Raw genomic sequence first — 242,510 nt, 5'->3', positions numbered from 1 at the left:
TGGCTTGGGTGATGCATACCTTGTTCAATTCAAGAGGAGATTCTCAGTACTATCTCAGCAATTGCATATTTATATTTCGTTGTTATGCCAACATCAATGACACTTTTTTTGGCTTTCAGGGACAAGGGTTGCTCCCAATTTGTAGCTAATGTTTAATAAATGGCCATGAAATTCAAGGCTGAATGGTGGGTTGCGGGAAAAAATGCAGAAAGACCCAGCATTTCAGGAAGTCTTACCAAAAGATAACAGCTGAGTGAGCTTTGAATCCTTAGTATTTTCGTCTAAAGTGTTAAATCTCAAAAGAGAATGGATGATTTTTTTTCTTGCACTGTTTGATTTATGAGTATGAAAACTGCACACCAATGTTTACAACTTTGCAATACCATTAATATACTCCAACTGGCTTACAAGTGAATAAAAAATGACCCCAAGCCCTCCTGCAGTTCTATAGGTTACAGTTTTATCATTGCACATACATTTGTAAGCAATTCAGAAAACGGAGCAAATATATGATGGTTCACATTTTTTCAAATGCTGGAATAAAAAAAACAAGTCAGTAGATTAGGTACACAAAAAGCTGCTTTGTTCAATGTTTGTTAAAATAACTTCTTCCACCTGCAAACTAAAACAACAGCTGCACAAGACCTGTCAACCTATTTTTGTCTTGTGTTCCATTATTGGAATAAATTTCTTTTTCTCTTCAAATTCCTATTCCTTGAATAACTGCAGGTCACATGAATTTCATTCACAAATAAAAAATTTCAACCTCCAGCGTCTTCTACATCAGTTCAATGTTGGTGATGATACTTGTGCACATTGTCAACTTACTAAGTGCATATAAACAAAAGAATAAAAATGTAGAAATTATAATTATAGTCAAACTAGAATACCACAGGGTAAAGTTAACACGAAAGCACGCAGAAAACTGAAAGGTGGGCTATAACACAATTCAGTATATTGTACATGCTGTCTGACTGGTACAAAAATAGGCATTTAATATCACAGTCCAGCTTAAATAATGATAGCAGATCCTGTATAATATAATGAATATGGCTGTTTTACAGTCCAAAAGAATACTTGCCTTTCACAGACCACCCATGGCAAGAAGCATCAGAATATTAAGTTTTAAAACGAGTAGCTACCATGAAGAAGCGGTAAAAGTTCCCAAAGAGGATTCAGAACAAGCAATCCCTTTACCCTTTGCAGACAGAGAATAGTGGTTTAATACAAATATTTCTCTGTTGTAAACAACAGCACAGAAACTCTATTGATCAATGCACTGCTGCATTCATATGAAAAGCCTATTTCTTTCACAGAAGTCGGTTAACCATCATGATCAGAAAAGTTGACAAAATCATCCAGGTCTTTCTCATCTTCAAGTGCTGCCTTTAATGAAGAGTGTTCTTTGAGTTTGTAAATGGAATTGCGTAATGTATCCTTCAACCGTTGATTCTCAGAAGTGGCTGCCTGCCACATAGTTTCCAGGTCTTCCTCTACCTCTCTGCAAAATAATTACATGCATATTTTTTTAAAATGAGATAAGAATCAAAGTGGTCTATTATTTTACAGAAATTAAAACAAAACTCTCATGAGTGTGCTGTGTTGGTAATGTAGAAATCAATTCCTAATCACTGGTTTAAAAACAAATTCACCCCTCACCAACAGGCATATTTTGAAGGAATCAGGGTTTTTACAATTTTAAAACACAAGAACTCTGAATGCCCCAACATAAAATGATCAGATATCCTGCACCATCTTACCTTTTCGCTCCTTCAATTGAGTTGATAATATCTTCCTTCTCTTTGATAACCAAACGAAGATAACGGATTTCTCGCTCATACTCTTGCCTTTGTCTATTAAAGGATTCATCTTGCTCTTTTAGTCTGCAGAATGCATATGTATACTTCAGTGCAACAGCCAATATGGATGGAAATGAAAGTTTGATGTGTTCATTGTCTGCCTCTTTCTCTTCATTATTATAAAAAAATATATGTTTATATTTTATTTGATTACTCGCTAAGAAAACCAAGGGAGCCTAAATGGTTACACGGAAAAATTATAGGATTCTTCTGCAGATCCTCATCTCTGCAAGTTTTGTAAACTAGTTCTAAAACTGTAACAACTTACTTGTCAGCTAGCATCTGAAGTTTGGAGAAAGCTTTGATCTTGTACATCTGAAAAATTTATTATATGGTTCACAAGTAGATCTTATTTGATCTGAAAATTGAACTTGAATCAAATGATAAAAACCTCTACCACTTGGGGTCATACTAAAACCACTGCTGGCTTTTAATATTTACATATAATGCATTTCCCCACAAGGATTCCAAATGCTGGGGACAGTGAAAGAGAATAAGTGCTGCTTTTTTGTGTATTTCACTGTGGGTGTAAAGGGAATACATCCCATTTAAGAACTAAAACACATTTCTCAGGCAATAGGCTGAAAAGTGTAATCTGTAATAAGTTGCGTTAAATCAGGGGTGCCCAACCTACGGTCTGCTGGCCACATCCAGCCCACAAAGATGCCTGATCTGGCCTTGTCGTTTTAACGAGACACAACATAATTTCATTTTTAACGTCATGATTCTGGCCCGCAAGATTTTAGATCATATCCAGTGCGGCCCTCAGGCGAGAAAAGGTTGGGAACCACTGTGCTAAATCATTTAAATAAAGTTCCTGATAACAATCTACCTTGAGTCGTTCTTCCAACTTTCCTCTTACCACACCACTGCTGACCATGCGATCAACAGTTTCTTTACAATCCTGCTGCTGTTCCTTAACCTGCAACACCAAATATGCCATACAATCATACTTGGTTTTTAAAGAGGAAATGGAAAGACATCTCATCATATTACTACCAGATTCTTAAACACCTGGATCTAACAGGAAACAAATTGCAAAACTGAAACCGATAAGGTATACATAGGACTATCTGCCATTTTCCACTCAGCATGAAGTTCCTTTGTACAGAATGTTTATAGTTTTATTTAAAGTGGGCTTCTACATAAACATTGCACATATACACACACACACTCTACATGTTTACCACTTGGAATGCTGTGTCTCTTTCTAATGCTGTTTGTTCAACCTGAAGAGCAAGAGAGAAATTTAAAGTAAAATTATTTAAAAATAAAAGGTTAGCAGCAAAGACTTCTGTAACATTTCTACAATAATAATGCAGTCTGATGACTATAAACTGCCAAAGGTCCAATATTATTTCATAAAATGGCAATTTGACATTATTATTAAAGCTACATGTACACACTGTTTCATACAGAATAAATATTGATTTAACAGCTTTAATGCCATAAACATCAAATCTTTGTGTATGCTTGTCTTAATGGAGAAATATTTTGTAATGGTGCCCAGGCATATGTCAAATACTACATACCTAAATCTAAACCTTGAAAAATAATTCACTCACAATTCTAATGACATTGGCAAGTTCATTTTGTGTAATAAGTTCCTTGTTCTCAGATTGTTCAACAGCCTTGTGTAAGACCATTATCTTGTTCTGGGCTTTTCTGAAACAGTGTTATAATGATACCATACCATCAGTAACATTTGAAATACTCTTCTTATAATGATTCTTGTAAACTGCAGATTAAAAAATCTTTGTCTCTTGTGTATACATGTAAGAACTGTTAATGTCTCAATTTCCCTGCATACAATGAATGACCGAAACTATAATTAATGTCATCACAGGCAAACAGAGCTTCCAAAATGATTTTTAAAATATATTCTAGAAAATGACATCTCTTAATAAAGATTAAGAATATTTTATACCAATCCATGCTTAACAGAAATATGTATATTTAATATGGTAATGACTGGTTGTTTGCACCTGAGAGCTTTGTGCAGAGACTTGATCTCTGCCTTCAATTGCCTGTTTTCAGCACTGACTTCAATTGCTTTTAATGTCTGATGTTTCCGTTCTTCTTCTGAAGCCTGCAATGGGATGTCATAAATGGCAAAATTCTACATTCTCCACTGCGTGAAACTATATTCATTATCTTGTAAATAACATTACAAAATTATCTGCTCAATATTACACAACACCTTTTCAAACATTTCAGGAGCATCAATGTGAATTGCTGTCTAGTGTTGTTAAACAAAACACGAAGTGAAGATGCAATTCTATTACAATTACAGGAAATATCTGTTTAATATAAATGTGAAGAAAGAAAAACAAGAACATACCATGAGTTTAAGAGAAAATACTTCTTTTTCTTTTTCATGTTTTTCCTTTTCATCTGAAACAGTCCTAAGAGAAAGAGATTTATATTTACATCTCTGAAAAAAAAAATTTTGATGATTCTTACTAATCAAATACACCAATATTAACAAGTACAAGTAAAACAATAGCCTATGCTGACAAATGGATACCAGTGCTTAGCAATGACTTGAGGGAAAAGTAAGTAAACAGTTTCCATTGTTGGGCATACTACACCACTGCTGGGCCCTAGTATTGTCATGTTCCATGTGGCCAATTACTTTTTGATACTATATTTATCTGTATTTTTGTAGTCTAAATGTACTGCTTTTATCTTCTTCTTTTACTAACATATTTTGGTTGTTGCTTATAAGTTTATTTTCTTCTGCAACTTGAACATTTGAATGCAAAATTATTCAAAATATCAGCATCCATCATGTAGCATTCTAAAGCTGCTCCATAAATAACACAATGCCTATGCACACCCTGTCTCTTTTGTCACCCGCGCATACCTTTCTACAAAACAAATACATGAAATGCATTCAGATCAAGTGAATAACATTACCTCTTAAGGTCAGCTACCATAGTGATGTGATCGTGGACTGGCATGTGCCCCTCAGTATCCAGTAACATCTGATCATATTTGTGTTTGATGTCTTGCAGTTTTTTCTTAACCTTCTCCAACTCTTGCTCTAATTCTTCTTTCTCCATTTCCTTGTCATTCATCTTTTTGGTCAGCTGACCCACTGAAATAATGTGAAGTATTGTTGGACTTATAGGTTTCAACAACCTTTTTTCTAAATGCCACAGAAAGATAAACACAATAAGGATTTCAATAGACTGACATGCCAAGATTTTGTGATGATATGCATGTGAGCAGATCCCCACAGCAATGTATGGTTCTACTTCTAGTAGCAAGCCAATAATGATAACTATATTAATGTAATCTTGTAAGCTTCCTGCATGCACAAAATTTAAGGGAGAGATCCTACATGTCTAAAACAATTTCAATGAAACATAGGCTTTGGAATTATAAAGCATGGAATTATAATGCAAGACCTTGCCGTGCATGGTTAGAGCAGAGGTCCTTGACTTTGTTCTTTTGGATGTTGAGTTGCTCAATAAGAATCTGGTTCTCTTCCAGCACAAGACGGGCTTGGTCTTGGAGCTGATGCCTAAACACAAACAGCACAGTGACTTCGCCTTGACAGAAAAATTTTCAGCAAAAGATTTAGAAATTGTCACTAGTAAAGTCTTCCAGTTTACTCTTCCTAGAAAAGTTTTTTTTTAAATGTATCATCAAAACAAAATCAGATTCATGTATATTTGGAATAAATCACATCAACTGTTTTTGTCTTTTGTTTGCTTACCTCATTAATTCACTAATTACAAGATCTGCACAATAATAACTAAAACTATATTTGTGCAGTATAAAAACTGCCAAGATTTTCCCACCATATCTAATTTTCTTGTAGCATGAAACAAAAGCAGAGACCTTGCAATGTGTGTGTGTGGCGGCTCATAGGTCTACAAATCTATTATTGCCAAGAAAGATTTGTTAGTAGTATTCAAAGATAGAACTAAAAGACTTTCTACCAACCACTCGCTGCTTTTTAACAGGCTGTTGTTGTCCACTTTCCCAGATACCTTCAGGTGGAACTGTTCATTTTCTTTTATCACCTCTGCTGTGCGTTTCTTCAGTGTCTGAAGTTCCTCTTGACAGTGGTATATGAAATTCTCTTTTTCTTGTATCAAATCATCATATGCCAAGAAAAGGGGAGCCAGGTAGCGCCGGTTTATCTGCAAAGCAATTGGTTGCAGTTTCATTTCTAGACAGAAGGCAAGGTCCACGCTAGGTCATTCTCCTACTATTGGAATATAATGTTGATGCATGCATGAATGCTTCAAAATCAAAAAATTCCAGTCATGGTAAAAATAACACTTACACTTGAAAACACAAATGAATAATCACTGTCCTGTGAACGTTTCTTAAAGACTAAGTTAATCTCTATACTGGTCTTTGTTGCTCTGTTCTCTTTCCACAAACTTAGTCTAGATCTTGGTCACAACCTCTGGTTTATAAGCAGCATTTATAAGCATAGTCATCGTTTATAAGCAGCAACAATATCTGATTTGAAAACATTTGTTTATAGCTACATCACTTGCCATGAACTAGTTTATGCTACAGGCAGACTTCAGTAGATGAATGCCTCGATAACAATAGAATTGTATTCTAATCTTTAATGACTTAAAACTAGCTCAAGTCTTCTATATAGTTTCTCATAACACTAGTTCATCTGACATGACACAAAACAGATTCTTACCAGCCAAGAGGGAACAGGACCAGTGGAAGGTAAGCCTTGCAATCTAGATTGCTGGAATAAGAAAGTGGAAAAGAAAAGCAATTAAAATAATGTTTACCAGCAGAACACATCTGCAGACATAAAACAGTTGATGTCCCAAAACCACAGCACAGATCCAGGACTGGTTTTCATCTCACCACCTTTTAGTTGATGGGGGAGTAAGGTACTGAATACCATTTTTTTTTTTTTAGGGCGGCGCCTGTCTCCTCTTCTTTGGTGCCTTTCAGCATGGAATAGATAACCCTTTTTTTTCAAGAATTTCTCAAAGTATTAAGACTTGGGAAGTTTCACTTTTAAAAAGAGAAGATTTCAGATCATCCTTGGGTCATCAGATTATACTAGACTGTTGGATAAATTGCTAGATTTTGTAAGTGTTGTGAGTTTTGGCAAACCTCTTCTTCTGAAAGTGGCCTGTACTTGGCCTGGTACTGGCTGAGCTCCACATTAATTCTATGGACTGCATTCTTCATTACTTCATTTTCGGCCTTTAGTTCCTCTATCTGTCGATCACGTAAAAGCATCTCAGCACCTTCCCTATCTGTAAACAATAAGGATATGTATAAATTTCATTTGTATAAAGTGAAAAATTGCATTTATAACTAAAGCTACAATATGAGACCTCCAGAATTGAAAATGAATAATAATGTACAAGCCAGAAAATGATGTTAAGGATAACCAAAAGAGATGTAGCAGGAACAGATATATGATACAAAAGGTTTTTAATTATTTTACAAGCTCTTCAAATGTGTCACTTAACAGGACCTGCTGGAATGTAATGCATTCCACCTTCTGTTACTCTGAGCAAGAGACAAACACAAAGTCTCATTGTAGTAAGCACATAAACAAACTAACCTCCAACTTTAAGAGCAGATGTAACATTTCTGAGATTTAGGACCTCTTCTTGCAATTGCTCATTTTCCTCTTTCAGTCGATGAACCTCAATCTCTAAACCAAGGCTAGATATGTCACTTGGCATGTCTCTGCTTTGACTATTTCCTGCAATATGATAAAAACAATCCTCAGAGCAAGCAGTGAGTTCTCTTATTACTTTTTATGAAGCACAAACAAAATTAGTTTTTAGTTTATTAAATCTTGTCAGGGGGAGGGGGGAGACTCAATGTTGGATTCAAATAACTGTGAATTGATAACTGTTCAGCTATCTTCAGTTTCAATTTCATGGTATATCTACCCTTGATAACAGATAGTTTATCAATATGTTTTCATTTGGAAGTTTAACACAGATCAAATGTATAATGTTATATATTTATTATTAATGGTCTGCCATGCCTTTTCATAATGTCTCAACATATGTTTATATTATGTACCTGCAGGTGTACCTCACTAACAAATTTAAATTCAAAGCAGTAAGGTATGGCCAATGCTTTACAAAATATGACATTTTCTTTCTTGAATATTAATGTTAAAGTGGAATACAAGTGTACTGTATACAAATATGAATAAAAAAACAGTATTTTTATGAATCTAACATGACACCAAAATTAGACAAAGTTTGGTAGAAAACTAATGTCATATAAACCAAATAGACACATTGATATAAACTAAGCATTCACAAGCAATATAAGGGAATTATCTGCCTTGGGTAGGTAGATACTGGACACATTACAAAGAGACTACCTGGACACATTGAAAAGAGACTACAGCAAAGGATAAGAAGGATAACATTCATCACAAAAAAAAGCTAATGTGACAAAGAAAGAGATCCACAAGAAGCATTAACACATATATGTACTCCACTCACATTTTGTAAAATGATCACTTTAAAAGCACTAAAGGGTTAGGATTAACACAATGTCCCCAATTATTTGAAGTTGCATAAATCTGGGCATTAAATGATACAAAACAAACTAATTTAAAATAGCTAAAAGATCACCATTTAGTAATGTACCAAGTTTCCCTAAAACTAATGTTTTGTTTCCTGCAATCAAGCATACTCATGGGCTTAACAATAATTCTGAGGATTTTTTGTTCAAACCTTGTGATTGAAGCTCTTGTTTCAAGTACACATAAGCCTCTTCTCTATCCTGAGGCTTCTGGTCATATAACAGGAAGTTTTCATCAGCTGCTGCATCCACCTCATCTTGCACTTCATTGTCTATTTGATCTATGCTGCCACTCTCAAAATCTTCTATCACAAATGCAAACCATGAGTTTATGACATTTCATTCTGATTGGATGATAAGGAAAACAAGCCACACTATAGCATCAACCAAGTATTTTAACTCCAATGTTCCTTCTGCACTACTTTTTCCACAATTTCTCACTCAAGTCTTTGTGATGGCTATACATCAACAAATCTTTTGTTATGCTAAGAATAATGAAGAAAACATGGATGACAAACATGTATTTTCAAAGACAACATACAACACATTTGGAGTGGTAACTGAATCAAAAATGCATGCTGTGTAACACACACAACCAAAAAATAAAACTTTACAGTGGATAAATATAATGATACAATATCTATAACAGTAAAATCAAACACTCAGAAAAGTACATCAACATATCTGCATCAGTATGGGTGTGCATTTGTATATGCTCATGATTATGGTTTTGGTTTCAATATATCAAGAATTAAACAAATAGCTGGATTTTCTTCTCTCTTGAACTGTTTACAACTTTGAATCTTGACTGCAATATATGGTGATAAAATATAAATGCATTACAATAATAATGAAGGTTTGTTAATGTTGAGTTATCAACTAAGGCCAATTTATAGTGAACTAGTTAAGCACTATAAAAAGCTTTATCACATGATGAGAAAATGCCCGGATCCAGTCATTATTCTCGTGGCGAGCACTTTGCCACTGAACCACTGGGTTGTTCTATCACATTAAAGGAAATCCTGTAAAATACTGATAGTACGTACATACCTACGTAAAATAGAATGTACATACCTCTTCTCATAGTTCCTCGACCGCTGCTTGATGATGGATATGAAGTTAATTGCTGCTGGTTCTCTACCTGTTTCAAAATCTGCAAGACAGGCTGAAATCCTTCAAACAACTAGAAAGAAAAGTTGATAAAAAGTATTTTTTGCTTACTAATAAATTAAGACATTTCAGCCTCTTTTACCTAGAAATCTCATCCCCAGAAATCCTAGTTTTCTAAGCAAATAAAAAACTGCTTTAGGTGGAACAAAAACTGCTTTTTATGTTAGTACAAACTTTCTGGACAGTCTTGTACACATCAGTCATGTCTGTTATTGCTGTTAGCTCGCTCATGTTTTGTTTCAGTTTCTTTTCCTTTCATTTATTTATTTGTTGTTTCTTTCTTTCTTCACTTCGTTTCTCTACTTGAAAGTGAATCGGAATAAACAGTAGAAATGTAAATATTACTGTTTCCTCAACTGGCATATCATGAACAGCTTGCATGGCTTTTTGTACATCTCTCCGTGTGCGATCCATAGAGATAGCATCATCACTCTCTCGAGTTTTGGACATCTAACAATAAAAAAAAAAAAAAATCACTAAATTAGCACATATACACTTTATTATAAAAAAAAAATACTTAAAAAAGCTTGCATGGCTATACAGAAACAATCAGGAAAATTATAACTGAAATCATTTAAAACAGTTTCAATATCTTCATCTTTTTTAAAGTATCATAGTAATAAGCTTTCAAAAAAATTACAAATAAGAATTTGACAGATAGTTCCTTGAAAGATATGAAAAAGAAAATAATGTAGGTCCATATGAATTTCCACCAAAATAGTTATCAAATGCAAAAATTACACACTTTTGTTCCAGGGCCTTTTTTCCGCAGTGGGACTGAATAAAGGTCTTCATTAATTTGTCCATCTTCAGGTTCCAATATGTGATACAACTCACCTGCAGCAAATATAACATACATAACACTTGAAATATACTGATATTTTATTGTATATTTGCTGCTAATGTTAATTTTGATGCTAGGCTGTTTCCAAAACACTCGAAAATCTCTTAACATAAATGATTTGATAGATCTCTAACATTTATTTTTGACGATTTTGGAATTACCACATCTGTTACATATGTTACTAATCATCTATTAAATTTTTCTTTATGCTTCTGGTTTAAAAAATCCGTTTCCCTGAAATATGTGTACAAATCAACACATCATATTGTCATTTAACAAATCCACATTTATTTTAAGAAATAAATTCTTTATTTAATGATATGTTTAAATGAAAAATAAGTTTGATTGCTTAATGGAAAATTAAGATCATTAAAGCCAAATTTATGTTTAATGGCAATTCCCAGCAATTTAAAATTAATGCATTATTTTGTTTTAAATAGTGTACTGTCTTCCTTTTTAAATGTTTAGACCTATGTTGAATTTATCTTTTTCAGATTTCTTCAAAATATTAATCAATTAGGTTTCTGATAGCTGTATTATTTATACATGACTGATAAATGTTTTATGCTCACCTGAGACACAAAGTTCATTAAAATGTTACCAGTACTAAAAAAAAAACTACAGTACTTGCATGCACCACTAAGTGATGAAAAATAATTTGGAGGAGCAGACTACACATTACAAATAGGTATTTTTCATACAGAAACAGCACTAGAGTGATGCAGGGCCTTGGGAAAATAGTACTGTGTGGCCTTTGGAAGCCAGTACAACATATGCACTTGTTAGTCCCTGCTTGCCTTCCCCTAGTGTTGGCTCTGATTCATATTTATGGGGATTTGAGCAGAAAACAAAATTCATGCAACAATATTGTAAAGCACACTTTGAAAAAGCTGATCTAATTATTTGTTATGATAACCTTTTAATTAAACAACAGGATTAAAATATTCCCCTTAAAACTAAAGATAAACTGAATACTTTTACAGACAAAATAAATCAATGCTAAAAACCAAAAAGCATGCTGAATGTAATAAATAATTTTAAATGCCTTGGACAGCACAATGTTTGCATCTTGTGTTATACCTGATTGAGAAACAACTCCAACAGAAGCTGCGTTCTTCACAAAAGGTGGAGTTGGAGCTCTATCCCTGTCAGAGTAGCTTATTCTGTTTTGATTTGATCCTGCTCTAAATCCCACAGTGGAGTATCTGTGAGTAATTTAATTAAATAAAAAAGAATTAAAACTGGAGCATAATAAAGTAAATGCCATTAAATCCTTCCACTCCACTCATAAATCTCTGCTCGTTGTTTGACAACTGCACTTTAGTATTACTAAGACAGTCATGCACCTTCTGAGATTGTATATATACATATCAAAACTGAACTGTCAAAGTCAAACATGCATTAAAAGCACATTTCTTTAAACTGTATCGTTCACAATGCAAAAACAGAAAACCATATCTCATAAAATGTTGTAAGAATGAAATAACATAAGTATTTTATTTTATTTTTATTTTCCAATAACTCATTTTTGATGCATACAATCACATATTTGTTTATTAAAGGAAACTATCAATTTGGGCTTTAAACAGCAGTCCATCATGTTATACACCCATTTGACAAAGAGAAACGTTGAGTTATATTGGGGTACTGTCAGCAGTTTGCCTAATGAATCCTTTAAACGTGCACTGAAAACGCACCTCTTCCGTAAACATTACTCAGTAATATTCAGTTTGCTCATTTTTTTTAGCACAATGCTCTGGTCTGATCTTTACAGCAAAATCTCCAAAACAACAATGCCAATATTTTGAAACTAAAAGTAAATAGGCGAATATATGTGTCAGAAAGAAGCCAAAGATATCACTTGACAAAACATGGCTATTATCACAAACTGGCCAGTGATGAGTTTTAGATAGTTATAAATAAAAAATTCTTTTGAAACCCAAAATTTTGAACATATAAGCAATTCAGCATGTCATTCTTTATTATTTAAGCCCAAATTGCTAGCTAACTGAAGTATTCCTTTCCCGCCACGCACAGTATTATGATCCACAAATTATTTGACTATATGTGTCTATCTGTTCATTCAATATTGTCTCAAACATGATGCATACCACTCTGATATAATCAAGTTTCCATACTATACAAGCCATTACCTAATAATAATAATATGATTTGTATAGCACATTTCCCCACATGGAGGTGAGCTCGATGCGCTTCACAAGATACCAGGGGCAGTGGGGAAAGAGGCCATATGTAGATATCACAAATGAGTACTAACAAGCACAACATACATAACATGAATATGCACTAGTTAGAAAATATAAAAACATGAAGAAACACAAAGATAGGAGTGTGAGGGAGATGGGGCAACAGGGTGAACAAGTTATATAGTAGGTGTTTCCAAAAGAGATATTTAAGTCCAGACTGGAAAGCGTGGACTGACTTTACTGTGTGGAGAGACAGATGCAGGCCATTTTAATTACTGAGGCAAGAGAAGGAGAAAGAAAAATGGATTAACACTAGAAAGGAAGGTGCAAAGCACACGTACACAGTTTTAGCTGCCTTCATCTGGCCTGACAATTAAGTACCCTCCCCTCCCTCCCCTGAGTTGAACCATTCTTTCCTGCCATAGGGAAGTTTGTCCCTTAAGAATTAGCTGAAAGAACACCTTGCAAATACAGGTTAACTCATCAAAAGGAGAATATATAATTTGATAATCACAATGTTTGGCCTTATTGTTTCACTAAAAATGTCACACAATGACCGATTTTTTCACTTTTCTTTATACAAAACCATCACAATAATAATTAATCCATATATAGCTGCTCTCTATTATTCATACGGATGTCAATATTAAATTATTGCATATTTCTGCTAAGAAATTCTCTCACGCACCCTGGTTCGGCCATCTGCTGATAATCATACAGACTGCTCTCAGGATCACTTAAAGGATCAGCAGTTCCCTCTTGTGATGGTTCTCCCATCGCTCTTCCTACATATGATGCTCCAAACACAGCTGATGCTAGACCCAAAGGGGTCCCTGAAGGCGCTTTAGGTGGAGGACTACGAGGTACTGCTGCAAAGACTATTCGTGGAATCAAAGCTGGACCTATCTTTTCCTGAAAAGGAAAATACGAATTTTAAAGGTCTATACAGAAAATAATAACGCATTTTATGTTGCAATAATTTAGAAAATGTGTGAAACTTACACAAGTAAATTTGATGGTGACGTCTTTAAAGATTAATGTTTCCGTTGCTTTTAGCAATCAAAGACGATCCCTAAGTATAATTGCTTCGAGAATAGTTTCCCTTGCATAGTGTCGTTAGGAAAGCTTTGCGGATCAAACTTTGTTTTCTAGATTAAAGATTGCTTGGACTGCCTTTAAATATGAATTAAACTGCTTAACAAAGTGAAACACAATTATTATTAATATTTAAACCAAACTTTCCAATCTACTTAACAAAGAATAATGCTGATGTAAATTAATCACGGAAAAATATCTAATGTTGTGCAAGCGATTTGCAGATTTACCCAACAAACGAACAACGGGTTTCGACACGCTCCAACGAAGAACACGCTGAAAATCAAATTATGTTATATTTTAGATAGAATATGATAAGTAGAATGCTCTAGAAAGGAAACGTTGTTCATAATTTACATTAATAATAACTAAAGTACACTAACCAATGCAATCGTGTTAGGTTTTTTCCGTCCTTTGCGAAGCATTCCGGAGGGTCCTCGATGAACGAGTACAGTCCCCTTCAGCAAACAAAACAAAAGCCCGCGCGTGCGCGTCAAACAATGTCGTCTGCAATAAATTCTTTCTTCTCCACAGATGGAATTTTTGTTGTTGTTGATTTTGAAATCTCACCATGAACTGTTTATATATATACGTCCATGATCTCACTATATAATAGAGAATAAGTATGCAACGAATCATTACAGTTTTACAAAATCATTAAAGTTATTTTTCAATATAAGGAAAAATTTAGCTCGTTGAGAATTTTTATTTGTTTTCCAGTTTACAAAAATTAATTTCATAATTCAATGAAATAAAATCTACGATAAATAGAAGTTGAATTTAATGCACAACATTTCACTTCTTTGCCTTTTTTTTTTTAAATCTGGACACGTGAGTAGGGTAGCGTCCCCTTGTCCCTGACTATGTCTAAACCAATGAAAACGCGTGTTTAGAGATGGAACAGACGTGAAGTTAGTAAAATGGCGGATTTTCAAACCTGCAAAACAGACTTACTTATTTTTCATGCTGTTTTACGTTCATTGAGATGTTGATGTTGACTTCTTCGACGTTATCTTGCGAGTACGTTATTTTTTTATGGGATCTTTGTGGAAGGCATGGCGCAAGAATGGCAAATGCCATAATGTTAATAGGCATCGAAAGGACGCGCGGTTTTCAAGAAGAAACTTAAATGACATATTGAGAAGTTTCAGAAGAAACATATAGTTAATATCATATGTGTTTGTTATTTAATAAGAGTTGGGTTATAAAATGTATTGTCACTGGGGATAGCAAAAGATTGAGTACTGTTGTGTACGATAACTATAAGCATCTTTCTGCCTGTGCCTTCTATTCTCAGCCCAGCCTAAGAAATAAAAAAAAAATATATTACTCATTACAGACGTATATGTTCTGTTGTACCTCTCCTCAACTTTGTGTTTTTTAGGCTTGTAGAGAATTAGTAGGGACATTTATTAATGAGAAAATTTTTCTGAAATAGTTCTTAATGGTTTTAGTGTGCATATTTTTTTCAGCAAGCTTTTGATGCTGCATTTTATAAGAAAATTGAAACGTGGGACAATGAGACATTATAAATAATACTGTAAAACACACTAGTAGGCTTTGTTAGACTCTTCAGACCGTGTCTGCCCTACTTTATCTTGTGAATATTGTTATTATTCAAATGAACTGCAACAATAGTACTGCTTTTGAAGTTTAGGCCAAAGAATTTAACTCAGTAACAAGACTTCAGGAATTCTGCTTTTCTAAATGTTTTGTTTATTTTTTTTTATTCTAGGTTATAGCAGTCTTTGAAAAAAATGTATTCTTCTACATCTTTCAACATTAGTCATGATATGGCTTTGACAGCGGCAGGAATGGAGCAATCAATAGATGACAGAACCTTGTTCTGTACTCCTGCTCCTTTGGCTGCATCAACTATAGCAAGAGATGCCATTAGGTAATTATTGTGTTGTAATCAAGAACACTGAATGACTAGCCAAAGCAGTTAATTTGAAGCCTCAGTCATCTTTGTAACGTCTGTCCTTTTTCTTTTGAAAGTATGGGTGACACTATATTTTGCAAAATATTAGTTCTAATGAGATGACTAGAATATTTATTCTTGATGCTATCAATGATCTGAAGTTGAAACCATTTGACACCGAGAATTGCGTGCTTTTTTCTAGAATGAGACAAATGACAATTCCAGACATCAAAGGCTCCTTCTTGAATGAAGAGTCACAGTTATCATCACAATCAGATTCTCTGAATTTGTCCCAAGAACTGATGCGACCCAACTTCAGTATTACTGCTGATGCTAACATCATCCCACAGCAGGCCAAACCTCAGAAGATGGATTCTGGTTCAGACCTCATTCATTTCTCTGCCATCACAGAAAAAGATGGAGGCACTATTACACCAGATGAAAAGTATATTGTTTTATTTTGATAAATGTTCTATGCTTTTATTATTTATTAACAATATTTTCACAAATCTGCTGTTGGAAAAGGGAGATAATATCAGATTATGAAACTAAATGAAGAGTGCTATGCCTATCATTCATTTGGTTCAAATGAAAAAGGTGAGAATTATTTACAAGTGGTGCAAACATACAAGTAAGATAGTTAAGTATCTTGGAAGCTTTTTTTAAAATCAGTGGTAATAAAGCATAAAAAAGGGAAAAGTTAAAAAGCTATGTATTGGGTTTTTTAAAACTTGTAGCTGTTAAAAAAGAAGTGAAAACCCCATCTTATCTGCGTTTAACATGATGTTGGATGGGGAAGGTGAGTTGATAAAAATATTTTGCAACTACTGTTCCTATTAACCTGAAACTTCCCCTTACTCTTCATTTCCAGGAGTGATTCACTAACTGATGTCAGTTCAAGGTCCTCCATGGGACTCATACCAAATGAACTCTTAAGTGGTGAGTGGGTTTGCAAAAATTTGTTTTGTAACAAAACACTTTTTAAAGACTAGTGCAAATGTGGTGCTCTGGAAAGCAGAATGAAGCATTCTGAATATTTCTTTTATTGATATGTGAAAACTTGTTTTTCTAGCAGACAGCCTCCAACCTAAGAAAGATCCCCACAGAAACTGCATCAAGCATTTTTTTTAAAAGAAAAAAAAATGTAGAGTTTGTCTTTGAACAAATGAGCTGTATCTATACATTGAATATATTTTGAGTGTGTGAACAGCTGCTCTAAAACAGCAATATTATACAATTTGTGGGTTGAAAAATACACAAGACACCATTTTTGAAGTGTTTATATAAATTATAAAATAATTTAGTCAACAATCTTTTCTTACTTTTTATTCTAGTAAATCTAAGTGAAAGCAGGTGAATAGATTAGAGAGCTATAAATTAATAATTTGTAAACAACCAAAAAGAGTAATCTCTCCTTTGTTGGAGGTAAATTTGTAATGCACTGCTTGGCTATTTCAGTGGATGTGGAAAACAATATGAGCACATATCGAGGGATATGTTTCAAATCAGCTGGCTTTTTTTTATCTGTCATTACCATGCTTATTTCAGATTCTATATGATTCATTTTTTTCTCAGCATGGCCAGATAAAACACAAGCTTTCATAATTGCTTCATGAATTGGTAGCATGAAATAGATTTGATTGACCATTTTTTTCAAAGTTATTAGTGATTAAATATATGTATATAGATTTAAATAGTTTTATGTTGCATGTGCTTAATAAATACTGTTTAGATGTTAAAGATATTTAAATCATTCACAAACATGTAATGTAGTGCTGACCATTATTGCTGGTTTGTTGGGGCTTTTTTTTTCCTTTTTTTTAGCCATGACATTGAAGAGACATTGCAACAGTGTGTGTCTAACTTAGATCTTGGAAGACAAATCATGTGGCTGTTTAGATTTTGTTATTTTCTATATGCTGTTGTGTATAAACAATCTAGGACTATATAATTATAAATATAATCTTTCTAATGTAAACAATGCATTATTCAATCTTATTTTGGGAATTTCTATATTGGAAGATGCTTGCTGTGATGTAGCCCATGGTACTGTTAAACACTATCAAGCAACTTACTGGAAAATGTGTATGGAACCATTGCCGGCATTACTGTGTATACATTCTTTTTCTTCATCGAACACTTGGACAGTTACCCTGACAGAAGCTGGTGTGCTATGTTATATCCACTAAATGCTATAGACACTGCTGGGATCTAAAGGTCTTTTCTTTCAACAGTGTGTAAGCAGGTCATGTCTCTGCTTTTCATATTTGATAGGCTGGACAGTCCTGCAGGAAGGGGCCACTGTCATTGGGGCCAGGCGTTGGAGCTGTCACTTGTTCTTCTCTAAAGTGAATCTTGACTGCTGTAGCTTGTATGCTGTTAGAGCCAACTTTTCTGTTGCTTGGCATTGTTTTTGCATCAGCAAAACTGACCTGGAAGGTCTCTTGAGCCAGCGTTCTTTCATCCATTGACAGTCTGTCAGCTACCTCATTGCCAGGGATATTGCAATGAGAGAGAGTCCATCGTAAGACTGTGCTGTGGATTGTCGTAGGCTGCTCAGGGCTGATGTAAGTTTTGGGGCTCTGACATTCTCTTGTGTATTGTGTGACTGATCAGTCTTTTAAACTTTGCAACTTGGATAAGGATCTTGGTGTGGCATCTCCTCCAGACTTTGCAGTCCCATTACTGTGTCCATGGCATGAATCAGAGTTGACCTTTTGGTTCCAGTTATTCTCATCGCCAGATTTTGGATTCTAGCTACTTTGTTGAATAGGCATAAATCCAAACAGCCATTCCTTCCAGTTTATCAAAAGTTTGTGCGTGTATTTTGATCAGTGATATCAGTATGTACCTCCCCCTCCCTTCAGTTGTTGTTTTTTTTTGTTTTGTTTTGTTTGGTTTGGTTTGGTTTTTTTTTGTTTGTTTGTTTTTTTAATTCTCTGTAAGCTAAACTCATGTAAATGAATAGATGATTGAAAGGAGAAGACAAAATTTTTATATTTGCTGTTCAGTCATGTCCTGAGGATTTTATAGCTGGATGTGTATTTTGAAAGGCTGTCATATCTTTTGGGTTTAATGTTATATTAACAGCAACAGTATCTGCAAGCTTTGAATGTTTTATTTGATATAGTTGGTGTCATGAATTGTGTCAAATTGATATGACTGATGAGGTTGTGCAACAAATATACTCGTAAAACAGATTGTGAGCTCCTGGCGCCAGTTACTAGCATTGCTGGTAAGATAGCAACTTACTGCTTACAAGTTGTTCTTTAACAAGGAACCTTTTTTGTCATTTCTTTGATGTTCTAAATTTGGTTGACTAACTCTATGGATAATAATGCATTCATTAAAAAGAAAAACTAAATGATATTTTCGTTTTTGTAAACAGCATGGGGCATGTTTTGGCATGATGTTTATACACAAGAATACATCCATTTTGTATGTGCCCCAGTGCATATGCATGTACAAACATGGACAGAAAATGCACCTCTTTAGTAAACATTACTCCTAACACCCTTTCCCATAATGCTAGTCCTTTTTCACACCCTTTTTTCAATATTATGTTACTCGCAGCTCTTGGTCTTGTTATTTGGTTCCTCTTTGAGTTTTCTGTATTTGATTTTATTCTTCATTAGTACTGTTGTTTATTTGTTTATAGTTCATATGTTATTTGTTTTTCTGTCCCTCTTATGCTGTCCATGTTACATTCTTGTTCTTATGCGCTAAGAGCATACTCCCTAAGAGTGTGAGTATGTGCTTAACAAATTTTGCATTTATTATTATGTGTGTATATATGCATACAGGTTTGAATGTGACTAATAACAATCACCACCGTGCTGTCACAGTCAGATACAGTGAAAACACTGGTCACTGACCTCTAGACTTTCCTAGTCATACAGCATAAATGGAAGCCTTGCTTCCAAATGCCTTTCAGTTTGAGAATTGTCTGAATCACGAAGGCAGAGGTCAAACTGTGGGACTTTATGGGTTATGTGGGTGCAGCATGTCTGTGCATATACTGCTTTCCAAGTACAAACATCTGCTCAGTTATTATCTGCATATATAGTGACCCATATGTTTATGATACATGCATCTTTATTTCTAGATATTTCTGATCATATTTTTCTGTCAATATTACTATTCATATATAATAGTTTTTTTTAATCCTTAAAGCTATAAATCATGTACAGTTATAGCCTATACAAAAGCCTCAGCATTTCTCATTTGAATTCAATGCTAGTGGCATGTGAAAATAACCATTATTGCTGAATTTCTTTTAACAGATTTGTCATCCAGCATGTTACCATTAAACACACCGAAAGGGGCTCCGTCCAAAGTGGGAAAACTTAATTTTGGATCAGTCCTGTCACCATGCAGAGAGATTGTAGGTGACTCAACAGAGTGGTCAGATAGCTCAAAGCAAGACTCAAAAGATTTGCCGATGGGTCGGAGTCATTTGATAGACACTGTCAAGAAAAAGCCTCAGTTTCTTGCCGAGCCATCGGTGAAGGTCGCTGGTCATGGACAGAGAGCACTGGCTTTTATTACTGAAGGCTTACTGGGTAATGTTGATGAAGGAAATGAGCTTGATCTCAGTGTCTGTGATGTGGAGTTTGCTGCTGAAGAACTGCAAAAATTGGATGAAGAGTTCAGTGACATATGTGAAGATAAAGACAGTGATGATGATGAGATCAGTGATGAGGAGCCATTTCTTAGTCTCCCAATCAAAAGCAGAGAAAAGAATCAAGAAACAGATGTAGCAGATAGTAGAACAAAGGACATGGACATGGATTCCACTATACAAATGCAAGGTGGGGACCCACAAGCAGAGACTACATTCCATGAAGAGGAAAACAGGTTGGGAGAGGGTCAAGAGTCTGATAAGGATACAAAGGGCAATCAGCAGGTAGCTGGCATGAGCAAAAGTGGTGAGTATACTGATGTCCACACCACTCCACTTTTTATGCTATAGGAGCTGCTTTATGGGGTATTATGAAGATTAGGTGTTTAAAAAATATGTGTAGTACGTTCAGGCTTTTATTTTAATGTTGCATATTTTTGTTTGTTGGAAAAAGCTTCTGGCAGCTCATAAATGTTGAGATTATGTCCCAGACAGACATCATCCAATTCTGTGCTGTGAATGGTCCACTGTTTTCACCCATTCTTTTCTGAACTAGAGATTCAGATTTTACAGGAATTTGTTTGTGATGATAATAGCTTAGTGGTGACAGTTTTTAGTTAAAAATGAGAAGTCATCATTAGAATATGATTCACAGAATTATCTTGGCAAAGAAAATCAGCTTGAAAGTGTTGTTTTTTTTGCATTTGTGTCAATATTGTGAATTGTTGGCAGGCTTACTAGATGCATGTTACTTTCACAAGACCCCTATTCCTTTTCCTGGGGATGGAGAAGACATAGAGGTGACTTCTTTGCGTAGCAGCCACACCCTGACAAACCAGCGAGGTCTGTTGCTATTCTGATTTTCGGTTTATGATATTGTTATTTAATGTTTATTACTAAAAGGTGTCCTGCAGTGCCCTTGAATTTGCAGTTCTTTTTGTTTTCAAGCCCAATTTTTCTTCGTTGATGTTTCTTTAGTTTAATGTGTCAATCTTCCATTCAATTGTTCCATGCTTATTTAACTTAGTTACTGACATATGATAGTGTTGTAAATTATGTTCTTTGTTGTGCTTGTTTTAGCTACATATCTGACCAAACACACAATAAAATAAAAATGTGTTATCAGCTTCAGCAAAATGATATAAAAGTACAGTCTAAATCTAAGTCTAGACAGAAATATGCACCACTTGATAACATAAGATGTTTTTTACTACACTAATGCCACATATCACAAGAGATAGTTCGCACATAAATGGCAGAAGAGGCAGAGCAAGCAGCTGGGCAAAATAACACAAAGAAACTATACGAAATTACAAGAATTCTTTCAGGAAAGAAAAACACCAATGCATGCAGGCCAGTAGAGAACAAGAATGACAGTGTCATTAGTGGGGATGCAGAACAAAGATCTCACAAGGTGCTGACCAGAATCATCCTGGAGAGACTGAAGAATGCCCTAGACAAGAGACTGGGGCAAGAACAGGCAGGCTTTTGGCAGGGTAAATCCTGCACAGACCTGTGGAGAGAACCAACCAAAAACCTGCCAGCCTAGACATCAAGAAGCTGAAGTGGGGTGGGATCGGTCACACCTTGCGAAAGTCGGCCGACAATTTAACAAGACAAGCTGTGGGCTGAAACTCACATGGAGGCGCTGGGTTGGGAGACCCAGGCAGAGTTGCGGCCCTATGCCCTATCACTGGGGGGGATTACGAACAAGAAGAAGTGAAGATCCAACATTCTAACCCTCTTCTAGACAAACGGAATACTCATATAAGGAAATATGTTGGGGTGGGGTGGTAGGAGAGTGAGTGAATGAGTGGGTGATAGGAAATGGTGTTAGTGTCAATGAAATAAAAATCATTGACAAAAGTTTTCTTTCTGTTCATTTTCACTGGGGGGGCCACTGGTATTATATCTTATAATTGGTAACACAAACATTGAAATAAAGATGCATAGATCAAACAGAATGTACTACAAACTTTCTGTTTCGGAGACAAAGGAAATACCCCTACAAAATTTGATTTTTGCATAGAGCTCTTATTCCAGCCCCCAACCCACACACACACACATGTGCGTGAAAGATTGCTGCACTCTGCTTTATTTCTTAGATAAGGGTGACAACTTTTAACTACTGAAACATTTTATATGCTTTGAGCGAGAAGCATTTCACTGTTTTTTACTGCTTTTAGGTGCAGCTGAAGGTGAAAACCTTCTTGCAACACTCAGGCGCCAATTCATGAGTGGTGATGGTAGTGAAATTGACACGGAAGATGAACTTGAAGCTGTGAGAGAGGTACTTGTGTAAAAGCACTTGACACACTGAGCAACAGCGGTTTTCATTGTTTGTTTGTTTTTTTTTTTTAAATAAAATTCCTATCATCTGCAGAGATGATAAACTGAAAAAAATTAAGATTGAAAAGACTGATCGGCCATGTAAATGCATTCTCACCCCTGCAATTTTAATGAATCAGTATGTCTTTAAAGTTGTTGTTTTTATGAGTCTTTTTATTTTGAGGAAAGAAAGATTACAGCAGACCAGTAAACTATACAAGTTGAAAGTGTCAGGCACACACAGGCACCCAGTTGCACGACTCACAACTTAGCTCTGTCACTTTATTTGGACCAATCGCACAGCCAATGTATATCGTCAGATATGTCCCTTTTACAAAACAGGCACCTAAGATTCAAAGCAGAAACTGCCTAAACACTAGCCGAGAAAGAGCACCCTGCTCCCAATGTACATTATGACAGAAAGTGAAGCAGCATTCACAATTTACAAACGAGAGTGAAACAGTAACATTATAAGATGGAGAATGGAACAGCATTCATTGTAACGTGAGATGAACATTCAATTATAACTATGTCTTAAAGTTAATTAGTAGCTTTAAAATATGTCTGTATCCTAATTGACCTTATTATGCTATCATTAACATTTGTACTGTTTTGTGCTGCAGGAGCTGGCTTTGTCAGCCAGACAGAGAGGACACAGTGCTGATAAAGCAAGATAATGGCAGAAGTGACTTGCCACACCAGGTGACCGATAATCTTTGGCTTTATAGATTCACTTTAACAGCAGATTAATACAGAAAGAAAGTGTTCTTTGTGGGATTCTAAAGTCTTTCCAGGAATTTTTTCAGCTTACACTGCATTGATGCTGCTGTGGCTGTGGTTATTGGGATAACCTTGAAAATGAAAATCGTGCTATTAGATACAAGTTTTCTTTATTCAGCTATTCATTCGCAAAAGTACCACAGTCATGGAATGTACAACACCCTTCATCTTGCTTTTTTTGAATAAATAAAATCACAGACTGCATCAACACCAGACTGTGATCATTGTTTTCAACTCTTTGAATAAACTGCATAGCTACTACACCACTGGGGATACTTTCAGACCTTTTTTTTCTTTTTTTTTTTTCTTTTTTTTTTTTTTTTTTTTTTTTTAATAAAGACCTGTGTTGAAATTGTTTTCGATTGAGCATGGGTAGACCCCTCTCCCATCACTGTGTACCTCTAAAAATTTTTAGGTACAGTTGTATATTTCTTAGTTAACCAAATGCAATGTTTCTCTGTTGCAGAGGGTAGAGAATATGCTGAGCTTTGCTGTCAGGCTGGAAAAGTTATCGTCTAGTGAAAGGACATCAGCATGCCACCAGCAAGTTTCTCTTCCTGGTACGGCAATCAGCAGAGGGTCATACTGGCACTGTCTCCTGTTCCTGGAAGGGGAGGGAGATGGCAGCAGTGGTTCAGAGAGGTAGGTTTTATAACTTAAAAGTGATGTCATGTGTAAGTGTATACTGTCTTTTGGAAAGGCTGTTTAAGGAATTAGGAAAGATATTTCAGCTTCTTTTCGCGCTTTCTTTCTGCATCTTTGTGTCTTGTATCTTTTGTCCATGCAGCAGAAACTCTGCTATCTGATGTAGGTCAACAATTGATTCCCAAAGCTTGATGTCTAGGAAAATGTGTTGAAGCCAAATTTTTTGTCATTTTGTTGGTAGATGAACAGGATTGCAGAAAGTGTTATGTTCAGTCGCTTCTCACGTATGCATAGTGCCAAAGCTTTATTCCGTCCACAAGTTGGCTGATAAGTTGCAGCATCTGGTCCTCAGGCAGATATCATCATGATGGCATGCAGCCAAATGATCAATAGTTTCACGAATTTATTTGCACATCATGATATCCTTGGTATATATATATATATGGTTTTTTTCAGTAATGGAAATGATTCACACCATCGGAAAGAAAGAAAGAAAATCATGTCCAACTGGTTTCCTGTGATCAGGACACATCTGTCAGCAGGCTCCCCATCTTGATGTAAGTTTGGGCATCTCACTGGGGATTGTTGGATCTTATTATCTATATCTAGCTTTTTGTATTGGCTGTATAGGTTCATGCTTAAGTGACAAGCTTTATGAAAAGAAAAGGAGTTTCTGTGGTAACATTTTTAAGATTACTTTACTTTGATGTTCCATTAGCATATCTTTATAAATGAAGGTTAAAATTTTTTTTTTTTTTGTTCTACTAATAACTGCTTAATGGAGAAGACTTGTCTGACCTTATTCACTTCCTATTCTGCTTAAGGGAGGGAGAGAGTTTTTCTTTATAAATCTTATAAAAACAGGAATATATCAGAAGTCTGTTAAAAATAAATTCAACTTAATCAACTATAATCTCAAGTGAACAACATTAAAAAGTGTTCTTTTGCCATGTCAACAGATAACTTACAGAGACAAAACGTGAAGAGGAATCTGGCTTGCAGGCTGTGTTTTTCATGCCAACAACTGCCAACCTACATTTACATGACACGGAGGTTACAATGAATCCATTCCTAGAAGGCAGCTCATTTCATGTGGAAGATATTTTACGTAATTCTGACATGTCTGCCTCTGCTAGCTTTGGCCAGAAAGGTGATAAACCATGCCTGGAAACACCAGAGGCAAACAAGCGGGATATGCCACTTGAGGTGGGTTTAACATAAAAGTAGCATAAGAGGATACATCTGTTCTCTACCTCTAGGACATTAACCAACATGCTCAGTTTATTCCAGTTATTCCCAGAATTCTTCCTTGCAGTAAATTTGACTTGGCATTCTCAAGTTGGTGGAAATGTCCATACACTACATTTGAGAGAAAATCATAGGTAGTGGGAGTGGAGGATTTACCATTTCTGATTTGCAGACCATTGGGTATAAGAATTTTTTTCAAATTTCCAGAATAAAGGTGGCACTGAATGATTTCACTGATTGCAGCAACCTTAACTAGCTATGAGGATTGTGCAGATGTCTTTCACATGAAAAAAATAACAATGGAAACTATTTTTTTCCCGAGTGTTAACTGGGAAGCAACAGTATCACTGGAAGTATTGAGAAACATGCTTGCATATATCCAAACGTGGATATAATAAGAGCAGTGCAGTTGAACAAGCTGATCTTAATGAATTTAAAGAATAATCAGAAAAAGTAGTCTTCTTTTTTTGTGTGTGTTTATTCTCACATCCAGCTTCAGCAACAGATTTTACTGACTTTGTGTGTGTGTGTAGGACCAGTTTGCAGCTATGGAGTCGAGCTTTGGTTCCTTTGGTTTAGAGCATACTGTTGGTCAGGAAAACTTGTTGACAGCTGGAGATAAAAGGTGAGAATACGTGCAATAACAGGTTATATTTTTGTTACTTTCTTTTCATTCTTTCCCCAATCTTTCTTTCACTTTCTAATGAAATGTATTGTCATTCTTTAAATGTACCTTATTTTTGAAGGCTGTTCCATTTTTTGCTTAAAGCAGAGCTTTCCTTAAACATTTCCAGAATATTTTACAAGCATATTTCAAACAAGAATTTGAACATGAATAAATGCTAAGATGTTTCTGTCCATTTATTAATGACAGAGATTTGTGTCTAATTGCTAGACTGGATGACCTGAATGTACAAGCCCAGCCATCTGTACCTGAAACGAATATGACTTATTCTACTGAAGATCCTTTCAAACGACCTTTGGCTCCACCTTTGAAAAAGAAGGAAAAGGGTAAAAGAAGTTGGTTTATAATATTGCTCCTGCTTAATCAGGTTAGACTTGGAGAAAATTAAATCTTTTAAATTTCTTTTTTAATAAAAGTTTAATGTCCAGTTTATTTTGGATATATTTTTTCATATAAGTATTTCGGTACAGTTGAGAACAATGTGGAAGTACTGATGCATGTGTACATTGTGAATGTTTATTTGGACTTTTTTCTCAATAGCAGTAACAGCAGCATGCAAGAACAGGGATGAATGGAGAGAAGCACACCTGAGCTGTTCTGGAATTCTTGGTTGGTATAATTTGTTTTTCTTGACAAACAGTGTAAGGTCATTAACATGAAAATAAATGTGAAAAACATTTAAAATGTTTTTGTGCAAAAGTGTCTTTTACTTCTTATACAGAGTTGTGGAATTCTTGAAAAATTTGAACAAACGGGAAACTTAGAACATGATTTTTTCTTATTATGTCCTGAAAAATTTTTTTTTAATTTCTTTCTTTCTTTTTAAAAACACTCATTCATTCATTTTACTTCTGCCTTCTAAAATTGTGATTATCTAATATAATCTGATTTTTTTTTTAATTTTTGAAAAAACAAATTTGTAAAATACTTTTTTGTTTTTCTTTCTTTTTAAACAAAATTTTTATTTGTCTTATGCAAAATAAGCAAGTACTTTAACTGATAACCTGGAGAAAAATATTGCTTTTCTTTTTCAAAGTGTGTCAGTGTGTTTTACAGAGAGTGGCAACAAAACTTAATAAATAAAAGAAGGAAAGTTGCCTTCCCCTTGCTTTCCTGGCAAAGCCACATTTGTGGTCATTGTGCTCTAAAGTTAAGTGCACCATCAGGAAGATTTGATAAAATAGGTGATGCCTCACATTAACAGTTTGATTCCTTTCAGGAAAAACAACAGACCATGACTTGAAACATCAGCTTCTGGAACTAGGATTGATATTGGGGAAGAAAACTTCCAGACTGCAGGTGAGTTGCTTTCTTTCCTGAAAGTTGAAACTGACAACAAAGAAAAGCTCAGTGTGTCACTAGAATGAATCTGTAGCCTGTTTCTTTGGTATTTAAAGGTGATTTTTGAATATTTTAAATTAGACGAAGCAGTATTTTCATTCTGTAAGCCTGTTGAAAATAATTTTTTTTTTTTTTACTGTGTTTCAGATTCAGCCAAGCTAAATTGGCTGCTGATGAAGAACAGTTTGAACATGACAATAATTTAGCGAGGTATTTCTGCTTTTAACGCTTTTCAAACCTGACAGTAGATGTCTTGACATCAGTGATCCATTCTTAAGTTTACAATCTTGAACTTTTGATCCAATACAGCAGTTATACAGATAAAGACTTAGAGTAATTCCATCAGATGTCAAAACATTGCTGACTCGCATTACTGTCATTGTAATTTATTATTAGTGTACTTTACAATCAGCAGTACCTTTCACTGGTACACTGTAATTACTTTGATCATTTTTCGAAGACCAAAAAGCAAAATGTTTCAGTTTTTAGACTCATTGTTCAAAGTCTATGGATTTATCAAAACAGGGAATGACGTGTGATGGTCCATGGAAAAAAGCATTTTTTATTTTTTCTGTCTCCAGCATCACCCGCTCTGTCAAACATAGGCCAAATGGGATGGAAATGACACCACCTTGTCAGGTTACCTGGGTGGAGATGATAAACCAGAGCATCTGGAGATGTCCATAAGTTCTTACATGGCCACAAGAACTGAGGCACTAGGCAGACTAGATGGAGGAGATGGTGTGCCTCGGGTAGAATAAAAGCAGAAGTCCTGATTATTGCTTTCAAAGAGAAATCGTAGTAGAGTTGCTAATGTTTGTTGTTTTTTTTTGGGGGGGGTATTTTGGACAGCTTAGTTTGATGTTTAGATGGCTAAGAACCTTAAAAATATTCCATTTTTTTGTGTTTGTCTGCCTGGTAGCCCCAGTTTGGGAATCCAGTTTATAGCCCCCGATAGGACAATCCTGTAAGGTTGATGTCACCTCCTTCAGCCTGCAGTACTCTGACTCTCTACTCCAGGAAGAAGGGGAGGGCAATGAAGATGGTAAGCACTTGCAACTATTTAAAGCTTAGCATACATAACTGTGGCAGTGGTGGGTCAGCGGGTGTATAACCTCAAGAAATATTGGAGTTTAGTTGCTAGAGCATCCTTTTGGAGCGTTAACTTGATTCTATCCTGTTTCAGGTGATAGAACTTTAAGCAATGGGGAAGACTTGAGCTTTTCATCAGCTTCTCAATCACAGTCAGGAGTCAAGAAAATTCCTGAAGATCATGAAACTGTTCAGCGTGACATCTCCTCAATACTTTTGGATTTAACTCATGGCAACATAACAGATCTAACAATGGAGGATGCTTTGAGTATAAGTAGTGTCATGAACTTTGTTAAACAACATAACTTCTCCAGCTCATCAAACTTTGCTCAGGCTGTGTTGAAGTTCTCCAGCCTGAAAAAGCAGCAAGTTAGTGAAGGTGAAAGCAGGAAACAGACACCTTTGTTAAAAGACGACAGCAAGCAATCGGTTGCTTTGCATGGCACAGAATCTGCTGGCAGCTTAAGAGAAGGAACTGTAACCCAGCCAATGTTCTCTTCCGAAACAAGAGTGCTGGGAGCAAAGTCCAGCACAAGTCTTCGTGACACAGTCACCCCTACCTCCCCAAGGGACATCTTGTCTCCTCTTAGGGAAACATAGGAAAGGGGTCACGCTTGCCCATCCTCCAGGCTCCTCACTCACCAGGCTGACAGAAAAAAGAGAGAGAAGTGTGTTGCACCAGGACTTGGGAGATCAAAGCAGCAAGATACTACAGCTCGATTCTCTCCTCAGCAGGTGCTGCAGTCTCAGCTGACCACTGATGCATCAGATGGAACTGCAGCTCAGAATCTCATCCCCACGCAACTACGCTATAAGCATGAGACAAGTATAAACAAACAGAAGGATGATGATGCCAGGTCAGTGCAAGGCTCCTTAAAGAAAGGGTGCTTGTTAGGTGATGGGCAGGATCAGGCAGGGCAGATTGCAGTTGAGGAGGCTTCTAAAGCAAAGCTGTCACCTGCTGCCTGTGTGGGCAAGAAAGGTTCTGGACAAAGTCGAAATGGTTCCATATCTACTGCCTTGTCTTGTGAGACGGATTTCCATTCTGGAACAGAATCCAAATTAGAAAATGTTAATTCTCGATCAGAGACTGAGAGTTTTGCTATGATTCCACGTAAACATGCATTTCATGTCTCTTTTGAACCTGTTGTTAGAATGCAGGTAGAATCAAACAACCTCAGACTTGAGAAGACGTCTGCAAGAAATAATGATGCGACTTGTGACTTGCCTCTGAATGTACCTGCTAATGTGCAGAAAGATAGAAACAGCAGGGAAAGAATCAGTGTCAAAGCCACAGAAGAGAGGAGAACGCATTCTGCAGGTGATAGTTACAACAATGTTTTTTCTGATAAAAATACCAACAACTACAGAAGTGATGTCAAAAAACAACTAGAGAGAACGAGACTTTCAGAAACCACCTCTTCTGGCTGGACATCAGCGTGTGCAGGCAATATATCAAGAGACCTGTTGCCAAAAGGTGGCCAGCATGTACCTGATGGCATGAAGAACAGTGCTTCACCTGGCAAGCCTGACCTTGACCCTGGTATGTGTCGGAAGGAGGCTGTGGGCCTGGAAGACATTAGTTTGATGGATTCCCAACATTTTGAGGTGGTTAGTGATGGTCGGGGTGAGGGTGATAGCAATGAACAAGTTAAAGTCGAATTGAACACAATAAGCAGACAGGTTCAGGGCCTTTTCCAGACAGAAAATCCTGACTTCTGTTCAAGAGTGTGAACAAGTGTTACTGAAAAACCTGTTTTGCTTACTGCTCTTTCTCTTTTGAAAACTGAGTTTGCACAGAAACATTTGAGTTACAAACCTCTGAACCAGCATGTTTCCACTGAACCCACGATCAGCACGTTGGCCAACAATCCTCCAGCCATTCCCAGTCGCCAACCAACGAGTTCTGCTGTGGTCTTGCCAACCAGCACAGTCAAACCACTGGAGGACACAAGTGTGTACTATGAACTGAATGAAGACTTCCAGCAGACAACTGTGCTTGGTGGTGAAATGCCAGAGAGCTCTGTTATGGGTAGCTTCTGGGGTAAAAGTCCACTATACCAGAGCACTCCTGCTTTTGAGATAGGCAAGACTGCAGCTACAAGCTTGATGACTTCAAAGTTTGATGAACAGGGTAAGTGGTTTTGTGTCCTTTTGGTGGCTACCTTGTGCATCACATCCTTGAGTTTTGTAGACAATATACAAATATAGTGATATGTATTAGCATCATGATTATTACTATAAAAAATGTGGTCTGAAAGATGCTTGACTGTAACAAAGGTACAAATTTTCCCCTCTCAGATTTGACTGCTGGTGCTACCAACATGGTGACACCACGTGTGCATCGTCCTCTTGTGGATGTTCAACGTACAGTTATTTTCAGAGACTTCTGCTGCCTTGGTGTATCTGAGAAAACCTGGTTTCCAATAACTAACAAGTCAGCGTATGGACTTGTTTGCCGACTGCAAGTGCTTCAAGTAGTGCATAACAACAGACCCAGCAAATTAGATATCTACAGCCCCTTTGAGCTCAAATCAAAAATTTCCATTGCTCCAGAAGCAAGTGAAGATATTCCGGTGAGGTTTTTAAAAAATCCTTTTTTGCTTGAATAGGAGTGTTGAAAAAAAAAAAAAGAATTTTGTGAAAAATTTTAGCCATATTCTTGAGTCATTTTGCTTGTTTTTAAGTTGACATTTTGTGGGAATTGTTTGCATCAGCCAGCATGTGCAAAAAGATTGCAGCATTTGAAGAAAACACTGTTATGTTACGTTAGCTATTTCGAGAGTTGTTTACCTTCTTTTTTTTCCCTGAATAAATGGCCGCTCAGTAACACATCATTATCTTGCTGTCATTCTTAGTATTGACTGTGTATGGAGCAATAATGAAACAAACACGGCTGTGTGCAGGTACTGTTTGTACCAAAATGTCCAGGGGAGCATGTTGCCCATGTAGAAGTGCTAGCACAGTCGTTGAATCCTGCATTTGCACCTACATGTACCATCATTCAGCTTCGAGCTACTGCTGAGGCACCAAGCATACAGGTAAAATTGTGCTAAATAATTGGAATCAGTCTTTGCTCTCACCCTATCTTCCATTGTCATTCCTGTGAGATTGGTATGGCCTTAGTTGCTGGCTTAGCATAAAAACCAACCAACCACCTCTACACAGTAAAAAGATACATGAGATGGGAGAAGATTGTACAGAAGCAGACCTTTGCTATCTGGAACTACTTAAGACTTCATATGTTTGTGTCAGATTTCACCACCTGTTGAAGTGCTGGAATTTGGAGAAGTAATGTGGGGCACCTGTCAGACCAGGTCAATCAAGTTGCGCAACTTAAAACGTGCTTCTCTTCCTGTCAGATTGTCTATATGGTCGGTAAGTGACGTCTCTTTGACAAACATGTTGATAAGGACAATGATAAAGACTGTCAGACAGCTAAATATGAAAAAGCTGGGTTTTGAAATGAGTGATCATTCATAAACAATGCTGCAAACATGTTATGTACCCACATGTTATGCACAGTTATGTACCCACTGGATCATTGATTTTTCAAACTTCCTGCTTAGTATGCTAGCACGAACTAATATTCCTGGACTGCTGGCAGACGACTTTTTCCAGTTAAAAGGAGGCATGATGCAAGAAAGCTTCCGGTTTAGCCACATTCTTTGTTTAGGCTTGCCGAGACTAACAGCAGATCACTTCGCAAGAGGCCAAGCGTTGGTCTTGGCAGGCAGCAATCTACCTATACACGTCCTTGAGAGCTAGCAAATGCCGGATGCTTTATGAGAAAAATTATTTATGTGGATTGAAAGTTCGATTTTATTTAATAAAAAGAATATTAAGTAATTAATCTTAAAAAACAAAGATATCAGTACAAAGACTGAATCTTACTACTGGTAGATTTTGCATGATTTGCTGTCCTTATTGTGATCATGCAGACAAACTTGGTCTTTGTTTTTTGAATTCTATCCTTTATTCTGCAGTCAGACTCTGTGTGGCACTGCTTCACTTTTGACAACTCTGCAAATTCTAGTGACATCTCCATCATCTCACTGTCTACCCGGCCTGAGGCCTTGGGGCGGAATATTTTTACTGTTCAGGTGCCTGGCTGTGAGAATGAAGGGGTAGGTCAAGTAATAGAGATTCGTCTTTACTGCAAACCTCCCACTAAGGAGAAGAACAGAGGTAAGTGTATCAAACAGAGAGACAGACCGTCTCAATTATTTTGAATTTTAGTGTACTATCATTTTTGATGGCATGTTGATATGTTGATGGCATCCTGCTGTACTAAACCTTTTGAGTGAAGATCTAATGATGGTACTACATTGACAGGATATTTAAATGACAACATGAACACTCAGCGAAAATCGCTGGAAATAGAGCACAAAAGTATTACAAAAACATATTCTGGTGGTATTTTATTACAAAGAGGCACAAGAGATTTTACACTAAATGGGAACATATGCGAGTATCAGTAAATATTAAATTTTGCATGTAGCTAAATGAGGAAGAAATAAGATTATATTTTTTTATGTATCAAATTAATTGTTATATTTTGAATAGTAAAAAAGTCATTATCATCAGTCAATTGTAACTATAAAATAAAAATGCAGTGCTGGAAATTAACCATCTATCAAATAAAAAATTTCCTGGGGTTTATCTTAGACAAACACACGTTTAAATGTGTTTATGTTTTATTAACAATAATACACAGGGAAGAATTAACTCAAATGCGCCCACTTAGTATCACAGAATCAATAATAACACGGTCTTGAGTGTTGGAGATTAATTTTCTTCTGCTTTCCTAGTGGCAGGTGAGAATGCTGATGTTTGAAAGCTTAAATCTTGAAAATAGAGCATAATTTTATACTCATATTTTAGAAATTATTATTTTAAAATGAACTTAACCTGATCATAAAGAAAAAATGTTGCACTCAGCTTGTCCTTTAAGTAGAGCTTTAATTTAGAGAAGTGCATAATATCATGATCATTTACAAAGGTATCATATATTTTTTTTTTTTTAAATTTTACCAAATATGAACTAGCTTTAGCTGAGCGACCAGCAGAGAAGATAGGAGCAAAGGTGCTTGTGGAGGTGGACACACCTGTGCAATATCTTCCAGCCCTGGGTACACTGACCTTGCAAGCAATCATTGGCATGCCACACCTGCTCATTCCACCTACACACATGGTCAGTTCTTCTCTTGGTTGGTTCAGCTTATTATAACTGCATCATGAAATGTGACTGTTTATTGAAGACCAACCTGAATGGTTTGTATTTTTTGCAGATATCAGTTTTGGAGGCTGAAATTTACAGATTAGTTTTATATCACCTATATTTACTGATATCTGAAAAAAAAGCAATCTGTTCAGGTTGGTCTTTAAGCAATATTTGATGGCGTCACATTTATATGTAAAGAATGAAAATCAGGTTGACTTTATGTAGAAACAATCTGACAATGCTGTAGTTTGTCATCACTTATAGTTTCAGGAAGTGCTGAAAGAACTTTAAAAGGTAAAACTAAAGTCTGGATGAATCCTTCAACAACTTTTCATTTATTGCATCATTTTTCTTATCAAGGTCATATCTGCAGCTATTAAGATACATCTTTTGAACTTCTACCCACCTAGAACTCATTTTATGAGACTGCAGTGCCACTTAACAATAGTAATGATGTCCTATGCAGTCACTGAAGTTCAAGACAGAGCCTGAAAGAACCATCCAGGAGACCATTTGTCTGAACAATGCAGGAAACATATCCATGGAGCTTGCTTTAGGGGTGACCATCTTCCCAGACTGCTTTCAGGTCAAGCCTAGGCATGTTGCCATCAAACCTCGATCGAAAGCAGATGTCATTGTGACTTTTTCTCCACTAGAGAAGGATGTCAATAAATATCAGAGGTGAGTAGAAGTAGCTCTTGTAGATTTCTATATCATTTCTAAGAACATAAAAAACAGGTATGACCCGGATTTTTTTTAATTATCCTGATGACACATTGATAAAATGTAGGACTTGCCAAATGCCACGTAAAACAGACTCAGCAAACCTTATCAGCTGCTAAATCCAGATGCTGAAACCACATGGGCCAAACTGAGGAGGGCTGCCCAAAACCAGGTCTGCTGGCGAGGTGTTGCAGTGGCCTTATCCTCCTCGAGAAGTAACGAATAAACGAAACTAAACCAAATCCATGGACCTCCAGATGACTCTCACCAGTGTGCCAGAATAGCTGATCATCAGTTGATATAAGTAAAGTAAACATTGCAATTATATGTTCAAATTTGGTGTAAAGGCTACATTGAGAGGTTTCGTCCCCATTTGTTGCAGTCTCTTGCTGCTGGACATAGAGCCAGAGGGTCCATCTTATGAACTGCCCATGGAAGCCCGTGTTGTGCAGCCAGTCCACAGACAGCGAACGTCTCCTAGCATCCTGTCCAGTAGTTCATTCCTATCTTTTAATGGTGTTGCCCTAAACCAAACAAAGTAAGATTAGAGGTTTATATCAGTAAATGCAAACAAAAAAATAATAATAATTTACTACATTCTATTAATTTTGAGTTTCTGGAAGTAGTTTCACATTAGTAAGTCTTTTGGGAGCAGACTGACATGATGAAAGAGGGAACCATTTTTCAAATAATTGTTTTGAAATCTGAGAATGAAATTCAAGTGTGGTCTTTGTATATTTGCAATACCTTTTTGCCTTGACACTTTTGCCACAGTGAATGCAAGATGATCTTATGTGATACACACATTTTAATGCAGAAGCCTGACACTGAGGCTACTGAACAACGATTCTCAGAGGACAGAGCATGTTCTCTTAGAAATTAGAGGAGCCACAGATTGCTTCAAGGTAAGATTGTGCTTCATTCTAAAGACTGATATCAAAACTGCCAGAGAAAACCCAAGACAGATTTTTTTTTTAATTATTTCCACACCCACACCTGCAATCTCCTATTCTTTTTCTGTTAATTTGTTAAAATTTCATGGTATTTTAAAAGGGGAGAGTGACAGGGTTCCCAGGTCCTTGCAAGGTCCTTTTAAGTCCTTTTATATTGAATTTTCGCCAAAAGGCCTTTTAAGTCCTTTTATTTGCCATGCGGTCCTTTTAAATTCTCACACAGGTCCTTACATTTTCTCTGTGACCCTTTTAAGTCCTTTTATCGATAAAATATTACAACAAATTTATTTCCGGAGTCGACTTTGGCGCAAAATACCGACGATTTTTCGCCGCATTGCTATTTTAATCACATGACTACCCAGTCTCGCTCGCGGCGGGAACGTCCGTTTCGGCCTTTCGCGAGTTCACTCTCGTCGTGTCGACCACATTTCTTTGTCTGCTTAACAATTTGAAAGATGCCGGGGAAGTGCTCTTTTCAGGAGAAGTGGCTAAAGGAAGACAAGTATAAAGATTGGTTAATAAAAGACTCGAGCAATAACATTTGGCACGATGTGCTGCCTGCAAAATATCTCTGAATCTTTCATCAATGGGCGAAAGTGTTCTGAAACAGCACATGGTTACCGAAAGACACAAAGGCAAATAAAAGTATTTCTGAAAGATGCGCGCTTTTGTGTAACTGATTACTTTCGTCATCGAGAACATCCACAGCCCGCTCAAAATCAGACGGCACCGACAGCTCTGCAAGTGTGTCCAGTAAGTTGACAATTATTTATCTTTAGCGATTCATTTAGTTAACGATGTGGGTACTTAGAAAAACACATTAAATTAAAGCGTGCATAACATTTTGCGGTTTTTTCCAGTCTTTATTAAGCCTATCGTCTAATTTACGGTGAAGCCAATAGCTTAAAGATCAGTAAATAGCAAAGAATTATTTAAATTAAAAGTTGAGATTTTCATTTTCTCATGATTCGAACTACAAATAGAGTTTTATGCAATCACGAATCTTACTACAGCTTTGCTGCAGAAAATTGATCTGAATTTTTGGCATCTGATCAGGAAAGATTAAAAGAAAGTATAATTAATAATGTATGCTTATTATCCTATTTTACCAGCAAATACATTATTTTTGGATTTTTAAAATCAAACAATTTAACATTAAAGCTAAATCAGTTAGCTGAAAATAACTTTCATTTTCAACTATGCTGCCATCTTTATACTTTAACTTAGTTTAGTATTATTTATATTATCATGTCATTATTATTGCTTTTTGAAACCTGTCTTTTATTCAGACAGAACATAATGTTTACAGACATAATGGTAACTTAAATGTTTTCTTTGAATAGGTTTCGTGATGAGCAATGAATGATTGAAGGCAGAGATCCTGTGGACTCTCAAGATTGTGGAATCACACTACAGTTTCAGATCTGCTGAAAAGTCTGCTGAACTGTTTCGACTTATGTTCCAGACAGCCAAGTAGCTGCAGAATTTAAGTGCGGTCAACAAAAGCCAGTTATCTAACTTCATTTGGGCTTGCTCCTCACTTTTCGAAATTGCTTCTGGACTGTGTAAATTCGTCGCCTGAGTATGTTCTTTTGTTTGATGAATCTTCTAACCATAAGACTCAAACTAAACAGCTGGATTTCCATGTTCGTTACTGGAGTGACAATGCTGTAAGGACTCATTACCTGACCTCGGAATTTTTGGGTCATTCCGCGGCCATAGACCTTCAACAAAAGTTCAATAAGGTAATTAGCGAATCAAACTTCAAGCAAGCTAATTTACTTCAAATTTCTATGGATGGACCTTCTGTAAACCTAAACCTTCTTGAGAAAATTAATAACGACATGATTACCAATCACAATGTTGGTTTGTTAAATGTGGGCAGCTGTGGACTCCATGTTATGCACAATGCATTTAGGCGTGGGTGCGAGGCTTCTCAATGGGAGCTTGAGTCATTTCTTACATCTGCTTATATCTTGTTCAGAGACAGCCCAGCCAGAAGAGAAGATTATATAAAAGTAACTGGTTCCACATCTTTTCCAGCCAAGTTCTGTGCTCACCGATGGCTTGAAAACAATTCTGTTGCTGAAAAAGCAATTGTTATGCTTCAGACTTGGAAAATTTGTCAAAGCTGCAATGGAGAAAAAATAACATTGCCAAAGAACAAATCTTTTGATATTGTAAAAGCTGAGTCTTATCTACCCCCTTTGCTTTCATGTCGTCTGGCTTTCTTTAGTTTAATTGCCAGTATACTTGAACCTTTTTTGAGAAAATACCAAGCTGATCAGCCTCTTCTTCCTTTCCTTTGTTTAGACTTACATGACATTATGAAAAATCTGATGCACAAATTTATCAAGTCAAATGTACTTAATAAATGTGAAACTGCCTCCAACTTGTGCAGGTTGATATATGCAACAGTTCTAACCATGTCAATCTGAGCATGATCGAACTTGGCTTCAGGGTTGATAGACTACTGGCTGTAGCTAAGAAACAGTCATCAGTAAACGATGGAACTCTCATGGCCTTCAGAGCTGAATGCAGAGATTTTTTGAAAGCAGTTGTTCTAAATTGCAGGATAAATCTCCACTGAAGTACACCCTAGTGAGAAAACATAACTTTCTTAAACCCAAAGACCATGGGGGAAAAGACAAATCAATACAAAAAATGAAAAGGTTTTTGTTTGTATTGCCAAGGTGTGAAAGGTTTGATGATGTGACTTGTGACAAGGTATTGTCAGAGTTCCGTAATTTTCTTGACAGTTCTGCAGGTGAGTGTGGTAGTAAGGCTTTGACCCTATGACACAAGACTGGATAGTTGGTTTTATGATGCCCTTGCTGGAAAAGCAGAGTTTCAGGTGTTGTGGTCTGTTGTCAGACAGTTACTCCTACTCTCTCATGGTCAAGCTACAGTGGAAAGAGGATTTTCATTCAACAAAGAAACAGTAGCTGACAATCTTAGTCAGACTGCACTAAAAGCACGCAGAGTAATTCTTGATCATATTCACAGTGTGGGAGGGGTGGAAAATGTTGAGATCTCCAAACCACTGATGATATCCGCTTCTAGTGCCTATGGCAGGTATGAACGTTACCTCTCTGAGGCAGAAGCAGCAGAAGGAAACAGAAGAAAAGCAGGTCCACAGAAAGAGATTAGGAGATGAGCTGGTAATACTCACAAAAAGGCTAAAGACCACCAGTGCCGAAGAACGACACCTGCTGGAACTGGCTGACAGACATAGTTTCCAGGCTGAAGAGCAAAAAAGTTTTTCACTTATTGAAAGATCTAACAACATGCGTTTGTTAGCCAAAGACAAGAAGAAGGAGATAACAAAGATTCAGTCAGACATTGATAGATTACAGGAAGAAATTAAAAGGTGTTGAATTGTGACATTCAGAATTAATGTTTATTTCAGTTTTAAATAAGCCTGCACAATTCTGTACATGTATGCTATGGAACATGTTAAAAAAACCAGAACTATTTAGAGGAAATTAGGTTGTGTAAAGAAATTGTATTGTTTAGTATTGGTAAAGCTGTAGGGGTGACAAAGAATTGAATTTCATCAATGAAACTTTTGCTTATAGTAGATGGATTGCTTTGTCATTTTGTAATCTTAATCTTATGTGTATTAGTATATCATGCTGTTTATGTATAAGTATATGTTTGCATGTGTTACATGTATGTGTAATAAGAATGCTTAAATAATATCTCAAGGTTAAAAATAAATGGGCTGTAATGCTTGACAGTTTCGACTCATTCCATCTTTGGTTTAGCATTAGGATCACACTCTTTTCATTCCTCATCTGATCCTCCAAGCCTTGGCATTCCTTGTAGTCACAAGAAAATGTTTGGTCTACACATCTGTACAACACTAGTTGCCCTTCCGTATTCGCAAAAAACACTCTTTTTTCAAAAGTTCTTTAGAAACTTACTCTTTCTTGAACTTTGATCTTCTAGTACTACTGTGCATAGCTCTATTTCTCTCTCTCTTCCCGTTAGAGTGTGTGTGCGAGAGAGAGACACGTGAACTGACTTTTGTATTACACCAAAGAATGGCTTTCAGGTTTTGCAATTATTATTACTTAGATTTCTAGAAAACTTGGAACATTAACGGTGTATGTTATCAGCGCGCTAAGGACACTTTTTAAGTTATCTAATCTAAATATGGCAGACAGGCATCAAAATTAACTCTTTGATTATTTATTACTAGAAATACATGTATTTGAGAACATAGAGAAGACCACAGATTCATAAATAATACATCTTTCCGACCACACAAGAGAAAAACTTAAGCATTGATGACTGTCACTTAGGTCCTTTCGAATGCATGAAAGGTCCTTTTAAGGTCCTTTTTTGGCACCATCCCTGATCCCTGGGAACCCTGGAGTGATAGTGAACATATACTGTCTGGGACTGTTGTTGAATGCAACAGGAAAAGGCCAAAAAGTTATTAAAGACATAGATGTTTATTATTCTTATTTGTACCCATAATGGGATGTCTCATGTTTGGAAGACTGTGTAAGAGCTTTGTTGGGGTGGGGTGGGTCATTAGCAAGATGTTTATACATCAACAGTGCTGAGTAATATGGTGATGTGGCTTGCAGCTGGTGACTCCCACAGGAGAGTGGCAGCAGAGAAGTGAGTTGTTGATTTGTCCAAAGCAGAAGCAGGTCGTTACAGTCATGTTCTGTCCATCAGCTGTCAGAGGCTATTCTAGCAAACTGCTGATCAGGATTCGTGATTCAGGCTCATCCAAGTATTCTGTACGATTTGTTTCATTTTGTCATTTTGTCTGAGTATGTATTTTTTCTGTCTTCTGTTGTTGTTTTTTTTTGTTGTTTTTTTGTGTCTCTTTTCAGTTGCTGTGCATAAACTTGTCCCGTTTATAAAGACCATGTAGTTGGAAGTCATATTCTATAGATATTTAGATGTTCTGCCATTCTGATTGATTTGCTTGTTGAACATAATAGAAATTTCAGAATTCTTGGCTTATATGTATATTTGACTTATATGTATACTTTATAGAATGATGTTTTACTTGCAGATTCCCCTTGCTGGCTATGGTGGGCGCAGTGTGTTGACCTTGTCAGGGGCCTGCTTAACCAATTACAATCAGAGATGGCTAGAGCTTGGGCCATTGAGTGTGGGTCACAACATCATGCAAGATATTGTATTGACCAACTCCGGGGTTCGAGCAGCATTTATAAAAGCTTCATCTTTTTATGGTTTGCACAATATATTTCTGTTTCTTACTATTGTGTTTGTGGATCACATGTTGAACAGGCTGTTTGTGATGCTTGCTTCTGAGACTATAGAAGAATAATCATCTGTTTGGTGCCATTCTTGGTTAAATTCTAAATGAAAGAGGCTCCTAGCAAAGATGGTTCCTAATCTGTTATTTTGTGGGGTTGGGGAGCTGTGTATGGTTTGGTTCTTCTCTCCTTTTTATTAGCTCTAATGATTAAATTTATTTGGCATCATGTAATAACATTGTCAGCTTCAGTGTTTGTAGATGAAAAAAAAACTTTGATATTTGTGTAATATTTTTTAATTTCCAAAAAAATATTGCAAAGAAACTGTTTTTTCTAGTTCTGACCGCCATGTGTTTTTCAAAAATGTAATTAGTAATTTTGAATGCTGCAGATATGGCTTGCAGAGAACCAGTGATACCAGGACGAGTAGCTGTGGAGCCCAACAACATAGTTCTGGCACCTGGAAGTTCAGTGGTGTGCATTGATCTTTCACTGTGTGTGTTATGTGTCAAGGCAAAGCTACTTGAGGATCTTAGTACATTTGTTTTAAATTAATGGCTTTTTAAAATAAACATTGACATGATCAAAGAAAAACTTTATGACAAGATTTAAACAGAAAACTTTGAGCTTAATGATTTGTGTTGCTCAAGTTTTAAACTACATTTTTGTCCAAAACTTAACTAACTCTTAATGTTGCTTGTTGTGAAATGAACTTGTCTCTGTTAATTTTCCCAGAAAGTAATGGTGGCTATAAGCCCATCAAAGCGGGAGCGGGACATGGTTAAAGAGAGAAAGGAAATGATTGCAGTGGTTCGCTTTCAACATGGGGACGAAGTCATGAGGCAAAAATATCAGAAGTTAGTTGAATTTCAAGCTCATATCAACCCTAACATATTCAAAGATGAATTTGGAGTTAGAGGAGCATTAGTAAATTTAGATTAATTTTTCCCTATGAGATATTTATGTTTCTTAAAGTAACACTGCTCACTATTATTGCTTCTTTTACATCTTATAACTTTGAAATTGTATTGATATATATTTTGGAAACTATCATTAACTCACTAAACCTCTATTTGTGTTGCATAAAGTCAGTGTCTGCAGCAGACAGCAAGTTTGTCAACTTTGGGGGATGGTATTAAGTCACTGATCTTTCTTACAGTCACAAAAATACAACTGTAAATCTACTTCCTTAGAGAAATTTCACGACAGCTCGTGCTTTGAAATGTCCAGCATATGACAATAATTGTTGACATTTGATCACCAGAGTGTTGGCCCATGATGGAAGGGATGATTTGAACTCCTGGCAAGCCAGCTTTGCTCAACAGTTTGCTAATGAGTCAATGGAGTCCATTATAAAAGAAGGTTAGGACATTAAGAAGTGTAAATCCAGTCATGTGACTTCAGTTATCTCCTGCTTGCTTCTGTGCTCGATGTTTCCTTTCACGTTTAAAGATAGTCTTTCCAACATGTTACTCCCATATGTTCAGGAATCAGATCTTAGACTTTTTGTCCTCTTCCAAAAATTTCTTAGGCTTAGAGAAAGTCATCTGAAATCAAATATTTAAATTTGAGTATAACCACAGAAACTGAGAATGAAATACCTAAGCATTTAATATAGTTTTAATATTTTTGACATAAGAATTTACTTCTGTTGCCTTCACTTAATCACAGCATATTTTAAAGTGTGATTAGCTGTAATTTTACTGTTACCATTAGACTTTACCATTTTCATGATGTATTCAAACTTCATCCTTTGTAGTTTTTAGAAGCCAATGTGTAAGTATTACCCTTTGATGAACCACTTGCGTGTAGATACAAAGTGAAGGACTTTTCGGTGAACACAGACAACTTGGGTGGGTACATTACAGTGCTTTGTGTAGGTTGTAGACAGACAACTTGGGTACGTGACTGCTGTGTGCAGGTTGCACCATCCCTGAAAGTCCGGATGATGGCCCAGCGTTCTTGCACCATCTTAGTACCCAGATAGTGGCTTTGCTGGCAGAGCCCCACCCTGAACGAGATGTGCTGATGGAGCCAGTGCATGTCCTACACTCGCAGAGACTGCCGAAACCTTCATCTGGATCTTCTGAAGGGATAGAGTCTGTGGTCAGCAGGTGCGTCCTTCAAATTTTGCACAAGATCTAGTGTGATGAGAAGGATGTCCTGCCAGCTAACTGGTTTGAGGCTAGCTCTCTGTATTCTTCTGTTTCCTAAGTTTTCCTAAGGCTTTCATCATGGTGTCTCTTGTTTGAATGGTCCTATTGTTGGATCTTCATGTATGTGCTGGACTGTTGTTTTGGTTCCATTTATGACTTCACATTCACATCAACTAATGGTCATCCTACAAGCTGTGCTATCATTTGTGTAAGCAGTAAAGTGTCTTCATTCCTGTGTGTCTTTTGTTAACTGGATCTTTCATCAGCTTAGCACAAGTTCACCTTTGTGCTTGGAAATGGCAGAAAAAGAATATTTACAAGCTTTGTTGATTCCCTTCATTATTTTTAGTGTTTAAGATTTTTGGTCTGCCAAGTGATCTTATATTTTGCTATTGTGTTGGTGCTGCATGATCCATTTGAGTAAAACTTGATAAGTGATTGTCACACATCTTTGCATTGGTGACTTGATTTGACATATAATTAGCTCTCACATAAATTTTTTAAAGCACATTAAGCATCCTGTAAAGTGGGAATGCACTGTTTAAATCCTTAGACAATAATGATGAGTTAATGAAAAAAAATTAGCATCAAGGTTCTGGTTGTGACTGCTGTAAAATCAGTCCTGTCAAAAATTACAGTGCTTACAGTAAATTTTTTTTTAACTTAAAAATTGTTTAAGTGATCCAGAAAAATACATTACAATATTTGCCAAACAGGGATACGTTGAAGCAATATGACCCATCTGGACAGTTTCTCATTCCAAATAAACCCAATGATGTGGATACAGAGTGGATAGTAAAGCCAGATTTCCTTACTCTAACAGGTCAGTACCAGACTTGAACATTACACAGGGGCACTTGTACCATTGCCTCTGTGTGACACTAGTTTGTACAAACCATTTGGTATTTGTATCCCTAACCCTGACAGTAAAAAACAGAAGTGCAAGTATGACAGTAAAAAATAATGCTTTGAATAATCTTGCAGATCAGTATTCTACACATTATTCTCTTAAGCAGGCAGCAATTTACCATAAAGGTTGGATTTTTCAAACCTTACACTGCTTTGTAACATATACTGTCCTAACTCATTATCTCGCCACCCAGTCCAACACTAATGTTTGGCAAGAGCTGAGGATGGTTACTTTAAAAAAGATCTGTAACAAAGTGTGACTTTGGGGGAAATGTATTCTGCCACAAAGGGCTTCAAGAGACAGGATTGGTAAAGTAATTGGTAGGAAGACTACATAACCTGAGCCACAGGGGAAAGCATATTAAATATATTTTTGTGGTTCATTGGTATTTGCCTGAGATTGCTTCTTCCAAAATTCCTTTCATCTTTCAGTTGGAGAAAGCAACCAGAAAATGCTTCAGCTACTTAATTTTTCAAGGTCAAATTTGAGGTAAGTTACTGATCTAGACCACTAATATTCATGCATATACATCACATTCTTCTTATTGTTGTTCTGATTATAACTAACAGTGTGCATGTGAACATCTCCCTGCTCTGAAGTTTGTCACTTGTCCCCAGGTTTGAGCTGTCGTGGCCTTCCAACTCTGTGGTACCGGAACCTCAGAAAGGGGAAGTAAAACCCAGGTAAATTACTTTTTGTGGAACGATTTCTTGAATGACAAACACTTGATAAACAATTACCACTTGCATCAATAACTAGCTTGGTATTCAAAATCATCTTTCATTTAAATTGATGCTAAATGTTCTAGATTAGAAGAAGGATTGATCTAGCCTTGGATGTTCTTTTGTGAACAGAAATGAATAATTTTTATTAGATTCAGGATGTATTTTATTACAGGTCAAGTGTCTCTATTGAAGTTTGGTTGCACATGGCATGGCAGAAACGAATAACAGAGTTGCCTTGGCACGGGAACCTAACTGTCATATGCAATGGGAAGCAGAAGGTTGGTATTTGGATTAAATCCCACTTGCGCAGTATTAATTCTTAATACCAGTTATAAGATTTGTCTAAGCAAAAGTTCTTCTGCAAGAAACTTTAAATAACACTAGTGCATGAAGGAATGTCATTTCCAAACTACAGAATTGCAAAGTAAAATAGCACTTGTTTGAACACCTGTTAAAGTGAGGCAGTTCTAAAATATTCAGATGTATATATATTGGGTTTCTTGTCTAATTTTCAGCTTGTTAAAGTGCACATCAAAAATGCAGCACTTAAGCCTCCCCTGGCAGTTGTTTCTCCAACATCTCTGGAGTCTATGAGTACGGTGTCAAAGTTATTACCTGTAGATGCACATTTGAGTGCTTCCAGCCAGAGCCTACAGATTACCTCCACAAACATCAACTTCCCATGTGCAAGAGTCAACGAGTCACTGGGTTATTAGTTTTGTTTGTTTTTTCCTTATCAGCAAAGTTTTCTATAAAAGTGATGCTGTTATGTTTCATTTTTATTGTTGCTTCACTTCTGTTATGAAGATATATAATTATTTCACTTTTTTTGAGTGTTGCTGAATTTTCTTTTGTGCTTCTTTTCCATGATGTTATTTTTTTCCCTGTTACCTTCATGGTCAGTAGAGAGTGTCATTGAGCTGACCAACATATCATCAGACCCTGTTCACTGGAAGATACAAGCTTTTGCACCTGCTTATGTGAAGGGAGCTGATGAGAACAACACAGTACAACGAGTTGGTTACAGCGTTTTCCAAATTATTCCAATCAGTGGTGATCTCTTGCCACATGAGTCCTCAAAGGTTAGTGCAACCAGAAATTTTCAGAAAACAGAGAAATTCTTTTAAAAGTACTCTAAGATATGTAGGGTGCATTCTGTCATAGGAAACATTGAAAACGCTTAACTTAGTGGTTACCTTACTGGGGTCTTCAGGTATTGTTCCTGAGTTCTTGAAATTTCCATGCATTTTAGTAGAACTATACAAGAATAGTTTCATTTGGTCATGTGCAGGTGCCTATAAAATTCTGCCCCAAGACTAGAGGAACATACAACCAACACTGGGAAATAGAATACCAGCCCCTGGTTGGTGGGAAATCTGTGCCTGTTGTAACAACCACAAAAATCTTTATCACAGCAGAGGTATGTGTTTTCACCATCATGTGTTCACCTACTTTCTGCTACAAGTGTAAAGACTAATCTTACATCAGCTTCAGTAGTTACAATTTTTTCTGAAATAAATTATTGACAGAAGTAAAAAAATTTTCACATTTTGTTGGCTTTAAATAAAGTAACATTCAGAGATTAAATTATGGAATTAACTGTGCCATTTTTGACTGTAGCCAGTGTAAAATAACAGGTATAACAGGTTTGTGTAGTCCATAATGTAAGAACACATAAATTTCACTATAATATTCCAGTTATCTTTATAGAGCAGTAAAGTGAGGAATAAGTCATGCTTCTAAAGGCTTCATGTCTTTAACTTTAATGTCCCACACTCTACTACAGGCTAGCAGCACAGAGAATCCAGTGACAGCAAAACAGATTTCGGGAAAGGGCAGCTTAGAGATAGACAAGCCCCAACAAAGAGCACCTCTGCAGGAGAAGCAGCACAATACCATGCGCTCAGCGTAAGGTTTAAATTTTAACAAAGTTAACGAATTTGAATGGTGTGTTTTCAGAAACATAAAAGATTGTAAATCGTAGTGAAGCTGTGTATATGCATATGATGTCAATAGACACTACATCATGGTCACATGACAATAATAATAAAACATTATAGCAAAATGAGGCAGCTTCTTTCTAAAATTTTTCTTTCTTGTCTTTAAGTTAAAGTTTCTTAATTTCTTTATTGCAGAAACTTGTGTTATTGTTACTTTTGTACTTTGCTATTTTTTTCCACAATTGTAGAGGGGAACATCACCATACAACAGTGCAAGATCTTCTTCTTTTAAATCCAGAAGTGAAGTTCTGTGACACAGTAGTAGGCAAAGTCACACAGGTCAAGGTTGAGTTTAAGAACAGCTATGACACCAACATTCAGCTTGGAAACTCAGGCTCCAAAGTCTCCTTTCTTCGTCAAGCATTTAAATTTTGGCATAACGTAAGAGTTTATACTTTCATGTTTATTTCATTGATGCAGCTGTCCACAAAATGATTAATCACTTTCATCCATCATTTTTGTGTGTGTATGGAAATGCTTAATTAGAGGCATAACAGTTTGTGAGCTAAATTTTTGCTGTTTGATTTATTCTCTGCATTTAAGTTGAGTGTTGTACAGTGTAAAATGAATGCCGACTTTACTCCTGCATCATCCCTCCCCTCCAAAAAAAAAAAAAAAAAAAAAATTCTTATCACCATGCCCACTTATTCTTGTTTCTCATTTCTACATTTCTTTACAGGAGACGGCGTTTTCTCAAATATCCAATTGAGTTCCATCCATCAGCACCAGGGGATTTTGAGGATACTGTTGTTTTCCGTGCCCCACAACTAAATAAAACATTTGCTGTCCATCTCATGGGGAGAGGAAAAGAAGAAAAATATTCTACATAATAAGTTTTCTATTTTATTCTTTACTTGAAAGCAGTTAATCTATTTGGCACTGATAATAAGTTAAAACAAATCAGAACTTTTAGAAGACAAAAAAGAAAAAGAGGAAAGAACGAAAAAAATTCAAGTAAAAATAACATTGTGCCTTTGAGAGGACTTCTTTGATGTGTTCTTAGCCCTGCCTTTGTGTTTGGTATGCTTTGAAGGAAATAGGCAGATAACCTTAGAGAGGGAAAAAGAATTGTTGTCAGGCTGCTTTCAAACTGATGTTCGCTCAGCATAGACAATACCAAAAATGTAAGAGTGAAGTGAATTTAACAGTGCCACAGGTAGAAAGCTGTCATATGCAGAAGATTCATATCCTACCAGATGAAATGACAAAATAACCAACAGGTTTTTTTGGGGGTTTTTTGTGGCTTTTTATATGTCAGAGTTAATAGTTACCACTGATCTTTGCTTTTTTACAAAATTTCTTTGTTACCACTCCTTTTGTTAAAAGACTATTAAAAAGCCACAGGATTTTTTTCACCATAATGCAGCCTTTCCACCTTTGGACAGAATTTGAAGCTGATATGTTTGCAGCCATTTATTCTAGAGCTGGTAGCAGGGAACAGACAATGAGGGATTTTTTATTGAGTGTAGTGGAAAAGTGGGTGTGTCATATTTATAGATTTCGTTTACTTTTGTTTGTATACATTTTTTCCTGTAAATCTTAAATGAGTGCAGACTAGCTTTTATTTAGTTTTTGTTTGTTTTTGTTGTTACTTTTTTGGAGTGGGGTTTTTAAAATGTCTCAAGAGAAACTGTGGTACTAGTGAAATCTGACATGTGCAGAACTTCCTGGACACAAGATGGTAAACTTATTGAAAACAGTGCAGTTAGACTGAACAAACCAGTCCATCCTCTGCACTGTACTTGGGAGAATGTGTTGTTGGTGACTGTGTACTGGCCACTGTGAAAAATGGCAACAAGTTTGCTATTATGTTGGGTTGGGGAACCACAGCTTTTCTTACTGTGATATTTGCCAGGTGCCTAGAGAAAGCCTGTGATGTGTGAAAAAAAAATTTCTCAAACTATGACTTGCATCTGCAACTTTAAGTATCAGATATTTCACTATTGATTATAATTTGTGTAAATTGTAAGCACTAATGGTGGCTGCTTCTTTCATGATTTTCTTTTCAAACCACACACTTAGTTGTAAATATTCTTCATAGCATAAAGAACTAAACATGATATAAAGCTTTTATGAGTAGTATACTTGTAAATAATGCATACTTATTTATCAGTACACAGTTTTCTTTCAAAATGATTGTGTTTAATTCCTCATGTACTGCAAACTCTCAAAAAACCTGAGCAGGTAAGCATGGCAATTCTATCTCATGCTTAGAACAGTTAAAACAAGGACTTCATTGTTTTGTTTTGATGTTTCTAATTCTCAACACTGCCACCAGCAGACAATTAGGCTTTTCACATGCTACAGTCATCTCAAAGCAATTATTTGCTTTGATTTGAATCTTTATATCTGTAAATGGTACAGATCATAAACAATTTGGTTAGTGTTGGTCACATACATGCAGTGGCACAATTTTAATCCTTTTAACGGAACAATTTCTTGCATTCTTGCAGTGGTTTGTTTCATCTATTATGCATCCCCTTTTTTCACCTTTTAAATAAGGATAGTTTTGTTTTTTTTTTAACTTTGTGGTATTTTGAAAAGTTTATAGGCTTGGTCCATTTTACAGCAGAATATGCATGGCAGATTCTTGTGCTTTACAGCAGCACCATGCTGATAAAGTAAACATCAAAAATGGACATATTCCTGTACATTACATTTGGAGTATTTGCAGTGTGGATGCCTGTGCATTTAAAATATAACCATGCTAAAAAAATCTCATGCCTTTAGCACCAAATGTGCTCTCTACATTTCTTGGGTCATGGCATCATTCACCACACGTGCTACCTCATGTTTGCGCAATTGTTAAAATGCTGTCTAGAAAGGGCCATTTCTTGTTTGGATGGTTACCTATACAGAAAAGAGAAACTGCTCTTTCTAGCCTTTAAACTTGTAGCACAAGTAATTTTGTCACCTTTTAGTTCAGTCATGCTTGTTGCAGCAGTTGTCTTGTCATCTCCATTGGCATGCTGAGGAGCACTTTTGCTCCTACTACTCCACTGCCATATAATTTATTCCCTTTTTTTTTCCCCCAAGTGTATATATAGCATATGTGCATTTTCAGCTTGTATTGAGCTTTTTATATGCATTGTGGATGTGAATAAACAGTCTTCCCAGCATTTGGAGTCTGACTGTAATGATCAGGGGAATTCATTAATCTCTTATCCTTTGTTTCTTTTCTCTGTGCACCATCTTCCACTTTGAAAATAGAGCTAAGGTGCTAGAATGGTGATTGTTGTAAATGTGTGTCATTTTGTTACTGGCACTTTGATTAAAGGTCCTTTTAAACTAAAAATAAAGCTAACCCAAGCGCAAGAAATTTTGTGAAGTACAAAAGGTTATCACACAAGCTGCCGCTGCAAACCTACTTGATAGATTAATTAAACTTGCTGCCATAGCCTGGTGATTGTGTGCTCAGCTTTGACTAGAGGGTTACTGGCCTCTGCCTGAAAATTCCACCACATGCTCTTCCTTGAACAAACCAAGTACTTACAATCCCTCCTGTTATGGCCACAAAGCTACTGAGCTCTTGACAATTTCATCTTTGTTGTGGGGAAATGTATAGCTGAATGGCAAGGACATGCATTCATGGCTGGAGGAGCACCCACTACTGTACACAGTTTAGCTGTGGTGTAGCTTACTTATCCCCAGTTGATCCAGCTTTGAATGGGTACAGGTAGGCACCGCTCTCATGAAAATCTGGTCCTCAGATTAATGAGCCAGATTGCTTTCTAGTGAATAGATGAGTGCTTTTTTTTAATACCCTATTGCAACACAAAGTTATCTTTCTTGTAAAAAAAGGGTGGACTTGAAGTACCTATACTGATTTCATGAGTATACTTTTTAAAAGTTTAAAAGTATTATAGTTTAGCAGACATCATCAAGCCTTTGGACACCAGAGGCAATGTTTCTTTTATCCATCAACGTACTTTTGAATTATTTTGTGTGAAAAATTAATGTTACCTATCTACCTGCCCTCAGGGATTTTGTTAATGAAGTCATATTTCTATGTTTAAATATAATGTAATTCTAAGCAGTTGTAGAAAAACTCGTCCTTTTAAATAACTGTTCAACAGAACCCTGTGGTCATTTATCACTTATCATGGTGCCATGGCAACTGGTAACCAAAACACTTCAGAGGAACCATTTGTGTTTGATTTTAATCACTGTTAATGTGTATGTACAAGTTGCAAAGAAACAGAGAAATAAATAATTTGGCACGCTGGAAAACACTTCACTTGTTTGAAAAAGATATTAATCCTACAAGAAGAGTTTATTCCATCAGTAGCTTTTCTCAGCCTGAACAGGGATCAATAACCACCCTGGCTGCCAAAGATCTGTGCAATCTTCTCATTGGCAGGGTTGACTGGTCCAAACACTTGTGGCATCAATTTCTCAGCTTCCTCCCATGTTACCTGAGCTGTAAGCGCTTGGCCATACTGATTACTATGGAAACCATCTACTGGTTCCAGGAGCTGCCATGTCTGTCCACCCTGAGCATTCCAAACACTGATTGCTAGAAACAGAAAACAGGGTCAACACATTCACTTAATTTTGAAATATATATATAAAACAATTCCACGTCATCTTTTGTAATTTGTTTCCCAGGAAATAGTATCAAAGTAAAGGGTAAAGCATATCTCGATGTTTCTGACCAAAAAAGGGTGAATTAAGGTAAAGACATTTAAGTGGCTCCCTTTGTCTCCTCCCATGTATCCCCTCGGATCAGTCTTTAAAACCATATTTTCTTTACTTTTCTAGTTCTTCATTTAAAATGTAAAATTATTCATTTAAAATAAAGTGTGCTAGACAAACCTTTAGTTTATGGGATTGGTCATGAAATACAGCTGAAAATGTGCAAAAGCCTTTTGGTTTTCTTGGGCAACCTCCTGTAGCACAAGAGACAGTTCGTTTGCTCTCTGGAGGGGAAAAAAAAAACCCAATAAGCATCAGTTACCCACTGCAAATTTATGATCTCAAAAAGATTCAAAAAATGCTTATGTATGCTGATCGATTTTAAACAATTACAGTTAATATTTTCTAAGCATGTTATGTTGATGTCTGATATGACAATACATTAGCAGAGGAATGGTGTGTTAAAAATAACACTGCAGGTACTCTGAAGCTCAGAGCTGACAGGTTTTGTTACCTCAGTAGTCATGTTTCGAATTGTTCCATTTGTGTTCATCCACCCGGAGCATGGGCTTATCTGAAAGAAGTGTTATTAGACTTAATCAGCAGTTGTGTATCTAGAACCTAGATACAAAATGAGACAAAAGGATCTAATAAGCCTGCTGACATTAGAAATGCTTCATGAACTTCCATTTTTCAAAATTCCTGTCTTCATATTTGAGAGTATTTTAGGCATGTTTGCTATCCCAATTTTTATTTGGTATGTTTATAAAATGTGAACATAAAATTGATAGGAATGTTACATACAATATAAATGTAACTTTAAATGAAAAAGTAGATGTAGATGTAAATATCTAGTCCCCTTATAATGCCTTTGCACCTGCAAACAGTTGAAAAAGTCATAAAACTGAGAGTAGGTGAACTTATTCCAGTATCGACCAATGGGATGAATGTGATCTTTCAGGCTGTCATACAAGACCCGGCCATCTGCTAGCCCAACGAGGAAAACTGTGCTGTTGTAAGGCAACTTCTTGTCCTGTTAGCAACATAAGAAATACTTGTATGCATTTGTATTTACAGACATATAGGCATATGATTGCTGGCCAGGTGAAAATGGAGGTGAGAAATGATGCAGGCCTATAGTGATGATCCTGAAATACATAACTGTTTCTGTTGAATTTTCAGCTGTTATTGGTTCACAGCTATAAATGGAAGTGAATGCCTAAGTGGTTAGAACAATGGCATCCAAACCGAATGGTACGCCAGTTTTGGTGCAAGCAAATTCAATTCAGGAATGAATACCTGAGAGTTGGGGAAGTGAGGAAGGCAGTGAGAAGAAAAGATGGGCACTTCACAAAAAAAAGATAGCCTCAAGAAAATGATCTCTTAACATTTCCCCTGTGATCCTCTGCTTGCCTCTGAGGTAATCTGCTGACTTATTAAATGATCTGGGGTCTGCACATTTGTGACTATTCTTGGCTTTCAATCCATTGCTTCCTCCAGAGTAACTATAACTCTGTTCCTATACCTAGTGGTTAATGAACTGCTTTAGTACTTCGAAACTGGATCTGGTCTTGAAACTAAACAGCAACTGCATATAATGATTAATGTTTTCTCTTGAAGAATGCTAGAATTATAATGGATAAATCACACTTACAAGATAGATCAAGGTATCCATAACGTTAGCCTTCATTTGTGCTGGAGTAGTCATGTGAGCAAATGTATCATCAGTATGTCTGTAAGCAATACACCAGTTTCATTTTAAATGCCATGTTTGCGTGCTTTAAAGAGAATATTTTAAAAGTTCTCATCACATGATGATTATTCATAAGGGATATTTATCATTCTTGTGTTGGAACATCTAACATCACCTCTTGACTGTGCTTATTTGCATTTATCAGGAAGAATTTATTCAAAGAATATTTGCTTATTTAACAAGTACATTGATATTGCAATACAAGTGACTTAGTAAAAGCAAATAGTAGAGCACAGTGATTAATCAGTAAATGATTAGTTTTCACCTTCTCTAGAATGTGTTATTATGGTTTGATAAATCCAGCAAGCTAAATTTCTTTACCCATTGCAGACATCATTCCCAACCAGTGCGTAGATAACCACCAGTGGTTGGTCTGTTTGCTGTTTACGTGCAAGACTGAAAAAATTTACAGTCATATTCCTTATCATCCTGTAAGCTGCTTAATGGTAAATTAAAATATCAGTTGGTGATTACATTGTAAACTTTCATTTTAACATATATTTAAACATTAAATCATAAAATTAACTTGAAAAATTACCAAATAGATAAGTTCTTTCATCATAACCTATAAATAGCAAGTCTTCAAATTGGTAAGTAATATTATCTCATACATACCTTTCCATTATTGGTTTGACCATTGAAAATGAATCTGCACCTGTTTGAGAGAAACATGTTTGTTACCCTCTTTAAAAATTGGATCTTGTAAATTTGTTTAAAATATTTTCCAAGAATAGGAAACAATTTCTAAGTTATCTCTCTTATTTATTTTCTCACCCCTACTTCTCACTGCCCACATATTTATTCTTTCTGGACAAATAATCAGTCTTCTCTGAGTAGAAATCTTGAGTTCACAAGTGATTATCTCTCACTGCCTCTCCTCATACACCTCAGCAATACCATTGACACCAATGTTTTGGTAATCCCTATGATTGCAGTGATTTCTTTGCCACAGACGAAGATACAGAGAATCTATAGGACCCTGGATAACTTCGGTCCAATTGTTGAAACCATGACCTGTGCATAAACAGATAAATTTGTTAAATTGTAATTGTACAAAACATACTTTAATTCTTAATGTGTAAAGATTCAAAGCAGAATCTGATTCTTACATATACATTTTCATTTGAATCTTAAAAAAATAATAGTTATTTTAATCTTAAAAATAAAAATTATATTCCCTGATGTAAATGTCCTGTTTTCTGAATACTTAGGTACAACTTTTTATAAAGTAACAGTTTAGGTCATAGGTTAGTCTATGCTATTTGAACAGAGGAGTGCGATGTTCAGCTCATATATGACCAACCTTTTTTCAGAGGGGACTATGGGGTGGGGTGTGGAGTTGTGTGCTGTTAGTGGAACTGCTTTTAATGAACTTTGTGATAGGGATATTTTAGTTTTTTCTTTGAAGAAAATATTTTCCTAATTATCTGAGTATGAACAATTTCTTTTTACCTGATGCAGTTGACATTTCTGGCCAATCAATTTCATTTTCAATGATGAAGTCCAGATGTTTAAAAGCTTCCTGAAAAATATAACTTTGATTATAATGAACAAAATAGTAATATGTATGTGATGCTTTTAGGTTTTGTAACATTTAAATGTGTCTATGAACTAATATAGAATATAACCATCTGCTAGATATTGCCATGGCCATAAGAAATTCTTTATTTCGTCAGGTACGATTTTTATCCACTTTTAGGGTAAAAGTAAGGTGACAAAAACTTAAAAATAATAGTGTATGAGCATGTCCCAAACCTGTAATAGTTTCGTGATGTTCAGTTTTCTTCTAACTCTTAGGTATAGATCAATGCAAAATACTGCTTCCCCAATTCTGGACCAGTTTCCTCACTTCTCTTCTCAAGATAAAGGGTACACACATCACCGTGTACAGAAAAGGTTAATAAAGAAAGGACTGTACATGGAAACTCTTACATTGTCAAGGCTACAGCCAATGGAAGAGCAAGGGCCATATGTTAATTAGGCAAATCTGGACATCATAAATATAACCAAAGAGCGTCAGCGCTGATGATCTTCTAATTAACCTGTGTGTGTGCTATGTTTGTAAGGGTGTATACTGACGAGGAGAGACTAGAATTACACATATTTGAGGAAATAGTACCTCGCACTGCACTTTTCCCGGTCTTTAGAATAAATAGTGCACCCCTCTAGACCCTCAAAATGAGATAACCTAACGTTTTCATAAAGATATTATATTGTTTTCCACTTGACACAACAAAACCCTTAGTTACAGCTTTACACAACCCTTTGCCTTAAAACACTCTTGGGGCAATTTCAATGAACCTGGATGTTTGGGAGGGAAGGGTTTTTTTTTTTTTAATTTCCATTCTCATATTTATATCATGAAATTACAGCATAATTCAGTCAACACTTCAGCAACCAAAACGATTCTTCTGTACTTTTCACATATAATTATCATGTTCTTTTCCACACACTTCTTTGGTACAAAATATAATAATGTTCCATCACAATATTTGTATGTTTTGATGACTATTATTATTTGGATCTTTTTGAGGTTAACCGCACAAACTTACAGCAGAAATGGTTGTAGCATCAAACCATTCTTCTGGAAGATGGAAGTGGGCGCTTATGGAATCCCCAACACGGCTATTCCTCGAGGCTGGGAACCTGCGCATAGCTCAGTCTCATAGGGAATCAAAGTTCCTGGATTGGTACCCTGTCAGTTTTCAGAAAACAACATATAAACACCTTAGTTGTGACGAAACAGATGCCTGCATTAATTAAAGTTTTTTCGTTATGTTGAGAAGTTTCAACCATTCTGTAAAGTAAAAATGTTCCAACATGACTTTGGCCGACAAATGAACACAGAAAATATGATAGAATGACAACAAGTGCCGCATAAAAAGAATAGATTATCGCATGACAGAGCTTGTGAACTTTATAAAAATATGTAGGTGTTATTACACACTTACATAAATTCCATTGCAGTTTGAGTCCTCTAAATGGTCACCATCAATAGGTCTGAAAAAAAGAATTATTACTCAGTTATTTGTCATCAGGTTAATGATCAAAGGACTCCAAGCCAGATTCTACAGAGGAGAACACGTGAAAATACCAACTCCATTCTGAGTTTTTTTTTTTTTTTTTTTTTGTTTTGGTTGTTTAGTGAGAAAACTTTGCCAATTCTCATCTTCTTATAGTCTCAGCCTTCGTGAGCACAAAATGTGATTAATTAGTACTTGATAATCAAAATTAATTATAATAAGAATGTATTGTGATCTGCAAGAAAACACTGAAAGGTGAATGTTTGTGATACAACTACGTTTGGACTACTCACAGTGCTCCTGGGTAGATGTTGCTGTTCAAGTCGTTACAGTCTTTACCTCGCCATGAGGCTCCTCGCATGGTCTGTGGCCAAAATAAAACTACAGGCTAGTTGTGTTTATTTAAATATGTAATAATTTATGTATGTGACAAGGCTTTCTAGGCCTTCTTTAGGGTTATTCTACATCTTGAAAAGAATGGCGACAAATAGTTCTGAAAATCTGGGTGAAACCCCCATCTTAATTCTGATCGATTTGTATACAACTACAAACTTCATCATGCTCAAGACTCAAAGTTGCCTAATGCACATGATTCTAGCTTTAATTCCCACTGGCTGAGGCATTGGCAGGGCAAATGTCTCCCTGCACCATCCTAACGTCTGTGTTCTTGTCCTCTGACATCATGATGGTTGTGGGTGTATCTCGAAAAGTAGACAATTAAAGCCCAACACAAACGTATACGTGCTTGTCATGACATTGGCACAAAAACTCCCTGGACGGAAGCACCGGCAAAGAGATCACCTCTACCTTCGTGTGGAGGACCGGCACGTGCCCAGGGCCCCTCTGTCGACAACTTTAGCAAATTGACGGACAACCGTCTGTGGAGATGGGCTCCACCAAGGGAATGAAGTCCTCAGAGAACATATATGATGGTTCGTATCAATGGAAACATCATATTGGACTTGTCGCGTCCAATTCAAAAAAACGACAGCGTACCCTTCGGCACTCTTCAGGGAGGATAGAGAAGGGTTAACAAAAAGTATGCGACTGGAACCGTCATTTCCAACAAGAAGCCTGCCGTCAAAGAACCCGCCGTCGCCAAGGTAACTGCCCGCCAAGGAACCCCAGCCTGCAGTCAGCACAACGCTAAATGCTTACTGGGTAGGTACTGAAGAGGTCCACATCAGAATCAACCATCGGAACGTGGTTGTTAAACACTCTGAAACAGAGTAGGTCATTGTCAGGATCAAAGAAACGAGAGCAAAATAGTCCCCTCCCCCAGGTATAACATGTTGGTTCATTTTAAAGGTGATGTATGAATTAAGCGTGCACACGTACACAGACACGCGCGCATACTCGCACGCACACTCGCCGAGGCATAATATTTTATATGCTGATTTAACTTAGCAAAATTATTATTAAAAATGTCTTACCTTTCAAGAATTAAACAAATGTCTTTTATTCCAGGTAGCTCACAAAAGTTGATTCCTAAGTGCCACTTTGGATGGAAATAAAGTGAAAATTAGGACAAATACGTAATGACCCAACATATTAATCTGTCTCTTCTTTCAATTCCGGTGGTGCTAACGAAGGTATTAAATATTCCACAATCCATGCCTCCTTTCAGCTAACTTTAAACTTGCTTGTGAAACATCATGTTTTTTAGTTTGATTATCAAGAGTGATTAGCGAAACTTATATAGCAGTTATAACAACAAGATATTTTTATTCTTATAAATTATATGAACACACACAAATCATAGACCATGTACTGGTCTTCATACCGAGGCTGAATAGCTCACTTCTTTTTTTGTTTTGAAATACAGACAATTAAACCCAGGGCCTCATTCTGCCTCCCGTGCGCCTGTCATAGACTTGATAATGGGCCCCAGAGTATTAATCCAATACAGGACTCCAAAAACGTTTGAGCAGTTGGAGTTATTAATTGCTATAATGTATACCACATCACAAAGAAAACGCTTCATATCAAAATGCACTAATAATTATGTATGCTGTTTACATGCATACGGCGGGTACACAAAACAACAAAACAACTTGACAGGCCTGTGTTACAGTCTCAACATGAATTGCAGGAGTGGTACCGGTAACATGAGACCAACAGACAACTCACCAGATGGTGATGGTCGTGCTTAGCAATAATATCTCTGCCACGCAACACGCTCTCCTCGAAGGCAGTCTGGAAAGATCGGAGAGTTGTCAGCCAATCTTTTGCATGATGTAATCATGATGTAATGAAGTTTCCTCATCAACCATAGAGTGGTCAGGTGGGAAAGTGGTCGGACGGGGGCGGAATTAACACGCGTGTGCGCATACACTGATACATAGACTAACTTTGAAAATTTCCCGAATTTAATTGATTCCTGCACTTTGAATAGTAATAATCTGCTATTTAATGGTGCTATGTTTTGTCACAGTTTATTTATACTTACTAAAAAAATTCTGTCTGTATTTGCAATATTTTCCATCTTTGATTTGTTATATAGTGCGCGTTCAGAAAGAGTGCGAGTGTGTGTACAGGTGAGGACGGAACATAGAAAACATGAGATTAGATATATTTACTTCTTCTGTCTCTTCTAAATGTGGTATTGTCTGACTTGTCTCTATGGCAATAGAGAAACAGACGATAGTGGGGATCTTGAGAGACACAGGACATCATTCAACATGAGTTATATAATACACTACAACTTTACTATTCCGTATAGTGCTCATGCTAGCAATATGCAGATAAATACATATATATACACGTTAAAATAATTTCTCTCACTATATATATACACTCATACTCCCAGCAACGGTTGCATGGCGACCTCATCACAACAAAATATATCAGATACAAATAAAGCTAATTACAAATATAAAACATCGTTGAAACAAGAGCTATATGATGATCGATAATAAAGGATCCAAACAAATTTCAGAATACAGTAATAATTACGTAACACAAACAGCTTACTCCATCATGTTTCTAATTTTACACAGAAGAGGAAGAGAGGGAGGATGGACTCACAGAGTGGGGACTGAAGACGCGGCAGCTTTGACGCCCGGGGTCGGTGCGACAGAAGTCGAGGGAGGCGCACACTCTGTCAGGGTTGGCATCGTCCTCAATCCTGTAACATACAAGTTTCGTTGTCAGAGGCAGTAATAACGCCACCCACATCTGAATGTGCTACGTTCTTCTTATATTATTTTCTTCCCTTAATAGGGTCTTCCACGATAGGGTGCGAATGCTTTGTTCTGATGACGAGTACGTGCTCGGTGCGTGCAAGACGCTATTTCCCCAAAGCTGGGTGAACATAGTTCCTCCGTTCTTGAGATGTACGATTAACGACTACAATTTCTACAACTGGGACTATTTAACAGAAGGAAGTTTAAATTTGTGACGTCACGTTTGTCCACAAACACGCCTCTCCCATTAGCTGTAACTTTGACAACGTATGAATGTCGATGTACAATCCTACATCCCAGCTTATCCGCTCTTCGTCTGATGGCCGTACGATCTCTATCCCTGTCACCAGAACAACATAATCATGGTCACCGACTTCTTAGTTATTATGCTGCAAAACAGTATAGAGCTCTCCTCCCTTCCATATCCGCCATCCACCCACCTTCGAATGTTTAAATGTGCACTTAAAACGCATCTGTTTTACGAGCATTACTCCTTACACTAATCAACATGGTTGTCGATATTTTTTATTATAATCAATTGACTATTCTCCCTCTTGTCTTCCTCTGCAGACTTATCACACTTTCCATCCCTACTGTTCGTTCTCTGATTCCTCTCTGTGTGTTGTATGTTAAGTCTTTAGACAAAGGATGGTAAGAGGGCGGGTTCATACCTTTGTGATTTGAGAATCACTAACCCACTGGACTTTCTTTTTTTTTACACTAAAAGTCTTTTTATTTGTTTTAGTGGCACAAAGGATTGCATTTACTGCCGTTGAGGAGGAAAGTTGCAACGGCTGTGATCTGCTGGTATATATACTTACAGTTTGAAAAGGATGGGCCCGAACGCGTCCACAAACTCTTTGCAGAATTGCTGGTATTTGCCGGGCAGGTAAGAGCACAGCCGGGCCGTGGAATTCACCACACTCTCGTTGTGGATCTCCCCCAACTGCTCCACCAGCGACACGATCACAAAACACGCTGACAAACAGATGGACAGCTATCACATTGTGAACAGTTATGCTTTCTGTCTTCGCTGGTAACGTCGGAATGTAAAACGATTTGTTTGAGTTTTCTTTTTAAACTGTATCGAGAATTAATACTTGTTCGTGTCTATATATAATATACTATAAAACAGAAGATAATTTCTATACATTTTACACACACACACACACACACACACACTAGCAGACTTGCTCAAGTGAGGTGTTAAGGACGCTGAATTATTCCCTGTACGTCTCAGGGAGAGGACACACCGGTTGCCTTGGTTTCAATTATTCCCATGAGAAATGTAGCTGTAAAGCCTTCATACAGCACTAAAGTGAACAAAGCTTAAAAAGTGCAAAGGACCACACACAAATATTGAAAACAGGAAAAATAACATGAGGACTAACTCAGAACAACTGGGAAACACTGGAGACTGTCGTCAAATTTGTGAAGCAAGTTAAGTTAGCATCGTTGGGTATCACGGTTCACATAAAGTAATGGTTACAAACTGCTCCTTCAGGACAGCAGATGGTGGTACTGCTTTTTAAATTAATCTCTTTATCTCTCCAACTCTCATTATTATTCTTCTGGATACCTTCCTGGGCAACAGCTGTTTCTGACCTCACGTGCATACGTGTATGTCTTGTTATACTCGTATGCATCTTATCTCATAATGGACGTTCCTCGTTTGTCCCTCAAATGATATTATTATTATTATTATTATTATTATTATTATTATTATTATTATTATTATTATTATTATTATTATTAAACAGCACTGGTCCTAAAAAATCACAGTGTTAGTGTGTCTAGTGCATCTTGCTGAGGGAAGACCGCAATAAAGTCGACTGAGCACTGAAGTCAAGGGACTAACAAACATGCATACATTTTAGGTAGGTTTTTTTCTTTCTCTTCTCTGGTCACCATGATCACACTCATCCCTTTCAACCCAACTTACATATTTCCACGTACCCATAGGGGAAAATGAATTGACTTTTGCCTGAGATTACATACGACAAATAAGTATATATATATATGACAACACACACACATACACACTTACTGGCACAGTCGACTCCGCCGTTCACACCTCTCGTAAGCTTGCTATTGACCTGTCCAAAAGCCATGCATGCGATGAACAAGCAAACAAACAATCCTCCAAGTTGCTTCATTTTCGGATTTTCAAACTGAGCAGAGTCGTGGACAAAGACGTCCAGATATTTTCAACAAATTTTCTGAACTCAGTTATCTCAGGCTGCCACAATGGTTGGTCACGAGATCACATCTTCTACATGGCAACACGGACGATATATATATATCAGTGATAACAGTTTATGGTGATAACAGACAATGGAAATGACGAAGACCTGTGTGTGTGTGTGGTTATGGTTCACCCATCAGTCGTGCGATGTCTGCTGCCAAGCACAGAGTCAGTTCTGTGAGTGTAGACATATGGTACACCACCTACCACATACCCCTTTGGTGATAAAGGGTTAATTGTACATTTCTGCAGAACCTTTCTGTGTTCGTCTGTCTTTCAGTCTTGAACATGCAAGAGTTGAACGAGTCGCGCTTAGGAAAGTCGGCAAATATCACCTCATGTAATATAGAAACATGGAATCTGAGCAAAATCTTTGTCCAGACTTTATTAATAAAATGATAAATAATTTGGTCTATTAAATTAGTTGATAGTCCACTCTCGAAACATATCATCCACACAACATTTACGCATATCCGTACTCTTCATGCAAAGGACCACACACAAGTACGAACGCACATATGTATACAGGGCCGTGCTTAGGGGCAGGCGGACGAGGCATCTGCCTAGGGCCCCGCGCTTCAAGGGGCCCCGCGCTTTTGATTGATATAGTAACTAGGCATATGGAAGTGTAGTCAGCCGTATCTGACTGCGGATTTTTCAGATGCACTAAATGGCTTGGAGGGCATTTGCACATGGCTGACAGATTATCGTCAAAATGGATTTTCAAGCTATCTGATTAATGCAAGAGAAATTGCAGAGGATTTAGCTACAGAACCAGTTTTTAAAGCTACACGAATTAGAAAGAGAAGGAGAATGTTTGATTACGAACAATACGAAGGAGAAGATGTAGGAGGAAGAAATGCCCAGGAGGATTTCCGCATCAACTGCTTCAACATGACAGTGGATACAGCAATTGCGTCTCTTCAAAGAAGATTTGAACAATTAAGGAATCATAATCAAATTTTTGGATTTATCTACAACTTCAAGGAGTTGCCAAAGTCGGTGCTGAAGTCATGTGTAAAGAATTTGGAAGATGTGTTAACACATGGAGAAAGCCGAGATGTCGATGGATACATGCTTGCCGAGGAAATGGACGTATTGAAGTATGTTTTTCCAGATTCTGTGCATGGAGACCTTCGTAAGATGTTGACTTTCCTCTCCATTAAAGGACGATCATTCGATTTTCAGAGTTTATGGATTGCCTTAAGAATTGCCCTCACAATACCTGTGACAGTAGCTTCCGGAGAACGAAGTTTCTCGAAGCTGAAATTAATTAAAACTTACCTGCGGTCAACGATGTGCCAAGATCGGCTGAGGAACATGGCCTGTGGCCATACTCTCCATCGAGAACAGTGTTTCTCGGGAATGAGATTTCAGTGAACTGATTGATGATTTTGCTTCAATGAAGGCCAGGAAAGTTCACTTGTAAATATTTTTTAGTGTTGAAAATTTACATGTTATATTATGCCGTATGTTTACGTGTTGCTATGTTATTTGGTTACTAAATCTGAATGTCTTTAGCATGTACGTGTGTCGGTGTGTGTGTTGTGTGTTACTTAATGGCGGATGCAAACCCATCAACTCAACCTCAACTACGACTGCAGACTGTAGCCTGTCTGTAGGGTTCCCTTCGTTGTAACTGTAGCACTCTAGTAGTGTACGAAGTATAATGTCTTTGGGTTGTAGATTTGCATCTATATTCCAGAATGTTCAGCACGGCAGCAATGTAAAAGGTAGAATGTCTTTGTGCGAGGGAGGAAATGATGTTCAACAATGTAGCAATGTTCAAAGTAAAAATGTCTTGTCTTTGTGGGAGGGAGGAAATGATGTTCAACAATGTAGCAATGTTCAAAGTAAAATGTCTTATGCGAGGGAGGAAATGATGTTCAACAATGTAGCAATGTTCACAGTAAAAATGTCTTGTCATTGCGCGAGGGAGGAAATGATGTTCAACAATGTAGCGATGTTCAAAAATGTCTTTATTGTGACGAAATAGAATGTCTGTGCTAGAATGTTCGAGGGTAGGGAGAATAAATAGCAGAGCTGACAGTGGTGTGGGACCTCTTTGTGAATTGGAGAGAGAGAGAAGTTAGGCCAGACGCTGAGCAAAACTGAATAAAACACTTCAGTGCGGAATTCAATCTTTATTTCTGCTACGACAGCCCACTCTACGTAGCCATTTGACGTGTTGGTTACATAACCTATTGACGAACGTTACAACTAAATTAATCGTAGGCTTATGTTGTAATGTGTATGCAGCGTGCTGTCAATGATAAAAGACGAGATATCCCTGAGGAAAAAAGTGACTTTAGATCCCAACTAAAATCGTGTGATCGTGGCGTGAGGGCCCCGCACATGCCCTTTGCCTCGGGCCCCGCAGGGGCTAAGAACGGGCCTGTATGTATACATACAATTCCATAAATATTCTGGTTTCATAAACTATACAGCTGATCCATTAATTTCTTTTTAAATGCGTTAGGATATTACAATTTAATCTTTATATTATATCATCCCTTATGCAGGAAAACCTAAAACGGCCTGTCAGGTGAGATAACATTTAGCCATGAACTAATAATATAATAAGCCAGTCAAGATATTTCATTATCAATGAACTTATCATTTGAAATGCGTTTATCAGCTGGAAAATTTTGTAAGAGTGATATTTTATACTTGAAGAAGATATCGTGGGTTGAAAATGTATCAGTAGTACAAGTTCAAGAACACTGAGCTCGACATCCAAAAGGTATGACGTCAGGGTCGTCTGCTTAGAGGGTATAAATAGTCGCTAACGGCGAGAAACTGATTATTTTAGTGTTGTTGTTGCTATTAATAGCCTCTGCAAAAAAACTGCCATCCTTTACTACTTTCACTTTCTCTGAAGTGAACATCTCTCATTCTCAGACAATCTCGGTGTCATCGTTGTCCCAGGAATCTCACATCAGTGGAGCCTGCAAGTCCATCTTGAGCTTATCAGGATGTCACTGATCAGACTCCTCCTGTCAGCTTCTGTCATCAAACACTTGTGGTGCTTTTGTAGTGTCCCGCAGCTCTCTATTAGTCCATTTTATCAATCTCCATAACCGCCCACTGGAGAAAGTTCAAAGTGCTCAGAATAATGTCACTCGTGTCGTCTTCCGTTGGCGTAACGCTGACCACGTGACATCCCTTCTCCGGGAGCTTCACTCCGAGCTCGCGTTGATTACAAGATCGCCACATTGTGCTACTGTTGTCCTCGTCCCAGGTACTGACACAGTACTACCCGAGTCTCATGTGTTGCTCTCCTCTCTGCTCTAATCACGAGACGAATAATTCGGGAAGCGTTTCTTCTCCTTCTGCTTCTTTCTCTTGCAATTCAAAGCTGTCAAATCCGGCCTCATGGTCTTTTTCGTATATTGAGCTCGCCTCCACGAGTGGAAATGTGGTCTCAAATTCAATCATTATCTTTGTTGAAAATGGAACATTTCCTCCTTGAGATGTTGCCATTTCATTGCATTTCCATTTTTTTTTTTTGTGTCTACTGTTGCACAACGAATAACTGGCGGTATGCAAAACTTCACACTACTAAAATTCCAAGAGATAACCTACATAATAATGATACATTTTGTGACATACTCGTATGTCATGAAATGCTAAACCTTATCCCTCTTCATCCATTCAATCGAGCTGGGTGTCATGTCAAGAGATTAGGAGATTGTAACACCAGTGTTGTACACATGAAGTATTATATTTTATCATCATAATGCTTCCACGCAGTTACATAAAATGTGTACGCACTTGCTTTCTCTGTCTACCATGCACGTGCATGCAGCATATGCACAAATACAGGCATACACACAAACTTGAAAACAAAATTTTAAACAACCCTTTTACTTCAACAATTTCTACATAATAAAACTATTTGAGTGTGTGTGCATGCAGGCATGTGGGTGCACACACACAAACTCAGAGTACATATTCTGTTTCCACAAATGCAGAAAATGGGAAAGAGCCTGAAGAGCAGAGACACACAAAAATAAGGAACAGGGGTACGTAAAGAAGGTTCTAGTTCATGACTCCACTGTCAGTGCCCATTATTCACAGCACAGTATTTTTAAAAGTTAAAGCACAATGAGCACTTGCCAGTACTTCACAATTAAATGAATGAAGAGACTTCCAAGAATAGTAATCCGAGCCATCGAGCTGTGAACTCATAGTGTTTTGGACTTAAACTTGAAAAAAAGATTTCAGGAAACAAATTTCAGGAGCACAAGCCAACACACAGGACTCTTTGAGAAGCAGCAGTCCTCAAGTTGTTGCTGACCATCACATGGAAATAACATGAGGACAACATCTACACATATGTGTACAACTGGTTTGAAATTAAGCCAACAGTAAAATAGAAATCAATCCCTGATTGTAGTTGTTACAATGTTTAAAAATAATTCACTCCAAGTTGACTGGTCAGTCAAAGAAAAGAGGACAACTCTAAGACCCACTGATTCTTCTTCATTCACATTCAGTTTCACACCTCACTTATTCTCTCAGACAATGCGAAATTTCTATCTAAAGCTAAGCAATTTTGACAAGGATGATGACAGTGAATGCTAAAAAATCTGAATACGTAATGTTCCTAATTTAAGTACTGATGCATTATTTTTTCACCCACAGATTCAAAGTCTTTAGTGCAATCTGTGCCTCTTGTATACTTTCCAAAATCTTTTCCTTACAATGGCCAAACAAAGCAGGATATAACAATATTATGCAAAAACTGTCTTTTCTTTAGCACTTATTTTTTTGTAAAAATCTGTTAACTTTTAAACTGGAAGTTCCTGTCATGTAGATGGTCGGGGCTTCAATATCAATTTTCCAGTCTGAAACACAGATACGAATATGTCATGCACACTTAGGTAGGAATTACATATATGTATATCTATTGCACCTTTACACAAAATGATATCTTGTATGACTGTTATAATCATGTAGCCATCTCAACAATTTTAAAAAACTGCACTGTTGTGTGAAAATATAGCTGCAATTTTTTTACAAACATTTTTCACTTTGTTTACAAAAAAAAATCTCCTCAAAACAAGCATGAAACATGCCTCAACCTTCATAATCTGAGCCTGCTGAGAACTGAATCTTGAAGCTGATGTAAATTTCTGATATTATGGGTCTTCAAAGCAGCTACTGGCAGCACACTTACCAACCTATCATCCTATACAGTTGACAACACAGATTTAGGAAATAGGCTTTAGCTGGTTTATGACTGATTGTTTTTTTTAAATATCAGTTCCAGTTTACTGGTAATAAACAAGAAGCAGAAGAGTAAATTTAAACTTACATCATCACATGACATGTTGTATTCAGCAAGAACTAGGCGACATCTTGCTGCAATACTAGACTTTTGTCAAGAAAAGAGTACATTGTGGAAAAGCTAATAAAGTTTTACAAATTTCATTTTTCTGCAGAACATAACTAAAAATGTTCTACATTACATCTATTGTACACTGAAGTATATATATAGAAATTATAATTCATTACATCAGCATGCTGTCTTAATTGATCTTGCAGCAAAAGCATTTATTCAGCACAGAATAGTAGGGATACATTGATGGTGCAACAACTCTCTTGTGAATTCCACAGAGGAACAGAAGTAAAAGGACAAAACAGCTTAGGGCAAAGACAGGATGGTACAACAAGGACTGGGTAAAGGAGACCTGTAACAAAAATGTGTAAAAAATTCAAAGTTCATCATCATTCATAGGACAATCAATTTTTGTCATTAAAAGAGAAAAAAAAATCAGTTCATAATCATCCATACACTAGTTATTATCAAGTAAAAATGGAGAAATTATTTAAATTAACCCATCTAATTTTGATAACTTTTCAGCACAAAACTGTGTGCTTTTTCTCTTTAAAAATTCTGGAAAGTCAGTCAGCTAAGTAATGTTGCAAATGCCTTTTCAATTATTCATGTTAAAATAAATTTACACTAGAAACATTGGGAAACAAATGACATGCATATAAATACAAATTTCATACCTTTTTCTCATAAAGAACCAAAATATTTTCCACGTTTTACTTGTTGTTAGATATTTAAAAGAATTATTCTGGGGAAAATGTACCTTCTCTAACCCTTCTGAGAGTGAATTTTATCTCTGCTTACCCTCTTAGGCTTACTATAGAAAAACCCGAATATTTCATGCTTGATGTAATATTGTACAGGTTTAGAAATACTCTTTAAAAATTAGTGTAAAGAATAATTGTTTCTCCTGGAGATTTGAAGAAGCAGTTGTTTATAACAGTGTACTACTGGAGCAGCAGCATGCTATGCTTCCATATCAGACAAGGAGTATCTGTCCATATTAAAAATCTTTATGCTGAATAATTTATAGGGTGTTTATTGCTGAATAAGGTATAGATATATAGGATATAGATTAGGATTAATATGATCATTGCAACCTACCTCAGGACAAAAATACAGATTAGTTACAGACTACTTTTAAAACCACTTTGGATTCAGGAACTCTGGTACAAAGAAATGAATGAAAACATACTTCTGAAGTTCTTGGGTCCCACAGCCATGCCCAGGCCCCAACAGCAGTAAGAATTGAGACAACAACTAAAAGCACTGAAACACAACGTGATTTCAAACTGTGAAAAAGATTTTTTTTTAAATCAAAGACATAGCTAACTAACTTGTTTGATACTATAAGTTATAAAAAGTACTTCAAGGGTAAAACACAATCTAAAATGAACCAATACGCTGGACTGTTTGGATTTTCTGAGATTTATATATTTACAAGACCATGTGGGAAAAAAAAACACACACACATAGAGGGTGATTTTTGGGGAGTGAAAGAAGGCCTACTGACTTAAAAGTCGAATCTTTAAAGTCTTTATCCCCAAAATAAAATTTAGTTGTAAAATGTATTAATAATATTGAAGACAATAATATAAAAATAAAACGCTTTTCTTTGCGCAAGTGAAACCTGCTACAAATTACTGCTGCCCCACAAAGTACCTATGTTTTGAATCCATTTTTTGTTTAGATGATCAGATTAGATAAGACATGATATATAAGCAATTCTATAAGCAAAATTAAAACCCCAGAAAAAAGAAGAGATTTACGTCTCCATCCTCTAGCAGCTGGCTGTAGCTTATCAATTACTTCTGTCAGCCGTCGCTCAAATGCCTTAAGGTCTGCAGAGAAATAACTCAACCAGAATAGTATTCAACCAGAGTAACATACACACTTTACAGTCTCCAACTATAATTAGTGTTTGAATTCAGGGACTTTGTCTTTAATAATGTGTTTGCAAGGGTTCCCAGTCACTTAATCCCCAGACACTTCATCCCCGACACTTCATCCCCGACACTTCATCCCCGAGACATTTAATCCCTAAGCACTTCATCCCCAGACACTTCATCCCTAAACTAAATTCTTAACTATAAAAATTATGAAGTCAGCGAAAAATTTTATTGAAATTTATTAATTAATCATACTTAATTGAAATTCAAATAATTCAAATTCAAATCATGCTATTAACTTCAACGTCATTTGAACATCTACAACATTAGTTAAAATTCATATAAGCAAGTAAATGTAATGTTCTTCAACAATATGATATGAAAATTGTTCTTGAGTGTTCGCGAGGTAATTGCTGTTAATCAATATGAAAGGTAAGCTAATGATCGAGGTACAGAAGACGATCCATTGACTCATATCTCTCAACAATGTTGCTAATTCTCCTGGCTAACTCAGCGTATTTCTTCTTTGGACGTTTCTCTGTGCCGGCGCATGATTGTAGAACAGACGCCTTGTGTAGCTGACAATCCTTACGTAGACCATCAAGGAATTCGAAGGAATCGACGATGTCTTCCTCACGTACATAGGCCAGTGCTGGGAGACATCTGACCATTCCACGTAACTCGTCGTCTTCGTCATAGTCACTTCTCATCCCCAGTTCAGAGACTTTGCGTAATACCGCTTGACTTAAGTGAAAGTAACAGCCCGTTACTTTACATGACTGAAACTTCTCTCTAAAAGCGGTCATCGCAGCTTTCTCAAAGTCTGTTACTATTGTCTCTGGAGCTGCATTAGGCACTAGCTCTCTAACTGCACCCAACAATCTATTATAGGTTGCTCTTGATTTGTCCTGAAGAGGAAGTGTCGGGGATTAAATGTCTCGGGGATGAAGTGTCTCGGGGATGAAGTGTCGGGGATGAAGTGTCGGGGATGAAGTGTCTGGGATGAAGTGTCTGGGGATTAAATGTCTCGGGGATGAAGTGTCGGGGATGAAGTGTCGGGGATGAAGTGTCTGGGGATTAAGTGACCGGACACCGTTTGCAAGAGCGCTTGGGCATCAAACAACTAAATTAACTTTGTGAGAGTCAAATTGAATTGTACAGCTGCATCATATCAGTGATTATTTCATATATATATATGTGTGTGTGTGGTTTGAGAGGGCAGGTATGTGTAAGGGAGTAAATATAATTATACATGTGTAAGAATCTTGAAACATATACAAAATCATTAGTTTCATAAGCACATAACTAGATATTAATATTATAAACAAGTATTAAAAGAAGGGAAACAATTTTTGACTGCATTATTCAATAACTACAAATAATTGTACAAAAAGCTGATATGGTTTCCAACCCTTATACACAGAGTGTCATTGGTTTTTATTGTATTTTGTATCTGATTCTATAAGAATAACATATAAGAACTAAATGTCCTATATAAGATGTGTAATAGACAACATATTCTTTTCTTTAATAGTGCTACATTTGCTTGTTATGCAATGTATGGCTGTCATTGTTCATGCTATATGGCTGCATGTGTGAGAGATTTTATATATATACACCAATAATTGCTTGCATGTTTGTTGGGGTGTAAGCATCATGCTTGTTTTGTGCATTCAGACTAGGTGGAAATTCTATAAAACTGCTTGCTATTATTATTAATATGGACTCCCAGCACAATATCAAATATCAAAATTCTCATTTAAAAGGTGTGATTGAATGATAAAGTTAAAAATAAATCAAGCATAAAAAAGGATTGCATGGGGGTTTCTAAATTGGAGATGTATTGCTCAATATATATATATCTGGACAATTGTTTAAAAATGCTCGGCAAATGTGAGAGAGGGTTATGGCATCCTATGAAGCCCTCAAGATCACTACTTGAGAGTCTCTACATATTGTACATCAATCACATACGTAGAGAGAAAATGAGAGTGTGTACATGTGTTGAAGTAAACCAGTATCTACTTCCTAGAATTTTAGCAAACATATGCTATCTGTTTCTGCAATGAGGTTAAGTGTGGTGAGTGGAGGATATGCATGCATGCCCTCGTACAAGTGTGCTTATATATTTGCATTTTTTAATTCAATTTGAACTTTAAAAATTCACTTCATGCTAAATGTTCTTTCAAGGCGTTTCAAACTTTACGTGTATGTCACGTTTCAGCTCCCAATAGGTAAAAAAATTGTCTGCAGATGTAACAAATAAATTTAGCAGCTTTAAAACTGTTTATTGAAACTTTACAGAATTCAATACATTTTGGTAGTGCAAATCGATAGTTTAAGCCTTCCTTTTTTTCAAAATCAGTGACTTCATCCGTATCAAGACCTTGTGCTGGGTAATGAGTTTATTTTGTGGCTGTGTGCGTGTGTGTGCACGAGCAAGCGCGATAGTGGAGACTGAACATTTATACAGGATTATGTCAGTATTGTTGTTTTTCCTCTATGGGAAACGCTCTGAACATATCTTTTGGAAAAGTGTTACATAAATAGTCATTGTTATTATTGATCTTCATTGGAGCGGGCCGATCGTGCACAACACTGCTATCGCCAGGAAAGCAACGCAAATGTTCGTTCTCATTTTCGCTACTGTTCTTTGGCTTGTTTGAAATACATCTAGTTCTTCTAAAATACACTTATTCAATTTTGTTTTAAATCTTCCCACGTAAAATGAATATCAACTTGCGTTTTCACCTTCTGTTTGCTCCGCCATCGTTAAACAATTGTATCGAAAGATACAAAACTACCACAAGACAAGCATGAATGAAGGTTCGTAGTTTTGTATTAGTTGATGATTTTGCCGGAAGTCAAAGAAACTATCCTACGTAAGTAACAAAAGCGATTTTTTGTGAGCCTTTTAAAGTTTCATCCAGCTCAAAGTTCACGTGAACAAAATGCATACTATTGAATATTTTATAGACTCTTACACAGATATTATTTATATATGCAATTATTTGTTAAGGCATATTTTGTCGGTATATTTTGTCGCAAAGTATGAGATAGTCAAAATGGCGGAAGAACTTCGTTCTCATTGATAGGCTCACCGATACGTGTAGCGTGACCACGGATAAGCCAGAATTGCTTTCTTCGAGTAATATCAAGTTTGAAGACATAAACTTGTGCAAAAAGCTTCTGCTTAGACTTGTAGTATTGATCGAGCGAAGCTCACTCTGGTTTCAGATTCAGGTAGCTGAGTAGGTCCTCATTTTTTCATTACATATATAATTTTTGTTTACTTCGTTATTTGTTTGGAATTCGATATGAGGGCACTTAATAGTTGAAGTTTCTCGATTTTTTTCCCCACACCATCCCCTCCCCATCTTTCTATTTTTACTTCATGTATTCATTGTACGGAAAAATTTAGTTTCACATGTTGTTTTACTGAATAGGAGAATTTTAATCAAGGAAATGAAACTGAAACTCAACAGGATCGAACGCAAACTGTAAAACACAAAAATTTAAACGTTTCTTGTACACAATGAATGACTTGTTTATCGAGAAAGCAGTTTGAAAAAAAAAAATCCATTATTTGAATCCAAGATGAGTAAAATAATTTTCTTTATTGTAATACTCTGCATTTCTTGTAGAACCATTGCAGATTTGTCTCATCCACAGTCTTTGAGGCTAAAATAGGGACCAAAAAACAAATAAATATTCAGGAATAAGTGCTGCTACATGTAACACCAGTTGTGTGAATATCTTAATTCTTTCTCGCTTTTGTTTTCCTGAGAGCATGCATTTCAGTCTTCTAGGTTTTTTAATATGATTATGAAGTGAGGTGTTTCTGTTATGTATGCTTTGGTACGTCAGAGGCTCAGTGGCTTCCTGAGGTCACAGCTCTGTCCGTATCTGTGTAGTGGACAGGGCTGCAGGACATGTTCAGGGGTCTGTAGACCCATCTTACATGGGCAGCTGTCAGAGTGTGACAGCCCTAAGTGGCACATAGGTGTACAGTCTTAATGAAACATAAAACTACATATTATAACTGTTGTCGATATATTGTCCTGATCTTGTTGCCCAGATAATTTAACATAAGTCTTGTTATCAATATCAACATTAATCTGCATCAGCTGGGTTTTTTAAAAGGGTAGCAAACTTTAATAAAGTGTGATTCTGTTACATTTATGACAAAATATTATAACTAAAGTGTAAAGACAATCAAATTTGAAAGTTAGACGAATTAATAATAATGCAAAATTTGTAAGGTGCATATCCGCACTCCTAAGGAGTATGCTCTTAGAGCTTAAGAACAAGAATGAAACATTGACAGCATACGAGGGACAGGAAAGCAAATAACATATGATCTATAAAAGAATAAACAACCATACTAAACAAAGAATAAAATAAAATGCAGAAAACACAAAGAGAAACCAAATAACAAGAGGTGAGAGTAACATGATATTGCAAAAGGAAGGGTGTGAAAAAGGACTAGCATTATGGCAAAGGTTGTTAGGAGTAATGTTTATGCTGATTACTGCACGTGTATCTGTTAGTGATGAGAGTAAATGTGATTTTTGTTGCCTTTGTGGTTAGTATGCTTGACTTTGAAGCAGGAAGTGGCAGATATAGTCTGATGGGTTCTTGGGTCTGCGACTGATAAGTCTTCTCAGGGAAGCAGATAGCCTAGTAGTTAGAGCAATGGCATTTAAAGCCAAAGGTACTGGCTGGCTTGATACTCGTGTGAGGCAGTCACTTTCCACGAGTCATCCCATCTATTGACTGGGGTCCCTCCCTGGCTGAAAAGGGTTGGGGAAGATACAGCAGTGAAGGAGAGGAAATGGCACTGCCCTCTCAAAAGCTGGTCTTGATACATGAAGACTCCAGCACCTCACTCCCTTACAGTCATAAGACCATGGGACCTAAACTTTTTTTTTTCTATCCACTCAGCGATGAATGGATACCTGATCTATCAGGAAAAGTGGTGGGGGCAGAAGGAAAAAGCAGGACTTCCATCAACTGTTCTTTAAGCATCATAAACCACTCTTTGCTTAAATAGACTTAAGGTTAAGAAACGTTTACCTTCACTTAACTATATGATGATACTGGTTTAATTTGGCAAGATATACAGAATAATTGAACAGTACAAGTATCATTTAACTGTTGGTTTCCAATGCTCTTGACACTGTCCAGCCATGATGGTGTGGCTGCAAACTTATGTGTGTTAATATAGATATGTACACTTTTTCATTCCCTCCAAAGTACTCGTGCATTGTGGAGGAGAGCTTTGAAGGTTACAAATTTTTATTTCAGCTTTTTAAAGTTTACAATAAGCGAGGAAAAAGTCCCATTGACATGACCTCCAGAGGTCTTAGACGGTCAAGAAGCAGAAGTGCAGATTCAGGAAAAAGTGGGAGTCATAAAAGTCATGATAGACCATGGCTGAGGAACAACCGCTCTAATTCACGCTCGCGGTCACGGTCAACATCCAGATCAAGATCATCACGAGGTCGAAGAACTTCAAAAGATGGAAGCCGATCGAGCTCGCCCACAAGGCCAGTGATGAGCAAAGACCCAAAATACGTGAATGCACGGGTTTTTGTTGCAAATTTGGCTTCTGATATTACAACTACTGGTGAACTGACCAAGCTTTTTGAAAAACATGGCCGAATCTTAGGTTTGTATTGATTTGTACAAAAATTGACCCAAGGAATTGGTGAAAAGTAGGGACCAATCAACATTATTACTTATATGGTCAGAATTTTAATTTTTATAGATTTTTATAGGCTCAATATTAACAGTAACATTATTAGTGTATGGTTACCAACTGCTGAAGATAAGAGTGCTGTTCAACAATGAGATCTGAGCAAAATGATGGCACCTTGCATGCATTTTTTTATAAAATATCTTCAGGCAGTTAGCAATAAAATGGTAAACATTCAGCTTCTAAGCTTTCTGCTTTATTTATATGCAGTTTTACTAAATCAAAATACTTCTCTGACTGCCTCTAAGCACCAGGTTTATTGTCATTTATGTCCCCAGAATCATTTGACGTTTTGGTGTTCTCTTGTTATCGCTAAGAAGTTAACCTGTGTCACTGCAGCTTAGTTGCCGCTGTGATTCGATGAAATCATCTCCGTGTAGTGGAAAATATGCAGGTGCATTTTAATGCATCATATGTTTTGAGCATTTGTTAATAAATGTTTGTTATTTCAGACACACTTGTGCATCACAATGGCTATGGGTTTGTTCAGTTTGCACGGGAAGAGGAGGGCCGAGCTGCTGTGGCATCTGTAAATGGAACATTATTCCATGGTAAAAAGATAAGTAAGTAGACATTTATTATGATATTTTTGTTTTAAAAAAAAGCTGTGCTGTACCAGCAGACCTGCCTACTTAGTAACATTCCCACTTCAAAACCCTCTTTCCGGTAGCAACAGTATGTGCTGCAGTTTCACAACTTCTACTGTCACAATGTTGGTAGTTTTCAGTCTGTTGTCAGAAATGACATGAAACATATTTGTACAATACCTTATATTTAAATTATTCCAATTCTTCAAGCTGCATTATTCATGCTGGCAAACAAGTTCTGTACAGCTGTTATTAACTGAACATAACTGTTCATCGTGGGTGGAAAGCATTATTTTCCTGTAACTAGTTATGTGTATGTTCAAGCTAGAACAAGTTGAATTTAATAGAATTTTTCCCTACTTCGTGATATCTGAAGTTTGCAATTTCTGAGGAACTTTAGATGACCAAAATAGCATTTATAAACATCTGAACAATTATTAATTTAAATTAAGTCTTTTATTTCAGTAAAATGCCATTCTTCAATCAAGTTTCAGATTTGTTTAAAGCACTTTGCATGACTGAACATAGCTACCTATTACTAATAATATTAGGGAGCTTTGTTGCTGCTGCTGCTGCTGCTGTAGAAGTGTAGAGATTGTGCCTATAAAAGATGCACTTTTTTCCTGATATTGGAAAAATATTTATTCTGATAAATCTCTCTTTAAAAAAATCCCCTGCCTGTCAGCAGAATCCTATAATTAAATGAAAAAAAGAAAAGATTTTGAAGCTCAGTCAGAATATGCATTTGAGATGTGCTATAGAGTGAGTTTCTTTCTTGTAGATTTATAACTTAATGATACTGTGTAAAATATTGGAAAATAAGGTTACTTTTAGGAACTTCATAATCTGTTCCAGTAGTTCGATAAAATTCTATGCATTGCAAGAGATCTTTTTTTTCTTCTGATGGATACTGATAGTGAAGGAAAAGTAGTGGAGTAGATTGTATTTTCTTGTTATAATACTGTCATTGTCACTGCAAATTGCTTTATTTCATTTATTTTGAATAACTAGTCAGAATACTCAGTGTCATCTGGGTAGTGTTGTGTCACTAACTTCTCTAGCTGTGGCTTTATTGTCAACTTTCGATTTATCATGTCATTTGTGTAAAGCATACTCATGCATGGCATCTGCTGAGTGAAATAATGAAACTAGTGTACTCTTGATAAGAGCTTATGTTGAGCTACAAGACACATTTCAAGTGAAGAATGAGATAACAATTATGGCATTGCTAGTGATTTACTCCCTGGCACCCTCACTTTCCCACTATCGCTCACCCTCTCCCTTGCCCCATCTCTCAACTTGCCACCCCCCATCGGCATCCCCGCTGCTCTTGTGATTTTGTCATTTGCTCAATTTCGTTGTCCACAGCCACCACACACACACACACATTTGGTTGATTGGTTGCTTGCTTTGGAGCCATTTGTTCTTGCAAAGATGTGTAACACATACACTTAGATTAGACTCAGTGGTGAGAAGTGATATCCATTTTGATGCCTAATCATATCTTATGGCAATGATATTTCATGGACTACTGAGTTGTTTTTGTTTATTTATGCCTCTGGATTGTTCTTCAGTGCCTGTGCTACGTTTGTTTCTACAAACATCTTCATCCACTAATGGTCTCTTTATATTGTTCTTTGTTTTGCCATCTTGCTTGAAGTTTTTAACATTACAGGTTTGCTTGTGTCTACTTCACTGAAAATTTCAACTTTTTTGGGCACTGTGGACTACGCAGTTTTTCCATTTACGAACCATGTATTTTCTTGTTGCTTCTCCTGCAGATTAGATTTTAAATATATGCATCTGAGCAATGTCATCTGATGATAAGTGTGTTTTGTCATTCTAATTCTTGCTCCAGGTGTAATTCTAGACTGTTGCATTCATTTTCTCAATGCCAGGATTGTATTCTGTTCTCAGCTGTGTTGCCCTAAAGCCTCAAATTAAGTTTTAGACAAATCTTTCTTCGCCTTCTCTTATCATTGAAAGATCCTGCTCCTTTTAAGGCTGTGTGTTTTGCTTGTTTAATTTCTGTATTCTTTTGTTTAATTTCTGTTGTATATAACCTATAGCCTAACTATAGTGAAAACATGCTATAAAACCTGCATAGATATTGTTAGCTGATTGTTTATGTCAAAACACATTGAGTTTGCTGCCAAATGCTTGAAGTGCACTATATAAATGCTATTATTGTTCTTCTTCCTGTGTAGAGTGCAATATGGCAGCAGAAAAGCGGAATAAAAGTACTGCAGGAAATGATGGTCCATCTACAGTAGGGGATAATAGGTATGGTGTGTTTTCTAATCTATAAAACCTGTTGTTGTTTTGTTTGTTTGTTTTTTTTGGTGGGGTGGGGGACCGCATTTTTTATTTTTTTTATTAATCTTTTAAAATGTGTATTATATTAACTCACTCCTAATGTAATGGTGCAAGGTAGAATCCATGGGCCAAAATAAATTTAAATTTAAGAACTGTTTTATAAAGTGATATAACATCATTGCATAGACTTACCATAACATCATTGGTAAATAAGTATTGTTAACATGTATTTTTAGTACCGATACAGCGTTACCTGGAGTGCGGTAAAATCAAAATGGCAGACCTCTAGATTCCATTCCGTACCTCTAGCATAAAGTACTCCAAAAAACTTTGGTGCATCTAGAATCACTTACTTATATGGACATGCAGATTGGTGGCATTGATTAAGAGCAGTAAAAAGAATGTAGAAAAGATGTTGACATCAGATGACAGTATACTTGGATTTATGTAGTTGAAAAGTATATGGCTGCAACCTAAAATGCTTGTAATGCTTCATTTGTGGAGTTTTGTAAAGCATTGAACAATATTGATCAGATGTTTTAAAAACCCTATATTTTAGGGTTTTAATGTATTTGTGTATTTTGATTATAGGTCATTTTGATTATACGTACCATTAACAAAATTTGTTATGTGGTTTTACTTGGGTTTTTTTTTTTTTTTGTTTTTTTTTTTAAAAAAAGGAAGCTGTTGAGTTTTAAGTTAAGATTCTGCAAGTGAGAAGCAGTGTAGAGAGAAGAGTTTTATGGATATTATAATATGATGTCATCAGTTGATATGACACTGTTATCCTTTTTAGGTTTAACAGAGATCGTTCACCAAATCGAGAACCATTTGGGAGTGGATTTTCTGACCCATTTTTTGGGGGGCGAGATTTACCTCCACCTCCCAGGTGAGTCACCATTATCATTATCTTGTTTACCTGCTGTGATAAAATTAACTTTGTGTAAACTGTATGCTTGCATTGTTGTATATTTCCTTGCATTTTGCTTTGTTAGAAATTTGTTTTAGATTTTTTTTCATTGTATGTATTGTTTAGGGACCCATACTTTGATGATCCATACAGGCGACCAGTGCCACCTGACCCATTCTTTGATAGATTTCGGGATGATCCTTACAGGTATGTATACATAAAGGTTGTTAAAGACTTTTGAACAGTTGAAAGTTATTTGCAATAAATACAGTTAAAGAGGCGACACATTTATTGTATAAATAAAGCAGTGTGTGTCGGGTGGGGGAGTGGGGTTTAATGTTGATACGCAAATCCATACACTTTGTCTAATTTGGATCAAAGTTTCCTTGAATATCATAGAGCCACAGACAATGTTGTTTTGCTTTGGAGTATGGTCATTTTAATGTTTATTTTACCTGTCAGTGGCCCGAAAATATTAAAAAAAAAAATCTGCTGTGAAGAGCAAATATTGATACCATCACTTTAGAAGGTGTGAGATAGAGATCCACGTGGTGACCATCAATACCACATTGTCATTGGAAACAGTAACATCCTTTACCATTTCAGCTACACAGCTGCTGGATCTTAACCTTCATCTTAATACATAAATATGTACAGATTTCAAGTATTCAAAGAAATTTATAAAATAAACATGATAGTAAGACAAAAATTATGATAAACATGCATGCAGAAGTAAATTGTTTCTACCTCAGAGGTACATCATGAAATTCACATCTTCAAATAGGTATCTTCCTGTTTGTTAGTTAAAGACCAAAACCTACCATAGGGTGGAAAAAGAGTAGTTCAGCCTGGGTTAGGGAAGTGTGAAGCAGAGGCTGTGCCAGCTACCCTCGTGATCATGCTTCACTAATTGTTTCCAACTGGCTGACAAATACCCTGTTCTTACAGTTCAAGATTTCTTGCTCAGCCCCTGAGTTGATATGTTGTTTCAACAGTAAGTGCGCAAATAAACTGTAAAAGAGTTGAAAGGTTGTGTATCTTAAACATATCCATGCCTGGTGTGACTGTTCTTTCTTTTGTGTAGACGGGATCCCTATGCAATAGATCTGTACAGAGATCCATACAGAGACCCATATCCACCACCACCACCACCGGTCTATGACACCCTGGGAGTAAGGAAACCTGTCCATGTTGACTGTGAAATCATTGTACTGAATATGGTGTTGAGGTATGTCCACATATGATTTAAACTTATAACTCGCACTGGTCCACTTTTTTCAGTGAGCTGTCTGAAGTACAATATTACATCAAAATTACATTCATTATTGTGCAGAGACTATGCAGAGATGATTGAGCATCGACTAAAAAATTTGAACATTCTGACATCAGTTGTTGTGATTCGTGAAGATCGTACTATTCAGCAACAAGTTGAAGATGCTACACGACGAGGCTGTTTATTTGCTGTAGTTATCAACAGTCAAAATGAAGTCATCGATCTTTGACACTGAATATTCTGCATGGACTTCCTCAAGGTAAGAATAAAATTCAGCTTTTTTTTTTTCAGTACCGTTGGTTCATATCTCACAGCCCAATAATTTTGTCTGGTATGCATTCATCATCCTAGACAGAACCGTTTATTGTGACTACCTTATTTTAAAATACTATCAAAGCAAAACAGTAGTGATGAGTGTGTAAAAATTGCAAAAAATTTTTTTTATTCCCAAGATGATGTCATGGGAACATTTGTAGCATGTTTTTTTGCCCAACTGTGTAACCCTCATCCATAATCCCAAAGAAAAGGAAAACCAATTTGCCATGACCCAGTTCTCTTTTTTTTATTCTAAGCTTTTTTAGGCTCAGACTTTCCTGAAAAGAAATGTTTTAGTTATTGAAAACTGAACTATAATATTGTGTTGATTGTAAATTTGAATGCAGCCCCATTTACAGAAAGAAAATCTTGGTTTATATGGCTGAAAATACTCAGAAATTACTATGCTTTTTCTGCCACAATCCATGTGAGATCTACAGGATTTAATCATAAGCTGTAGAAACATTTCTCCATTGTTTGAATATGCATCCTTAATTTAGAGGACTGTTTTAAAAATTAGCGTGGGGACCGTCTTTTTTTCCACCAGAACATAGAAACATGCCTCTGGATGACGCGCTTGCTCTTGTTGCACGAAGTTTTGACAAATACCTTCAGGCTGAAAAGGAAAGGCAGCAGCTGCACTTAGCTCATCTGCAAAGTTACCATCTGTCCCATTCCTACCTCCAGCAAAAGAAATAGCATACTTGCTGAACTTACTAGCTGATAATCGGCAGCTGACAGTTGATGAATTGAATAAAGTCATAGTTTACTTAAAGGAGCGTCGTGATAAGCTGATGGAAGCAGAGGGCATACCACCACAAAATGGTGAGGTGTTTTGGGTTTTATTGTTTTTGTTTTCTAGCTTTTTTCCTGTTCTTTTTTTTTTTTTTCTTAGAGTTGGAGTCTATGTCTATAGCCAAGCACACAAAGATTTCTGAAGAGCTGTGGAAACACTTTTATGTCAGTTCTTATAGTCTGTTATCTTGCCTGTGACAGAAATATTTTGCAGTTCTTATTTTGCTAGAATTTATAAATGACAGAAAAATACACATTTGTTGACTTTGACATTATAGCTTTATGTCAGGAGAAGAAGCTCTTGAATGCCTTCTGTTATCAATGTATGTGTAAATGTATGTGCCCATATGTAACAAATTCAAAGCAAAGTAATTTAAAGCAAGAAACGTCAACAGATCAAAAAGTTCAAGAGAGTACATCTAGTCAACCACCAGAACAGTTACTGCAGCAACAGCAAATTTCACAGCAGCAGCTGCTACAGCACCAACAGCTACAGCAGCAACAACAAATGTCACAGCAGCAGCAGCAGATGTCACAGCAACAGTTGCAACAGCAACAGCAGATGTCACAGCAACAGTTGCAGCAGCAACAGCAACATCAGGAACTGCAAAGCAAGATCCTCAGTCTAATGAATGGAACATCTGCATCAGGTATAAATCTCCACTGCAACAGCAGACATAAGGCAAAGTTGTTTTTTGTAGTGAGGTTGCAAGTTGATATCTATGTATAAGATGGTTGAAAAAAGTGGCATCAAAAAGACGCTTAGGAATGGTATAGCTGCTGCATTTAAGCCACCACGTGCTTGTATGTGTGAATTATAGATAAATTCTGTAAATTTTTTAACTGGAGTTCTTTTGTTCTCCTGTTCCCTATTCAAGTGTTGAAGACTATCCTACATGTACCTTAATGCAGACTTCAGAATAACTTTCTACCAGTTAAAGTCAGTTTCCTTGCCTTTTATGTTGATTGCATATTAAAAAACCCAAAAATCTAGGCATGCGTCATACTTGAAGATGTGGAGTGCAATTGAAAGATGTCACAAAAATATCGGGTCCCAGCTCTCCCATTCCTTTGTACCTTTGACAATATAAACATTGTATACATTTGTGATATTTGTTTTTGATCTTCTGTGCATGCTGATTATTGTAGGTTGTATCTCGAGAAATGAAGAGGTGTTATTCTGTCAGATTTTGGGAAATAGTATTTTGTAGCCATCTCAAGTTGGTAAAAATTATGCCCTATTAAACCTTACCATTTTAAGTCAAATTAACGTGAAATGTTCAGTGATTTTAGTGTTGGAACATACTAGCTGGCAGCTATCGGTATATGAAACCAGCAGTCACAAAGAACAGTAAAAAAGGAAAAGTTGGACATTTTTTGTGTGTCCTGAAATCAAAATGAAGTGCCTACTGTATTGTTGTGCTTGTTTTCCCAATGTAACTGGTTGGTACTTAATAATAATAATCATATATGCAAAATTTGTACACTCCTAAGGACTATGTCCTTAGCACTTAAGAACAAAAACGAAACATGGACAACATACGAGGGACAGGAAAACAAATAGCATATGAACTATAAAAAAAAAACAACCGTACTAAATGAAGAATAAAATAAAATACAGAAAACACAAAGAGGACAAAATAACAAGAACAAGAGCTGAGAATTACATGATATTGCAAAAGGAAGGGTGTGAAAAAGGACTAGCATTATTGGAAAGGTTGTTAGGAGTAATGTTTACGGAAGGGGTGCATTTTCAGTGCACATTTAAAGGATGTAAATGTTGCAAGGGAAGAATGCTATAGGTCACCTATTTGCTATTGTGACTTTATATTCTGTATGCAGAACTGCTAAATTTTTTTTGTGCTGATTTTTTCAGTGCCCACCACTTTAACTGTCCCCAAAGCAGTGACAGGTAATCTTGGAGATACGTTACTGACCCTGACCAAAAGCACGTCACTGAAGCCACTAACTCAGACGATGTCTCCATTGCTTCCTCAAGCTGCTAGTCTATCGATGTATCCTCCACAGCTGGTGGAGGCAGCTGCTCCTGCCTCTGCCCCTGCCCCTGCCCCTGCCCCAAGTTCAGCACCAGCTTTGATAAACTTTGACAACCCTACAGTCCAGAAAGCACTGGAGAATCTCATCCAGAGTGGCCCCAACCTCCTGCGAAACATAACCATTCCCAAGACTCAGCCAGCAGCACCAGGGTCCACGGGACTTTTCCCTTCATCTTCAACACATCGTCCATACTAAACCAGGACTGTAAGTAGGAATTATTTATTTGTTTACCTTTTTTTGAGGGGAGGGTGGCATTATCATCTCATTTGCTTATTTGTTCTTTCAGTTTATATCATGATTTGCCACGTGTGTATTTGCATCTTTCATCAAGTTTCATTGTATTGCTTAGAATATTCCCAGCCTTCCCTTGATATTTCCAAAATATTCTGGATGGTTTTCAGTGGTTTCATGGGAAAAAGAGCCCTTTTTAGTGGGCCAAAATGTTTAGTTTGAAACTTTTCATTTTTTTTTTTTTGCATTCTTGACCCATCCACTGTCACCATTCTTTGCACAGGGCAGAGCAGACCGGCAAGAATATCTCCATTTTGCTTGTTTCATCTGTGCCACCGTGCTTTTTGAACGCGAGCGACACCGACAGCACATTTTCTTCAACGGTCGAGTGTTTTATCTTGGACTGCTGAACATTGTTTTGATGCATGGTGTTGCCATTTGACAAGCTGCTCTTCGCCTGCACAATCTCATGTGAAGAGAGGCATGAAGCAGCAGGTAGCACCATTTTAATGTTTCTTGTGTTTATGGCGATATTTACTGTCCTGATGATGACGTCATCTCTTGGACAAGCCAGTCTTCATCATGCGTACAATTTGAAGCTTAACATCTAACTCATTTTGAAGAATGCGGATCGATTTGAGTGGTTAAGAGAAGGACTTCTTGATTTACTGTTGTGTGCAACAGGTTGGTAAAGCAGCTCTGCATTTGTGACTGTTTACCATGCTGTTAGCATATGACTATACGAAATGCAAACAACTCTTGCATAATTGTTTTCAGTTATGGATGGATAAAGTGTAAACTTTTTTTTTTTTAAGTTGTAGCTTCCTGTTCAGTTTTTCAATCAACAAAACAGCTGCATTTACATTACATGAATGAATAAAAGTGTTCAATTTAAAATTTGTTCTTTCTTTTATTTCTGTATAACTATGGGAAAATGTGCGAGAATTCTCAACAGAAATGTGTACAAAGAACCTGAATAAAGATGGTTTTCCCCCAGATAAACTTGAACAGTTTTATTTTTTACAGTCAAAGGCTTGTGTATGGCTTCTTTCTCAGTTACTGACTTTTCTTTGCATGCCAATGTGCCCATCTGCTGGTGAAGTTGAGTGGCAGGTTTTGAGCTCGTGGCTGAAAAATTTTAGGCTGAACAGTTTATACACATACACCTATGTGTTCAATTTGGCCATCATGGTTCATTAACTCACTGGATGCTGGCAATTAAGTGCATAATTCTAACTGCTGTCACATTAACATGAAGTGACAAAGTCTGCATGGCAGGAACCATCGTGTTTAACTGCTTTAGTGACTTTTGCACTTTTTTTCCATTTTTTTCAAAGGAAAGCTGTCTTTCTTCAGGATGAAAATATAGATTCAACAATTAACAAGTGGTGTTAATGACCATTTGCTTCAGACAAATAGTTTCCTACCATGTTATTAGTAGCTGAGGTGAGTAACGATTACAATATAATAAAGACTAGAAGTTGCTTAAAGCTAGCACATTGTAGGGCTATATTCAAGGCACTTTATGGTGAAGCAATAAAGCACTTAATGCCAAAAAAGGTTATGTCTAGGTCTAGGGTTTGATTATCTTATGTATTTTTTTTTCTATGTGAGATCTGTTTACAACTCTGGAACAGGTTTGTCACCATAGTCTGCTTTTAAAGATGATGTAAAACTTAAACAATGAAGTAGGTTATGTGCATGGTAAACGTTGAGAAGGAAAAGACAAATGCACATGTTTTCTACTCTTTGGGGAGTGAAAAGAAACTCAATTTGGGTGGGTTTTTATTTTGGGTAGAAATTTAAAAAAAAACAAAACAGGCAAGCAAAGATAAACATAATGATAACCAAGCATCCAGAAGTAGTGAAGATGATGTCATCATCAGCTTGGAGACCTCAGGTGTGACAGTGAAATGTATGGAACGGAGACATTTTGCAGTAACATTGTATTTAGCAGTGGGCGATACCACAGTAAGTTATTAAGAAGCTTTAAACTCAAAACCAAACCCGTTGCCTATATTGGTAGGGAGTGTTAACAAAGTAAGACCAATTACTAGGCTTAAAGTTGCTGATAGAATCTACTATTTGCAGATAATCAGGTCATAAGTATTGAGGACATGCCTGGTATGGCTCTCTACTTTTAAACATGCTTCTTTTAATCAAAAAATCATTAAGCCCTTGATAGTCATTTGCAATAGCCATAAGTTCTTGTGTCTAATCTATAATATGATTACAGTCAAATCTCGCTACTATGCCACCTACCGGGACTGAGCAAAAGTGGCTTGTAGCGAGACTGGCATAATAACGAGGTTCGTAAAAACGGCTTTATTTGCTCAAGTTACCCATCAGTCCAAACCTCTCAAAACCTCTCAAGAATCGTCTGCTGGCACTAGCTGTCTCCTCTCATTCTCCCCCTCACCTCTTCATCCTCCACCCCTCCCTACCACATCCGCGCACCTGCATCCTGTCGCTAGTTGACACCCTCCCGCTCTCCCTCTGTCACAGGGCTGTCACCCGGCCAGCGACCACCCCTCATCGCCAGCCTCCACCCTCCCTGTGTGCGTGCTATGTTCCATCCACCTAATTGCGATGCCCCACACTACCATACAGTATAATAATAGAGCACTGCGCGGAATTTCACAACTTATGCCTTTTAACAATCACACAGTAGTGGCATAGTAGCGAGAGTAGGTGGTGGCATAGTAAATTTATTTTGCATTGAATTTATAGTTGGGACCGAGCAAAAGTGGTATAATACCGAGAGTGGCATAGTATAGAGATTTGACTGTATTACAAATATTTTCTTCTGTATCTTTTTGACATGAGTTCATTGTGACTTGTCTTTGAAGACTGATCATGCATTAGGCAATCGGAGTGAATCACCAACCTAGAGCCAGGGCTTCTGCTTACGCAAAAAATTGCGTACAGTACACATTAAAAGTTCGGAGGACCCCTTCAATTTTCGTCAATGGGGTCCCCTTCAAATTTGGGCGAAGAACAGGGACCCCTTAAAAATCTGAAGAAGGGTCCCTGGGACCCCAAAGAATTTAGCCTTAGCAGAAGCCCTGTAGAGCTTTAGAACCGCTCCAGGTTAGAGCCCACTGCCAAAGACATCCCAGTGGGAAAACTGGGCACACACTACACAGCTGGTAGATCAGCATTTTATATCATGCTTTTGATTGTAATCCTGGGGAAAAGCGAAAGAGGACATCCAACCCTGATGTTAGAACTCTAGAATTGAAGCTGAAGACAATCTGAATGACACGGTGTGAGGCAAAGAGACCAGCCTTGCAGTGAGATCCCAATGTTAAGACTGGAATGAAGAGGAATGATGATTTGATGGCTGCTCAGTGTCATCCAGTGTTAGTTTGTGTGTTTTTGGAATAAATCTGCTTTTGCTTCTTTGTCTGCTTAATTTTCCTTAAATAAATTGGGGAAAAACCCATGAAGTTGTAATGTGTTGAGTCAGGTGTCTTTGTGTGAACATATGCAGAGTATATATGATATACATGAGGATACTGTTCATGTGCTTTGCTTTCAAAATAAGGATCTTTTAGGGTCTTGATTTATGATGAGCTGTATTGGATCTACGGATTGTCCTACATTATCCACGCAATCAAATTACAAACATTTATCAGAAGTGTACCTAACTCTACAGCAGACAAATCAGTGTACAAAGTTATACTGATTCTTGTGCAATGCCTAGAAAAAAGAGAAATTGGAGATAGCTATGACAAATATTGGAGCATCATCTAAGAAAAAAGGTTTATTTGCTTATGTTTCACATTAGTAGCAGTTCACTAACAAGGGACATGGCCTAGGAATCTGGTAAAGAACCTAATTTTTCTCTGGCTCCTGAAAAAAATATGAAACGCTGGATTGTACAAAAATATTTCTATATGAAAGAACAAAGGAAAGAAATTGTGCAGATGCATAAACAGCAAAAGGAATGGGATATTTCAGTACTCTAATATTAGAAATTGTTAACCACAGTAAGAGAAAAACAAAAGCATGTACTTCCTTTTTTGTGTAGACAAATCTTTGTTACTTTATAACAGCTACTACATGTTGTTACTGCTGTCTTCATGACTGTCTCAGCTTTCTTGTCTAAATTGTTAAACTACCAGTTAAATCCCGTCATAGATATGTCTCCTATCCTAACAGACATGATAAAATTGGCCTTCATTCATTGCACATGTTTCTGTTCCTTTAGTTTATATGCTTCACATTAACCTAGTTATCACCTGTATCAAGTGCTTAGTGCATGCTTATGTATGAGTGTGATTCTGTACTATATAAATTGCACATTATTATTATTTTCTTGTTCAGGCCGCTATGTTTACAGCGACACTTGGTCCCTTTGTAAATACTTACAAATTTAGTGTAGTAACAAACTTAACAGAAATGTAGGGATAGAAATGATCAGAACTGACAATGCAGCAGTGATCATCGGAAGTTAAGTATGTTATTTCAGAGGGGGTTAAGATGGCTGAAAATGTAGGCTTTATCCAGCAGTGAGAGAGCAAAACCTCTGTCAGAAGTGATATAGGGAAGTCCTTGCTTAAATGCATAAGCTGTTAAAAGTCTAGTAAAACTTCCTTCTGCAGTTTAATGATGACAGCATTAAAACCATAATTCAGTAGTGTTGAAAAATGCATGTTGAAAGGGTTCTGAATTGATTCTGACTTCAGGAAATACCTTGATGATTTCCATTAGCATCTGCATTATCAAATCAGTCACTTCTTTTCTCAACCTTGACTCTAATAACCTCAGAAACTATCGCCCTTTTCGGTCTAAAGTTCTGAAAAGGTTATGATGGCCCAGTCTCTTAATTTCTCCAACCACAGTCTTCTTGAACCATTTCTCCAGCCACAGTTTACTGGAACCATTTCAGCCTGTTGTGAGAATCATCTGAGAAAGCATTGCTGCAAGTGGTGAATAACTTACTTTCTGCTTGTGACATGAATCATAGCTTACCGCCAATGCTGGATCTGTTGGCTGCAGATAAACTGCAGTGTGTGTCGTCCTGAGGCAACTACTCCAGATCTCATATAGGAAATGTAAAGCCTGTAACTTTGCATGGAGAACACTGCTGCGACACCATGAACCCATACCCATAACATTGAAGTGGTGTAAGCTGGTCAGGATCAACCATGTGACCTGGCATGACACTTGACCTAAGGGTGTCTTGTAAGGTATCTTTAAGGGAAGTCCAAGAAACGACCACATAGCTGTCCTCTTTGTAGAAGCTTTGCATCAGCCAGTAAAACCATGAGGACATCTTGAAAAATTGCCTGTCAAAAGGCAATATCAGCAACATCTATTGTATGTCCCTGTTAGATGAATTGTGGGAAGGATAAAAGGGCTAGTGGGAGCAAAGTTCTGTATGTTTGGGGTGAGCATTTGCTCCTGCAAGACTGTGTGCCTACACTACCCACCAATACATCTGGAAAATCAAAGATTTGGGATTTACATTGTTGGATCTATTGCCTACTACTCATGCCTGATTTGGGCAATAGCAGATCCTTCACAGGGTTGCCAGTCCGCTCATTGACGTGTGTAAGCCATTTCTTCTTCTGGCCACTGCAGTTTGACCACCCTCCAAGATATCTTGAAGGATAATCTTTGACAATGTGTCGTGCTGGCTCACCTGGCCAAACCAGACCAGCTTATGTCACTTGACTGTTGCAAGTAGAGGTTCTCAGGTACTTGTAAGAGTCCACATTTCACATCTGTTATGCAGGATCTGAACTACGAAGGATTTGTACTTTGTAGCATACCTGTAGTTCTTTTGCAGACATTTAAATATCTGGAGGCCTTGTTATCGAGAAGGTTAATTGTAACTAGTTCAGTGTTGAGGACCTGCATGTGGAAGTTGAAGTTCCTCCCCGTGTTACTTTATAAATTAGGCAGATTATTAATTCGAGTTCACACATATATGCATATACATACCTAGCAGGCATGATGTTTGTGAAGCATTTCTCACATTTTAGCATCTGTTTTCTGCACTGACATCAAAGAAAACTGAAAATAATTGTATTCTCTGTCTATAGTTCTTAACATAATATGGAGTGTTAAACCTCTGTGGTTACATTTTTAGTATTCAAAGACTCTTCATACTGCATTACACATTTTTTTTCTGGAATTTAAGTTGGTGCCATGCTTATGTCTTCGAGTGATTTGCTGAACCATGTACAGTTGTTAAAAATGTTCTTGAAAGAGGCTACAGTTATTATTTTAGGCCAGAAAATATTTTGAAAAGCAAGCATATTTGAAGGAACATCAGATGAATTTGTCTACAGCATTAGTTTGTTTTTTTTTTTTGGAGGGGGGTGTTGGTTTGCTAGAGGTCAGAACATGCAGTTTATGATGCATACTTGCAAGAGTCTTGCAAAAGACTGATCATGTTTATGCATTGCTTAAGGACAAATTTCACTAATTTCATTAAAAATATATGGTGCCAGTGATTAATGCAATAAAGTGTAAACGTTTGTGAAATAGTCAAAAAAATTATGTCCTGGTGTGCATGGCTGTCATTTGGAATATACTGTTCATATGTGAAAAGGAGCTACCCTTTTTTTTTAATTCATACAGGTGTATTCCATGGTGAACAGGGTGTCACAAGGATTGCAGAATGAGGGGAGCTGGATTACTTTTAGAATGGATGCACTGGGTAAAGAAGATTGACAACCAATCTGTAAATGTAAATGACTTTTTGAAAAGAACTGTTTTACTATACATATAAACATGCATGTGCACAGATATTTGTCTGCTCTGCAAACTGGGGATAAAAATCTGGATGTAAACATTTCTTTGGGGGGACACACACATATCGAGGGTTGTACAAAGTTTTTCAACATTTCTATAAAATACTTTTAGGTTAAATGAATCGTGTAGAATTGTGCTCATTCAATCAGAAAAACAATGGCAATGCTTGAATAGTTCTCACGTCCAAGACATTCTGTTAAGGATTAGTATTAAGCGGCAGTGTTAAATATTCCTTAACTGAAATATCATCTCTAAACATAAAGTAACTTGTATTGTTTGGAGAACATTGTATTAATAACTTGTGTTACATGTGATGTTTGATTGTAATTCATCTTCTCAACCATATATCACTTCTTGTTATATCTAGATTTTACTTTAATTATATTTTAGTGCTGTTGTCGTGTGACCATAAATTTCAATCAGCATTGTGAGATTTTTTTAAATTTACTTTTTCTGTAATAACTGTAATGAACAATTTTTTTTCAAATTAATTTTATACCAGAGTAAAGAATAGCTGCACTTCCCAGGGGAGTCAAACTAACTTGGATAGATGGATCCATTAGACAGTGGTAATGTCATCTTAAATACACTCTATAGATACTGAAAATGTATTACTCCTAAACATTATGTATTACTCTTAACAATAGTTAGCTTGTCCAAAGCGCCAAATTCACGCTTCTTGTGATTTTGAGTATGCATCATATAAAATCATATGTTTATTATTATTTATATTATGAAAAGCTGATAGTACTAGAAATACCAGAAATTGTATAAAATAAACATTACATGGCATTAATAGTTTTGGTATGAAAGCTGTTAAAAAACAATAAACATAGATGTTCTTTATAACATTGATAAAAGCAGAAATGTTTATAGTAATATAAATAAAACTGTTTGCTAGTTTTGAAAATGATGCACTGAAAACTCCTTAATCATAACTGTTGGAATGGTTTTTTTTGCAGGTACAAGGAATGTCTCCCACCAGTTCCCCACAAATATTTAGAAGATTTCAACCAAAGAAAAAGAGCCATCTGCAAGATATTTATTTTTGTTGATGGTCGCTGCATGTTTCCATTGGCAGGAACAGAGAACTTTGCAAAGTGGTCTGAAGCGGAGTTATTTGGAGTGGAAGGAAGTTTTGTGAAATAACTGATTTTATGTTTGTGCAGTTTCACAGGTTTCTTGTTTTATGTATGGTCCTTACCATCCAACTCTACATTCACATGGCACTGTACAAAGACCTTTTTTTTAAAAAATGCTAGTTTTATGTGCAATTTGAGACAGTTCATTTCTTTTGAACTGTTGATACCCAAGACTTTATATATTAGAGCTGTCTCGCCCTAAAAGAAGCAGAATGGGGAGAGCAGCTCCTATGTTAATATGCATGAGTAAATGTTTTGATCTTTGCAATAAATATGTCTGCCTATTATTGTTGACAGATTTTGGCAAAATAATTACTGAGATGATATGCTTAAATAAAAGTTTGTGTTTCATGAAAATAGTTTTAGTAGCTAGAGAGGGATGTGATAACTGCTGGCTTACATTACATTTGATTTTGACCTAAAAGATCCAAGATGAACAAGGTGTTAGGAATTAAATTTTGTTTGTGGTCCATGACATAAAGTCAATCTGACTTTTCAGAATGGGATGAAACAACGAAGGCCATCACTGCTCTGTGCCAAAGTCTGGGAATGCAAAGAATGGATTGAGTTTATGAGTCAAACTCCTTCCAAAACAAAGAAACAGTAAACAGTGCCACAGCTACAGAACAATAAGCCTAATCAGTCACCCAAGAAAAGTCATTACAAGATCACATCACCAGCACCCCTGCTAGCAGAAAAACAGGCTGACTGAACAGATCTGTAACAGTAGCATCCTAACAACAGAAAAGCATCTTCAGCATCAGTGGTTTGACTTTTAAAAAAAAGGCTTTTGACAGAGTCTGGCACGAAGGACTATAGTATGTGATGCAAAAATTTAACACCAAAGAGGGTCTTGTCCAAGTCATCAAAGCACTGTGCAAAAGTTCAAACTCAGAACTGCTGGATGGGAGCATTCTTTCACACAACAGTAGGCATGCATCAAGAACACCCCATATCACCTGTGCTATTTAACATCTTTTAGAACATCGTGTGTGAAACCTCCATGACATTCACACTACCATTTCTGTTGATGGAGGGCTGATTTACAACCTACACTTTGCAGACAATACAGTAGGTACTAACAGAGAGCTGCCAGACCTTACCAGGCTGACAGGAATTGAGACCAGCACTGAAACGAGTAAAGTCATGATCATTGGGAATTGCAAAGTAGATAAGTACATGAGCAGAGTACAGCTAAATGATGTAAACTGTCTTAAGTCTTGGGAGCCACCTTCTCCAAAGACAGCAACTTCACTACTGATATTTTAATTAGGATGATGGCAGCAGCAGGGGCAATGGCTAGGGTGGATAAGGTATGGCGCAGTCATAACATCTGGTTTATTATGAAGTACAATCTGTACAAGTCCTTTGTAGGACCTTCCTGTTTTGTGGATGTGAAATGATGACTCGTGCTTGCCAATATGAAGAGGGAAATCCAGGCATTCAATGAGGAGGCTGTTCTGGAGCTTGTACAGCGAACATAAAACCAATGACTGAGCAAAACGTAGTCGCCACACTCACAGGACACTAGAAACCCCACCTACTTGCAACAGTGTAATCTGGTTTGGTTTGGCTACGTGATCCAGCATGACACTTTGTCAAAGACTTTAACTTGGAGGATGTCAACGTTGTGGAAGCCAGAGGAAAACTCACTTATGAATGTGAAGGAGTAGACTAGTCATTTCATAAGCATAAAATGAGTTAAACTGCTACAATGCACAATATTAATTTTTACTTAAAGTCAGCCCACTAGTAATTTATTGACTGCAAGAAGACCACCTAGAAGTTACTGCAAAAAGAATACATTTTCGTTAAGTGAAATTGCAACAACTTGATAACCTCTACACTAGGTGCAAAGGAAATTCTTTTTTTTGACAGTTTGAGTTAAATGGCTGCTCTTCAGTTAAATTGCTAAATACAGTCTAATTAGGCAGTCATGCATATGTATTTTATATTATAAGAATGTAAATATAATTCCACAAGTCAACACTCAATATAAAGTAACAATTCACTGAAAACAAAAAAATGGACAGTGCTTTGTTTTGCATTGAAGTTTTGAGAACACTTAAAAGGACCTATAGGTTCTGAACTCACCTCAGGGGACTGTCTACAATGCCTGTTTACAGGCGTGGCTGAAAGGTTTTTTTTTTTCTTTTCAGTTTCCGTTTCCCACACTAAATTACCACTAACTGTAACCATGCATATACTTTCCAATCAAACCCAAAAATATAAAAATGGTAACCTATAATGATGCTATTGTGATCTCCTGACATTTTAACATGTTGACGAGGTTTTGACGCTCACAAAAAGTGTATTTGAAAATGTCCACCAGGACAGAAACTTTTAGGCAAGTCTTTGACAGCGAACAATTTAAGCATAATTAATATTCTTTACAAGCATGAACACAATTTATAAAATGTCTCCAGCAACAATTTAATTAAATATATAATTTTAAAAATGCACCAGTAACAATGATATTCCTGCCACTCTACAACAGTATACAATTTTTTTTTAAATCGTTCCCTGCAGGAGCCCTATAGTCTGTTACCGTGAATGGTCGTAGTCCTCAACATTTAAAGAAAATCTTAACCGATCGATCGATCCAAAGTTAATTAATTGTTATTTTTATGGTATTGTGTCATGTTTCCAGCCACTGTAACAAAACTCTCCAGTTTCCATGTGGGCCTAATACTTTCAACTCGCGAGGTCATCGCTCGACTGCAGCCAACCCCCGATGGCGAAAATGCCTTCTCAGCAGTTTTGTCTCCCGCGAGCAGTTTTTGTTAACGAACGATTTTCAGTACACTAGTCATGCACGTGTCTATGAAACGCCACGTTGCCAATCGTACAAGAAATGGATTCTGTGTTAACGAAGAAATAATTCAGTCTTTTAATTGCTGTCTTCAGATCTCCCCCCTTTCCAGCCCCCCATGACCAAAAAAGGGGCACGACCTGTCTGCTCCACAGTCAGCTCCACAGGCCTGTCAGTACTCTCTTGTTAACCATTGTAATGATGTAGGGCAGTCAGGAAAAAAATTGTTGTAAACATAAATGGCTAAGAAAGCGATCTAAAATACCGTAAAAAGTGTTCAGAATTACAATCGATTTTTCTAACATTTACCGCAAGTAGGGTTCGCGACCTGCTAGTACGTGATCGCTTATTCTTGGATAACTTTATGTCTTTTTATTCTTTAGCTACTGAAATAAATTTCGATTTTCGAATATGTTCTTTAAAATGTAGGCTGCAACTGCTTCCAGGACCAACTCGGAATTCAACAAAAATTATTTTCTTCCTACATTTAGTGCTGTCTCGTATAAGGTGTCTGCCGCCATTGGTTGCTTGGTCAGGTGCCCGGATGTTTCATGTCTCTTGTTTTCAAGGAATTTTATGGCGACTAGTCTAATATGAGCTATAGCAAACCACATAATTTGGAGTCTATGGCGGCGTGAGGACTTCGGTTGTGATTACTTCTGCTACGATGGTTTGCAAGGAAGAGTTATGCTGTTGGTTTAAAAACCTGAATCCGCGGAAGAGAATCGACTACTTGAGTGGATTGTTACATATGTGTATGCCGCTGGAACTGCGTTTTGTTGGTACGGTTTTGGAAAATTTGGGAAAGAAGGATTACCATTATCTCAGAGAATGGGAAATAAAAGCAAATAATCCAGCAGAAGTCTCCAAATACAAGGATCTACCAGCCGAATACCTCCGAGCCAAACTAATGATTAGTCTAACTCTACTGCACTCCTCCAACACGGCATGTGCTCAAGTGATTTTTGATGCAATCGAGAGCAACAGCGAAGCTTTCGGTCCTAGCGATGATAACAAAACGACAGAGGATGTTTTGATGATTTTGACGCTTGCTATCAACCACCCAGCTTTTTTATTCGAGCAGCATCAAAGACTGAATGCTCTCCTCGCTCACCTAGACACCAGAAAAAGAGAACCGTTCAGAGTAAGCATTCGTGTTTCTTTTTGTCTACTATAGTGGCAGCTTGCAATTTTCGGTTTCAAACAGAAACCAGGTTAGTTAACACTAGTTGGAAAGTTACTGAGTTTAAAGAAGAAAAGCAGAGTAGAAGGAATAACGGAAATGATAAAGATTTTGGGGCAAGACATTTATATATTTACCATAAAAGTAATGAGACCAAGTGTATGAGCTACTTTCAGGAACAGATTTGTAGAAATCATAATCACTTTGCGTTTGCTTAAACTAATAATAACGGGAATTAGAGCTGGATTATTGATATTGAAGACACAAACCTTTTACTTCTAATTTGTGACTTAAATGTACAGGTATATTTATTTGTTTCATAAATGTTACAACAGCAGATGATTTGTAATTCATCAGATGGAGCAGCCTAAAAAAGTGGCTGTGATTTTGTCATTGTGGGGATCAAGTCAGACATTATTTTGGCTGACTCTATTTTTCTTAGATTTTTAGGCAGTTTTGAGAAAATTTGGTTTTGTAGGTTAATAATACAAATGTGGAATTTCAGGGTTGAATTTTAGTGTCTTTTTTTTTGTCTGCAGTTAATTTTTTTTTTGTATGAATGGAGAATATAGACCTTTTTTGTATTAAAGTCTAGATTTTTTCAAACTCTTCCTAAAGTGACATTACCTTTTGTTTGGATTTTTTATTGTAAAGTGTGAGGGCATCTTTGAATATTATGCTATTATTATATGTAAAACACAATGAATCTTAAGAAGTATGGTTTCATAATATAAAGCATCCATTTATGTTTTGAGTTTGAAATAAAATTGTATTTTTTTATTGTTTAAAAGACAAAATTGGAAGAATTGAAATGTACTTTCTCTGCTTTGAATTTATATTACGCTGAATATTGTATATGGGATATTGCATGAATACACTGTCAGATCCCACTTGTTCTATGGCTATTTCTATATCTTATATATACAAATAAATGTTCCAAGATTCATTTGTGCACAGACTTGTATAATTCCATTATACATAATTATTGGTGACAGGACAACCATAGTGATGAGGAAGCATCACTGGACTTATGCCAGGAGGCAGCCTATCCAAGTGAAGAACACTTTCCCATCCCAACAGGCCTCTGCATCCGTCATTCACCAGCTGCCCCCCAACCACGAAAAGGTGAGTAGTTCACAGTTCATAATTTTTTTTCAATTGAGATTACAAAGTTATTTTAAAAAAAAAATGACTGTCAAACAAGCAAACAGGAAATAAGTGTTAATGTCAGAATCAGAGGAGTACAAAAGGGAGAATATACTGATGATGTGCAGATCATACATTTTGACCTCTAAAAATAATAAAATATATTTTTGATGTTTCAAGCTTTTCCCAGCACTCCATGGGAGGTCGTCACTATCAGTCAGATAATTTATCAGTTATTTTATTAGTGATTCTGATGGCATGCCTTTATAAATATTGTGGTATTTGTGCAGTCTGCATTAGTAATATTGATGTCAAAAGCACCAGGAAGTCCGCTGAAAAAAAAGGGGGCCCAGAATATGTCATCCAAGTAAGTAAAACAGATGTGGCAGTGCAGATTATTTTAGCTTCTATGCTTTTTCTAAAAAAAAGAAGTTATAAATACAGTTTCCATTTGAATTTCATTCATATAGCATGTTGAAACTTTAATTTTAAATTATTCGGCTTTATTGCACATTTTTTTATTGTGACTGTGACTTTAGAACATAAAGTTACAGGTTAGAGTTTGCAAGTATCAATGTGTCAAAAAATTACCTTGTGTCCACTCAGTAGTCATGAATAACTAGTTTATCTGGGAAACCAGATATAAAAGGTGGCTGCGGCAGAAGCATAGGGTTAGGCTTTTTGCACTCTTGGCAGTTGTCAGTAGGTTATGTGACGTTTATCATTTACCTTTCTTAAATTTGAAAGGATTATTTTGCTATTAAGGAAACATTTCAGTCTAAAAATACTTAACTATTTAAAGTTGTGGCATTTACAATTTACTTTTGATGCTAGGCAACTTGGTCTAATGGTGACGTGACTGAAGTGTACAAAAAATACAGAGAAATCAGCGAGTTGCATCAGAAGGTTTGTAACAAATTTACCTCTGTTTTGGGGATTTGGGGAGGAGGGAGATTTCTCCACATCATTTTTAGTGCATGCTAAAATAAAATGGATATTATTCCATTTGTTTAGTTCATAGAGAAAAATATTACCTTCAAAAAATTATGTACTCGAATAGTGCAAACAAGCTCAGATGGAGAAGTTTTTTGACAGGATTTTTTCTGTGCAAAATATTAAAACTAATAATCTGAGGAAATTAATTTTGTTTACGAGATACAAGCCTTTGAACTTTGCCATTTTCACCTGCATTTTGGAGAGAGATAACAAAAATGAGAGATTGACAGTGAAAAACAAATTGTTCTGTTTTTTTTAATGACAAATTAATGACAGCACTGTGTTCTAGATGGGAACCTGAAGCCAGAAAAATGCTTCTGAGATGCCCACTAGACCCAGACTACTAAATCTGTAGTAGCAAAATGACACCAGTCCCAGCCAAATGTTGTACTGGTTTAAATGTTTTATTTTGGGTGTCCTTTCAGTGTTTGACACAAAGTGTTTCTTTCTAGCAGCAGAGATGAGTAGGACCTGTGTAAGCATCTAGATTTTTTAATGGAAGGAAAATAAATTTATGTCAATAAGCAATACTTCATATTTCAAAAAGTCCTAAATATTGTTTAAAAACCATTATTTGTATCAGCATTTAAGTGCCAACCCGAATGGTTTGCATTTTTTGCACATATCAATATATATAATATAAAACTAACGTGCAATTTCAGCCTCCAAAACCCATCCATTAATCAATTATTCGGTAACCAGTGATTCACACCTGTGATCAATCAGAACTATTAACAGTGTACTACGTCATATTAGTACACCAATCAACACCAAACACAGAATGAGCAAGGTTTTGGATTATTCATGTTATTTCTTACAACAAACGTGAACTTTTGTCAGATCTTGTATGTTGTCAGATCTTGTATGCATGTACTTAATATCTTTGTAGAGGTTTACAAAGTTGAATTACTATTTTTTAGATTGTTGTTTTAAACAAAATGTAAAAAAATCATGTACTGCAAAAAGGGTCTCAGGTATTGGAAATATTAATATGAAGTCGTTCATCATCGCCATGGGTATCGATATGTGCCTCTGATGTGTTTGAGACTGGGGAACGTGTACAGTTTTATTTGTGCAGTTTCCTCCTATTTTGAAAAACTGCTGCTAAAGCACAGTAAATGCAGACTTACAGTGAATAATCCAAAATGTCGCTTATTCTCTCTCTGTGTTTGGTGGTGTTTAATAATAATAATATGTTGATTTGTATAGCGCTTTTCCCTACTGGCAAGTTATGATTGGTTTACTAGTATGACATAGTACACTGTTCGCAGAGCTTATTGGTGGCAGGTGTTACCGGATAATTCATTAACAGTTAGTTTTTGATGCTCAAATTTGTAGCTTAGTTTTTATCACCTATATCAATATCTGCCAAAAATGTAAGCCATTCAGGTTGGTCATTTAGGTTGATTTATTTTGTGCATGTCATTAAAGTTTGCTTTTAGACGTGAAAGGGACATTCTTGAGAATCATCTTCCTTTGACGACGGCTTCATATTAAAAAATAACAGTAGCAGTGAAAAACAAAGTAATTTTTTTAATACTTTTTTGTTGATTGAGGGTAAGTTTCTCTTTTAACTTGTGGGTTATCTTTATATTTGCTGGTTCTCAGATGTTAACATTATTTACAAGTGGGAGACTAAAGTTGTTTATTAATTGAATGTCCTTGTAGTCCTTAATGCTTAATCAATAATTTTGTATAAATATTTTTTTTAGATTTTGAAATGTTTTACTATATTTAACGACATTTTTGCTAAAAAAAATTTGAATCTTTATAAAATAAGATAAATGAATACAATTTTTAATTTAATATTGCAGCTAAATCACCAGTTTCCAGAAGAAACGTCCAAGAAACATAATGGAAAAATACCTCCCTTTCCTCGTAAGCATGTAAAATTTGCATCAGTCTTTCCATCTGCCATTAGACATCCTTTGTTGTGTAACCTTCACTATAATAGTATTCATACTGTATTTCTGTTAGTCAAAAGATAATAGAACGTGTTTACTGGAAAAAGATTTTTTAAGAACATTTGCAGCATTTTGCTATTGTCGTGCTTTAGGAATTCTCAGAGTTATGTATAAAGTTTGATAGGCAGGAAATCTTAAGAGATACACTAAACATAAGAACATTTCTAAAATGTTTCTATGCAATATTGCCCAGGAAAGCTTGCATACTGCATAGCCATGTTAAAATCTTTTTGTGTCATTTCAGCTGGCATTCAGCAGTGTTCTAGCCAAGAAGAGTATTTCTCAGAACAGATACGATCTCTTAATGGGTATTTTAAGTAAGTGGAAATTTCTCTTTCTTAAAATATAAGAAAGTCTTTGCCAGTCCCATTATAAAATCTTGAAAGAAGTCTAGCAATTATGCAGCACCATGAACCCCTTTAAAAAAAACCTGAAAAATTAGTTGAAAGAGTCCACATTCTAACTTTTAGGTGCATATATGGCATACACTCTGTGCTGTACCTTAGATCCGTAGTACCTGTGTGTGACAGACTGATACAGATATGAAACAAAAAAACATCAACTATGCTGGCTAAAGCATATCAGCATCAATAAAACAACTTTGAAGTAGTTTAGAAACTTCCCATCACAACCGTCCTTTCTGCATAACATTGGTAATGACCAGCAGCTCAGAAATATGAAGGTCCACAATTGCAGAGGATGGTACTTATTAAGTATCAATATTATAGTTAGTTTTTATCACCACGAGTTTGTTCTTTCATTTCTGTATTATATGCGGGTGTTTAAGTCTGCTGCTACAAGAATAGACTGTCAGACAATGACATAGTCTGCATACTGTGTTTATAAAGAGTTTTTAAAAAATCCTCGACCTAACTCATTCCATTTGGAGTTACCAAAAAAAATGTACTTTCAGGATGGATTGAGATAAGGACAGTTGATTTCTGGATATTCTATACTTTTCTTATACATTTGTTTGGCCATCTATTAAAGTTATTTTTAATTAAAATTTTTTTTTTTGAAAATAGGGCAGTTTCATATTTTCTAGTATTGCTAGTATTGTTCTTGTGTCAAGTGAGTTAAATAATTCACACATTTATATTTTGATGTCTATAATTTGATTTTAGGTCTCTCTTGGGAGTTCCTGCTCAGATTCTGGAATGCGATCACATAGTATCATTCTTCAGGGGTATAGTCATTAATCCTCGCCTTCCATCACTGTCCATCAGCATGCCATGCCAGCCTCTACCTGATGGTCAGTTCTGTTGTGCCCCAGAAATTTATTTGTAAAGAATTTTGATGTTCAATAGTTGCTTTTAAGTGTAGGTTGAAGTTTTCAGTTTTGAATCAAGCCAATAAAATTGGGAGTATAAATAATACATTACAAGATTGCAATCGTTGTAGCCCATCATGCATTGTGAAAAGATTTTTTATAAGAAGTAATGGTCATATTTGGCAGCAGTTTGTGGTATTTAAAATTTGGTTTTCATCACTGTCACCAATGGTTCTTAATGTGCGTTCACTTGCAGAGATGTTTAATTTATGCTGGCAAATCACAAAAACATATTCCTGTGATATTTTGTGACAAAGAGGTACAAGAAATACTACATTAATGTTTTTCTTTTAATCACACCTGGATTTGTTGAGAAAAAACGAAGTTACAAAAGAGTAGCATTTCTAAAAAATAGCATCATCTGCATGAGCTGAATTTGAAGAGGAAAGATGCTAATCTTGGTAAAAGAAAACAGACCAGGATACGGTGTGCTGTTGCTAAATGTTCTCTTCGATATTTAGATGGACTCATTGTCATTTCCTAAAGATAATGGCTACAGACACCTGTGGATTAACTTTGTTCAGAGATCTGTATAAGATAGATCTCTGCTTTGTTTAAACGTGTTGTGCAAACTTTGTCCCCATGCTGTACTTTTGGAGGATACTACAAAAATTCAAGTCAATATTTTGAGTATGTTTAAGGTTTACTTTTTTTTTTCTTTTTTTTTTTTTTGTTATAGAGTAACAAAATAACCTATAAATAGCATTTTAAAATTGACTTTATTTTTGTTTTAAAATGTACATTTTTTTTTTAAAGTTTAGCTGCACAATACCATACATCCTATACCAAATCTTTTAGGTTCCTTGTAGACTAGAGGCAACGATCTAAAGAGTTACTAACATTTTTGATACCTCAAGATTTCTAGGAGATATAAGCAATAAAATACGGTAGCCCCCACCTATTGAAATTTGGCAAATAGAGATTTTTTAAAGTGTTAATTTCATCAAAAGTAATGTTTATAACAGAATCTTCTTTACATCACTTTTTAGTTCATGCATTTCTAAACTACAAAATTTTAATGCTGTTGCACAATCCTGTCTTGAGATACAGTGTTCTGCACTTAGGCCCTTGCATTGAAAATGGAAATCAGATAAAAAATGCAATGTTAGCAGTTAATGAAAAAAGTGCAGGAGTTTATATCTTAGACAAATGTACATTTGAAATGTGTTTATATTTTATTAACAATAATACACATAGAAAAATCAACTCAAACATGTTCATGTAACAATATATACATTATATGCAATGGCCTTGAATGTTGCTCATTAAACATTGATCTGGAAAACAAAACCTTACCAGTTTGGAACATTTTTTTTTAACTTCATTAGAAGCTTCTAAATAAAGTTTAAATCTGTAGGGCTGTATTCCAGAATCAGCCATTTCATTTTCTGGGCAAAACTCACTTCTTGAACCCAACTCTCTGAGCGTTGTTTTTTATCTGACTAGAAGACATACATAGATTTGTGAGTCTTACTGTAGCAGTAATACTACAACAAAACTCTCTTGTGTAGCAGGTATTTTTCTGCTGCTTTCCTAGTTGCAGGTGAGAATGCCGATGTTTGAAGATTTCTATCTTGAAAATTAAGTATAACTATGTCTCCAAATTTAAGGAATTATTATTTTATAATGTATCTAATACGATCATGAAGAAAGGGGTATGCCCACTTCTTATATGTATTTTTTTCCCTTGTAACCCGGAGGGACCTTTGAAAAGACACTGACACATAGTGGTCAATAAATTTACCTCATGGCATTTTATGAATTGCATTAGCAGGGTGGAGTGTTTTTTTCCTTTTCTTTTTTTCCTTTTATTTTTGAAAACAAACTATTAAACATTGCCTGTTTTTGTAGCATCTACTGGGCAGTTTTTCTTTGTGCTCCGAGAGCTCTTAAAGCTGTCTGGTGTCCCAAGATTGACACAATAAAAATGATCTACTTAACATTGGTGTCCACCTCTAAAGATCATGAATGTGTAAAAATTATATATTTTTATTGTTTATTATTTTTCTGTCATAAAACAGCTAGAATTCCCAGGTGGCCTCTCCAACAACATCTGTATGCTTTCAGATCAGGTCCATTTCCATTTATGCCAAGGTGACTGCTTATTTATAAATGTTCAAACATTATGAGATTACCTAAGATTAAGAGTTTTAATACTATTTTATAAGATATAAGTATTGTGAAACAGTACCTATTTAAAGTTTTGAATTTTTCCTTCATTGGTTGCAAAATTCTCATAGATATTAAAGGCCAAACTTTAAGTTCAATGAGAGAAAGAACCTTAGGGAGGAAGGTAAGGTAACACTAGTAACACATTCTTCACCAATTTCTTCTATTTTGCCCGACAAGTACCATCACCTTCCTCTGACAGATGAAGTAGGGTGGTCCAGTGGGGCAACAGTTAGTGCCTGTCACCAATACAGTGACAATACTGTCCTGAGTTCAGCTCTTATCATGGGCACGCTGTTCTTTCTGCATGTGGCATCTGTTTACAAGGCCGGCTGTCTTGCTGTGATATAGACTAAGTTACTGGCTCCATATAAAACACCAATTCTTCCCACTGGGCAGATCAAATCTATTCTTTCCTGATGGACAGTGAAAGTTTGGACTTAAACTAACAGGACTTCAGGAGACAATCCAGTTGACTTAAAAAAAAACAGTCATCCCTTAAACATCTGGCACTAAGTTTGTTCTTTTTGACATGTATGTCACCCTGTTTTGGCTTGTATTATAAAACCAGCCACCATTGCTACTATTGAACAATGTCCTGCAAAAAAAAATTTCCCCCAAACTGACTACCCTCAATATTGGTTATTCTCCAAGAAAGAGATAGCTTGCTGCTACTAACAGCATATTATATGTTAAAAGCTTATTAATAGCTGTTAACCTTCTGAGCATAACATAAAAGTACAAGTATTACAGAGACTGGCTAATAACTGAAGACTGTAAAGACAACAGCAAGTGAAATTTGTTTTTTATTATTGCTGCTCTCAGGTAAACATTAGACCAAGAACCCTTTAGATTTTTGGAAATGAGGAAACTATAATAAAAGTAATAAAATTGCCTTCCCAAGAAGTACCATGATTACTGACATAAAATTTACTTCAACAGTCTCTTGTAACTTTTACTAAGCAGTCTGTTACAGGATGTATTAAATGTCACTCAGTTTAAGTGTAATTTGGGGAGGTGATTGAATTGAAAATCCTCACCTATTTTAGTCGTTTGTTCTAGAATGGATTGAATGTCATTTAGTTTAAGTATTATTTTAAAAGGTGGAGTTGTTAATCATCACCCTTTTTTTTTCCCTTTCAGTCAATCATGCCCCTATCAGTCCCCTGCTCATAGCCATTCTCTACAGCAACCATCACCAACATCATCGCCACGCTCTCCGACCTCATCTGTTACAAGCTCACCTAATAACAGCCAGCCAGCATCACCATCTCCTCAAGGAATGAACCCAGACACTTTAACTTCAGTGACACAGCTTTTAAAACTCCTCAGTCTGGAAAAGTTTGATGATACATTGAGAGGTTATTCAGTGGAGCAGGTCAGTTTTCTTTTGTTCTTAAATATCTTGTAAGACTGAAGTAGGGAAAACTGGTAATATGTTGGGGTTTTATTTGTTTACCTGAAGTAAAACTGCTTGCATGTATCAGGGAAGTAAGAAGTTAACCTTTCTGAAGAAAGAACATTTTACATTTTAGTGAATTTTAAATCTGTTGTTGGTTATTCGGCATTGTAGGCATGGTGGGTATGGTGTTTATGGATGGTAAACTCTTAAAAGATCGGTCAAATAAGACACATAAACCATATTTTTAGTGCTTGTCACCAGTACAGTGAGGATTGGCTGCCATGGGTTCAGATCTCATCTTGGGGCATGCTGTTCTTTCTCTGCATGTGGCATCTGTTTACAGGGCTGCTGCTTTGCCATGATGTAGCCTTAGTCACTTGCTTGGTGTAAAACACCCAATTTCCCCACCTCATTCCCAAAGCAAGGGTTTCATCCCTGAGCCCATGATGGACAACCATAATTTTTCAGCCAGAAACTGTTTCCTACACTGTGCGCTTAGTAGCTTAAAGTCAACCATAAATGGTATATAATATGATTGCAGCTCTCCTGTATGACCAGTGAAGAGCTGGGCAATTTGGGATTGCCTCGAGAGGCTCAAGAAACTCTACGCTCCAAACTTGATGTAATCAACAGGTGCTACAAATTGCTATTATGCTTTCTTGACAGTCTCTTTATTTTTCTTAGTATTTATTGAAAAAATTGCAATAAAAACATTTTTTTATCAGGTGTTTACAGTGATGGTTTTGATTTATCCCAGATTTGGAGAGGGTAGGAGTAGCACAGAATAACTTCATCAGACTAGCTCTGGCTTCCTATATTTTTCCATTTTTCTTAGTCCATTTTCTGATAAAGCCTTTTTTTTGTTTGAGGGCATATCTACATGGGTACAAAACTACTACATAAAACTCTGATATATTTTTTGTTTTTAAAGTTGTCAGAGTAGCTACTTTTGTCATTCTATACAGAAGCACAACATGCAGGTTATCTCCCTGAACATGGGCTATTTACTGGGTAGTTCTAACTGCTGTTGTGTTAATATGGAGAGAGCAAATGTCACATAACAAGTATAGTTGTAACCAGGTCCCAATTAGTTAATGTACAGTTGAAAATCACATGTTGATTGGTGCCTTCCCTTGGCTGCATCTTTACAGTGACAAACCAGGGCCCATCAATGGCTTGATAGACAACATGTATCCTTCTGCCATCAGTGCCTCGTCGGCTGCTGCCAGTTTGCCCTGGCACTCAGCTGCCTCGGGTGTTGGCTACCTGCACCACCACCAGGGTCTACCATCTGCATCTCGAGCCATCTTTAGTGCTCCTGACAGCTCCTTGGGCCTGGCATATGTCCCCAGTCCTCCGGCTAGTCCTGTTCAAGCATTCACAAGTTTGCAGGGTAAACTGCAGGCAGGTGACAGTTCCGAGGGCTCAGAGGACATAGACAGAGGTGAGTAATAATATGTTTCAAAGTGGCTGTTCTCATGAAAAGGAGAAGAAGTAAATACTGTTTGTTGTGGTCCAATATGTGTGTTTTGATAATAATTAAAATTGTTTCAGCATTTGTAATATATTTGTAATGAGCTAAAGACTTTAAAACAAAAATTAACAGAATATTACCCATGTTAAAAGTAAAGTTTGATTAGTTTTGAACCTTCTAAAGGATGTCAAGATGGCCGGTATTTATGATTTTATATGATTCATTTTTTTTCCCCTGATCAGAAAAAAGTGACAGTGTGCCCGACAGAGGTGTGCTCCAGCACAGTAAACCTGCTCAGATTATGGTTCCAGCTGGCAGTGGGGGAGGTGGTGCTGGCAGTCCTCGTCCCATCTCTGCCTCTTCTAACCTTCAGATGACGCCCCTTGATGACTCCAACAAAATCACGTTAGTCCCAGCCCCTCTCCCACTTCTACCCCTGATCCCCCATCCCACACACCTCTCAACTCCAAATCCAGCTCCAGGGCTTTTAGGACAGTATGTTGATCCGAAGACTGATATAAATCTCATAGGGATGGCTGCAAATGCACATGGTAATACTAGCAACAACAACAACAATGGCTACTCGTCTGATTCAGGGCCCATCACATCAACAGGAGCTCCTCAGCGGCAGTCGCTGTTGCATGCAAGCATAGGAGTGCGGGGACATTACAAAGCTGGCCAGCCCCAGCCTGCACACACCAATGTGACTGGCATGTTGCAAGGCAAGAACCTGATGAGCATGCCTGCAGACACCCATACGGCCAAGCCCAACAGTCCCGTCATACAGCACATTGTACAGCCATACATGGGCTTGAGACCACCAGAAATTCCACCTCACCTTGCTCAAGGTCTGTCATCTGGTGCTGCACCATCAGCAGAACTTGGTGCTCCTCGTGTATCCTTGTATATACCTTATGGGAGGGGCCAGGGAGGGCACATGACTAGCACAATTCCTGGTCATCAGGGAGTGTTGCCTCACCCCTCTTTAGTCACCCGTGCTGGACAGACAACACTCGTCGCTTCTGTAGCTTCAATGACTGTCTCAGCATCTCATCCAGTGACTGCTGTCACCGCTAGCCATGGTTCTGTGCTCACTGTCACTACCACTGCTAGTCACCGTTCACCCAGTCACAGCAGTGGTAACAGTGGGCAGCGGGAGTCCAGCACAGAAGCTGGTGCTATCAGTAACAGTATAGGGAGCAATGACACCTCACTTCGTTCCTCCCCCTCCAGTGGTACAGGCGTGGGCTCTGCTTCAAGCCCACCTTCTTTTCAACAAGTAGGGTGCTCTTTGTGTGAACAGCGTTACATGGGTCAGGTGCCAGCATATCCTTATCAGTACTTGTTCCAGCAGGCTCCAAATGGCATTATCCCACCACATGGTATATCGAGCTATTCATTTGCACAAAGCCAGCATCTTGGCTCAGGAATTTATGCTAATGGTTTCACCCCTGAGGTATACAATTACAATGCCCTGGGCTACAGTTCCATACCTACAAGCCACTTTCACCCTGTGTTCTATGGAAGTAATATGTTTCCTGGAATGCAGCCCCAGCAGAACTTGACTACACCCGCTGCTGGTGGCAGCACTGGAGTCGTGCCTCAGACGCTGACACCTGTAGGGGTGACCACGGTGCCGCTTGCACAAGCACAGGCTAGCGGTCTCTCTGGTAAACATCGTTCGGTTGGCTGTTACAACTGTGGCTCCTTGCAACATGGCGCTGCTGCCTGTCAGGAAAACTCCATGGAGAATATGTCAGGTGAGAATAAATGGCCATTAACCTTTTTTTTTTTTTTTTTTTTGGTAATCTTTAAATGCAGAAAGCAGCATTTTTCTGTGGTCTTCTAAAATCCAAAATAACTCCTATCAGTCTAATCATATTTTTAAGATTTTTTGCCTGAAGCTCCATGAGCCTTTTTAATTGAGGAACAAGGAGGTTCATTTGTTTATTTATTGGTCATTAATGTCGCTGTTGTCAAAGTACAAAGTTTTCATGATGAAGTTGTAGAGTCTGGTATGTATGCAACCTGTTTATATACCTTGACTTTTAAAATCAGTTATAGATATTAAGTGGGGTGGAAATTTTTTTTTTTTTTTTTAAGTACCCTTTTTCTTATTTGCTGCTGGAAACAAATAATACAAGATAGTTTAAGTAACATAAAATTATTGTGCATTAACTATGTTGTTTTTTGTTACCTTTGTTTTGGAAATGAGGTAGTTTTGAGTATAAAGAAATGTTCCTTAACCATCTGATTAATTCATTTTTATTTCCTTCAGGTCATTACCATCTGAACTACAAGGTACCCCCACCCCGTTCGGACTCTGACTGATGCTGGCTCTAAGGTCTGCCTACAGACCAGACCTGGTGTCATGACCCGTCCCTTAGTGGCCCTATGGGTCACCGCCAGCAAAGCTGACAGCATAGACTCGTTACCTTTATGAAATCGGAAGTGATACCTAGATTTGTTATTTTGGTGTTTGCAATGGTGTGACAGTTTAACTGTGATTATCCTAATCCCCTCATGACCCCATTGTTTACTTTTAATGATATTCGCTCTTTCTTTTTTCCAAAATCTTTCTTATGTTCTTGTGCATGCATGGTTTTGAACTGGGTTGCTTTTAAATGTGTGTATGTATCAACTGTAAATATGTTCTGCGAGTACAGTTTTACTGACAAGTGCTTGTAATAAAACTTCTTATTTAATCTTTAAATATATTGTTTGTAATAAAATTTTTGAAATAACAAAAAATGAAAACAAAACTTTTTTGGAAGAAGGGGTGTTTGAACTCTTGACAACCTAAACATGGAAAGATAGGTTCTGCCTTTTGCCAGTCACTTCAGTTATGATGATGTCTATTGGGAACTATTAGAGGTAAGGGAGTGGCAGGGTTAATAAGCATGCAAGAAGCTAAGAATTGCTTTTCTATGGATGATATTTATGAATAAATTTTTCACACTATGTATAATCATTTGCTCTTACAACTTAAGTGTAAAGTGAACTAACCTGATGCGAAGATCCCTAATGTGTACATTTAGCTGCAGTATACATGGGAACAGTATTTGCATATAATGCTAAAATATGAAATGTATTTGTTGCACCCCTTGTTTCTGCATTCAGATCTAGGAAAAATTATTAAGTGTTAAAGACGGGCTGGTTGTACTACACCACCTGCAGATTCTCTCTGCATTTTCTTGCTCAAATTACCTGCAATGTCATGTGACTGCTGTTGGCTGTCTTGCATAAGAGGGGAACTGGATGTTTGCATTTTCTTATTGATCATGTGCCCTGAAGATGCTACAGCCACCAACTATAAAGGCAAAGTTGTTTATTCTTTTACAAAATTGTATATTGTGGGTTTCTTTCTGTATGAGATTTTTTCCCCTTTGAAATTTCAGCTGCTAGGTGCTTCCAAAGTGTTCATATGTTCATGAAGGGTGATAGTTTGTGAGTGCCATAGAAAAAGAATTGGGCAAGAGTTGGAAATGTCAAAGTAAATATGTATGCTTGTCTGGAGAGGCAGAATTGCTTGGCTTGTATATATGGATGTATGTTTTAGTGTTTGCTGAGTAGTGATCCTTAATACTCCAAACAAACTAAAGCCATAATGGCTGCAGATTTTATCAAATTTAAGTTTTAAAACAGGAACAAAACTATGAAGAAATGGCTGCTAGGAAGATGAATATCAAAAGTGTTTTGTGGTTACCAAAAGAAAAAGGGCTTAATTTTTAAAACTGTCTTAGAGAGCTTGGCAAAGTGTCTTTTCCAAACCTGTCAAAAATTCATTCCAAAGTTTAGCTTTTGCCATCCATCCACTGTAACAGATGTGTTTCTTAAAACCCATATTAATAATCTCCTTATGTTTATGTTTTCACTGTGCTGTTACTTATGTTTCAAGTCATTGATCTGGTCAACATCTGTAGTGTTACAGATGCCACTATGCATATTTCATTTGTAGTTCATACTGAAGCACCCATGCATATTTTGATGTTGGGACCGAGGTATCTCCCCAAAATGTGAACAAGCTCGTGCCTATTAGCTTTGGTTATGAAAAGTTAGTTTTATATCTTTTTCTAAAATATGATTTATACAAAAACAGCAATCAATTCACCCACCTAAAATATCATTAGGTACCCATCAACATGAAGAATTTTTGAACAGTAGATTGCCCTTTAAAAAAAAAGTAAACTCTTTATCTCTTCATCCCAGGAATTTGCATTACTAAGTTAATCGTTGAAAGATTAAATATGAGAATATTTATTTTTGTGGTCACATTTTAAACAAAAATGTATATCTGAAGGTGTAGAATGAGTTGGTCTTATGGTTATGCAGGCTGTACCTCTCCTATGCAACAGTTTGATTGGATACCTTGCTTCATGATCTATGCTAAATATGTGTAGTCTAACAAATAAATTCTTGCGAGCACCTCCTTATATCTAGTCAGTGCAACAGCAGAATAAAGCAATTGGACCATAACAGCAGTGAAAGAAACAAACTGCTACCTCGTGGCATACTCATTTGAATTGTTTACAGACTTCCTGAAGCTTGTGTGCAATAGATTAAGGCAAAGTGCACCATTAGTTTGTAGAAACTGAGTACTTGAAAATATTACCAGCACTTGCTTTACTTGCCTAAATTCGACAAAATAGATAACTGAAATTTTGAAGGGATATAGAAAATGATGATTTAATACATTTATTTATTTCTATGTATAAAATGCATTTTTTAATTGCAGACATGACCTAAATGCTACAAAGATAGTGTATGGCATTAAAGTAGAGAAGATTAAAATCTTTCTTTTAATTTTACTTTAGGAACATACTTCACTGTTATCAGCTATCATGTCCCACAACTATTTTGAAGGACTGTTGAGAAAATATCCTTTAAGCTGCATTGTGTGAATATTTGTAGAAAATATATGTGATTCTTTTTTCGTTATTTTTACTGCCATTGACAGTGTCTGAAAAAGATAAAGCTTGTTGCCATTATGCTTGAACTTGTGTACCACTTGCTCAGCTTCAAGCAAGTCAGTGTTACAATGTATAACCTTCAAAGTATTTATGGAAGCCTTTTTTCATGGGATTAATGGCATTCAGATTAACCCACTTTCTTCAGTTCAAAGAGTGAGAGTACCATTTGGAAATATTTCTTCAGTGTGATGGCTTTGTTTCCTCCCTTCTCTCTGCACCTTCCAGAACACTTCCTTCTACCAGAATGCTGTGCATATGGAACAGGAAGAACAATTGAGTCTTCTCCAAGTGCTTTCTTATCAAATGTGATCTCATATTTCTGTGACCCATGCAGCATGCATGGATCTATTCATTGTGTTGTAAGTGTTTGTGTAGCCAAAAGCACTGCCTTCTTTTAAAACCACATGGCCTACTTTCTTGATGGCTTGTGAAATAGAGTGAAAAAATGGTGGGAGTATTTCTCCTGCTAGAGGAGTTAAAAGAACATAGCACTCTGTCCCACATACTTACCTGTTTGAAATGAATGCCAAAAGGTGATGATACTATGTTCCCTTGTTTGTAAAAGGTGTCGAAGCTGAACATAGACTTGTATAAATAGCTGTTGCTTGACATAATGTTTGTGTAGTGAATTTGGCATTGATTAGAGTTTTGAAACTTGCACTCTGAAAAATGCAATAAATAGGCATAGATGGCGAAGCCTAATGTTAGGGTATGTGACAAGCAACAGTCTTTTTTTTTTTTTTTTTTTAAATGTTAATGCTCTCTGTAAAAAAAAAAAAAAATGTGTACATGTGAGAAGATGAGCAGATGTAAATACTAATGAAAGTAAGATTGTAAATATGCCAGTTTATTTTTGCAAAAATTAAAATTGATTAAATAAGATGTTTATTTATGCTAGAAGGTGGGTTTTAATTCCCTTTTGATTTGAATCACTTCTCAATTGGTGGGAAATATGTTTTTTGAAAATAATTTTATATTCAAATAGGAAATCATATTCAAAATAGGAAAGAGGACAGTTTTTGATGAAAATAGAAAACCAAGCAAATTGTGCTACTCTCTTTGCATCAAACAGATATTTCAGCATCAGTAGTAAGATGGGTTTAAGAGCACTTGGAAATCCAGGTGTTCTCACAGGCCCTTTTGTCTCACTATACTGTATTAACATTTATTTAAATAGCTTCAGCTACAGTGGTCTGGGTATGAAGATTAGATAGTGGCTTCAGGGATACACTTCAAACAAATAATTAAAAGAAGCCGGTTTTTATACTGCTACTTTTCACTTGTGTCTCCCTAGTTTGTGAGTCAAGTCATTTTATAAATAAGGATCCCAAAACATTGATAAATGACTTTTTTCTTTGCAAATGCAGGATTACAAGGATTGTTATTTCATTAATAGTATGGATACACCATGATGTGGTGTCCATGACCAGACACATCTAGTATTCTCCATCGTTTGTGTGGTTTTTTTTTTTTGTTTTTTTTAAGTGAGCAATCATACTCCAGACAAAAAAATGTTCAGACTTGAACATAGTTCTGGTTTTATATATATAGATTTTAGATATGCTTTTATTAGGTAACTACAATATTTGCTGTCTGGTGCTCGTGCAGACTCGCTATTTAAACACTGTTTCACATTTTACTGTTCCTGCTTTTTAGTCCTGTTGACAGTGCAGCAGTAAACACAAGGTGGACTGAATAGAACGCCATTTTGATTCCTGATTGTGCAGTACTTGTTCTGGTTTATGTTCCGTTTGTGTCACTAGTCTCTACTGCTCCTTGCAACATTCACCTTTTAAGTTTTTAACTGTGCAGTATCCAGCTGTCAGATACATTGTCTGGTTAACATTGCCGTTTCCTAACTTCTTACCTAGTGCATACTAGTTGGCTTTAATGTTTCTTTTGTTTTTGATCATTGGATTTTTCTGAAGCAGAATATCAACAGTACTTAATACCAGTCAGATTGTATATTGATGCACCACTTCAGTTTTCAATTGTGGCAGCACCTATGCTTTCTTTTTTTTTCCTAATTAGTCTGCATTAATAAGCTGTTAAGGGTAGCAATAACAAAATACATGTACTATACAGTATTGACAAATTGTTAACATAAATATTGTAACATTTCATTTCTAAATGAGGAAGATTTAAGCCAGGGTCCTTTTTATAAGTATTAGTGGCGCTTAGGAGTATATTAACTTTGATGCTGATAATGAATCTCAGCTTGCAACATGTAAGCAAGGCAAAGAAAATGGTCACTTCGTTCCTTGGTATTCACTGAACTTCAGGACTAATACATTTTCCTACGTTTAACATTTTTAAATTTCTTATCAAGGAAAATGGGTCATGCAAACATCTGAAGGGAGAAAACAAATTCACAGGTCCAAGACTTTGTAAATCATCACATGCTTTCAAATCTGCACAGTCAGCTAATAGATGTTGTTAAATGCAAATTGTCTGTCCTATATTTCAAAATCTTTTAAGCAATACAGATTTCAGTTGATGTTTGTATGATCACCTGGCCAGTAGTACATGGTGTGGTGAGGTATGCAGATGACAGAATTAGTTTTGACACCTTTTACTTTGAAATGCCCCATACAAGTAGCTTGCTGATAAATTCAGAGCAATTTAGTGCTGGCCTTTGGAAGAACTGCATGAATGCTGATATTGTAGAGTGAATGGTTTGTTTTAATAACTATCTTATCATGTGTAGATCTTGTGTTTTAAGGAATTTTTTCAGCAGTTGGTTTTTATCTGCCAAATGTTCATAATGTTTTTCAAGGTCAATATATTTCTAGCCAAACAAGGGAAAAAAAGTGTCATGAAAAAAAAATTATTGTAAATCAATCATGATGAATAAAAGTTGACAATGCATGTTTTAGTCCTGTATTTGTTGGATGTTGTGGGTGACCAGCTTCTTGATATTTTGTCATGATGCGAGACAGTTTCAGTCAGATAAAGGAGAGTTGATTCAATTTTTTTTTCCTAACAGGGTAAAGCAGTGGTTCTCAACCTTTTACATGTGACGACCCCCCTGACGATACGTTTCCTTAGCTAACCTCGAATCGAGGAAATCAACAACGGATTGGTATCTGCAAGAAGTATAACTGTTAACTAAAGCAAATTCTGTGGTGCTAATAAATTCACTTGATTAATGAGAAGGTTGAGCCTGCTTGCTGTAGCATAGTGTGTGCGATGTTCCTGCCTCTGTCCTTTCTGTATTGAGACTTCAGTGCTGCCAATGCTGAAAATCCTTGCTCACACATATACGAAGTTGAAAATGGCAGCAGAACTTTCATTGCTTTCTCAGAAAGGAGAGGATATTCACCGTTGATGCTAATCCAGAATGTTGGCACTGGTGTTGTGTGGAAGACCATTTTCAGGTTGGTCACTCGAAAGGTCGATGAGCTTTGGATTACGAATCCAATCGTATTTAGTCACATCAATTTCAGCGAAGTAATGCTGAAACCTTTCTTGCAGTCCGTTTAGATGGGCAATAATTACATTCTTCACCTGATCAAGATTCAAGTTGTCAGCCTTGCACTTACACAAGCACGGAAACATATCAAAATATTTTCTTGGCGTATCTTTTGCGTCCACAACGAAATTTTTCGGACGAAAGAATTCATCTTGTCAGTTGTTTGTAAATCATGTTCTGTCAGTAGAGTAGTACTAGGACTGAGCACGTGCGAATAAAAGGGTGTGAATGATGGACGTTTCTGAATGCGTGCCTTTTAGATGTTTTAAAAAAAAAAGAGAGGTGTGACCAGCGATGAGAGATTGGGGAAGAGAGGAGGGAGATTGGAGGTTTAATTGTTGAGAGGGGATTGTGTTTTGAGTTTTGGAAGTGAGAAGTCACTGCATTGCCGAGACAGTGTACTTGAATAGGCCCCGCACCACTCGGTTACACAATGTAGTATAAGAAACTTTTTAAAAAATGACCACCTTCGCGACCCCTTGTAGGCACGTCGCGACCCCAGGGGGTCGTTGAGAACCGCTGGGGGTACCCTGTCAAACCAAGGAGATAGTCATTCCTCCGCATTTAGTGTTTGCAGCCACTTGTGTAACAGCGACAACCAACTCTATATCACGGCAAGGCAGTCATCCCTGTAAATGGATACCACATACAGAGAAAGAACAGTGTGCGTGACATAACAGCCAACCATCACTGTATTGGTGACAGGTGCTAACTGGACTGCCCTGTACTAGCAGGAAGATAAAACCACGAACTTGTACTATACACATCTGTGGTAAAACATTTTGGCAAGCTATTTGAGGACGTCCGATGTGCAGTTCTTCGGTTATTTGTGGAAGCTTGGTATCAAGCACTTTACCAAACTCAATAAATGCATTATTGTCATCTGCATTTGGAGATTATGCTTTAATAGGCACATTAACACTTCACTAAAGAGAAATATGAGGCTCAGATTGGTCACACATTGATATATTCCCATGCTTTTGAGGCAGGATAAATGATAAAATCTGTACCCATTTCAATTTCTTTATGTTGAGAATTTCTAATTAACAAATTTTCTGCTCTTTAAACTTTTATGCAAAAGTATATCATTCCAATAGGGTCTTTGGGAGGGGAAAAACATTAAAATGCAAACTTGATGACAAGTTAAAAGGGTACAGGATTCTATAGGAGGCTGCAAGAGCAAAGGTTTTGTCTAGGGCATAGCATGTAGGTGTAGCCCCTCTTTACCTCCCTTGATAAATCACCCATCAGTTGTTGGGTAGGCAGGACAAGTTTTCCGCAAGACAGAGTGGGCCTCAAATTGCCCACCTCTCTTTATTAAATTCTTCTTTTCCATCATTGACTTGGAAATTATTTGGGTTGTTCCTCAGAGGGATATTGTTAGTGTCTTGCTTGATGGCTGGGATGGTGCTATATAAATTATTATTTGTGGGAAATGGATTAAGTATATCCATGTTAAGCTCTACAACTTCCACAAATGTCAGCACATACAGCCATGGATGCACACACGAATAACAACTATATACCTTGAAGCAGGACTAAATGTAGGCAAGTTTGACAGTTTATTGTCTCTCATCACAACAGCACTTGTAAAATTACTCAAACCAACATGCACCCAGACAGAAGACACCCACTCATCCTTATTTACTAGAGACAACGACCCCATTATTTTTTGCATCTACCATCACTTTCGGCGGCCCTGACGCTTCCTGCCTTCATTGGGATTTCTCTTGTTAAAGTATGCTCCTGCACTAACATCATGTTTACTATGAATTCCAAAGTGTGAAGCACGACTGGTTACATCATTTACGGCAAAGGGAGAAGATCCAGCAACATAGTCTAGGTCAAAAACGTTCATATTTGCTTTTGACTGCTTGCTTGCGCGTTGCTGGGGCATAGGCTGGTCTTCAAACAGGAGAGGGTTGTTGGCATGCTTGCCTCCTTTAGGAGCAGGGAGAGAAAACTGCAAAGATATAAGAGAACAACCACTTCAACAAAATTCTATAAGCATGCCAACTATTAAAATTAGGTTTCTGAATCTAATTATAAACGAAAACCCTGCATCATGTATGAGGCATTTTTTTTAATACTTTTACATAAGGAATGGGCTGTCAGTCTCAAAACTGCAGCTCCAACCCTGTAAAACCTGCACCGTGTGAACTTTAAATGGAGAGTGTCTCTTCATTTCAATTCTGTCCACAGACACCTCATTCACAGTGTAAAAACCTGGTCAATAAAATATCCCCCTCCCCGCCAAATATGTATGTATATATATATCAAAGAAAGGAGCAGACCCTATATGGAATGTTGTCTAACTCTACTGCTGCATTTGGTATAGGACAAACTGCCTTAAAGAGCCTTCTCAGTCTATGATGGACATATTTCAAGAGATTAACATCAATTTCTTCACAGCCTTCAGAGTGTTAATTCAATGGCATGAAGTGTCAAAGCAAATGATGCAAAAATCTTCACCTGCCCGTAAATAAATTACAGGTTTAAAGTGAATACCTGAATAAAAACGTTGCTTCTCCTTCTCTAAACATGAAAGGCTGCTAGAACCTATTTGTGACCTTTATAGGTGTCATGACACTGCGAAGTGTCTCTCGCTCACTCCCTTTCGAAACACACTCGCGGGGTCAGACAAATACGTGTTCTTTCACACAAATAAACATAATGACTTGCCTGAACAAATCTGCCTACTTTTACTAAACAAAAAAAAAAAAAACAAACAAACAAAACAAAACAAAAAAGTCAAAACAAACCAAACAACAACAAATTACACAAATTAAAAAAAAAAGTCCTAACTACGATATATTTCCTCAATGTAGTAACACAGTGAATAACGCAATGGCTGGCCGTTGATACATTGAGATAACATAAACACAGATTGTAAAGCGTTCTTTAGTTCCTCTATACTATTCCTTTAGATACACTGTCTCAGCAATGGTTCTTCACTTCAAATAACACATCCACAAAATGCAATGAGTTCCTTAGGTCCTCTATAAACCAGCTTAAGCACACTGTCTCAGCAATGGCTTTTCACTTCAAATAACAGAAAATATTGTTCACTTACAATTAAACGTCCAGTTTCATGTTCTCTCGCCCTTGCACTCTAAAGGTCTAACCCTTCTCTCTTTCTCTAACTGTCCTCTCCTCTTTCATCTCTTTTTTACATCATGGACGCACACATTCAGAAAACTGACATCATTGCACTTGTGCTTAGTCCTACCACTCTGACTAGATCTGTGACAATAGGTAATAAAACCACAGAAAATTATCAACATCCTGAGGTTCTATTTATGGAACAAGTAACATAAGAAGTCGCAACTCACCTTCATGCCTCTTGTACTGATGGGCCGTTTGGATATGAAGATTTGAACAGACCCATCCTCATTCCGCTGCATTGCCACTCTCTTTAGAGTTTTATTGCCACACATTGGACAAAAGACTTTGGTCATGCTTGTAGGTAATCCTAAAAAAAATAGAGCAAGAAATATCTTACTTTTTACTTAAACTGTTAAGCAAAAGGCTATGTAAGTAAACCCTAGAGGGATTAAAAGAAAAGTGCATCTTACTTCCTGCAGGCAAAGCAGCGCAGCACATAGTTTCTTGCAGATTTGATGAGCATACCATCCACAGATATCACATTCAAACCCATCTGAATCAGCACATTCTGTGGAAAAATCATACAATGTTATTTGCAGTTTACACAAAGGAACAAATTCTTTAAATATTCTAATGCCAGAATGGCTTTAAATGCATAACTGGTACCAGTGCTTCCCTGCATGTTCAAGACAGATAAAACTTTACTGACTTCATTATACTTGTTAATATCCCAATGCCAATACTCACTTGTATTGCAAAATCTGTGGTCAGACATGCCACCTGTACACGTGTCATCTCTCTTGTTACATTATCTCCCATTTGTCTCTTCACATCCTTGATGTTTGATGGGGTTATCCAGCCACCATCACCCTCATCATCATCACTGTCATCTTCAAGGTCCTCAGTCTCCAAATTTTCTAAAGGTACGAGCAAGAATGAGAAAGTCAACAAAAGCAAGGGTCACAGGGTTCAGCATAACAAGGAGAGATATTTCGTCTCTACAATATCAAAGCTCAGTGGAAAATCCCATTTATAAACTAGTTTACGTATTTGGTCTCACAGCCAACTAGTTGTATTTGGACATTAGCTGTGTGGCAAATTTATATCCATGTGCACAGCTTTCTTGACCAGTGTTAACTTATTCAGAACAAATTAGCTAGGTACACAATCAATTCACCATGTTTAAAAAAAAAAATCACACAATTTTATGTTTAGAATATTCAGAAATCATTTTTAAACTCATTTATTACTATTCAGCAAGCCTGAAAAGAATTATAGCATGCTATAACTGTGCTAAAATTATTGAGGGGTGGGATAAGAACAAAAATCCTCAAATTTAAACATAAATTTAAATCTACTCTTATACATTTAGAGCTAGTGTTTAAAAAGATTTGCTTTCTGGATCTGTAATGTCTAGAATGAAGCTTTACCATCTGCATCTACCGCCATCTGCTCTGTGATCTGTGATGAATTTTGAGGTATGCTGCAGCTATCTTTCTCTACTTCACTGTAAGGTTCTTGCTCTAGTCTGTTTGGACTGATTTGTCCTTCCCTCTTGCCACTGTCTGGGTTTTCCTCTTCCAACACACTTTGAATCTCCAAACCATCTGTATCTCCTAAAAGGTTTTTAGCTTCTGATGCATTCTCTATGCTCAAGGAATCTTTTCCCTTGCAGTTTGTACACTCCTCTCCTGTTGTATTTTCAGAACCTAGGAGTTAAAAATAAGTGCATTACTATACAATTTCTGTTTAATGATAATGTTCAGCCTGTGAAATCCTTTGGTCTGGCAGACCAAGAAAGCCACAGGTAGTACTCAAAATTCAATAAATCGAGGTGCTTAAAAAAAAAAAAAAAGGAAAAAAAAGGAAAAGATTTTCTGGGGTGAGAAATATTTTAAAAAAGTTGGTGGATGGCCAGTGTTTAGCTTGGGAATATGTGGGTTTTCCTCACAAAGGCAACTTTTTCTTTGATGTAATGGTGTTATCGATTACCTAAATGGTGCCCAACCTTTTCTTGCCTGAGGGCCGGATTGGACATGATATAAAATCTTGCGGGCCAGAACATGGTGGATTTCCAGAATCATGACGATGATAAAAATGAAATTATGTTGTGTCTAGTTAAAATAAGCGGGCCATAGGTTGGGCACCCTGGATTAGCTCCACTACTGTCCTTACTGTATGGTTCTGAAACTTGGAGAGTGACTAACATCATCAACAACAAGCTCCAGACCTTTACCAAATGATGACTACGCCATATTCTGGGAATAAGATGGCCTGAAAAGATCTCCAACAGAAGCCTGTGAAAAAGAACTAACCAGAATGCCACTAGCCAAGACATCATAAAGCATAAATGGGGCTGGATAGGACATACCCTGCACAAAGCAGCTGATACGCATTGCCAGGCAGGCACTTGACTGGAACCCTCAGGGAAGAGGAGAGTTGGGAGACCAAAGCAGACTTGGAAAAGAACAGCAGACAGTGAGGCAAAGGATATCAGAACCACATGGGCCCATCTGAGGGGTGCTGCCCAAAACTGGGTCTGCTGGAGAAGTGTTGTTGTGGCCTTATGCTCCTCGAGGAAGTAACGGGAAACAAACTAAACTCAATTAACTTAAGGGTTATTTCTGCTGCTATGTTTGGTTTTGGACAAGGTTACAGTGGACTATCATAACTGTTCATCAACTGGTACCATTCAAGGGGTGAATGAATAATTTATGTTGAAGAGGATTTAAGAAGCTGCTTCCACATTTCATTAGCTTTAATCTTGTATAACGTTAAGTAGGAAAACAATAGTTTCCTGATATTACATAAATAGAAAAACTTTACTTAACCAAATTACAACACTAGAGTTCCACAAAAACATTTATTACGCTCAGAACAACTGGCAGACCCATAGTTAAAATCTCTGCACTTTCCTTCCAGTCACCTATCTTTTCTCCTAATATAAATTATGACTTTCTCATATTCAAAGAACTGTTTCATTTATCTATACTCTTCTCTTTCAGATTATGCATTCCTCTAAACAGCCATTTGTTAGAAATAAGAAAACAGAATGTAGGGGTAGAGGGGGCATTTCACAGGCATTTTTACAGTTGCCCACTTCTCTTTGATGAAGCAAAATGTGACCACCATGATACTTACTTCAGAACTGGAACCCAAATAGAATCCAGCAATGTTTGTTCTTGCATTTGATTGACTGGTTCCAAATGAATATTCCACACTCTTGAAAAAAAAGCAAACAAGACAACTTTTAAATGTTTCTATTTTCAACAAAATCTGTCTCTTAAAGGTGCATCTGACACGACAATGATAGTTAATCTTAAGATGATGATAAAAAATTTACATAACATTTATGTGATACATTTATTTTCTAGCTAGAAAAGTATTTATCAGAAATAGAACACATACATTAGTTACAAGACCCCACCCATTCCCCCCCAAAAGCTGGATGCACTAAATTGTATTTCTGTCAAGAAAGCAGATGACTTATAGTTCTTTCCCTGCTACTTGTATTATATCTGGCAAGACACATTTCTCTGATTGTAAACAACCAGGATGTGCTGTATGAAAGGAACATAAATGACAAGGTAAATAAGGCAAGGAATTAAAAAAAACAACAACAAAAAAACAGTGACCAGAGAATAACTTTTGGGGGGTGTTGGGAGGAAATAATGATTAAGATCTGAAATATTCACCCTCCTCATAGGTTCTTTCTTAATGTGGTCTGTTCCAACATGCTCCTTCTCGAGCATATATGTGAGGGCAATCACTTTGATATCCGTTGCAGAAAGACTCTGATAATCACCTGTCTTCTTGGCAAAATCACTAACTGCAAAAAAAAAAATCAAAAAAAATAAATAAATAAATAAAAACATTTTAGAGTTACACCCAGTATTATCGTTCAACACAAAATTACATTATGGAGAATACAAAGCATACAGGTATTTCTCATGAATCAAGGAACAGCTAGGAATAAATTACAATGAAAAACAGTGACACAAAACATTCATGAAATTTCTATCGTTATATATTAACTTAGGATTATGAACTTTGGATCTTGGTGCCTAAAATGACATCCATCATAATCATGAGAACCAATACGGCCATCAAACTAGTTGTCTCCCTTTCCTCACATCTAGGCCACACTCTCAACACTTCAACACATTCAGAGCACTGGTGCTCAGTGCACAGTAGACTGATCATGTCAAGGCCCTGCTGGGTTGACTTCAACTGGTTGCCAATCACAAACTGGACTATCTCTGGTATGTCCCCAGCTCCTTGCTCCTAATTACCTTCGTCCTGCCTCCATCTACAGACTCCAGTCAGCAGCTGATTAAGACTTCCTTCTTTCAGATGAACCTCAGCAGCTAACCAGTAACTCAAACCGTTTGACAGGATCAGTATGCTCTACAAACTTCTAAATTAATTCACTTTTAAACTGTGAAGAAACTGACAAGAAAAATAACAGAAAACCCACCAATTGCTATTGCCTCTGATGAAGGCTGCTTGAAGTTGAGGTGAAATGGAATCACTTTTAACCTCTGTCGAGTAGCTTTGTCACAGCTTTCATGCACCACTTCTGGTACGGTATAAACATTCTCGCCAATTTCCTGTTAAAAAAATTTCATCTAAATGTATGCACAGATAAAAATTACAAAAGAAAAATTTAACTTGCACAAACCAAACGCTAAGCTATGTGACAACTGTGTCACACAACAAAATAATATTACCACCATTATCAACATTAATCACTATGAATGGGACAAATTAGTTGGAAAATCATAGCAATAAGCCCTAAATAAGGAAGAGACAATGTTTTAGCTTTAAAAAATTAAATAAAGCTGAACTTTCCCAATCTTAATGAATATGCATCTAAAGAACTAAAGAACAGATTAGTAAACTGATACTTAACAAAAACCAGACTAGCCAAGACACACCAGCAGACCCTGGAAAAAGTCCAGAACTAAGTACTGAGAATACTTACTGAAGCAAAACACTAACAAAAAAGACTAAGCAGATAACAGAAATCCCCCTACCCCACCTCTTTGCAGGAGAAGAGAGTGCAAGGCACTTGTTGTACAAGTCACCAAATACAAGTACAGCATAGGCCATCTAATGAGTGCCAGACAAACAAAACTTTCTCAGGCAGGCTCAATAAATGAAGCTTCATAAAGCTGATGCAGGCACTACAGCAACAATGTCAGAAATGATTGTCTGCAGAAGTTAAAATCATGACTTTTGAGCTGTCCACCTCCCTAGGAAGAGACTGACAACCGCTTTGTCATCTGTATCACATTTCCACATTTCACAGGCAAGGACAAATACAGTGATACAAGCAGGAAATCTCGGGTCATTGGTGGATGATATGCCAACAGGCTTTCGCTGCACTAAATAAAAATTGAGAGCTGAAGCCCTAATCTGTCCAGTGAACAGTGTCTGCAGCAGAGCAAGTTTAGACTCACAGGTACTGAATACCCTGTGTGTGCTGCAAGCTGCCACCATAAAACCAGCTACCTATGCTGAAAGCAGCACTGAAAAATAATTGCCTAAAAATGGTACTGCAGTTGGTAGCCTTACACTGCGGTAATACCACTGGTATTAAAGGCAACGAGCAGGCTGACAGAATGGTAAAACTTGGGGCTGGACAAGCAGGATGAAAACAAAATCAGTCTAAAAGAGATATGGACCATCATCAAGGCTTTGCACAGATCACCTCAGCCATGAAGTAGCTACTACCATCTGTCCAGATTAGACGTGATAATTTTCCTCCTTAAAACTGGCACAAGAGACTAAAGCACCACTTATAGTAGAAGCTACATCTGGTTTCATCCCCAATGAGTTCCAGTGGGAGTGCTGCGTAAACCACAAAGCATATCCCACAGAAGCGTAATAAATTGAGAGTGGGGACGTTGCTGATACCCCTCGACTTCAAGCTGTAAGGACCAGGCAACCTAAAATCCGAAAAACCTAACCCAGACGCTGACTCTAGCCCCTTTTTTAGGTTTGTAAAAAAAAGTATCATGCCGTCGTGAGCATTCCTAAAGTAAAGTTGTACCTATTTTATTATGTGCAAGGATGCGAGTGTCAATTGAAGAAGCCAAAACCAAGAAAATAATGGCATTTATATGTATATATTCAACACATTTGTTTTACCCATATAGGCGCATTCTTGATAAATCCACCAGCATCGACGATAACGTGCGTTGCACTGGGGGCAGCCATTTTGCAATCATGACAATCACATTGCCAACTCTGTCATATAGAAATATTTATAATCTATGATTGCTTGAAATATATTTAGATTTTCACAATAACTTTAATTTCAAACATTTTCCTTCTCAGTTTAAAACTAAATTTCTCTAAGTCATCTTTCTATTACGTCATAAGTCACATGATCAGTGATGGTGGTCAACATTAAGTAGTGAGAACAGGTGCAAACAGCGTAACTTGTGGATTTGTGGTACACATTGAGGTTTGTGTAAATAATTCGTATAGTAGATAGATTAAGAAAGTATTCTAATTTAATGAACTATTTAATCTTAATACATATTTTGTCAAAGAATGCGGATTGGTTGTGGTGACCTGCCCCTGTCTGTGTACGTTTTAGATCAAAAACACTGACAGGAAGAGGATATAAGCCTTGGACGACACGCGATAAACACTTGGTTATTATCGATTTATTCAAGTATGGCCATTAAAGAAAGTGAAGAAATATATTTAATTCATCAGGAATACAAATTCTTTTGATACCATAATAATACTTGTAAGTGAACGAAACATCCCGAGGACGAAACCCTAGGCAATCTTGACACTTCAGGTTGATTACCAAAATACTGCAACCACTTTTGTTATCGTTTTTAGAGTAGCAACCCAAAGAGTGTCACGGCGAGACTGTTATAGGTTGCTCAAAACCACATTAAGATATTCCATACCTGCTTACGTAAAGTTATTAAGTGATATGTGCTCATATGACCCGGGGTTTCAGGGTTGATAGTCGTCGGTGAGACAGTTTACGAAATACATATACTTAATTGTGTGTGACTCTGTGGGTGTGGATGCTAGAGAAAGAGAGAATCACTTGTCAGACTTAACATAAATGTCGAAAAGTGTACAGATTACACTGTTGAAAAAGAATATGTGAAATATGACCAATACATAGTTGATAAAGGAACAAAGTTGTCTTACCATGACCAGCAGAGGTAGATCCATTCATTTTTAGACATTAGGCATTTTATTCATTCACCCTTTGAGGGGTATGGAGAAATTGACATTATACACAAATAGCAGTTCATCCATACAATGACTTTTTGCAGAGCATGAAGAACAATAAATAAAAGACTGTAATATGAGAAAAAAAGAAAATTTAATAATGATCCTAATGATGGCAAGGATGTTAATAATCTTTGTACTGTATAAACTTAAACCAGTGACGTACCTTATCAGAGTTAGCACAAATAATCAGTATAAATTGGATAATTTTTCTCAGTACATGTTTTTTTTTTTTAGTGGAGCAGAAAAGACTATTAAGACTGTTTAGGACTTAATTCATTTGTTTCGTTTCTTGAATGAAATCTTCTACTGTCTATCATTATCACAAACTTTACATTTAGTACAATGTCAATGTAATCTTGGTATATTGCAAAGTTGTTCAGTCTGGACTAAAAGATTATTGAGGTTCTAAACTTAGAATATGCTATATAGACCTTGTAAGTTATATAGTTTTCACAGGAGAAAGAGGCTTTATACATTCTGTAATTTATATAATATCTTTCTCATACATTTCAGAGAACCATTTTTGTTTATGCATATCAAGCAAACATTTTTAAACCAGTTGGAAGATTTTCAGATGCTCCTGTTCCTACTAAAAAACGTATGTACGTTAAAAGTGCTTGACGAATTTATACCAAAAACATAACATCCAGTAGAAATCTACCAAAGTCACTAAGTACCATTAAGCTGGTTGTGTTTGTTCTTAGTCTGAAAACATACGTATAGTTATAATAACACAATTCTAATATTTTAGCCAGATCACAAGAATGAAAGCCAAACACTTCACAACCATACAATAGTATAGAGCAATCATCTTATCAAATTGATCCATCTGTAGGAAATGACGTTTTCAACGTGTGTGGAAGTGAGAACATTGCCCAATGCTTGATCATGTAGATTCTTTTGATGCTACTGAGAATTCAACCAGTGTGAAAGTGGGCATCAAAGCCTAATGGAAATTATTGGGTGGGGCTATAAAATAGGAATGACATAAGAGTGTGATTTTCCTAACTCTATCCCCTGTTCTGCCAGTTGTGTCTACCAAGATACAAGAATGAACCCTTTGCCTTGGTTAAGCAGATTTGTTCTATTGATTATTTGACATAATAATGCAATCAATATTTTAATAGGAGTTTAAGGATCTATAATGGCCAATAATATTTTGAATATATTGTTTTTAGTGACACTATGTATCTGGTGCATATTGGACAGGTTCCAGAAGTAAAACCACTGCAATCCATGTTAGAATACAGTGATCAGTCATAAAATGTTTTCAATGAAAAATGATCAGATTTAGAATGTGACGCTAACTGTGAAACTAGATAGTTGTGCAAGAACTGCTCTGCAAAGGTCAGTTTAAATTGAAGATGACAGTGATCATTTAACATAATGATCTTTGTATGTCGAACAAGCATTTCATCAACTTAGACTGATAAGTTACATGTTTTGTGTTCTCCAATTTTTGAAATGGATGTAGTTTTGAATGTGATTTTATTTGAGTGCCATCAGAGAGTTTTTGTCAGAAAAGATGATAAGAAAATTGAGGTTTTTTTTTCTCAAACAGATACTCTTCCTTCAGTTTATACTTGTTTACACTGAGCTATGACTGTTTTAAGAGCAAACTAATGACATGGAAACTGTACATATACATAGTGCTATGTTAAGGGATCACATCGAGTCTCAAGTGTGTAAATGGGGTCTGTGACCTAAAGCGTTTACATGCAATCTAGACAGTTGAATTTCCTGGATTGGATATTACCTCCTTGGTTTAGATATGTGTCTGTATATGCGTTTTATTTGGGGGGATAATTTTCATAGCGTCTGAGTGAAAAAAGATTTGGTGTGTTTCCATTTCCATCACTACAATAGTTCACCCTCTTCTCATTTAAAACAAGTTTATTAAGACAGCTTCTGTAGTCTTTAGTTAAGAAAACTTTCTCTCTATTTCTATTATTTACTGCTGTTCCTGATTTTGTTATTGAGCAAAGCTGCTGCCAATGAAATGGCAATATAGAATGCCATCCCACAGGTTATGATGTGGGAACATATGTTGTGCGTAATTTATCAGAGCAGAGCAGTAGTACATGGCGTTTTAAAAATGCCCAGACATCAGACATGATGTGTACAGAAGATGGCCACATTGCAAAAGGTGTTTTCTGTTGTTAGTGGCTGGATTGGGGTTAGCTACAAAACAGCAAAAGCTTGGGGTAAAAAGAAATAATGTTCACATTATACCATATTTAGACATGTTCACCACCTTTAAGTCCGCTTGTTGCTGACATCCAGCAAAGACTAGAGACTTAATCAGCTCAGACAGTCTTCACCTCTGCTGGTGGTAGCTGTCATTTTTCTCCGGTTTACATTGTGTGAGATCTATTGCTCAGCAGTCTTGTGTTTTCGGTGGTTCAGCCTGAAATTGTAAAGTCAGCAGTCACCAGTTCCTTTTACCCTTAGAATGATTGTCAAGAGTTGAAAATACTTGTGCAGATCATCTGACTTGTAGCAAATAGTAATCACTGTCAAAGCCCTTTATAGACTGATGTGGTATATTCCATATCCTGCTGATTAGTTCATTTGACTGCAGAACAGAAAGTCTCTTGTTCTAGGCCCTCTTTGCACACAGCTGCTGCTTATCAGAAAGGAATATCTGGTTTATCAAGGAAGTAAAGGCAGCAGAAAAAGAGGGTTAGGCTGCACATCCTTGACACAGTAAACCACTCATGTTCAAAGCCTCATAACTGCTAGACTTTTTACCTGTGCATAGACTGCTGCAGACTCTGTGTAGAAGATGGAAAAGTAGATAGGGTACTAATTTTTTTCTCAGAAGTATCCTCATTAGTTTCAGCAAGGGTTGTGACAGTTTGTATTTCATCTACATCGATAAATAGGCAGCATTTTTAACAGTTTAGAAGCAGTCTTTCTCAAAGTAGTTTTCATGGACTGATAATAGTAACATACAGTTGGGGTGGTTACTGAGGCAGTGACTAGAGTGCTTGTCACAATAACTGAGAAACGATTCGTAGGCTGATATCTTGATTTCGACATAATCTCTTTGGACCTGACACCTGTTTACAGGGCTGGCTGGCTGTATTTTTATCTGTGGTTTCCTTAACTGTTAGTGTGTGTGTCTTGTGAACATGCATGTTTGTGTATGAAGAGAGTAATTCTCACATTCCTCGCAGGCCATCATGTGATATCCTCCTGTGTTTCTGTTTAGTATTGAGTTTGGTGGGTACTGGAGAAAGGTGCTAAATAAATGTGCTTTATTATTTTTCTTTATTATTTCTTCAAAGTAAATAGAAGGGGAGAGCTATGTCAAGATATGGATTAATAGCCTGAAAAGTTTGCTTTGTTGTAGAGTTTTGTACAAAGACATTTTTAAAATGCATGTCACAGACAGGTCACATAAATCATCAGTTTCTATGGTAGAAGTTGTGAGCTGATCAGGAGCTTCCCAGTCAGAGGTATTGAAAATTGACAGATGTGGCATAGACTTCTGGTGCACTAGACAGAACAATAGCACTGAGGTCTGCACAGCCCCAAACTGAAGATGCCAGTGTTGTATTACAAATGAGAGTTTCCTGTTAGTTTTAGTCTTTGGTTACAGGTGATATTTGTGTTGCATTTGGTTGCAACAAAAGACTTTATGTTCCTGAATATTTTGTTACATCTGTAAGCAAATAAAACTTGCAGACACCAGGTCAATTATTGTTTCCCTTGAATTGATGCGCATTTATATGCGCAGTACAGCTTACATTTCATTGTTTTTATGATTTCTGTACTGTTTTCATATTGTTATATGTGTGCATCTTTTCTTTGGTGGGCATACCACTGGATCATATATGGTATAAAGATACACTTCCATGATACTTGCGTGCTATGGGGTATGAAGGTTTAATTCTATGATACTCATGTGTTTTAAGGCATGAAGTTATATGTCCATGATACTTGTGTGTTATGGGGAATGAAGGTGTACTTCTATGATACTTGTGTGTCATAGGGCATGGAGGTGTTTTTCCCGTGATACTTGTGTGTTATGGGGCATGAAAGTCTACTTCCGTGATACTTGTGTGTTATGGTGAATGAAGGTGTACTTGATGGATACTTGTGTGTTATGGGGAATGAAGGTGTACTTGATGGATACTTGTGTGTTATGGGGAATGAAGGTGTACTTGATTGATACTTGTGTGTTACAGGGTATGAAGGTCATTTAAGGAGCAGACATGGGAGAAGCAGCTGCTGGTTCAGCATCAACCCCCACGCTGTCACAGCTCCAGGTCACCAGTGAGTCTGGTGCTAATTATTCTTTATCCACTAGCATATTTGGGTCATACAATCATTATATAAGGTTTTGTTCATTGTTATCCCACCTTCACATTTAGGCAGGTCCAGTGGCACAACAGCTTGTCACCAACCAGGGATAATGAATGCATTAGGTTCAGATCTCATCTCAGGCATGCTGTTCTTTCTTGAAATAGCCATAGTTGTTGGCTTGGTTTAAAAACCTTTTCACACTGATCATATTGGGTAAAATTAAAATTTATGAAATATTGCATGCATCATATGGACACATCATTCCACTGAAGGACTAAAGAGTGCATACCTTGTGCATATGAAACATAAATAATTTAGTTTTAGTTTTAATTTATAATTATTTTAAGTGGAATTGATGTTGAAATAGTATGTTCCCATGATGTTTGTCTTGGGAGCAAGAGGCAGCAGGCTGCAGGTAGCAGGTTGACACAATTAACAAGTTATGCCATTTGTAGAACTGGCATGTCTTCTATTTTTTCAGTCCAGTCAGCAAAGCTCACATCTACTGGAGGATTGTTTTCATCCAAACCTGATCCATATTTGGAGCTGATAGTGGATGGGCAGCCACCCCGCAAGACAGAAGTTGCACGCAAAACAACGTCCCCTAAGTGGGATGAACATTTTACAGTGTAAGGCTAATACAGGGGGAAGCATGGTTTTGTTTGGTAGTACATTCAGGCAATAATGTAAAGTTTAACCAGAGTTGCTCTATGGCACACATAACAGTAGAAGGTGTATGTGTGTGCATGCATGTTTGCAGGTATGGATATTGGTGTACATGTTGTAAAGCGTATGTATGAGAAGTTTCATGCAAAAATATAAATACTTGAACTAATTCTTTGAAATAAAGAGATGATAAATAAGGTGAGAATAGTTGTATGGCTATTTGAACAATTTAGAATAGATGTGAAAGATGACAAATTCACCATAAATAGCATATTTAGGGCAGTAAGGATTCATTCGTTCATTTGTTCCTTGACTAGTTCTGGTTGCTGAAGGGAGCACATGGATAGATGTGGCAGCTGACACAGCCTGCCTCACAGGCCAGTCTTAGGTGATGAATAAGATATAAATGAATAAGATTGTCTACTTATGACATCCTTTTTTTGCAGTCTTGTAACACCATACTCAAAGATTGAACTCCGGGTGTTGGGATCAAACAGTATCCGTACAGACACAGTTCTTGGTCAAGCATCAATCAACCTTTACTCCCTGCTTGAGGAGACACAGGGCAAATGTGAGTTCTTTTTTTTTTCAAACACTGGGTAAATGTGAAGGCTTCTTGTCTATGAACTTTAGCAGGTTTTTCCATTTATATTTTTAGGTTGTGTGACCAATCCAGATTTAATGCCATTTATCTCCAGTAGCCTTTTGCAGTTTGTAATAATTGCTAGGCTGTTGATTTTTTTTCTTTTGGTTTTTTTTTTTTTTTTTTGCATAGTACTTGTTTGTGAAACATGCTTGTCAGCTGAAAATTCTTATCATTCATCTTTCGATGCCATTAAATTTAGCTATATATATTTTTTTGACACGCAGTTGATAACCTGAAAAAGACATTTGACTTGAAAACTGACAAAGGAAAGAGTGGCGAGGTAGTGGTTGTGTTACATGGGCTGGAGGTCAACATGTGGCGCTATCCAAAGAAGACCACAAATGGTGAGATGCCAGTTACTTTGTTGGTCCTAATCTGTGTGTCAGCTAAAATCTGTGTCAGTTCTAATCTGTGTGTGTCATTTGAAATCTTTGTGTGTCAGTTCTAATTTGTGCATGCCAGTTCTCATCTTCATGTCTCTAGCCACTGTGTCTGCAGGCAGGGAGTAAATGTGGCATGTTGCCTATAGTCAATACCAATCAGCATATAAATGATTTATCGTTTCCTGTAATTTAATGTGCAAAAACAAGAAAGCAAAGTATTTTCACTGAAGGTAAAATGAAGACTTCATCACAAATATTTTCACTGAATATGGTACGATAGAGACTTGAATGCAGAAAGCAGTGTAAGGTAAACCACCCCTACCCTTTTTTTAAACACCTTTTCATCATAATGAAAACTATAGTTTGGTTGATTAACACAGTATTCCTGTTGAACACTGACCAAGACCCCAAGAGAGAAAGATGGCAACATGCAAAATGAGATGTCTCAGAAAAACAACAAACAAGATGAGGAGAGAGATAATATGAAATCATATGAATAAAATCAAAGTCAAAGAGGGTCACATCAGTCTATTAAAAGAGTCCAGTGATTTCTTCACTTGACCCTGACAACAGCTGGACCAGCTAGTATTGGGAGGATATTACCGAGAATGCTTGATTAAGGGTGTGACTTGACTCTCATGCCATGAACTTTCTGTCACCAAAATTTTCCTCCAACTCATTGAGTGCTGTCTCCACCTCCCCATGATGTCCCAAGACACCAGAAGATTGAACATATAACTATGTCAGGTTATAGGTCAGCAAACTGTTGTAGGAGTGTGAGCACAGAATGTTTACAGTGTCTGCATGGTTAGGAAGTAAAGTTTGCCTGGTTTGTAGTTTGAATTGTTGTTGCCACTGCAGGACCTCGTAGCTCAGTAGCCAATGGTGCTACTGCTAATGGCACTGCCAGCACTTCAGCTGCCGCCGCCTCCACTACAACAGCTCAGGCAGGGTCCGGGGAAGCTAAGACTCAGGGTGGTCGCCTGACCCGAAGCTCCAGCACAAGTAGCCAACAGAGCAACGCCAGTTCCAGATTGCCAGGACCGCCAGCATCTCCTGCAGCCACATCAGTCAGCAGTTCTGTCTCCCTTCCACCTGCTCCTGGTCCTGTGGCTCCACCAGACCCACCCTCTGGTATGTCTGATAACAATAAGGAGGTAATGACATCACATGGGTCTGTACTCGTGGGATGTCTGATAAAAAGAGGTAGTGACATCACAAATGGTTTATACTTGTACCTCTGATAACAACAGGGAGGTAGCGACATCACAAAGGATTTGGAAAGGACTGTGATGAGACAGTGAAAGGGAGCTTCCTTAGCAAGGAAAATTAAAAAATTTAAGTAGACATCTTCTAGAAAACTGAGTAAAGTTGGAAGTACAAACTCAAAGAAATCTTCACTTTTCTTAAAGTATAGGCATTTGCTTTATGAACTGTAAGGGGGAAAGCTAAGGATTTTTGCCCCCTTGAAAAAAAAACAAAAAAAACCAGAGGAACTTTTTTTTAGAAAAAAAGCAAATTTTTATTGTTATTGGTGTATGTGATGAGCCAAGACCATTTTGTGATGTCATACCGTTATCTACTTCCTGTATGGTGAAAATTTCACTGTCTTGAGCAAGTGTTGTGGGCCAGAAGTGGAAGGACTTTTTTTTTTTTTCAAAATTTCAAATAGCTGTTTCAAACCATGATTGTAATTGTGTGCATCAGGAACAGCTCCACCAGCTGCTCCTGCGGGGGCTTCAGCAACAAATACAGCTGGGCCTGACCCAAATGCCAATGAACCTCTTCCACCAGGGTAAGGGCAAGTCCATTAGCAATGTAGTTTGATGGACCTTTCTTTGCTTCCCCTCTGAGTAGGTAGCTGGATTCTTCTCGTTACACATTCCATATTGCACATTTGCTTTTTTGTTTTATGTCAGTCTTTGAAAGGTGCCTTTTTTTTCCCCAAGCATTCTATGAGTTGATGAGAAGAAAGACCCTTAGGCATAATTTAAATACAGCATTTGACTGCTGAATCATTCATTAGTGGCCAAGCTCAGTTATTTGTTTCGCTAATTAAAGCAGTAAGAGAGATTCAGTCAATGCATCAGACAGATGAAGAAGATTCTAATAACAAATCAGATGACTTTTCTCCCAAGTCCTTGTTCTAAAAGGCAGCCCAGTAGTGCAATGGTTAGCGCCTGTCAACCAATACAGTCAGGATTGCTGTCCTGGATTAAGATCTTGTCTCAGGCATGCGGTTCTTTCTCTGAATGTGGCATCTGTTTACACAGCTGGCTGCTTTGTTGTGATATAGCCTTAGTTGCTGGCTCAGTGTGAAACACCAATTCCTTTCCCTACCATACTCCCCCCACTTTGTCCTAAAACCAGTATAAAATTAATATAAGAGAGTAACTTGTCTTTGATTAATCTCCTGATTTGGTATAGTGCTGGCTTTTGTTCAACCATATAATCATGATCGTCATTATTATTTTCTTTTTGTAAATGTTATTTTTGCCATGGTGATGCTATGCCTTTATAGATCTTGGAGTGAATAGATGGAGCACTGTGATAAGAATATGTGGTCTGTTCATATGAAATGCTGATTTTGTTTGTTCTTTGATAGGTGGGAGATGAGGAGAGACAATCAAGGAAGAACATATTATGTAGATCATAATACAAGAACAACAACGTGGGAGAGACCACAGCCTCTACCACTAGGGTATGAAAGTTTTGCCATTTAAATCCAGAATCACATTTGTCTTTTAGTCAGATGATAAAATGTGATGATTATAATTCATACCAAGGGAAACATCAGATATTGTATTTAGTCACTAACACCACTTTTTTGTGAACGCTCATGGAGCTCACTGCTAGGAAGGGAGAATGATGCACTCTTATACATTGTATATTGACAGCTGGGAGCGACGTGTTGACCCACGGGGTCGTGTGTACTATGTCGACCACAACACTCGCACAACAACATGGCAGCGTCCAAACACAGACATGGTGACAAACTGGCATAACTGGCAGGAATGGCGCAACAACCGCACAATGGATGCTATGAACCGCCGTTTCTTGTTTCCACAGATGCCACAACCGGCAGAGAATGATCCACTTGGTCCTCTGCCAGAGGGTTGGGGTAAGCTCCCAGTCCTGTCATATGTAATATTAGGATTTTATTTATTTAGCAATTTATTGGTTTGTATTTTATAGAAATCTGTTTCCAGAAAAAAAATGCTTTTGTGATGATGTATGATATATTTTCTACACAAGATAAAGCACATAAATATTTCCGACTCCTACAATAAGTAATTTCCTTTTCTATATTCTAAACTGCATTTTATCTGCTTTCCATTTAATGTAATACAGTTTAGATTATTGGTCACAACAGTGATTTATGTTAGTTTGTGAATTTAAGGTGAACATATCTTTGTGTTGTCTGAAGTGCAGTTGGCATTGTTCACAAAGGTAGGGTCACTAAGAGCATTGGTGTTCATATTTGAAATTATACTTTGCCAACTATCATGTTGAGTTTTAATCACAGTGGTTAATATTTGTAAACAGAAAAGAGAGCAGACAGCAATGGACGTGTGTACTTTGTAAATCATAAAAACAGAACAACCCAGTGGGAGGACCCCAGAACACAAGGGTAAGCATATCATAGAATATACCATATGTGTGACTTGAGTGCATTTTTGTGAGTATGAATGATATCACATGATTTTGCAAAATGGAAAAGAGAAGTTGTGCTCATAGAAGATCCACAGCAATCATTATAAATGCAGTGGTTTATCTGGTTTCCTTGTGTAGTTATTTTTGCTTTTTATAGAATGATTATAGTCTTGAGATTTTTCTTAACTCAGTTGCAGTCTTTCGGTGTTTTTCTGTCTTGCAGAATTATGCAAGAGGATCCTCTTCCTGAGGGGTGGGAGATGCGCTACACACAGGAAGGTGTTCGTTACTTTGTTGATCATAACACACGCACCACCACATTTCAGGATCCTCGTGGAGGTCCACAGAAAGGGTCAGTAATATTTGGCTGACAGCAGTTTTGTTTTATAATTGAAAAACATAACCTCTTAGTCTTAGGGCAGAAACATTTTACCATCCACCATAATTGCATCTATCTTTCATTTGTAGATGTATGTCAACATTTTTTCCTATTGAAATTGCTGTCATATCAACTATTTAAATATTTTGTGAAAAAGGATGATAATTTTAAATCAGATTTATTGCCAAGCCATGTTAAAGATACATCACTAATCCATAAAACACAATTAGTTATGTTACACCAAGATGTGTATAGGTGGATTGCTGTCTGTCTGCCAAGACTAACAGTTAGCCTCTTGCGAAGTTCTCCGCAGTTAGTCTCGGTGAGCCTAAATAAAGAATGTGAATAAACCGGATGCTATGTCATCTAATGCCTCGTTTTAGCAGTTAACTGGAAAAAATTGTCTGCAAGCAGTCCAGGGATATTAGTTTGTGGTTACACACTACAATCTTTCACTTGTTTGATAGATTTATGACAGCATAGTACGATTTAAATATGTTGTAATATTCCTGGAGAAAATGTTTGCACATGAATTTTGTTTTCATTTTGTTTTGTTACTAATTTGGCATGGGGTTGGGTCATTTGCAGCCCCAAAGGTGCATATGGTGTTCCCATACAGTATGAACGTAGCTTTCGATGGAAACTGGGTCAGTTCCGGTATCTCTGTCATTCTAATGCACTGCCTGGCCACGTCAAAATTAATGTCTCCAGAGACAGTCTTTTTGAAGATTCATTTGCTCAGGTAAGCAAACCAGCTCTGTGAATAGCTCATATTTACATCTACATTTTCAAGAATTTTGGATGCAATTTTCAGTATTATTAATCTTTTTTTCCTTATGTCTTAAAAGATTGATTGTAACTTGTGTTAGATGCTGTGGATATTCATTGACTAATAAAGACATCCAGACAGCTGCTGCCACTGTGAATATGTTACTAAATCTGAAGATAATGAAGAGGCCGTTGGTATATAAAGTGCATGGATTATAGTCAGTGTAGTGTGTAGTTTCCTTTCTGCTTGGTTTATAGATCATGAGGCTTCAACCATTTGATCTTCGCCGCCGACTGTATATAATATTTAAAGGTGAAGAGGGTCTGGACTATGGTGGTGTTGCAAGGTATGAATACTACCCATGCTATATCAGTTTGCAGTGACTTGATGCTTGCAATGACAGAAGCTGCTTTTATTAGAATAATTTATTGTACTATAGAATAATGCATGGTAATGTTAAGGATAAAGTTAGAAGACACAGCTTTCTCAATACTCTCAGTTTGCTTCTGCTCCCCCATTTAAGTGTTCTGCAGTATGGTTCTTTAATTGGATTAAGTTTTAATTTATTTATTATTTTTTTCCACAACGATATCCATTTTGCTTGTATTATGATAGCAAAATCTTCGGAAATATTTGAGAAAAGGGACCTAAAATATGAAGCAGGGAATCTAGCTTGGAGAAAACCTGTAAAAATCAATGTTTTAAAAATGTGAGAAATCATCATTTTATGTCAGTAAAATATTTGAAAAGTTTGAAAATACATTAAAAAACATTTTTTTTCTTCTAACTATATTACACTATTTCTCATTTAGTTGCATGCTTTCTCTTTTGCAGGGAATGGTTTTTCCATGTGTCTCATGATGTATTGAACCCAATGTACTGCCTGTTTGAGTATGCCAGCAACAGCAACTACAGCCTGCAGATCAACCCTGCATCCAGCGTCAACCCTGATCATCTCTTGTATTTTAGATTTATTGGCCGCTTCATTGCCATGGTAAGAATGCTCAAAGTGCAGTTTTCAATAGATTAAGGAGCACATCTGCATAATGACAACAAAAAAGGTCAATTGGACAGTAGATAATATCTGCTGGTGCAAGTTTATTGGCAATAATTCTAGAAAAAAGTCCTCTTATATTTGACACTGATCTAGTCACTAGATTGTTCTTGCCCAGAAATGTGCTAATCTGAATAATTTCATATTTATAGATTTATAGTCTGAATGTGGTATTTTTTTCTACTAACCGATCATTCAACCTAAACCCAAAGCAAGCAAGTTTGCTTGGATATACATGTGTGTTTTGCAGGCACTGTATCATGGGAAGTTTATAGATAGTGGGTTCACGCTGCCATTTTACAAGCGGATGCTTAATAAAAAGCTGACCATCAAAGATCTGGAATCTATAGATCCTGAGTTTTACCAGTCTCTACTGTGGGTCAAGTGAGTATATGGTCATTTTACTGCTTTGTGATCATATGAAAATTCTGCTCTAGTCCAATCGCTTACCAATTTGTAGACCTGTCTCACCGAGATCTTGGTCTATGAATGTCATCTGGCTGAAGAAAGACCTAGCATTCCCATGAACTTTATAGAAAGAGCCACTGGAATTTTCTCCATGTTGTGTTTTTGTGTTTGTAATGCACAGAAAGCCTGGCTTTAACAGGGATAATGCACTATAAAAGCTTACGTCATCATTATTATTAATCAGTTAATGGTAGGTCTGGTATTTCTGACTGCTGATACATGAAAACCTCTGACAAGGGACAGAATGAAGAAAATCCTCTTATCATAGATTTAACCGTACTCATCTGTGGTTTTCCCCAGCTTCACAAAAATATTGAAGCACATTGACTGTTTGGCACTGATGGAAAGTCTGTCGCAAGGACGACTTGTAAAAATAAAGAAACTGTCAATGGCATTAGCCAAAGAGGACTAGTGGTGATGAGAGTTAATATCTGCAGAGAAAAATCAAAAACCACAGGCGCGTAAACAGTCCAAACACAATGCCGATGATGAAAAGTACAAGTCGGTACAGTTAGCACTAAAAACACCACAAATCCAAGCAGAAAACAAAAATGCAGAGACTGGGCTCCCTCAAGCCTGTTAGGCTAAGGGACACCACTCCCATTCCCATGGCGGCAGTTTTTTGTTATTGTGGGAGGTTGCGTTGAGTCATTCCTAAACTGAGCTCTCTTATTGTGAAAATTAGATGTATATAATATTACAAACAAGAACAGAAAGATGTGGTAACTGGCATAGTCATATTGCACTACTTCAGTGGAAAAAGATATTGAAAATAACTCAAAACAGTCCATTTATAGCAGGTATCCTACAGAGTTATCTGCATCTACTTCCTATGTCTTAATTTTAGCAATTGTTGGTTGGAGGCTGCTCTATGCAGATTGAAGATGTCATGAAAAGGGTGGAGTTTGCTGGTCAGAGGTTTCTTACATTAACTGTATCACACTGCTGTATTAGCTGGAGCTGGCTATGGCACTATGAACCAGTATTTCACAAAGGAAAGATGATCGTTATGCATATATATGTTTACTATTTCAGCTTATGCTTTTATTATAATAAGAAATGCATGTCACTCAATAACAGCCTCTTGAGTGAGTCTGTGCACCATGTTATATCAAAAGCAGCCTGAAACAAGACAAAATTTGAAACGAATAAGTCGATATATTGCAAATGTAATGAAAACAAATAGATAAGACTTTTTTGCACTTACAGTAAGGAGATAACTGAAACTTGATTTAAACTTTAGGGAGACAATCACTATAACCATACTTTAGTAAAAATCTAATGAATGGACCTCTCCTTTATAACATAATGACTGGATCTTGTCTTTAGGGAAAACAACATTGATGACTGTGACTTAGAGCTGTACTTTTGTGCCGACTTTGAGATCCTGGGCAAAATTGAGCAGCATGAGCTGAAGGCTGGTGGTAGCACAATCCGTGTCTGTGAGGAGAACAAGGAGGAGTATATAAAGTAGGTGGAAATGAGTTACACTTCTGTCATTACTTACAGTTTTTCATGATAATTTTATCAACTGGCCAGAACCAAAAACAATAGTAACACCTTCAGAATGTTGTTTCTGAATGAAATCAATGTTGTTTGTTTAGTTGGCTTTTATGGTTATATCATGTTATCATCATTCTTTATATTAAATTCATGTTTCTTTGAAGGTTCTGGCAACATTTTGCTGGATGGTTATGCTGTATTATTGATGATATACTTTGTGGCTTAATGTGGATAACAATTCATGTAGAGAAGAATCTAAGAAATAGATCTGTCCATATTTTTTCTGCCTGATTTAACTTTTCACAGCCTGCAGTTTTCCTAAATGCACTTGTGTAGATTGCCTTGGATTATTTTAGCTTCTCCGTCTGATTAAAGTTTGTCACTGTGTGATGTGATAGTTGCATACCTGAAGTAAGAATTTGATTTTTTTTTAAGCCTGATGACACAGTGGCGCTTTACACGAGGGGTTGAAGAACAGACCAAAGCTTTCCTAGAAGGATTCAATGAAGTAGTGCCTCTGCAGTGGCTCCAGTACTTTGATGAGCGAGAGCTAGAGGTATGGAGATGAATTCTTTGAGACCTCCAACTTAAAGAAGTCACATTGACATGCCAGTGTATTTTACTGAGGGTGTGGTTTACTTCAGGTTCTCGTGGTGCCCTCTTTTTCTTGTGCCTTTTAGTTTAAAGTGTTTCCAGGATTTGCTGCCTCATTAGATATTCCATTTCCACAAGTAGCATCTACCCTCTTCAGTTTCCTGTAACAGTCGTAGTGTTGTTCTGTAGTTCCTTACCAGTGGGAGAACACCAGTTTGCAACTGAAAACTGTAAATTGTTGTCTCCTGCATTTTTTGTCACTAAATTGAACACAAAGCATAATTACTAGTTTGCTGATGTCTGTCTTATTCCATAAAATCACCGTGATGACAAAAATGTACAAGCTATTTTTTCACCTCAGTTGTATTCACAACGCTGCAGCAGTCACACATTTCTTTAAGATGATTAGAATGTTCATCTTTCACTTATTTATTTTTTTGTTAGACATAATAAGAACCCTGCATATGTGTAAGGCATATCCACAGAGAGGGTTCATACTGGTTTATCTGGTGTAGCTTACTGTCTCCTTTCAGATGAAAGCATCAGATGACTGAGCTGTGTGTTGGATATTTGTTTTTGTAGACACCTTATTAAATTAGGAATGAAGCAAGTCTGTATAAAGGTCATCACTTACTTTCTCTTTATTTCAGGTCAGCACAGACAGTTGATAAATAATCCTGTCTAATACTACCATAAATGAATTTTATCGTCCGTCTTTGATGACGCTTTAGGTACTTGTAACCACACGAAAGAGCACCTGAATATCTGTAAGTAAGGCTCATACACTGCATAAGGACAGAACATTTGATTTGGGGTGGGGGAATGTTTGTTGCAGCTGATGCTATGTGGAATGCAGGAGATTGATGTCGATGACTGGGAACGCAACACTATTTACCGCCATTACCAGCGCAATAGCAAACAAGTGGTTTGGTTCTGGAAGGTAAATGGAGTACTTGTATGTGTGTGGCTCTCTGTGGTGGTGGTGATGTACTCTTGTAACAGGCAGGTATCCATCGTGAGGATGCTTAGTGTGCATAGAAAGAATTGGTGAAACATCCAAAACAGTACACAAGAGAGGAAAAGTAGTACAACAGTAAATGAGAGACAGCAGTGGGACTGTAAACAGAGGTGACAGTGGCGTGTGGTTGATTCTTCAGCCACTTGCAAAAGACTGCTGAAGACTGCATGCTTCAGCACAGGGAGTACACAGTTCCATAGTGACCAACTGCTGATTTAAAACCTTTGAGGCCCTAGTGCCTGTTAAAGCCAGCTTCCCAGGAATTTCCAAGTCTTTAAGGTTTGAGTAGTTGGAATCCTTTGCATAATCATAAGTTGCATGCATCATTTTTTCTGAAATTGAATATTGATGGATTTTGTCCCTTTGTTGATGGTGGTGATGTAAATATTGTGCATGTTTGTGCCACTTTTAGATGAATTTCAAACCTGTGTCTGAATTACTTTAATTAACAGTCTTGATTCACACTTACTTCAAAAAGCTGTAAAGAATTTCCATGATCATAAGGAGTTTTTATCATTTTCTTGTTGCACGTGGGGAAAGTATATTATCAATGGCAGGTCAAGAGGCACAAAATTCATAAAAAGTTTGACAGTATTAACAATCAACAAAGTTGATTAAATAGTTTATTAAGGGGCTAAATTAAAATCGTTTGTCTGAATGCTGTTTTTTCTCATGAATTTCAGTTTGTACGAGAAATTGATAATGAAAAGAGGACACGCCTTCTGCAGTTTGTGACAGGTACCTGCAGACTTCCAGTTGGAGGCTTTGCAGAGTTGATGGGTGAGAGTGAATTTTCTTTCTTGTGCAACTTTAAAATGCAGCAACTAAGAAAATGTCTTTAGGTACTTTGCCATCTCTAGGTTTTAGGCTAAACATTTTCTTGGAAATAATGATGATTTCAGAGCACTGATTTCATATATTAGCGATTGGAAGATTTCTGAATGTCTCTGATCTTGATAGGAAGGTACATGTTCTTTTGTTTAGGAGAAAGCTTCCTGAATCTTGTTTCATCAGTTTCTCTCTCTCCCACACACACGTATGACGAAGTATGTGTTAAACATTTTTCTGTTACTAATGTCATGTCTTTTCCAGTAGTTTGTCAGTGGATTGTGAAGCTGCAGATGTGTTTTAGCTGCTGCTCCCTTTATTCCTGAGATCATGGAATCTTCACCTGCTATTTGCAACTTGACAGTCTTATTTTAGCCATGTACACAATGGAATTCTCAATCTGTTTTCAGGGAGCAACGGGCCTCAGCGGTTTTGCATTGAAAAGGTGGGCAAGGAGACCTGGCTACCACGCAGCCACACCTGCTTCAACCGCCTGGACCTGCCACCCTATCGCTCCTATGACCAGCTGGTTGAGAAGCTGAACCTCGCTATTGAGGAAACTGAGGGGTTTGGTCAAGAGTGACCTTTCTCCTCTTTGGCTTTTGGACTGCGCCTTCTGTGATTATCTCAGTCCTGTTTGGTGGGGGTGAGAGTTGGGTAGATGTAGGTTGTGGGAGTGGAGTAACAGCAGGAGGAGTTTGTGCTGAATGAGGTTTGCATGCCAGAGCTTTAAGTGGAATGAGCATGTCAGGTCGAGAGTGCGTGAGTCATGCGCGTGTGTGGATATGTGTTGTGAAGAAATTCAGATGAGATTTTTCTGTTCACTTTCTGCCTATCTTGTTTTGTTTTGTTTGTTTGTTTGTTTATTTTTAATCTTGAAGTTGCAAAGGACAGGTAAAGCTTATATCTGGATGTACATTTACTATTTACCAAGCTCCATCACATATATTATTATGTGAACAGATGCAGTGATTATTATTTTTTTAAGTGTACAGGCCAGATTGCTTTGTTGAAATGGTTTGAGATGATTCGTGTCCTTCTCAGAAAAGTGTTCAAAGCATCTGGCAGATGTTGCTGTCCTTCCAATCAATAATCTACATCAGGTGATAATAAAAAGAAAAAAAGTGGAACTGGCAATTTATTGTGCAAGTGTTGTGGTACTCAGACTTGATGCGAGGGACTTAAATGTGAGCTTACACAGATTATGATTATTTCTGCACAATTGTTGTAGAAATTTATTAGTTATATTTTGTGGGGATTGAGGTATGGTTTGCTGAAAAGTATGGAGTATTTGTCTTTTATTTTCTCGCTCTCTTTTCTTTTCTTTTTTTTTTTTTCTTAAATCTTTCATTATACTTTGATTTATTTTTTTTTTTCTGTACTGGCAAGTCTACAGGACATTAATATCATTACATTTGTTGGAGAATTGGATATTTACACAGTGTGTCATAAGTGGTTTGTTGAGTGACAGTTTTGGTGGTCAAAGGAAAGAACAACTTATATAACCTAGTGATGGGGGCTAGCTGCTCATCTTGCAATTGCACCGATTTTGGAGGGTGTTTATATTTTAGTCAGTGATTAAACAGGGAGCATGGGGAGTGGTAGGGGGGTGAATCCTGGCATATCTCAAGGCCAACCTTGACACTATTTAACAGTACACTTAATGTTGTAACCTGTATTCTGAAGCAGCAGCCATTTTGGAGATTTTTGCCTTGATGATCTTGTCTGATGGATGTGGAAAGTGCAGGTTAATGTGTAAAAGATGTAATGATTTCAGGCACATTTTGTGTTTCTTTGAGATTTTAAATTATTCTTTAAGATCTTTTTTTTCCCAAGGTAAAATTTTCATTTTTGTTTTTTTATTTGTGGCCTCCAATGCCAGTGTTTAAGTTTATGCATAGTGGGAGTATGTTTCATGCCATGGTGTGTTCTGATGAAACTTTTTTATGTTTTTTTTTTTTTAGACACACACCATCTACTTTAACATAACGTGCAGTGTACAAGCACACACACACATCAAACATAGCAGAAATGACGACTTGTTACACCCCAGACACAGATGCACCACCTTGTGCACCCACTCTAACAAATGCGTTCTCCCTCAATATTTAATTGAAAGAATTTTTTTAATTAACAAGTATTTATATGTCGCTAAACAAGATTTTTTTTTTCCTTCCATTGAATATGTGTTTTATCCAGGCAGTGTTTCCAGTTTTTGTGTGAAATGTGATTAGTTTTGTGTTTACTTGTTTTCTTTTTCTTTTTGTTTGTGCCTGCTGCTATGTCTTTGTAGCAAGAACATGTTATGGAGAACAAAATGCAAAGGCTGTTTTATTATGATTCCAGTGCAAACATAACATTCTAACAGTAATTTTAATGCTTGAAAATAATCAGTAGTCTACGTTGTTAATGCACTATAATCTCTTGATAGTATTCTTTTAGTCCTATGTGAAATCATCTTCCTTGGTCACCATGTGTTCTTGGTTAGTGAAGATAAAATATATGCTTTGGTAGCAACAAGAGATGATTAAAGTGTACGTGAGTAAACTTGAGTTTAGTTTGACCAGTTTTTTTGATATAATAAACTAAACATATTGTCACAGTCACCAGGAGATCGGTAGTCTTTGTCATGTTTGTTGCTGTTTGCTTCGTTTATTTATCATTTAGTGAGCTTTATTTAACGGTTGCAGAGTAGCTCATTCAGCTTTGAATAACAGATTAAACACAAACGTATTGAACAGATAGTTTGGCATTGTAAAGAAATCACTGGAGAGTAACCTGTGTTTGCATTCAAATGTACACATACAGATACGCGTCAGCCCTGTGTCGATAATATAGTCTGGCATCTGTTTTGGATGCAGTTAATAAAATCCAATAGAGCTTACACAGGGAGTGAAGGGGAAGATTGAAAAGACCGACATGGTAGACACTTGAAGCTATACAAATATTAATATCCATAATGCTTGCAAGCTGTTCATGTGATCCTTTGTGTGAAGCAGTAACAGCCTCACAGCCACTGCAAATGGCTGTTGCCCCATCCCCACGTTTTTGGAGAACAATTTCTGTTAATTTGTAATTTTTGTTAACCCTATATAATTTTGTTTAAGGTTGTTATGTATTTTACGATCTCAGGCAGTACTGTGCGCTGAAGAGAAAGTTGCACACTAGTCTTGGTAAACAGTAACTGACATTGCTGTTTCTTGCAAGCTTCACACAGTAGAATGGTGGAGTGTGGGGACTGCTCCCACCCTCCGCACACACACATGAACCAGCAGCATGAATAAACAGGTGTTAGACAAATAAATTTAGTGTGTTTTTCAAAGATTGCATCCAAAGGTTTCTTTTTTTCTTTATGTAAAGGTTAAGTTATTTTGATTTTCAAAAATGATGATGCTTCTCAGTCACCAGGTTGTTCGATCAGCCTAAGGGAAGGAGTATCAAGTGATATTTCCTCTTGATACTTTCAAATCAGTGACCTTTAGATGTTTACAGCCTTGTGCAGAAAAACTAATCTCTGCCCTGACAGAGGAGAAGTTCTAAGGGAAGAAGGAGAAAAAGGGAGAGAGCGGACAGAAAATTAGTTTCAGTAGTTCAAGACTAATTTCCACATCAGGATATATTAACCCCTGGTGTTCTGTATGCTCTGTAGCCCAATGTACGGTGTCTTTACAGAGGGAGCTGTGGCATGATAGCACTGTACTGACCTGCAAACACAGTGTGTACAGCTCCCACTGTCAAGCGGAATGTACAACTTACGCCTTTTTGTGCCTTCACATATTTATAGTACACCTTGGCTGAAAATATTCCAAATTTTGAAAGAAGTAAATATATGTTCAGTGTGTTATTGTATCTCCACCACTTCTAAGATTTACAAAAAATGTCTGAACATAGTGCAAATAATGAATAATTATAAACCCCACTTTCTCAGTTCAGTAGAACTGGCCAGCTAGAAGGCAGAAACTCATGACATAGGGTATAAATGTGTCTTGACAGGTAGAGTAAAAATATAGCTGCTTATGAAAGGTTCTCCCACCCCACCAACCCACATAAATCAGCTTCAGGTCTATGCATGATACTTGATATGGTAGATTTTTATAAAACCTTGATAGTCGTATCTGGTTGGGAAGCTTCTTTTTCTATCCAAAAACCAAAAAACTTGTTTCAAATCTCACAATTTTACATCTTGCTCAGTTTTTGACCAGAATTTTGCAGAAAGGTCTTTAAAGGAAACTACTGACCTTAACTTGGGAAAGGCCACTTTTATTAACATCAGTGATGCCTTTTCTTGGGTAAAGGTGGCTTCTGTGTTGGGAAGATCTTCAGAAATCATGAAGAAGCTTGTTGCCAGCAGAGCTCTCCAGTTCCTTTTATGTGTTTTTACAAAAATATTGAATAAACAAGATTTTGTTTCAAGTTCTGTGCAAGGATGATGTGTTTTGAGCTTATGTGAACGATTTCAAGGTTGACCACTTTTTGGGTGGGGGTAGAGGTATTGAAATGTTTCTTGGTAATTTGAAAGTGGATAAATTAAATGAGAAGCAACATATTTAGGCCAGGAGAGCAAGCTGATATCTCGTAGTCATAACAAGAAGATAGGATGCTTAACATCATGAAATGTGTTGATGTATGCTAAAATGTCAAGCCGTTAAAATGATGTAAATAGTTCAACAATGCAGCCTTGTGCACTTTCTTTGGAAGATGTATTTGTGATAGACACAAGTATCCAGAAATGCATTATGCCTGTATATGGTTTGTGACAGTCAAATGTTAAAGGTGAAATCACTTATTATGCACACTTTTACAACTTTTGATTTGTACATGCTATATAGAATGTAACTGTATAAAAACAAGATTCTCGTTGTATAAAGAAGTTTTCTGTTGTAAAAGAATGTTTTGATAAACTTCTTTTGGGAAAGAATGCACAGTGTTTTTGATTTTGCCACAGTGCAGATCCAAATGGTGTGTACGTATGCATACACAGAAGTTCATGTACTGTGCAGAAACAGATTACAGTTCTGTTGTAAACTCCATATTACAAATGTAGTCTGAATCTTTTTTGCCCAAACCCATGAAATCAGGTGCAAAATGGTCTTCCCTTACCATGGCAACTTCTCTATGATTCCTTTTACGCATCTGTTAAAGTACCCAATATGCGCAGCTCAACTGCCTTAGCTAAAATGCTTTCCTCGAGAGCTGCATGAGACGGCTTATACTCTGATATGTCACGGTGTGGTCACTTGGTACATTTTCAGCCTAAAGTGTAAAACAGAATTCCAGTTGTGTCCCTGTATCCATGGCTAATACATTCCAAGACCTACCACAGTTACATAAAACAACAGATAATACTGAATGCTATACACATTTGTGTAGTAGTAAAGTTTAATTGATAAATTAGAAGACATTGCCAACAAGTATAATAATAAAGTGTGTTGTACACTATCTTGTTCAAAGTCTCTCTCTGGTATTCTTCTGTAGGGAAGTGTGGGTAGAGGGACAAAGTGAGCCAAGGACTGGATGTATATATATGGACTGCTGGATTTCACCAGACTCCAGCATGTTCTTCACTCCATCAGTGTTTCCTGCACAAGATCTCCACAGAAATTTGTAGAGTTCTTCATCAATGAGATTTTATTCATACGCCAGAAGCTTTACTCTTCTGTTGTTCAATCTTCACCTTCAGATACAGTTTACAATGGTCCTACGTTATGTGCTTTTGAGCCAGTGAACAGTTTGTTAAGGAAATGTGTCTAAGAGCAGCCCCAAAAGATGAGCTTGATCCTATTCTATCCTCTCTGCTTGTTGATTGTCTAGATGTCCTGTTACCACATACTTTACTAATGCTTCTCTCACGTCTAGACACCTTCCTCTGGAGTTCAGGTCGGCTATTCTGCCCACTTAGAAACTATCTTTATATCATAACTTCTTCAGTCAATTACAGACCAGTTTCAAAGGTTTCTGTAAAGGATTGTTCTTTCAGCTTTTAGGGAGTACAAAATCTTTATAGGTTTCTGCAAGGCTTTTCTTTGAAAGATGCTTTGTGTTTTGTTTTGATGGTGCACATTCACATAATAGTTTTCAAACACTGAAGTTACAGACATGCACATTACAGAAGAAATAAAAAGACCAACAAAGTCATTGCTACACATGTATTAATCAATGGAACAAAAAAGATACAGCCATGAACACATTGGTTACAGTCTCCCCATATGCCCCATTGGCACTGATTTCACCATTAACCTAAAGCAAAGAGCATGTAAAAGTTATAAACTACACATTATCTCAAAACACAATCAAGAAATTTGCCAAAAAAAAATATATTCCTAACAAAATACCATAGGGCAAAGATGGAAAGACACATGCCCCAATAAAGGTGGCAGCATTAAGTGCAAAATACAAGAAGCCCCTTTGACAAAAAATATTTTAAACAAGCCACCTCAACTGTACAATGCTCAACATTTTAAAACACGTTTATCAATGTAGGAATTATGCCAAACATTTCACAACTTAAATATCTTTTAACTTAAATATTCAATTACCTGGAATGCCTACTAAACACAAGAATTAGTCCCCATTATACAGTTTGGGAAAGCAGATAGTCAAGTGGTTAGAGCACAGGCATCCAAACTGAGAGGTGCAGCGAAGCACAAATCCCTCTGTTGACCTAGCTGGCCTGGATGGCTACCTGACTCATTATTGGGGTGAGGAAAAGAGAGAAGAGATGGGCACCTCCCTCAAATAAAGCTGGCCCAAGAAAGGCGAGGTCTACACCTCACTCTCTAATGACCCCAGGAAATAAAAATGCTTTAATTTCAAGCAGCCTTTATTTGATGGTAGGAATGAAGATACGTCCTTCCTGCCGGAAATCATCCAGACAGACGCACCACCATGTTCACGTTGCTACAGGGGAGATCATGATGCTCACATTCAAGGTCTCAAGGAAGATCAATCATATTTAGAGGGCAAATAATCCACATACTTGGTCTCAATTTTTGCTTACACACTAAAAAAAAATTTTTTTTACAAAGCAGGAAAATGTTCGTCCATTTTTATCAGCAGTAAAACAAGTGGAACAGAGAAGACTTCTAGGGTGAAAGACACCAGCTCTGGAATGATACAAGTCTTAAAAAATATTTAAAAAATAACAACCCACAACTGGATCCATTAATTTGGGGGGAATGTTTGCGGGAGTGAAATACACAGCTCTGGAATGATAAATGTTCTTTAAAAAATATCAAAACATCATGTGAAGACAAGTGAACAGGATCAACAAGTTCTATCGTTAGGGGTGAGGGGAAGGTGTCCAAGTGGGGTAGGATGAAAAAAAAACGTAGCAGAAAGTCACCGTCTTTAATAAAATTTTCTCCATATTTGTCAAAAGCAAGGTCTTCAATCTTTGCACACACTGCCATTTATCATGACTTGCAAACTGAGTGAACCAAAACTAGAATTTTAAGTGACAGAACTAGGCATCAACTTAGTTCTTTGCTCTTGGCAACAAAATGTATTAAGAGCAGCTGTAATAAAGCAACCAAAACAAAATTTTAGCGATATGTCTTTTGTTCTTTCTTTCTAATATGATGTGACATTTTCATGGCAGGGAAGCGATATTGCACTATGGGAGACTAGATATCTTGTTCATTACTGCCCATCCTTTTGTTCTGCAAAACTGGTAATTGCACATTTCTAAAGATAAAACTGTTGACAGAGATTGGCCATGTGACTAAGTTATCTTGTTCAATTAAATGCATTCACCTCACTGACTTTAATTTTGAACTGGGTACATAAAGTAAAAGAAGTCTGTGTGGGACAGGAAATAGAAAGTCCTTTCACTTCGGATTTCAACATCGAAATTACATAAGTTATTCCTGTGAATAATTTTTTTTTACTGGAATGGACTAGAAAGCTGAATCGAAGTGAAGACATGATTGCACATTTTATACTTAGTTTCATGACTTTCAAGGGCAGACTATTCTGATGATGCTGATGAAGCTGTAATATAGGTGTGACTACCATGGCCACACACGTACAAAAACACCAAATTTTAAATTTTGCTTTAAAATGGAAAACTTAAGGCAGCTGAGCAATGTGCCCAGAAACAAAGCACCAGGAAATGTTTTTAAAAACACTACTTTTGATAGGATCTATGTACAAATGCTAAGAATAGAAAAGTTCAGTTCTCATAAAAAATAAGACCCACTTGCATAGTCAAAACTAATTAACATATTCACAGCAAACTATCGAAGTGGTTCACAATTTCAAAAGGGGAAAAAAGGCATGTTCTCGGCTTCATTCGAGTAAGGCTTAAATCAAAACCAATACAAACTGGTTACATAAATATATTTCGTCTTTTTGTGGAAAAACAGCAGCACATCATCCCAGTTATCTATGCCATGTGTCAACAGGCCGCACAAGGTGATGATAACATTTACAACATGGATGTTCTCTTTCCTGTGTGATGAACATCTTTTGTTTATAGTTTGTACAACACTTGAAGAGAAAACTTTGAGATTTAAAGCAAATTTGCTGTTAATCACACTTGAAACATGATGAGGGAAAGGGGATGGCGGAATGATGTGCACACATGCATGCAAACACACTTATAAGATAAGAGAAAAAGGGATCAGAAACTACAAGCCACCTGTCTGTATCATATCTTGCATAATCAAGCACATTATCTTCATCTATGCTTATTTTTGCTTGCCATAGTGTCATATACAAATAGGTCTTATAGGAGGTGCATCAGATGTTAATATTATTGCATATAAAGACCTTTTTTCACTTGCAAAGCAACTGTTCTTAAGGCACAGTCATACCAAATTGAATGTTGGTTGGCTAGTCTGATACAAGAACTGTTCAGAGTTCACAATGGTTTTCATTTTCAAATGTAGCACACTTGTGTTCATCCAGTATAAACAAAAATATGCATCTTAAATCTTTGCCGTTTCGTTAAGCTGTTAACTGTAACTCATTAACATCCTGATCAGTGAAAAAATACATCACTGCATTAGCCACTCTGACTACTGCTCTCCGTTGAATTGATCTGATACTTAAGCAAAAATCAAACAAAAATCAGTCTTCCATGATATCATTTTCTGCAGAAGATTATAGCAACGTTTCAATGATTCATTAGCTTATAGGAATGAGATATGGCGCTATGCATGCTTATTATCATCACTGATTTTCTTCATTGTTTAAAAAACAAAAAAAAAAAAAGGAACAGTCAACCTTGATTCGTTTTACCTTCACAGTTGGTGAAAGAATTTCGATAGTTTGTGTTTACATAAATACATAAATGTCAACTTCTTTATGCCAAGTGGGAAAAATTCATGAATATAGTCTCTTTCTATATATACATACAAATCCTACAAAATCCTTCAACAGGTTTAAGCATATCAATACAGCAGTGAAAAAGCGTTTAATCTATTCTGGAATGTACAGTCTCAACAGTATAAACCACTGGGGGAGAGGAAAACCTGGTTTATAAGTCTATAAAGTCATAATGTAAAAACCATGTAGAAAACTATATAGTTCTGTGCGACCTGAAAGGGAAGCGCAATAACAAAAAGCATAAAGTAGGCACATAGTGGTGAAGATAACCTTCACTGGAAGCAGAGATCACATCTTAACAGATATGCTGCCGCTCGTGCTGAATCATCTGAGTCTTCTCCTCAAATTCTCGCTCACAGTACTGGCAAACATAAACTTTTGTCTTCTGTGCAACACCCTCTGAAGTCTTGTGTGGATCTTTGGTGCCCACTTTGGGTGTGGCTTTACCTGGGGCAGGATTAAGCTTTTCTGCGATGTCTTCTGAAGGTTCATCCTTGATCTTTGGCACTTCGCCTTTTTTCTGTGAAGCTTCAGACGAGGTTTTTGTGCAAGACGACTTGCCAGCTGATGCATCCTTCTGTGACAAGCCATCATTTGCCACAGTGTTTCACGATCGATTGGGGCACTGGGAAAGTGAACCTGAACATGAGACAGCAGACTGTCTTCAGTTGCACAGCTGAAGTCGCAGTATGGACAGACCAGGGTTCCACACCCAGAATGCTGCTTGAGATGATGGCTCAAGTCATCTTTGGAAGATGTGCTGAAAGGACATTTGTGGCACCGAAGACCTTTGATGGCTGCTTCTTCATCAACTGCAGTGTTCGCCTCATCCATGGCTTCAGCCTGGAGATCTACCATGGCGTCAGTATTTTCTTCTGTATTATCTGCATGTGCAAAGCCATCATTAGAGTTCTCCTGCAATGGTTTTGCACTGTGCATCTCCATGTGCTGGTCAAGGAGCTGCTTGCTGGGCCCATGGTAAGGACATTTGGGGCATCGAAGACGTCGTTTAGCAGCTGAACTATCCAGAGTGGACTCCTTCAGTTCCTGCTCTTGATGGATGCGGTTGTGCTGGCATACCAGTGACCAGCGGTCAGAATTGTAGCTACATTTCTCACACTGAAACTTGCCAGCTCCACTATGCAGACCTACATGATAATCGTAGGAACTTTTGTTGCCAGTGGTGAAAGGACAGTGTGGGCAACCGTATGTCTTCTTCACAATGGACAGTTTAAAGGGTGGGGAACCTGACAGGGCAGAACTAGAGCCTCCTAGGGCACAACTCAAGGTACTCCTTCCTTCGAGGTCCCCAGATCTAGCAGCTTAGCCTCAAATTCGCCAGGTCTATCCTCTGCAAATTCATGATTGATAAAAATGTTGTCCATAGGTGTCGAGTCAAAGCCCTCCTCACTGCTATGCACATTTCGATGGCGGTACAGGAGAGAAAGACGATCAGCTGACCAGTCACAGTAGTCACAGATATATTTACGCTTCAAATTGTGCATTCCACGATGAATTTCAAATGCCTTGTCCTTTGTAGTCTTGTAAGGACAATACTGGCAGGCGAAAAACTCTCCCGCTGGCTCTGCTATGCTTTGATTTTTCTTGGCAGATGAAGTAAAGGGAGATGAGGGATCATCGTCAATAGTTGCCACAAGAACAGACTCTGGATCAGCAGAAAGCAGTGGCTTCAAGATGGCCTGGTGGTTGAGCAGCTTGGCCACAGACGGGTTTGGCTCAAAGTTGTGTTCATCGCAATGCAATTTACGATGCTGGGACAGAAGGTTCAGGCGGTCTAAGCTGTAAGAGCAGTAGTCACACTTGTAACGATTCTCTTCTCCATGGAAACTGCAGTGCTTGCGGAATTCATGGCTGGAATTGCTGCTGTAGGGGCAGTGTTTGCACTTGAAGCTACGGAACTGCTTGTCAGTTATGCTTCCCAACTCGTGGGCTGGTGATGATGCCGAAACCTCCCCAGTAGCATTTGCATTTTCTGCCTCCATGATTGCTTTGGCCTCCACATCAGTTGATTTGCACGTCAGCAGCTCTTGTTTTATGACAGGACTTCCTCCATTCACCAACAAAGTTGCACGACTCTGACCATCCTGATCACCATTTGTTTCTTCCAAGTCATGACTGCTGCTTTCATTCTTTGTGCTGCACTCTGCCTCTGGTAGCTCCATCTCCGCATTTTCGTTGTATGGATCAAGAAAAATGTCTTGGTAAGGTCTTGAGCTCAGCAGTATGCCACCCTCTCCGTCATCCAAGTGGAAACGTTCGTGCTGCTTCAACAGAAAGGCACGTGTGGCACTGTAGTTGCAAAATCTGCACCGAAAACGGCTTGTAATAAGGTGCTGGCGTCGATGTTTAATAATGTTATTGCGACAAAAAGTATGGAAGGGACATCTGACACATTTGTAGCGGATGCGGCCATTGGTTTTCATTTTGTTCTGAACCTTTTTGGCTTGTTCACTCAGCACAAGCTCTTCTGAGTTCAAGCTAAAGTTCACAGCCTCAGCATTTCTTAATCCTTTGTTAGGAGTTGATGTTTGAACAAACGATGCCTCTTTCTCACTCGACTCCTTACTGGCCACTTCTACAGCGCTGTCCTGGCTGAGATCCATGGCCTCCTCATCAGATGCAGCATCAACTGCCATGGAACCACTCAATTTACTTTTTGCAACAGTCATAAAGGGAGATGGAATAGAATCAGACACAGAATCGTGCACACTGCTGTGCTGGACCAGAATGCTGCTGCTGTCAGTGCTGAAGTCACAGTCTCCGCATCGGTACTTGCCATTGCTGTTATGCTGCTTGAGGTGCTGCTGCAGCAAGCTGGGGGATGCTGTGGTAAATGGGCAGTGCATGCAGCTTAAATGGTTTCCCAGCATTCTGGTCGAGTCCATAGGCTCAGTTTTGCTTGCTTGTAGACATTTCCTTAAGGTTTGCATTTCCTGCGACAGACCCTGCTCTGTGGCGGTGTTGATGTCCTCCAGAATAACAGCATAGATGAAGACGAACTGGTTTGGGTGACTCAGTTTCTCGTGGTGTTGAACCTCCTTCTGCTTATCGGCGTTAAAATTGCAATATCCACACTGATACTTGCCCTGTGGCTCATGCATGGCTTTAGTGTGAGCTGCAACAGCAGGGGCACTATTGTTGATGAAGTGGCATGAAGCACATTTGTACATGTGAACCCCTTCTGCCAGGAGAGGCTGTATGGGAACACCCTGGTAAGCGGTGATCACCTTGCGGCATACGATGGGATTGGAAGGGTCCTGCGCATGTGGCTCTACCTTGGGTTGCTGCTGCTTCTCAGCAAATGAAGATGGTACAGGTGACACAACATCTTGGATGTCTTCAGCATCCACCTCCAAAGCATACCTACAATTGAAAAACAAGACAGTTATCACCGTCTTTTAATTTGAAAATCACTATCTACGATGATGAAAGCATTTGAGTGGGTCCCAAAACTTTCTCTTAATATATGTGATATCATGTGATACAGGCATATGCGACTGAGAATAACACATGAGGGAGAAGGTGTGCATGAGCAATTTCTCGAACACCAGCACACACTTAGGTGCCTTTCCAGTCATGTGTAATAATTTTCTAATCTACAAAACATCTAGTTTTCTGCAACCTATTATGCATCCATCCCATAAGAGTTTAGTGAAATAAAATTTAAGAAAAAAATACGCAACATTGTCTTCTATAAATGCAAAACAACCCTTTAAAAAATGTGAAATAACTAACATCCTATGCTTCTCTCCCCTTCCTACTCATGCATAGCTCTAGGTGTACTTACTTGAGCGACTCTTTGGCAATGTGAGACAGAAGTTCCTGCTCGGCCTGCTTGCTGACATTGGTGGTCCACATCGTGGCATGACTATTGCGCATGTGATGGTATAGCTTGTTCAGCCGAGGCACGCTGAAGTCGCAAAACCAGCATTTATGATGATTGTTGCTCCCATGCATCTCAATGTGGCGTAAATAGACTGGAGCAGAGGGTGCTGTGTACATGCACTTTGTGCACTGAAAAGCTGCTTGTTGGCAGGGTCATCAGCAACTGCAGCTGCTGTCAAATTCATGGGAGCATCAACCATTTTATTGGCATTGACATCCTTTGGATATGTGCTTGAGATCAGAAACACTTGCTTCGTTTCATTTGCATGTGAGGTCAGGGACGCTGACTGGATGCTGCCCCCACTGTTCTTGAGGCCTGGCAACTGGCCATTTGCTTGAAACTGAACAGAACCTGCCGAGGACAGTGTGCTTCGTGAGGTAGAAGCCCCATTTGGCTTAAGGCCAGTGAATGACCCTGCTGAGAGGTTTCCACTAGCCACTAGCAAAGAGACTGGCTTGGAGACTCCAGACAGGTTACCGTGGTTCTGTGGAGTGTGCTGGGTTGGAAGAGAGCGAGACGCTCCTTGGGATTTCCGGGAACTTGCAGAGGTTATCTGACTTGATACTTCATTGGCTTCTTGCTCTTGGAGCTCAAGGGGATGGATATTTTGAGCATGCTGGTAGAGAGTGGTCACATGTGCAAACGTTGCTGTGCACCATTCACACTCAAACTTTCGAATGGATTCAGATGGTTGCTGAGCTGGCTGGGGAGTATGGTTTATTGCATGAGGTGAATTCTGCGTGCGAGTTAAATCGATGGTGTTAGCAAGCAGTCCCGTGTCAGTGACTGCTGGTTTATTTTTGCTGCTACCATTGTTGTTATTGTTATTGACATCTTCTGTACTGGCATCATCCTCAGCAAAAAATGTTTCCCATTCATTGGGGTTGAAGTCAGGGTGATCAGTGATGTGATTCAGCAGGTGGTTTTTGTTCCTGAAGCGTATCTTGCAGTAAAAGCAACTGACCATCGTGCTCTCTAGCTCATGTTCTCTCTCGTGAGCTACCATCATCTGGCGTTTGATGCACACAAAGCTGCACTTTACCACAGGTGAACTTCTTCATAGGCTTGCGAGGGTGCTTCAGGCGTGCTTCGTCTTGGTCCTCTACAACAACAGGCTCCACATCCTCTGGCACCGGAGATGTCTGGGTGACAGCCTTCTGACTGCCATGGGACCTGCGATGCTGTGCAAAGACACCAAGATCATCAGACATGAAGTCGCACATGCTGCATCTGAATCGGCTGGATGATTGCTTGTCTTGGGAGCTGCCAGCACTGTTGTGTTCTTCTCTCATGTGCACCTCCAGTGCTGGAGAACTGCTGGCCTCGAATGTACAATGCCTGCATTTGTAACTTTCCTTGTCGCCATTACTAGCATCGCTAGAATCCATAATGTCAGCATTGAGGGGGTTGTAATGACTGTACCCCTTAATGTGCTTTTTGAGATCACACTTCCATCGTGAGCTATATCCACATACACCACAAATGAAGGGCTTGTTTTCTGAGTGCAATACCATGTGTCGCTTCAATTCTGCAGGACTGTTACCAATGAAAGGGCATTCCAGGCAATGATGCTGACCCTGGTTTATGAGGCTGCGAAATAATGGGTGCTGGGCATTCTTGCTACTGGTGTTCTGGGTTACACCAGAGCCAGAGCCTGAAAGATTGCTAGCACTAGCACTAGGGCTTGCAGGCTCTGGTTCGCTGGGCAGATGCCAGGGCAGAAGCCAAAGCTGCAGATGTGACTGCAGGAGATGAAGAGCTGGCAGACAAATCTCTTGGGACAATGATAGCTGGCTTGATTTTACCATCAGCAGCAGTTGTGTTGACAATATATGCCACGGAGTTGCCTGCCACAGCTTGCGGCTGAGGGGTGGTTGGTGTGACGTTGCCCTCGGGCATGACTGTAGCATTGGGGGGAGCACCACGGTTCTTCTTCTGAGTGGTATCTATGACATCCTTGATGGTCCCACCTCCACATCGTTTCATGTGTTTGACAACATCCCACTTCCACTTGCTTCTGTATGTGCAATTAGGACAGCAGTATGGCTTCTCATCAGAGTGATTCTTCATGTGCTGAGTAATCTCTGAAGGCCATCGTGCACGATACTCGCATCTTGTACATTTGTAGGGCAGGGAAGTCTCTGGGACATTTCCAGTGACACTTCGTGTGACTGTGGTTGTTTTTCCTCCTTGGCGATTTTTTAAAGCTGATACTACTGCCTTCTGAGTTTTTTCGTTTATGGTACGGATACCATCAACACTTCCAGACTCAGAAGTATTGCCATCTGCTTGGTCTCTCATCGAAGTGTTTTGCTCCTGAGATCGGTTAGCTAGATCAAGGGGCTTTCCTCCAGGTGTCAGTGTACCGTTGTAGTCCACAGGCCCATCGTCCAAGAAGTTGGGTTGTCTGCTGACCATCTGGTTAGCGGCTTGAGTGATGGCCAGAATTCCTGCTACACTGCTGTCATCCTGAGGGTAGGAGTCTGCCGTCTCTCCATAATGAGACAAGTCAGGCAGACTGGCACCTGATCCTCGCCGCCTACGCTTGGATGGTGGCTCGCTGTTTTCCTCCATCTCTGGCATGCTGTTGTCCCCACACATTCAGACCCTTCCCTTAAACTGCTGATGGGTGTTGAAGAGTCTTTACGCTTGTATGGATTAGGGAGGGCACTATGGGCCTTGTCAAAGTGCTTCACCAAGTCCCACTTCCATTTGTATGTTGAGGCACACACGATGCATACAAAGGGGCGATCCTCTGAGTGGGACACGGCATGCTTTTGCAGCTCTGCGGCCACTTGGCCACAAAGTCACACATGTTGCACTTGAGTTGCTTAGAGTCATTGGAGCCCGATTCCTGTGAAGAAATAGTTGGAATTGACTGAAGTGGCATTTTCAAGAGGTGGTAAGTTTGCTGCAGTCCATGTGGTATCTTCTGGATTGCCTCCTGCATAGAGAGACAATGGTGTTATGGCCTTCTGCTCTTAACTACCAATCCTACAAAGTGATTTTCTTTCTTTAACACGTTATACCTATAATTTAAATTTGCAGGCTTAAATTCAAGTGGATAGCAATTGCCCATTTTCTTTTGAGAGATATTTCTTCACTCAGAATCATACAGCTTATTAACATTAATGGCAATTGTGCACATAAGCAAACAGTGCAATATAGTGTGGGAGGCAATCCAGGGACCACAAATGATGTAAGGCGCACAAAAAAGCATACTATACCACAGGTAGAAAGTAGATAAGCTAAGCTGAAAAGTTTTAAGTCAATGCTGGCTGTACCTACAAAGAGGTTAGCAAGGAATAGCATCTTATGTCAAACCTACTTCAGCAGAGGAAGGGTGAGAAGCTGAAAGCAGGGTAATACATCGACATTATAATCGACATATAAACCTGAAGGTTCAATACCTATTTGGGGCAACAAACTTTCCTGAATCAACGCAGCTGTACCCAGCTCCAGAGGTAGGGAAGATAAGGCAATGAGAAATAGGATGAAAACCACCCTTTAAAAAATATACATATATACAATAATCTGACCCCAAGAAAATACAGTCTGGCTTCCCAATAACTGAAAGGTCATGGGAGTACCCTTACCTTTGACCTTTTTAGGTAGGAAAAAACGTTATAAAAAATAGGTCATCTTCATGTTGCCAGTGCAAGCAGGAGGGAATTCTATGTATTTCTTTTTAAAACCCCGCAAAGGCAGTGAATTTTACAAATTTTGCAACAGTCCTACCATCACACACTGGAGCTACACATGATTAAAGTCTAACTCAGCATTGAGCACAGTGATCGAGAACCAAGAAACTGGTTCACAACAAAAAACACCGCACACACACAAAAATCCACGAACATTTAACATGCTGTTAAGAAAATCTAAGGTTGTGCAGTCTTATTTCCACAAAAAACACAGGATTGCAACATCAAAGCATGCAGAAACACTAGACATTTAAAAAAAAAATTGAAGATTTTAGTAGCTCTCAAATGTATATGTTCTGGTTTAAAAAAGTCCTGTCTCAATACCTTAGCCCCTGGTTCATGATGAAGTCTGTTCTATTTGCCAGTGTTTGAAAAGTATTAGGTACAAAACTGTTATTATGATTTTAGATCTTAGAATATTTTCCATGAAAAATGAGAATATATGCATTTTGAAAAAATGTACACATCTATGTGACTATTGTAATCAAAGAGAGCAGAGATATTGATGTTGTCCCCTCACATGTGTTTTAAATGATTATTTGACTCCTCCACCTTTGTGTGCACTCTCCTATGCATGCAGATAACTGTTAAGACAAATAGTGCAAGATGACACCAGAAAGGAAGGAGAAAACTGTTAAAAGATTTGTTGAAAACATGCATGTCTGTGATGCACAAAAACAAGCACATTTCCAATCACGTAATCTACAATACTTACATGATCAGTTCATGATAGGGAGTTTACACTTTACATATACCTTCTTTTGTTTCAAAAACTTTCTTTTAATTCAAATTTCGCTGATGGTGCAGAGTGGATTCCACTCACTGCTGCTGTGGCTACCATCATCTTTACCTTGTATCTAGCGGCCATTATTTGTAGAAAATTAGGAATCTCCCAATCCTGTACTGTTCGGCTCTATGTGGAGGTTAGAGAACGCAATGCACAGACACAGATAAAGCAAAACAAAGCTATACATACACTGTCATTTCTTAACTTGCAGGGGTTTTTCTGCTGCTTTTTATATTGGGAATCAGAGCGCACCTTGTAAGAGGTTATAAGCTCCATGTGACGGCTGCTGAAGTGCTCGTTTAGCAGTTCGATCTGTGGAAAGTGCTTCTGGCAGGCGGCACATTTGTATGCCTTCTTGTTGAGATGAAGCGACATGTGGGAGCTATAATCTACCAAGGTCTTCGCCTGGAAGGAGCAGATGTTGCAAGTCAGAACTGTTTTGTGGCCTTGTCCATCTTCTGACATGGAGGCGCTGAGCAAGGAATCGTCATCTTCCTCAAAGCTGTTCACATCCATGCTGTGGGTATGATCATCCCTCTCCTCGGGTGGCTCTACTTTGATAGGCACAAAACTGCTGGCTGATGCATCATGACCGTCATCTTTGCGAACAGAGAAATCCAGTGGTTCACTCTGCATGCCAGGTGCAGGTTCATGGATGCTGTCAGTCTCATCCATTGGACTGGAACTTTGGCTTAAGTCCAGGATGTTGGCCGAAGAGGAGGAAGGAATTGGTCCATTCAGGTTTGCTGTCAGGCTTGCTATCTGCTTGGAGGGGAATACAGGCTGATTGGGAGTGATAAATGGACCAATCATATTAGAGCTAAAACTCTGAGTCAAATGGCTACTGTCAGAATGATGCCCACTATTAAAGGAATCGTTAAGGAAGTTTTGGGGTGTGTCAGCTCTGGAACTTCCATGTGACACTACACTATTACTGTCAGCATTGTTGGGTGTATGTGTGTCTTCTTGTGGTACCGTTATCTTCTCCAAAAGCGCATTGTGGTAAATTCTACGATTATTGCAGGCAGTATGATTGCCAGACTGCACAAGGCTCTTCATGCCAACTGGGTATTTGCTAGCATCAGGTACCTCGCCATTGTGCTTTTCTTTCCAATGCTTATTGAGTGATTTGCGCCATTTGTAGATATTGCCACAGTTGGAGCAGGCATACTTCATGCCAATTTCATCTACAACCTACAACAGACGTGCCAGAAACAATGTTAAGTAAAAAGAACTGAAGGAATGTAAATGCAATTAAACCGAACAATTCCCACAAAGTACACTAGTACAAGTGTCGAGGAGCATGCAGCATATACTTAACTGTACATATCAGACAGGCAAGAATTAACAGCAATACAGAATGGTTACACTATATTCATCCTGAAATAATGCTGGGAAACTGTGCAGCTGACTTGAGGTAGAACATGCTGTTTTGCATGCAAAGAGTCCTCATTCTTGAAACCCTAACAGTAGAGCTTGCTTTAATATGACAATAAAACTCATGACGATGCACAGTACTCTTTATTATTAATTTTAAAAACACAACTCTGCCTTCCCTTCTCTACATACACACTCTTTTCCCCTTTACCTCAAAATATTTGGCTGGATCCACTTCCTGTCGTGTCTTTTTCTTCTTCTCAATGAGATCTGGAATCTCCATTATCTCTGGAGGAGGAGGGCTAGAGGCATCCTCTTCCATGTCTTCATCTTCTCCATCATCGACAATGACAGGTGGGAGTGATCCATCAGCAATGGAGCTACCTGGCATATTAGCTCCCCTGGATCCTCTCTCTGCTGCTGGTGTCCCTCCCTCTCCAGGTGCACTGCTACTGTTGGAACCTACAGCACCAGGTGATGTAGTACCAAGATCGGCACTCTCAGAGCCAGAGTAGACCTAAAAATAGTAAAGCACGCATCCAAAATTAGCATGCAAGCCACTTCTACAATAACGTGTTGCAAAATACACCCAGAAATATGCTCCAGGCATTTTGATTCTATTTTATGTGTAACATTAAAAACAAATTCACTAGCATGACAATCTGCACATCTTTACAGACGTGAACAAGACAATAATATTTTGTTTAACAGATTGTACAGAAAATTCCTGAAATAAGGTGAGAAAAAAATATACACCTGTCCACTTTCAAGAGCAAACTCTGTGCCAGAGAAATGCAGCTTGCGATGACGTGGCAGCTTCTGCTTGTACTTGGTGGCGTAGTCACAAATGTCACACTCATAAATGATGATGTCAAAACTGTGCTCATCTCGCTGGTGTCGAAGGTAGGACTTGGCAGATGTTGATGTGAAGTCACACACACTGCAAACGTATGTGCGATTCTGGATGTTGCCACATCTTGTGGGTGTTGCGGTGACAGCACTCCCACTGGTGCCGCTGGAATCGTCGATGACCAGCCGTCCTCCTTCATCGCCCAAGTCGTTCTCGTCATCGCTGAAGCTGTTGGACATGTTGTGCAATATATCAAGAGAAGGGTCTCCTTCTGTAGGAGCTGAGTTTGTGCTGATCATGCTACTGTTGCCAGCGAGGATCCCACTGCTCGCAGTAGTCTTTGTAAGTACCTGAGCACCAGAAGCTGATGCTGACTTTTGGGCTGAGTTGCTGCCGGCTGTTTCAGAACCGTTGTCAGTTGTGCTCTTGCCTGTCGCGTTTTTACTGCCAATTCCGTTCAATGCTGAAGTGTTTAGGGTTGTCTCTGTCTCTCCACTGTTGCCACTGGTACTGTTGGCACTGACTGTGCGCCTGGTGCGAAGACTTGAGCGGCGTGTGGTGGGCGTCACAGATGAGCGGTCTTCATTTTCCTGACCTTCAGTATGAGCTGTTCTCTGGTGATGGTAGAATTCGCGCACATCCGTGCAAGAAAACCGGCAGTGCTTGCAAATGCGATTGCGTCCTCGTCCCCTTGTGCAGTCTCCTGCTTTATTTTGGGTTTCTGTAGCATTTACTTCAGCTGCCAAATTGTCTGCTTCTTTAGTGTCCTTAATGCTGTTACTGGATAATGTGTCCTTCACTGGATCAGACTGATTCACACCACCTGGTCCTTTTGGGGGATCCTCCTCCGACATAGCTGAGTCGGGTGGGAGACAAACAACTGCAAAATCTGCACATACAAAGGAGAAAAAAAAATCATAACCTTATTTGGCAATTTTGACTCTGTAGCAATGACAGCATTCTGAGCTTTAACAAATTCTTCTTTAAAAAAAAAGAGATGTAGTCCCTCAAAAGATTAAATAACAAAGAAATAAAGATGTCAAGACTATACAACATAATGAAAACACCCTGGAATATAATGAAGTTTCCATTAGATATGTGTGTGTGTTTGTGGCCTTAATCAAAACCACACAAATTTAACCATAATTACCAAAAGATGTAAATTATTCAACTCTGTATAAACCTTTAATGTCACAAAGTACCTGTTTGGCGCTGCAGTCGCAGACCACGTTACTAGTGAGGAGGGGGTAAGAAGGGGAACTAGTGTGGGCAGGAATAAGACAAAGTGACCGCCTGTCCATCATTAGCGTTAGCTACAGAGTGATTGGATGTATCTAGGTAGTGGAATGATTGGAAGTAACTCTGTGGTATGCCTGAAATCATGAGAATGGATGATCCTTGCAAATGAGGATTTAACATTGTGATTGGCGGAATTGTCGTCTTCATGCTGGGCTCTCGAGGAAGAAAGTTGCAACAGAGATCTGTTCGAGACTGTTCAGATTCTCCGCTGTGAGTCTGTCTTGGAATTGTGACTGCTCCAGCACAACTGACTCAATAAGTGTGCAAGACCCACTCTATCACAGAGTGAGTGCTCAACGCTTCATCACCAGCAGCTGTTTGGTCACAAACAGTAAAGGCAGAGGCTGGTAGATAAGGTCCTTGTTAGGCGATGTTAAGCTTAAGACAGCAGTCCAGCCTAGAAGATGAGAGAGACATGTTGTGGCACATGGCAGTGCCAGAGTCTCAGCGATCGTGAAGGAGGCCACTAAGATTGACGGAATGACACCAACGGATTCTCGGACGTCAGCAACATCGGATGGCCCTCCCCATGGGCAAGAGACTTTGTGTGATGTGATAAGTGGCGAGTGTGTGTTACAGGAGTGTAGTGTGCTGTGTACAGTAGTTAAGATAATTAGTGGCTCATGATATCTGCTAGGGATAGAGAAATAACGGGACACCTAGAAAACGGCCATAATTGAAATTGTATATCATTTGTAAGTTGTTTGAAATACTCCTGATCATTAATAACTTTCTTTATCACACTAAATTGCCTTGTATTGTTTATTGGGGGCTCGGAGTCAATTAAAAGTGTAATTAGCAATTTAGTGGAAGTGTGTACGAGTTGGTAGAGGTGTCCAGAATGTGGTCAGTCCAAGGCAACGGCACTTGCAACCTCGGGCCATCTTTGCATGCCCATTCCCCGGGGTTCGCGACACACAGCTACTTTAAAAACCAATTTCTGATCACTTCTGTGGTTAGAAAAGTTGCTGTGATGAACTTATATATGATGACTTGCTATGGGGGCTGATGACTTGGTGACAAGTCAGGCCGTGTTGTTGGAGGCCATGACAGCCCTGGTGTCAAAAGTACCAACGCTGAGCATCGGGTGATAAGGCGAGGGTTGACGGTACTTGGAGCAGACAAGAAGCTGAGCTGGCGCGCGAGCAAAAAAGAATAACTGCTGCCATCATGAATGTCCCAGACGTGCAAGCAAAGTAAGGACTAATTAAAGAAAGTCCAGGACTTCTAGTCACTGCGTCTTTTACTGTTGTAGTGACTAGCCAAAGACCCATAACAACCCAGCACACATCAAGACTGAGACATGGGTGCCGAGACGTTTTTGACACAGTCGACAATCGCAATGTGCTTTTACTGAGAGCACGCGGTGACGGAGTTCCAATGTCTGTGGTCGTCCATCCCTCATAATGTAACATGCACCGATACTGCACAGCACGCTTTGTACACCTGAGAACAAGCAACGTGCAAACGCTATCAAGCATGGCGGGTCTCTAGAAAGCTTGACATCTGACCTCTGACCTGCACCTGAACGACGTGAGGCTGAAAGGGGTGGAGGGTGGTCAAAGCACGGCTACCCTGCACGCTAAGTGTCTACATCCAAGACTACAAGAGCGAGGAGCTGCCGACAAAAGTTCCGATATTTCATCAAAGGGTTAGTTAGCCTCACCGTTGAGTCTGTCGAGGAAGGAACTCCATATCCTCCCCCTTTTTTTTTTCGTTACAGAGAGAACCAGGGTGCTTAATATCTCTACTAAAACAGGACAAGAGGGGTAGGGGCGAGATATATATACACAATATGAGAACAGAAGTTCGTGAATAAGTTAATAGTACAGACAAAAACATTCAAGTGTCGGTAATCAGCTTCCTGTCAATGAACGCTTTTCCGTACAAATCATCTCGATCAGAATTACTGTCGTTGTGTACAGGGAAAGTTTGCCGACTTTCCGTGAATTAACCATCAAACAAACAGACCGACAACTGGCAACACGTCAACAAAAGTTTTCTCGCGCGCGCGTGCGTACACATGCCACTTACCGTGAACATCATGAAGTGACCGTCAAGAACCCGGCGACATCCGCGTGTGTGTGAGTCTGTGCTGCGTACGTACGTAGTCGTGTGTGTCCGCACCGTGGTGGTGGCCGTCGCGCACTGTAGGCCGGCCGATGCCAGCGCCCCGTCACCCGCTGCTATCAACACCTCGTGACCACGCGGGCCGCCCCTCCAGCCACCGGCACCCAGCCCCCAGCCAGTTCTGCCAACCGCTCAGCTGCCGACTGTCGCCAAAAACGTGGCTGGCGGCTGACAAGTTATCTCTCTTGTGTCGCCTCCTCCCCCTCCCCCTACACTGGCCGCCGGTCAGTCCAAGTGCTTGTCCCGCTCTGAGACAACGGCGTGTCAAGGGCGGGACGGTTGTTGTTGTTGTTTTCTTAGACCCACCACGACCACCGAGCTATCTACCTGTGTTTGTCGTGATAGCTGGTTCGAGTCTTGCCGATTCCATAGTGTTTATTTATCAAACACCTGATACGTGTGGCACATCACTTGATTCTGGCTCTCTCAGTTCGCCACTGCGGCTAGTACAACTGACCGGCACCTTGTCGCCAAGTCTTTGACAGTTTCTAACAGTTTGTCTTCACACCTACACACCTGCTGCTGCACCTTGGCAGTCAGGTACGCAACACTCCTACTGACTACTAGCCCAACCTTGCGCGCGCAGTGGCTGTCTGTAAGAAGCTCACGCAGCGCCCACGCCCTGGCCGGAACTCCCTTGCTGACGAGCGCACGCACACACATACGCTGGCTTTGGCAGCGACGACTACAGCTCAGCGCGCGATGGATGGTCGGAGCTCACAGCCACAGAAAAAAAAATGACACTCATTCCAGCGCACGCCTCATCCTTGGAGGAAACCTATTGGCTGCTGGCCCTCGAGATTACAGCAGACTTGTCTCAAGCGCGCCCGGCTCCCCCTCCTCCCTCTCCTGTATCGCGGCGGCCCCTCCGCCTCCATGTGACCCACCGCCAGCCAGTGGCAAGCCAAGACGCGCCATCCCCCCACAAGACGGATCGGCCGCCAAGCTCGCCTGCAGCAGCCAATCAGGCCAGGCAAAGAAGTTTGGACTGGGATGGGGGAGGTAGAGACTCCTGCACGTCGAAGACCAGGAGGTATCCGCCTCCCCCACCCCCACAACCTCCACAGGAGCTTCCGACAAGCGGCTGCTTGATGAAGTTGGCGATGCACGGCAATGCCTCCCCATCCCCGATCTACCGCCCCACCTCACCCCGTGACGGCTGCGACTGGCCACCGTAGCAGCCCCGCTTCCTTATTTGCATTTATGCATGGCGATCGAAGGAGGAGGGGAGGAAGGTTTTCAGCGGCGGCAAGATTGGGAGGTGGCCGTGTTGACAGAGATGGCCGACACGTACGACACACACACAAAAGCTACAAAAAAAAAAAAGTTCCATAACGACTTCAGCACTTGCCCAACCCCCACCCATAGTCCTTCCGCCGGTTCTCTTCCTCTTGAAGGGTCTTGACTTTTCAGTTTCTTTGCCTGTGTTCTTATTCAATAATTTAAAAAAAAGTCATAACCGACACACAGAAGCAGCACCATAAACTTCCGCCGGAAAGCTCTCCATTTTCGTGTTCTTCCCCCTTCTCTCTTCCCCCCCCCTCTAACCCCACCTCACCCCCACCTTCCATTAACAGACCGCAAGCATACGTTGCCTCGATAGTGAAACAGTTGCAGGATTTTCCAACCGTGATTATCTTCCTCAAAAACCTTCGAGCCGCCACCGAGCCACTGATGCGGTCGTGGCACAAACGCCGCCCCACCCCCCTCCTATCAGCGACCTCCTCCCCTTCACTTCACCTCTTGGGCGCGACGACGACGACCGATACCGCTCCAGGAAACGACGCAAAACAAAGTCGACGGTTGCGTTTCAAACTCGCCAAGTGCCGCAGCCCCTTGTCTCGAAAAGACCAGCTCTTCTCCTTGTGACAGGCTCCTCTACTGCTGCCCATTCTGCCGGAAACGGAAGCGGAATGTTTTGATACGATGGGTCCTGTGATCATCCGGTTACAGGGTCGCGAATGAATAACAAGAAACGCGGACACGTGGATGAGACTTTCCGTAAATCCACTCAGCCAAACCTTCGATTAAATATAGACAAACGTTTTGTATATTTTTTTTATTCCCACCCCCACCTTAAAAGTAACTGCGGGAACTCAAAAGACAATAATTTTATTTTTGAAAAATGAAGTTGCCACTGTTGATGATACATGGGGAGTTGCCGCACATGGAGAGATACCACACAAGGACTGTAGAACAATTAGAAAGTTTGGAAACTGTCTGGTGATGTGGAAAGTGGGTGGGGGAGGGGAGATCTTGTAGTGTAGGGCCTACACATGACCTATTATCTATCAATCCCACCATACATGCACTGAATGTCCTGGCTGGCTGTCTGCCTCCTGTTCCCACACCGATCTGTGCTCGTCCTGTCTCCCAGCATTGTATTCAGATTGCCGCCGACAACAATGCTTCCGTTGCTAACCGCACAGAACACAGGTCGGACTGCAGTCCCCAGTGGGAAAGTAGCCAGGAAGTTACAAAGAGAATGTTCTCCTCTCTCCTGCAGACATGTCCGCACCGACTCTTGGGCAAGAAACGGTCAAGTGTGCGCATGCGATGACAATAAGAAATTTGTCCGTTTCTGTAAGAATTCACAATCACACTTCCCTGTCCCCGCATCATCCTCACCACCGGCACTGACCTCTACCTGACCGAGGCACCTTGGCGACATCCGTGTGGAACAGGGAGCTGGTGGTGGGACCGAGGTAGGGGTGGGTGGGGTGGAAGGTGAGGGGTCGCGGGGCGAAAGGCGACACCAAGGTGACGCAGAGCACGGGCACCAGTAACGGCACGGAGCCTGTCACAAGCACGTTTCTCCTGCGACCGCCTGGTAACCGAAACCCTTCCTTGGGTCAGGATGAAGGCAGCGAGAAAGCGGGGTAGTGCGCGAGGCCTGGGGTAGGGGTTGGCATGAGTCTGTGACTGAGAAAGAGAAAGCAATGACATGGCAATGAGAGAGAAAAATGAACCGAGCAGTCCGTATTACATGGCGAAACAGTCAGGTGCACGATGCCTGCACGGGATTTTTTTTATGATGGGTGGTGGCGCCGACAGGTACACAATAAAACGGTGTTTTGAGTATTATTGTTTAAACAGTGAATTAAAAACCAATTACCCAGACAACACCCACCCCTCCCGTGTTTTAAAGTATCACCTGAATCCACAGACGACCATGACTGCTGAGGGCGGCACCGGTATGCGTGATGTGTCACGTGACAAAGTACCAAGGATGTCCGCTACAAACTCAAATTTGTCTGCCATCTCGACGAATGAATTATCTCCCTACCCTGTCTTTTCTAGTCCTACTACACACGCCTGACATCTTTCGTTGTCATGGCTACCCGTCGCCTTCGGCTCTACACCTTTGATCTTTTCGCCTTCCCTACAGGGAAAAAGAATATATTTCTTTCACCTTGAAAAACAAGAGATGGAATTCTGTTAACTGCTGCTCTAGTTTTAGCCGAGTGGCATTAGCGAGACGGAGAGGGTTTGTCGAGAAGAGGGAGTGCTTGAAGGAAGCAGGAAAGTGCCGCTGAGCGCCACAGCGAAGCGAACTGATAGGAGCGGGTGTAGTGGGATGGGGGTAGAGGCGGGCTGACACTGGAGGTGGGTGGGAGGGGTGCAGGCCAAGTAAGGAAGCTGCTGACACAGTCCGACAGTCCACACAACAAAGGCGATGTGAACCTCTTCGAACTTTTCCTCACGCCATCAGCAATCGCCGCCAGCACTGGAAAGGCCGGTTTATCAAGGCGCCACCACCACCACCAGCGACAAGCTGCGCCTCCGAGCCCCTGGATGTCACCGCAACCGGAGACAGCGACAGAAAAAGGAAGCCGTGCAAGAGCCTGTTATCTCCCCTGACACACTTAGCGCCGCTCGGTGTGACAGTGAGAAGCAGCTCCGATAGCGGAGTGAGGGGCTGCTGTTTGGTCAGTAGCTGGCTGTGCAGACCCCTCCTCGTGCCAGCCAGGGCCACCAGAGCACAGGCAACAAGATAGGAGTGTGGGAAGGGCGGGGTGGCGGTAAGGGGGCGACACAGGAGAGCTGCCGGGTGGATCAACTATTACGAGATACCCGTGCATAACTTCTCACACGTCGTAAAAAAAAAAAAAAAAAAAATCAAGCACCTGGCCTCCACGTCTGCAGGTCAAGAACTCGCTGTAGCAGGGCTGCTAGGTGGGGCTAGTGATTTAGTCCAGGGCCGGCCAGCAGACTGGGAGGGTGGGGTAAGGTTGCTGGTGACGTGTCAGCGTGCCGGCCCGCCACTGGAACCGCCCGCTCGTCCGAGTCACGCGCTGTCCTTGTGTCGTGGTGTTTTTGGGAAAGACTCCTTCCTAACCATCATCATGTTCTCTTCTTTCTTCGCCATGCTAGTCACATTCTTCCCACAACAACAGCCAGCTTACTTTATATTCATCCAGTCGCTGATATTCATCAACACCGGTCGTGGTGAGCGCGCCATCGCCATCTTTCCAGCCCTCCAGTGTCTGATATTTAAATAAAAATAAAAAAAAACCTCTCGCCTTGTGCTTGCGGACTGCCGTGTTTTACTGTCGTGATTAGGAACCATCGGCAACAGGAAATGCAAGCAAATTATAAACACGTTTTACACTGCAAGCCAAGGTCATCTACAAGTTGAAAACATTCCATCCTCGCTTGGGCTGCGCACGAGAGTGAGAGGGCGGGGGCAGTGACGAGGATCTTACAGGACACGAGCTTACCTGGCGATAGGCAACGCCAGGAACGACGGGAGGAGGCGCACGTGAGACGCAGCCAACGCCCAAACATCAGTGGTGCTGGTAGTGTGATGTACTGATGTACTGTCTCTCGGACAACGCTCGGTGCGAACTCGTGCACTCACAGCGCGAAGTAAACACTCGCGTGCCTCTGGAAACTGAAGGTCACCTGGGAATGGGGAATGGTCTGGCCGGCCACAAGTACCCCGACAACCTACCTACCTTTGTACCCAGAGTCGCAAAAGGTGTTCTGTTGACATGATTTTACAGCTTGACTGATCCAGGCCGGACAGTGGGTAAGGTGGCGGTGAGCAGAAGTGTTCACGCGAGTCTGGCGCGAGTCGCACCTTAAAAGGTGATGGTGGACACGTTGAGAGGTGTGGTGGTGGTGGTGGTGGTGGTGATGGTGAGAGAGAGCGAACAAAAACAAAATTCCTGGGAAATGATAAGTGTACTGGAGAGTGCAGTCGACACCTGAAGTCGATTCACTAGCAATGACACACATTTATGTCCGCACCCTGGGACAATTATTACCTATTATCTCCAAGTGGAAAAAAATATTGTAAGCTATTGAGTTTGGCTGATTAGATTAGCCACATACGACCTATAGATAGTGTAGGTTTGTCAATATCTGTGATACACACTGTCATCTAAGAATATCGTTTTTCTTCTAACGATGATGACATGAGATCAACCCTCCCTGTGTGTTACTTGACATAAAGTCATCAATCTCTGACAATGTAGTCCAAGACTACAATTTCTAAATCCCAACTGATTTTATGAGCAAGAGGTAGTAGAAAATCTACCCGATGGGGTATTTTGTCAATCGCAATACAAACTTGTCGGTTGTTACAGAGGAAGCGGGCGTTCAGTCTGTTAGTCTCTCAGTGGACTTACCGAGATAAACAAAGGGAAAGAGACGGGCGACAAAAATCAGTTTTGTTATTAACATGCCGAAACCAGCAATCCTTACAGAAACACAGAAATGAACAGTGATGTTTTTGTCTACTACTTTTAAATTTCACTGTAATGTACTTACCACATCTCTGTATTTATAATTCTATAAATAGCAATAAATAAGAAATGATATCACAGTTTTTTCACAACCTGCCAGCACACACACACACAAATAGTAAAGACAGGAAACAATTTTCATTGCATTAAGGTCTGTCTGTATTTAAGTACACAAAAGATATTGCGCAAAACCAAATAAATAAGCTAATTATTGCTTGTTTAAAACTTAATTTATTAAACACCCTTATGATTATTAGACATGATGATTAATTATGGTTGTGCTGCTGTTGTTCAAGCTTATGTCGATTCTACATTCTGACAGTGTAATGCCACTCTCTGCAATTCTCATCCACCAATCTATTCCTTGCCTTTGTCGGGGTGCAGCTACTTTGATGTTTACCGGCGCCGGTAGGTGTCGCTGCACCCACACTAACGGCCACCAGGTGGCACTGTCATGAAGCGATTAAGCGTTGACCTGGACAGGCCACGTTGCACCTCCATGCTGCAGCTTTTGTTTGTCGTCATCGAATCATCGCTCTCTCAAGGCCAAGCGCGAGGCAGCTGTACCCCGAGATACCCGAGAAGCACTCGACGCGATAACTATTCTGGCCCGTCCCAAACTCGCTACCTGGGGTACCTGGTACCTGAACTTTGGCATCCTCGCAAGTTACCTGATACAGCGCCTGACAAGGTAGAAAACCCGGGAAGAAACCCCCTCAGAGGAACAGAACAGGGAGCCGTTATCGCTCTCGACTCTTATCAAGCATGCCACCGTTCAGGGTGCACAGAGAGAGGGTGAGCTAGCCCAGTTCTAGATACAGGCGACAGACAAGACACGCTTATCTCCTCTCACCATCCCTCGTGGCGCCCCCCTCCCCTCTGCACACCCCTCGGTTACTGACAATCGTGGGCCTGTTGAACACTCCGACCATCGCATGAGTTGTGACACTTTCGTTCTTTAATCGCTCAGGTACTTCGAACCCACCACCCCTCTCTTCCTAACATATTTTTTTTTTGTTTTTTTTTTCTGAGTGTGCAGCATTCTAGATCATCCCTAACCCAAATGAATGCGCAGACCCTTTGATAAAGTCGTCGATGGCCGCATTTTAGTTATTCTAGGTTCCTCCCTCTCACTAATGTCACATTAAAAAAAAAAAAAGCTTGAGGGAGGTTGGGGAAAGGGGAGAAATGTGCTCGATGCACCGTCTTGGAGGGCCTCGCACACACATGGCCTCGAGGCGAGCTGTACCTGTCAGGACGTCGTCTGCGCACTGATTGCGCAGGTCGGGGCCGGCACACCTCTGGTGCCGCAGTCAACCCACCCCCAACCCACCCTCTCCGTACCTTCTTCGAGTTTCTCTAATCCTCCAGTTGAGGCATTCCCTCGACGGTGAGCGCTCCCCACTTCTCCATAAATCTGTCTCTGGACCTTGCCCTGGAGGGTCTCCCCTCTCTTTTTAATCTCCAGCAATGTCGTCAGAAAGTTACTCTTCGCCTCTCGGTGCAAGATGCTCAACATCCCAGTCACGCTACAGACAGCAAAAATAAAATAAAAAGCAAGCAAGGCACGAGGGTGTTTATGGCGGTAAAGCAGTGCTTGGGGGGCTGGGGGTGGGGCTCGGCAGTGTCAAAGGTAACATGCGCACACTTGCCGCTGGAGGAGAAAATATTAACCGCCGATTCCAGTGGGTGGCTGCACAAAAGACACACCTGTTTAGCAGGCCACGAAAACCGTGACGATTCACCTCACCACCCTACCTCCCTCGACTCAGTCGCACAAAACTTCCGGTAGTGTAAAGGTCTGACACTATGGTGACTCCACAGACACGCACACTATGAAAACAACTCCACCCCAACTCATAAAAAAAACCAGCTTAAAAAAAATCGGTAAGAAAATGCGCGAGGGGGAAAGGTGACTGGCACACAGGAATAGAGTGCGCGGGTCCAGGATGTGATGAGGTGCTCGAGCAGTGACTTTCTCCGTAACGGCAGCGTTGACAACAAGCACCAAGCCAAGCGACAGCGACATTCCCCTCCCTACCTGCCGGCGGCAAGTGTGCAGGATACAGGATGAGCAGAAAAGAGGAAACACCTATCAAACACAGGTGGGAGAACAAGCCGGTGTCCCGCGCACCCTCCGATTTCATTTCATCTCCAGGTTTCGGTCAAGCTGCGCGTGAGCATCTTCGCCCACCTCCCCAACCCACGCACGCACACTCACGTTGCAAGAGATAAAGAAGAGACTATCTGTGTAATATCTGGAACTCTTATCGGCAGGTACGATGTGAAGTGGAGCCAGAGGTAGTGATGCTAATTTTTCCCCTCGCATTCACACTTTATGGCGTCCTGCCAGATCTTATCAAAACCTATTTGTCTCCTGGTCCGTGCGTGCACGAACACAATTTCAGGTAACAAGAAAACAAAGCTCAGAACAGAAAAAAAGTGAGAGAGAGCAAGCTCGATAAAGCTACTGTAGGTGAGGAGAAAAGATCAAACTCCACAGCTTGTCTCCGGCCACCGCTCTCCGCGGGCGGTAGTCACTTCTGAGGAATGACATCAGGAAAATCCCGGCTGTTTCCCTCCCACCGCCGAGCCAGACTCTGATGGACAAAAAGAGGAAGGAGGAAGGATGCCTGGGCCCCGGGCGACAAGTCACGGCTGCTGGCTGCACGCCTAGAAACCTCGCTCTCGACGCCTGCTCGGCCCGCTACTGTTCTGCCAGCGGGTGTGCGTGCGTGCGTCTGTGTGTGTGTGGTGGGTGGGGAGGGGGAACAAAAGCACGGGAACAGGGAAAACATCGGAGGACAAGAGTGGGGCCCGGCGACCGCCCTCGGTGACAAAGATGGCGAGCGTGCTGTCCCTTCAAGAGCTGAAGCTTTGGGCAGTCTGTTAAAACCATTCGGACTCGGCACTCAGGCCGGCGGGTTGTTAAGTCCGCGCCAACAAGGAAGTATATGCGGCCAGCAGTTCTCCGGGACTTAAAACAATTCGCCAATTCTCGGCCTTTCTATGGCCAGAGTCCCAAGTCACAGTAATGAGGACGTGAGAACGGGACGTGGGATGACACAAGGAAATCATACAGCACTGTCAGTTGGCCTGTAGCTTCGACATCCAAGAGAACAACATCCCCATGTCTGCCTCCATCATCCTACTGTCATCGCTCGCCTTCACCATAAATATCTCCGTGTGTCTATCATCAGTTTTTATTTTCAAACAGGCATCAAATCGTTACCAGTCTTCTTTAAAGACTAATTAAAGATTAATCAGAACTGTAATAGTTTTAGAAAAGCTTCCCTGTATCCTTTTTCTAATATTTGGGAATGTACGGATATATGTCACGCAGGACACTTATCCACCCCAACACCAAACCCTGCTTCTTGTGAATGCAAGGGCCAAAAACATTTTACAACCCACCCCCTCCATCTCCCCATCCTGCGAGACTCACAACATGTTCGTTCTGGCAGAAAGGCGATGTCTTAAGTGTCATCAACATCAAATTAAAAAAAAAAATCCAGGGGTGTGCTGTACAAAATCTCACTTATCTCTGGCAAGCTATCAGTTTCTGATGGCGCTCATCGCTGAGGGTCATCACACCCTTCTGAAATGACACACACACGGAGTCGAAGTGTCGCCAGAAGTCAACGCTCCTTCCTCACAGCACTTCTCTTGCTGCCACTCCCCATCCCCACCACCAACAACCCCCCGAGCCCCTTGAAGAGGCATACAAATCACTTGCGGACGAGGCATTCCAGCAGAGACAAAGCATAATGTGCTCTCTCTCTCTATCTCACTCTTTTTCCTGCCACCACGCCGGCCAAATCAGAATCCCTCACTAACATCTATCGCCTCCAGCCTAGTCTTCGCGATCTCCTCCAGTCTGACCTCTGCCCCCAGCCCCCCCGTCTTCCTCCTCCCCCTAAGCCTCCTTGGAGCTGATGTGCCACATCGCCACCAGCCATTACCGCGAGCGCCCCAAGCACCAGCAGATAGTCCCATGCAAGTGGGGGGCGCGCGGAGGCCGTTTTGCGCTGCTGTTTGTGTGCGGAGGGGAGGGGAGCGGGTAGGGGGTGTGTGGGGGGTCACATGCAGCCAGCGGTAGGCACTGTGTCACCTGAGCACACCTGAGTGCTGGGGCGACTGAGACACGTAGGCAGGGAGACAGAGCAAGGTAAAGGTGAGGGTGGAGTGGAATAGGAGAAAGGAGAGGAAGGGACGAGTGGGGCCGGCAGGCTGGGGAGAGGGAGTGACGAAAGAGGGAATACAGGTGAGCGCGACCGGCACCGCTACCTGCTTGGCAACAAGTGGCGCACCTTTACACTCACTGCCAGGGTCTGGGGAAAAAAAAGGAGAGAGGAGAAGAAAGCGGAGCTAGACGTACACAGGTGTGGCCAGGTAAAAGGTCTGTCTGCTTACCTGGGTCACCTTACGTTTCCAGGTCTCCCTCTGCCTGTCGCACGCACCAAGGCAGTGACTTGTCAAGGAAACCGGTTGTGAGAAGCCTACAAGAGAGTCAACAGTGGAAGGAAGGGGTGGGTGCAGAATGGGAGCTGCAGTCGGCGCCCAATCAGATAAAGCTACCCGGATAGCCACGAAGTGCATTATCTTCGTCTCCGCAATTCAAAGAGAACAAAGTTATGAACAGATTTTTTTTAATGGCAAAGGAAGGTTTAAACAGAATAGGCAAGATTAATGGGTCTACAGTTTTGTTAGATGAAGAAACGTGAAGCTAGAAAGGAATGTCTGTGCCACATTCTTGGGTCATCATGGTGGTAGGACTCGGAGGAGGGCGGCAGGGCAGCAGAAGTAGCATCTACGCTGTAAACTGTCGGATGATGGCGTCTGCCGTGTAAATGCTGACGTCACTGCACACCCGAGGCAGACCGTGCACACGGTGCACCGAAACCGTCACTTCACGGTTCGTGGCTGTCAAAGTTTCTAATGGCAAAACTGAACTGAAAATGCGATTAAAGTGTTTTCTAAGCGCCTTCTGCTACCAAGTCCTCGCGCTTGTCAAACGTGTTCCACGTAGTTCAAACCCTCCGCAGTTTTCTGTGACAAACAGCTTTTACCTTCGCCACAGATTTTCTCGGGTTTAAATGCCTGACCTGACAGAAGGAAGGGTAGCAATGAACCTGGGCGCGTGGAGGAAAAGAGGATTGAACTTTCACAAACCATATTCTCTTATACACGCACTCATGCATGCACGTGCACATGCATAAAAGGATGGTGCTAAGAAAAATGTTGGTTAAATAAAAACCCACAGCGAATTAAAACTGTTACAAGTCTATAAAGACTTGCCATGAGACATTGAGAGAAATAGCCTCGCCACAGCTCGGCTGGTGGGTCCAGTAGCAGCTTGCTGGCAGTGGTCAGCTAACGTCAACCGCCCCGAGGGGAGTCGGGCTTGTGCAGGCACGGTTACTGCTGCTGCTGCAGCAAGCCATGTTGAGGGATGCGTCAGCCAGGGGGTGACACAGATCAATCAACAACCCCTGGTCACCTTCCACGACCTGGCTGCCTCCCAAGTCCATTTACACGGGACTTCCTGCTGCCCCTCGCTGGCTGACAAAATGCCAGTCATCGCACTTGGTCTGAAGCATTGAGGACTGCTGGCTGACGGCACCGCTTGCTCCGTCATGCTTGGCTTGCAGCATCAAGTGACATGCGCCATCTGGCAGTGACACTTTCCGTGGAGCGAGTCATCATCGCTGGGTCACAGACGACTGCCATGGCTGACACTGCTACTGTCGAGTTCTGTCGGAACGAGGGGACTGACAAGGGGTGGTGGGTGGACAGTCACAAATCGCAGCCTCAGCGCCCAAACACATGATTTCTAACCCACAGCTAAACAAACAAATAAAAAAACGGATGAGGGGGGAAGCAGGGCTCCCTGTGTGCACGTGACCCCATCTTAACCTGTGCCGGATGACGTCATAATCCAGCGCTCACCTTGCCTGATGCGCGGCCGCCATCGCAGCATTAGTCAGCGCCAGGAGACCAGGTGAAGTGTCGGCGAGTTCAACCGTCTTTAACCTGGCGCCAGGCGACTCGACCAAGGAACACGTTCTTCTGATCTGTCAGCTCGTTAAGTCAGTAAACGACACCTCTTGAAACCGAGAAACTGGATAACAGACAAAACCCCTGCTGCTAATGTTGCTGCTCACTCAAACGTGACATAACGTACAAGTGGCAAGGCTCTTCACTCAAATATTTTTGTTGGATCGAGTCAACTAGCCAGCCTCCTCTCCCTCCCCCACCGAACACAGCGCGAGAGGCTGAGGAGGAGGAAGAGGAGGAGGGAACGTGCATGACTTATGTTTACCGCTCGCCGTAAGACTGGCAGCTATTTTTAGCTTGTTTACAGCAGGTAACATCACGCTGTCTTTGTCTCAAGTTCCAGGCGACAACCTGCCCCACCCCTCTACCTGCTCGAGTCCGCGTGCCACGACGTCTCCAAAGCCCCCGGGGCTACAGACACGCCGGGAACTATTTTTATTCTCGCATCAAACTTTGCTTCGCCCGGTCACAGATCGTCTGATACGACTTCTAAACCTAACCGATGCTAATACACAACAGAAGTTTTCTCTCAGATGTGAGACAGATACAAGTTTAAATACTGACAAAAGATTAAATTTAGGAAGGTGTGATTCGGGTGAAGTGGAAGATATTAAGATATTGGATTTGGCAAGGAGATGAGTTATCGTCAGTCTCCATGGAGACAGAGACTAAGGAATAAAGGTGATTGCCAGGCGCGAGACAATGAGTGGCCTGGAGTCGTTCCCTGCTCCAGCTTGACGACAGAAGCTCGGTTCTAAACTTTCTCAGCGATCCCACAGTGGCGAGACTTTCATCATCTGCTGGCTCCCACTCTCTCTCTCCTCACCTTTTCGACCTATCAACTTTCAATCAATATTTTTCTTCTTTGCTCACCTGTTTCGTCCCCTATTTCTCACAGTCTGGTGGTGGCGGCGGGTGGAGGTGGTACCCCAAACGACATCCACAGCTGATAAGGGAAGGAACTGGCAAAAGGGTGGCTGGGAGGATTACTCGGTGGCCATCAACACCCCTTCCCCTTCAGTGCCCGGCCTCGTGTCACTCGACTGACGGCCAGACACACAGCTCACCTCACAGGACACGACCGGGGCCTACCTGGCCGAGCACCTTGCTTATCGGTGATCAATCACCAGCTATCTGTGGCACCGCAGGGCACACTCTTGCCACGTCAAACCTTCCCCGCAGGCTGACTCTTTCATCCCTCCTGCTTCGCTGCTCTCCCTCCCTCTCATTCCTAACCTTTGCTCGCCTTACGGTCTCTGCGGTAGAGATGGATGACGACGTACCGCGGCGGCAGTTGGGGGAACAGTCCTCCGCTGTGATGTGTCACCAGTCCCAGCAAGGAAAGGAGGTGGATGGGTGAGTGGGGGTGAGAAGAATGTGGTGCTAAGACGGAGCGGGTGTAGAACTAGTCATCTGTTTTATTTGCGACCTCTGCGATCTTCCACCCTGCAAATGCTAACCTTCACAGACATCACTCGCTTGGCATTAAAAAAAAAAACAACAACAAACGAGCGCCGCGTGCATACAAACACAAGAACGCATATCCTTTCACTCCTGATGCACACATGAATATTATTGTCAACCGCTCCTTGACACGACAAGAATCCCGCTAAAGGTATGACCGTTCCTCTTTATGCTCCAAGGAGCGAGCTGAACTAGGTTCATTATTATTCATCTTCCGTATACTCTGTGATGACGAAGTTGAAAATTCTATCACTGCGCTTGTAAACATGTGTACGCTAAGACATCCGTCTACAGAAGACTGTGCACCACAACGACAGCCACAGCTGTACAGTAAACGGGTCATGGAAGACAGCCCGGGTCTCGGGAGGAAAGTCGAAGTGGAAGAGAGAAACTTGACGCTGAGTCTGATGACCCTCTAACCTCCAGCGCGTGCACACACACACACCTGCACTCTCACTCACTCCCCACAGAGTTGACACTGCTGCCAGTGAAAGAACGCTTCCTTCAGGCTCTCACCTGTTGAGCAGCTTACTCACTCTCATCCTCATAAAACTGCTTAGGCACCTCACAACACAAATCATTTCCTAAACATCCTCGCCGTCGTCACCGACCACGCTGTTAGTTGATATTTGGGGGAGGGAACCAACCCTCCATGTCACAAGTATAGAATGCAGCCATGTCGACACAACAATAGACTAATATTACTCACCAAGAGTTCATCCACACTTTTCTTCTGCACTTTTGTTGGTCCCCGCTGGCAGAAGCCTGCACGAAGTGGACTCAGTGTCTACACATGACTTGGCGACAGCAGACAGGTACACAGCAGTCGCCGCATCGCCCTGCTTCACACAGACAGGCAGTCTGGGACTGTGTGCGGCTTGTCTAGTCTTGCAGGTGACTGGGCTCTGGAGACTTCACTCACACACCCTACAGACAGCAGGACTGGAGACAAGACGCCCCATCCACCCTTCAGGCTGAGAAAAAAATGGCATTCATCTACCCGAGACCGGAAGCAACAAACCGAGGACTGAAATCCGATGAACCCTCTCAGCAGTCATGTGGTCTGAAACTTTTCTTCCAGCCTACCTGTAGCTACCCTCGCTCCACCCGGGCAAGTCTCGCCTCCCATTTACCCGCATTTGCAAGGCCTTGTCCAAGAAGTCTTCCTGCCCGGAGCACAATGGACTACTGGCACTACCGTCGGGGTAGGTGGTCCCGGGCCAGTGGGCAAAAGCAATCAGGGTAGGCAACACTTGCTGGCCTCAATACCCACCCCACCACTACCCTTTCCTCTCCTGATACCCCCCAAGCTACCGAGCCTGAAGCCAGCAGACTGTTGCACTACTCAAAGGGCGTTGGTAGCATTCCAAATATCAGCCGGCTCGCTTCCCATGTTTGCAGTCAGCCAGGCTCAACAATGTCAACAATGAGTGACTGGGGGATGTGTAAGCAGGCGACGGGGAAATTAGAAAGTTCTGGTAGAAACAGATTTTGTAAATGAAATCGGAAGTAGCTTTCCAATGCCTCAAACATGAGAACAACTACTACAGATGCGTGCGCGCTCTCACACACACACTTGCACTGGTAAATATGAATGAACTTATTGTTTACCAGAAATTCAGCCCCTTGAAAAAAATTCAGCAAGTGAACGAATACAATTTATCTGGAACACTTACAAAACTCAGACTTCTGACAATACTATTGCCCAGCATCGTTGCAATATATCAACTTGTGTAGATGGTAAAATAATGGAAGTTCCTACCAAAAGGTCAGCCAGGGGTCTCATAGAATCTGCACGCGACATGCCTGCGCATTTCTTCAGCCGAGTGTTCGCAATGCAGGAACCTTCTCGAGGACAAAAAAGTTTATTGTTGCTGCCTTGAAAAACGATATGCTCGTTATGAAGCCAGCTTTCATTTATTTATTTATGTACTGTAGCACTTGAGATCGTTTTCCAACACAGTTTCAAGAGTCGGAGCTTTACGGCAAGTATTTCAATATGTAAGTCCAGCAAGAGCTGAGGTGATAAAAAGTTCATCAATTTGAGCACACCGAGAAATGTGGGTGATCAATGGGGTAACAGCTGGCTGTTAAGTAAGCTGACAAACAAAACGAAAGAAAGTTGGGAAGAAGAACGTAAGAACAAAGATAAGAAGAAGGATGGCGGATAAAAATTAAGTTCCCGCCCTGAAAGGGTGGAGGGGGAAGAATACTAATTATCTGATTTCATCGCTGCAGTGATTCAGCAATGACAGCGGCGCCGACCATAACAGTTACCAAGCTGACTGTGCTAGTCACAATACAAACATCGTTATACTGTGTGTGGTGACCCAGCAAAACAAAGTTGTTGATTAATTAAATTCACCCAGCTATTGGAGGATCTGGAAACATAACTAATACATAATGTGACAGAGTTCAGAGTTCATGTAATGCGACAGAGTTCACGTGTCGCGAGTCCAAACAAATTCAGTCCATGAACATAATTTATTTGCCGACCCTCCAGTTCCTCCTCCTCCCCCCCACACCCCACTACCACCTCTCATCGCCTTCCCTCTCACAATCGGATTCAAGTCGTGAGCGAAGCGGCCTTGACTTGGTGGTTTCTGCGACTCGCGGTTCCTGCCAAGTCATGCGGATCGCCTGACTGACGACACGAGCTGGAGCAGGGAGTGTGTGTGTGGGGTGTGTGTGTGAGGGGGACATCATCCTCTTAGTCACTGCACGTTGGCTGCTGCACAATGTTGTCGTTGAGCAGGATTTTCTCTCCGGATGACACACCGGCCTTGCGACTGAGCACTCACAGAGTTGTCTAGAATCTTTGCTTATAATGACCACATCACTCGGTAAGAATGTACGTAGGTTAGACATAGACACAGACAAGAGAGCCTGTACCACAGATGTGAGGCGCCCAACTGCTGTACACAATGGCCGTTGCTACGTTCAATCAAAGCACGCGGCGTTTCCGCCTGTTTCTCCGAGCGAAGTGAGGAGCATGAACACTTCTAGCTGAGATCAAAGGGCAGCATTGTCGTGTTCAACAGGCTATGACCTTTAACATGATGTTTGTCAAAGAACGGGGTGCAAAATAACAGCTTCGACACCCTGTTGCTTACTGCACACAAATTTGTTTCCCATGTACAATAAGGGATAACCACAGATTAAAAAAAAAATGGAAGGCGCCTGAAGACGACACGTGGTCACCGAAACACTCGGCAAGTTCTGCCACCCAGACAAGGCTAATGGTGAGACAAAAGAGGAACCTGTGTGTGTTTAATTAATTGACAAGAACACAAAATCGCGACAGTTTCGGACGTTTATGCGTATCTTTGGCTCTACAGGAAAGAGAGTGTGACCTGTTGCCATATCACAACCGTGAAAAAGTCGGGGCTGTCCGGATGTCAAACTAGCACTCTTACAGCCTTACATCGGAAAACAAACCAAGCGAGAAATCCCGGTAACTATAGGCAATCTGTCAGATCACAGGAAGTGACTAGGTGGCTAATAATTCCCTGTCTTATTCACTATCCCACTAAAATCTTTTAAACACTGTCAGAAGGCCTCTTGTTAATTCGTCTTGACCAAAAAAAAAGTCTATTCCGGGACTGAAAATAGAAACATTTTTTAAATTAACCCTGAAATGCCAGACAAATGAAACCCTGTTGGATGCATCACTGTCTGAATGACTGTTTATTAAACGGCGACAGGGACGCCAACTCTCATGGTCTGTACCCCTTCCCCCATCCAATTACGACATTAGTTGCAATTAAAGAATTCAGGCTTTCATTAAAGCCTCAAGGATAGAAATGCAGAGCGGAGGTTTGAATAGTAGTATATACCATCCTTCAGAACAAGAATTTAATTCATCTCAAACCAACGGCATTTCTCTTCCCTTCTCTCCCTCGAATTCCGAACCAGAACAGAAGCGCTTGCTGTGAGGCGTAGCTGCTCAAGAGAACAATCAAACGAGGAGTTTGCCCGGCAACCAGCTGTCACGTGAGGTCAACTGCTGGGATTGTCTGTCCACTGATTCAGCACATTTGTTTTCGTTCCGCCGCTACTTCCGTCCCTGACTATCTTCTGCCTGCCACTGTCGCCGAGCCTGTCGCAGACTATCAGACGACCCGCCGCCGACGTAACCTCACGTGAACACAAGGCCCTCGCGTCTGCCCAGCTTCGCTCGAGTGGCCACGGGATCCAGCGCTTCCGTCACGCTTTCCGCTGACGACTATAATATATATATAACCGATTGTCAATGAATGATCCGCGCGATGCTGCCCGTCGGACGACGACCGACAATAAACAAAAATAACTACAGAGTAATGATGGCGCCTTGCTTTCACCCCTTCCACACACACAGACTCCCGTCACCGCCATTAGTCTGGCCACCTGGACATAAGCAGATTGAGAATGTTGACTGTCGCAGACTGTCGGCAGTTGAGTCCACTGATGGAATGACATCAGGCTATCTGCCGACCATGCCATCGAACTGTGTTTGACCTCACGCGCGCGCGTGCACACACACACACACACACGTGTATTATGAAATTTTAATGCGTGGGGAGAAAGGACCCCAGCAGCAAAGGAATATTGGCTACAGGTGGGACACATGTCTTGAGTATCCGGGGGCCATGTGGCAAAATGGCGTCGACCCATAGCGAAAGTGAAACCGGGCCGTAACAACGGGGTCATGTCGGTTTTACCTGTCAACACAAGCGTGGGACGCTTCTCTCCCCTTGTGACGCTAGTCAACCCTGATGGCTCATGGGTACGTCCCATTTTTTTTTTTTTTATATATATCCCACTATTTATATCTTCAGATTATTGTATTTTTAGGGATTTCGGCATATCCTGATTTACATATTTCTAAATCAAGACATGCCAAAATTCCTAAAAAATACCAATATCAAATGGATTAATAATTTGTGTATTTTGCAATAATTTATATATATAACAAGCAGCAAAAGAGTGCACAAAAGTGCAAAATGTTATAAAAAAAAAACAAACATGATTTGTCATTTATTGGCGTTTATTGAGGTAAAATAAGGATAAAAAGCAAACTAAAAAAATTTTTTTTAATATAAATTTTTTTTAAAGCATTGCCTCATTTGTATACATAAACAATTTATCATTTATCAAGGTAAAAATATTATCACAAATAAGGATAAAAAGCAAACTAATAAAAAATAATGTTAAAATATACAATTTTTTTTAAAGCATGTCTCATTGTATACATAAACAATTTATCATTTATCAAGGTAAAAATGTTATCATAAATAAGGATAAAAAGCAAACTGATAAAAAAAAATAATTTTAAAAATATATAAAATTTTTTTAAAGCATTGTCTGTTTGCATACATAAAAAGATGTTTCCTCTTGATATATTAATGCAACATTCGTTATTTAATTATAAGTTGTAGAACGATGCAAAACCATGTATCCATTGACAAAACAATTAAAAATTAAATTGCAGTTCCTTAACACTAATTACATTTTCCCAAAGAAAAGGTTCAAAGATCTATGACAATATATCAAAATGATAAGTATGAACTGAATTGCTGTCAAAAAAGAGTGATGCTTTAATAGACATTTCTAAAAATAAATCAAAGTCATGAAATTAACTATAAAAGGTTCTAGGTTGGATTGCAGCTTATGGTATTAACTACAATCTTTTAAAACAGATTAAAATTTTAAATTGCACCTTTATCACTAAGAAGAGGAAACCATCAAACACATGTTTGAAACACAATTATGTTCAAGAATTTTAGAAGGTATTAGAAAAGAACTGTAAACATATAAATGATTCTGAATTTACCACAACACATCTCTATTGGATCGGGTGAAAATATCCTCATTGATAAATTAATGGGTTAGAGTAAATAATAATCACAGCACAGTTTTATATAATTATATAAATCCAGATTTAGTATATGCAGGTTTATGTACAAGAATTTTACAACTGTAGGTAGAAAGTTGCACAGCTTTACTTGTCCACCACCCCAGAACAATTAAACTGACGTATAGGCTGTGCTCAGCCCTTTCCCTTCTGCCATTCTCTTGATCCCTAGCACCAGCTAACCAAGTTGATGCATGCAAGTCAGCATCCGTAGCTTCAGGATAACTTTTTCTTGCAGCATCTAAAATAGAACAAATATAAGAATATGAGGTCTGCATAAAAAAGTAATCACTTAATTGTAGGTTACTGACCCTAAAATCCAGAATATAATGTGAAACAAAAAGAGGTACAAGCAAATTATACTGATATGTAAAGTGCATAAAAATTTAAAGTGTTATAAAACAGAAAGGAACTACAAGTGGAACTGCATTTGAATTTCAGTTAGAATTTCTATAGGCAGAAAAACTCTGGAAATTCTAATTTCAAAACAATCCCAATACATGGGAACTGTAAAGATGTCTATAAACTGTCATTTTAATTCCTTTCTACACAGTGTTAACCAGCTGATTAAAGGACTACAGTCACTAGAAATTGCGTAAACATGTGTCCATATTTTATTTTGGCAATGTAATTCAATCACAATAAAAATGAGGTAGGGACAGTTCTCCAGGCCTGATTTATCTTCCTGTCATGTTTTTTTTTTTATGACTCATGAAAATTCTTGTCTGCACCTAGCAGAGTCAAAGGTTAAGGTTCATAACTAAAAGATAAAGAAACAATCCAAACAGTCCTATTTTATGACAGGCATGTATTAATGTACCGTATACACACACACACACAGAGTCAAATATTTAAATCCTTACCCTGAACTGTTTGTAAAATGAAGGGGTGGTTCTTGAGTCCCATTGAAGTTGTAAGATCAGGCCAACTCAGTTGAAAATAGCACAGATAGAATGCCCCTCACTACATGCTTTAATGTGAAGCCCGACGCATCACCGAATGGCATTCCTGAAAACAGACAAAAATAAATACACATCATTTAAAAAAAATTGCAGTGGGCAACATTATAATACCTGTTATGACAACTAGTATTTAAAGACACCCCCCCCCCAAAAAAAAAAAAGACAGCAACAATTCAGGAAGTTTCATACAACCAAGCAAAAGTGGGTACAGAAAATTTACTATCTGCTCTAATCAATGCCACCATAACAATGCCTTTATTACTTTTTAGTACTGCAAACATGTCATTAGTTTTATACAATGAATGGTATGGTATGGAAACCTTTAAAGGGAATCAGATAAAAAGATTTGACTCCTCCTACTAACAAATCAGAATAAAGCACATACCAAGCATGTCCTTTTTTATGGGTCTGTCTTCATATCTCCCTCAAGACTCTCTACATCTTCTGCTGATTGTTAAGGGAGACTGGAACCCCTCTGGCAGATTTCCCGTGTCATTTGCCTTTCCTGTTCTTGTTCCTCCATCCATGTAAACATCCTTTTAAGGTTGTTTGTATCATTCTTCATCTCTTCCAGAAGAGACAGTTGTTGCATCCCAACTTTCTCTAGTTTAGTTCTAACCTAAGAACACAATAGCAGAAAACATGTAAAATACTGATCTTTGCTAGCTTTGCTATAGTTCACAATGCCTGGAAAATACCATTTATTTGGTTACTCTTTACCTTTTGTCATATCTATTTGATATGTGATCCATATTTGTTTCAAATTTTTTCACTATGGCAAAAAGGCTGGGATTTTCCACTTAAAGTTTAACTCATAAAAGCACTGTTCATAACTCTGGCCAAGGGTAAGAAGAAAAAAAAGCTAAAATGATTATAAATAAAATGGCTTTAAATTACCTTCCAAGGGTTATGGGTCTTTATGCTGGCAGGCTGAAAACCAGACAATGGAATCGGAAGGCGCTGGGGTGTGAAGGCAAAGGTGAAAACAGTCCTTTTTTGAAAGCTGCTACTTGGGGACACCCTTGAGATGGTGCCAACCACTAGTGGCAAAGAGTATGGCAATGTGGTGGACATTGCTGCATAACTGAATGGTCAGCATATAGTGATTCCTCGCATCCTTCTCTCCTTCGCTGTTAGCTGTGCATCCCTGTGTCAAATGAATACATTTGCATAAACTTTTTTTTCAGCTTAGTACATTTAAAACTGTCAGCTGCTGATAGGTTGTTAAAATTTTTTTAAAGAACATTTTATTGTTATTGTACAAAACTTGTTATCACTGTATGCTATTTTACCAGAAAGAGGACACAGCCTTGTGTCCCTACATGATGTCCACCAAAAAAAATTCCCTAAAATTAAGCAGAGGAAATGAAAACAGACCGAAATCTAATCGGAGTTATCCGTATCCTTTTTGGTTGAGTGGGAGCATTTTTGTCATCACTCTCCACCTCCGACATTTTTGTCCCTTGCAGATTCAGCTAGATTCTTGGTAGTTACCTGCATGGAAATAAATATAGAAGGCAAATAAGATTTCACAATCAAGATCAAAAGTATAATAATAACACACTCTTATAGTGCAGCATCACAACAAAAGCTACACTATCTGTGGTGTAATGACTGTGTTCAAACAGTTCAGGTATTATCTTTTTCTCCTTCCTTAAATCTGCAGCACACAATAACATAGAAGTCATTTTGACCATTAATGGTCACATGCTTCATAAATTTTCTTCTGCACAAGGATTATGAATATTATGAATCAAAAGTAAATTGCACTTACTTAATGACTTGTGCAGGAGAACTGAAGCATAGGACATGAGAATCAGCTTTATAGCTCTAATTAATGAAGCTTGCATCTGGTTCAATAGATTGTGGTGGGAAGTTGCACACCCTGTGACCACTTTCATCTTAAAATGCCAGCAGCCAGCTATCTAGAATAACAGTAAAAATAAATTATTGACCATTATGCAGTTATTATGATTTGTTGTTGAAAAAGACCATTAAAGTTGTCTGAAATGATACTTCCAGTCACAATCAGTTGTCAATGGGCTATCTATATAAGTTTTTTTTTTGGTTCACCACTGGGAACACAATCCTTATGCTGCTCTTTGACAAATATTCTTAATTAGCTGCTGCAGTGGAAAGTTTGGTGTTTGAAAAAGTCGTTTAAGCTAGCCTAAAAAGTTATAAAATTGAGAGGCAGAGTTAAGAGTCCAAAGGACCAAATCTGTCAACATTATCAGCAATATGTGACAAAGCAAGTACATTTTACACCAAAAAATCCTTTACCATACAAACACTGCTTCTTGAACAAATAAACATGAAAGGTTATGAGCCTAATAATCAGCATAGTTCACACACAGCCCAGGACTTGCAAGACAAAAAAAAACAAACCCACAATAAATAAGAGAAAAAAATATTACTGCCCGAAGAAACCTGGCATTTAACGCTATCGTACCAGTAAACAGACGGAACTGCCGAAGCTCTGTTACGTTCCACTTTCGTAATCGCAATTTGAGGAAATTCTGACAGCTCCAAATTCTCTCCATTGCTAACGGCTAAAGAATTATCAAATACAAGCGTTCAGAAACTGCTGAGCACGAATTCTACCTCTGTCTGGAAAACTTGTGCATTTATTGCGTTAATGTGTACTCTTATTCTTTCTTCTGTTAGAATGATATTCTGCATTAAATTTGGACATTTCTGTAGTTAAAATCTCAATAACTATGTTAATATAGAGTATAAAAATTATACGTACTGTTATCGAAGCGTCGAACACATGTATCAGTATAGAAATTGACCGCTTGAGAAGCTTTCTGTTGGGAAAAGTGTAGACTCACAAATTTGAAAATGGCGGCCGTCGTATGTAGCACGCCATGGCAAAAAGGTCATTGCCATTGTTAGGGGTCACGACCCTATATGTGGGGTTGATCTCCCGCACTCTGGTTTCGCCTCGGCGAGCGTGGAGCTTGGCTTATGTGCGCAGCAGCGCCATGCCCCATGAGTCAAGCATTGCGATAGATTGACCCCCTGTATCACAGTCGGATCAAGACAAACTTGGTGGACCCCTTGAGCTTATGGTTTCCGATGCTGCTAGGGGATGCGGTAGCAAAGTCTGTGCTTACATCCACGCGTTCAGTACCAAGGCGCCGCAAGTAATGGCGGCAAAACAAAAAATTAAAAACATTTAGCTACAAGCTCGGGTATGGAGGGTCTGCACTCCTGCAACTGCTACGACAGGCAGGAACGAGATACACTTTCGTCTTCTCACTTCAAAGCCAGACACGACGACATTAGTGGAGACGATTAAGCGGGTGCGCCGTCACGCAATCATTATCTGCTTTTACCTGCCACCAGACTCGTCATCGACAAGGTGGGAAACAGGTGGGCCGTGCCTGGACACAGGGCACACACAGGCAGGAGGACTAACTGAGTGGACCAGGCTGCTGGAGCCACGTGGACCAGGCAGCTTGCGGGAGGGATTTGTGCGATAAGACTAGGAAGTCATTGTCCAGGGTCACTCCTGCCTCCAGGCATTCAACCAAACATGGGCGACAAACGCCCCCTTTCCATTCCTATCAGGGCCTCGGACACCATCGAGCCCAGCAGACCCCAATCGGTTGTCAAGGCAACTGTGGCCGAAAGGTCAAAGGGTAAGGCGACTGCAAGTGGATCAGAGGTTGTCACGGGGGGTGGTTAGAGGTGGGAGGGAGAAGGTGAAGAAAGTACAATCGTCCCGAAGGAGATTTGGGAAGAACTTAGGGCGAAGCAGATTAGATACGGTTAGTGCTGGTGGTGAAAGCATTGGCAGTTGAGACAATGAACTTCTTAATTCCTTCAAGTGCTTTGATAATGATTTTTCTTCAAACACTGAGAACATTACAACACAACTGCTTGTCTTAACTTTAAAAGGAACTGTAACAAAGATCAAGGCAGATAAAAGCTTTTGGAACGTGTGTAATAAAATAGCATGTTCCCTTCTCACACAGTTTGTAGGACAGACAATATGGAGCCTACAAAGGCAATATTTGTACACTACTTTGTCTAGAAAAAAAAAATCCGTCAGCCGTCAACAATACGTGCCCTTCCCCAGTATTCACTAGAAACTAGAGAATGCTCGGTGCTGCAAGAGTTTTTTTTTACACAGTGGACTTTTTTTTTGACCCAGCTAACTTCACACGTTTTTCAGTTAATACAGTTATCTGACTCTACAAGACACAAGACGGAAGAGATTTCTGTCAACTGGAAATGTTCATGGAAAAATCTTCAGCCGACCATTGTCAGCCGCATCTTCGTATTCTGAGAACGTGGTTGTACCTTGTTCACTCATGCCGCCATGCCGAGTTCTTACGAGGGCGCGGGGCGGCAAGCAACCTGGGCACGAGACAATTAATTCTTGCCTGTCGTTCCCACGCCCAGCCCACGTCACCTGCGCCACGAGACAGGTAGGCAGGCATGGCACTCTAGCAGGTCAATCGTGGGAGGCGCACCTAACCCGACGCATCCACCCCAACCCCCCGCTCCCTCAAAGATGAAAGGAGACATTTCTTGTGGCCAGCAGGGTGACAGAAGAGTTCAAGGGGTTGAAAGAAGTAAGAGATCTTTCGTTGGAGCCATCAAACAGTCACTTTGGACGGGCAGGTTACCGCACTTATTCCCACCTTCGAAGTCTCGCACTTCTAACATCTCCTATCTCTTGCGGTCTCATCAGCCAGGCAAGGAAGCGGCCTCATTATCCAGCCAATTTCTTGCCATCGTCTCTAGACAGACTCGGTCTGTCACCCGCCTGCCTTCATCATGACATGGCTCATTTGATCCAAGGTAAGCGTGGGCAGAACAAAGCTCTCCTTCCTCGGACCGCGTGCCATAAAGAATGCTTTGGCCACGGCATTGTTTTCCCTCCCCTAGCCTTCCTTTTTATCGAGGCTGTTGCTTGGGATACGTACCGGCATTGTACAGGCTTCAAAACACAGCCCCGGCTTTGAGTAAACAAAAGAGTAGCACCGCTGAAGGGGTGGCCAGAAAGTTCTCAAGAAATTATCTTGGATTTTGATAAGCAGTCCCTGGGCGCTGGCCTTCAGACTTATTTACTGGCAAGAGTTCAAGAACACAAGCGTGGGTCCTGAGCTGCCAGGCTGCTAATATTCCAGCCGCTTTACACCGTGCCTCTCCGCACACAAAGGCCTCGATCTGGAAGATAACGAGCGAGGCACCGCCAGGTAACTACAGGACAGCCTGAAAGGCCAGGACCGTGCGTTTCACAGTCCCCAGGCAACACCTGTATGAAGTGTAAGTACTAAGGTGCTCAGCAAGACAGGCACCACACCCCTTCACCTTATCCTTCTATCGTCCAAGGAAACGTCTGCAGACAAAAGATCGCGGAGAGAAAAAAAGAAGCATATTAAAATTCGATTCGTACCAAACACTGGCACTCAGCAGGGCAAGCACCAAACATGTTCTCCAAGTTGGCCAAACATGAACTGAGCGAGATATAAGTAGGTGGGCAATGATTGACATTGTTACTGGCAACGAAACTAACAGGCGATACCTGCACTTGCCGAGTGAATAAACTATTAGCCTGCAAGTCCTGAAAACAGATTTTAAAAAAGGTAAACCTCAAATGGTAATTGCTATTAACCAACAGACATTACATCCACTCAGCCAGCATATATTGTTGTTGGAGAAGGAAGAACAAAAAAAGAGGTGATGATTTTCTGCTCGGACACATTTCAGGTTAGTTGTACATGGTGACAGTTGAACGAGTGGCCTCGGACTTGCCAATGGGCAAGTAATAAAAATTGTCATAGACTTTATTGTGCCCAGTCCTTCGAAACCCTCCGAAGTTGTACCAGGCGCGCTGGAAGTGTTTACAGTCCTGATGATTGTTAGACTGTTTACAATACTTTCGAAAGTGCAATAACTTATTCGACTGAAGTAAACAACAACAAAAAACGCATATTCAAACATCCGATGTGATATGGCCAGAAAAAATACCCCCAACACACGATCTGAAAAGTTCTCTGCAAATTAACATGATTTTTTAACACATTACCAGCTAATAAAGAGAACATTTAAAGAATTTGGATTTAATACACTACTTATGTACTACACGCGAGTCTCTTTTAGTTGTCTGATTTATCTTTGTTTAATACTCTCACATAGATGTTGCATGTTACCTGTAAAAAGAAAACCTCGCATGACACTTAGGAAGGTGTGTGTTGGGAGTGGAGGGAGAGGGAGGGTTCGGGAGGCATGGCTCCGCGCCATGGTCTCTGCGTCTGAATCCTCCATCGAACCAGAAAGGCGGTTCTGATGGAGAGATTGGTAGAGCGCCAGTGGAGCTAGAAGCCAGCACTTGTGGAGTCCGCCAATGGCAACCAGACATGGAGGGTCGATAGCCACACCTCCTGCAACACCCGGGTGCACGCGCTCAGACAGCTGCTGCCTCCTACAGGCAAGTGAGAGGCGGGTGGTGATTCGCCAGAGCTGCCAGGTCTGGTGCGGTCCACTGCTGGCAAGGCTTCCAGCAACAGGCGAGAGAGGCAAGAGTGCGATGCCAGACTGCGGCCAGTGATGGTCTACCCGTTAATTTATCCTCTCCAGCTCTCCGCCTCCATTGAAGCTTTGCACAGTGGGCGTTGTGGAGAGTGGAGAGAGTGTCTACAGAGACAGCAGGGAAAATGAAATGGCCGGTAGTCTCTCCTGCCATGAGCATCTTTCTTGATACACACACACACATCTGACAACATGGAAGATGATGGCATGCCACATAAACAGCAAACTACCTCCTACACTGCAATACCTTGGTATTTGTTTGCGAATAATAATAAACCTCGTTTTCACAACCAAAGCTCCAAGTGCAATATGCTGACAACAAAAATAAGGCAAAACCACTAATAAGAATGAGTCGTTACGGCTAACAGTAGTCCCCCAAACATTGTCCCTGTAAGTGCCGATACCTGCTTGACAACACAATACTAAAATAGTAGCAGTGCACTTGTCCCAGTTGTCTCCAAGCTCAGTGCAGAGATTTTTTTCTTTTCAAATAATTTCCAGCCTCACGTGCTATGATAAAATTCTCCGATTGATGTAAAGCCGTTTTTTTACAGAATTTTTTTTTAATGAAGTATCATGTTTCTTGTTTTCTTGTAAATCCAAATGCTTTCTTTCCTTCTTATGTCTGCTGTCACCAGATCGCCATTCGCTTCGTCTGCTCTGGGCTCGAGCGTCCGCCTTTAGTTTGCTAACAAACCTTTTACTGTGACTATCCATTCCTTCCGCAAGTTCTGCAGTTTAAAAACAAATCAGGAAAGTGTGTTCAGCCCGTCACACTTTTGTTGACTTTCTGGACCATCTCTCTCTCTCTCGGCATTGCAGTGCTCGCCTTCTGTCTGTTCCTTACCTCCTTGTCTATGAAAGATGTTACTGGGTCTTGTGATGAAGTATGAGACTTCGTGGGAGGAGACAGAATTTCAATTTCACAGAAAAAGTGTTATTTTGTCTCAAAAAGTATCTTGTAAACTCTGAAATATCAACATTTGTGAAATTCTACACCTATTAAATCTGAATTTATAGTTACTTTAACCCTTGCGTGACCACAAAATGGAGACGAGTGCAGAGTCGATTATTAAGACCTCTCCCCCGTACACAAACATCTACATGTTTACAACACAAGCCTTTCTCACCTGGGATATCACCACACAATCCCTCTAATCTGGATCATTTTAAGACCCTTTTATATTCGCATTATTTCATAATGCAACATGAATGATAAATTCCAACTAACCGACGAGAAAAATCAATTCGATCTACTTCACATGCATGCCTTCTCTCTCTCTCTCTCTTTTCTTTTTATAAAAAATAAAAATCCATATTTCTAGTTTTAATGTTTATTCAATGGCCTAGAGGTGTTTAAAAAACAAAACTCCTAAAAAGTTCTAAGAAAGTTTTACAATCAAAGCACCCATAAACCATCTTTGATCTTTTTTTGTTTCTCGTCTGAATATAGTTTGAGGCGATTTCGTCTTTCTTTTGAGCAAAGCTTCTATCCACAATTCACAGACTTGAACAAGTGTCTTATTCAAACAGAGAACTTCCTCTCCTCACACCTGTTGCTGCTGCTCTCTGGTGTCCCAGCCTCATCCCCTATAGTAAGAACCTGATTTTGCTTCAGTAGGTAGTTCTTTGTAACTTACCTACTAACTGTTAGGAAAAAAAAGTTTAGTAAGGAGATTCTAATTTTCACTGAAAAAAGTTAAACCGGAGTAACTGTGAGATCTGATAAAGCTATTAAACAAAATTACCTGATAAGGACATCCCGCCATCTACAAATGTAAACATAAAAATATCATGTTCAGAATTATGTGGAGTATTTTTGAATACTCCCACTCACTCCCCGCCTCTTGTTGCTAACAAGTAGGAGTATACAGGAGTGTTAGCCAGCTGCACATACCGAGAGGCCGAAGCTACAGTCACAACTAGAGGTAGACACATGTAGACACATGTAGACAGCAGCACTTATCTTCATGATGGGAGGACAGGGCATATGAAGTCCTCTACTGACAAAAGTCTTCAAACTACGGAATGCTGGGAACATTTTCGGTCAGAAACCAATGGCAGCTGAAATTATGCACCATGCTATGCACCTTCCACACACACAGCACATCATGAAGCAGACGCTTGCATCACAAGCTGCTCATCCGAACTGTTTTTAATCATTAACATGACCAACAAGAAAGCCATTACTTTCGTGCAACCTTAGCTTTACACCAGACGATCAAAGTGTTGTTCCAGAAAAAAAAGAGATACTGTCTTGGGGAATAGGGGAAGGGATTTAACAAACTTAGTTTCTCTGTGCTGAAAATGTATCACACAAAAGTTTCCGGAACGAAGAATAAACAAGACGCGCGCGTGTCTGTGTGTGTGTGTCTCAGATAAACTGTAAGTAGAAATATACACATGTAAGAACTATGTTCAACTCCTCGGTCTTTCACCACTTGGGTGCCGAGGCAGCGACATCGAGTGTGGCTTATCATCAAACATTAGGTCTATCCACTCTGCTAGGCACAGCCTCATAAAACAGCAAGTCAAATGTCTATAAACCTTGGACCACACCCTGTGAAAAGTGATCAAACTGCCAGTGACGCCACTTTCACCCAGAACCAACCGACAAACCGCACATGCCAAGAGGCCGAAGCTACAGTCACAACGAGAGGTAGACGCATGTGGACAGCAACACTTACCTTCATGATGGGAGGGAGGGCAGGACGATCACTGGGGACTTGTTTCAGGCAGTAGCGGCTCAATGTCGAACAACAGCATCGAGAGAGAGTGTAAGCCCCGAGGTGGACGCAGGAGTCGCTGCAGCAAAAGCAAGACCGGCTTACAGAAGCAGTTGCGGATGCTCGTGAGAGGTGGAACGCCTGCTGCATGCGTCACGTGTGCTCTGAAGTTCCCACTGACGTTCGGGAGGCGAACGTCTGCGACCGAAGCACGGACAAGGAGCACCCGCCCCCAACTCGGATCACCTCCCCCTTAAAAACAAAAAACCAACAGAATGCGGAGGGGGAAGGGAGGCAGCATGAGACGAAAGCACACATTTGAACACTCCCGGTAGGATCTGTTCGTCTCTTCCCACTATCTACAAAGAACTGGTCCCAGGATGTTGAAACCGAAAAATGTACCGCCTCCCCCCGTTTCAAAATTCAATTGGAGACTGAAGGTGGAGAAGACAGGGCGGCAGGGAGGGAGATGGAGGGCGTGGGGGGGAGGAGGACGGAGCCGATGGATATTAATAACCCCATGCCGTGCCGGCCTGCACAGCAGTCGCGCCATGCCTATACCTACAAACAAGGCCAGCCGGAACCTATCGATCCTGCCCAACATTTCACAAACTCTTGAGAAGTTATAGGCTCAGCCAGTGTGCCCAGCTGTTACCGTTTCCAAGGATTTTGGCCCTGCGCGTTTTCATACAGATCAATAAGAGCAACAGGCAATGTTTTCCGCCAAGGTTTTTCCTCCCTACCTCGCCCATCCCCCCTTCACTCAACTCTCAGGTGTCGTGCGTGCGAATCCTAGCGCCCCCCTTCTCCCTGTACAGCCGCCATCATTTATGGTTCCCACAATGCTTGTCTCCCTGCCAGACCGGCACGTGCTGACTGGCAACATCTGTGAACTGCTGCAAGAGGTACGATAGGATCAGTGAAGGTGGGCTGAAGGGAAGGGTGGTGCGTGGTCGAGGGTTCCACCATCTTTCCTCCCACCCCTGTTACCACAGACATCCTCAATACCCGGCACTTGGACCAGCTACCGAACTTCCAACATACAAAGGTCCTGATCACACCAAAGCGTCTGGACCGAGATGTCATACCCCAAAATCTTTCCTACCCCTGTCATCTGTCGTTACCTGACCCACGGCAAGCTAGGATGACAATTTCTGTCACAGAAACTGCGAGAACGTGTTCACCTGCGACTTCCAAATGTCAACAGGTTGGTTATGATTGTTGGTCGTTTACAGGGAGTTCCAGTGTGTCTGTTAGGAGCGGCCTTGAAGTACAAAGAAAATGCATATTGACACAGTGGGTGCACCGTGATATGTACACACACGCACACCTACAAATATGTGCGCATGCGCGTCCGTCCGTAATGGAAGTTTTAATGAACTGCTGCTTCTCACTGAGCAGTTACTGGGGGAGAAAAAAGAGCTGTCAAACAGTGGCCGGACTTGCAGACTAATAAAGTGACGCACTGCCATCCTCACCTGGCACCGCCGACCGCTTCTGCACTGCGTCACCAGCTGTGACCACGCGCCGCGCGCGCCCAGCTCCGCGGGCAGTCGGCCAACAAAGACGCGGCGAGGGTGGCTGCTGAACTTCGGCAGGGGATGGAGGGTACAGAGGGAGGAAAGAGGACAATCAGATGACAAACCAGCCAAAAAAAAAAAAAGAAGGGGTGAGGGGCTGAGTATGCACAGGGGAGGGTGGTAGGCAGAGGATGTGGAAGGGGCTTGTGTCTGCTGCACAAAGTCCGGTCCTGCTCTTGGCAGCTGTGACGACTTCGGCGGGATGCGAGTTCCTAGCAGCCGGCTGCGACAGATGGCATTCTAAGGACGGTGGCCAAAACGAGGCTCTGTCCGAGCAGCCTGTCAACCCACTTTTAACGTCTTTGCTAAAGCACCACCACCGAGACAGGGTGACAGTTTTACAGGCATCCTTTGCCGCATCTGAACACCCTCCACATCATGTTCATGCTTCTCAAAACTTCCGCACACAAAACACCCGCTCGTACTCCTCCTCTCCTCCTTTCCACACCAACTGCTGAACTTCTTCAGTGAGATCTTGTTCCTAATTCTCCGCAATTAGTTATCATACATTTGTTCTTCCTCTCCACCTCTCCCTCTCTCACACAAACACAGAGTCAACGAAGCAAAAGTCTAATTTTTCTTTGCGTATTCTTTGACAGTTTACGAACGGACCTGGCAACTGCAGCCAGACAGGGTTACCTGCCTTCAGCTATCATTTCCAGCACGCGTAGGAATGTATTAGGACTGGTGGCCATTAACAGGATTAGTCTGCCGCATACGATTCTTGCCTGTACCGCCCCCTCCCTCACCTGCGGCTCCCGTCCTCCTGCCGCTTGGCCACGGTGGAGCCAGGCACCTTCTTTGCTCTCCCGAGTGTTTGCTTCCACCACCTTCTCCAACATTTGCATCGGGTGTGTCCGCGTCCGTTATTAGGGACTCCTAAAGCCGTCTTTTCCAACATTTTTCAAACAAATCCGCCATCCCCTAAAAGCGATCTTTTAAAAAATGTGAAAGGCGTTGGGAGGTGGGGGTGGGGCCAGGGTGCAGGGAGGGGAAGCTAGGACGAGGAAGGAGGGAGGAAGCAGCAGCCCGGCAGCTTTATCGCGAGCCCGCTGTTACTTGCCGCCGCATCTGATCTCGAACACCGAAACATTTATCACTCCTTAATGTTCATCTTGTCTTCCGGGTTTGGTTCGCTTAATTGAGTTTAGCAGCTCGGTCGTCCTAACTCTTAGCTGCCGCTTACCGGTCGGAGGTTACAGTCGGCGTCATCGTCAACTGACGATAGTGTATAATCTCAGCAGGTTTTTATAGTTAGTTATAGTTCTTTTTACTCTCTACTTCTCAACCCTTCTCATTCTGTCTATAGCGCTCCTTCAAGCCAATTTTATACTCCAGATATGAAATCGTAAAGGGCAGACAGATGGCGTCAGTGTACGCAAATACTGGTTCATTCTTCTGACATGTTTATGACTCGCTTCAAGGAGTCTTCCCATTCCCCTCTCTGTCCAGGTACTACTCAGAAAAAACTGAAAGACAGGTGCATTATGACCTGCCCCCCATACCCGAATCCAAAGTAAAATGGCAAATAGTTTGTGCGCATGCACTGAATGCAACAGGGGTGAACATGAATATTATATAGAGGTGCTGAAGGCTTTCTACAGAGCGGCAATAAAATGTCCTCGCAGCACGAGCTGTGCCGTGGGTTGAGGCAGCCTCGTGCCTGAGATGTCCGCAGGGACAGAGGACGTCGGGAGGTCACCTGTTTCTGCCCCTTCACGCACGTGAGCAGCACGGTCTGGCCAATGCGCCGGCCTATACTTCATCTCGCCAAGGCCCACCCTCTCCCCCAAAAACCCTCGCCGACGCTCCTTTTTTAAAGCAGGAAAAAAGCAAAGGATGAAAAAGGAGACGGTGGGAACAAGCAAACATGATAACGAGTTTTTTAAAATCCGAAGCAGTGGTCTAGATTCTGGATGGCTGTCAAGCTGTCTTCTACCCCATCTCATTGCTACCCTTACACGGCGGCTGCAGTCGGTACAAGCAACTTGTTCAGCAATAAAGACCGAACCCAGAAGTGCAATGGCGGCATGTAGGTGGCGGCGGAGTCGGCCTGTGTCGGCTCTTGGCCCTCGCTTGCCAATCAATATGCTCCTTGGCTATGGCCACGTCGCGCTCAAGATGTCCGCCCTCGGCCCGGCTTTTCCAAGGCACAGCCACCACGCGACGCTGCTGTGAGAGCAAACGGCACAACCCACAGGGCCTCGCTTCCTGCCATCATCTCTCAACAAAGCACGGCAGGTCCGGCAGGTCACGTGACCGAGGCGGGAGCCTCTACCCTTCCTCCCACCACCTCCCCCCGACACTCCACCATCAGCAATAACCGTACCGCGCAACTCGAAGCAACTGCTGGATAAACAAGTTATGTTGCCTGTGGGCGACGGGTAGGCACCGAGGCCAGCAGATGTCGCATGCCATGTCTTTAAGTCACTTACTTTACGATCTTCAAAACTTTAATCTCTTTTTTTCAAGGCCCAACGTCTTCCTAACGGCGTCCACATCATTATGTCGATGATGCCATTAACTGCGAGGTCCTAAGTGCTATTAAAGATGGTATTTTGTAAGCTTATGACAATTTTTTTTTTTTTTTGAGCTGCCAAGCTGTGACAAACTTTGGCAAGTTTCGCCCTCAAAACAATATCAGTTTATCCTCTTCGGCCCCTCGCCAGTCGACTAAAAGCCTGACTGACAAACGCTCACTTCTGGTGCACTTCCTTCCTGGGTCTTTTATGTCAGTGACTGAAGACTGCGCCAAACCGAAACCAACTACTGTTGAAGCCATAATTACTGAGAAATCCTGCAGACCCCCCTCTCCCACCTCCACCCTACAAACCAGCCTTCTCAAAACTGCCGACAGAATCCACGGTATTGATGCTGGGTCTTTTTTTTTTTCATTCCCCCTCTCTCTCATTCTTCCCCCACCCCATTCCCACCTCCGCTTTTTGTCTACTCAACTTCCCATCCGTCAGACATCTTCCGCAGCGGACCGCCATGGCTTTCTTTTGAACTGCACCTGCTTGCAACTGAGCAGACGTGAGCAGTTTCTCTGATCGGTTGAAGTGTACGTGGCATAAACGATGACCCATCGATCATTCTAATTGCTGTTCATCTTCAAAGCATCACTATTAAACTCATCGATCGCTCGCCATAGGCCAAACTTAGGCAGGCACTGTGCTGCTCTTCATGGCGGATCGACCTCCAGAGAGGTGACAGCACTTACTTGCCTGCTCCGCTCTACCAGCCCTCGTCGAGGGTAGAAGCTTCACTGGGTTTACTTCTCTCGTCTGTTACTATCCTCCACTATGCCCTGGACTGCCCCTCCCATCCAACAGTGCTTTGTCACGGTTTATATAAATAGCTAGAATAATCTGTTGGTTTTTAAACAAAAATGATGAAATGTTTTAAGCATCATCACAACTTTGTCTTTTTTGGGGGAGTGGGTGATAGGGATCAAGGCTACAACTAAGCAGAAGTGAGGCAACGAGGCCGTGCTGTAATGCAAATGCAGAAAGGGAAACTATTCACAGTGCGGTCTTGATGTCAATCATGTGACAGTAGAGGGAGTGAGACAGTTGCAATGGCTGACTAATGATTCTCAAATACGGATGACATTTGATCAGCAAGGGGGCAAGTTCAGCACAAACAAAAGCGACAGAATCAAGGCGGAGAAATCTCTGCGGCTTTCATACAGAAAATCTGTCGTGAAAAAAATGCAAACACCGTGCGAAAAGTCCACCCATCCTGTGGGAGGGACACTTGCTACACAGCATAACTGAAACACAAGTCATGTCCAGTTCTAGAAATATTTCAAAGATATTTTATCAAGATCACGGAAACAAAATGTTTAAATATTCACGCTTAAACTCACTCGCTTCAACCATTACTTTTTCCCAGTTTAGTTTTTAAAATACCGGTAGTAAGAAGCTATAAATAATTTCATTAAAGAAGCTGCAGTTTTTCGAGAATAGCCAAGCGAACTAGCAGAAAGTGTCGAAGTCACAAGCTGTGACAAGTCCCGGGCTATGGAGGCCTGATGGCACTTCAGGCTCTATAAGATGTTTATGCTGGTACGTACGGACAGTTTTACTGCAGAAGATGTGTGACACACGGTCTGAAGCGCTGGGACTGCACGTAGACTAAACACATTAAATACACCATACTTGCTCTCATGATGGCCACGACACCCTCAAAGGCTTCTAGTGACGAACTACTACATCATCACACAGAACTACCATCCTCACATGCATTCTTGTGATGCCCAAACTACCCACCATCACTATCACCTGTCTGGTAAACTATTGTCCCGACATCCGCTTATTGACTAACTCCAACATGTCGGAAGAGTCACCAAGTACATTTTCTTTACGAACAACGCAGTTTCCTTTGACCTCTTTACCCATTCACATCCCCAAACTGATCGCTTAATCGTTTCCCGAGTAACCAATTCACAAAATGTAATTCTATTTTAGCAATACAAATCTGGTTTAGCCCCCCTTTTTTTTTTTTTTTTTTTTTTTTGAGGAAGAGGTCATTGCGGCAATATATGCGGCCATTGTTCTGTGTTCCCCTACAACAAATCCACCTAGCCTCTATGTATCTCATGCTGTACATTACAAAAATCAATAGTACTTATTAAAAGAAATATTTATGTCCGATTAATCATAGAACTTTTATTTATCTGCTTTCAGAAAATGAGGCCCCAAATAGTGTTGGTACATAAATGCTACAACTGTAAACCTTGTCATCTGAAAGTCAAAGCTATCGGCACCCGGTCGTATAACCTGTTTGTCTAAAGTCTAAAGCAAAGCCAGGTTCGGTATGCACCCGACTAAACAAGCGAAGTGGTCCAGATGCTCGTAAAAACTTGCCAAGCTCGTGCACCCGGTGCTTATGCGGTGTGGGGGTGACCGGGTGGAGGTGGGATGGTGGTGGTGGTGGTGTTGGGGTTTGACAGTCTGTCGCTGTGACCTGTCTGCACTCCGCTTGCCAACTTCTCGCAGCGGAAACCCTGGTTCACTCAGGGCCTGTAGTTGACCCCATCCCCCTCCCCCCACACAGTTGTCTCCAGATACTAAACACGTCTTTAGGATGCAACACGTGCACGCATGTCTCTAACCCAGAAACGCTCGTGAGTGCTGCATTCATTAGTAACAGTATTTAGGTGGGCGGATCAGATGGAAGAAAGAACCTTTGAGACTTCAGTTTTGTGAGTAAGAGTACTTCACATTCTTGTGATTAGACCTTTCTCTTGCAACAGACTAGTTAGCCACAGGGTTCAAAGGTCAGAGAAAGCTTAAACATGGGTGGGGTGGAGTGGGAGGCTGTAGGTGCGGCTGAACGCGGAGTTCTTGGAAGTCTGGTCATAGTGCAGCAGCACAAACGAAACCGAGAGGTCACGAGAAGAAAGGTCGCTGTGCACCAAATACTATAACGACCATGCAGCTCACAACGAGGCGTGGGGAACGTGTCAAAAAAAAAAAAGGACGTTTGCACGAAGAATGTGGATGACGAGAGTACAAGTGAGATGAGTAAAGCCTCGTTAGACGAGGCAGGATCAAGACCACTAGAAAGACAGGGCTGGGGGAGGGTGAATGAAATACGGTGGGTTTCGAGTTCCAAACTCGAGCCGAAGCCCAAGGTACTTTTTACTCCTTGTGAGAGAGAGGGTGAGGCGACCGAGCTGCTTAGTACATTCTTCAGAGTCTAATGAGCACCTCGTTCAGCCTTTCTTACCACAGAACTGCCAACACATCCCGTGTCCAAGTTATGTCACGATCAACCCTTTCAGGTCGGTCTTGTTCTCCCACCCTTTAAATAGACATTCTTAGCAAGGTGTAAGAAAAAGAAACGCATTTCTGTAATGGAGGACGCCAAATCCGCCTGCAAAAGGTCTTGAGTTTGTCCTCTATCAGGGAAATCTGAGTCTGGTATGTGCGGCGACACCAGAGGCGCAGTAGTCCAGCCACCAGACAGTCGCAGTTGCCGCAGGTCACAGTTCGTATCGTTTTTCTTTGTTCTCGCTGTCACGCATTTCTTGGCATTGTTACGGTCGTCGCAGCCATCCTTGACATCGACACAGGGCACATCTCATGAACAGCTGGGTGTGAGGTGGTCGGGTAGTATGCAGTCGGCGCAGAAATCTCTGGCAGTAAACTCTGGAGTCTTGGTTTCTATCCTCCATGAACACAGCTCACTCCCTCGTAAAAACATGTTACAGTTATGTCGACATACAGTAAATGCATGGCCAAAATCTTGATACATGAAGGGAATCTGTGTATGAAGAGAATAAAAGTCTCTTTGCTGCTAGAAGAGATGACTATAAGGCGGTGATGCTGGTAGTGGTGGCAATAAAACCTCGAATACGAGACTCGATATTAAACTGTAGTTGACGGCAGAGTCATATAACAAAGAAAATAAGTATTCAAGGGAATCCAAATAAAAAGTAAAAACTAACTAAATAAATCTTTATAATGACCAGCAATACTTCGAGTTGACAATATGGAGGTGTGACTAAAATCCTGCAGGTATTTGACATATAACTAAATAAATAACATGTATAAAACAGTGTGGGTGTGTGTGAAATAGAGAGAGCGTAAGAGAAAGAGAAAGGAGGTAGACAGACTATAAGATATTTTTTAAAAAAAACCCAGTAATTCATCGTGTAGTAGGAGTGGGTTAGTGGGAAAAGGACACACAACTAAGAAAATACGGAAGATGACACGGACGCAGAGTGTGGTGGCGTGCATACTCGCTTGTGTGCAGGCTGAAGACAGGGAGAAGCACGGCCAGGTAATCATAATAAACAAAGAAGTGGGTGTGTGGAAGCAAACGGTGCAAAAACCTGCTGCCAGTGACGCACTTCTGAACAGGAACTGGACTCACCATGACTCTTGTTTTCGCGGGACTCCGGAATCAGTGATGCGTGTCCAGCGTCCTGTCGCACTGACTGAAGCAACCCGAACGAGCCCGGCGTCTGCCCTGTTGTCCTCAAGTTACCCCCGCATGTTTTCTGGCAAAGTCTTATGCAATGTCCCCCTCCTCACCGAGCCTGCAGCCCCTTGTCTCCGGTGCTGGGTGCGCGCGCTGCCAACTCCCTTCACACAGCTCGGCTACCTGCTGCTCTAACCTCTTGGCAGGTGTAGTCTTGCCCTCGACTACCTGTGCTTGTCTCGTGCGCGCGATGGAGCCGATAATATTTTCGTGCTAAGTGCTCGCTTAAAAAAAAAAAGCTGGGGTGTTTCAAGCTGAAAGCGCGATTAGGTCATCTGCTGCACTCGCTCCTCGTGCATGTGACAACACACCCTGCCTGCTAGCGATACCTCAAGAGGAAAGGTGCGCGAGGCGCAGACCACATTCCACTGCTGCCGATAAGTCCGCTCTTATCCCGAGTATCACCGTGTCTCCAGCTATGTGCAAGAAGCGACAGTCGGCAAAGTCGAGAGGTGATGAGTGGAGGGGTAATGGTGGTGACAGCGGTGCCAGGTTCAAGGTGGTGGAAGCTGTAGATAGGTAAACTTTTCCATAAAAAAAAATATCTTCTGCAGCTGTAGATGTCGGGTGGTGGCTGGGCTGACATCTGTGAAGCACGGCTGCAGCAAACATGCGAGACTTGGCTGGTGTGAAATGGCGACTTGTTCAACCTGTTCTCGGCGCTGCAACTGCTCGTGTGCTACACATATTCCCCGATATGAACAAAACTAACAATCTGAACACGAGATTAAAGCTGTATCATTTGTTTTCCACTATGCTCGAAATGTTTAAAATGTACACACGACCAGAAAGAAGGTCCTTCTAATTCGCCTTTACAAAATGGGTACAAAGGCGGGGGGTACCTACAAGCACAGTTTTATGCCCAAGCCAGGTCTGAAAATGAGACCGTTGGGTTACCAAAGGATGCATGCACTTTCAATGTGACATTCTTATTCTTTTAAAAATAACCGTCTGGCCTGTACTTTTTTTTTAAGGCTGCTTCATGCTACGCTGACCTAAGACAGTTCGTCCTGGTACAACATTTATAGAGATAATTGATTTGCATATTTTATCTTAGAACTGCTGTGAACAATGAAAACAGCCATTTCATAATACTGTGTTTTCCACACACGCACACACTCTGTGCCTAGTGTACCGGACGGACCGCCCCGAAGGCGGCATGTAACATTAAGGATGTGCTACACAAACATTTCCTTTCAAAAAGCATTGTCATTCAGGAAGCATTCTCAGCGCCAACCTCTGTCACCGAGCTACTCCCATGCTGCACCGCAGGCAAAAGAAAGACCTCCCTCCTTTCGAATTCCCGTTTTGAATCACGAAGCCTGCCCAGTGTTTTCCACTCAGAGCACATGAACCTTTAACAAAAATTAATAAATGTCTTGCGACTGGATTTCTCTTGGTAATCGCCGACACAAAACTCGCTTTTGTAAGGATGTCAGTAAGTATATATCGCTGTAGTGTGAAACCTCCGCAACTGAGCCTCCCTCGAGCTAATCTTGTTTTCAGAAGCACAGCGCGAGGCGACCTTTTTGTGGGTAGGTAGGGGCGGTGAAGAAAAAAAGACAGCAGCATCGTGCTGTGACGGTTGTTCTCGTGCAAACAATATTTATTTATTTTATTTTTGTCGCAAGCAGCCTGCCGGGTACGGTGGTGTAGGGTGGAGAGTTTACTGCATTGTTCTGGCACCCCGTTAAAGTTCACCACCATGCAACTCAACAGGTGAGGAAGGCACTGGACGGCAGGAGAGAAAGTTTGTGCACCGAAGAGAATGAGTAAGAGAGACAATAGTAGAGGGAATGGAGGGAGGGGGAATGTCCTGGTCGGGATGGTCAATGAAAGAGTTGCCAGTAGCTCCGACAATGTAAGCCGGTGTTTATCGCCTTACATTGTTCTTCAAGAACAGACGGCTATTGTCGAAGCAAATATTCGGCAATAAAACGACTTTCAATTCCTGCTACTTCTTCTATCCAATGCTCTCAATGGCGCCGAGAATGGTTTTTAATCACACAGCACATCTTTTACATTTCCTTTTCGGTTTTGGCTTCTTCAAAGAGCAGGTGTCTGAACATCTGGAAGGTTTTTTTCACTTCTAATTGTGTTCTTGTTTGTTGTCCCCTCGCTTCTGCAGACAGGGTTGTTCTTCCTGTCTGCCTGCACGACGAATGTTGCCTCTGCCAGGCTGTCGGGCACTCGTTCTGTGCAGACAGATGGTACTTTCGCCTTATGCAAACCTGTATTTACAGCAGTACTTGGCCCTCTTTTTTACCCCTCTCTATATAATATACACACGCGCCAGCTTTCCCACACTCGTCTCAATGTGTTGCAAGAAAAACAAATTTTCAACTTCACATAATCTGTTACGATGGCACTGCAGTATAAAAGAACCTAAGTACCTAAACTTTCCCAAGGATGTCAGATTTATCTTCAGATATAGGAGTTTGGAAGGGTCGAATTGGTCCAGCGAGTAATTAAAGCAGTGTATAACGAGGAGAATACATGGGGTGGGTCATTATCTAATTGCAAAACCAAGGTGAGGAGGTCAGACAACACGCATACACCGTGGACATGTGTTTCCAGCTTCTGTAATGAACATTTTATCATTTGAGATGGACCAGATATTCGAATGTATCACCTTTCAAAAGCAAATGCCTAATATTCATATCATATTCTGTAAGCTCTTGTAGTGATATTAGCGCAAGAAAACCAAGAGTTGTCCAAGGGGGAGGGGATGGTCGATGGAGGGCAAGGCCCGAGCGCCGTTGGGGGTGTTGGGAGAGAGGACGAGATGGAGCGCGCATACACAGAGATTCCCTGCTGTTGAGAGCAACAGGTTGGGAGGACAGAGGAACAAGCCATTCCTGTCACGCCTTCATCACCTGATCATGGGAGCGATTTCTCCGGGCTTTCCGCAATAATCAAACGCGTGGTGTTTTCATTATGAAACAGTTCTGGCTGTAAAGTTCGTCCCCTAACCTTTTTTCTGTCGTTGAGGAGTGAAAAGTTCGAAACTACACTTTTCTCGGGGCCAGTTTTTGTGTGTTTGTGTGCGAGGGCGGTGTCCCTCTCCTGTCCCTCGAGCCAAGGCTGGGCATGGGGAGAACTAATGACAACATGCCCCGGAAACCTTGCCTTGAAAGCACTCACCTGATAATTCCGTTTTCAAACTAGGATTTATGTACAACATTCGAGTTCACAGTAGTTAGGTTGTGAAAGGCTTCTTATTTCCCTGTCTCATAAGACGACATGTCGATGCACTGTTCAAAAGCGTCCAAGTAAAATGCACTTAAATGTCGAAACACGTATCGCAATCGTCGAGATTAACACACACTGTGACAACAAAGATAAAACAACATATAGGTATACAAGTTATTTGTGACATTAAGAAAAATGGCTTTAATCTGTCCCCCAAGGAACTAAACCATGGCGGTTTTATACAATTTTAGCACTGACCTAGCATGTCTAGCGGTGTGGGACTGGAGGCAGCAAAGAAGAGAACGGAATACATACAGAAGAAACAAATACTGATATCAGTGTAAGAGGAAGCCCATGAAATTAGGAAAGAAACTAAAATAAAGTTTTCTGTGGATTAATTGTAGCTTGTATCTTGTGTTCTTCAAAGCCGCTTCCCCGCCCGTATATCTCCTACCTCTCGACACTGTCACTTGTATTCTCTCTTAAAGTCTACGACTTGATAGATTAATTCAAAGCACAGCTACTACCATGTATTACAACTATCGACTTGACGCCAATGTGCAGTCTGTTATGGTCGATCCCACTCGGGGCCTAGGCTCGACAGCAAGGCCTGGCAGCATCTGGTGCCAGTCGCTCAATAAATGGCGTGGCACAGCAAAACCTGACTCCAGTTGTTGACTCCAGTTGATGTCAGACTCGAAGAGGTTAACACACAACAAGCTTTACATCCTATAAGCACACACAATTACAGTGTTCTTTTGCTTTGAGATAAAAGATAATGTGTCTGTCACGCAAACTCATTTATCAAATGCGGCCATCTCTTGCCTCACAATAAAGTGTATCACATCCGATCATGTCAATGCTGATTAAGCTGGTGTACATACGTGTGAGTGCAAGACTCTCTCACTTTCTCCTCTTCTTCCTGTATTCGTACTCGAGAAAATGATCATCAACCTTGTTAAAAAAGAAGTGAACATCGTACAGGAGCTGATTATGCGCATGATACGACCTGATAATAAGTTTTCATATGCTGGTCGAACGAGCGCCTTTCCACAGACATGTTAATCAGAAATCAGCTGCAGGTCACACACTCCGCCATCAACAGCTTCTTCTAACGCACGTTGCCTTTCTGTTGACACGAAGAAACAAACCAAGTATAACGAACAAGAGATTCACCCTCTGCCACCAGACACAAGATGGAGGTACCTTTTTGGATGAACCTTGACGAAAGGAAGAGCAGGGGACAGGGGAATAAATTTACTGCTTTGTTGCACAAGAGGAAATGAACAAAAGAAGTTAGGCATCAGGTTAAGCTCCTGAGGTGGTCATTAAAATAAAACAGAAACCTTGTGGCGTTGGTACCTGCATCGACAGCTATGTTCATGCGAAATACGGGGAATAAAATAAAACAGCTGCTTGTGCAGTCTGAGCCTGATGTGTGTGTGCAATTTATCGTAAATTTCAATTATCTTTTTTTTAAGGGTTCATTTTCCCTCCCTTCCACCAGCTGCAGAATTTAAACAATACTAGTAAGAACATTGAAGCGAAACCACCATTTCCCTACTCAACGACAAGAACCCACCTCCCCAAACCACACGTCCGGACGGCCTCCCCTCCCCCAATCTCTCTTGTGGTTCCTCGTTTCCCAATAGTGTACTCCACCAACGATCCTTATGTGACGACCAGCTGCTGCCCCCTCAGCCATGGTCACGACTAACTGCAAGTGCACAGTCGCACAGGGGAGATCAATGTGTGCGCTCCTCTCCGCTTGGCGCCACTTGCTGGAGGGACCTGTGATCGCAACCCCGATACCGCACGCGTGTAGTCTAATCCACATATATGCTGCTGCAAGGTTGGGGGCCGAGGGAGACATGGGTCAGGATGGGGGTCGACAGACAGATTGTATGCAAAAACAATTCGTTTTTTAATAAACGACGGAGGAAAACATTTTTTAGCGGCAGTTCCCGTCTTGGGAGACATAGTAACCGCTCAGCAATATGTCAGCGCCGTTTTTATTAAGCCACCATGCTCTTTTCATGTCTACGATTCTCATCCCAAACCCTTACCTCACCAAATTTAGCTTGTGTTGACAGACGGATGATAAACATCACGTGTTCACTTATTTGTCAGGAAATCGCGTGATGACCGCACTGACAAGACATTCGAGTGTAATTTATTGTGAATGCTACCAATATCAGCAGAAATTTCGATCATCTCCAAAACCATCTGGACCCGAGTTAATAAATAAACCATCTCATGTCACTATGTGAACGGTAATTTAGTATGAATGTATTCTAATATACTAGATAACACTGATATACCTTTACGCCGCAATATGACAACCCATTCTTCCAGGCTTCTCAATAAATTTGAAATTCCTTCTTCGTCTTCTTTCATTTGTACTTTTTATTTGTTAAAAAAAACGTGTGACAACCTCAGTGTCTGTTAAACTGTTCTTGTTACAACCAAGAAGACAGGTATTCAAACTTTTATTCATTCCAGTGACTTTCAAGAAACACGCCCCGTGGGTGAACAGAGTTTGTGGCGGATGTGGGCAGCACTTTGTGAATTAATGTGAAAATTCTCTGTTACTATCTGGAAAACATGTTGCTTGGACTCGCTTGGGTGGCAACCAGCAACTTTGATTTTCGAGTAGTATGTGGACGGTTTCTGCCCGTTTTCAATCATCTGTATGCACATTCACTCTCGCCAAACCATGCGTGTCCAGCGTGTAACGCCCAAATCGCTCAAAGTGTCATTTATACCAGTTTGTGTTGCTGCCTCTCGTCTGCTGCGAGCTGGTGACATGGAAATCAACCCCTGGCTGAGACGAGCCTACAGACTTGAATGTTAAAGACCTGATGAAATCCTCTCTCCGACATGAGATAATTTGAGAGAGATAGAAAGAGGGGAAGACAGAGAGGGAGAGAAAGTGGACAATGAGAAGGAACGGTAGCCTGATAGACTGGAGGACAATGGACAAATAATGTTGCAAGAATATAAGAATAATGGAAATTTCCCAAAATTGCGCAGGACAACGCGTTCAGGAACTGGGAATACTCGGAGTCGCATAGGGCAGCCTGAAGGCACTTCCTATGCGGACGCATGCGTCACAAACCGTCAGTGTTCTGCCAGCCGTTTCTCAAAACTCTCCAGTGCCGGTTCAAACTCCACACAGTTACCCCGCTTTATTTTTGAAATTCTAAAAATACGCAGCAGCTCTTCTTCGCGGGAAAAGCCAGCATCCGAACTTTCCTAAAAATAAGTTTAGCTTATTCTCTTTCCTGGCCAGACAGCAACAGGTTTAACTGGTTCTTACTCTGTCGTATGGAAGCAAACGCGAGCGGGCGATAATAGGTTAATGTTTATCAGTTCTATATATAAGAAGAAATTCGTTACTGACAGGTAGAAGCTGAGGCACACGAAGTCTATCTTTTATTTGGCACACAATGCACATTCCTTCGTCTTTAAAGTTTTCGAACCTGTAATGCGATATTTTTTATTAGTACAGAGGGCACTAATCAGTCTGTCTGAGCCAAACTGTCGTCGAGAGATGAAGGACAGAGTCTGAAATGAGTTGAAGTCAAGAACTGAATCCCACAAGGTCGTAGGAACGAGGTCAAAAATGTGTTCAGAGTTTATCTCCATTTTGTTCACAGGCCAACAGCCTGCGTCTGACTGTGGATGCTGCCGCCGCAGCACTGCGAAAACATCTTATCAGAAAAGGACAGCACTTGACTTCTCATCACAAATCTGTCAGCCCGACGAAGCCGAGGCCTGTAGCGGGGTTCACAAGATTATCTGTGTGTTCTTTATCACAGGCACCCGTTTCAGACTCTCACATGACAGCAGGCGCTGGGCAGAACACCCAGTTCATGTGCATGCTCGTTAGGACAGGTACATTCCCGGAGACGAGTGCTGGTGCGCTGCATGAGCCGGTCACGTGCGAGTCCAGGCCCGGCATCACCTACGTCACGCGCTATCTAGGGGCCGGGCTCACCAGCACTGTCACGAGGACTGGGATCCTCAAGGAGCAGCAGCGTGGGCGACAATCACAGACAGTCATTGTTATCTCTCCCTGCAGATTGCACTATGATGCTATGTCCGGACTAGCTCCTGAAGAGGCCCTGACGGGGATGTGAATAATGTGTAAACCGAATATCACTATTTTGTTTGTGTAAACAAGAAAATTATTTTAAAGAAAGCAGTTCTGAAATGAGGTAAACCTTAGATAACAGGTGTGGGGTGGGTAGAAAACATCGCAAAAATTGTTTTCAAGTCATTTCTATAAAAATGACGAGAACAGAAGGAAAAAGCACAGTGCCTTGGTGGCGATAAACCACGCAGGATGAAGGACACTAATAAAACAATATTATCAGGCACAGATCTCTGGACCGATGCATGCACAAAATACAAATACTTGGGTATGGGGTAACAAACCTGTAGGCAGGCACAAGATACGCACATGAGAGGAAGGTAGGTGGGAGCCATTTTGTAGAGGTTTTTACGCCGTAAAACGGACAGGTAAACAGCGATTAAAATTATAGACAGCCAGGGCGAATTAAAAAAATCTTGTTACTTGTTCTGTAATGGCAGTAAGGATGGTGGTGATCGTTTGATCAGTAAGGGAAGCAAAACACACACAAGAGAAAACTTCTAGTCGGGATACAGGTTTGCGATTTAAAAATGGATTAGCCTAATGATAGTACTGAAACAACTGGAGACAGACAAATATGCAGGTGCCTGGTGCCGTTCATATACCTGATGATAATCAGACTAAGTAAAGGATGTTGCTACCTCGCCATAACTACTCTAGTGTGTAGTATAATTAGAAGTAACGAAGAAGAAAAGGCCATCACTTATCATGGCTACCCCAGTCTCCCATCTCTTTAAACTGCTAGCACTTATTTCGTGTGATCATTGGTTTTGATGAGTTTTGACTGTCATAAATACAGGACTGTATGCTGGCTGATGGTAATAAAAAATTATTCTGGGGTCAGAGACTGCATATTTCTCTCAGAAGGCGCTCACTAGTCTCTAAAGTCGACAAGAACTGCAATTCGTGTTGAGCCCGCGTGCAGGACTCGATTAGTATGCGGGCTCAGGTCTGGATCCTGCCTGCAGACCGAGGTGAATGACGAGGACAAGACGCTGGCCTGTCGCACTCTGAGAGTGGGCGGCCGTGAAAGGAGGAAAGCTCGGTTTGCAGAGGACAGCCACGCCGGCGCGAGGAGATGTGCTGCCAGTGGCTGGCTGCAACAGCTGGTTGGCAAGGCACAGCCTGGTTTCGGATTCCCAGACAAAGGGAACTTTCAGAACGCTTAGGTGGGAAACAGGTTTTATTGATAATTACGCGAAGCGAGCGCCTGCACGGGTCTGCTGATAAACTAGGAATGCCTTGTTTTTCTAACTGCCTTTTGTTTGTCGATTCTATATCCATGACTGTAAACAAAACGAAATTCAACCCACGACCTTGCTAAACGTTCTTGAGTGGAGAGAGTTCTTTTGTCGAGGGCAAAAAATAAAAATGTTCGTGGAAGCGGGAAAAAAGGTTTCACTTAAAGTTACTTAATGAAAAGATTCAATCGACCTTAATGTGATCGCTCTCCAATTATCTTCTTTAGTCTTCGAAGACGAGTTTGAAACTATACCAGTAGGGCACGTAGTGTTATTGGAAATTGTATCTCAAACTCTTGGGAAGGCAACTGAGTTCATGTTAAAGGTTAGCCTTTCCTTGCTCGTGCTTATCGGTAACTTTGCAAACTTGCTCCACACATCATCAAGACTCCGCGGTCACCGTGTCAACTAGAATTCCGCGAGATATATCTCTGTACTGCAGTGTCACAGGACATATTGATCCTGCTATACCAGACACACCAATTTGTTCCAACACGTTTCAACCATTGATTGCTGTAGTAACATCTGCACTCTGGATTTGCAGCCAACGTGAGAATAGAGGAGTTGGGGGAATAAAAAAGAAAAATCGCTAGATCAGATCACAGACTGCACGTGCACAAATAAAACTGCCTACTACACACGTCTTCATTCTCCTGAATGATGAGATGAACTTTATGCTAGCAAATGTACAACAGGCTTGACCACCTGTTCCTTAAAACCTGTCATCATTATTATTGTTGGCATCATCCACCCACCCAAGAACCACAATATCTCGGCAGCTACTATGACAAATTGTAATCACTAAGGTAATTAGCTAAGTATTCTTTAATGTCTAGGTCTTCTATAGTCTCTATTTTACAAATATCATTTCTTTTGAAAGTTCAATAGTTTTTCTCTCTTTCTTTGATGATTAATAATAGGTGTCTCATATTTATTATGGTTTAGAGAATGTGTTTTTCAATCTCATATTTTCTAATCTTTTATTTATTTTTAACACAATAGAACTGTTCAAAGTTGTACTGCATTTAAAAGAGTAACCACTGGAGTGTTGGATGTCAAACTTGACCATATAGGATGGTAAAATATTACAGAGATTTTATCAAACTTGCTTTGCATTCACTAATGTCTGGAGGGATGCCAGTGTCACCCACTTTATTATGCCTCCTTTAAACAACTTGGCAATTTTCTTCTATCCTTGTCAATAATCAGACAGCCTTAAGCTAAGAAGTTGGCCTTGTAAGGAAAGGTCAATGGCATGTAGCAGATGGATGCATCATAAGAAGATCAATCTACAAACAGAATCTTAGGGGCTCAAGTGTCTTGAAAACAGGTCTAATCAAAGACATTTAAAGAAAAGGAACATGGATTTTCTGTTTAAGACATTCCTAATTATCAAAATAAGAAACAAAATGATATTCATGCACTTTTAGTCAACAATATTCTCACATCAATATGGACAGATTTTTTCATCACAAAATTTACAAAATGTATACATTCACAAAAGAAGGAATCCATGTACAAGCCATAATTAGATGATCACTCATTCATTCTCTCTTGCTCATGTACTCTTTTTTTTCTCTTAGGCACAGAAAGTAATGTGTTGATTATTGTTTGTTCTTAACAGCAAAGGGTCTGGTCTGGCTATTTCCTTTCATAACCATTTTTTTGTCATAAATCCCAGTCCCAGTCTCCCAAATCATTGTGGGCAAAAAGTACAATGCAATCTAAGTAAATAACAAAACAAAATTATTAAATAATCATTTAATATATAATATTTACCAAAGCATTTTAAAATGTTAAGTCTACGGTGTGACAGCAGCATAAGGTTTAATATGCAGTATTTTTCACCTACCAGACATGAGAGAGCCCTCTAAACCCAGTCATCCACCCTTTCCTACATACAATCCAAAAACACTATTACCAAACCCTGCCTCTGTTTTTCAAGCAAGCATTCCAGAAGTTGAAGTCTCCATCTTTGTTACCACAATAACGGATTCAACTAGCAAAATCATCTGGTGCTTGGCTGCATGTGCTGAACTTCCATCAATCCTTTCGTGTAAAAGAAACAGGAAAAGCCTACATGGGACTTAAGAGGCTGCCAGAAGCTGCATAAGGCTGCCTTCATGAAAGGTGCTGCCAGCTGACCTGGTACCATATCTGCCCTCTCTATACTGCCCCATCACTCACTTCCTTTCACTTCCGTTAAGGACGGTTTATCCGCTACCTCTCTTGTATATTCCCCTAGGCTCTGTCACAGCATACTTGACACAGGCCAGACAATGTCATCATACTGGCCTTTCTATTTTTGCAGAATTAATTGTAAAGAGACACCATGCTCATGCAGCATCATTGCTTTCTATAAATTATTCTACAGAAGAAATCTAAACAGCAACATGCTTCAAACAACATACTTTTTCTCCCTGACCCCACCTCTAAGTGTGTAAGAACTTAAGAGGGATAGTGTGTGCATTCAAGAGTATGTGAATATATGTATTGTTATAAACTGTTTTCCCTCTTCTGATCCTTGTCCTTAGTTTCCATTTTTTTTCTTATATCATAACCATGTATTAAAGTGTAATAATCTACTGCAAATTAAAATGGTAAGGTTCTGTTCGTCTTTAGCAGTTCCATAAAGGTGGTAAAAGATGGCTAAGAACCCTTAAGTTTTACCAAGTCTGAACTTTGTGCCTGAAGGAGTTTTACTGCAAAACCCTCTAAAAAAAAACCCATTATCACAAACCAGGATGTCAGCGGTGAGCTGGTCATTCTGGAAACAGCACACATTCAGAACCAACATAAGCCCAGTAATCATCAACTTTGACCTTTGCTAAGTACCTTCCCTCAGGCTGGAACTGTAGACTAGAACAGAATAGTTTCAGAAAAACTGTAGCCATTTCTGTTTAAGCAGAATCAGAACATCCTATCTGTGCTCCAATAAAATGTATCATATTTTGCCTAATATAGTTTAAAAAAAGGTTAAAAAATAAACAGTATGTTCTTTGTTAAACCATACTCATAGCTCAGAAGTTAATATGGCGCTGTGGAGACAAAAAAATTACAGCTTTTAGAGATCTTACCCCACGTTACCTCTGACAGTTCCAAATGTATGGTGTGTGCTACAATCTCAAAATCACAGCAAACTTAATTCAGTGATTGCTGCTGACTCCAGAATCACTTTCTGTGTTTGTTCTTAATTTTTTCATTATTTATGCATGGCAACAACAATGATTGTAAAAAGTCTTTACTTGGTTTTTAAAAGTCATAGTTGAAGCCATTACTAAATTTTATTTTTCTTAACGATCACCAAATTTCGAAAAAGTCAAATATAACAACAAGATCACCGTGTGTGTGCGCGCCTGCCTCTACTGCTTAGCGTTTTCCTTGTCTCGTTGAATGTCTGAGTTTCCTCACTCTACACCCTCGGCCATGTTCCCTGGAGCTAGCATAGCGATAAAGTGTCGCTTACTACAGAATTATTTTACAGCTGTTGTCAGGTCTGCTCAAACACAGGACGAGATTCGAGACGCTGACACAGTTGCAGACGACGCTTCAAGCCAAGGCCTAGCAGACGACAGGGAGCTTATCTAAAAATAAACATGCATGACGTCACTGTATTTGCTTACACCTTTGCCTGCTATTCTTCAATTGTCTTATTTGGAATGAAACAGTTTATTTCCATGACAATACACCAAGCACCCCTGCACTGGAAACGAAGAGCGCACACGTACAGCAAACATGCATTGAATTTGAAAGACGCGCTTGCGACAGAAAAGTTCTGAAACTTCCCGAACGACAACAGCAGTCGATATTTCGGTAGCCGCAAAACCTGACAGCGAAGCCTGGCAGCGGGATCTGCCGCCTGCTTTCAGCGAATGCGACCTGTTGATTGCTAAACTCTTGCCATCTCGGTCGTAGGTGGCCAAAAAAGCTAGTCAAGAGAGCCCCAGCATCAAATGGCCGGAAAGAGCAGCCATGTTGTGTCGTCAGGCGAGCGCTGGAATTTGGCAGACTCCCGCTCACGTGTGTCGTCTGCCAGATTCTCCAGATTAAACCCCAATGGCGCAAACCCTCACCTGAAGTTGGCTTAGTTGACAAACTTACCTTGAGCAACTGTGGAGACGTGTTGTCAACCCCAACCTTCTGCTAAACTTTTAGTCTGCCGCATCAGCCAGCTTCTCGCAGCCTGACAACTTCCTGGGATTCAGTCGTGCCGTGCCTCTCTCTCTTTTCCTGCTTTGTCAGTCTTACTCACGTAGATATCGGGGCCTTCTAAGGGACTCCATCTAACCATTAAACAATCCAGCGATTTACCAATAAAACCAAATTTATTTTTATGATAAACGTACTATACTCTTCATAAACTACTCAGTTACTAAAACACAAATTAAACTTTTTCGTAGATAAAAATCTATGATTACTTCTGTAATAACACGCTGCTTCCTGATAGGAGATTTTTTTTAAAAAAAAGCATGCTGGCGAAAAAGTTTTTGAAGCAGCTAGCGGTTGGTAAGAAATATAGCTTATTTACAGTGTAGAATTTTACTGCTATACAACTTTTCTGGAAGATGTTTGACTACAGTGTTCAGGTTATGTTCACAAATTTGTTTTCCAAAGCCGACAGCGCGGACATTTAAAAACGGGACACGCGTCCTGATCCCCGACAGGGCCTCCCGGCACATCAGTCGCCAGCACTGGCGGGTGATCGGTGCGCTGATTTCGAGGCGACTGTCACAGGTGCAAGAACTTTCACACTGGAATGTCATCGCGGCTTTCCACCGTCATCCCTTCTTCTCCACACCCTTTTAAAAACACACCCGGTTCAGACCGACTCTTCCACAACTCAACACGCATAAACTCTACTCTAGAACTGTACACAAGTAAACAACAGAGTTTTCTCACCTGTCACAGGAACCGCCAGGTAGGAAGAGGGGGGGGTAGGGCAGTGCTGCACGATGTCGCCTTTTCCGCTAACAGGTAGAAAAAGTGGCGCGCTCTAGCAGAGGTTAGGAGAGACGGGGAAAGATGACCTTTTCACAGAGCAGTGCCGCTAGCAAGTGGTGCTTGCATGACAGAAGGACAGACAGCCGCGTGAGTGGAGGAGCGAGCTTCTAGCCTCGTGGAGCACCGCGCACAGGTCGCTGCGTGGTTGGCTGTGACTGTGCTCAGAATGCAAACTGTGCTGGGACGACGGTCTTCTGTCCTCAGAAAAAAAGTTTGCTCGTGGTTTTACCCTTTCGTTGGATGGTTACAGGTGTCAGAACACGGAGCACGGGATGGTTTCTAAGCGGGTAGTCAAGGTAACCGTGTGCATGGTGCCAGACAAGACCATAAATAGACTAATTCTGTGAGTGATACTAAACATAGAGACATGCAACTGATTTGTTTGTTTTGTTGGGTTTTTAAAAAATTTGCTTGGTCTTTCTCTCAGTTCAAAATAACCCACTTCAGGTATATTTGTAAATAACAAACAATACACATAGTTTAATTCTACGTTTTTATTACCCTCAGTCCCCATTCTTAATCGTCCATTAATGCCATCCTGTGACAAAACTAATAATTTCTGCAAATCTTTAAACAGATTTTTTTCACACCTCAAGCAATCCCGTTTTTTAATTGTTGTCTAAATATGTCTATGTCTAAATACCGTGCCAAGAAATATGAGATTAAATGTACGGAACAACTGTTTGTCTTTCTTCTTACCATCTCCTCGTGATAAGCGTTCACCAAGGATGAGCTGGTAATGTATTTCAAGAGCCAACTGCTTTAAATGTTGAATCGTCCTGCGGGCGGCAGGGTCAAGGGTCGTGGCTGCCTCGCGGTTGACGCATGCAGTGGAATTCTGATGACAGACACAAGAACTGGCAAGCCAAAGCCAGGCGTGCTGGTGGTGGTGGGGGAGAGGACAAGGGGCGCATGGTGTGCATGTGACAGGAAGGGGGATTGCCAAAACTGACATGACAATGCTTTGACAGAAATGGTGCTAGCATGCAGCTGCAGCCCTTGCAGAAACAAAAGTCACGGGGTCAGAAGCGCGCCCTTGACGAGAGCGGAAGAGGACAAGCTCGCTTACTCCATGCTTTTTTTTTTCCTCATTCACTCCCCCCTTCTCTCTCTCTCCCCACCCCAACCCCAACTGTTGATTCGATTGTCGGTGCGGACCACGCGCACTGCGAAGTTTTTGTTAAAATCGTCGTTGCAATTTTTTTTTCAATAGAAGAGTTACTAAAGGCAACTAAATAGCAGGAGACTCTCATGTAAAGTGCTCTTTCTTAACTAATTAAAGCAGTGTTCGAATGTCCTCACCAAGGCCGTTCAAGACAATTAAAATCAAGGTGTGTTTTGACGGTGCTGGTTTTTTTCTGTTCATTCTGGGGATGAAAAAGCAGAAACAGTGGAAGAACATGCAGAGCCGCCAAGACTACCTTAAAACCGAGGTCGTATGTTTTGCATATACACGTTTGTTAAAAATAAATAAAAAAAGGTTTTCCTATTTCATACAAATTTTTCAGATAGCAGGAAAGAAGCTTGTTTCCAGAATTTTTTTTTTTTTTCATTTTGTTTTGGTAGGAACATATTAACGAGGAAAGGATAAAAATCTTCTCTCCGAACCATGGTGGCAAAGGAAAAGATAAACCTAATACAAAGAAGAAAGAAAGAAAAACTAAAAACGTATCGACATGCACCAAGCCTCTTACTGTGGAAATTCTCTTTTTCCTTTTCTGCAGATGCAACCAAGAATTTATTTTAGTTCCTGCGAGAATATCACTGTATGTGAGTGAATAACGACCCTTTTATTTGCCATCTAGTTATTTCAGTGACATTGCTATTGATACTGTGGATAGCTGTCAACGACGACGATGATGTTGATGTGGTGGTGATGGTCGTAGTAGGAAGTCTTGATAGGTCGAATATGATTGCATCATAGTGCTTCTGTGGGGAAGTTTAGTGCATGTTTGTATGCAGTTACAAATGAGCGTGTGTGCATTTTGTATTATAATGTGCACATTTGTGTTTACTTGTGATGTATATTATTGTGTATGGAAATAAAAATATATATTCATAGAAATGTAGCTTAAGATAAACACGCTGAAGGAAATAAAAATTATTTATTTATTTTACATTTTAGAACTCATTCTTATTACACGCTTATTAGGAAAAGGGACATAACGATATCATTGAACACATTTAATGTCCTTTGCGATTACAAGACCTCAGCTGATTCAAGGCAGCAGCAGATGTGCATCAAGCGGCTATTTTCACGAAAGTATAGTCTCTCTCAAAAGAAGTAAAGCCCTGCCTGAAGGAGGGAGCAATAAAGGTCATAGGCCACCATGATGCTTGCGTGCGAGCGAGGGACTGCGACTAAGGGTGAAAGCGAGGAGAGGGTGAGGATGTGATTATGTAACTACCCCTTCCCCACTTCCCTCCAAGGGGGGTGAATTACAAGAGGGCGATGAGATGAACTGTAGGCAGCTTCCATATCCACAAGACTCAGAGTGGGCATGGGGTGGGGGAGTGGAGGTGGGTGGGGATCGCAGTTCTTTTGATCCCTCGCCCCGGAGGGTGCTCTTGCTGGTCAAGGGATCAACAGGGCATTAAACACAGGTGCGGAATAGGGGCATGGCTATTGGTGTTGTAGGGAACTATCGACAGAGGCACAATAGCCGAGGTCTCTCAAGCTTCCATGCCGAAGGTAATACAATTAAATGAAAAAGGAAAGAAAATATTGCGAAGAAAAGACCTGATTTATTCCCCCTCAAAGAAATGTAGCTTAGTCCATCATGTTTCCAGCATGCATAAAATAGAAACAATTTTTTTACGCCAAAAATAATTGATTTAAAGTCGATTATAGTTGAACCCAAGTGATTATCTACCTTTTATTTAACTATATTTATTTCTGTTTGTTTTCTTTTGTTTCATTATTTTTTCTAAATCTTTCTAAAGAGCCAATGTAAATAGGAAACTGCAAAAGAAATGAGAGCATTCAATAGTTTGTGAAATCCTGACTCCAAAATACTACAGAAACATATTACATGAAGACCGGCTTACTTGTTTCAGTACTTCGGGTCAGAGTTCACCCAAGTCCTTAAGGTATTTCAGGTACCAAAACGAGGAGAGGAAGAAAAACTACAAATTACAAACCAATCTTTCTGGGCTGAATTTCTTATTATAGATGACTTAATTTTTTTAAAATTAATTATTTTCAGTGTGTGGCAACTGTTTACCTGCCTGGCTGCTTGTGTCATGCAAAATTAAAATGGTGACACCAACAGTCATCTCGAGTTTTGAAGATTTCTGTCCTGCCTGGTCAACAAAAATGGATTTAATGCAGTAAATTTAGTAACATTTATCAAGAAAATTTACAGGACGATCAAATTATTATTTTATTAAATATACTATGAAACTATATTCTTTTTTTATAGCTTAGTAGTTGAATGCCTTGTGTAGGTCATTACAGTAATAAAAAAAAAATCCATCCATCACTTTGGTTCCTCAGCACTAATAATCTGTGATTTCATGCAATGATATTCTTTTTCACGCTCTCTTTCTCTTTTTTTACACGTATGCACAGATAAAGATTATTGAAAACAAGCGTGTCCACACTAAGACCTGGCTACCAACAGCACGAGGTCTCGCCATTCGCATCCACTTCCACACACAGACTCATACCCACGCATGCTGACACACAGGAAGAGGATAAAAGAAACATTTTTTTTTTCAGTTTTACTTTGTCCTCCTCTCAGCGTTAGGCCCACGCAGTTGTAATAAAAATGGTGAATCACAAGACAAGAGGCTGTGCAGGGGAAATGTTTTCGAAAGGAACTGTCCCGGCAGCATGGGGAACAACATAGCTAAAGGTTTGCTCTCAAACATTAAAGTGTTAACTGGCTTTAATAAACAGGTCTTGGATGCCAAAGAGTTAACCTGTGCCTACCTATTGCTTATTGCTCTGCCATGTATGCAGGTGTGCCTTATTATTATCAGAATAATCTCTTTTTTCTCGTGGTGGCCAGTGAAGACCACAGGTGAGGTTTCAACAGTTACAGCCAGGGCTAGTTGCCGACCTCAGTCACGCATGAACTATAACCCGTTCCAGCGACTGCACAGACACAGATAAGATGCTGTTTGTCATGCTAACGATGTTGCTGGCGGTTGCCTAAAGCCTGAAGACAATGTCACTACACAGTCTCCTCACAAACAGCACAGGTCTGCCTGCCTCCGCCATCTCGCACCAGCATGGGTCGTTAGCAGGCCAAAAATTGCACCCATGATGTCAAGAAGAAAATATACTGAAGGATTATTAGAGAAATCTCCTTTTGCAATCTCAGAACAATAGTTCCTGCTGAATAAAGCACACATTTATCCAGCGACTTTGGAAGGAAATGATGTCCTAAGTTTATCACTGATTATCGAGGATAAACGTGCCAAAGACCTGGCAAGACGATGGCGGCTGCATGTACATGTTAAGCACGTGCTGATCGTAAAAATGAGTCAGCCCTCCCATCTCTCACCCCATGACATAGCTCTGCAAAACAGAGTTCACTCCGACATCCTGTTTGTGAGCGTGCGTTTAGCTTCCGACACTCCGATGGACAAAGATCTTCGGATTCCGGCGGTGGAGAAGGACCTCGTCAAGACCTGTGGAGTTCCTAATTTGGAGTTAAAAGAAGAAAACCAAATAAATAAATAAGATCTAATATTTTTACACCACTTTTTCTGTTTAATCTGAAGCAAGCACCATGACAAAAAACATCAAACAGCAGCGTGAGTGAAGAAAGTTGAGAGTGAGCATCCCTAAGTCAGGAATTAGCAGATGGCTGCTTGAAGCATTGACATAGGGTCGCGGAACCTGAGCTTTCAACCTTAAATCGTCCTTCTTGTTCTGTTTTTTTTTTTTTTGCTGCTTTAAAAAATACATCCTGCTTCCTTCTACTAATCTAGTCAGTAGACCATATAATGAATGAGAAAAATTAAAAAGAACTTCTAGAACATTTCGTCTCGCGCGTGCGCGCGCGCGTGTGTGTGTGTGCTCGCGCATGTATGGTCGCATATGAGAACATTTCACGAGAACATCAAGAGAAAGAGAAAGGATGAGGAGGTCAAACAGAAGTGACAGTATATTTCTCGGTTACTGTGCCAAGTCGGCAGTTATCCATTTACACCAACTATTCACTTTTTATTCTGCAAGAAAAAAAAAATAGTCCGACTTGTAGCGGGGACAGACAAGTGGGATCAGAGCTGCAATGTGTTCTAACAGTAGTGGATATGCCAGTCATACAGATAACACTGCAGATATCTAGTTTTGAGGAGAGAGCGGAGACTCGCTGATAGAAGGGACACAACCGAGAAACGCGATAAACTGGGGAGAGAGAGAGAAGGAAAAAAAAAGATGTCTACACAGAGGTTTGCTCGTTCGTAGACATCACAATAGCTCCGCAGGCGGCATGGCCGTCAAGAAGTGGCTAACGAAGGTATAAAAAACAGATGGCGAGCTTTTCCAAAGGCAGAGTTTCAAACCTGTCGCACCTTTGTCAACAGCTCACCTGTTTCCAGAATTAGCAGCTACCGGTTTTTCGGGGTTGTGGAGACAGCTTCGCGCTAACCCTAAGATACCTGCCCTCAGGTGATATTAGCTTAGTGGCCGCCATGCTGCTAACAGGCCCCTGGTTGTGAGCTTTCCCCTTAATTTTCAGTACCTGTGTTTTTATTCTCAGGTTAGTTCTATCCCCTGCCACCCGATGACTGCGAGGTCCACAGTCTTGGGGTTCCTTAGAAACGGTGACAGGGACAGATAATGGAGAGGACTGGGGGCGTGGATAAATGGAGAAGGAGGGAACAAGATGTATAAAATGATTTGTAATGTAGAAGAAGATTAATGAAATGGTTTGGAATGTTGAAATAAAATAATATTGAGTGTAGAAGCAGCAAGGGTGACTTTACTCTGTGTTGGTGTGTGTGAGAAAAGAGATGAGAGATGGGGCAAGGGGTTGGAAAGGAAGGAAGCAGGGGAGTAGTCCCAGGAGAAACTTCACTGGTCTATCAACGTCGCCAGGGATGCAGATCAAGCATGACGAAGTTCAAAGGTATGTCTGTCTGGCGTATCCTCATCATCAGGGGGTTCCTCCATGTCACGCTGTGCACCTCCATGTCACCTGACGGAACCTACCTGCCTGCCTACCTGCAGTCGTTGTTGACACATACCGACTCGCCGTTGCCCCGACCTACTTGCAGTTCCATCCCACAGACGAAGGTGACGTAGAAGAAAAGAAACGCAGAAAGGTTATAATTAGAAAAAAAATTATTTTGAAGATTGTCTAAAGATAATATATGGCAGGACAGCGGTTAACAGGAGGACGAGCTTTGAAGTGATCCGAGTACGTCTAGTGTGATGTTGAGACAAGTGTCAGTTATAGTTTTTTCTGTCGGTTAGCAGGTAGTAAAGAATGGCGCCGAGGCAGCAAAAACACTCGACTTCTTCTTTGGTCAACGCAGACAAAAAAAGAAAACTGTCAATAATTCGACGAACATGTTCATGGCACCTAAGGACAAAGGACGAATGTTTTGGAGTGGTTGACGATGCCATGGCCTCTTCATATTACATTATACTGAACCCATCCACACACCGGTGACACATCTCTCAAGGAAAATCCACAGACGGGTGGGTTGGTGGGTGGAAAGTAACAAAACAAAACCCAAGAGCAGATGAGTGTATAAAACTGGGAGTTCAGCAGACGGTCATGTTGTGATATGATGTAAAGCAACAGGCTCGTAGAAGGGTTGAAGGGGGTGGAGTTTGAAGGTAGAGAGTTGGGGGGGGAGTGTTCAAACCTCACAGCCCTGTCGCCTCCAGCAGCTAAATTTAGCCTGGTGGTCACAGTCCGAGGTGCGCTGACAATCCGGTTTCTTCTCGAGCCTCCTCTCATTTTGTCAGCCAAACCCTCTCTCTCTCTACCTGTATTTGCTGGCCATTTTATCAACAACACTTCAGATGAAACGTTGTTGCTAGGTGACGACCTCCCACCTCCCGTTCTCCTGCAGAATGGCTGCGTGACAGATATACCAGCGTTGGAGTTATGTCCTCTCCCCGTCTACCTTACCTGCGTCAGGAAAGGTGTGTCAGACCTGTAGGCCAGAGTGGGAGGGGGAAGTGTGGAACGGTGGAAGGGAAGAGGGATGGGGAGTGGGTGGGAGAAAATTGAGGTGATGGGGGTGGGTAGACCCCGTGTTCTGCCTTGCCTGCAAGATGGGACTAGATACTTGCAACAGCAGAGCAGTAAAAGTTTATTTAGATGCTTCCTCGAGCGGACGTAAAATGTAAATGAAACGATAGATGCAAAATAAAAAAAAAGCTACCCCTCTGTGGTACCTCGGGGCGCGCATTAAATATGTATCGCCGATCTGCCTTGTCGAGGGTTCTTCTTCTTGTTCGTCAACGCTCTTTCAACACATCCATGTATTGGCATTATGACGTCATGTCACCGGCCAGACACCCTAACAAGTTCCAAGTCCTTTCAGATCCGGATCGTTCTGCAAACAGGGGTGATGGGGCGTTATATGTTCAGTGGGTGACCTTCTCATCCTTCTCATCCTCTTGATGGGGGAGGGGAGGAATAATACCGTCTAGCCTCCCCACCCCCAACTCACAGGTCTTGGCGCACTCCTGCTGATAGCCCCAGTCAACCAACTGTGGTGATCGAAATTTATGACCCGCGACCGGTCGAAACAAAAGCGACAAACTTTTCTTTTTATTGCCGGCCTGCAGAGATGCCGCAAGGGTGTGGCGGAATTGACAATGAAGACCGAACAGTTTAAAACAAAAATATGGAGTCGCAGGGCTAGAAAAAAGCTAGAACGAACTCTTCGGTATGTTAATGAGAAAAGTTCAAAACTGAATAAATTTAGATTTGTCAATGCGTTCATTCATTCTTCAAACATCAACAGCTAGTTTGAATTTTTTTAATTAATAAAAAAAATCTGATTACAGGTATTGTCCACCTTTGCGCAGTCTTTGGCATCTTCAGCATCAGAATCTGGTGACAAAGATGGCGGAGTGTGTCCTAACGATGCTTGTCTGTTCCCCAAACCCTCTTGTCGTCAGGTTAGTGGGTTTCTGCGGCTCCTGTCTTCGTGTCATCCTTCAAGTCCCCTTCCGGCGTCGTCTGCGTGCGGACGGTTGGCGTTTGTTGACTCGCGCTCTTTGGCCTGTTTACTGCACCTCGGGTATGCGCCCTACCTGGGCGTTCAGCTCTGCGGGTAGGACCTGCCACACTTCAGGAATGCGGTCCAGGACTGGAATGTCTGTACACAGTCGGCGACTTTCATCGTCATGGCAACGACACACCCCTCCTTCCTTTCCTCCCTCCACACCCACAGGTACGCCCTCGCGCAAACATGGAGGAAAAACGTGAAGTTCAAGCTGTTAGTCGCTAGAACAATTTTTAAAAAAGACTACGAGGTGAATAGAAACCGAATGAAATTAGCTTTCTTGTCCTTCACACGAAAATAAAGCCGTTAGTATTCAAGAATAAAACGGACTCGGTGAAGGAGAACAGGTCTATCCAGGAAGAAGGATGTGAGGAAGATGTACTCAAGGTAGATGGTCGGGAATTCTCGGGCACTTGAGAGGAGAGGAGTGGGGTAGCAGGAAGAGGTAAAGAAGAATAAATAATGATGATGGTTGTCGTTTTCGAGTACAGAATAAACAGAGATTTGTTTCTGTTTATTCGACGTACAGAATAAACAGATTTGTTTTTGTTTACTTGGCGCATGCAATAAACAGAAATTTGCTTTTGTTTACTAGGTGTATAGTTTTTTATTTTATGTTTTAAAATTTAATGGTGCATAAAATAAACGGAGATCTGTTTCTATTTTAGTTTATCACCTTTCACCTTAGTACAAACACGACGTAAACAACAATCTTCTTTTTCTCTATCCCTTTCTCTGAAAAAGAAGCTGGATCATTTATTTTTGAAGACGGGGATGGCAGAAAATGGAAAAATCCAGATTAAACGAAGATCCATTAAGCGGCAGAACATTTGACAAATAAAAGTGTGATGAGAATGTTAGTCCTGGTCATGGACACCATGAATCTGTGAACACTAGTCTTCGTGGCAGGACTGTTCTACAGAAGGCGCCATGGAATGTATGATCGTGTGTGGTGGACGGTAAAAAGTTAATTTATGGGAAGACAAAGTATTCCGCCTGCAACCAAGGAAGACATCAGAGTCGTGCTCCGCAATTTACGCGGGGAAAGGAGGAATCGGAGGAGGAGGGTGGGGTACAGGACTTTAGAAACCTTTTTCATTCCTCCCCTTTCTCTTTCTCTCGTGTGGGTAGAGCCTGACCCGCTGCTTACCCTCTTTCCCCACCCGGCAAGAAAAGCTCGGTTCCATTCTGGGTCCGCGTCTGTCTCACGTTCAAATAAATGGCTGACCCCTTGCCACCGGGGTATGGCGCGTTGAACCTTATCTATCGACCCTGGGTCTCCTTTCTCCGGCTTTACAGCACTTTGGTGGGCCACGTTATATTTCACCCGTCTTATATACCCCAACGTCTTGTAGCCTGATTGCCGGGCGTCCTCATGGTAAGATTTTCCCTGTCACTTGTGAAGGAACACACGTTTCAAAAGAGTTCAGTTTGCCAACAAGAGATGGTTGGCTGTTGTGTGTGTGAGGGGAGAAGACATAAAACACTGGCATTTCGTTATTCTGCAGAACGGGGTAGAGTTGCTGAGCTGTGGTAATAAAGACGCTGCAGCTGTCACAGTTATACCCGTATCTAGCCTTATATGCATTGTGGCAAAAGGTGCAGCTTCTCGCATGGTTGCTCCAGGCTTGTAGAAAAGGTATTTTTAAATACTCATGGCCATTGCTAATTTAATCTGTAGTCAGAGAAACAAGCTGTTTCATCTAGAAACTGGGAATCGAGAATTCTGTAATTTTATCCTCCTTTCTTTTCACATGCCCTCCATTCCTGTTGTTGTCACGTGATCTGCGTGATACTGTATCCCTACACAGGTGTTTTACCAGTTGCTTTACGGCTGTCATATCCATCTGCTGTACTGATAATCGTTCATTGCTATTCACGAAGCAGCAGGACAGGCAGGATCTCTGTTGGGTGACAGTACCATAGTGAACCGACTTTAATCGTTGACACTAAGAGAAAGTGTCGCAACATGATGCTGTTTACAAGGCTGCTAGTCTGCCCTCTGGCCAGCCATCTCTTACCAGCCACACAAACATGAGCAAGATTACAAGAAAGGAGACAAAAACGATTTGGACAGCGAGGTCCAGCTGCCACAACTGCCCCCCGAGTTGTGTCTCAGCGGGAACGCTTGCAATTAAGAGTTGGCTTCTAAGGCTATTTTCATGGACAAACATAGACTACGAATGTCCTTGGCTGTTGTGAAACAACCGATGGATAATAATAATTTTTTCTTTTGAGCACGACGCAGTTACATCCTTTAACCGAAGGATGCTGGCACGTGCGGCAGTTGCCCAGAGCTTTCCTGGCGTCTTGTTGGTGAATAGGTCGAACAACAAATAACGACAATTACTGAAACCTCCTGCTTCCACTTTGTTTCTAAGGTGTGGTCATGGTTTTTTTTATGGTCAAACGAACATAAAAACAAAACAAACAAAAACAAACAAAAAAAACGCAAAACAAAACACCCCTAACAAACCCCCAAAACAAAACAAAACAAAACAAAACAAAAAATCCCGACAACAAACAACAAAAAACAACACACACAAGAAAAAACAAAAACAAAATAAATGCACTTCCGCTAGGGTCAGTTTACAAGATATCTGTCTCTAGGCCTCCTACTATTATATTTTATCAGAATAAAACATTTTTTTATTTTTGGTAGGGGTGTATCTGCCTGCAATCTGTGTGCGCGAGATATATGTGGGGCGAATATTTCTTTCCGCACATTTATTGTTGTTTTGCTTCGCCAGAATCTACTTGTATATTTTGTGTGCATCGGACCATACAAAATAATCAAGGCCAAACATGACTCCACCCTTTGGGAAATAAAGTAAGTGCTGGGCCTTGCCTTATGAGCGCAGCAACAGGTGTCACCTCGGACCTCCGCTGTTTGCCAGAGCGGTGGGCAACGGTTGTCGTCTGTCGCCAGTTCCGCAAGGATCGGCTTTCCTGGGTTCAGATCTCGTGTTGGGCACACTATTGTTTTCTCTGAATATGGCTGGTGTTTACAAGGCCCACTGCCGTGATGTAGTCTTATTTGCGGGATCGGTATAAAACACCAATTCCTCACTCCACCCCTCCACTGTTTTCCAATTGTCGCAAGGGAACTGGGTGTCAGGGACCCGGATGTGTATACCTGCTTCAGAGAACTAAACTGTTAATTATGAACCAAAAGCTGTTACTACTTTGACCGGTTTTTGGTTGAGCTTTCGTAAAAGGAATTGGTTTGGAAGGCGTCCATCCTTGAGGGACAAACCCACTGAGGGATGGTCTAACACCTGTCACCACATGATGGCTAGGTCCAGGATTCAGATCCCACCTCGGGACATGCGTACTTCTGTGGACAGCTTAAATTCCTTCATCACACTTCCCTTCTTGTTGTGAAAGCACCAAAGATTCACTTTCGGGGGGTCACATTTCCTCAGTTTACAGTCTCCGCTAGGCTGGTTCCCTTGACATTTTCTAAAATATCAACAACAACAAACTAAAAATAATGAGCTACAAACATTGAATGAGCAGATACTTATTTCCCCTCCAGCCATTATCTCCTGTTTTTTAATTGTCCACATAAACACATGGCGGTGTTTTTGTGCCGCTAAGGTATAAACTGTGAACAAGTCTGCGTTGTCGCAAACAGAGTTGTTTGTCGTTTGCAAGCTGTCAGGGGCGAGTGATTCATCGTGCCAAGGGTGCGGAGTCTCCGCCGCTCCCCGCGGCTGCGCAACAACCCAACCGCTAGTTCCTGTGCGGAAGTCCCGAGGTAAAGGTAGGAGATAACACTCCGGGAGCTGGTCTTCTGTGATCATCTGAACCTCTACTCCCGAAATCCTTGTACACAGGTCAGAGGTTATCGGCTTGTCCTGCCTGCAACTGGCTTACAGGCTTGACACGAATACGAGGCATGGAGAAAAAAAAAGCCAGCACACACAGGGAACATAATCTGAAGAAATGGAACACACACACACTAAAAAGAGAAACAGTTTCCTAACGACAAAGAACACACTATGGCAATTACATCTGAATTTGAAAGCACAACGGTCAGAAATGAAGTGAACACGGGTGGCAGGGGTCGGGAAATGTGAACATGAAATTCAACTGAATGGTTTTAGCATCTGCTTTTAGTGAGTTAGATACACCTGCTTGTGTTTTTTGTTATAACTAAAATCTTTCATTAAAATTATTTTGTGTGCAGAAAGCAGGGCTGTCATGTTTAGCGCCGGGGAATCACGGAGGCCACTCTGTCTGTCTGAAAACTGGCTGAGCCGTCGCCACAACAAGATTAATGAATCCCAGAGTGCCACAGGAGTAGGTAAACAAGAAGACAGACACAAGATAAACAGGCTCCGCGGAAAAATCTTCCGGGCTTCACAATCCTCACTCACGCAGAACTTAAAAAAACTAGAATCCTGGTTTGTTTACTCTTGACGTGAGGCTCACCCGGATTCACGCTCTCAGTCTTTCTCTCTCTCTCTGTTTGAGAATGAAAATTCTTTGACCATGACAATTTTTATTTACGAGGGCACTATCATCACCAGAACATAACTTTGTTACATCTACTTCACCCTCTAAAGAGGAAAATGTCTACAGACTGCAAATCCTCTACAATAACAAAAGTTTGACAAGAAACTAGGTTGCCTTCTTTTGCGTGTTAAAGAAGATGTCTGTCAGACTTCTACTTTTATTGTTATGATGAAGTGGATATCAGACAGGATAGTGAAAATATGTACACAGACAATTTTTATCTTTTACTCGTGTTGACAGGATGTTTCCGAAGTCATGAAGTAGCTACCAGAAAACTTTATGGCACTCAGTCACGAAGTTTAATGCAGGTCCTCAGTTTGTCGGGAGGTCAGAGGGCAGGAGAATGCTGGGTGAGAAGAGCACTTTTTCCATCCAAGACGCAGAAAGCTTGCTCCAATAAATATCAGAAGGAAGGGCGAGTAGTGTCATGTCTCAATACTATAATTCCGCAGACGTTTAAGGTCATCCTAGGAGGGTGAGTTCCTGCAGGTGGCAGGGACACACGCACGCACACACGCATGCAGGGTGATACAAGCGGGTGGGACAGCGCGGTCGGAGTGTATCGGGTGGCGGTGGTGCGTTGATACGTAACATAAGGAGTCGGCAGACTGGCAAAGACCCAAGAAGACGACCCCTTGGTTCCCTGTGAGAAGGGCGATCCCCCAACAATGGGGAGTGGAGGATGTGTGCTGTGGAATAACAGACAAGATAAGCCACCCCGGCTGGCAAGGGCTCGCAGAGGATGGGCGTGTAATGGGAGGACTAATCGCCGCCAGCAATAAATTCAGGCGCCAGGCTACGAGTGCGCGTGTGCGCGTGTTTGCGAATCTGTGCATGTGAGATTTTTTAAATATCTTTCTCCGTCTCTCCATCTCTCTCTCTCTGGGTGTGAGTGGTTAACCATGGCTTGTGTGTGTATGCATGCGCGCGTGAGTGTATGCACGCATCTGTATCTGCAAGTTCCGTACATTATACCCCGGGTATTTCTGTGGCTAATTTTGGTAACCAGAGGTGGAGTGGCTGTTGAATATATACTTCAAATCACGGACGCTCATGCTGAAATATTCCTGGTTGAAAATGGCGACAGTTGTCAGGTGGCAGCCCGCAGGTTAACGTGCTTCTGGCTTAGCACACCTTTGTGTACAGAGACGGTGAGACGGCTGACCGTGAACTTTGGTAATTAATTATTCCACTGACTTTCGTCCCACCAGCCGTTTCATTTTTTTTACTTTCCTGCAGAAAGCTAACCGAAGTTTCTGTACACACTACATGTGATCTGCCTCAGTGGGATCCATGTTTGTGCAGTCACGTGCTACTGTCAAACTTGACGCACCAGTGACGTCAATGTTGTGACGTAAGTCTATTTCTCTCAACTATTTCTGACAGATGACATCATGGGAATGACGTAAGACGTAGGTATTATCAAGCCTTCCTTTGAAATGACGTCACGGTTGTGACATGGAGTTGGAAGGAAAACTAGTTTACACAATACTGTTGTTGTTATTGTTATTTACCAGCTCGAGCAGCGTTTAATTTATCAGAGATCTGCAGGTGTGTAGAAACGGAAATGACGTGTGCACCTAGCTTGGTACTTGGTTCTTGTAAGGATTCGATCGTCTTGTAGAAGACGATATACTAACAAACAAATAAATAAATGAACAAACAAATCAATGAGTGAACAAACGAACGAAGAACGAACGAACGAACCAACGAACGAACCAACGAACGAACCAACGAACGAACCAACCAACCCAACCAACCCAACCAACCAACAACCAACCAACCAACCAACCAACCAACCAACCAACCAACCAACCAACCAACCAACCAACCAACCAACCAACCAACCAACCAACCAACCAAACCAACCAACCAACATACCAACATGTACAGAGAGGGGAAGGACCAAGTAGACCTTGATGGTTTCCCCATATTTGATTTGAACCTTCATTCATTTCTTAGTTCGTTCACTCATGTGAGAGTGATGATTGCCGGAGGGGGATTCTTTCTCTTTCTCTATTTTCTTTCGCTGGACGTACCGTTCTTTCGTTTTGATGTCTGCCACGATGTCTGCATGTGATGCCCTCACTATCTCGGGGTGTGAACACTACAAGCTGTACTTTATGTGAACACTTCTCTTCTCTCGACTCTTGATAAACCAGACACTGAACGCAGACATATTTGTGTCATGTCCTCACCCGATGGACAACAGATCTGAAACTCTTCACTGTGACCTCCTGAACTGTGAAAAACCAACACCCGTGTCTGGATATCCGCTGTCCTTTCATGTCACACGATGATTATATCTTAATTCTCACATTTATTGCCATTTGTGAAGCGCGTTCAGCTCGCTGCTCTTTGAAATCATACACTACATGTATGTGTACAATAACTTAATAAAAATCATGTAATATTATTATTACTATTATTAATTTTGCATGTTTTCCGATCACCACTCTGCAGATATCACTGACGTGGTGTTGGTGGGATTTTGGGACTGGTGATGTATTGTGTCGGTCACGTGTGTCATCTTCACTACCACTGCCTGAGCGGCTGACTAGAAGCGAACTTTGGTCGCCTAACCGGGAAGTCATGGCGAACGTGTGGCTGAGATAGAGTTGCTGCCAACCTCATGCTAAATTATAACCCAGTTCCCTGGTCGGGGAGAACTCAGTCAGTCCCTGTAGACCACCACAGCAACACTTTCCACTAGGTCATCCTGTCAGATAAACAGAGAAACATGTTGAGACTCAAATAATGGTGAAAATAATGTTTTTCAGTCACTCTGCTTTCTCTCTCAACCCCTTCTCCCATTTTTCTGGAATTAGTCACTTCTCTGAAAGAAGGATTCCCAAAACTGGTGTCCGTTCTCTTCATGTTGACTTGAACACATCAGAGTTTCCCAAGTTCTGTGGTGAGAAGTCAGTGAAGGAGAGATAAAGCGTCGGTATCAGGCAGGCTTGCATCTTGTCCCTCCTTCACATAAGAGGATTTACTCATCCTCAAAAAGCGCTGATCACATGGACTGTTGTCACCTACCAAATCAGTTGACATCTGCCAGACTGGCTAGCCTTATCAGCTTATTTCCTAGCGGGACTTCGAGGCAAAGTTGTTCCGCAGACTTGTCACCCACCTCAGACGGGGACAGATAAGGGAGGTAACAAACAAGGGCGATAACAGAGACGATATCGGATGATGTCCAGTGCATTGTTTACAAGCCCTCAGCTAGGACTGTGGTTTACCGTTTGGCTAGTACTGTTCCCGTGTCTTGTTGGTAAACAGCTTGGTGAGGCGGTGTCGATGTGAACAGTGAACAGTGCCCGGTGACTGCCTCTGGTGTCTGGCGACTACCTCTGGTGTGTGTCATGTGACCGGGAGAATAGTTCTCTTGCTGGCTGCACTCGTTACCACCACAACCATGCCTCCATATATCACCAACTGCTTGCAGAGGAATTTTCCGCGTGAACTTTTAGAACAAGGATAAAGCACAAATCGACTTCCGGCTTAATTATCAACATTAAGAGGACGAGCAGACGATGCGAACTCTTGTGTTGACGGAGGTAAAAAAAAAAAAGCTAAAAATTTGTGGTCTGTTGCATTTTCAGTTTATTGGCTCTAAGTCGTGGGAAGTGTAGGTCGAATATTTTTTTTTAAAATAAAGAGTAACTAAGTAACAAATTTATTGCGAGTGGGTTGTTTATTTAAAGAATCTTATCTCGGTTCCTGATATTAAATTGCAAGGTGGTTCGCCGAGACCTGACAGAGGCTAAGATCTGGTCTCGGCAAACAGCCAACATTCCAGCAGTCAGCATCCGGGGTACGACCGCCTCTTAGCGACACTTGTGGCAGGAGAAACATGAGCAAGGATCGAGCTCTGGACCAGGTGGGCAAGAGGGGCAAAGGACAGAGTCATCAGAAATGGTTGCTTGATTGCTGAAGCTGGTTGTCATCTGTGTAGTAGACGGTCACGAGAGTAAAGGAATCGGGTATGGCTGTGTTTCAAACGCACGCACGCGCACATACACGTACACGAACAGGTACAAAAAGTCTGAGAACGTGAGAGACACACATGAAATCAGAAAGAAAGAGAGAGAGAAGAGAAGAGTGAAAGAAAGAAAAAAAGCTAGACAGAAAGAGAAGAGGATGAGAAAGAGTGAAGGAGGGTAGGGGTGGGTGTGTGAGAGAGAGAGAGCACGGAATGTCCAGGCAAAGCTTCTGTATCTGCTGGTGCCGCACGACTCCTTCCCCCTTCCCTGCCATTTGCTCTCTCCTTCGCTCGAGTGTTTGCTCCGTTATCACAGCGGAAACAGCGGCCGCTGTGCGCATGCCCAGTCTTGTAGCCGCGACACCACATCCCCCTCACCCTCTCTTTCCTACAACAGGTCAGTGATTAGCGGATAAGACTTCAGCCTCGACTCTCTTTGACGGCCAGAGTCGGCTGCCTCGTTTTGATCAGGTTCTCGTGTCCCAAAGCCGCGCGATTAGCCAGCTGGGCTGGCGGGATCGGCGGAAGTTCTGGCCGGCCCGGAAGACGCTCTTTGAGCACTTCCGGTGCTTACAAGCCGTCTTGGGAGGAGGATTCCAGATACGGTTGTCGAAGTCCGGGTGTACTGAGTGGTGGCGGGCTTGTTATCTGGGCGCCGCGGCTGTCGTGATGATTAAACCATCGACGGCTTTCCATTTTATTAAGCTGCGGTGGGAGGAAAGGGATATTGCTAGAATTGTCCCAACGTGGATCACCGCCTGGTATGCCGGGGTTGGTGAAGATATTTAAGTTGACAGTGCCTGGCATGGTAAGAGATATGTGATGTAGATACAACTCTTGGTACTCCAAGGAAGTTTGACAAGGACACTGTTGTACTGTACTTGGGACTGGAGTTCTGGCAGATGCACAGCTGTGATGATGAGACAAGGGGATGAGCAGTGATCACTCGAATCAATGGGCAATCATTAGATACACGAAGGACTCTTCTTAGTCACAAACTCATATCCAACATAGCTCTGGTATGGTAGCTCAGTTATTTTCTGTCAGACACTAACATTCCCGTTTTTTCACAATACAAACGCTCTCACGGTGAGTCTATTTAACGGTCCGACAGGCGCCATTTTTTTCCAGTACCCACAATCCTTCACTCGCATAGTCTATCTTAACATCGACAAGTGAATGTTTGTCTCTGTGTCAGTGAGTCTGCGTCTCAGACAGGCTAACCATGAGAAACAGTAATGCATTTCAGAATAACAAAGACTTCCAGTAAACTTCGTGTCTGTGTTTGAACCTGTTTCTCGCCTTTGTCAGTTTGAACAGTTTTCTAGAAAGGTCGTGCTGGCTGAAGAGCTCCGTGACCCTTCTGTAGGAACCTGATTGAGCCCTAAATCATCAGTAATCCTCTTGTACATGGGTTGCTTTAAGCCCATATTAATCAAGTTTCGCAGACGCGGATGAAACACTGTGCGGAAGCTGCATGTCACAGCCATGGGTAGGAAACCATCCTTTCCTCAAACGGATAAATCCGTTAAACTGATATACCACAAAAAAAAAGAAAAAGGAAAAAAAGAAATAAGAATTACAAATCATTTTTAAAGTCACATCCTTCTTAATCCTTTAACATTTATCTGGTTGTAACCACAATTATGCAATGACAACCACAATACTCGTAACTATAAGCTATTTTAATTACAATAATTTTTTTTTTCAAAATTAGCCTTTAAAATTTTGTCAAAATCACCTGCTGGCACTTAATTGTCTTAAGTACGCAAGGTAAGTTTTACAGTGGTCATGAAGTGAACTGACACCTGGAATGGAAGAATCCTGGAAGCTGGAGTGTTAACTGTTTATGCAGGCGTCGGGCTTGTTGGCGGTGGGACCTGAGGTGTGCAAGGGCGTGTTTTACAACCACGACCTCGGTTCCCCCCTACCCCACCTCACCTCACCTCCCCAGCATCCCAACCCCTACCTGAGAATCGGCCCAGCGCCTGTCGTCTGCTGACAGCGGATGTATCGATGTGACGCCAGCTGGCAGCGCCACAACCGTCGCGCGTTGGTTACTGAGTAATTTGCCCCTGCTGCTGCTGCTGCTGCTGTTGCTGCTGCTGCAGCGGCTGCCGACACGTTGCAGACTTTATTAACGCTCGCTGCCGTGTATGCTTGCTTTGCTTCCCCCCGCCGGGATTTGTCTCCCCATCTCCCTCCCACACCCCGCCTCCCCACCCACCTCCAACTACCCGTTTCTAACGAAGTCGTTGTATGCGTGAGCTTTCAGAAAAGCTGGTCACATCTGGTGCCATGGCTTTGTCTGTCTGCAGTTTTTTTAAAATATTGTTATTATTTGTTGTTTTGCAAACTCTTGAACCGGTGCCGGCAAATCTGTTTCGATCCTCTCCCTCCTGGACTCTGATTTCAACCTGGCGTGAAACTGAGACTAGGCACGCACGCCAGCTGAGACTGGAGGTACTATAAACGACGACGACGACGACGACGACGACGATGATGATTATTATTGGTACATCGGCTTATTTGTAGCCAATCGCAGAGCAAGACTCATATCACTTGCCGGAGCTTGGTTGTATGTTATTTAACTCAGGTTCTGTTCAATTGTGGCAATCGACTGAAAATGTCCTTACTTTTGCTTGCTTGCCTGATTGATTGATTGATTGATTGATTGATTGATTGATACCAATGATTAGACCTAGCTGCAGTATGGCTGGCTGTATGAAATTACACAAACAGTAAACGGATCTTTTCATCTTTACTGAAGCAAGACCAGGAATAATTTCAAGTCCACAGCAACCTCTAGCGCACTTTGCACACAAAGCTGTCATTATACAGGATATAATCCCAGCTGGAACCGTCTAGAATCTTATCAATGTACATCACATAATCCTCCTGTTGCTAGAGGCTCATCACAGCTTGGTGTGATTTATTTAACGGTTAAAGTGCGTTTGAACCCTTTCCACAGGCCCCTGTCACACTGGAGAAGGAATCTGAAACACTCTTAGAGCACAGTCGCCATCTTGCTGTCACGTAGACACTCTTGGATCACAATCCCATCACAGAAAGTATAAATACACAACAAATAAATGCAGCCATGGCTACAACGACAAAAGATGATCGGCTTCTGATTTGAATTGTTCGTTGTGTGATCAACGATGTCGACATGACGGCGATACTACTACTACCACCAAAGAGAGAGAGATGGGAGGAGGAAGATGAATAAATCCAGCCGAAGTTTCTGCGTCGTCATATCTGTGACCGTGACCAGACAGCAACAGTCGACACCCGACTCCTGCCTACACCATGTCCTTGTTACATACCCCCGAGGTTCATTAACACAGAAAGGACCACCGTGAAAAGTCGAAACATGAGAGGAGAAAGCATTCAGCTCAAGGCAGCCATTTACTGAGTCGTCCGGAAAACCCACTGGTGATGAACCGAGGACGAGTCACGGTTTGCTGACGAGGTCAGCGAAGTGAGTCTGGTAAACATGTCTTGCAGTCAGGGAAGCCTTCTGGTAAATAAGCACGGTTAGGAGACTTGATACTTATCCAGTCTAGGAACTCTTCCAGTAAATAAGCCAGGTCTAACGGAAAAGCACCACCATAAGCCAAGCTATAACGCAGTGATAACAAAAACAAAATAAAATTACAAATAAACAACACTTTGTTCTTCTGTGACAGTTAAAACGCAAAATTAATTTATGAATAAACTTTAATAGCTGGTGTTGTAACTGTCACAACTTAGTGATGATAACAGTTGCAATAGATATCTTTCAAAGAAGTGTACCTTACATTGCCCCAGGCCAAAGGAAAACCTTCCATATCTACCCGGGGTGTCACCAAGTCCCCCAATTTAACAACCATTAGGAGGACAAACAGGTTAACAACCACAACCGCCGCCACCACAGCAATAAATAGTAATCACCACCAAGGCCAATATCATGATGTCGTACAAACTGAGAGAATGAGTAGCTAAATGAGTGAGTGAACACGTGTCAGCAGGTGATAATGTCTGCACAAGCTGTCACTTGTCACGTGACACGTCGTTCCCCCACAGGACGGCTAACAAAGGTGCAGTTACCTGCGTTAGTTATCACATTTCCAATTCCAACCTTAAAGTGCAAATTACTACAGTGCTCATCCATCAATCATCGCCATGCAAAATAGATAAGAATGTTTTTTTTCCTGCCAAGGATGACAACTTGAATTGCGATGAAGGATCCTTCAGAACTGGCAACACATTGTTGAAACTGTTATGGCTTGGCGAAAGATCCGTTACAGACGATGAGCAAGCTACCTGAGCCTCTCCTGGTTTCCGAGAATCCAGGATGTTCCGCGAGACCTTTGAGACTGATGTCGGTCTGTGAGAGTGTGGAGATGGCGTGCAGACATCCGGGCGATCCGGCATCGACATCAGACACGCTGAGGCATCGAGGATCCCGCTGGTAACGGGATGTGTCCACTTCAGGGACCGTTGTGCCAGCTGTGATGGTCTCCTGTGTGGCATGACACAACCGGCCACCATTTTCTGGTCCTTTACACCGTTTCCTTGAACTCAGAGGTGTGACGAGAGAATTCAGTAGCATCAGGTTTTTCTGTCTGCTCACGATGCTTGGTCACTCACTCACACGCACACATAAACAAACAGATACTGTTTCTCAGGAAAAAATAATTGATGTAAACAATTTTATTCCCGAATAAGCGCCACTCCCTCCTCACCTCACCTTTCTTTTCCGAGATCTCTCTTCTCTCTGAATGTGATACTTATTTGATTGACCCTCGGTGGTACTCCGGTTTCCTGTGTGTGTGTGTGCGCGCGCGCGACTCTTACAAATTATATTACAAACATCATTGCCTAAATAAAAATTGTTGTTATTATTATTGTTTTGTTGCGGTTAATACACTGATCCTATAGTTATGGGTGCTAATACATTGATAAGCGCTGGCGGGTTTCAGCTAAACTAATTTTTGAACTACCCTGTGCAGGGGACCCCTACGTCTTGCTAGAGTGTCGGGACCTTGACCTCTGACCAGAACGACAGTCAGAAATGTTCCGGCTACAATATTGCATATTGGAGTGTTGGGACTTCTCTCGACGGTGTTCCAGGAGCAGCAGGTGAATCAGGGTGGCTGCTGGTGGAAATAACATCGGAAGGCAAGAAATCTCTCTCTAACCGATGCGTAGAAAGTCAACACTCGACACCCGAGGGTATGGAGGAGGATATCACATTCACAGGATCACAGGTGATACTCGACCCTCCAGCACGAACCTGTCTCACATGCAAACACGATGTAGGTGCTGACCGAGTTACTGCCGCCTGCAGTCAATGGCGGAACATGATGCAAGATAAATGACTTGTCTGCCCTTGTCACGATCTTTCTGTCCGGAGGACCATTCCTTACTCTGCGCAAGCGCAACAGGGCATTTCCGCCAGTCCAGCCAATAGGTTACACAAGGTGCTCTCTTTTTAATTCACAATAAACTCCAATAAACTTCATCTTCTTCTTCTTCATCCTTCTCACAATCTGCTCTTCCTCGTCATCCAGCTACTCTTCCCTCATCTCTTTTCTTCTCTTTTCTCTGTCATCCTCTTCTTTATCCATTTTTTGTCACCTCTTTCTTTCCATATTATTTCTCCTTCTCTCTTGTTTTCTCATCTTCTGTTTTCCTCCTTTATTAATGAACCGTGCTCAGGCATACCAAACTGATTTTGACGGCGATGTCAACGACGGCGACAGGACGATAACGGCAGGAGCCTGCAGCGGCAGGGTCTGTCGGGTCACAAGTTCAAAGGTCGTGACCCTGGAATGCAGGGATGACCAAGTTTGACAGCGTGCGTGTCCTCGCCGATCAAACCTGTAAACCTTCAGACTGAACTGACTCGGAGCAGGGTGTAGCGAAAACTTCACAGACCATAAAGTCCCTAAGGGGCTGCACATAAAGTCTTCCAGAGGAGAAAAGAATATTGTAGGCGGAAAAGAAGCGCAGATTGACAGACAAGCGCAGTGTCTATGACAACAGTATCATCAGGAAATGTATCGGGAAGTTGTTAATATTTCATTCCTTTTTCTCATTCCTTCATATTTCCTGCGTCAAAAATAACAGACCTCGATGAACCCTGAAACAGTTGGGAGGTTAGTGATATCCCTCGATTCCTTTCAGTATCCGTGTATACAGTGAATTTGTCAATTTTATTGTCTTGGTTGCCTATAGCTGTGTGTTTGTGTGTGTCTGTTCCGTGTCCTCTTGTTCTCGCTAGCCCCGTGACCCATGATATGACCTCTGCTGCTTACACGGGGTTAACATACAAAATGTAGACACTGCTCCTCCCCAGACAATGCAGGCGGCTTGTTTATGGGGCTTGGCGATTAGTTTTCTTATTCTTTGGGTGAAACTGAAAGCCATCGCCATCTATTAGATGCTGGTTCTGCGTATGTCGGTGCGTGACTTTATACCTACCTGTGTCTTCTCCTCCTCACCTGTCTCTCTCTCTCTCACACACACGTGACTGCACACACACACACGCCTACTCACCTGTGAGCGATCAGTCCGGTGCTACCATCCCTACCTCTGTCTCCTTTTACCTGCGGCAACAACGAGCCGTTCCTGCTCTGTGACCTCCGTGACCTGCGCCCAGCATCTGCCTTTTTTTTTTTTTTGTATGCAACCGCTTCGGTGTTCATACAGATCAGCGAAATTTCATCTACTTCAAAGCATTGCCGCCGCATGTGATCACAAAGGCGCTGCTGATAATGTTTTAACCATTTGGTGAGTGAATGTCTGGGTCACGCTGACCAAAGTTTTTCTTGTTTGATGAGGTGTTGAGGAGTTTTGCCATTGTCACGAAGTAAACAGAGCAAGAACACCTCATCCTTAGATAATGCCATTGTTACGATACAGCTAAAACAAAAACTCTTTCTCTTTCCAATGATATAGATGCAGCTGTGCACACGTGGTCGCAGGTATTTACCTGGCGGTGACGTCATGGGTGTCACTAACTGCAGGGAGCCGCCAAAACATAAAAAAAGGTAACCCGAGCGAGGTTGTGTGGAGGGGAAGGCGGGTCGGGGGTCAGAGGTCGGGGGTATTTGTGAGGGAGCATTGGAGTCTGCGACAGGGTGAGGTGGGGAAGTTGCATGGCACTGTGCAGTGTCGGGATGTCCTGACTGTCAAGATGGAGACAGACGTTGAATGGCCGTCCTTTCCTTGCTGTGGATGTGAGGATGCCTGTGCTTGCTCCATTGCTTGTAGATATGCGCGCGTGCGTGCGTGCGTGTGTGTGTGTGTGAGTGTGTGCATGCGCACTTTTGTTCACACTTGACCTCCGACTTAAAAAAAAAAAATGGAAGCGGTACGTGAAAGAGAAGAGAATGGGATAGCAGCTAGTGTTCACATGACGTCAGCGTTCATACGACAGTGCCAGGATGTTATTCACGCAAACGCCATCTTGAAACCAGAAAGAGGCTTCATGGGCAGGTGTAGTGATTACCGAAACATAATATATAAGCATATAAGCACTGATTTATATATAAAAAGATTGGTAATACTGGATTTAGAATTCACTCCACGCTCCCACATTTACGGTTAACGAAGACTTTAAAAAAAAAATTACTTAGGAACTTCTACAGTGAATACATCATTACATTTACTGGACTGTTACACCGACACTATCACGGATCTTATATTATGACAACATTTACCACAAGTGCTGATTATAGCATCATACCTGTATTCATATATTCCTACTGGAACTATGTAGACAGACATGAAAAGATATTACAATTATTTAACCACCATTTAACCAGCGGCAATCAGACTTATCTGATAACAACTGTTTAATGTCAGTATTATAAGTGTATGAGAGATATCTGATAAGGATCATCTGCATACAGAACTAGCACCAGGTGGGCTACTTGGCTTTTGTATGTCGTATCACTTCTATCTGCTTTGCGAATGTCATGCTGTTAATTTTTTTTATAAACTATAAGTATGCACTTTGATCTTAAATGTATTCATAAATGATGAAACAAATGTTTCTCAAGGCAGTTCTCGAAACGAAACATGAAACTCGACAATTACAATATTTAGATTTGCTGCTTTCTCTTTGCAAACCTATCATTATGTGTAAATAATGTTAACAAAGGCTGACACACATAGGTTTACATCATCATGTCCCATGAATAGCATTTATTACAGAATTTTTAACCTTATCTGAAAATATCATTTTTTATACAGCACAGCAATTCCTCATTATCTTTTTTGAGGGTGCGGCTGCCCCTTGTTCCCACCCCCGGTTCCTACACCCTTCACTGATATGGTATAGGTGAGGAAGAGAAGGAGGGAGCTCTCAGTATACTGTACAAAAGTACAAAAGTCGAACAGTTGGTCTCTGAAAGCAAGGAGAAGTGCAAATAAAAAAATGCCATAAGGTCAAAGAACAAATCAAGCAATCGAAGAAACTTCGCTTGAGGAGGGATGTGGGAGGGGAGGAGAAGCATCAATAAATGAGCTGCATGACCCGGCTGGGAGGAGAAACAGAAGCAGGGATGGGGAGGGGGATGGGAGGAAGATACCAAAGGGCACCTCGAACTGAATTTGCGGGTCAGGTTAGCTTCTCGCCAGTCGTCACGCGCCGCTGACTCGCAGGTTATCCCACCTGTGGCTGTCGATGGCGGACTCAGCGGTGCAGGTACACACCAGGTGTGTCAGGTGTGCACGTCACCACCACGCCCCGCAAACATGCAGGTAAACCCAGGACAGCCGGGCGCTAGAAGTTACTGTTTCCAAGAAACCCCCGACTACACCGAGCCTTAAAACGGTTCCTGGTGTGGATGTAACACTAGATGGTACATAGCATGTAAATAATACAACATACATCGCGACCAGGAACTTCTTGTGATCAGCCGCACATGATGAACAACCCGGAGGTTTCAAAAAAAAAAAAAAAGGGAAAATGTACTCGCTAGCCTAAGCGTTGCTTGAAGACAACCGTCCAACAACAACAATAACAATAATAAAAAAACCACCTTTTAAAATAAAAGTTGGCAAAATGATTTTTAGTCTTTAGTTGGCCGTAAATTAAACATAAAAAGAATTAAGGTTCCGTATTTTCACCCGATGGCTTTCTCACCTGTGTTCTAAAACTTCATTTCTCTATAAAACCAAAGTGTTGTAAATGACTTTATTGACATTATTTTTTTAAAAAAAAATACACTGGCTGACAAATCTTTGAAAGGACAAGACCGCAATTCTCGAAAGCCGAGAAAAATCTGCAAAGAAAACGAGAATCAGCCTCTTGCCTTCCTGGCAGTGACATCACACCATGACATGTCACCGCGCACTGGCACTCCTCATGATGAGTTGAATAATTATTGTCTCTAAGCCCGAAGTCGTCAGATATTAATGACAGCAGAGTATGAGAGAAAATGTTAACAACTTTTTCTTCTTCTGGAATTTTTGTTCAAAAATCTCTCTCTATGTGTAATTTAAAAGTTGCTGACATCTGCAGAGAAATACCTGAGCAATGAATGTGCCAGGTGATCGATGTATCGACACCTTCCAAACCCGCCCCCAACACCTTGTGCATTGTCTGACCTCAATTAAATTCAAACGAATTCAGGGTAGCTGACTCATAGAGACGGTTACAAAAAGCCAGGTAACGTTCAGGTAAACGAAGGGGTGTGAACACCACACTAATTTTCATTTTACTCCAGACATCAAGTCTGACTTATGTCAGGGTGACACCACAATTTTTCAATCGTGCCGATCTATCTCATCCCGCCCTTCTCCCTCGTGACAATCGTGCCATAAAGACACCGAACCTGGGAACGACTCACCTGCAGATGGATGCATGCTGTGGAATTTATTTATTGTAGTCGGTAACCTTTGACAGTTCAGTCCTACGTTTCGGACCATTGACCTCATGAAGCCTTACTCACCTGAAGACCTTTGTTACTACGTGACATGATTTTTTTCGGTTTCAGTCGCAGGTAGGGTGCATCCCACTCAGCTCACCCTGTCGTCTCATTAAAGAATGTCGCAGAAACGATTTCAGTGCCACTTTGTGTTTGTGTAATTTAAGACTGTTGTTTATTCACCGTTGTTTACTGTAGGTACTAGGGTTGCCTATACAAGTGACATGATTTTCCCAGGTGGGCGCAGGTAAAAGAATACAAATAGTATATGAGAGAAATGTTTCTATACATGCATTGCAAGATGATACCATGGACGATGGGTGATAACAGGGACACCGAGAACAGCAACAAAGCCGGAGGTTCACCCTCTGTCTACAACCTACATGCATGGCTGGAGGCAGCAGCCGCAGACCCAACATGCAGCCTTTTGAAATATTCCAACGCTCTGCGTGTGACCTCTTGACCTTACCCGGCATGCGTGGCACAGGGAAACAGGCTGCCGTGCACTTCCCGTCGGGAGGGGATGGAGGGGAAGGGTAGGGGAAAGTGGGGAGCCGTGACGACTTACCCCGTGCGTAGTTTAATGCCGCTTTAAAAGAGAGCCTCAGGCGCTGCACTTTTGTACTCCTGCTTATTTTACTGGAGCGTCCGTCTCCCCCACACAATTGCACTGTTCAAAGTATGCAAACCGTTTGTGTGTTTGTGTGTGTGTGTGCGTGTTGTTAACCCTCTGTTGTTACCATGCCTTTTTTTCATTTCAGTAGCGGGTCCAGCGGTTGGGAAACTACTTGTGGAGAGATTGTGTGTGTGAGAA

General features: G+C 40.2%; 12 protein-coding genes across 17 annotated transcripts; 7 read left to right on the top strand and 5 right to left on the bottom strand.

The window, feature by feature from the left end:
* Positions 1-438: 438 nt before the first annotated feature.
* Positions 439-14,200, bottom strand: LOC112553408 (centrosomal protein of 89 kDa-like). 3 transcript variants are annotated; one of them, XM_025220608.1, is made up of 21 exons: positions 14,117-14,200; positions 13,327-13,550; positions 11,512-11,636; positions 10,333-10,424; positions 9,933-10,037; positions 9,492-9,570; positions 8,570-8,722; positions 7,429-7,572; positions 6,969-7,114; positions 6,538-6,588; positions 5,814-6,013; positions 5,273-5,388; positions 4,779-4,959; positions 4,201-4,264; positions 3,845-3,948; positions 3,425-3,524; positions 3,047-3,088; positions 2,692-2,781; positions 2,128-2,174; positions 1,761-1,883; positions 439-1,501 (listed from the first exon to the last, which is right to left on the bottom strand). In XM_025220608.1, the coding sequence occupies exons 1-21, from the start codon at positions 14,156-14,158 to the stop codon at positions 1,324-1,326; spliced, it is 2,406 nt and encodes an 801-aa protein (XP_025076393.1). In that variant the 5' UTR covers positions 14,159-14,200; the 3' UTR covers positions 439-1,323. The 3 variants fall into 3 exon arrangements, with proteins under 3 accessions (XP_025076393.1, XP_025076394.1, XP_025076395.1); XM_025220609.1 differs by having other exon boundaries at positions 8,570-8,719; XM_025220610.1 differs by lacking the exon at positions 14,117-14,200 and adding an exon at positions 13,641-13,797.
* A 416-nt stretch (positions 14,201-14,616) lies between these two features.
* Positions 14,617-23,306, top strand: LOC112553430. Of its 2 annotated transcripts, XM_025220634.1 has the most exons (9): positions 14,617-14,753; positions 15,469-15,630; positions 15,857-16,099; positions 16,526-16,593; positions 18,854-18,889; positions 19,938-20,582; positions 21,008-21,118; positions 22,462-22,565; positions 23,227-23,306. In XM_025220634.1, exons 2-9 carry the CDS (start codon positions 15,491-15,493, stop codon positions 23,278-23,280), a joined length of 1,401 nt encoding a protein of 466 aa, XP_025076419.1. In that variant the 5' UTR covers positions 14,617-14,753; positions 15,469-15,490; the 3' UTR covers positions 23,281-23,306. The 2 variants fall into 2 exon arrangements, with proteins under 2 accessions (XP_025076419.1, XP_025076420.1); XM_025220635.1 differs by lacking the exon at positions 18,854-18,889.
* Positions 23,307-24,514: 1,208 nt separating this feature from the next.
* On the top strand, positions 24,515-27,529 carry LOC112577142. 2 transcript variants are annotated; one of them, XM_025260114.1, is made up of 7 exons: positions 24,515-24,585; positions 24,988-25,234; positions 25,810-25,901; positions 26,172-26,287; positions 26,505-26,570; positions 27,181-27,260; positions 27,450-27,529. In XM_025260114.1, the coding sequence occupies exons 2-7, from the start codon at positions 25,043-25,045 to the stop codon at positions 27,462-27,464; spliced, it is 561 nt and encodes a 186-aa protein (XP_025115899.1). In that variant the 5' UTR covers positions 24,515-24,585; positions 24,988-25,042; the 3' UTR covers positions 27,465-27,529. The 2 variants fall into 2 exon arrangements, with proteins under 2 accessions (XP_025115899.1, XP_025115898.1); XM_025260113.1 differs by having other exon boundaries at positions 26,502-26,570; positions 27,450-27,528.
* Positions 27,530-30,377: 2,848 nt separating this feature from the next.
* On the top strand, positions 30,378-49,626 carry LOC112577176 (centrosomal protein of 192 kDa-like). The gene is made up of 25 exons (XM_025260173.1): positions 30,378-30,528; positions 30,696-30,970; positions 31,301-31,435; positions 31,650-31,772; positions 32,381-32,582; positions 33,443-33,588; positions 34,085-34,299; positions 34,724-34,879; positions 35,159-35,246; positions 39,893-40,051; positions 40,333-40,513; positions 40,932-41,014; positions 41,276-41,397; positions 41,805-41,902; positions 42,462-42,654; positions 43,413-43,519; positions 44,038-44,095; positions 44,224-44,289; positions 44,504-44,609; positions 44,847-45,039; positions 45,238-45,413; positions 45,623-45,751; positions 46,118-46,239; positions 46,520-46,712; positions 47,011-49,626. The coding sequence occupies exons 1-25, from the start codon at positions 30,405-30,407 to the stop codon at positions 47,038-47,040; spliced, it is 3,480 nt and encodes a 1,159-aa protein (XP_025115958.1). The 5' UTR covers positions 30,378-30,404; the 3' UTR covers positions 47,041-49,626.
* An 844-nt stretch (positions 49,627-50,470) lies between these two features.
* LOC112577321 (acyloxyacyl hydrolase-like) lies at positions 50,471-61,213 on the bottom strand. The gene is given in 19 exon segments (XM_025260376.1): positions 50,471-50,847; positions 51,151-51,250; positions 51,481-51,540; positions 51,844-51,999; positions 52,621-52,699; positions 53,041-53,115; positions 53,335-53,374; positions 53,617-53,733; positions 54,172-54,241; positions 55,272-55,342; positions 55,345-55,414; positions 55,671-55,719; positions 56,036-56,106; positions 56,901-56,961; positions 57,176-57,240; positions 57,873-57,938; positions 58,770-58,869; positions 59,749-59,905; positions 60,975-61,213. Coding segments are annotated over 19 exon segments (1,722 nt in total). The 5' UTR covers positions 61,084-61,213; the 3' UTR covers positions 50,471-50,641.
* A 247-nt stretch (positions 61,214-61,460) lies between these two features.
* Positions 61,461-62,552, top strand: LOC112577319. The gene is made up of 2 exons (XM_025260375.1): positions 61,461-61,512; positions 61,834-62,552. The coding sequence occupies exons 1-2, from the start codon at positions 61,461-61,463 to the stop codon at positions 62,550-62,552; spliced, it is 771 nt and encodes a 256-aa protein (XP_025116160.1).
* A 2,471-nt stretch (positions 62,553-65,023) lies between these two features.
* On the bottom strand, positions 65,024-71,254 carry LOC112576754 (nuclear envelope phosphatase-regulatory subunit 1-like). The gene is made up of 6 exons (XM_025259429.1): positions 71,154-71,254; positions 68,283-68,354; positions 67,709-67,782; positions 66,759-66,868; positions 66,493-66,547; positions 65,024-66,022 (listed from the first exon to the last, which is right to left on the bottom strand). Exons 1-6 carry the CDS (start codon positions 71,170-71,172, stop codon positions 65,984-65,986), a joined length of 369 nt encoding a protein of 122 aa, XP_025115214.1. The 5' UTR covers positions 71,173-71,254; the 3' UTR covers positions 65,024-65,983.
* On the top strand, positions 71,172-84,453 carry LOC112576752 (nuclear receptor coactivator 5-like). Its single transcript, XM_025259428.1, is given in 14 exon segments — positions 71,172-71,284; positions 73,710-74,073; positions 74,613-74,723; positions 76,955-77,030; positions 77,860-77,952; positions 78,100-78,180; positions 79,058-79,201; positions 79,307-79,458; positions 79,461-79,505; positions 80,109-80,189; positions 80,192-80,386; positions 80,752-81,006; positions 82,233-82,618; positions 82,929-84,453. Coding segments are annotated over 12 exon segments (1,932 nt in total). The 5' UTR covers positions 71,172-71,284; positions 73,710-73,751; the 3' UTR covers positions 82,610-82,618; positions 82,929-84,453.
* An 8,894-nt stretch (positions 84,454-93,347) lies between these two features.
* LOC112576765 (zinc finger CCHC domain-containing protein 2-like) lies at positions 93,348-112,876 on the top strand. The gene is made up of 13 exons (XM_025259453.1): positions 93,348-94,511; positions 95,546-95,675; positions 95,987-96,063; positions 96,531-96,602; positions 98,507-98,570; positions 98,901-98,973; positions 99,781-99,908; positions 102,008-102,080; positions 103,299-103,533; positions 104,099-104,190; positions 104,709-105,001; positions 105,274-106,791; positions 107,310-112,876. Exons 1-13 carry the CDS (start codon positions 94,035-94,037, stop codon positions 107,360-107,362), a joined length of 3,285 nt encoding a protein of 1,094 aa, XP_025115238.1. The 5' UTR covers positions 93,348-94,034; the 3' UTR covers positions 107,363-112,876.
* A 2,145-nt stretch (positions 112,877-115,021) lies between these two features.
* Positions 115,022-122,938, bottom strand: LOC112576976 (RNA-binding protein NOB1-like). Its single transcript, XM_025259883.1, is given in 9 exon segments — positions 115,022-115,436; positions 116,806-116,939; positions 117,044-117,146; positions 117,326-117,501; positions 118,009-118,286; positions 119,718-119,800; positions 120,274-120,407; positions 121,056-121,188; positions 122,732-122,938. Coding segments are annotated over 9 exon segments (1,389 nt in total). The 5' UTR covers positions 122,801-122,938; the 3' UTR covers positions 115,022-115,157.
* Positions 122,939-122,945: 7 nt separating this feature from the next.
* LOC112576975 (E3 ubiquitin-protein ligase Su(dx)-like) lies at positions 122,946-145,559 on the top strand. 2 transcript variants are annotated; one of them, XM_025259882.1, is made up of 21 exons: positions 122,985-123,050; positions 124,364-124,448; positions 128,044-128,131; positions 128,643-128,790; positions 129,274-129,398; positions 129,698-129,817; positions 130,718-130,990; positions 131,564-131,651; positions 132,462-132,557; positions 132,754-132,977; positions 133,403-133,487; positions 133,734-133,862; positions 134,478-134,631; positions 134,916-135,004; positions 135,493-135,652; positions 135,963-136,096; positions 137,510-137,650; positions 138,119-138,239; positions 139,113-139,217; positions 139,979-140,075; positions 140,534-145,559. In XM_025259882.1, exons 3-21 carry the CDS (start codon positions 128,071-128,073, stop codon positions 140,704-140,706), a joined length of 2,523 nt encoding a protein of 840 aa, XP_025115667.1. In that variant the 5' UTR covers positions 122,985-123,050; positions 124,364-124,448; positions 128,044-128,070; the 3' UTR covers positions 140,707-145,559. The 2 variants fall into 2 exon arrangements, with proteins under 2 accessions (XP_025115666.1, XP_025115667.1); XM_025259881.1 differs by lacking the exon at positions 124,364-124,448 and having other exon boundaries at positions 122,946-123,050; positions 140,534-145,041.
* A 2,527-nt stretch (positions 145,560-148,086) lies between these two features.
* On the bottom strand, positions 148,087-215,204 carry LOC112576974. Its single transcript, XM_025259879.1, is given in 14 exon segments — positions 148,087-149,829; positions 149,832-150,734; positions 150,737-152,834; positions 153,259-153,434; positions 153,437-154,399; positions 154,401-155,246; positions 155,248-155,933; positions 155,978-156,145; positions 156,148-156,301; positions 158,035-159,039; positions 159,434-159,739; positions 159,979-160,961; positions 214,163-214,344; positions 214,961-215,204. Coding segments are annotated over 12 exon segments (8,337 nt in total). The 5' UTR covers positions 160,927-160,961; positions 214,163-214,344; positions 214,961-215,204; the 3' UTR covers positions 148,087-149,745.
* Positions 215,205-242,510: the final 27,306 nt, after the last annotated feature.

Source organism: Pomacea canaliculata, linkage group LG12 (genome assembly GCF_003073045.1).
Source record: "Pomacea canaliculata isolate SZHN2017 linkage group LG12, ASM307304v1, whole genome shotgun sequence".
Taxonomy (NCBI): domain Eukaryota; kingdom Metazoa; phylum Mollusca; class Gastropoda; order Architaenioglossa; family Ampullariidae; genus Pomacea; species Pomacea canaliculata.
The sequence above is the reverse complement of the archived record's forward strand: the minus strand, read 5'-3'. Positions and strand labels throughout refer to the sequence as shown.

What these genes read in the sequence shown, in the direction of transcription:
- LOC112576754 (XM_025259429.1), bottom strand. An exon ending in AGCTGCTAGAGGATGGAGAC is followed by an intron (nt 67,783 to 68,282) that starts GTAAATCTCTTC and finishes GTTGTGTTTCAG; the next exon opens with TGCTTTTAGTTGTTGTCTCA. An exon ending in ACAACATGTCATGTGATGAT is followed by an intron (nt 66,023 to 66,492) that starts GTAAGTTTAAAT and finishes TCTGTGTTTCAG; the next exon opens with ACTGGAAAATTGATATTGAA.
- LOC112577142 (XM_025260113.1), top strand. Translation starts at nt 25,043, where the DNA reads ATGCCAACAACTGCCAACCTACATTTACATGACACGGAGGTTACAATG. An exon ending in TTGACAGCTGGAGATAAAAG is followed by an intron (nt 25,902 to 26,171) that starts GTGAGAATACGT and finishes TCTAATTGCTAG; the next exon opens with ACTGGATGACCTGAATGTAC. An exon ending in TTTGAAAAAGAAGGAAAAGG is followed by an intron (nt 26,288 to 26,501) that starts GTAAAAGAAGTT and finishes TTTTCTCAATAG; the next exon opens with CAGTAACAGCAGCATGCAAG.
- LOC112576765 (XM_025259453.1), top strand. Translation starts at nt 94,035, where the DNA reads ATGGTTTGCAAGGAAGAGTTATGCTGTTGGTTTAAAAACCTGAATCCG. An exon ending in ATGCCAGCCTCTACCTGATG is followed by an intron (nt 99,909 to 102,007) that starts GTCAGTTCTGTT and finishes GTCATAAAACAG; the next exon opens with CTAGAATTCCCAGGTGGCCT. An exon ending in GAGGTTATTCAGTGGAGCAG is followed by an intron (nt 103,534 to 104,098) that starts GTCAGTTTTCTT and finishes ATATGATTGCAG; the next exon opens with CTCTCCTGTATGACCAGTGA.
- LOC112577319 (XM_025260375.1), top strand. Translation starts at nt 61,461, where the DNA reads ATGCAAGAGTTGAACGAGTCGCGCTTAGGAAAGTCGGCAAATATCACC. An exon ending in GTCGGCAAATATCACCTCAT is followed by an intron (nt 61,513 to 61,833) that starts GTAATATAGAAA and finishes CGGATTTTTCAG; the next exon opens with ATGCACTAAATGGCTTGGAG.
- LOC112553408 (XM_025220608.1), bottom strand. Translation starts at nt 14,158, where the DNA reads ATGCTTCGCAAAGGACGGAAAAAACCTAACACGATTGCATTG. An exon ending in CTGTTAAAAAGCAGCGAGTG is followed by an intron (nt 5,389 to 5,813) that starts GTTGGTAGAAAG and finishes GTTTGTGTTTAG; the next exon opens with GCATCAGCTCCAAGACCAAG. An exon ending in ATGGTAGCTGACCTTAAGAG is followed by an intron (nt 4,265 to 4,778) that starts GTAATGTTATTC and finishes TCTTTCTCTTAG; the next exon opens with GACTGTTTCAGATGAAAAGG.
- LOC112577176 (XM_025260173.1), top strand. Translation starts at nt 30,405, where the DNA reads ATGCCAGAGAGCTCTGTTATGGGTAGCTTCTGGGGTAAAAGTCCACTA. An exon ending in GGAGTCCATTATAAAAGAAG is followed by an intron (nt 41,903 to 42,461) that starts GTTAGGACATTA and finishes TGCTGTGTGCAG; the next exon opens with GTTGCACCATCCCTGAAAGT. An exon ending in CACAATACCATGCGCTCAGC is followed by an intron (nt 46,240 to 46,519) that starts GTAAGGTTTAAA and finishes CCACAATTGTAG; the next exon opens with AGGGGAACATCACCATACAA.
- LOC112576975 (XM_025259882.1), top strand. Translation starts at nt 128,071, where the DNA reads ATGGGAGAAGCAGCTGCTGGTTCAGCATCAACCCCCACGCTGTCACAG. An exon ending in TCCACCAGACCCACCCTCTG is followed by an intron (nt 130,991 to 131,563) that starts GTATGTCTGATA and finishes TGTGTGCATCAG; the next exon opens with GAACAGCTCCACCAGCTGCT. An exon ending in CGTGGAGGTCCACAGAAAGG is followed by an intron (nt 133,863 to 134,477) that starts GTCAGTAATATT and finishes GGTCATTTGCAG; the next exon opens with CCCCAAAGGTGCATATGGTG.
- LOC112553430 (XM_025220634.1), top strand. Translation starts at nt 15,491, where the DNA reads ATGTATTCTTCTACATCTTTCAACATTAGTCATGATATGGCTTTGACA. An exon ending in ATAGCAAGAGATGCCATTAG is followed by an intron (nt 15,631 to 15,856) that starts GTAATTATTGTG and finishes GCTTTTTTCTAG; the next exon opens with AATGAGACAAATGACAATTC. An exon ending in GCCAGTTACTAGCATTGCTG is followed by an intron (nt 18,890 to 19,937) that starts GTAAGATAGCAA and finishes TTCTTTTAACAG; the next exon opens with ATTTGTCATCCAGCATGTTA.